Source organism: Cupressus sempervirens, chromosome 2 (assembly GCF_028749045.1).
Source record: "Cupressus sempervirens isolate cs-2001-9-10 chromosome 2, ASM2874904v1, whole genome shotgun sequence".
In the NCBI taxonomy this organism is placed as follows: Eukaryota; Viridiplantae; Streptophyta; class Pinopsida; order Cupressales; family Cupressaceae; genus Cupressus; species Cupressus sempervirens.
The window spans coordinates 377,097,223-377,385,580 of NC_143119.1; positions in this window are offsets into that span (position 1 = coordinate 377,097,223).

Below are 288,358 nucleotides of genomic sequence, written 5' to 3' on the forward strand. Positions count from 1 at the left end.
ACATGTGCACCTCCAAAGGTGTGCTCTATTCTTGGCCTATAAAAGCCTGGGACCCCTCCCTCTTATCTCATTATTTATTTCTTGGTCTTTGGCAAGTGCACCTCCACACATTGTGAGGTGCACTTCATCCTTGCAACCTGCACACACAAAACATAAACCCATTAAAAGCAATATAGGAAAAGGTGCACACCTTGCACACCTATCCAAGGTGCACAAGGTGTGCACCTTCTTCATAAAAAAACTTAAAAAAAACTTAAAAAATAAACAAACTTAATATCCCCTAAATGAAAGGTGTGCATGTGCACACCTATCCAAGGTGAGCACATGCAACTTTTCATATACAAACTTTTCCCCCTAAGCATTATAAGGGTGCACACATAGTGCACCCCACAAGGTGCACTATGTGCACACCCTTTTTTCAACACTTTGCACATTGCAAGGGTGTACACCTAGCACATCCCACAAGGTGTGCTAGGTGTGCACCCTTAATGTTGAAGGTGTAACAAAGGGGAAAGGCACACCTAGTGCACCCTTAAGGTGTGCAAGGTGTGCCAAAGTTTTATCTTCTAGAGGTGTTTTATAGGTTTTTTTAGGTGTTTTTTAACAGTTTGTAGGATTTAGAGTTTCTGGGTCATAATTTTTGGTAATTAGGGTTTATTTAAATTGATTTTTTTCCATCTTTTTGACTAATAGATGTCTATTTTGGGTAGATTAAATGGCTTCCTCATTGTCCTTTGTCGCTGCAAAGATGGCTCCAAAACTAGTGGTCTTTAAATTTCAAGGTGTTCCATCAAAGTCACACTTCTATGATGCATATTTAGAGATTCAAGACACTGAGCTAGGCCATATTGACCAGAATGCATTCTTAGTCCTATGCAACAAACTAATTGAGAGGTCTCCAATGATATTTGCAATCATCATATTAGGGCTAGTAAACGTAGTGTCACACTTGGTTCTAGTACAGTCTTCTAAGTTAATTATGGCATTGATAGAAAACTATATTTTAGAGGAGAGAGTTATAAAAAGCATAACTGGAGAGATCATTCTAAATCTAAGGCTTGAGAATATAGAGAAATTATTCCATATTTTAAGAGCAAATCAATACATTAGGTTAACATATCATCAAGCAAAAAGGTGGTATAGAGAGCATGAAGAGGAAGCATAAGAAATTATCCAATCCTCATATCTCATTAATAAGACTCCTCTTGGAAAAAAAAGCTAGCAAATCGGATATGACGAGGGGTTATATGAAAGATGATATCATACATTCTATAACACTCCTAAGTAGAATCATGGGATTACCAGCAATAGGACACTTGAATAGATGGATGGTCTTTATTGAAACAATCAAAATGATGAAGATGCCAATTGATTGGGCCTCAATTCTTAGTGAGAATTTAGATGAACAACTGGTGGTGGTTAAAAACAAACAAAGGTTATATATGACATCTTGTTTGTTGTACCTATTAGTTGTAAGAACTACAAATTATCTAGGGTTGTTCAAAAAGGGCAACTTGCAAGATGCTAATACATGGCCTTGTGTGGTATACCCCGAGTTGGTAAGGAAAAAGCTTTTAGATCACAACAAGGAATACCAAATAGTGAATGATGCCTTCATTTTTGTAGTCATCTAGTTTATTGAGGGAGATTATGCCAAAAGGATGTCAGAAGAGGCAGCGACAAAGATTATAGAAATAGGCACCTATTACATCCAATTCAAGACATTCACCTATTTAAGGGTAGTAGGTACAACTATAAATCCAAAGAAGCTCCCTAGGTTTCCATGTGATAGACTCATATTGCTAGAAATTATACAACTCTCATTTGTGTATGAGAGAGTAAGGAAGCAACATAAGAAGACTTGGGTATGACCCATCACTATAGGTTCATTTGGTGTTAAATAGAAGAAAGATATCACAAATTTTGAGTCTGAATGGGATCAATATCCCTTGGAGGATTATAACTCTCCTTGTCCCTATTTTGATAACATTGGCAGAGTTTAGTACTTGGCAGGAAAATAGTTCCAACATGAAGATGCCATAGAGGATCATTGGATGAATACAATGGATGACTATGAAATCCAAATAAGGGATTATTGTAGGATGAATCTCTATTTGGTAGACAGTGCTTGAAAATAAAGGTCCCATTAAAGGTCATGTAGCAAGATGCTAAAGAGGTCTTAGATCTCTTATATAATTGAGATAAGATAAATGATCGACCTATCATAAATGTAAATATTGATAGAGAAGAAAACATAGATATCAATCATAGGGCGAGGCATGTCATCCAGTTAACCAAGGAATGGATCAAGAGACCATTCAAGTTGGATTTGATCCCACAAACTATAAATTTTCAAGCTACAACCCACCTAGTGAAAGGTAAAGGAGCAAAGGTGACAGTGCCAACATTCATAGCTTAGTCTCTAATAAGGCTCAAAATAGTGCATTAGCTTGATAAAGAAGTTGGATACTTCAGGGCACAGAAGGGTGAAAATAAAAGGAAAATATTTTCCCCTCAACAAGCTGAGCCTAAAGAGGAGGCAATTCAAGGACCTGGGAGCCAAGGGGCAAAGAATGTAGAAGGGGTAGAAAATGTAGAAGTCATCCAGACTTGGGATAATTTACTAGTACCATCACCAAAACAAGGGCAAGAAGCTAAAGTTGAAGCATAGAAAGTGTCTTTGCTTGCACAAGAGGAATAAGCCTCTCCATTAGCTCCCAAGAAAAGAAATATGAAAACTCTAATTAAAAGGACAAGGAGACCAAAGGTGATAAGAAGGGTTATTCCTTTTCCATTAGTCATAGAATTTATTCTAGAGGAAGAAGAAGAGGATGATGAATATGAAGAGGATAACCTTCCCTTGAGTCAAAGGACTCGTCTTGCTAGGGATACAAAGGTAGAATGGAGAAGAAGCTCCACTATAACACCACCATCCATTCCTACACAACCTACTCAGGCTACAACTTCAGAGGATGAGTTACAACAATGGATTGATGAGTAAGAGGACTAAGGGGCTGATGTCTTTAAGATGCTATATTTTGATTTAATTCCTGTAGGCACTGAGATGGTAGGTGACAAGATAAGGGGTACCCCAAAAAATCAACCTCCACAAGAGGATTGGAGTCAATTGACACCTCAACCACAAGGACCTTTAATTGCTCCACTATCATCAAGTCAAGATTTATCTTGCTTGGATAAAGGTTTAGTTACTCATCTCCCTCTAGGTAATGAAGAACAAGTGCAAACTAAATAGATAGAAGAGACACAAAAAAGACCCCACTGATGAAGTATCAAAGGAGGGACAAATATATGAGAAACCTCAATAGACTTCCCAAGATACAGAGGTGAGGACTATGGACTCAATAGACACAAAGATTCTTGATGTGGATCTCTCACAAAAGGAGAAGACTCTGAGAGGAGTGATTAGGGAAAAGACCTAACAGTATAAGATCCCTAATCATCTAAGGATAAATCTCCAATAGAAGATACTCCAAGATGGTTGAGAAAAGAGGTGATGGTTAGACACAAAAGGTAGCTGTATTGAATTGAGGAAGAGGGAATGATAGAATTAATTGGAGCTCTCTAGAAACCTGAGCCACTCATAGGTGATGCATGAACATTGGCCTTTGTTATGAATGATCAAAATTAGGACTTGTTTGACCATGTTTCTATCCCTCCTCTACATGCATATATTGAGGATTTGACCCCATAAGATTATCAAATCAAAGGGGTCTTGCTTGGAAAACCCACTGTGGATGCTGCCAAATTAATGGTCACTATGGGAATCGAAGAAGTGTTTAGGCACTTATAATAGGATGAGTATGAATTGTTAAACCCCTAGAAGCAAAATGAAATCCTACGAGGTTATTTGAATGAATTAGTTGGTTTGTTGGATCCTAAAAATCCTAAGGAGACTCTAGGTGCTACACTTGATAAGAAGGATAAGGAGATTGTACAATTAGATCCATTTTCGAAGGCTTGTTAGAAATGATGAGAAATTTTTAAAGAGAAAGGTGTGTAAATCATACAAGGAAATCTTAAATTGCTACACCACATGCAAAATAATGTAGATAAGCTGGTTGCTATATTGAACCAAGATTTTAGGTTAATGGATGAAGTATATACCTAGGGTAAAGACTTGCAAGTATTATAATCAATAAAGGGTCAGAGGTATCGGATGTTGATGGATGTATATACTATAGATGAGTTAGATAAGATAGATGATTGGATAGAGAAGATTGTGGATAGTAATAAAGTAATGGAAACATTATGTGCGTATATTCATAAGCTCAAGGATCAAACCCAAGAGCAGATTTTGGAGGCAAAGAGACATTACATCGATGCTTGCCTTGACATTTTTGAAGATGATTCAAGGGATAAAATCATGATTTTGCAAGTAGTTGTTGAAAAATTTCATAAGACTTTTGAAGAAGCTTCCACTGATGAGGATATCAGATGGGCATTTAAGATCGAAGGGGCATTGCTAGAATTAGATGGGAAATTGAGAAATTTTGTAGAGACTCGCATAAAGGTGGGAAACTATTGAAAAAAAGTAAAGGATAAATATGATGCTTTAGAATTTCCAGATGTAACTCAAGTGATGGAGATTATAGAGAAATTCAAGAGCAAATACCCAGACATAGCTCTAGTATGAAGGGGAACAAAACCCATAAGCTAGAATTTTAGTTTTTACACTTGGTAAAATTTTGCATTTTTGGACCTGTCTTACAAGGTGCACTTCTCCAAAGGTGTGACAAAGGTTTTTGAATAAGTTAGAGGTGCACTGAAAGCTAACTACCAGTTTCAAATTTAGAGCTTTCCATGTATCGAAAATGCATTCTAACGATAGTTTAACTCCTACAAACATCTAGAGAAGGTTGAGATTCTATTTTTGGCGTCTCTAGAGACTCCTATTCTTATTTTCTCATGATTTTTTTGTTTTAAAATATATAAAGGCTCATGCACACATTAAATGATATAAATAAGGGTGAAGTCCTACTTAGCACCAATTAGAGAGTCAATTTGTACATAAATAGATTTGTTTTATTAGTTTATAAGCATATATTTACATGAAGGAGTCTCTCACTACCAACACAAATTGAGGAGAATATTTCCTATAAATTGAGGAATTAAACATGTATTTTGAGCCGTTATTTTGGATGCAATAGTATATGCTCTTGGTGTTGTTATTTGGAGTGTAGTTATTCTTGCCTGAGTGTGTTATATTTTGTGAATGCATGTTTATGGAGTGTAATGGAGCCAATAGTTTTATTTTGTTATTTTGATTGAGTGATCTTTTAAATCTAGTGTTTGCCATGTGTTTACAAATTTTGATGACATACTTAGTTGGAGAAAAGATCAACCTATTGCTCCTAAATAGCTTTTTGTCTCACATGAGTGCACTTTCTGTGGCCTTGCAATTTGATGAAAAGTGAAACATCTTATGGTTACAAAATTCCCATCAATGATTGCATCAGTGGAGTTAAGGAAGTGATACTCCTACTTTCATTGGTTACCTACCAATCTTTTCAAAGGCTTAAATCACAGACATGTTGCTTCCTCATCTTCTGCAACAGCTAAAACCACACTCAAACCCATGACTTTCAAGTTCCAAGGAGTGCCTAAAAAGTTAGACTTTATGGATTTGTAGTTGGAAGTGAGAGATACTAAATGTTGCTAGATGTTACACAAGAGAAGAATTGGTTTGTTAGAGTAATTAGATATTTTCTAATTAACTATAATTTTCTTAAGCTAAACTTTAGGCATATAATAATTAATTATTTTATTAATTATTATGATGAACCTAGGTTAGAACTTTTTAGGGTTTCAATCTTCTTTATAAGGATGATATGTCTTTGTAATTATCAACCGATTAGATTTTGATAATAGCAATCTCTTTTTTTGCTCATCAAGAATGTCTCATCTATGGATCTGGAAATTCTAGCCTCCATAGCTTTTGCCTATCTCTTTCTACGATAGGTGTTTACATCCAGATGATTCTTCAACTTCAACATGGTATCAGAGCTCCAGATCTTCATGTGCATGTTCTGTTTACGAGAGGTCTAGCTTGGCTTTCATATTTGTGCTTTTTCTTTTAGAGGATTTCATTTTTCAAAGTTATTTTGTATTGAATTAGGGGGTCATTGATTTTTGGGTCACTTTAAGCGCAAACAAACATCACCATTGAGCTCAGAGCGCCCCAAAACCCCTATTTTCATATAAAATTTGTTCAATTTGGACATAGTTGGAATCTGAGGCAAAATCATATTGCTTTTAGATTGGGTACGTTTCCTGAGGTGATAATTTTCTGATTTTACGCATTTCAGGAGTTGTCAATTTTCTAATTTTTTGGCATGCTAGCTGATAATTTTTTATTTTTCCCTCCCAACTCTTTTTAGACCTACATGTGGTTTTTTGGTCACAACTTTCTGATCCAGACTCTATTTTTTGCAAATGAGATATTACCGAAAAATTGATTCCAAGCCTGTCATGATGGTGTAGTTTATTTGGACTTTTTATGTTGTTTAGTTTTCTTCTTATGTAGTCAAATTTATAGGTTCTATTTTTCAATTTGAGAGACATATCTTGAGGCATTTTATTTTCTAGATTCTGCTCTAGCCACATCCCATTCAATTTTTTGCTTTTTTTTGTATTCTAGTGGATATCTTGGTTATTTTAGGTTCAGAGATTGATTTTGTTGCTTTGGATGATTTTTCATGGGTTGTACTATCTCTTGTGTTAGCCTTATGTCTCTTTTGATCTTTGTTGACATCCTTTTGTAGTATTTTTGCAAATGCACTGATCTAAAGTGTCACTCTATTGCATTTGAGGATCTTGGACATCTTTGTGTTTTATTATACTCACACTAAATCTTAAAGTGCCTTGGGGGGTTTCATGTTGGTCATATTTGTCATCTTCCTTTTTCAAGTGAGTGTTCCTTCCATGACATTAGCCTCATGATGTGTCGATAGGTGTTTGTACTTTTTTTGCACTTTCAATGTTCCTGGTTCTTCTCTCTACAAGAGATATTGCATTCAACTTCAATGTTCATGTCTTACCTCTCAACATTATAGGGGGGTTATGTTGGCTCTATTACTTTCTTGGTTTGATGGTGTGAGCTATGTATTCAATATCTGGTTCTATGTACTAGGCGATTGCAGTGGTTGGATACCTATGCATTTTGATGAGATGGATAATTTATCATGTACACATTCTTTCATTCCTATTTTTGGAGGCCATGAAGATACCTTTCATCTTTGATTGATAATCTCTTTAGACTTAGTATTCTCTACCTAGTCATATTCTATACAATGGAGGTTCTTCAAATCAACAATATGACAGTGTTTATAGCTTCATGTTTCAGTGGTGTTCTTCATGATCACCTTTTGTTCCTATATTTTGGAACATTCCCTAGTTTGGAGGCTTTTTCATTCCTTCACTATTTCATTTTAGATTATTTCCATCTCTTTTTGGAGTATGGTTTTTCCCATGTGGTTTTCTCTATTTCTCCTCTTTTTAGAGATTTAGTTGTTCTTGGGTACCTCATTAGGCCTTTGTTGCTGAACCCAAATTTACTTTTAGTAGTAGTTTCTAAATTTTTAGCTAATCCCTAAGTTTATCTCAAGGGGGGGGGGTGTTAGAGTAATTATATATTTTCTAATTAACTATAGTTTTCTTAAGCTAAACTTTAGGCATTTAATAATTAATTCTTTTATTAATTTTTATGATGCAACCTAGGTTAGACCGTTTTAGGGTTTTGATCTCCTTTATAAGGATGATCTCTCTTGTAATTATCAACCGATTCACTTTTGATAATCACAATCTCTGTATTTCCTCATCAACAATGTCTCATCTATGAATCTAAGAATTCCAATCTCCATAGCTTTTGCTTCTTATTTTCTGTGATAGGTGTTTGCATGTAGGTAATTCTTTAACTTCATCATGGATAAGATTAATGATTGGATTGAGAATACACAGGCTAGTAATTTTTGGAATACTTTAGAATAATAAGAGGGGGGTGAATTAGTTATTGAAGAACCAAATGTACAAATAAAACTTTTCAATACTTAACAAATACATTTGCATGCATTGATCATCCAATATCTCAAACCATAGTATATTACTATCCTAGGTCAAATGAGCTTTGCATAAATGTAAACATGAAAGACCAAAAATTTATTCACACAATTTGACATAAGGATTTTATGTGGAAATTCAATTTGGGAAAAAACCACCAATAACATGCTAGCAATTTTCACTCTTTTGAAGTGAGCTCTGCAAGGAGCCAACCCTATTAAAGGTTATAATGCACACTATTAAATGTGACATTGATTAAAGGAATTCAATCACCATGTTAAGAGTGATACTTGTTAGAGGACTTCAGAACATTCCATTAGAATTTCACCCTATTTTAAAGATTTACTCATGACTGTTAGGTCAACCTTAATCCGAAGGATTTATTCAGACTGATACAATTGTTAGAAAGTAATAGTAGGACATGATCTAATAACAAAACAACTCACTTACATATTATAGATCTCTTATTCGGTCCTCCATAATGCTTGACATTCAATCTCCATCTCTAATACCTTATTCACCCTTCAAGTCTTCACCTTCTTAAGCCTTAATGCTTAGTATGCCAACTATAGGTTCATTCCTTCATCCACCAAATGAAACAACACCTCAAGACTCCTTGTTTCTCTCTAGTTCTCACTATGACACTTTTCTTCTAGCCTTTTATCTCCTTATATAGATAATTTAGATCTTTTTCTCTTTACCACCATCGTCCATCTTAGGGTTAGGTTAGATTGATTGAATCTACCCTCTTTTCCATTTTTTTCCCTTCTAGAAACTTCCCCTACAATCCTCTTCAAATTCATCTTCAAATAGTTTATCTTGAATTTTGTGCCACTAACTCATCATACTTATCTTTCACACCCTTCACACAATTCAAGAAACCAAGTTTGTTGGGTCATATTTGTCAAATATTTGATCAAACTCATTTTACTAGCACTTGGTAATAACTATCTTCTGATGGTTGATCAACACTAGGTTTTTTCAGCATACACTAAGTCTTACTATTGCTCAACACATACTAAACTTCCTTCACTTAGGGCCTAGTAGATTTCTCATTTCTTAGCACATACTAAATTTTATTAATCACAAATAACTTTCTGCTCAGCCTACACTGACTTGCTCGGATTCCACTGTTTGCTCGGCCAGGTTTGACAGACATATTTCTTTGCTTAGCCTTCTTCTTGTATTTGTCAAGTATCCTTTCATTGTAGCTTTAAGTACATTAAAAATACACTATATCATCAAAGACTTACTTGGTCTTAGTGCTCCTTTTATACACTATATAACTCAACCTTTCTCTAGGTACTCTTATTATCTTTTCTTTTCAAATCCTCTTCATCAATCAACCAAATGAGAACATTCAAACCAAATTAGCAATTATTCACTAGCAAGTAGCAAGTTTGACATCAGTGACAAAATAATGATTGTTCCATGATAGGTTTCATCAATCTTCCTCATTTCTATACTTCAATAGTCTACTTCATTTCAACAATCTCTCACTTTGGCATTGATGGAAAACCAATACCAACAAAAATGCCAAAAATAAACTAAATACTTGTATGCTATGCAATCTAGTGTGCTAAGAACAACAAAAACTAGTCTAACATTCACAAATTAAATAGACTAGAAATACTTATGACAAGACAAAGGGAACATTGTAGAGGCAAGAAAATGAAGAATGGTGATCTCCATGAGAGCGGCCTTGATGTTTTGATGTGTATGAAAATGAGGGATGTATACTCAAATGTGCTCAAACTTCAAGTGATGGGTTTGTGATCAAGCATGGAGATGGGTGAAGGATTAAACAATAGAGGATTAAGTGGATTTTGACATGGTAAGGATGAAATCGATATGCTTTGGTGGCTAATGGAGCATTATAAGTTTGCATAAAAGTTGATATGAATTGTGAAGGGATAAGCCAAGGGGTAGTGAGATGGAGGGCCAAGATGTAAAGATGGAGGTAGGATGAGGGAGGGTCAGGATGCAGGGGGGACCACATGGATTGTGCTTCTTCAAAGCTTTAGCCTTATGAAAAGTGTCACAAGGGGATTGAATAGGGGAAGAGGGTCAAAATAGGTGGTCAAAGGGAGTTATGAGGGAGGAGGAGGGTGGAAGAGGGATGTAAGAGGTATTTTAGAGCCATTAAGGCATGTAAGAGCCATTAATGCTCTTGGATAGGAATGTAAGAGGATGAGACAAGACATTTGACTTTTTTTTTGGGTTAGAAATTATTAACCCATGCTTAAAGTTGTGCACATGTTTAGGAGGGAGATTAGGCTTAGCTTAGGAGGGGGTTTAAGAGGTAAGTCACTTGGCATTAATGGGATGGGTTAGTTAGCTAGATAAACAAGGTTAGTATGGGTGAATGAGTTGGTTTTGGGTAATAATAGGATTTTAAGGATAACATTAAATAGATTTATGCATTTATTTTATTTAATAGAGCGATAGGGATTTAATTGATAAATTGATTTTGGGTTATCATATGATTTTATCAATTTGGACTATAGTTAATTAAATAAAACAATTAACTAAGTGATGACGATAAATTGATTAAATATAAAATATTTAATCAATAATGTCCTAGAAGATGACTAAATAAGATTACTTAGTGATGTAATCAGATGTAGGTGTCTACATTTTGCCCCTCTTTCACATAGTGTTGGGACAATTTTTTTTCAAAGAAGTTTGAATATAAATGATGCAAATAAGATTTGTTTAAAGAAACAAAGTTGCCCTAGTCTTGAGTAGAAGAGGAGAGACTGGATTGTGTGATGCCCCCTCAAGAAGGCGGCGAGGGAAAAGACAAGGCTTGATGACTTCTTGAAAAGGGACAACAAGCCAAGGTGAGCAGGAGGATGTAGAGGGACTAAAAAAGTGGTAAATTTTTAATTACATTGAAAAATGAAAGCGGTGGAGAAAGGGGGGGTGGAGGGGTCAGAGAAGGAAGTAGGGCACCATAGGGGGCCTATAAGAGGGTTGAGGAGGGCCATAAAGGATTAATTTCTCTCATATTAATGTCGAGATATTATTTTAGGACAAATCTAATCCATATAAAACTATGCAAACAAATATAATCTAAACATAAAAGAAACTTTAAGTAATACATAATTTAAATAATGAAAACCCCCTTTAAGTTGAGCTCCTATGTTCTCCTTTCTTCTCCATAAATTCAAAGTTGTTGTAGCTCTTGATCTTGAGGTAACAACAACTGAAAGAAAGATGATGATATGATATGAAAAAATGACAATATATTGAGAATAATAGGAGAATGTGGTTAACCAAAACAAGTGCAAAGAGGCTCAATTTATTGGTTAACCAAAACAAGTGCAAAGAGGCTCAATTTATAGAGTTTGAGAGCCAAAATGAAAGTGGAAGCAAAATGTGCAATTGGAAATTGTCATAGTTAAATTAGACAAATTGGAAAATTTCCATGATTTAAGAGATTTAAAAAAGAAAATATTTCATAAAATGGCACATTATGATGAATTGTAAGAAATGTGCATAGAAAGATGCAAAACATTTAATAGAAGAAGTGGAAAATGAAAGGTAAGGTATAAGAAAATGAATGGAAAGTATAAGAGTTGGAAAAGGGAAGGTGTAAGAGTGGAAGCTATAATATAGGAAGTGGAAGCACAATTAATGAGAATGTGTAAGAGTTAGGATTTCTAAATTTAAAAACTCATAAATCCCTCCAAAAATGGAAATTAAAATTTATGAAATTGGAAATTCCCAAAATTCGTGGAAATGGAACAATTAATTAATTAATATTAATGAATTAGGAATAATTAATAAGTTGGGATTGATTAAATTATTAAGACATAGGAATAAAGCATGGGTTATCTAATCCTATAGGAGAAATTAACGAATTGATTGGCTAGATGATGAAATAAATGTTAGATAACCCTATTAAAGGATCGTGATGAAAATGCAAATCTATGAGTCAAGCATGAAAATTGTTTAGTGTCATCATCCATGATTAGGCCATGGTCTTTGCTAATGGAGTGTTTGGGCTTACCCATGCCATAGTTGGCATTTAGATCTACCTACTCAGGTGATTGCCTCCAAATCTCCTCTCCTTGATGATTATAAGTATGATTCTTCAATATTCAAGTCTCTACCACATAGACCACCACCATATTTGATTTGATTAGAACTTAGACTAGCTTGCATGAGATCTCATCTCAGTCCTTCCAGCTCATATAACTTTACACATAGAACTTTCCATGCTTTAGTTCTGTTCTGGTATTGAAACTACTCATTTTGAATACTTGTCGCAATACCTATAGGAATGCGAGTCACCCGATCAACATTGCTTGTCAAATTTACACTTTAGCTCCCTCATTAATTTATGATGTGAATATATATATATTCTACAAGCTTCAAATCATGGATTGAACATTGAATTAATTTTATATGTGGACTCCCATTGGTATTTAGACTACAAAATGATAGATGGGCTGGACCATCATCAACACTGATCTTCCCTTGATGTTTGCAAGCATCGTGTTAAGCATATCCTATGTATAGTGTGGATCTTCTCATACTTCATTTTGTTCACATGTACCTTGCACTTTATCTATGAGAGATGAGCCTTTGGTAGCTTCAATGGAATGTGAGAAGTGTTCCAATGATTGTTAATGATGCCTTTTATCAATTGCAAAGGTCTGAGCATTTTGTTAAAAAGTTCACATGCATTATCCATGTTTTGCACTTCTCAAGCTCTACCTCATTAATGTGAAACTGCACGGGATCCCTTCATGCCATGAAAATGGCCCTATCAAGCTCATCTACATGCCATTCTATGCTTCCACATCCTACTAGTAGTCATTTCCAAGACATCCCACTTACTTGGTCTCAGCAAGAGTTGCTCATACCTTTTGAATGTAGTTTGAAACTTAACCACCACTAGTGTTGATCCTTTACATGAAGTCATGAGGAACTGTAGGTGACATTCCTACCATTGAAATCTATCATGTCTAATGGCTACGTTTGGCATGTCGTGCCTTTGCATGGCACTTTCTTTGTTTTCCAATATTTGTCTACATTTGACTTTGGCATGATTTCCACAAGTGGTCACCATATTGGAACTTAGTCAAATGGTTGGCATGCTTCCTATCTGTATCTTAATTTTGGGTACACATCCTTATCAAATCTTGATGCATGTGAGTCATTTCAAGGACTTATATGGGCATAGTCACTTCTGTAGACACCTAAAATTGTCCAAATACCCATTTCATGACCAATTAAATAAATATTTATTATTTATTTAATTACTCTACCTTTAATTAAATAAATTTTCATTTGTTTAATTATATTTTTCTTTCCTCGATTTAAATGAACTAAGGTTTATTTAAATCCTAGCCTTTCCACTTGCATCGTAACCCATTCACTTTAATTAAGTACTTCATTACTTAATTAATCCTTTCCTAATCCCACTTGGAATTAAATATTAAATTTAATTCTATTTGAGCACCTGACTCCTAACTTTAACCCTCACCTAACCTCACTTTCCTAACCTAACCCATCCTTCTAACCTAGGTCAATCCACTTACCCACTAATCAATCCTAGTTTCTCATCTAATCACATCCTTAATCATTTGCACAATCCTAATCAAAGGATTAGCAAACCCTAGTCACATGTGACATGCGACTCTTACACACTTACACACTTGTCCCCCTTCACATGTGAACCAAAGGTGTCTCACACATGTGTGAGAAACCTTGATCCTCCAACCCTCTTACACCTATCATTGACCCATCACTTTCAAATGTGTCTCACACGTGTGAGAAACCTTGATCCTTCAACCCTCTTACACCTATGATTGACCCATCACTTTCAAATGTGTCTCACATATGTGTGAGGAAACATGATCTTACACATCTCTTACACTTGTCATAGACATATCACCATCAAAGGTTGCTCACACATGTGTGAGCATCTTGCCTCCTTTGAATGGTCAAAAACCCTAATCCACATGGAGTCTACTTGGCCTCCACCTCATGGACACCCCATCAATCCTGAGGGATCCTAGCCCTTCATCTTGCATTCAATCTCAACCATCCATTCCATCTCTTTTCCTATAAAAGGAGAACCCTCTCCTTATTTCCACAAGCACTATCTACCTCATTGTTATGCTGCAGGATTTGTGAGCAACCACATCCCATAATATGAAATCATCATCCACTTGGTGATTTCATGAGGTTTGCATTAGTAGATTAAACTCTTTTTGTTTCATGTTGTCTTTATTTTACATGTTTATCTTCCATATTTTGAAGTTTGCATAATCATGTAGGAATAGATGTTAGTTGCTTAGTGTTTATTCCATTTATTACATTTTTATGCAACACAACTTCTTCTCACCTGATGTTATTTGATGCCTTTTCTTGTCATTCATCCCATCTTTGAGACTTAAAGACTTGATGCTTACTTAAAAGCTCATGCTTATGCCAAAAGATTTTAAACCAACACTTTTTGACTTAGTCTTTGAGAGAGAGCCCGAGAGTTAACATTTCATGAATCAACTTTTCACGTAGATTTCAAATGTGTCTTAATTAAGGAATATACCATAACACACATGGAGGTAATTGTAACATGAGTCATCTTCATGTACACATGGCACAATCAATCAACACTTCATCAATCCAATTTGGATGCTCTATTGTTAGCCTGAGCTTGAATTGATGGAGGAGAGATTTGTAAGGCACATAATAAATTATTGATAAATATGCACATGGCTGCATTCTACTGTTGATTGATAAAATCCATACATGTCCATATCTCTATGAAAGAATAGGGAAACTTATCTATGTGTCTAATGGACTATTCAAAACTGAATTGAACTAGCTGTACTAGGTATATCGAATTGAACCATTATACTTGGCCTTCAAACTTTGAACTATTGAATTGATGAACCTCTTAACTAATCTAGAGCCTTTAAGATTTGATTCTATGGACTTTGAAATGTGTTGAATCAACATAATCCATTAAACCTACATGAGAAAATTGAACCATTTTGAACCGCTTCAAACCACTTTGAACCATTGTTCAAAGGAGTTAAAGACCATAAATTGAAAATTTGGATACTGAAAATACTAAACTACCAACTAGGAAAACACAAAACTACTAGTAAGCACAAAGCTTGCACATTATTCAAACTAAAACTACACACACCAAAAGAACAATTACAAAATATATAAAAAGGTAGGAAGAGAGCCTACCACATGAATCAAAAGGAAGAAAAATTCACGTGAATCCATTTACTGGCTAGGAGAAGTAGGAGCCATTCTGAAATAGAAAACCATGTCTCAATGGAGCAGCTCCAAACCATTGCCTACTAGCAACTTATTCAATGCCAAACCTCAAGCTAAAGGCACATATAAATATTTTGACCAAGCACTTCTTCCCGAATATCCATAACTCATCATAGCATTCTTTTTCCCCAAGAATTGATCTTCAACATTTATCGGACCAAGTTTCACTTCAAATTGAAAAAAATGAAATGAAGAAACCTCCTCAAGAAAAGATACAATTTCTGACAATGGTGTTGCCAAGACTCACTCTTTGCATATTGCATTCAATATCATGATCAACTTGTAGGCAAAGAGATGCCTCATCCAACATAGGGTCAATTCTAGAGTATATGTTCTCCTCATCACTTTCAAGAATCAAACTTTCAACAATCATGCAATGTATTCTATCTTTTCTCTTTCCCAAAGTGTTATCACTTCCACAATCCAAATCAGCAAAGCCACACATAGAAGAATGAAAAGAAATGTTATCAATGAGTGTTTCATTTTCAATTTGATTTGAATGAATACCTGAGTCATTATGGAAGAGATGATCTAGTTCGAGTGATGATAGAAATTCATGTATTATTTCTTCTTCTTCATTAAGAAGAGTATCTCGGTCGGGTCATCATGGGTTGAAATTTAGCTTCATACCCTTTTTTCTCAAAAATAATTTCATCATGAGAAGCTTCAGTCAAAGGCATCTTTACCTCATCACAAACATCATTTCTATTTTTAGATTAACAAGGTTCTTTTATGGGCTGATTACCGATTTCACAATAGGATAGATTACTTTCAACCTTCTCATTAAAACCAAAAGATTCAAATTTTGGTAACATGTCATTACCAATTTTTTCACAAATAGGAACTTTCAGACCAAGATGAACACCATTAATTTCAAATTCCTAGCTTTCTAAAACTAGAGAAATAGGAGATTCAGGAGCACCTTTATCAATGTTTCCCTGAGTGCAATCATGATCAGCAAGGACTACATAGTTGCTAGAGATGAAGTAAGATGATGTGTTTGGAGGTTCTTCCTCTTTCATTGTCAAGCCTTCTTTTTCTTTGTGGTCACTACTCCCATGGTTCTCACACTCAACTTGAGTGTTCTTATTTACCCATGTTTGATTTTCTTGTGGTTGAATTATGACTACTTCGATTTCTTGCTCACTCATGATGAGGTGATTGAGATAAATGGATGAAATTGATATAACTAGAGCTTCTTCTTCATCAATCTTAAACTCTTCATTTAGCTGTGATACCCTTTTCTAATATACTTACAACACTTTACTCTGTTCTTCTAACTTTTTCAACTTGTGAAATATGACACAAAGGCTTCTCCACAATAGCCAAGACATGGTGTCATCTTCCAAGCTTATATAATTCCCGATAGCTTGGGAAATGCTTTCTTTATAGCTATCCAAAAATTCATGCAACACTTTATCCTCCATCGAATAAAGTTCCACGAGAGTGGGATTTGGCCTTCTCACGACTTTCATATTCGGCATGGTCTTTATATAGAGTTTCCAATCTCCTACACATGGAGATAATCATAAAATTGAGGAAACAATTACAAACACTTCTTCATTTTTGGACTTCCCAGCAAAGTCGCCAAAAACATGTTAGTGAACAGATTGTCCTCTAAAGAAATAGACATAAATTAACTCCAAAATGCCTAGATAGGAAGGCTAAATCAACACTAATAGTTGGGTCACTTTGCTATTGAAAAGTGTAAGTGCCCTTTGAATTTATCTGGGTATAGATCCCCGTATGAGATCTAATGAATTGAATATACTATGATTGATAATGATTTTAACCTAAAAGCAAGAAAGGTTTACAAACATCTATATGTAAACACGACGTAGATGTGGAAAGACTAGTTGATTGAAAGGAAATAAATAGTAAATAACACAAAGTTCATTTACTCAAAAATTGTGTTACAAAATGAACATAGAGAGAAAGAAGAATGATCTTTTCCAAAAACATGAACAACTAAAGCACAAAGTCCAAAATATAATTGTGATAGTAATCATATATACAAACTGCATTTGGAGATAACAAAGATAATGTAAAGATCATCATTGATCAGTAATTTAATACAAAAACTCAAAGCTTTGATGCACTAAAATACTCCTCTGAAACATGACAAAATAAAACAAACTTTGTTGTTTGATACACACAAAAAACACTATCTGAAAAAATGTCTCCCTTCTTTCCCTATATTCATAGTCTACTTATTCTGTTGTCGCTCAAAGTCTCCCTAGAAAAAAATAAGCCAAAACTAGAACCCTTGTCTCTATTTGATCTTTTACAATATATAATATTTCGAAATGACAATTATTTTTTTGCAACTATATCTTGAAAGTGCTTTTATCCATTTTTCCCGATCATGAATATTAGAACATTTTGATAACTTTATGTTTTTGTATCATGCATATTGATGTCTACATTTTTTCACATATGTTTTTGAGAAACATAATTAAATAGTAGACATCTATTAATTGAAAAAGATCCCATGATGTCATTTTATCTGTGAGTCAGGCATGAAAATTGCTCGGTGTCATCACCCATGTTTAGGCCATAATCTTTGCTAAGAGGAGTGTTCGGGCTAACCCATGCCACAAATGGCATTTAGATCCACCTACTTGAATGACCACCTCTGAATCTCCTCTCCTTGATGGTTATAAGTACGATTCTTCAATATTCAAGTCTCTGACACATAGACCACCACCATATTTTATCTAATTAGAACTTAGACAGGCTTGCATGAGATCTCTATCCTTCCAGCTCATAGAACTTTGCATGTAGAACTTTCCATGCTTTAGCTTTGTTTTGGTGTTGAAACTACTCATTTTGAACACTTGTCGCAATACCTTTAGGAATACAAGTCACTCGATCAACACTACTTGTTGAATTTACCCTTTAGCTCCCTCATTGATTTCTAATGTGAATATATACACACACACACACACACACACACACACACACACACACACACACACACACACACACACATATATATATATATATATTGCAAGATTCAAATCATGGACCAAACATTGACTTAATTATATGTGGACTCTTGCTGGTATTTAGACTGTAGAATGATAGATGGGCCAGATCATCATCAACATCGATCTTCCCTTCATGTTCGCGAGCATCGTGTCAAGCTTATCCTATGTACAGTGTGGGTCTTCTTGTACTTAATTTTGTTCATGCGTACCCTACACTTTATCCATGAGAGATGAGCCTCAGGTAGCTTCAATGGAATGTGAGAATTGTTCCAATGATTGTTAATGATGCCTTTTATCAATTGCAAAGGTTTGAGCATTCTGTTAAATAGTTCACATGCATTGTCCAAGTTTTGTACTTCTTGAGCTCTACCTCATTAATGCCAAACTACATGGGATCTCTTTATGCCATGGCAATGGCCTTATCAAGCTCATCTAACTATCATTTTGTGCTTTCACATCCTACTAGTAGTCTTTTTAGAGATGTCACCACTTACCTAGTCTCGACAAGAGTTGCTCATACCTTTTGAATGTAGCTTGTGACTTAACCACTACTAGCATCGAGCCTTTACGTGAAGTCATGAGGAACTATAGGTGATGTTCCTATGATTGACATCTATCATGTCCAATGGCTACATTTGGCACATTTTGCCTTCCCGTAGTGCTTTCTTTAGTTTCTAATATCTGTCTACATTTGACTTTGGCATAATTTCCACAAGCCATGACCATGTTGGCACTTAGTCAAATGGTTGGCATGCTTCCTACCTATTTCTTCATTTTGGGTACACGTCCTTATCAAATCTTGATGCATCTGAGTTATTCCAAGGACTTATATGGGCATTGTTTCTTCTTCTCACCCGACACTATGTGATGCCTTTTCTTGTCTTTTATCCCCTCTTCGAGACTTAAAGACTCGATGCTTACTGAAAAGCTCATGCTTATGAAAAAAGATTTTAAACCAAAACTTTTTGACTTAGTCTTTGAGAGAGATCCCAAGAGTTAACATTTCATGAATCGACTTTTCACATATTTTGAATGGGTCTTAATTAAGGAATATGCAAGAACACACACGGATGTAGTTTCAACATGTGTCATTTTCATGTACACATGCACAATTGATCAACACTTCATCAATCCAATTTGAATGCTCTCTCATTAAGCTGAGCTTGAATTGATGGAGGAGATATTTGTAAGGCACATGGTAAATTGTTGAAAAATATGCACATGGTAGCATTCTAATTTTGATTGAGCAAATGCATACATGTCCATATCTCTCTAAAAGAACATGGTAACTCATCTACATGTTTGATGGACTATCTAAAACCTAGTTGAAGTAGCTGTACGAGGTATTTCAAATTGAACCATTATGATTGGCCTTCAAACTTTGAATTGTTGAATTGAGGTACCTCTTAACTAATCTAGAGCCTCTGAGCTTCAATTCTATGGACTTTGAAATATAAGGAATTAGGATAAGCCATTGAACCTGCATGAGAAAAATGATCCATTTTGAATTACTTCAAACCACTTCGAACCATTGTTCAAAGAAGTTCAATACCATAAATTTAATTTTTTAATATTGGGTGTATATGGGTATGAAAAAAAAACAAAGACAAAAATATTCATGAACCATCTCAACCACTCTCATAAATTATTTTATATCACTTAGTAGCATAGGAACATGATCAAAAGAAAACAAAGCAAAAAATAAAACACTCACTAAACAACATGAGCCAACAACCATTTTGATCTTATTGTCAAAGTTGATAGTTGTTTATGTTTTTGATAATGATCAATGTATCTAGTTTCAGGAAGGACACATCTCATCTAAAACACATGATATATTGATAAAGGAATGGTTGATATTTTTAAAATTGATAGGACAAGTTTGATTTGGTAGATTAATGAAAAATGAGGACAAGGTTATGCAATATGAGGACTATGTCAAATAAGCACATGCAAAAGGAAGTTTTAGTTTTGAGGATGATCTTTGGAAAATAATTGAGGCTAAGAGTCTAACCTTACAAGGATGAATATTGGATATTGACCAAGAAAGAGAGGACAAAATCAAAAGGACAATCTTGATAAAAATGGCCAAGTCATATCCATCACAACATAGATAAAATTTGACACAAATAGAATGATAAAAGGAAAAATTATATAAAGACCAAGGTCAAGATCCTTTATTCATCCAAATAAGGGAATACCCTAGGACTCATATTTTGTTTGGATTTTCAACAAAAGGTTGAAAATGAGGGTTAAGATGAGATCAAAATGAGGGCTATGCAAGGACCTAGATGCAAAATGAAGCTTATTATGGGATCAAAGTGAGGACTATGAAGATCAAAATGAGGATAGGCTATACAAAATGTAAAGGCTTAAGTACAAAACAAGGATAATGTAGGGATTAAGATGAGGACTAATATGAAAAAAGGGGTCCCAATTGAAAAACATAAATTATGCAAAGAATATGATATGGACATTATATGCAATATGCAATATGCATTATGGATATGAAAAATGATTTGTAAGAGACATGCCATAAGATCCTTAGGAAAAAAATTTGAGTTTCCATGTTTTTTTGTAATGTTTTGGACAAATTTGATGTGTATGTTTTCAAAATGTTTTGAAAGTTTTTGAATAAGTGTATTTTTTGCAAATGTTTTGAATGTTTTGAAAAGTGTTAGCAAGTTTATAAATTTGGAAATTATCTTTATTAATGTGAAACACTCCTATAAGACACAATAGACAAAATGGTTGTTGTTAAAGTCAACAAACACACCACAACCTAGGTTGAAAGGACAATATCCACTAAATTCTCACTTGAACTGAAGTTCATCCATTCTTATCTAGAGCGAACAACTTAGAATCTTGGTAGCACAAGCTCCCCCTTACCATGCACTCACTTCTCAAGCATAACAAGATTCTCTTCCTAAGGGGCATCACTTCCCAAAGGACTGTTGTCCCTACTAAGGACTGCGAAAGTGTGAGATGTCTTCATGAGCATGGCTGACCCCTTGAGCCAGTGGATAGAAGGATTTTGGCCACTAAAACAAAGGTTTTTATTATGAGACACTATGTTTAGTAGGTGGATTATAAACTCCTACAGCAGGTCTCCTAGCCCTAAGAACCAAGGTTTGACACACCTTTAAGGGTACTAGAGGAGAGCTATCATCCAACCATACCATCGATTGGGAATTACCCACAATCGATGCTTTATATAGTAGTTAGAATGGAGACCTAGATTTGGCCTATTATCACTCTAAAGTTGTCCCCTTGCATACCCAATATTAGATATCTTGGTCCAAGGTAGACTTCTCTAAAATAATACACATATTTCTCTTACACCCAATATCCACAAAGGCAAGGGGAGAGGATATGTTTGTATAATAAACATTGTAGGCACGCTAAGTAGAATAGAAAAAAATCATTTTAGGCCCCAAATAAAGTGTTTTCTAATATAATAAATCAAAGACACATTGGTTTTAAAGAAAACACATAAGGTCTTCAAACAACGTCCTACATCAAATTGATTAGTAGTTTGCATGATATGATCTTCACCCTACGATTGCTACAAGATTAAAAGAGACTATTAGTAACACAAAAAGTGCTACCATAAAAGAACTACACAGATTTCTCTTCACCCAAGTTTCACCAAGGTGAGGGGAGAGGATACATCTGTATAGACTTTTGAAATGAAAAATTGCATGATATTTTTTCATCAACACATTAAGAGAGGGAAAAAAATTGAGAGCATATGAAAATCTATTGTTCATTGATCCTCATAATTAGGCTACATTATATGATGTGATATTCATTCACCTCCTAATTAGATATATGCGACTTTGTTGTTCATTTTCCCATTAAGAAAGAAAAAATATAGAGAATATGAAAATTTGATGTTCTTTGATCCTTCTAATTAGGCTAGATGAGATTTGTTGTTCATTCACCTCCTAATTAGAAAATGTGACTTTATTGTTCATTTTAGATCCCCAAAACATATAAATTAAACAAAAAATAGAATTAGACTCCAAGAGTGCTCCAAGACTTCTCCTTGAACCTACAAGAACACAATAAAAATAAATCACATTAGTAAATCATGTTCACATAGGGTTCACCAAATATAGGACTATAAAAAGAGTGAATTTACATAAATGAGAGAACCACTAATCTCATATAAAACTATGCAAACAAATCTAATCCAAACATAAAAGAAACTTAAAGTAATAGAGAATTTAAATAATGAAAACCCCCTTTGAGTTGAGCTCCTATGTTCTATTTTCTTCTCCATAAATTTGAAATTGTTGTAGCTCTTGATCTTGATAAGATGTACCTACAATTGAAAGCAAAGATGATGATAAGATATGAAAAAATGACAAGATAATGAGAATAATGGGAGAATGTGGTTAACCAAAAAAAATTCCTTGAGGCTCAATTTATAGAGTTTGAAAGCCAAAATGAAAAATTGGAAGGAAAATGTGCAATTGGAAATTGTCATAGTTAAACTGCACAAATTGGAAAATTGCCGTGATTAAGAGATTTAAAATAGAAAATGTGTCATAAAATGGCACATTATGATAAATTGTAAGAGATGTGCATAAAAAGATGCAAAAACATTTAATAGAAGAAGTGGAAAATAAAAGGGAAGGTGTAAGAAAATGAATGGAAAGTGTAAGGGTTGGAAAATGGAAGGTTTAAGAATGGAAGCTAGAAAATAGGAAGTGGAAGCACAATTATTGGGAACGTGTAAGAGTTAGGATTTTTGAATTAAAAAACTCATAAATCCCTCCAAAAATAGATATTAGAATAATGATATAGGAAATTTCCAAAATTCATGGAAATGGAACAATTAATTAATATTAATTAATTAATTTGGAGTAATTAATAAAAGAGAAGGAAATAATAAGATGCAATTGATTAAATGATTAAGGCATAGGAATAAAGCATGGGTTATCCAATCCTATAGGAGAAATTAACAAATTGATTGGCCAAGATGATGAAATAAATGTAAGATAATTCTGTTAAAGGATCGTGATGAAAATGCAAGTCAAATGTAATGATATTGGATTTGATTAAATCCGTGATTGAATGAAATAAACGACGCTAGATGAATGACATTAAATGATGACTTGTCAAGGACACATGACAAGGGTTGATGACATATGACATTTACTGAACATTGTAAATGCCACAAGATTGATTGAAATTGATTGATACGGTTGATCACAATAACATTAACATGCATAGTCAATGCTATTAAATTAATAAAAAAAAGACATGATTAGACATTGAAGGACTCAAAAAAGTTGAGGATCGAATTGATGAAAAATGATGGTATGCCAAGGACACATGACTTGTATTAATAAATGTTGATAAGGCACTGAAGGACATAGCAATGCCTAAAGGATTGATTATGATGAGATGATATTGAAATTGTTTTGAATTGATTATGCGATGACTTATATTTTGATATAATGATGATCAAGTTGGCCAAAAGATCAAAGTTAGTGAAATGATAAAATGAGACAAGTTAGGATGTAAAGGTGATGACAGAGTAGATGTGAACCATTTTTGTGCATCTACAATTACTTGTTTTGAGCTCTAAGTTGGAGGACATAATGGTTGCACAAGGGAGACCATAACATCAGGCATATGTGGTATGAAGAGCATGAGTACAATGGACATCGAACCAATCGATAGGCGCTAAAATTTTGCTTTTTGATTTTTGATTTTTATGTTTATAGCATTCCCAAATTTGCAAAATAGTGTTCCCATGACCATGGGTCCAACAAGATTGTGCTATGGATTAGTGGGATTGCGATCCCACAAAATAGCCAAGGAGAAAGGGTCAAAAAGTAGGGTACGAAGCCATTTTAGTAGGAAAGAAAATTTAGCTCAAAGGTTTCATAAGAACAAAAATTTGGATGGCAGTTTGAGTGGGATAACTTGTTGTGTCATGGGAAAGCATTCCCATTGTTGGGAATGCATACCTACAGGTAAGGGTGGGTTAGGGAGAGTCAACATGGGAATGGGTGTTAGGGTTGATGGGGTGAAAAAAATATGAGATGTGTTCCTGCTGAAATATTCAGCTACAAGAACAATGGGACAAAGATGGGTTGCAAGAATGCATAATTTTTTTTCCCTCTTTTTTTGAAGTGTGTGGAGGGTTTTAGGGGATGGTGATGAAATATAGGTAGAAAGGTTTAAAGGAAAGGAGAACTGACATGAGCATTGTGTGTTGGATGTAGTAGTCATTAGATGCATTGGTGTCACGAGAGTGACATGTTATGGTTCTTTGCACTAGGGTGCAGTTCACACTAGCAGATTGGGTAAGGATCAATATCATTGGGCTAGGATACTTGGCCAAACTATCCCATACTCACACTTATATGATGATGGTGACAACATTGTGTGAGCACTGGCATAGTGGGACAAGGAAATTTTATTTGCCGATAGGTGAGATGACTATCACCTTGGAGGATGTATAAATGATCTTTTAGCTGTTAGTGCAAGGTACACTGATGATGGCAATAAGAGAGGTTTTTGTTGTGAATAGTGGGGTCCAAGGTCTAGTTCCAGATCTGGAGGGGCCAATTTGCTTTGGATGAGCACTTGGATTAGGTGGCCACAAAATTGATGGATATATTTTTATGTGTGTGGGCTTGTGTTAGGGTATATTACCCTAGACATGGGTGATATAGGTGTGACATTGATAGTGATATTGGTGATCATTCAGATCATGGATGAGGGAGTCCCAACAACATGGGGCTTACTGATGCTAGAAAAGCTATATAGGGATCTCCGTCAGATAGTATATTAGGGTGGAGGGCATCATCAAGGGAGAAGCATGGGATTTTTGAGACTTCTTCAGGTTTGGGTTTAGGAGCATATTACGACATTTAGGCTAATTGGTCAGAGAGATAGGAAACCAAAGGAGCCTATAGTATATAGCTGGGGTGATCCTCTCACATACCATCATACAAAGGAGGTGGATTACTAGTGGATCCAGATTGATGAGATCCAGGTGGTGACATGGAGGTTCTACATGGGTCTTAGTTTGTGGGTAGAGGAGAGGTAATAATTATTGTACACTATATCACTATGCTTTATTTTCGAGTGGTGTGATTACATAGTCGAGAAATATCATCTAGATAGGGTGCTGCAATAGTTTGGATGGTCGCAGATCATACCAGGGGACATAGTTTGGTATCTAACTGGTTAGAATAATATCCTAGTAACACAAGGATTGGACACCCTTAAACAATGATTCATTGCTAAAACTCATCATGTTTCTACTAGAACATCATGCTAGACTCATTTAATGTATCAATCCAAGAATGTGAACTTGAGATGGTGACAACAAAGTTTATGCTTTAATTCTTCTCAATACTCATCACTACTAAGGTAAAATTAGTTGCGATAGGAGACTCATACTAGGAACTAAACTTATAGGTTAATTCTTATCTTGAAGGAAAAACAGAATGAATAATGCTTTGGAAGTAAACCTATGCTATAGGATACAGTTAATGGTTCTGCTACCAATGGTTGTAGGAATAATAGTATTAATAATCCAAAGGATACTTAACTGAATTCTCCTTAAGCATGAACAAGGAATTCACCTCCCATGTGTGCCCCCATGGAAGTATGAATGAATTATAACTCAGACATTGATGTGAAAACCTATCATATATTCATTCAATAAAACATGGATACAATATAAAATATAAAAAATGCTTTACTCTACTACTATTGGATTACAACATGAATTTCTCAGAACATCTAACTCTCTTGGAAACATAAGTTCCAGCTTATTTAAAGGAAACTAGGAAAAATATAACACCTACAAACTAGGTCTTCCATTATATAGCATAACAACTTTTAGTTCTAGGGGTGAAAACATCATTTATGCAAGAAGATAAGCCACATTCAATGGTTTAAAAATATAGGAATGCTCAACAACTAAATTGTCTTGGACTAAATCAACTACCACAAAGTGATGGAAGGAGTGGAGCTATAAGGAACTCTAAAACAATCACCCGCCTTGAAAGAATCACTCATTCTTAATTTGTGCTCCTTGCTTAACTTCTTCCTCCTACAAAAGGTTAACACAACAAATTCCAAAACATGAATCCAAGGCATATATCATAATAAGTTTTCCCTATTTTAATGTAGCCTTGTCACACAACTGTAGGAGGTCTACCCATTAAAGATAGAGAAGAAATATACTAGATTTACCATGATATTCATATATATATATATATATATATATAGTATTATCTTTAAGTTTCATAAGCATCAAATATACATATAGTTAAAACTTATAAACATAAAAGATTGTATCATGTTTATGCAAAACTATAAGATACTCAAGTCTGCACTTAGAAAATCATAAACAAAACATCCTATAAATTTAACTCATCATTCCCCCCTAGCTTAGCCATTTGTTGGTCCCGCAGAAAAGAAATTCTTTAACCTGGCTATCATCCTATAGTTAGTAGCTACCTTCTATCCAGATCCTCTCTCTGCAAAACTCCAATAGAACCCTTTTGTTTTCCTGCATTTCTTCTATCTATCTTTTTCCTCCTGCATGTTAAAATTGTCCAGATGTTCTAAATTTGCAAGTAATGGAGACATTAACAATGGAGGTTGAAAGGTTAATGGAATCCAAAAACTTTCTCTCTCTCTCTCTCTCTTCCCAAAGAAATGTACCAAGGAGCACACTGGGTTGCCATAGCAAAATTGAGAGGTGAATGTGGGTCTCTCTTTCTCATCTCCCCAGATAAACTGTTCCAGCACTAATGCAAGGCATTTCTAGCCTTAGGTAGTTTAGTATTCACCATCTATTCATATGCATCAAATGATTCCTTCCTCATTGGATAGATGATCTCACTACCTGATTTAGAGGAGGCTATTCTTAACCAGTTATAATAGAGAGTTTGAGGATTCTTGGCTTCAGGCCATAGAAATAGGGGAATGTCTAACTCCAAATTTCTATACACTTCAACTTGAGTGTTCCAACTAATTTCATTCTATGTCTAGGACATGAAGGCTCTAAGTTGAGTATCCCCAACATAAAGTAAAGGATTCCAAACTCAGTCATTTGGGACTGCAAGATTGTGAAGATAAAGTTCACATAAAAAAATTTCAATGGCTGTAGGAGAGTTATGGAAAGCTTGGGAAAACTAAATAGGCTCTTGTAATGAGGGAGTCCTATCTTACATAATCCAGGTCATTTGATAGTTCAATAACTATTCTTTAAGAAACAGATCATAGATAGGTTATGGGGATCTACAACCTATTAAGTGAGGGATTAAGGATGTAATTTTGTCAAGCTTCATACTTAACTGTTCTACCTTTTCTTCCTGAACAAGTGTTTCCTAATAGTGACTATCTATGATTTTATTCAGTTCTTTCCTTTTTTATTTCAAATTTTCCCTCTCAAAATTTAATTATTTACCCAATAGGAAAATAACATCTAACAAAGATGTTGGACTAGATTGAGTTGATATTGAACCACAATGAGAATTATCTATAGTTAGAGGAACAAATGACTTACCATTGTTAGCACTTATCCTTTTTAAAGGATCCGTCCACATAATCATAGCTTTCTCTAGGTTAGAGCATTATTAAGCCACTGAAGCTAATGTTTCTAATCATTTGTTCACAATTTGCTCAACCACCTTCATAGGGATCCTTCTCTACCATATGTGATTCTATTGTAGGAGAAAATGCTGGTTCATCTGCTTCCCATATATAACTATTAGAATCATCTCTCTAAAAAATCCTAGAGATTGGTCCTTGAGATACATAAGCCTGCTCCTCTAAGCTAGAGTCATCTCCAAATGTATCTCGTTCCATAACTCTAGTCCATTTCTCATCTTACTAAGAAATTTCAGGCCGCAAATCATCCTCTTGCTAGATATTTTCATTTGCTTCTTCATGTGGCTCAGAATCTTGGGTTACCTATGGGTCATTATCTAGAATCTCCTTAGTTGGTTTTGTTCCTCACCTATCACTTCTCCTTAATGGAGTTTCCTCCTTTTCTAGGGATCTCCTTTTTCTAGAAGTGCTCTTGGCTACAAGAGATGCCTTATCTTGCTGGCTAGTACTAGGGTTAACTTTTCATTTGTTATTCTCTAAGGAAACTATTTCTACTATAGGGGAAACTTCAACCTTCTCTATAGGAGTATCTAATTCCTCTTCATGAACTATTCTTGAAGTAGAGGAATTGGGATTTCTAACCTTAGCTTCCTTTTTCTTTTTGGACAAAGAACATTATCCAATTTTGACCAAAAAAATTCAAATTCCTTTAGTACTTTTAACCCTTTGACCTACTCTACACCCAACTACTTTTGGAATAGGCTCCTTAAACCCTCACAATAGAAATTCCTCCCAAGAAATATCTGACTACTCCTTTAAAGCTTTTTCCACTATGAGATTAATTTAACAATGGTGGGAGACAACATTTCATCTACCCTTTTGTACTAGTACAATTTATTTTGACAAAATACCAAATACAAAACTAGGGACATTGATAGATATGTTATCATGCCTTAAGAAAATCAAGAATTTGAAATGAACAACATGCAGAAATGAGTGTCGCTCTTCACAAGTGAAATACTTAATGATAAAAATCACACATTGTGGAAATAGCTTGGGAAGAGATAGTCTTACAATACTGTGTTTCTTATTAATATCAAGCTATGGATCTCCATGTAGAGCGAACTAAGCTTTGACAGAAGTTGGATCAAAATTCTCTGCAAATTCCTCACCTTTCAAATATAATCCCATAACTTCTACCAGAACTATTTGAGAAAATGACACCTTTAGTCCTTTAAGTGTTGCCACTCCATTCTTTAAGGAGTTGATAAACTAAAACACAACCCCATCATCCTAGCTAGTTAACTTCTAAACATAATCTGTCCATCCCCTTGCTTGAAAATATGATCTACAATTTTGGTCTTCAAGCAACACGTTATGAACAATAAGCTCTCTTTGAATTAGGTCTCCTCCTATCATCTAGTTTCTAGGATACCCAAAACAAAGTTGCAGGAGAGAATAACAAACAACCACAATTATGGACAAGAAATCTTAAAACAACAGGTTACAATATGAGTTCAAATTTAGAAATTTGCTCAAGAAATAAGAACTTATGAGTAAAATAAATGCAAATCTCCATGTTATCATTTCATAATTACTCATAAATGCATTATGTAAAAATTGTACATAACATGTCTTGTTACCTTAGTTAAATACATGTGAAAAATAACACAAAACAAATTTTTTTTCAAAAATATCAAATCATTGGTAGAAAATGTGAGTATGATGAGGGAAAAGAATAAATAAAAAGATTGCATAAACATAATGACAAAACTAATATAACTCCGTCCAGCTAAAATAGTGCAAGTGGTCCCTCACTGGCAACAATGACAAGGCATACAAAAAATACGTTGAAAAAATAAATTAATATCACATACCTTGAAATGTGTGTTAATCAAAAGTACTGGTGAGGTGGCAGTTGCTATCCACGAATGAAAGAAATGATGAGATGGATGGGTGGTAGACTATGAATGAAGTGGAAATTCATTATGGAGAATCAACTTTCATAATGGAGGTGTTTATTATGATAATGAGAAGAACAACTAGAGTGAGGAAGGTGAATGAGCAAAAATCTCATTTGAAGATGTTGCAAGAACTACAACACCAACAACAGAAGAGAATTGCTACAAGAATTCCTCCTTACTCTCTGGTTTGTGATATAATTTTAACCTATGACCAATGACCAAAAATTTGAACTAAACTTGATCCATAGTGGAGAGCTAGACCATTCCATTTGGAAAGATTGCAATAATTTCATATGGCCCAAACCATCTGGTTTGGAATTTGCTAGGATTATGCTGATACATTGAGTCACTAAGCATACTTGTCATGCCATTGTTTACGTTGGTTTTGTATCAATTTTGTGTTGTGAAAGGTAGATTTGAGCCATTTATCAAAACCATTTAAACTTAGTATCCTTTCTTGTTGTGCAATAGTGAGATCTATTGGTGTAAATAAGTATTTACTATTTACACTTACTTAAATTTACTTAGGTTAATGCATATTTTTATTATTTATTTATTAGTCACCTAGGAGTTTATGCACTCTTTTGAGTTATCATGTTGACATCACAAGCATCTGCACCTCTTTCAAGCGCATGTTTTCTACAACACATGAATCTTCTACACACATATGACACCTCGTCATTCTTATCCACTCATCTAGAATGTTGGATAAGGTGCTTAGTTGTCAATACTTATCTTATCTCCTAGTTGTTTCTAGACACATTCTAGGTGCTTCCTGAGAGGCCTTTATATACAGGCACTCCTAGTGGCTTTTGTACATAATAGAGAGTATTCTCATTAATATTGATCATACTTTTGGTCTATTTCTTGTGCTTGTGTTGAGCCTCTTAATCTTGGGAGAATATTTCCCTAAGGCAAATTCTTACAAGATCCATCCCAAGATCAAGGGTTGTTCTGAGTGTCTTATGTTCAAACTATATCAGCATAACTGTAGAATGACCATAAACAAGCTCAAATGGTGCAAAACTAGTTGTAGACTTCCATGTAGTGCAAAAAGCCCAACGTGCTCCAAGAAGTCGAATAGTCCAATCTTTCTTATGGATGATTTTTTTTTTAGTGAGAATAGACTCCAATTCCTAATTGGGAACATCAACCTACCCACTAGCTTGAGGGTGATAAGGTAAAGATTTACCATGTTTGATGTTGGATTCCTCCATTAGAATAGTAATCAAGTTAGAAGTAATATGAGGACCTTGGATAGGACCACTGTAAAACATGAATCTAGAAATCCATGAATAATTAAAGCTCTTTCCATTTAGCAATTTTCTATCCATAGCAATCTCATCAAGAACTTGATCTATGAATGGTAAGGGAAAGTGGTCCTCTTTAGTGGCAGTGTTAAGTTCCCCATAGTCGACACAAACTCCCCACTTCCCTCCTTTCTTAGGTAGTATAACAAGAGGGGAGATCCACTAACTATTTGAAATAGGATAGATGAAGCCAACATTTAACAACTTATACAACTCATTTTTGACTGTATCCCTAACATCTAGATTTACTTGGTGCTAAGGTTGGTGAACAAGTCTAACTTCAGAGCTGATATAAATTTTGTGAGTGGAGAGCTTAGGGTCTAGACCTTTAATGTTAGTATAATCCCAATCAAAGGCTGATTTATTTTCTTTAAGAAGTCATAGGACTTCTAATCATTGAGAGGAAGTCAAAGCACTACTTACATTTAATTCCCTTCTTGAGCTGACCTCTATCTTGGTGACCTTTTTTGCCATGGATAGTTGAGTAATTGGGAAAGATTCCATTTCATGAGGAAGCAATGTGTGAAGAAATTTTAAAGTTTCTAAATACTACAGAGCATCAATAGGTGGTAACCAAGTGTTAAGAAGACAATTCCCTTGGGAAAACACTTGGATTTTCACTCCATATTCTTTTAGAATAATGGAGGAAATGATCTCATCTTCCCCTCTAAAAGCTATAGATAGTTCCCTAGATATCATCATTAACTGATTAATGGAATTAACCTCAAGTTTAGTATCATCCAAATTAGGCCAGATGATTTGATCATCTTGTAATAGAGGTTGAGCTAGAGAATATAGAGTTAGATGTTTAGTGTTGACTCCATTAGATATAGTCATTTTTCCAAAGTGACAAGCTATATAGGCATCAACGGTAGCTAGCCAAGGTCTACCTAAGATGATTGGGTATCCTTCCATGTTAGCCTTTAAGGAAAGGACAACAAAGTCAATCAGATATTCCCAAGGATTCAAGGTGACCATAACATCTTCTACCATCCTATTAGGTGCAATGGTGGAACTGTTAGCAAGCTGAAGGATGGTGGGTGTCTCCCTAAGACTGATGATATGTAACTAAGACTTTACTTCCTTGGTCATGACATTTATGGAAGCACCAAATTCAACCAAGGCATTATGGACTTGAACTCCTTGAATAGTGATTGTTACCACATGACTAAGGATCATAATACTTTGGAATTGTCAATTTCTATCCTAGGACATGAGTGGTTTTAAGATCTTTTCTCTTCCGTCTAGACTACTTTATGCAAGCTTCCTTGATAGCTTTGGTACATGTAGGTACTTCCTTTATGGCACCTAATAAAGGAATCTTTATTATCATTTTCTTCAGTTGGGTAAGCAAATCCAAATATGCCTAATTTTCCATTGGCTTAATGTGTTCCTCCAACCTATGAGGAAATGGAGGCTCTTGTGCTGCAAGAGTAGTAGGAGCAATAGGTAGGATTGGTACATCAGTTGGCTCTACCAAAGTATCCTAAAATTTGGTAATAATAGGCTATTGTGAAGGAGGAAGAGTTGTTGCAAATCCTAAATGGATGTTATTTAGGGATATTACATAGCTCTAGTGTTGCATTTTTGGCTTAGCACTGTTGGGATTAGGAATAGGCTAAGCAGGCAATTGAGTCTATTTAGGAGAAGTAGTATTGGCTATAGCAGGAGACATCAAAGCTTGTTGGCTTGATTGGCTAGAAAAATTATATTAGTTTTCCATGCATTATTACTATTAAAATTTTGAAGAGGATCTTGGAGAATACTTGGTCTTGGAGCCCATGGCCTTTGCTAGAAAATGTAGAGGACCTCTCCATTCTCATCGATGGGTTTGAACTAGGTAGGCATAGGTTGAGACTCTAGGCTTGCAAAAGGCTTGCACTGGAAATTATTTTTCTTCTCCCTACAATGTGGACAATATTCTACCAACATTGCATCAGATTCATCCTTCTTTCTTATTTCCAACTGAGTAGCAAGATCATTAATGATGTCTTGTTTAAAGTTTGACAACATCTTGGATAACTCCATTTTGGACACACCTCTGCCATTAGACTTGTGTGGTAGGGCTCTCAAGCCCCTTCCTTTTTTGTCAATAACTCTATAATAGTTATGATATATATTCTTTAGAAGATGGTGGTGAAGGCAATTGGTCATCGACATTAGCAAACACATTCTTAAATGGTTATTCTTCTTGTGGTATTTCTAATTAGGTTTCCTCAAGTGCTAGATTGAGAACCTCAAATGGTTCTTCCTAATTAAAATTAAGTAGGAATCACCCAAGATGGTCCCTATGCCTATGCATACAAAATTAAGCAAAATATAAACTAACTTAATGACTTCTGGGTCAAACTAAATTGACACCATCCTCGACAATGGCATCAAAAATAACTAGTTAGGATAATATCCTAGTAACACAAGGATTGGACACCCTTAAACAATGATTCATTTATGAAACTCATCATGTTTCTACTAGAACATCATGATAGAATCATTTAATGTATCAATTTGGGAACGTGAACTTGAGATGGTGACTGCAAATTTTATGCTTTAGTTCTTCTCAATAGTCATCACTACTAAGGTAAAATTAGTTGTAGGAAACTTATACTAGGAACTAAACTTATAGAGGACTGGTAGGTCTCAGTGGATAGGGTAGAGTCATAGGTTAGGGTAGAACTAGAGACAGGAGAGGGGGCAGGTGGGAGGAGAGATGAGGTAGAGAGTTCAAGGACTGGAGGGGGAAGAATGAGGCCACCACCACTAGTGGAAATGGTATAGGGTGCAGAGAGAGATCTTTATGATTCTCATGGTGAGGAGGCAATGGATGAGGATACATATGAGTAGTGATATCTTGCAATTTTGATGATGTACAAGATTTTGGATTTATTTTTGTAGGCATAGACCCGAATCTTTTTGTATGGGTTTATGGACTATATGGACACTAGTTTGGACTATGATGGAAATTTTGTGTTCTTTCAAGGATCAGTAATACATTCTTTATTCTTTAAGGATATGGTATATATATGATGAGCATTATTTGAGGTGGGATTTGTGTGTAATGAGTATTGTGCAAGATGGAGTTTTTACTATATTATATGTGTTGATGAGATGCATGTGGATTTTGTTTATGACATGGACTAACATGTGGTTTACATGTATAATGTACTGATGTTTGGATGTAGGATGTGATGTTGTTTATGCTACATATGAGATGCAAATAATGGTAAAAAATGAATCTTAAAAAGGTGTATGAGGATGTAAAAATGAATCTAACACTATGATGATGTAAAATATATCTAATTTTATGATGATGTAAAATGGATCTAAAAAACTATGATGATGTAAAATGAATCTAAATTTATGATAATGTAAAATGGATCTAAATTTATGATGATGTAAAATGAATCTAAAAACTATGATGATGTAAAATGGATCTAAAACTTATGATGATGTAAAATGAATCAAAAACTATGATGATGTAAAATGAATCTAAAAACTATGATTATGTAAAATAAATCTAAAACTATGATGATGTAAATGATAGCTAAAAGTAATGATGATGTAAAAATGAGTCTAAAACTATGATGATGTAAAATAAATATAAAAATATGATAAGGTAAAATAGAACTAAAAAAACTATGATGATGTCAAATAAATATAAAATTATGATGATGTAAAATAAATCTAAAACTTATGATGATGTAGAATGAATCTAAAATTATGATGAGGTAAAATGGATCTAAAACTTATGATGATGTAAAATGGATCTAAAACTATTATTATGTAAAAATGGATCTAAGACTATTATGATGTAAAATGAATCTAAAAACTATGATGATGTAAAATGAATCTAAAATTATGATGACATAAATGATAGCTAAAAATGAACCTAAAAAATTATGACGAGGTTAAAAAGATAACTGAAATGAATCTAAAAACTATGATGAGACCAATGATAATAAAAATGAACCTATGAACTATGATGAGACCAATGATAACAAAAAAATAACCTAAGGATTAGGATGATGGAAAATGATAATTAAAAGGCACCTAAAAAAGGAATCAAAAGATGTATGATGATACAAATGATAACATAACTTAAAGAGCTTAGGATAATGAGGTAAGAGATGAATGAATGTAATGTGAATGCAAGTATAATGGTAGTGGAGCAACTGTGGGAGTAGGGGGATGGGTAGGATAGATGTGTAGCATATCATTGATCAACCATAGCTTTGATTGGGGGGTAGATGAATATGCACAACTTTGAATGCAAGTGTTTGTCGGAGATCTTAGAGAGAGTGGGTAGGTGTAGGGATGGGAGAGAGAGGAATTTGGGGAGAGATGTTAGATTTGGACCCGTATGGTGATAAGAAAAAGAGTGGGATTGTGGATGTTTTTTGGAAAGGGATAAAATAAGGAGATACGTAGGGTAGGTGTGTATCATAAGATAGTAACATGTTAGTTTTGGTAGTGTTGATTTGGTAAAGTAAGGGGGATTTTGAGGCTTGAAGCTTGAGGTAGGGGTACTTCATAAAGAAGTACCACATTTAGTTTGATCACTTAGTTTGATATAGAAATATTGGGGATATGCGAAGATTACCAAGAACATCAAGGCCTGTTCACTAATATTACATAGGACCGATGTGAACAAGCACACAAGGATTGCCCTAGTATCACATATGAATCCCAATGAATCAGAGTGGAAAGGATATTGAGTTATCCACAAGAAAATACTATTTCCCAATTGCACCAAGTGATTAGAAATGATGCCAATAGTGGCATGTTGTGATGGTTAAGTTGTTGTGTTGATTTCCTTGCCATCAAGGTCCAAATCTCATGGGGATGAGGTCCCCTATTTGTGGCCTCACTGGTCCATAGCTCCAGGTCAAAGCGTTTAACCATCTTTAAAAAAAAGTGATTAGAAATGATAATATGTTTGGAACATGCAATGGTCACATCTAATTGACTCACAAGTAGAAAAAGACCTGATCAAGACCTCACTCTCCAATTGCCCCATTTGCAGTGTGCCATGATATAAAAGATCATGGAAACCTTAAGGAGGGAGCAACCAAATTATTGGGAAAAGACACGCTTAAGAACAAAAAAGTGAAATTCAATATTGAAAGAAAGAATAAATCCATGAAAAAGTAACCTTTTTCCAAATAGATTGGTAGGACTAGATATTGATGGATCAAGATCATACATGAGGAAGGATGCATCCTATAAGGGCCTATCAGGAGTATTTGGAACTATCACGTGTTTGGAAACTATAACCTTAGTATGGATAATGCTTTAATGACAAGGAATCTCATAGAAAGACATTCTAAAATGGATAGCCAGGAGAACTACAAATTTTGATCAGGCACAAACTAGCATGAAGAGTTGAAAGATATACGATGGTACTAAGCTAAGGACAAACTTTGAGGGATTTACAACTGACTAACCATGGTATTTATAAGGAGTGCTATACAAAAGCTTAGTATGATATGATAACATAACTGATATGATATATTATAATGGGAAAAAGCTTAGGAAGAGGAGATGGTGTGAAATGAGGTATGATACATTATTTTATAAGTGGGTTGGATTATACAAATATGTTACAAGAGGTAAGATAGAATGGTTATATTACATCTATAATACACGAGATATGATATAGGAGTTAAGATACAATTAATAGGATACATGGATATGATACATATGTGAAGGGTCATGATAAAATACACTACTCTAATGTGGTTTCCAAGCTTGGGGATGGGGATAGTGATAGTGGTAGGACAATAATAGGATCTTTGGAACACCTTGGAAAAATAGGAAGATGGGTGACGAGATATGGAGGGAGATAGTGAACGGATGTAGATCTTTGATTGATCATGGGAAGGCCAAGTGCGCATGGTGCCTATTTGCTAGGTTTTCACCAAGATACCTATCCAAGGTGCTTGAATTGCCAAGTTTTCACAGTGGATGCTTATTTCTTTGTACTATTTTCTTTTTTAGAAATTTTTAATTTGATTATTTGATTATTTGGTTTTTTGATTTTTGTTTTTTTCACAGAACTAGCAGGACACATTAAGGAGCTTAGGCATAGAACTTCTTGAGGTGAATAATACTTCACCTTCTAGGGTTGATAGTTAATAACTTCCAGAGCTAAAAGATGTCGTGACAACATATGGACCAAGCCATGTGGGCTCAAACTTGCCCTTATTTTCTTGGTCTACCTAGAATTTTCTATTTTCTTTGAGGACCATGTCACCTACTTAAAACTACCATGGGTGAACCTTCTTGTTGAAGTTGTGCTTGAGGCAATTTTGATAGACCATGAGATGTTCATAGGCATGTTGCCTTTTTTCATCAAGTAGGTCTAGCTATGTAAGTCCAGATACTTTGTACTCCTCATCTGATATGTTTCCTTGCAAAGAAATATGCAATTTGGGAGTTCAAATTCAACAGATAGGTCTACTTCAGTACCATAGACCAGGGAGTATGGGGTCATACCTATGAATGTACAAAATGAGGTATGGTAAGCCCATAAGGAAGGGTTGATTTGTAAATGCTAGTCATGGCCAAAATCATTGACAACCTTCTTGAGGATCTTGAGTAGGGTTTTATTAGTTGCCTTAGCCTAACCATTACCTTGTGGGAAGTAGGGGCTAGAAAAGTGGTGATGAATGTGGAGGGAGGTGCACAATTCTTCCATATTGAGGTTTTCAAAGTTACCTCCTGTTGAACTATCATTTTGCACAATGCTTAACTGAAGGAATCCTTTCAAAGTCCTCTGTTGAAAAGCTAATCCAAGGATCTACTCCAAGGTTTTGGGTGATCTTGCAACCTACTAGAATCCACTCAGTTGAAGATAAATGTGAATGTTCATGAGGAGGCCTTTTCTGGTTCATGCCACCCACCCTGGTGATGCTGCAAAAGGGCCCCTACTATTGAGTTGACCCTTTTTCTATCGCACAAAGGAGATAGAGTTGCTAGGGAAGTGGAGATAGAGATAGAGATAGCCTGTCAGTTCACCCCTTGGCCCGAGGTACATAAATGCTTGCTTCCCCATCTCCACCAATCAAGCTTTTGTTGTGACATGCTATGTTCTCTCTCCCATTGCTAGTGGGTTGATGGGTTGCATGCCTAACACACATTTGGTCCTGTGTGTTTGTAACTCACTATAGGTGACCTAATGGCCACTGCCTAATTGAACATATCGATAGTCACAGGGTTTGTATGGGCTATTGGGGAGTGATAAGATTTTGAATATGTTTTCTATTTCAAAAATAATAACCACACAAAAAGGAATATATTTTTGTATTTTTTCTATTTTATGATGAATGCAATTTAACAATACGATTATATGAATTTCTAATTTAACCAACGGGTTAATAAAGAAAATAATGAAGAAGGGAAACAAGAAATTTAAGCAAATAACGTGAAAATTAAATCGTAACAGACATAAGCTACAGAAACAACATGTCTACAAGATAAGCTTTTGAAAAGATCGGTGGGTAACCAATGAAAATAGGAGCAACACTTCCTTAATTCCACTGATGTAATCATCAATGGGAATTTAGTAATTATAAGATATTTCACTTGTCATCAAATCACAAGGCCATAGAAAGTGCGCTCATGCAAGATGAAAAGTTATGCAAGAACAATATGGTGATCTCTTCTCAAACTAGGTACGTTAGTAGAATTTGTAGACCCATAGCAAACACCAAAATTAAAAGATCACACAACCAAAACAATGCAATAAAACTATTGGCTTGATTACATCCCATGAACATACACTCACAAAAATATAACATAGTTAGGCAAAAATCACTACACTCCAAATGTGAACACCAACAACCTATATTATTGCATCAAAATAATAGTGGTCTTGAATTTATAAGAAATCTTCTCCTCAATTTGTGTTGAGAGTGAGAGATATCTATATGCAATCATATGCTTCTAAACTAATAAAAAAAATCTAATTATGTACAAACTGACTATCTAACTAGTGCTAAGTAGGACTCCATCCATATTTATATCATTAATTGGATGCATGAGCCTTTACATGTCATAAAACAAAGAAAGCATGAGTAAATATGAAAGAGAAAGCCTTCAGTTGATGTAGAAGTGTCTAGAAGTGCCAAAAATAGGAGCTCCTTCTTCACTAGGCATTTGTAGGAGTTAAATTGCTGTTAGAATGTATTTTTGATGCATGGAAAGCTCTAAATTTAGAACTGGTAGTTAACTATTAGTGCACCTCTAAATTCCTCAAAATCTTCCAAAACACTACTGAAAAAGCACACCTACACACCTAGGGCACCAACTCAATAGCGCACCTCGGAAGTAGGTTCCAAAAATTGCAAAATTTCACTTAGCGTCAAAATTGAAATTCTAGCTTTTGGGTTTTGTTCCCCTTTATGCTAGAGCTATGTTTGGATATTTGCCCTTGAATTTCTTGATTATCTTAGTGAATTGAGTTGCATCTGGAAAATCTAAGGCTTCATATTTTTCTTTCACCTTCTACATGTAGTTGTCGACCTCGATACAAGTCTCCACAAAATCTTCTAATTTCACATCCAGATCTAACAATGCCTCCTCTATTCTAAATGCTTACCTAATGTCATCATCATTGTCAAATTCCTCAAAAAATTTATGAAAATTTTCAACTACTATCTCTACTGGTATTAACTTCTCCCATGCACCATCCTGAAAAATGTCTAAAAATGCAATACAATAATGCTTCTCAACTTCCAAAATTTGCTCCTCTGCATGATCTTTGAGCTTGTGAATCTCTACATATAATGTCTCCATTACTTTATTACCATCAAAAATATTTTCAATTCAATCATCAATCTTGTCTAACTCCTTAGCTGTATATACATCCATTAGCATATGATACCTTTGGCTTTTAATTTCTTGTAATGCCTGCAAATCCTTCCCCCAGGTATGTATCTCATCCATTAGACCAAAATCTTGATTCAAAATGGCTACTAGCCTATCCACATTCTACTACATGACATGTAATAGCTTCATATTTCCCTAAATGATCTGTATACCTTTTTCCTCAAAACTTTCTGTCCACTGTTGACAAGCACTCAAAAATGGATCTAATTGGATTGTACCCCTATCTTTTCTCTTGATTGTTGCATTCAAGGTTTCCTTAGGGCTTGTAGGGTCTAGGGGATCAAAAAATTCACTTAGATATCCTTTTAGGATTTCATTCTATCATCGAAGTGTTATCAACTTTGCCCCATCCTATTCTAAGCTCCTGAATACCTCTTTTATTCCTGTTATAACCATCAACTTGTTGGTATCCAACGTATATTTCCCAAGCATAACCTCCCTAATTTGATAATCTCATGGAGTCAATTCTTCAACATTTGAATGCAGAGGAGGGATAGCTATATAAGAAAATAGGTCCTAGTTCTGATCTCTCATGACAAAGGCTAATGCCCGTGCATCCTTTGGAGGTGATTCAGGCTTCCTTAGGACTTCAATCAATTCCATCCTATTCTCCTCTTCTATGGTGAATTGATGCTTCTTTTTTCTTATTAATTCCTTCCTCAACCACCTTAGGATATGCTCCAATGTAGATTTTCCTTTTGAGGTTGAAGGATTCTGCTAAACAATGCCTTTTCCCTTATCTCCCCTTTTTGGAGTCCTCTCCTTTTGTACGAGATCTGCACTAGAAATCTCTATATCTGTGGAGTCCACAATTCTTACCTCCATGACTTAGGAAGTTTACTAAGGTTGTTCACTTATTTTCCCTTCTTCTAACACTTCCTTGGTAGATGCTGCTTGTGGCTCTTCCTCTTGTCCTACCTAAACATGTTCATCTTCGATACTTGAAGATAGAGGGGTAGTTGATCCCTTGTCTACACAAAATGTGACTTGTACTAGGGATGATGGAGCTACCTCGAGTTCTTGTGGCTCGAGTGGAAACTGAATCCAATCCTCCTCTTGGGGTTGGTTGGTTGGAGTGTCTCTTATCTTATCCTTGACCAATTTAATACCCACAGGCATGAAATTAAAATCTGATATCTGAAAGGTATTAGTGCCCTCCACATCCTACTCATCTATCCACTATTGCATTTCATCTTTTGATGTTGTAGTCTAAATGGGTTGCTTAGGGATAGATGGTAGTGTTCCTTTTTGACTTTGTAGCTCTTGCTAGATGAGTCCTTTGGTTCAAAGGTATATTGTCCTCTTTGTCCTCATCATATTCTTCTTTTTCTTCTTCTAGAATAGGCTCAAGGACTGATGGGAAAGGAATCACTTTCTTAATGACCCTCTATCTCCTCTTTACTAGAGTCTTGATTTTTCTTTTCTTAGTCATGGAGGGGGAGGCTTTTACTTCCTATGAAGGCACTTATCATATTTCAACCTTAGCTTCTCCTTGGCCTTATTTAGCTGGCAGCACTTGAGGATCATCCTAAGCTAGTGCAGCTTCCACATTCTATGGCCCTTGTACATTTTCTTCTCCCTATTGTGTAGCTGCCTAAGTCACTTCTTCTTCTAGCTCAATTCATTCAAGAGAAGTCATTTTCCTCTTTCCTTTACCTTTACCTTTTTGAGCTCTATAAAACCCAACTGGTCTATCAAGTTGGTGTACTATCTTGGGTCTCACTAGTGACTGGGATGTAAATGTAGGCACTGTGACCTTAGCTCCTTGAACTTTAGCTAGGTGGGCTTGAGCATGAAACACTATTGTTGGAGGAATTAGTTCAAGTTTGAAAGGTCTCTTGATCCAATCCTTTGTCAATTTGATGACATGCCTCGTCCTGTGATTAATGTCTGAGTTCTCTTCTTTGTTAATCTCGACATTCATATTAGGTCTATCACCAATCTTATCCCTATTGAATAATGGATCAAGTAGATCCTCCATATCTTGTTGCATAATCTTCAATGTGATCTTCATCTTTAAAGCCCTTTTTGCTAGATATAGAGTCATCCTACAATAATCCCTTATACAGATATCATAGTCAACCATTGTGTTCATCCAATTATCTTCAATTGCATCTGTTAGTCTCAAAATGGTTTTGACATTTGAGTGCCAGCACACTTAACCACTTTTTGCATTGGAGCTGAGCACACTATGTATGCTGAGCCACAACATGTGCCGAGTCAGGAAATCCAACAGGTGCCGAGTGATCTTTAGGTGCCAAGCAACCTTTAGGTGCCGAGTGAAGATCAGGTGCTGAGTGAAGAAAAAGTGCCGAGTGACTTCAGGTGCCGAGCATGATACATGAGCTGAGTGATATTTAAGTGCCAAGTCACAGACAATGCTAAGCAAAATAGAAATGCAACAGGAGTTGAGTAAGCCAGTTTGTTATATGTGTTGAGCATCAGGAATCAGTAAGTGCCGAGTAACACATAATGCACATATGAGTTTGTAACTTCACTAATTCAGATGTAAACTATTTTCATGGCCAACATATGACAAATCTTGAAGGATTTAAGTAATAAGATCAAATCTTTTCTATTTCCTATGCAATCTACATGCAGCCAATAAGAAAAATGGAGAAGGCATGCAACCAATAAGAAAAGTGCAAGGAATGAGTGAGAAACAAAGATTCAATATGGATCATAGATCCATATCTAACCATAAGTCTTCAAATTTCTTTATAAGGAAGACAAAATCTCATTGTATAAAGCAAGATGAAGAAGTGTATGGAAAAAATATAGTGGAGTTCAGAGTAAAGAGTAAAAAGACTTATAGGAAGAGAGCAGCAATGAAATATTCAATTGATTAGAACAAAGCAAGGGATACAAATGAGTATGAGATCTCAGAGGATCAAAATCAGAGTAAGAAAATCAAGTGCCTGTATTCAACAATAAAAGGATTGTAAGCTATCAGGTTTATTATACCTAATACTCTCTAGCAATTGTATTAGAAAGGAAACCCTATGGTGATAGGTTAGCTTAATAGCTATTTTGTAGATCCTTTAAATAGGTGATTAAATCCTTTAACAAGGTGACACTTCATGTAAAGTGTTTGTAAATCCTTTAACCAGGTCACTATTAACACAGTTTAAAGCCTTTAACATGGCAGACCATCAGAGTGGTCAAACATTATTGCTGCAGTGATTTTGTGAGTATCATCCCCACCCCAGTTTTACCTTCTTATTCCTGGAGGGTTTCTGGGTTACCAAAATCTCAAGTGTTATGTGGTGATGCATATTTTTTTCTCATGATTGCTTAATGATGATATGCATGCATGTTCATTTCAATAATATGTTATTAAGGGTTTAAAAAATAGGTCAAAAGCTAGTACTTTTGATTCACCCCCCCTCTCAGAAGCATTCTTCCTATTTGAATATTCCAACAATTGGTATCAAAGCCAAGTCCTCTCAAGAAGAAGCCTAACAGCTTGGAGGAAAAGATCTAAAGATGGAAGTTTTCAAACTTGGAAAGATCATTAAGAACTAGGTGATAGATGTGCATCTCGCTCTACACAAGGTAGAAGAAGCTAGAGTGGAATTAAGAAAATCCTTGAAAAGAAGGAAAGAGATAGCCATAGCTGAAAATGATATAAACTATAGGGAGATTGATACCACACAAGTGTTTTCCAATGGAGACACTAAAGAGTTTGATGCAGCAATAGCATAACTGATGGAGAAAAACAAAGTTCAAGCAGAAGAGATAAGATCTCTCAAGATGGAACATGAATCATAGGCCATAATGTTATGTGAAATCACTGAACAAAAGAAAAGAGCAGTTGAGATGGAAGATGACAAAAGGAATCTTGCAAATAGACTTGAAGAAAAATGTACTGAATTAACAAGGATCTCAAACATGCAAATGGATACACTTGCCCAAATGATGAACCTTCATCATGAACTCAATATGAAAGATATTGCGATCTCTACTTTGAAGATGCAGAATGAACAAATACATAATGAATTGAACAGAGAAAAAGAGATAGTAGAGAATCTCAACAAGTCAAGTGAAGCCATCAAGTACTTTGAACAGTTGATGAAACTCCCAAGATCAACCCATGATATGTCAGGACTTGGATACAATAGCACTGAAGTTGGAGAATCATCAAAGAGTGGCGAGCAAAGAAGTGACAAAGGTAAGGATTCTAAACCCACTTGTCATTACTATAATAAAAGGGGGCATACTGTAAATGTTTACAGGAGTACACACCCAAAAGAAAGGGTTACTATCACAAGTGCGACATGCAAGGACATATGACATAAGATTATAGATCCAAAGTCACAAGGACACAAGGATTTGATGGACATTGTCATAATTGTAATAAGTATAGACATAGAGCATTTGAATGCAGATCAAAGCCTATGTGGACATCAAATCAACCAGTAAAAAAAAAAGAAAACCACTACTATTGGGATTATAACACCAGGTATAGCTATCATTATTGTCAGGAATATGGGCATATACCCCAGAACTGTATAAGAACACATTTCAAGGGGAACTATAAAAGATGGTTGAACCAAACCACATGTTTCAATTGCCTGAAAACTGGTCATACTAGCAGAAATTGTCCTACAAGGTCAAAGGCACCCAAGACTGAAGTAAATAAGGGCAAAGAAAAGATTGATTTGGAACACATCAGAACAGACATGAAGAAGACATGGTAGAAAAAGAATGAATCAAGTACATCCAATGGAAGGGTCACTTCACCCACAAGGTCAAGTGATCATTTCTCATCCAGTTAATCACAAGATGAGCCTATGGGGCTGATACAATATAAGGAAGTATCATACATCAGCCCTAAACCATGAAGAAGCAATGCAAAGTATAAATCTACATAAGACAAGAAGCCAAGACAAAATTTTAAATGATGATGGGGAGCTATCTTTGGATGCCGAGTAAAATTCTAGTGGATGCCAAGTTTCTAACAGTGATCGAGTTGATAACTGATGCTGAGTTGAATAACTCCAATAAAAGCCGAGTAAAGTGGAAATGTAGTGCAAGCCGAGTATTCCTTTAGAATTTGAGTGGGTAGTTGAGCATTTAATGTGATGAAAATAGGGTATATTATCGTGATTTCAATCATTCTTCCTCATCACGATCAAGAAGAAAAGAAGAGAAAGAGAGTGGAGTGACTGCATAGCAGAGAATCTAATATTCCAAGTAGATTCCAACCACTTACAATGCATTTTCATCGATCTTGAGGTATTTTCATTTGTGCCGAGCTACGCAGTTTCATATTTCTGTGTTGAGGAAACCCTAGTTTGCACAAATGGCTTCAAGTTCTAAGAAAACCCATGACAAAGAGTTGTTTGAAGTCCAACTAGTGTCTAATGAGGTTAAGAAACCTGATTTTTGTCCCATCCCTGAAGTTGCATAGAAGAACAATCTCGCCAGAGCCCTTTCTCGGATACCCCCAAAAGTTGTAATGGTTCAGGACGTAAGAAGATGCTATAATTGCAAGATAGGAGCCATAGGATATATGGAAATAAGGGAAGCCTATGAGAAGTTGTGTGTAGACTGAGTTTTGAAAGACGAATACAAAATTGTTGAAAGGAAGGGTTTAACATGAGTTTTGAGCTTTCCCACCGTATTTAAGACATAATGGATCAAACTTGTGTTAAGTAGAATTCATGATGGTAGTCTGTGGCTAGAAGATGTTCTTACCAAGATCACAAAAAGAATCATTCATAGGGTAACTAGATATCCTACCCTAGATCAGTACAAAACCTTGAGAAGCGAATCCAAGGAGGTTATTGAGAAACACATAGGTGCCGAGTGGAATAAAAGAGGAATGACAATTCACACCATACAAGATCCTCTGTTGAATTTGCTATTAGAGTTATTTCCCATAAATTCTATCAATCTAGTAGACTCAACAGTGTGCCATGTATTGCACTAGATATAGGTTACAAATTGGTGAAAAAGGATTATACTTATGATCTTACAGAACTGTAACTTCAACAGATTAATAAAAACCTAGCAGCTATAAGAAGGACAAAGGGTGCCCAATGCAAATTTGGAGCAATTTTGATTTGTATATTCTTTTATATTCAGAATGAATTTCCTTCTTTTGGAAAAGTTACATGGAGAAATGATAGAACTATCATATCCCAAATTAATGAATATATAGAACAAATGGGAGACAATTTTGATACACTGATGACAAGCTATTTTGATGATTTCAAGAAATCCATGAAGCAAAGGGTGAGAATACCAATTTCCTTAGTGGGAAAACATACTAATGATATATGCTTCTTAGTTGATATTGATTTCACCTATATCCAAGTAGTAGTTCCAAGGGTGATGCCTAAGGCCATTTGGTTATGAGATCAACATAGATGAAGCATCTACAACAATAACTGCATTATTGGTAGAAGAGATAGATAAAAGTGCCCCACACTTTGGCACTTATGATGTGGTAAGGTCAAAGGTGAATATGGAGTTAAAAAATACCTCCACAATGAAGAAGAAAGATAAATTGGTGAAGAAAATTAAGAAGAAATTTGGTGAAGGAATTGAGGCTAAAGAAAAAGAAGAAGATGATGATGAGGATGAACAAGAGCAAGGCCAAATGGAATTGACTCAAGGCCTAGGTGAAGATAAGGAGAAAGGTGCTGAGGAAGAAGAAGTTGAGGAAGCACCAACCCAAGTAGAGCCAAAGAAAAGAAAGGCAACAATATAGCCTCTAGCCCAACCCAAAACAAAGAAGGGTGCTAAGCCAACTCAAGCCAAGCCACAAATACTAGTTACAAGGGCTACCACAAGGGAATCTTCAAAAAAAGCCAAAGAAAAAAAATCAAAGAGAAGAAGAAGGCTATTGAATAGACTGGTGAAGTGCCAAGAAAAAGAAGAAAATATGTAGCTCAACCAGATTATGATGAGGAGGAAAAAATAGAGTTAGAAGATATCAACCAATTTAGAGTGGTAAGTCATCCTCCAAAATCAGCCTTAGATAAAATGTGTGAAAATAGTAAAAGTGCAGACTTTACTGATTTGAAAAGCATTGACTTCAACAAGCTTAGTAAAGAAGGGCAAAATAAAATAGAAGAATCAGTATATGCCATGATGGCCAAATTTAAGACTACACCTCTAGAGCTGGACAATACCATGCCTAGAGAATTATATGAGATAATTGAAAACAAATGGTATCATTGTCTAAAAATTGAAAAGGAGATAAGAGAATCTACCCTAGCTCAGGTGATGCCTAACCTAACAAGAGGTCAAATAACAAAGGCTAATAAGAAATATAGTGGCAATTTCACACCAAAGCATAGAGCCTTTGATATTTTACAAAACAAGATTGAAAATGTAGTCAGTAAGTCAACAAAAATATGGAAGTTGATATATGGCTTGACTATTATGAAAGAAGGAGAAGAAGATCCCCTTGAGGGACAAAATACAGAACATGAAGAGCCTAGTGAGAAAGAGGAGGAAGAAGTAAAGGATATAGAAAAAGGTGAAGAAGAGAAGAAGGAAGAAGAAAAGAAAGGAGAAGAAGAGAAGAAGGAAGAAGAAAAGAAAGAAGAAGAAGAGAAGAAGGGAGAAGAAAAGAAAGATGGAGAGAAGAAAGAAATAGAGGAGGAGGAGAGACAAAATCAAGATGAAATGGCAACAGCTGAGTAGGAGCAGCAACAAGACCAGAGTGTGCAAGACACACAATTGCCACCTTCTAGCCCTCCTCATGTACCCATCACACCTGCAGAAATTGTAACTGTACAAGATGTTCTTGACACTTCTACTCAGAACATCAATCCTTTAACTACAGAGGATCTCAAAAGAATCCTTGACCAATCCACACAACAAGCAAAATTATGTACAGATCCAGTATTGGTCAGTGTGGATGAATTACAAAAATGAGTAGAAAACACAGTTAGAGATAAGGTGAATACACAAGAACCACCTTCCATCATCTCTATAGCTACTGGTGGTCAAATTCAAATGCAAATAGTTATTTTTCAAGAATAGTTGACACCATAGTACATAAGCCAAGTGCAGTAGGAGACAAAGAAATAGAACAAATAGGACAGACTATTACATCTAGTCCTACAACACAAACACAAGGTGCATTTCCTAAAATTACTATAATTGATCAAGGTAGTAGACAACAAAAGGAGAAAATAGAGGAAACCCCTAAAGAGTAGGAGGCAATACAAACATTGATAAATTTTCCTACCTCAGGGACTCCTTCACAACAACCAAGTAATGATGCAATGCCACTGCAAATATTAGCACCAAGATCAAGTTCTAAAAAAGTTCCAAGGGTACTTCACTATGGAGACCCTGAATTAGATGAGGAGATAGTCATACCAAGTTATGACTCAAAAAAAATAAGCATTGATCAAATCAATGAGGTGCAGGAAGCATTGAATAGAAGAAAGAGGCAGGAGATACTCAGGAAGGAGTATAAACAAAAGTAAACATTACATGAGATTAAGGACATCTTTATGGATGCCTTCAGTTTGCAGTCACCAGATGAGTCAAAGCATATAATGGAGCAATTATCAGATATTGTTGACCAGGTGAAAAATGAAGACCAAGAAACAAATGTAAAACTTATGGAATGGTCTGAAAGGAAATTCCAAGGGAAAGTAAATGAGAAAATATCTAGTCAAATTGCACTTTCCCAGGTTGAATTGGCAAAAATGCTTGAAAAAGTGAAAAAGGTACTTGAGAATATATTCTCATTGTACAACAAGTTGTGTGACTTTTCATACTTCACACAGGAGACAAGCCAAAGAATAATGACCCTAGAGAGAATCCTAAAGATTTCAAGCATGCAACTACCCCAAGGTCTAGCTCAAAGTGAGAAGCACTTTAATCAAACACTTCACACTCAGAAAGAAGTAGCTGTGTTAATAGCAAAAGAGGCCACCATTAAGGCAAAATTGATATAGCTCTAATCCTCCATTACCCCACATTTGGAACTACTCCATAAAGAACAAGTCTATGCAAAAATTGTTCTCAAGAAAGATCCTAATCTTTCCACTTTAGATGGACTTGTTCACCTTGCTGCAAAGATTTCCATCTAGCAAAAGACATTGGAAATTTCTTTGCATAATTGGGATGTAGCTCTTAGGATGATTATGGAGGTAAATAGCACATTTTTGGTGAAATATGGTCTTAACCCTTAAACCCCTTTGCCATCAGTGTCAAAAAGGGGGAGATATTATGAAAAGATAAAAGGGAGACAAGATAACAAGGGGAGACAAGATTAAAAGGGAGACAAGATAATAGGGGGAGACAAGATAAAAGCATAAATTTTGGTTACCAAGATAGCACAGATAATGACACAATCAACTCAGGGGGAGTTACAATAATTTTGAGGTATATAAAATTTTGATCAAGTTTTTAAAACCTTTATATATATACTAAGCAGATTAGTGAATGTACTCATAAGGTCAGATAAATAATGCTTAGTTAAGTGTTTTTGTCACTCATGTCAAAGGGGGAGATTGTTAGTCTCAGAATGGTTTTGACATTTGAGTGCCAACACACTTAACCACTTTCTACATTGGAGCCAAGCACACTATGTATGCCAAGCCACAACATGTGTCAAGTTAGGAAATCCAATAGGTGCCGAGTGAAGATCAGGTGCCAAGTGAAGAACAAGTGCCAAGTGACTTTAGGTGCCAAGCATGATACAGGAGCCGAGTGATATTTAAGTGCTGAGTCACAGACAATGCCAAGCAAAATAGAAATGCAATAGGAGTTGAGTAAGCTAGTTTTTTATATGTGCTGAGCATCACGAATCAGTAAGTGCTGACTAACACAAAATGAACATATGAGTTTGTAACTTCACTAATTCAGATGTAAACTATTTTCATGGCCAACATATGATGAATCTCGAAGGATTTAAGTGATAAGATCAAATCTTTTCTATTTCCTATATAATCTACATGCAGCCAATAAGAAAAATGGAGAAGGCATACAACCAATAAGAAAAGTGCAAGGAATGAGCGGGAAACAGAGACTCAATATGGATCATAGATCCATATCTAACCCTAAGTCTTCGAATATCTTTATAAGGAAGACAAAATCTCATTGTATAAAGCAGGATGAAGAAGTGTATGGAAAAAATATAGTGGAGTTTAGAGTAAAGAGTAAAAAGACTTAGAGGAAGAGAGCAGTAGTGAAATATTCAGTTGATTAGAACAAAGCAAGGGATAAAAATGAGTATCAGATCTCAGAGGATCAAAATCAGAGTAAGCAGATCAAGTGCCTATATTTAGCAATCGAAGGATTGTAAGCTATTAGGTTTATTATACCTAATACTCTCTAGCAATTGTATTAGAAAGGAAACCCTATGGTGATAGGTTAGCTTAACAGCTATTTTGTAGATCCTTTAAATAGGTGATTAAATCCTTTAACAGGGTGAAACTTCATGTAAAGTGTTTGTAAATCCTTTAACTAGGTCACTATTAACACAGTGTAAAGCCTTTAATAGTGTAGACCATCAGAAGTGGTCAAACATTATTGCTGCAGTGATTTTGTGGGTATCATCCCCACCCCAGTTTTACCTTCTTATTCCTAGAGGGTTTCTGGGTTACCAAAATCTCAAGTTTTATGTGGTGATGCATATTTGTTTCTCATGATTTCTTAATGATGATATGCATGCATGTTTATTTCAATAATATGTTATTAAGGGTTTAAAAAATAGGTCAAAAGTTGGTACTTCTGATTCACCCCCCCTCTCAGAAGCATTCTTCCTATTTGAATATTCCAACAACATCCTCATGCTGAAATGTCTTACTAGCTAGATGTTGCACCCTTCCAATGTTATCAAAATAGGGCCATAGAGAATTATATTATTCTAAGGGATATTGATCCCATTCACACTCAAAAGATGGAATGTCTTATCTTCAATCCACACTAAATGGTTCTATTGCAATAGGCCATACCCATGTTACTTTGTGTTGTCTCCTTATTTTGTCGTATGTAGACAAGAGTTGTCAAGAGATCTCCAAGAGTATAAGCCTATCACTTTGATATCTTGAGAGCTTCTTAGGATTGATAGTTGTGCCTATTGAATGTTTGGTATTGGATGTAATAGGCTCCAACCTCTGCCTCTTCTAACATCATCTTCACATAATCTCCTTCTATGAACTAAATTATTGTGAATATGAATGCATCATTTACAATCCTATATTCTTTTCTTTGCTCTAAAAGCCTCTTCTTTACTAGCTAAGGATATACAATGTAGGGCCATGCATTTTCATCCTACATGCTACCCTTCTTATAGATCCCTGGATAATTCATTGCCCTTGTAGCTAATAAGTACACCAAGTATGATGTCATGTAATTTTTTTTGGTTATCCTTTACCACCATTAGCTACTCACCCAAGTTCTCACTGAGAATGAAAGCCCAATCAATCGACATCTTCGTTGTCTTGATAGTCTCAATGAAGTGGACCATCCATATGTTCAAATGTCTAGAAGTGGGAAAACCCATGACTCTACTCAAGAGTATGATCAAATATCCAATATCTTCCTTCATATATCATCATGTCATGTCAACTCTACTTACTTTCTATCCTAAAGGAGTCTTCTCGATGAGGTATGATGACTGTATAATCTTAGAAGCTTCATCAATATGTTCCCTGTACAATCTCTCAGCTTGGTGATGAGTTAATCTGATAAATTAATCCACCCTTGGGAGATGGAACCACCTTCTCTTCATGACCCGTTCTTCAGGAACATATTTCTCTACTAGTGTCATGACCAATTCTGAGGATTGCACCGAAACTGGATGTGATGCTGCATTAATTAGTCTAGAGAAAATTAGAGCAAATATCATCAGTGATCTTTTTGTGGGTTTATTGCATAATGCCAGGAATATGCCCAAATTTATGTGACCCAATTTGATGTCCTAGATCTGTAAATGATCATCCTAAAACCATGACTTCATTGGAACACCTTGAAACTTGAACACTATGGGCTTAGGTACCATCTTTATAGTGAGAGAGGATGATGAGGAAGTCATTGAATCTGCATAAAAATGATGTTTATTAGTTTAGAGTTTGAAGAGTAAATGATTGGATCAGACCCTAGAACTAACACAAATAAAACCCTAAAAACCTAATTTATACTCCAAGAATGTGAAAAATGGCGCACCAGCTACACCTGGTAGATGCACCTAGTGCACCTTCTTTTGTTCAAAAGTGTGGGGGTGCATAGTAGTGCACATCATGGGGGTGTGTTGATGCTTACCCTTTTAACTTAGCGCAAAAAAGTGTTTCATTTTTAAAGGTGCATAGCAGTGCACCTAACTAGGTGTGCTACTGTGCACCCTAATTATGGAGTTTTTCTTTATTACTTAAGGTTTTTTTAGCTTTTTCTCTTTTTAAAAGGTGTGTAGTAGTGCACCTAATTAGGTGTGCTACTATAGACCTTAGTGTAGGTTTCTTAACATTTGTTTATGTTTGTGTTTGTGTAGATAGGGAGCAGAGAAGACACACCTAATTAGGTGTGATGGTGTGCTCTGCTGAAATGAAGAATAAAAACAAGTGAAGAGTTTTGGGGGTCCCTAGGTTATATAGCCTGGGGTCCTTAGCCTAGCTATGGGAGGTACATAGTCATGCTACTGTGCACTTCCCATATTGCACACTTCCTTTTATGAGTTTGGCACACTAGTGCACCTGATGAGGTGCACTAGTGCACCTCTTTTTTTCAAAATTATGACTTAGCACTTTGAATTTTGACTTTTAGAAATTGGGTTTTCTAGTCAAGACCTATTTTTGACCAAGGAATTTACACAAAAACCTCAAAAAGACTTGGACCTTGGACTAGGGTTTCAAAAAATTGAAAAACAAAGTTTGAGGATATCAGTGTGTAATTCAAAGTTAAAATATAAACTAATTGAGTTGTAGTGATGGATGAAATGTGTTATATGAAGAGAAAATCTTCCAAATACAATAGTATGCACCTTTTAAGTTATAAGCGAAGATAAACTATTTCATACTATGTGGCTTCCCAAGGGATCTCCAAGAGTGAACCAATAGTGGCCATGGCATTTGCAACCTTATTTTCTAACCTGGGCACCTGTGTGAATAAGATTTGAATGAAATGTTGTTTTAACTAATCAACCAATTATTTGTAGGGTTGGAGTTTATCATCCTTTTTCTAGTACTCATTAAGGACTTTCTTGATAATCAGTTGCGAGTCTCCAAAGACCTACAACTCTATGATGTTCCATTCAATGGCTATCTTGAGTCTTGCAATAAGGGCTTCATACTCTAAGATGTTGTTGGTGCACTAGAACTAAAGTTTGAAAGATTTAGGAATGTAGTCACCTTAAGGGGTGACCAATAATATGCCTACTCTAGAGCCATGGGATGTATAAGATCCTTCAAAGTATAGCTTTATTAATATTGTTCCTCTATCATGTAGACATGTTCATCTGGAAAGTCCATAATGAGAGGGTGATCGACGACTAAGGACACATCATCCAAATTATCTGTTATAGCTTGTCCTTTCATTGTATTTCTATTGACATATTGGGTGTCAAATTCACTAAGAAGCATGACCCATTTGGCTAATAATCTTGTGAGTATTGTGCATTGATGGCATGAAGAAATATAAGTCTTTTTGGCCCTTTTTTTGAAAATTTGTCTATAACATACCAACCCTTATCATCTTTTAAGTATAGTATTTTGAACTTTTGATGTTTAAGGTATGGATATATGGCATAAGAATGATAATCAGAATTATATATAAAAAGGGGTTCATTTTGTGGTAAAAATATTTCTTCATGAATGTTTGATATGGGTAGATCTTCCTGCAGCCGAAGAAATTGCAAAAACTGTTAGTTGAATAATTAATACTTTTTCTTTATAAATTAATAAATATGAATAAATGTTTGTGGGAAGATTTATGTGCATTAAATGTTATTTTAGGAATACAAGCCGAGTTGGAGCTAATAAAAAACAACTACGAAGGATTAACACTAAGGCATTGATGGTATTAAAGAGAAACATTATGACACCATTGCAGTTGGAGACTTGGCAGTAAAGTGAGATGGGACCTATTTTAATGAATAACAAAAGGGACCTGATAAAGTGGCTGAGCGGGAAAGAAAGCATCAAAGCAATTGGTTAAACATGCAAAGCATGATACCTGGAAGCTATTTAAGTTGGATAATAGAGCAGATCTAGCATTTCTTATGCTCTATATTTGTGGGAATTAAAGGAAATAACTAATGTCTTTACAATTGCATGCTTGCATAAGTCATAAACTATAACTAACTATCCTTCATGAGGAAGTCATATTTGTAGGAGTTTTTTTAATTTTCCTTCCTTTTAAATAAGACCTCGTCTGTATCTATGAGGTTAGGCAGAAGTAGACTAAAAGAAGTGATAGACATCTTGTTGTTTTCCCAAGTTATTGTAATATTGCATATTTGAATGAATACATGACTTTGCAAAGTTTCTATACTTTCATCTGAGTTGATCTTTCCTTCATTCTTCTATGGGGGCCCATGTGGAAGGTGGAGTTTACTTTAGTAATTAAGAGTTAAACTCAATTTTCTAAGTTAAGTTTAGAACTGCTCTTCCTGTAGGCACTGGAAACAGAAACCAGTCATTGTTCCTGCAACAATAGGTGCATAGATGAATGGTTAAATAATTAGAATTTACTTCAAAGCATTTGATAGTTGTCTTTTTTTTGGATAAGCTATAATTCTTTAATGGCTATTGCATTCAAGGTAGTAGTGACTTTTAGCAAAAACTAGAGCATATACTTTGCAGACATCATCTCAAGTTCATGCTCCCAGATTGACATTTAATGAAGATCAACATAGTACTTTGGTAGTAAGGGATGCCCAATCCTATTACTAAAAAGGTGTTATATTGACCAGACATGCATGACAACATGTATTTCAAAGGATCAATTTTGGAGATTAGTTTCAAGGTGTGACTCAAGATAAAGTGGCAAAGATTCTGAGTGAAAAAGATGATAGCTAAACAACATTTTCCATAGGTGTGTAATTAAGCTCATAACCAACTAGAGTGTGACTGATGTAGTAAATAGCCCTTTATTTTCCTTTTTCATCAAGTTGTGCTAGAAGTGCACCTATTGCTATTATAGTAGCTATTATGTACAATATATAATGGTCATCTAGCTACTAGCAGAATTAGGATAGGTGGGTTAGACAAGTATTGCTTGGTCAGTTCAAAGTTGCATTGGAAAATATGATCCCGTCTAAAATTTTGATCCTTCTTTAGAAAATGTGTGAATGGCTAACATTTATCTACAAGCTATGAGATGAATCTTCTAATTAATTTCAACTTGCCTTAGAGAGAGTGAAGTTGTCGTAGTTTTTTGGGAGGAGACATATCCATTATGGCTTTGATCTTCTGAGGGTCAATCTCAATACTGCACCATAATACAATAAAACCTAGGAGCTTGTTAGATGTGATGTTGAAGAAACATTTCTTATGGTTCAGCATGAGATTATATTTGGTTAGTCGATCAAACACTTCCTCAAGGTGAGATAAGTGATCAAGGGCATTGAGAGATTTGACCAAGATGTCATCCACATAATCTTCAAGGGTTTTATGGATGAGATCATGGAATAAATTCTTTAACCTAAATGGCATCATGTTATAGAAAAAGTTCTCCAAGGTGTAGTGAATGTTGTCTTATGTTGGTTTGCTTCTACTATCTACATCTGATTGTACCCAGAGAAACTACCCATGAGAGATAGGAGCTCATGGCCTATTGTGTGGTCAAAATCATGTCAATATTTGGTAAAGGGAAATCATCTTTTGGACAAGCTTTATCGAGGTCCCTAAAATTAGTGTAAATTATGATATCACTTGAAGGCTTGGTGATTGGTACCATGTTAGAGATCCAATCTGAATAGTCAATAGGGTGAATGATCTTCACATATAGAATCTTTTCTAAATTTTCTTTGACTAGTAGAGCAAATTTGGGATGCATCTTTTAGATTTCTTTCTTGACTAGTTTAATCTTTATATCCACAACCAAGTGATGTACCACTAACTTAGGATTGAGTCATAGGATGTCTTGATACTACCATGCAAACTGACCTATAATTTCATGGAGCACCTCAATGAGAAGGTTCTCTTATTCTAGTGATAAAGATGTTGCAATGTATGTAATCCTTGGTATCTCTGTTAGATTGATGTTGGTGTCCTCTTATAGGATGAATGGTAATATAGGCCTATGATCTTGTGGGGGAAGGATGAGATTTCCATCTTTAGGTGCCTCAAAAAGGTTTTCACCATTAGATACATCCTTTATTTTTATTTCATTTTTTGAGTGGTCTGATGGCGCTCTAGAAGAGTTTTCACTAGGGAATAATTTTGCTTTACTTTTTAACTTTTTATTTTCTTTCTTTTGATCATTTTTGTGTTTAGAGATTTCATCCTCCCCAAAGTAACCTTTGGGATCTAACTTGTAGACATAAGTTGATTGTGGTGGTGGCTTTTTGTGTGGTGTCTTAGTTCCCATGAATCTGAGGAGCACATGCTCCGTAGAGAACTTGTCAACATGAATAATGCTTGGTTGGTCCCAATTGATGAGTTTAGGATGAGTGTGAGGGAAGTATATGGGGTTAATTGATAGTTCATAGAGCCCATCGGCTCCTAAGATAAGTTCATCAAGGAAAATATCATCGTAAGATTTCTTTTTGACTTCCTCAGAGATTTCTTTAACCTCAATGAGATTGTTTTGAATGTTTGAAAAGGCATGACTATCTTTTGTGGTGCCCCTAGTTGTGGGGAGTCCATAGTTGAAACCTTTATTTTTCTCTTCTTTGTTTGCTTCTACAAGTAGTCTAATGCTCAACTCTTCATGACGTAGACCACCTCCTTGATAATCCCATTATTTGATAGCAAGGTGTTAGTTTGTGGTGACTGATTAGGAAAGTATTGTACATACTTAATAAATTCTTTAAAAAGAATTTGGACTATGGCTGATGTTGTGGTCGACATATGGTCAACATATGTTTGACATGTTGTAACCCTAAAGCGACATAAAATTACTTGTATAAAAGGGCTTAGGGTTAGGCATTTTCATTATGTGTGATACAAAAATTGGTTCTTGCTGCAGTATTGAGCTGTAAGGGATTAAAGATTATAATTAGATTGTAATCACTGGATTGTAAAAATATTAGACTTGTTGTTTGGTGGATATAGCCTAGGGATTGGGTGAACCATGTTAAATCTTGTTGTCTTGTGTTTTTTTTTTGTGTGATCTATTATTTTTTGATATTGTTTCTATTTGCATGTAATTGTTATTTCTGTCTACGGTTTAATCCCAACAAGTGGTATCAGAGCCCAGATGTTCTTTTAGTTATCTTCCACTAGAAAGTCTCATGGTTGAGTGGGAATCTCATGGTTGAGTGAGAGCAATGGCACATAAGGCTAAGCTAAGGGTTGACAGGTTTAATGGGTAGAAGTTTCAGTTATGGAAGATGCAAATGGAAGACTATCTTTATCAGAAGTATTTATGGAAGTTGTTGCAAGGCAAACTAAGAAATAGGGATCTATGTCAAATGACGACTGGGATCTTTTGGATAGAAAGGCACTTGGAAGCATTCAATTATGTCTGGCACCATTGGTGGCATTTAATATTACAAAAGCAAAGACAACAAAAGAATTGATGCAAACCCTAGCAAAATTGTATGAAAACCCTTCGCTTCAAACAAGGTATATCTCATGAAGTGTTTATTTAATATGAAAATGATAGAAGGTGGATCCATTGTAGATCATTTAAATGAGATTAATGCTATTACTAGTCAGTTATCTTTTGTGGGTATCAATTTTGATGAATAAATTACAGATCTCTTGATTTTGTGTTGTTTGCCTAAAAGTTGGAATGGCTTGGTAATGGTTGTGAGTAATTCTATTCTTGGATCTAGTACCCTAAATATGATGGTGTGATTGGTGTTATTTTGAGTGAGGAAACTCATAGGAAAACTTCAGGTGGATTTACATCAGAAAGTGCTTTGAATGCACAAAGTCGAGGCAAAACAACTGAGAGAGGAAGTAATTATGGAAATCATGGAAAATCAAGAGGAAAGTCAAAGGGGAGGAAGTCTCAATTGAGAGGACCAAATGATTGTTGGTACTATGGGAAACTAGGGTATAAAAAGAAAGATTGTTGGATTCGAAAGAAAAATGAAGGAGATTAACTAGATGGAGATAAGGAGGAAATGTGGCAAGTAACAAATCCGAAGAGGATGCTTTGCTTCTATCTTTAGAAAGTGTTGATAATTCATGGTTTTAGATTCTGATGCTTCATTTCATGCTACACCTCATAGAGGTTATTTCATTGATTATGTCCAAGGGGATTTTGGACTTATTTATTTGGAGAATAATAAACTTTGTCAGATTGTTGGAAAGGGAAAAGTTAAGATTAAGTTGTAGAATGGGAATCAATGGCTACTACATGAGATAAGACATGTTCCAAGGCTGAGTAGGAATTTAATTTCAACAGGAAAACTCGGTGATGAGGGTTGTGTAGTTACTTTTAATGATAAAAATTGGAAGGTTTCAAAAGGTTCCCATGTAGTAGAAAAAGGTGTTAAAGTAGGCACCTTATGTCTTTGTACAGGCCATATTGTTCCTTCTAATTAATTTGTTTAGAGAAAAATAAATGTTCAGGAATAGTTGCTACAGTTGAGTACGGAGAACAAATAGCTGCTATAAATTCTGATACAACACTGTGGCACAACAAACTTAGCCACATGAGTTAGAAAGGTATGAAAGTACTTCATTCAAAGAAATTTTTACCAAGTCTGAAATGTGTTAATATGGATTTCTATGAAATTTGTGTGTATGAAAAACAAAAGAGAGTGAGTTTTGTGAAGACTGGGAAGGAAAATAAAAGTGAGAAATTAGAGCTTGTGCATACAAATGTATAGGGACCAGCTCAGGCATCTTCCCTTGGTGGCTCTCATTATTATGTTACATTTATTGATGATGCAACTAGAAAAGTATGGGTTTATTTCCTTTTACATAAATCTGATGTATTTCAAACTTTTAAGAAACGAAAATGCTTGGTTGAAAATGAGACTAGAAAGAAATTAAAATGTCTTATATCTGAAAATGGTGATGAGTATTGCAGTCTTGAATTTGAATATTATTTCTTCACTAATGGTATTTGTAGACAAAAAAATATTCCAAGGACTCCACAAGAAAATGGAGTGGCTGAACGCATGAATAGGACTATAATAGAGTGTGCAAGGAGCATGAGGTTGCATGTTGGGTTAACCTTACACATGTGGGTGGAGGCTATCAATACTATTGTATATTTGATTAATAGAGGTCCCTCTACTCTTTTAAGTTGTGGTATTCCATAGGAAGCATGGATTGGTAAGAAAGTGAGTTATTCTTTTCTCAAAACCTTCGATTGTGAAGCATTTGCTCATATAGATTCTGAAAAAAGAACTAAGCTGGAAGTTAAGTCAAAGAAATGTGTATTTGTTGGATATGACATCAATGAATTTGTTTATAGGCTTTGGGATTTTGAAAATCACAAAATTGTAAGAAGCAGGGATGTCATATTCAATGAGAAAGTGTTGTACAAAGATCTATTGCAACAACATGAGAAGAAAGAAGATGATTATGTAGTATTGGATGATACTCCAAAAGATGATGCTCTAGCCATTCCTCATGATGTGCAACAACCACAACAACAAATACCATACACATCAGTGAATGTTAGATGGTCAACAAAGAGAATTAGACCTTTAGAAATATTTTCTCCCTCTTTGTATTCTATATTACTGACAGATGTTGGTGAACTTGAATGTTATGATGAAGTTGTTAAGGTAGATACTAAGATTCAATGGGAGTCTACAATGAAAGATGAAATGGAATCTTTGCTAAAAAATAAGACATGGGATTTATGTAAGTTGCTTGTAGGTAAAAGGGCTTTACATAATAAGTGGGTTTATAGGTTAAAAGAAGAGGATGGAGGTAGGAAAAGATTTAAAGCTAGGTTAGTTGTAAAAAGATTTGCATAGAAAAAGGGCATTAATTTTGATGAGATATTTGTTGTTAAGATGATTTTTATCCATACTATTTTAAGTATTGTGGCTACTGAAGATTTGCATTTAGAGTAGCTACAACCTTCCTTCACGGTGATTTGGATGAAGAGATATATATGGCTCAGCCATGGGGATTTGAGGTCAAAGGTAAGGAGAACATAGTGTGCAAATTGAAGAAAAGCTTATATGGCTTGAAGCAAGAACCTCGGTAATGGTATCTAAAATTTGATAGTTTTATGCATGAGCATGGATATAGTAGGTGTCATTCAGATCATTGTGTTTACTTTAAGAGGTTGGATGATGTTAGTTACATTATTTTATTTTTATATGTTGATGATATGCTTGTAGCTAGGTCTAACATGGATCACATTAAGGGAATGAAACACCAGTTAGTACATGCATTTGCTATGAAGGATTTGGGGGAAGAAAAACAAATCCTTGGTATGAAGATTTGCAGAGATAAGAAGAATATAAAATTGACACTATCTCAAGCTGATTATGTTGAAAAGGTGTTGTAAGGTTTCTCTATGGAGAATGCTAAAGCTATCAGCACACCCTTACTTGGTCATTTGAAGTTGACTAAGGAGATGTGTCCCAAGAAACAAGAAGAGGAGGATACGATGTCAAAGGTACCCTATGCTTTAGTTATAGGAAGCTTGATGTATGCTATGGTATGTACAAGGCCAGATATTGTTCATGCAGTGGGGGTCGTTAGCAGGTATATGAGTCATCTAGGAATTGAGCATTGGAATGTAGTCAAATGGATTCTCAAATATTTGAGAGGAACATCCAATAAGTTTTTACACTTTGGAGGCTCTATTATTGGCTTACAAGGCTATGTTGACTTAGATTTGGTAGGGGATATTGATACTAGGTGGAGTACTATAGGTTAGGTCTTTACTATTGGTGGGACAACTGTGAGTTGGGTTTCTAGGTTATAGAAGGTTAATGCTTTATCCACTACAGAGGTAGAGTATGTTGTTGCTATAGAGGCAACCAAGGAGATTATATGGCTTCAATTCTTCTTGGAAGAATTGGGACACCCTTAAAAGGATAATTATTTGTTTATAGATAGTTAGAGTGCTATTCATCTTGCAAAGAATTATGCTCTGCATTCAAAGACCAAACACATATAGTTGCGGTACCATTTCATTCAGTCAATTTTGGATGATGGATAGTTAAAGCTAGACAAGATACATATAGATGAAATTTTAGCATATATGTTTACAAAAGTAGTAACCAGGGAGAAGCTCAACTCCTCTTCATCTTCAATTAGTCTTCTAGACTAAACATGAATAAAAAACAATAGAGTCCAGGATGGTTTGATCTAGTGGGAGCCTCATGGAGTAGTGGCATAGCTATAGGATCAATCTCCAAGTGGGAGATTGTTGTTTAATGTGGAGCTTGATTAGTCTCTAAGTGGGAGATTGTTAGTTTGCGGTGGTTGATCAGGAAAGTACTGTACATACTTCATAAATTCTTTAGGGCTAAGGGCATCACCCTAAATTTTTTTTTTGGACCTTGGATGACATTGTGGTTGACATATGGCTAACATGTTGTAACCCTAAGGTGACATAAAATTAATTGTATAAAAGGGCTCAAGGTTAGGCATTTTCATTATGTGTGATGCAAAAATTAGTTCTTGTAGCGGTATTGAGCTATAAGGGATTACAACTTGTAATCAGGTTATAATCACTGGATAATAATAATATCAAACTTACTATTTGGTGAACATAGCCCAGGAATTGGGTGAACCATGTTAAATCTTGGTGTCTTGTGTTCTTTTCTATGTGATCTATTATTTTTTGATATTGTTTATATTTTCATGTAATTGTTATTTCTATCCATGGTTTAATCCTAACACAAGGCAATGTGAGCGTGGGTATTTTTGTTTGAAGTAGTAAAGAAGCTCTTTACCCTTTGTAGGTGGTTCTCTATACATCCATGTACTAATATCAGGGGTGTTTTTCTCTCCATTGATGATCTTATTTACAACAAATGTGGTGGGTCTAAGTTGTTTGATCTGAAGATTCATGTCTAGCTTTGGTCCCTGATAGGTTAGGCACCCTTGAGTATGTGGATCAAGTGGTAGAGCACCAACAACAAAGGCATCTAAAAGACTATATTCACCACAACCTTGGTAGTTGATCTTAACTATGGAAAGAGTGGAGGCTAGTATGGTATTTGGATTGTGGCAAGTACTAGAGGAACTAGCCATGGTGTTACCAATCTAGATTATGGGGCAATGGTTATCATATGAGGCATTAACCACATTGCAACAAGCATAGGGTTCAAGATCAGCATGGATGGTTATATCAGTTCCATGATGTAGAAATTTGATGCACTGATGATATGTGGAGGGAATGACCTTCATAGCATGGATCCATGGTTGATCAAGTAGAATGTTGAATGGTAGTTTAAGATCAACTACATGGAAAACTTTCTCTAGAGTGGTAGGGCCAACTTTGATAGGTAGCAAAATAGTTCCTTCAGTGGTCCACTCCATGTTGTCATAGGATTTGATAGTGGTGACTTCATTTATGATATATGCCTTAGTGTATCCAAGATATTTAATGAACTTTAATCTATAGATATTTAAGGCCGATCCATTATCTATCATGACCCTTTTGATAGAAAAGTCAGAGACCGTGACAACTATGTAGAGTGGAAGGATATGATCTAGCTCAATAGGTGGGATGTTAGAAGCTTTGATGGGCAAGGCACATGAGTCAAAGAGATGGCCTACCAAATTTTGCAATTTAGTGGCATTGATATCAGTGGGAACACAAGACTCATAAAGAGTACTATCAAGGATTTCTTTGTAAAGAAAACTAGTGCACAAAAGATCTAAAATGGAGATTTGGTCTTGCATATTCCCAAGGTGTTCCAAGATATTATACTATAATGGAGATTTGGTCTGGCATGTTCCCAAGGTGTTCCAAGATATTATATTGCAGGGTTGCAAGGATAGGTGCAAATGGTCCAGCTATGTTGAGTCAAGTACTTCTTTTGGTAACTGCAAATCAATTATCTAGGCCTTTAATATTTATTACATTCACAGAAGGATCAATCTAAAATATGCAACCTATCAGATTTCCATAGTCTAAGTAGGTTTATGTATAGTTCTATGATTTATTGTGGTTATCACCTTGTTTGGATTGATCATTGTTTGGGTTGTTGGTGTTGTTAGTGGTAGTATCATTCACAAGGGTTTCTCCCACATTTTTGTTGTGTGATGAATTGCATTTTGGTATATCAATAACCATGCATTTGGGGAGGTTTGTTCCCCCACTATGATTTCCTTTTGATCGATGGGATCTTGCACATAGTGGTTGAGTTGCATACACTTGAGGGTGGGGTGCTCTTTAATGTAATGGAATTTTTAGAACTTGTTTTCTTTATACTAGGATTCCCTTGATTGATTGTTTTCTAATGGTTGAGTCTGTGGGTGTCAGATAAGCTTATTTTTATCCAACTTTTCAAAGATGACATCAAGTGGTTTCCCCAAAGGGGTGTATACTCGAGATTGTCTGTAGATGCTGAGCCTTGACCCAACTACAATAGTAATGACATTAGTTTGATTTGGAGGATTTGGTGCTTGTGTATTGTATTGAGTGTGTTGTGATGGAGGTTGTTAGTATGATTGTTGGTACACATTCTATTGATAGGAAAATTATTATTGTTGTAGAATTTATGGATAAGGAGTATTGGGTGCACTGGGCACTACTTCCACCACATGAACTTGTTGTGTATTGATGGCACCATCAGTGACCATTTTTTTGTTTTGTTCCAATATCATGGTTTATCATTGTATTGCCCTTAGTGTTGAGTGTTTTCTTTGTAAATTTTGATGACACCATCGTTAATGAGTCCTTGCTCAAGGCCCATCCCATTTTCCTTGATGTCTTCATATGTTTGTAAGTAATTCATAACCATGTGGTGTGCAAGACTAGGATGTGCATTGTTAATGAACATCTTGATAAGGTGACATTCAGGTATAGTGCACGAGATCTGAGTTGTAAGAGTTTTCCATTTTTGTAAGTAAGCTACGAGGCTTTCCCCTCCTTTTTTTTGGGATGGTCTCAACTAGGTGAGCATATTGGGCCACAAAGGCTTTCGAAAGATCAAAAAAGGTACTAATTATGGGTTGGGTAATGTGACATAACCATTCAAGAGCAGGGCCTCCTAAATTTTGGGAAAAAGACACATGAGGAATATATCATTCTAAGCCACTTCTTGGCAATGTAAATAAAAATCTTTGACATGTGTGAACGGATTACCTTTCCCCCTACATTTGTCAAATTTTGGGATTTCAAAGTGTTTAGGGAAAGGTGCCATTGTTATAGTCTTGTCAAATGGTTATTGAAAATCATTTTCAAACTTGAAGGTTTTGGACTCATTTTCACCCTTGGGTGCTTTTAGGGAACTTTTCATTTCTTTGCACTCAAGGTTGATATGAGTTATCACTGGTGCCCCTGGTAGAGGGTATGTATCAGATTGCATAAGTAAAGGTAGGAGGCTCTAGTTCATATACTGTGGTGGATGAAATATGGATTGTACTAATACTAGGATTGTTGGAATGGTGGTTGGACATATTTTTGTGCTTGTTGGATGTGGTTTTGATAGGGTGGTTGTTGCAATAGAGGGTAGATGTGAGACTATTATCTAGTCATAGGATTTTGTATGAGGGTTTGGACATGTGATGACTACAGTGGGATTTTTTTGAAGGGTGGAGGTGGTGGATATAATCGTGTTATAGTTTAGGATTGTGTGCTTGGCTGAGGTGGCAACTTGGTGTTGTATGGAGCCAAATAGTTAGTGTAAGGAAATGCACCCATTGTTGGGACTGATTGGTGTAGTATGGTTTGGTTGCTTCCTAGAGGTGGCATGGAAAAATAATTTGAAATCATATGTTTGGGATTGATGGAAGATAGTGGTTGTGGTTGGAAATTAGGCATGAATGGATTGCTAGTAAAAATATTGGTAGGTGGGCCATGTGATTGTGTGAATTTCCAAGGACCTAGTGGAAACGAGGTGGCAGTGTTATGACTAGTAGAAAATGGGTTGCTACTAATAGTGGGAGGGATAAAAGTTGGATTGCTAGACCCTAAGGGTGGCATCCCTATGGTATACTGAGGTGTTGATCAATTTTCTATTGAGAGGGATGAACCATAGTGCTGGTATATGCATATGAAGTGGAAGCAGAAGATTGAGGGAAGGAGAATGTAGCACTACTGAATGGAATAGAAGTAGATTGGAAATTTTTCATAGTGAAGGTGGTGGTGTTTATAGATGTGGTAGGTGTATTAGTAGTGGTATGTTGGGGTGTGATGTGGACTGATTATTGTGATATGGTGGGTTGATTTCTTTACGAGATTGGGGCACCAAGTTGGTTTGATGGTATATTTGGATCTAGGGGTTCTAGTTGTATTATTTGATGTCCTCATTCTGGTATAAAAAATGGATCACTTGGATTAGATGGACCACTGGGGGGTGGTAGCCTTCTAAATAAGGGATGGTTGGGATTAGATATGGGTAAGTGCACCAAGTTGTGGTGCCAAAAAGGTGACACAATTTTTTTTTTCAATTTTCAATAGCATGTACGCTCTTTTAAAAAAGAAAAAATATTATAAATGGGACGCATACCCACAACCCATTCATTTTCACTTGTTTTTTCTACTTCTCCTCACAACAACACATACACGAATTACAACAAACCAAGTTTTTCACCGCTTGCCTTGCAGATATTCCTGCTCACCGTCGAAGTTTGAGATCACGAGCACACCGTATGTTATCTAAATTCCTTTTTGCATTGTTTGATACATTTTTTATATTGTTTTTTATGTTTTTTATATTGTTTTGTAGGTTTTTTACAATTTTTCTTTAGATTTATTTATTTATTTAGATTTCAATTGATTTCTTATCAAGAAATGTTAATAATAAACCAAAAAATCCCCAAGAAGCTCAAAACCCTCAAGAAAATCAAAACCAAAACCCTTCACAAGAAGAACAAAAAATTCTACAACCTGAACCCATTGCAAGACCTCCTCTTGGCACACAAGAAAATATAATAAATGAAATTGAAAGAGGCAAAATTGAATTAGAAGGACTCAATGGTCGGTTGAAACAATGTGGACAAACCAATCCAATGAGAGCTTAATTGGCATCATCCCTCAAATCCATTAAGATCCACATAGCTTCTGTTAGTGGTCAGTTAGATGTTTGGTAGGTTAAGAGGGATGAACAAAAAAGATATTGTGCAAATAAATTGTCATATCAAGATGTTAAAAAAAAAAGAAATACCAAAAGGTGCAATATGTGCATTATCTAGAAAACCTAGTGAACAAAATATTATTAGAGAGGGTACTAAATAGTTCCCCATCCATTGGTGCATACACGATGCTATTAGAAATAATTTTTGGCATAGATAGTGGATGGTTTTTGATGCCCCTCCTTGCAACAATCACAAGGTCCCCATGTATTTTTTAAAGAAATTATATTGTGAGTTTGTCCTTGGGGAGATCCCTAATTATTTTGATATATTAGACTCCCAGGGTAGAGGTGGGGGGTCATCATTTGAGAGGTCGAGGGCACATTGTGACCCTAATGTAGTTAGGGCACCTATGGTCAAGCCATAAGGTGAGCATGTGATTATTCCTTCAGTTGTGAAGGAACATGTAGAGGCTAATGCTCTAGGGACTATTAGAGCTTTGACACAAACCCTCATTCATTGCATGAGTCCATTAGTTGAGGAGGTCCTACATATTGTGGTCATATGTGCACATCATGCGAATCCTTATGCACATTTGACAGTCATGCTGAAGATGGTGCAGATGATGGGCTAGTGATTAATCAGTTTCTAAATGAGACATTTGGCATTGACACATAGGTAAATTACAATTATAATAAACTAATTTGATCAAATTTCATATGTATAGTTAATGGATAATTAATTAGAATGTATTGACATTGTTCAAAATTCAGGGTCAGAGTGTTGGCGAGCCTAGTAGCGATCCATGGCCCCATTTTTCATCCCCTCGACAAGTCCAGAGATATGTATTGATTTAATCATTTAAATGAATACATATATTTATTAATTAATCATATGAAGGATTGAAAAAAAAAATATGCATGTGCATCAGTTCTCTATAGGACCGTCGACATTCGCTACAGACTTCGAGCCTAGATGTGACACAAGCTTCATAGAGGTACATTTGTTTCATGTTAATTTAATTCATTTTCTTATATTTGTTTCATGTTTCATGTTACATTTAATGTGAATTGTATGAAATGAAAATTTTAACATCAGAGACTCCTCCTCATCTTCGGTAGTCTGTCGATCGTGGAATGGCTACAGCTATGGCTAGTTCATAGCCATTGACTCAGGTATGAAAGAATTTTCTTGGTTTTAGTTTTTTTTTATAATATTTTGTATCAAAATTTCTAATGTTATTTATAAGTGATTATATTGATTAAATTTTTGTAGGGTCTTGTCACACTTGATCGTCCATGAGCCTTCAAGGTGGATTTGCAGAGCGACTATATGATGGTGATAAGAAAATAATTAACTTTATGTGTACATATATTTGATTTCAATGTATAATAATTATTCATTCATTTCTACTTTGTTTGTATCAACTCGAGTTAGAGAAGAGCCTCGACAAGAGGAAAAGAAAGCTTGTGAGGAGGACCCCATCATCGCCACCATCTCCCTCCACACGATGATTGGAGGGCTCTAGAGATTTGTTTCCTTCCCCTCATGGGAAGGAGAAGATATAGTTGATAGACATGCACATCTATAGGCATCAACAGACATATATGTTGGATTTTATGTTAGTGGACATATTCGATATACATTTGATGTATATATTACATTTTATATTTGATGTATGAAATTTATTTAATACATGACATTATTAGACTTGTGGAATTATTGGTTAATATATGATATGTTTGTTCATGTACGACATTATTAGTCATCATATTATATTATGTGTTTGTTAATGTACATGACATTATTGGTTATCATTTTATATTATATGTTTGTTCATGTGTTGCATTAAATTAGATACATTCATGTATGACATTAAATTAGATATGTTCATGTATGACATTAAATTAGATATGTTCATGTATGACATTAAATTCAATACCTAATCAGTTCAAAACTTTGATAGAATATTGATTAACAATAAACTTTATCACTGTTTAAGCATACATTTATCATTTCCAATATGTCATCATCATATGATTTATGATCTTGTTCATGTTTAAAGTTTTCCTTCTCTATCATTTTTTTATCAAGTTTAATTCAATACCTAATCAATTTGAATTGTTGATACAATATTGATCAACAACAAACTTTATCAGTGTTAAAATAGCTATTTTATCCCCTTGCTTATGTTTGAACTTGGTGTGGGGCCTTGTGTTATCTCTTAGCTTAGGGGAGTGGGGTAGTAAGGTTCCATGGTTGGGTGGAAAGTCTTTTATCCATTGAGTATTTTTCTAGAGTTTTTCAAGAGCCTTGGATGATCTTTCTTCACACATTCCAATTTTGCATCTTTTTTTGTGTGTGACTAGATGTTGCAACATCATATTTTTGTATCATGACTATGATATAATACTTATGTATCAATTTTGTATAGAGATCATGTTAGAGGAGAAAAATGTTAGAAGCATATGAAAACATGATATATAATGATTACTTGCTCCTTGTAATATGTATATGTACACATGCTTAGTTGCAATAAAGAAGAATGGGTATATCAAGATGATTGTCCTTGGTATGCTTATGTGATTTTTACGCTATCTAATTTTAATAATGGATTCAATTATTTATAATGAAATCTTATTCATATATTTATGATGGTTTTAAATTATGGTAACTTATGTATGCATTTCTAGTAGTGATGTTTGGGAACTTATAAGAACTTGGTTGTTGAGTTAATATAGAATATTCATATATTTAATCAATGAGATATATCAAAATATTTAATGTTAGAAGAATTGAAAATGAAATGTATGTGCTTCAATTTTGTGTTAAAAATGGAATAAAACTTATTCCACTTTTACCCTTATTAGTTATGTGATCTCTTAGGTTCCCTGCCAGGGGGATATAAGGAAGAATTACTCTCTAGATTTCTTAGATTACTGGATGAATTTCTTGTAATATTGTGGTTATTGAAATTGAGACTTGTGATGCCTTTGATTCTTTAGGTGTAGATAGGCCACAAAACTTACAAGCAAGTTAAATTTACTACTAGTCTATTTTACTTTTTAAATAACTTATATATATATATATATATATGTATGTATGTATGTATGTATGTATGTATGTATGTATATGTATAAATGTGTATATATATGTATATATACATATATATACACATATATACATATACATATATGTATATACATATATATATATGTATATATATGTATATATATTAGAAATAATCATACTTCAAGAATCAAAACAAAATTTTAATTCAAAACATAAATTATTTCATATAGCCAAAAATTTATCATTTGCAATTTATGTCATTGTCATATTGATTTATGATCTTATTGTTCATGTTTAAAGCTTGCCTTCTATGTTATGCATCTAAACATTTATCATAAGTTATTATTACAAACATATAACAAATTTGAAATTGAAAACTTTCCAAGGTTTAATTATGATGTAGAGCCTAATAGGATTCTCAAGGTTTCATTAATTCCATATGTTAGATCTACTATCATAGAATACCAATTGTAATGGGCACTCACATCTATTCCAATGCATATATTTCCTTATATGCATAATTGGTCAATGTTGTACCTTATAGAAGATAGAATTTTATAGGTAGAATGATGTGGAGGTTAGGGTATAATAAGAACAATGTTGATGTCAATCCAACAAGATAGATTATACACTTAAACTTCTACACCTTGACACAACAATAACACTAAAGGATCATCATTAATCCATACAACTTTACACTAGCAAACTTGGCTTCACACCCATGAATAGTGGATTCTCATAAATAAGGTTGATCAACATTTTAAGGGGTTCATCCCAACACTAAAACCAAGGAACCATGGCCAAACAACAACCCAAACATGAATTTCATAACTTTGTCCTCATAATGCAGCATCTAGGCTACTAGCCCTTCCAAAGACAAATTAGGAAACAAGTACCATATCTTCCAAAAGACCTCAAGAACTAATTAGCATTCCAAGTACCCTTTATTGAGTTTTTTATATCCCCAAAAGGGCAAGTGCTGAAGCCATTTACAAGCCTTCCAAAACTAAACTGTTACACAGGCCTAATTGCCCCAATTAGGTCACCTTAACAAAGGAAGTACCAAAAATCTAGCGAGAGAGACCAAACCAATGCATCCAATGATTAGGTTAGGACAAGGGAAGGCAGATTCCAAAGTTTCACTTACTAGTTCAAACCCTGACGCATGCAAATTAGCTAATTCCATAATGCAGCAGAGATGTCACATGGTAATGCCAACTCATTTGTTCAAATTCCATAAAGTAGATCAAATGCATAAGATAATCTTGTCAAAACTTAAGAGACAAGGAAACAATCAAATCCTCTATAGACTTGAGTCCTTATCAATCCAAAATCATGACAAGAGGAACATCATTAACAAAACAAAAAATAGAAAGGGGTATGATTTCCTTAGTAATATTTGTGTGTTTCAATATGAACTAGACAAAGGCTATAATTGAATGGTTTAGGAGGTTTGTTTGGTATGCTAGTCAGTCATATTAGAAAATACTTTGCTTCTTCTCACAGATTTTCCTATTTGTGTATGTGTGCACCTCATAAATCAATCAATCTATCACCATGGGGACTAGATATCTATATATATACTAGGATAGGTCAAATGGTCTAGAAAATTGTGTTATTGATAAGTAGGCTTAGAAATTTTTTCACAAGTCAAATTGTGATAGTACTAATGGAATTCAAGTGTGTAATTTTTTAGTCAATCTCATTATCCCATGTTTCATGAGTAGTGGGACACAAGAACCCATCTCTCGTGAGAGTGAATAGAACATTTAGCACTCATTGGATCCAAATAATTCTTATAGAGTTGAGGTACATGGAATTCCTAAGATGTCACCCACACCAATACTACTCTTGCTCGAGCACACTTAACTATAAAGTTTCCTCTATGGTTAAACCCACTCTTCCTGCAACACAATTTGCAAAACCTTCACCAAGTGTTGTGCCTTATGAACCATTCATTAGAATTCCCCTTAAGCTTATTGATTGATAAGTAGGAGACATTTCTACAAGAAGTCAAATTGTGATATTGCTATCAAAATTCAACTCTGTAGTATTTGAGACAAATTCATTGACCCATGTTTCATGACTAGTGGTTTACATGAACTGATCTCTCATGATAATGAATAGAACACTTAACACTCATTGAATCTAATTGATGCTTAGAGAGGTGAAGTAAAAATACTTCTTGGGAGGTCACCCATCCTAGTACTACTCTAACTCAAGTGCACTTAACTAAAAAGTTTCCCCCATGGTTAAAACCACTCTTCTTGCAACTCCATTTGTAAAAGCTTCATCAAGTGTTGTGCCTTATGAACCATTCATTAGTGAACCCCTTAAGCTTGTTGATTAATAAGTAACATATATATTCCACAACATGTCAAATTGTGATATTTCTATCAAGATTCAACTATGTTGTTTTTCAGTCAAATTCATTGACCCATGTTGCATGAGTAGCGGTTTGCTTGAACCCATCTCTCATGAGAATGAATAGAACACTTAGGACTCATTGGATTCCTACTTATCAATTAACACTTTCCAATCCAAACAATAGACTACACCATCCTATTAGCTCCTAGAAGCAGTAATCTATATGCTGCACACTAGCGATTGTCACAACACAAGCCAAATAAATTGAAAATCCCAAATCATGCACTATTCCAAGTCTTCTACCATGTTTTATGCTTTGAGATATGCCACATCAAAGATTGTAGCTCTATGGCATTTATTGACCCTTAGGGACGTTTTAGTTTGGCATGCTCGAGAATGTTCGAGCACTGAATAGGATAGGAGGAGGTTGGGGATAGGGTCTACCTAGCCACTCAGAGCTAATGGAGTAGATAATTCAATCCCACAAAAAAAGGTGAGAGAGATTTGGCAATTGGCAACTTTGTACTGACCAACACTACAAGTTTCAGCATCACCCGAGATGGTGTCACAAAATCAAAACAGAGTATGATCTCTAAAAAGTGAGAGAGTTTATTGTAGGTCTCCACAACACAGTCCTATAGGAACTAGAATCACATCCATACCTTGCACGAGCTCTGAGATATGCCCCATCAAAGATCATAGCTCTATGGCATTTAGTGACCCTTAGGGATGTTCCAATTTGATGTGCTTGAGAATAGTCGAGTGCTAAATGAGATGGAACAAGGTTGGGGATAGGGTTTACCCAACTACCTGGAACTAATGGAGTAGATAGTTCGATCCCACAATGAAAGGTGAGAGAGATTTTCTAGTTGGAAACTTTGTACTAGCCAACACTACAAGTTTTAGCATCACCTGAGATGGTGTTGCCAAATCAAAATGGACTATGATCTCTAAAAAGTGAGAGAGTTTATTGTAGGTCTTCACAACACGATCCTATAGGAACTAGAATTGCATCCATACCTCGCATGAGCTCTGAGATATGCCCCATAAAAGATCGCAGCCCTATGGCATTTAGTGACCCTTAGGGACATTCTAGTTTGGCATGCCCAAGAATGTTTGAGTGTTGAATGAGACACTATGAGGTTGGGGATAGGGTTTAACTAGCCACTCGAAGCTAATAGAGTAGATAGTTTGATCCCACGATGGAAGGTGAGAGGGATTTGGCAGTTGGAAACTTTTTACTGGCCAACACTACAAGTTTCAACATCACCTGAGATGGCATCACAAAATCAAAATGGAGTATGATATCTACAAAGTGAGAGGGTTTATTGTAGGTCTCTACAACATGGTCCTATAGGAACTAGAATCACATCCATACCTTGTACGAGCTCCGAGATATGCCCTGTCAAAGATCACAACCCTATGGCATTTAGTGACCCTTAGGGACATTTCAATTTGGTGTGCCTAAGAATGTTCAAGAACTAAATACGATGGGATGAGGTTGGGGATAGGGTTTATGCAGTCACTCAAAGCTAATACAGTAGATTGTTCGATCCCATGATGAAAGGTGAGAGAGATTTGGTAGTTGACAACTTTGTACTGGCCAACACTACAAGTTTTAGCATCAGCTGAGATGGCATTGAAAAATCAAAATGGAGTATGATCTCCAAAAAATGAGAGAGGTTATTGTAGGTCTCTGCAACATGGTCCTATTGGAAATAGATTTGTATCCATACCTCACATGAGCTCTGAGATATGCCCCGTCAAAGATCACAACCCTATTGCATTTAGTGACCCTTAGGGACTTTCCAGTTCAACATGCTCGAGAATGTTCAAGCACTCAACGAGATGGGAAAAGGTTGGGGATCCGGTTTACCCAGCCATCTGGAGCTAACAGAATGGATAGTTTGATCCCACGACCCTTTTTCCACTAAGTTACAAATTTGAGCAACTTTTACAACTTTCAACAATGCAACTTTTCACACAAAATACAATTTTTACATTTTTCACCTGATTCCAATCCTAAAACTTGGAAAAGGTTCAAAAATAGTAAAATAATTTTTTTCCAAATGCTCAACTCTTCATCAATTCCCAAACTCTTGCAAAGTTGTCAGCATTTTTGCAATTTTGCTTTAACAACTTCTATACTTTTTGACATCTTAACTCCTAGACGCCTAAAACTTAACCTAATGATCCTAAGGACCTTTATAACCTTATAAGAAACCCAACCAATCCTAGGAATCCCCAATCATAAGGAAAACCTATCACAAAGACAACTAATCACTAGTTGCTCTTAAGGGCATCACAAGGCTTATTTGACACAAAACCCCAAAAATACAAATAATGACTAGGGGTGACTTCTAAGCATGGAAAGGGTATATTTAGGTCCAAACTAACATGAATCCAACATTAGATTCAAACTATGCAACTTTCATTGGCTAGTTGCTTCACAAACACAAGACTAGGCTTGTAGCCTTGAACATGGAAAATCACAAACATCTCCTCACAACCCAAAGAAAAGAATCATTTATTTGGATACCCTTTTTAGTTTTATAAAACATACTAAAGCCTTGGGATCTCAAAAGAAGTATGCAACAACTGAATTTTTTAAGGCTCACTTAGGAATGTAGGCAATTAGGCATCCATTAACAAAGGAAGTACCCTGCCCCTTGAGAAAAAATTCAATCCAAAAATTGGAACATGAGGGGGATCATGTAAGATGATCACATACCAATTTTCAAGCCTCAAAACCTTCTTTGTAGCGAGTTATGGAATATGTTGCTACAAATTTCTAGCATGCACATGTATCTTGCATGCCTAGGGAATCAAGTTTTTCTCTCCAGCCTCATTCTTTTGACCTAAAACCAAAAGGAACATAAAACACATTTTCCTAACTCAGATTCCACCAAGGGTCGTTAATTTCCCATGGTGGAATCTCAAGATATGAGGGAAAATAGATGAAACCTTAGGTAATGGCACAACATGGGGACAATAGTTAGTAAAATGGGAATATCTTGAGTTGTAGAGAAAATTAGAACCCCATTCAAAGTGCAACAGAAAGAAGATTCATAAAGCTATTCAACTTGACCAATGAGCTAGTGTTTTTCATGAGTTCAAGTATAATAATCTATCTTTTGTTATGATTGAGTTTAATATTTTAGTGTTCTTGTTGATTAGTGTTGAAAATGAGTAGTGTTAGTGTTGATAAGTGGTTGTGACCATTGGAGGAAATCTATTTAAGGTTTCCACAAGAGGAGAAACCCATTGTACAGATAGGTGAACATCAAACATTGAATAAAGCTCAGAATTTCTGCCTTTTTCTCTATTGTTTCAATACTGTACAGCCTATATGAATTGGTAGAAGTGAAATATGGTATGGTTTCATAGAGGATTGAGTTAATGTTCCATTTCATTTGGTTTTAAGTCTTTATCTTATCTACAACAAAAGTTACATCAGTTTTTGTAGAGGTTGGTCAGATTTACTCTAAATCTGAGGGTTTCTTCAAGATGGCCTCCTAACTTGCTATTCCATTGTGGGATTTCAATGCCACTTTGGGGAATTCAAGTTAGGAGAGGGTAGTTCAAGATGGTAGAGATTTAGAACTATAGGTCTAGATTACCTATTTTTACCAGCAAGCCCTAGAATGAACATTGCTAGATGTCTAATCTAGATTTGAAGAAGAGAGAAGGTTCAGGCTTCCAAACTAATTGATTTGACCTAGGTGAAGGGTGTAGGAGGATTAATTGGATGTGAAGAAGATTTTAAAGGGGTGGAGTTAGGTCTGTGAGCCCATTTACTCATACTTCCTTTGTAACCTAGCCTAATATGGCCAATTAGGTCTATGACTCAAAGTGGGTGTTTTTTGGTGCCAGAATAGAGTCAGAGTTTGATATTTGGGAATCTCTAAGAGGTGGTTAAAGGGTGTTTAAAGAGGTGAAAAGACAATGTGACCCTTTGCAAAGTTTGGGAGTTTGACCAAGAAAGCTAGGATAAACCCTATTAGAAATGCTGGTAACAATTATGCAAATTAGTTGTTGGGGGTTTGAGAACTTTAAAGTTGGGTGTTCTTGAGAGATTAGGTCCATAGAAACCTTTTCTATCAGGAAAGTTGAGTTCTAAACCCATCTAGAGAGAGTTTTCCTTTTTAGGCCTATTGGAGAAGGGGAGTCCCTAAGAAATTGTGATTGATCTAAGTCAGTTGAGAACCATAGTGGTGTAGGGCACCTAAGGCTCTTAGGCATGAATTAAAGGTGTTTAGTAGGTTAGAATCATTAGGAAAGAAGTTTGATCCATACTTATAATAAAAGACTCAATTGTAAGGTATAATGGCACATTGGTGTGGTTATAAGCCAAGTGACCATTTGTAACCAGTGAGTCATAATAGGTGTGATTTTGAGTATTTTGATGTTTTAAGGATTTTTTAGGTGGATTTGAGTCATTAAGATACCTTTTGATTAAAGTTTTGTAAAAAAGTGCAAAAGTGCAAGAAAGTTGCAAAATGCAAAAAGTTGCTAAAGAGCAATTTTTGCAATTTTTGTTGTCAAACTAAAAAAAGGAAGTTTTACGATCTTCCAACCATCCAAATGGAAGTTTTAACTATTGGAGGGAACTTTTTTAAGGTCTCCACATGTGGGGAAGGTCATTGTACAGACAGGTGGACAACATTTGGTGAATAAAACTCATAATTTTTGCCTTTTTACTATTTTCCAATTCTATACAGCCTATATGGATTGGGAGTGGCATAATTTTCATATGGCTGATAGAGGGTTGAGTCAAGATTCCATTGCATTTGGTTTGAAGTGTTAATCTTATCTAGAACAAAAGTTATAGCAGATTTTGTGAAGGATACCCATATTTACCCTAAATTTGAGGGTTTCAGCAAGATGGCCTCCTAACTTGCAAACCCATTGTGGGATTTCAATGCCACTTTTTTGAATGAAATTTAGGAGAGGGATATTTAAGATGGAATTTTTTTAGGGTTGTAGGAGTAGGGTACCTATTTTTACTAGCAAGCTCTAGATTGAACATAGTCTTATGTCTAGTCTAGTTTTGAAGGAAAAAGAAGGATCAAACTCCCCAGTTGATTAATTTGACCAAGGTGAAGGGTGTAGAAGGAAAAATTAAAGGTGTAGAAGAGATCCAAAGGGTTGAACCAATTCTGTGAACCCATTTGTTTATGTTTTCCTTGTAACCCAACCTAAACTGGCCATTTAGGACTGTGACACAAAGTGGGCATAACTTGATGCTGGGGTAGAGTTTGTGATTGATCTTTTGAAATATCTTAGGAGTAGTTTAAGGGTGTTTATTGATGTAAAAAAATTGGATGGTCCTTTGTATGGTTTTGGAGTTTGACCATTGAAACTAGGAATTGTCCTATTAAGAAGTGTTGGCAACAATTTTTGTAATTTGATTGTTGAGTGTGAGAAAATTCAAAGTTGGGGTTTTCTTATTAGTTAGAGTCTATAAAAAACCATTTCTATTAAAAAAGTTGAGTGTTGGAACCACTTAAGAAGTATTTTTCATTTTAAGCCTATTGGTGATAGGGAGTTCCTAAGTGTTGTGGTTGGTCCAAGTTGTTTGAGCACCCTAGGTTTGAGGGTTGGGCTTGTAAAGTGGAGTCCAATTAGAGGTAGAGTCTACCTATGTTAGAGGTCTAGTGGATCAGTCATTAACCTTGGAAGAAAGCCTAGTTTCTATTTGGAGGTTGAAAGCAAGTTAAGGTGCTGATTGGAGTTTGGAAGGGCAGTTTGGTGCTTTTGCTGCATACTACACATCACCTAGGTTTGAGGGTTGGGCATGTAGAGTGGATTCCAATTGTAGGGTAGAATATGGTGCATTGAAGGTCCAAATACAAACTCAATCAAATGCACAATTGATTCTAGTGACCAAAAGTGCCTTCAATAAGTGAAATGGTAAATTATCCACCAACAAGTCTTATGATGTGATCCAATAGCCCTAAAATATGCAATCCAAGGTACTTGAATAGGTTTCAGACTTTCTTCAATGGTTTAAACACCAAAACTTCAATATTCCTCAAACTAGGCCTAATAGCATGCCTTGTAGCCATGCAACAACACTCACAAGGATTTTTCTTCAACTTTTTCCAAAACACTAGGCAAATAAATTATATATTTGAGTACCCTTTATGGATTACCTTAACATACCAAAAGGATAGGGTAGGTTGCTTTGGAAGGTTTTAGGATGTTAGGAATAATTTCATGATGTTATAAGTTGATGTAGAGATTAGGGTATGTTAAGCACAATGTTGGTTTCAATCCAAAAGGACAGACACACCCAAAACTTCTACACTATGACACAAAGACAATACTAATGGATCAACATAAATCCATATATCTATTCACTTAGCAACTTGACTTAACACCCAAGAGTGGTGGATTCTCACCAATAAGGTTAATCAATATGATTAAGGGGTTCACCATGACACTAATACCAAGGAACCATGGCCAAATAGCAACCAAAACTCATATTTCTTAACTCTGTCTAGATAATGTAGCATTTTAGGCTACTAGCCCTTCCAAAGATAAAATGTGCAACAAATACAATATTTTCCAAAGGACCTCAAGAAATAATTGGAATATCAAATATCCTTTATGTAATTTTTTAAATCCCCAAAAGGACAAGTATTGACACCAATTACAAGCCTTCCAAAATTGGACTGTTCTACAGGCCTAATTCCTTCAATTAGGTCACCTTAATGAAGGAAGTACCAAAAATCCAATGGGAAAGACCAAACCAAAGCATCAAATAGTTAGATAATAATAAAGGAAGGCAGATTCTAGAGTTTCACTTATTGGCACAAACCCCAAGGCATGCAAATTCACAAGTTTCATAATGCAGTAGAGTTGTCACATGGTAATGCCAAATCTTTAATGCAAATTTTGTATAACCACCATCATGTCCAACCTAGAAACCACCAAAATCATAAAGTACATATGAAAACCTCCCATTCCACCAAAAATTAGAATTTTCCAACGATGAAAATGGGAGAAATCAACATTTTTGTTCAAAACCCTAAGTAGTGAGGGTTTGAAAACAACTTTCACAAAAAACCTTATATCTTGAACCTCGCAACGTTTGAATAGCTCAGAGTAGGCTCATTTGAAAGTTGATTCAGCAGCCTTTTGGTAAAACTAATTCTCCAGGCCCCTTGATCCATATAGTCTATACAATGTACAAAAAAATAGTCTTTTTACAGGAATATGATTGTTTTCTTTATTGATTTCAAAGCAAAAGTACATCCATGTCTTCCACCTACCTATAAGGGCTTATGAAGACCTTCCTCCAATTGGTCCAACTGATTTTCAAAGGTTGTGACCATTGGAGGGAACCATTACAAATAATAATCCTTATTATATGCATAAATGTGGCATTCTTGTTCTAGTTATGCAACTTATTTGCTTTTTATGACTTTATTATGACCTCTAAAGATACTAACATCTCCTAAGATTCCTAATAAGACCTTAACAGATTACCAGACCCTTGTGACCTCATGAATCAACTAGTTTATAGAAATGCCAAAGTTGTCAAGGGTTCACACAATAGGGTCAAATTGCAAGAAATAAGCAAAAATGCTAAAATCAAACTTGAACAATAAAAGATATAGTAAAGTATGAATGAGAATAACAATTCATGATAAAAATCAATTAACTTGGAATGGATAGAAACACAAGCTCAAAGAAAACTAGATTCTAAAAAGGAAAAGTCCATCATATTTATCCCTACTTATGTTCTTCTATCAAAGGAAACACTAATCATGTATAATATCTTGATCCTTGTTACATCTATTTTTTAAAATTTGGTTAGATGTATTTCATAAATATTGTGTAGGAATTGAATTCAAATACTGAAAATACAAGCATCATTGGATTGATGATTCAAATCAATTTCGTTTGAAATAAGAAATGCAAAATATGAATGCTAAGTTATTAATTTTAAAATGGAAGAATATCTATTGCCTTGTGCCCCCAACTAGACCAAGATTTTTTTTAGCTTGTTCACATTCCCATCCATTTCTCTGTGTATAAAATGTTAGATTTATATAATACAAGGTTAATCATTGCCATTTCATGGTCTTAGGGCCATTGATCCCATGAAATGGATCCTCTACATTAAAGAGTTCAATATAACTGTTAGGTAAAAGTATTGAAAACTGTGACTGTTATATGGATGTGCAAAATGACTTTGATTAAGTTTTAAAACATTCAAAAGGAATTGGAAATTGCTGCTAGGTTAAAAGTTAACAAAAGCTCTTGTTAAAATAGCAAGTGATCATATGCAATTAAAAGCAACATTAAGTACATAATAATAATAATAATAAGGTATTATTTAATTAATACAAGGGCATTAAAAGAGCACACATTTGGAGTATGAAAGAAGTTAAGGAACAAACCACAGTCACATGGAAGGTGAAGAGGCACTTAAAAGAGGGTACTCACGAGGTGGCAATATATATTTATAAGGTTGTGGCGAAGTATATAAAGTTCCCACATGGCTAACTTCCCTTGATTGTTTCAACTATTTTTATTTTACTTCCTATTGGATTACTTTTATTTTTCCATCTCTTTCTTAGAAATAATAATAGTTGGCACGAGTAGATTTGTACTATGCATTATCTTTAGTGCTGATATTGAGATCATTATTAGAGGAATGAAGATAACTCGAAGAAAAAGAGGCGTCATTTCTAGATTCTCTTACTTGTTTTAGAATATACTAACTATATTTCATATTGATCAACTCTAGAAAGAAACTAATTTGAAAAGAATTATATTCTGTGACACTGCATCAATAATTTAAGAAATGACACATGAGAGTGTCTTGTTTTCAAATTTGAACCCAAAACACATAAGGAAATAAAAATTGTAAGAAGGAACTGAACCAAATAAATGTGATATCCGTGTTTGTTCTTTTCAGGGCATCTAAAGGATTGATGTCCTACTTGGTTACAAGTAAAGCACTTACTAGTGAACACACTAGGCCCTCTTCTACTAGACTTTCCTCTGCCATTGGATCTTCTACCCATAAATGTCCCTCTTTTAGTAGATTCACTTTTAGCATTTGAACCACTAGATTCCTCTTGATTTTTATTAAAAGATAAAAGCATGTTAGTCATAATTTCATTATTGGTAACAATGTTCCAAAACAAAGAATTATTTGTTTGAGCTTCTAGCAATGATCAAGCAGCTTACTGAACATGTCTTGATGAGTCTTGGAAACTTCTCCCATTGTATCCTTGCTTTCACTAGTTTGAAGTTTCTAGTTACATGCACACAATAATGACTTTACATCACAAAGAATTCAAATTCTAACAATTTTCATGTTCTTTCATTACATTTTGATCCAAACAACAAATTCTAAACTTTCACTTATTCAAATCACTAACCTGAAAATGGGTCCTATTAAAGAATCTAATATAAATTCAAATATTGTATCTAGATTCTAAACAAATCAAAACATAAAATCTATGATTTAAACTTATCTCATCACTTACACATCTCAACAATATAGTCCACTTTGTCATGTAGACAATCTTTGGGGAAAGGTTGTAACATTGTATTTGGATCCAATTGATCACTCTTTCTCTCTCTCCCTCTCTCCCTATTCAATCTAATGAGCCAACCAGATTTGCTCTATATTTTAATGTCTCAAGTATTGCCTCATGGTCTGACTCACAAACTTTCCAAAGAATCTTATTATGTGGTTTTCTACCATATTTTATCAAGTGGACATTTGATGTGACAACAAGGTTTGAATAATGAAGAATCTTCCTCTCTATTTGCCAATCCTCGAATAACCACAAGTTAGGTTTCTTCATAGAATATCATCTAAGCCAAGTGCCGATTACAACCACCACATTGACATGGTACTCTAAACCTTCACCATCTATAACCGAGCGATCCAATTTTTGTTTGGCTTCGACACAATGACACAACTAATAATCTGTCTCTTCTTCATTGTTTTCAGGTGTAATAACAATAAAAACATGGCCTACAATGACAAATGTACAAAATGCGGTCATTAAATAAAAAAATACTTAGGTAAAAGTTATAAAGTTACATATTGAAATTACAAAGATATATAAATATATATATATTACCAGGTTGCACTATATTAGACAATTAGTCAAAGTCAATAGACGAATCCATCTGTACCATTTCCAATGCTTGTGGGGGACGATAGATGTTAATTGGGTCCAAAACTTGTATATTCCATTTGTCTACCCATTTAGTCAACTCACAATCATCCCGAATTTCCTCTGCACATGATGGACAATAGCATGCCATTTTTCATGTAAGGATACTCCATGAAACTACATCAGAGCTTCTAAAAGAGTGCAACTCACTAGATCTTGTTAGTGTGCAACAATCCTGATATGGTACAATGTTAGTATTATTTGTCAACCAAAAAAATTATGAACCGTATGTTGGTCTGATGTTTTATGGTATAGAAAAGGGTCTAAAATTTTGGTGAAAAATCAATTTAGGTCTTTGCATTTTATAGATTAGGGTTTTATTCCTCATAATTTTAATAATTTTAGGTTACCTTAGTCATGCCTTGATTCATGTGTTGTTGAAATCTACTAAATTCTAAAGGTTTGTCTCTCAACACAACCATTATAATACCTTAAGTGAACCCTAGGTCTCCTATGTTTATTTAAACTCAAGTGTGAACATTTTAAAGTTTCCAAATATTCCCTTATGTTCTTTAGCTTTTGTGCCCTGCATCTCTTTTCCTTTTAAGGAGGACCGCCCGATCGTGACAAGATTGAGGGCTTTCACTTTGTCATTATAATAAGATGTGAGTTAAGTGACCATCACGACATAGCAACTGCCATTAAACTAAGCTATGGTGCTCGGATAAATGGAGGCTCCGGTACTCGTGTCTTTGCTATCAAGAAATTCAAGTCTCTTGTAGATAACAAGGTATCAATCAACCCGAAAACTCATGTCACAGTAGTTTTCAAACTCCTCGATGGTCATTAAGAGTCCCAAGTGGCTATATAAATGATAATATTATTGTTGTGTTAGAACCACTAAGTGGTTAATTGTGATGTGACATGATTTTATTTTCTAGCACTGAGTTTTGTTAAGTCACCAGAGCTTGCTACCTTGCCAATAAAAAAATCTAGACCTCTCGCCATTAGCGATATAGCGAGTTGCTGTGAATGAACATATGGTGGAACCCAAGCAATGTGGAAAGATGACTAGAGTTAAAATATGGTTTTTATTTTTCCAACTGTGCATAATTTATCACGTCATCAGTCTTCTACACGCATGTCCCATTCATAAAATGTAGGAGGGATTCTGATCGTCAGATCAAGCTACGATCAATGATTCTCGCTATCTCGCCATAAAAAGATGTGCATGGTTTACTCCATGTGAGATAGTGAATATGGGACCCAACTCATCTTAAGAAGTTCGTGCAGTTTCTTTACCCTTGGATTGATCTCAGATAAACGATCGTTGCTATCTCACTATGAAGAGTTGCTCAGAGGATATGTACAATGAGATAGAAAATATGGGGCCCACCACTATTCTTCTAAGCAATGCAATAATGTGTCATCCACAAGATTGAGATGAAATTAATGGCTATTGCTACTTCACTATGGCAAGGTGCTCGTTCTTTATGTATAGTGAGGTAGTGACCTGTCAACACGTGTCCTCAGCTGCTAGTGGGTCCAAATGAAGATGCCATTAGGTAGGGAGCTATATACATGGTTAGTTCTCATTGGATTGACTGACCAACTTGTCAAGTGGAGTACTTGTCACCTTTTTCTGCATCCCTTGATCACATGATTTTTTAAGATCGACAACATAGTTTTAAGCACAAAAGGTAGTGCCACTCTGTGTATTTATTAGATATGAAAGCTTAACGCGTGTTAGAAAAAAAGAGTATAACACATGAGATTTTCTTAGTCCCAGCTTATGAAAATAAAGATTTCAAGCCTCTTCTGAGCATAAGTAATTAATGAGAATATTGTATTGATTTTGGCAAGTGTGTGAAGCAGTTTGTTCGTGGAGAAGTTGCAGAATTATAGAAAGGAATAAGAAAGAACTTCAAGTAAGTAACTATACTATAATTTTTGTTGTGCTCCAGTCCTACAAGTATAGTTAAAGAATGCCTCCAATGGATTCATCAAATCCTAGGTTGTGGATAGTAGAGGGATTGCTTAATGAAGATAATTGGGTTTGGAATGCTAATACTTTGCGAATTGTTTCAAATTTGCTCAAAAGATGGTTTACAGAGAGGAAGTTGTTTACTCCACATGCCAGTATATGGAATTTTGACCGAGGAAGACTAGTAATCCCAAGTGTTTTTATGGATTATGATCTCTTTGAGACTGTGGTAAAGAGCTATGATCGAGCCACTAAGGTAATGAAAAGAGAAAAGGGTGAACTTGGTGAAATTAGAACCCTGTAGACAATAACATCATTCTCTAAAGATTTTTAAAAAAAAGTATACTTCAATACTAGGGTAGTAGAGATATATAGAGTCTTGTGCAAATTTTTTTGAGAGGGTAAAGAAGATTTTATACCCATGAGTTTCATGTGTATAATTACTCCTACATTTTGTTAATGCACATCTTTCTTTTCAAAAGATGGACATATTTTGGTAGAGGAATGGTTTTGAATGTAGATATGGCTAAGGAAGCAAAAAATGCCCATTTTGTTATATTTGATAGCCACATTTCCTCCAAGCTCAAATGCTTCCTATTAAGTGACAGTCCCATAACCCTAGGATACTGATATAACCAAGGAATAGTGACAGGTAACAGTGGCTCTCACAGTATAGTACAGTGATGATGAAACCCATGGGTTGAGGTTAGTTTGCAATCATCAGAATTGATTTCATCATTGATGGGCTTAGCAATTGCATACACAAAGGAATCAGAGTAGCAGCCATATGAGAATGAAGAAATGTAACAGAAAGGGACCTGCAAAGGAATATTTGATCTGCATGTCTTTCTGTTATTTGTAGTTTTGTCTTTTCTAATAGGTGTATTGAATTTGTTGTAAAAAGACACCTGTTAATCACAATTGCCCTTTACTTGTTGCAACTCATGCTATATAAGTGAGTTTTCAAGGCACTGTGATGGTCCAATTTTTTTTTGTATGTCTTCAATTATTCCAAGAAAATACATTCGGTCCAGTCATATGTAGTTTTTTTGAGTTTATTTTTAGTGATATATTTTTTGATAACGAATAGAAATGCAGAGTCAATATGATCCTTTGGGTTCTTTATTGAGTTCCTATTGGTTATTGTATTAGCCAACAAGAAGGATAATACAAAGGGATATTTACACCAAATCTGTGTCACCATTTTTTTGTCTCTTGTTCACGAGTTTATTAGTTTTGAGATCATCTGGATAATGTTCATTTGATTGAATGCATTTTGGATGGGGTGTGTATTGGTTATATTGTTGCTTTTAATTCAATGAGTTATGTAAATGCTTCAATAAACTAGTAGAATTCATGAGTTTATGGAGAGGATATCATGTAAGAATGGAAATAGGTGATTATAGTTGACAGATTCAATTACAAGCTAATTGAACAAGGTCTCTTGCCAATAATTGACTCTATTGCCCAATGCATAAGGTACTAATCTTATAAATTAGAGATGAGTAAGAATAAATTCTACCTCTACATGTTAAAACTATTATAATTTTAAAATCATTCATTTATTATTTTTTTCAAGGTTGTAATGCTAGTCACCACTCACATTTAGTTCTCTAAGTCATAGGTAGCTACTATTCCTAGAAACACTTGTAAATTATAGGAGAATTAGGACCAGATCTGCTTATAGGAGATGCATACAAATTTGAAAGCATTAAAGAAATTGGTAAACTATGCATGTGTATGAGGATATAAGATGAGAATCAAAATGAAACTAAGATAGTTGTAACACATTAGTTTTCATTTGAATCATCCCCGGGTATACCCACCTTGGTTTAGCAGAGCCTAAAGAGTAGGATACCATCCTAGGTTTTGTTGAAGTTGGGTCCAGATGATCTGCTTGTGTAATTGATTATAGGAATTGGCTAATCTTTAGATTATTTGAGTACTATCTTTTTGGTATTGAGAATTTATGTTGCTCAGTAGTTTCAAACACCAACAAAATTGTGACTCTATTGGGGACTAATGCTTTATGTGTCACAAACCAGTGTATCATTTAAGATCTGTATTTCCCTTGGGTAGAGTTTGAGGTAGATGTTTTTATTGATTTGCATTTTGTCTGTGGAATTTAGTGAAAGAATTGTGATCCATTCAAAAGTTTTTCCCATTCTAATAGGGTGGGTGGTGACTCATTAGGTATTAACCAGTGTCATTATTTAGAAGATTTGTTATCTCAAAATCATGGAAAACAAAGGAAACACATGGGAAAATGTAAGAAAATAACCCAAGAATCAAATTACAAACTGATCTCCCTCCTAGGGGAAGATAGAATTGGATAGTGAAAATATCTCATATGCATAAAGAAGGCTATCCCCAAGAGCAAGTAATAAGAGGAGAGAATGTTCCTTTTCTGTTATCGAAAGGGAATCATCTTGCCAAAGTTCTAGATCTCATCTTGGATTATCTGGTGATGATTTTTTTAGCACACCCAAAGTGATATGCCAAGAAACTATAGAGTTGCATAATAAACTCAGTTTAGACAAAAGGAATAGCAATAATCTTTTTCAATGAAGTACAAACCCTTTCTTGTTTGACTATTCTCAAGGAGAAGTAGCACTAAAACATCTAGATCCTAAAAGTTTCAATGATGAGAAAACTACTTGTTCTGAGTTCACTATCCTAGATCCTGATGAGATCAAAGTCTTGTAAATGCAACTTGTTGAGCAAGAAGACATAAATAAAAAACTACAAAATGAAAGGGAGGAAAATATTACAAAATACTTTGAAGAAAAATAGACATTACTTAGGAAAATTGCTACCCTAAAGAAGAAAAATGAAATAGCAACTAAGGTATGGCAACCAGAGATTATAGGTCAAGTTGAACAGCTTAAAATACAAGAACAAAAGTTGTTGGAAACTCAAAACCTAAACCTAGAAGGACCTGTAATACAATAGATTAAAAACTACAGTACTCTATAAGCTAACAACAACAAAGAAAAGGATATAGGGAATATTGTTGAGGTTAAAGATAAGGGGAAATAAAAGGAGACTGGTGTTAAGATTAATGAACCAACAAAAGTTGTTCAGATCCATGATTCCATGTCACTTTCAAATATTGAGCTGGAGAAGAAAACAAAAGAGAAGGATGCCTTGGTTAAGAAATTGGAGATTGTAGAAAATGAAGTAGCCATAGCTGAGATAAACAATAAGATCAAATTCTTGGAGAATGCTAGAAGGCAATCTACAGCTATACCTAAAGATGATGGTGGATCTAATGATGCAAATTGAAATACTACCAAGGTACATGCTCCTTTCTCATCCCCATTTTCACATAAAGTAGATCTTAACAAGTCTGTTGATGATGCTAGCACTAGTAATACTATGGGTAACACCAGATAAGATGTTGATCATCAGCCAAAAATTGATTTACAAAGGAGACTTGTCCAATTAGAAGGCTATAGGCAAATATGTTTTGATGGAATCCTTGGTTAGCCTAACCCCATCCCATAAGAAATAAGGAAAAGGTTGCCTAAATTTGTTGGGAACAATGCTATCACCTATGAGGACCATTTGAGGAGTTTTCTTGATATGATGAGTGATTATGAGGTTGAGGCTGAAGATGTTATTATGAAATTGTTTGTTCAGTCATTAACTGAAGATGCTAGAGAATGGTTTAAAAGACTCCCTAAATTATCTATTGTTTATTGGAAGGATATTGAATACTGTTTCAAAGAGCAATATGATGATAAGTACAATCAGAGTTATATCCTAAGTGAATTTAGTAATATTAAGAGGTTACCTAATGAATCTATCACTGAATTTAATAATAGGTTCCAAAAGAGAATGTATAAACTTATGCAAACCATGCAAGTTGATGAAAAGATCTATTTGATTACTTATTTGAATGCTTTTGATGAAAAAATTGCATATTAGCTTAGAGATAAAGAACCTAGGACTTTAAGGGATGCTTTTACAATTGCTATAAATATGGAAAACAACTTGAAGATTTTTGGAAGCCTGGAAAATAAAAGAGATGATCCTAGATTGTTTGGAAATAAAGGAAACAAAAAGGAGGATAAAAAAGGTGTAGATGGGAAGAAGCAAGAGCCTAGTGAGATAGCTCAAGTTCTAAATGCTATAAAGAGTTTAAATATCCCTCAGGTGAAAAATGATAGGAATCCTACTAAAAATAGGGTCCCTTACCAGTCAAATTTCAATAGACAAAATATGTTGCAAAATTTTCCTTATACTACCACTTGGAAGGATGGTCAACAAAATGTCCCTCCCCCCAAGAATACTAACAAGAAGGTTACCCCTGATCCCTTATCTAAAATTTTTGTGAATGTAGTAGATGAACTTGAATATACTGCTAAACCTATATGGTGTTTTGTGTATCAATTGCCCCATGCTTTTGAATATTGTGTAGTAGCCTTGTCTTTCCCTTGAAATTGAAATGTAGTAGAAAAATATCGAGAGCATGAAGAAAACCAAGAAGATGTAGGGTGTAACATGTTTGAGTCACATTATGATTATTCTAACTGTGAGGATCATGATAGAGATGTAAATGAGCAAAGACAATTTTAGAATAAAGCACAACAAGAAGTTTTCTTTGATGAGAGTGATGTTGAATACACTATGTGTAACATGGTAAGTGCCAAAGAAGAAATCACTTTAAGGAAGCCCTCTAGGGAAGAGATTGACCAAATTACTACAAATATGATAGCTCAAGTACAGACTAGAAACATGGCTAAAAGGGTAGGCAATGATAAGGTGGCTTGCATGTTTATAAAGAGAGTTGATTCTAAAAAAGGGGAAGCTATGATGCTTAAAGAGATCGCTGCTAAGAAGGGTAAGGTTACAAATAAAAGGTGGGAACCAAAGAAGGAAAATAGTCATAAAGTTTGTGAGTCCCCAAATAGTGTTCTGAAGAATTTAGATGAGAAGATACCAAAAGAAATCATTACAAGTCATAAGAATCACCAAGGTGGGGTAAGTATTTTTGATAAGCATCATGATAAGAGGAGTAAAGTTATTGATAGCCCATCAGATTCTTTTTTAGATATGAATACAATGTTATCGCAAATTACTATAAAAGTTCATTTGTCTGAATTATTAAGGATCCATGAACATAGAAATAAAGCTTTAGAATGACTAGAGAATACTGGTACAAATGTGAGACATTAATGCAATGAAAACCACAGTCCCAAAAAGAGTAGTAAAGGAAAGGTAAAGGACAATGAAGCTGAAGTAGTTTTGTCTCAAATTCCTCAAATGTTTTTGGACAATGTTGTAAATCAGTGTTTGGGAAATGTTGAACAGTTTTTCTTAAGCATTTTAGTAAATGGTAAAACATTAAAAGATTGTATGATTGATTTTGGTGCTTCCACTACTATGATGCCTTTTGAAATAATGAAGGAATTAGGCTTAAAGGTGGATACTACTCAAGGAAGATGTTGTGCTATGGATAAAAGATAAGTTATAGTCATAGGGACTATAAATTCTTTGCCATATAGATTAACAACTTGTCTTGACAAAGAACTTACTATAAGTGTATTGGTTGTTGACATTCCACCTCAGTATGGCATGTTGTTATCAAGAAAGTGGAGTGCTGCCATGGGTGAGAGTCTACAGTGTGATTTGTCATTTGCTACTTTTAATATTGAGGGAAATTTGATAAAAGTCAATAGGGAGCCTAAAAGTATATACATGATAGAGGAAGATATAAAAGATAGTATGAAAAATTTTGTGGATACAAATATTAATGCATTTAGAGCCGAGGTTCTAACTTTGAAGAAATCCAAGCACAAGTTTCAGATGGAAATGGAAGCTAACACAAAAATAGATAAGGGTGATCTATGGACTATATTTTTTGATGGTGCACGTTGCAAAGATGGATCTAGTGCAGGCACTTTGCTGATATCTCCAACAGGGGTAACATACAAATTCTCCTTTACTTTAAGTTTCCCTTATACTAACAATATAGCAGAATATGAGGCTTTATTGTTAGGTCTTAGTTTAGCTCATAAGCATGGGATAAAGTGTTTACATATTTTAGGAGATTCTGAATTGGTGGCATCCCAACTAAGAAATGCTTATGCATCAAAGAACAAAAGTTTAAAATAGTATAAAAATGTAGTATGGGATATGATTGAATGTTTTGATGCATTTGGAATAATTTGGAAAGATAGGACAAATAATAAGATGGCAGACCTACTGACAAACATAGCAATAAAACCTGATGATATTACATTTTCTAGTGTGTCTAAGATTGAGATTCAAACTAGACCTTTTGTCCCTAATAATGTTTAGAATCAGAAAGTTTTTGAAGATGATAAGGATATCTTGAGATTTTTGAACTGTGATAGTATGTTGTTAGGACAAGAAATTGATTGTGCAGCTTATGTAGAGAATATAGATGGAAAGATACTATTTTTGGGTAGGAAGTTGTGCAATTGAAAAAAAAAAAAATCCCTAAGGGTTTAGTTGTTTTGGAAATAGTTTTTGACAACCAAGATAGGTTACTAATGAATACTAATGAATACAATGTCAAAGATTTGGAGGAGGTGAACTTGGGAACTCAAGAAACACCTAAAAGGGTGTATATTGGTAATAAATTACCTTCTAAAATTAGGAAAGATTTGATAGACATGTTAATGAAGTATAGACATGTGTTTGCATGGTCATATGATGACCTAAAGGCCTATAGGGAGGATATTTTTCAGCATGAGATCCCTTTGAAACTAGATGCCAAACCTTTTAGGTAGAAACAAAGACCAATAAATTTGATTTTGGCTCCCAAAATGCAAGAGGAACTAATCAAATTTAGAGATGCATGAATCATAAAGCCTATTAGAAATTCTTCTTGGGTATCCAATTTAGTTCCTATCAGGAAGAAAAATGGAGACATAAGGTTATGTGTTGACTTCAAAAATCTCAATATGTCTTCCTTAAAAGATAATTATGGGTTGCCAAATATGGAAGCCATGTTGTAAAGGGTCACTGGTTAAGAGCTTATGTCAATGATGGATGGATTTTTAGGTTACAATCAAGTGGTTGTTAAACAATCAAAATAGTTCAAGACTGCTTTCACTACTCCATGGGGTACTTATGTTTATGTTAGGATGCCTTTGGGCTTACTAATGCTGGAGCTTCTTTTCAAAGGGCTATGGATGTGGCTTTTGCTAACATTATTGACAAATTTTTGGTTAGATATTAGGATGACCTCACTGCTTATTCCAAGGATGAAACTGATCATTGCATGCACCTAGAAAAGGTATTTATCAAAGCCCTTAAGTATGGTATTTCTTTGAATCCAAGGAAATGTAATTTTGGTGTTACTAAAGGAAGGTTGCTAGGGCATTTAGTTGGCAAGCATGGAGTGAGGATTGATCCTAAAAGGGTAGAAGCAATAGACAAGATTCAGAAACCCAAAAGTGTTAAAGGTATTCAATCATTCTTTGGACAGATCAACTTTCTTAGGATATTTGTGACAATTTTTGCAAAAATTAGTAGGCCTATATCAAGGATGCTAAAGAAAGGATTTGAGATAAAATGGAATGGTGAACCTAGTAATGCATTTTAGAAAATTAAGCAAGCTATTAAAGATGCCCCTATTCTCAGAGCTCCAAATTATGATAAACCAATGCATATATTTTCTTTTGCCTCATTTCACACTGTTGCTGCAGTATTGTTACAGAAAAATGAACTAGGTTATGAACAACCCATTACATTCTTCAACAAGTCTTTGCAAGTAGTAGAACTTAAGTATGAAATCAATGAAAAACATGCATATGCACTGGTGAAAGGGATCAAGGCTTTTAGATGTTACTTTGTGGGAGCTACTGTCATTGCTTTTGTTCCTACTACTGCTGTGAAGGACATTTTTTTCACAACAAGAGGTATCTGGCAGGAGGTGTAGATGGATTAATAGGATATAAGAGTTTAATATTGATATTCATATTACCAAACTAGTTAAGGGTCAAGGTTTGGCCAAATTGATGATAGAAGCCAATCTAGAGGCAAATCAAATTAATCAACTTGATGATAGTTGCAAGGATAATCTGTGTGATATGGATACCTCTGACTAGTACATAGATGTAATTTATTATTTGCAAAATATGAAATCTCCATCAGAGGTAATAGATAATTAGAAAAGATCCCTTAAGTTATAGGCCATAAGGTATGTTATAGTGCAAGGTCAATTGTGGTGGAGAAATATGGAAGGGGTACTTTTGAAGTGTGTGCATGAGATTAAGTCTAAAAGAATTTTGAAAGATATGCATGAAGGTGTGTGTGGTGGTCATTAAATGGCTAAAACCACTACTCATAAAATTCTTAGGGTTGGTTTTTGGTGGCCAACACTTTTTAGAGATAATCATGAGTTTGTAAAAGTTTTTGATGCTTGTCAAAGGTTTAGTGGAAAGTTAAAATTCTCTGGGAATTTGCCATTAAGACCTGTTGAAGTATAGGCACCATTTTAGTAGTGGGGAATTGTTTTTATAGGTGAGATCACAAATAAATCTAGTGGTGGACATTCATGGATCTTAGTAGCCACTAATTATTTCCCCAAGAGGGTTGAGGCAGTCCCTACTAAGAATGCAACAAGTAAGGTGGTGATTAATTTCATTCTAAATAATATTGTGACCAGATTTGGATGCCTGCACAAGATTGTAACTAATAATGCTATGTGTTTCAGATTAGAGGAATATAATTTTTTTTGTAACAAGTATGGTATTACAGTGTATACATCATCACCCTATCATCCCCAAGGAAATGGTCAAGCAGAATCAAGTAATAAGAGTATATTAAAAGTCATCAAGAGGATTTTAGGAGAAAATAAGAAAGCCTGGGATTCAAAATTTCCATTAGCCCTATGGGCTGATAGGGTTACTATGAAAAGGGCCATTGGATGTGCCCCATTTGACTTGGTTTATGGTATACAAGCTAGACTTCAATAGAATAACCTAAAAGAGATGTATAAATTTGTTCATTTATATAAAGATGATATCATTGATGAAATGCAACTCAAAATGGATGATATATTGCAACTAGAGGAAGCAAGGAAAGAGTCTTCTGTTCAAAATGCCAAGTTACAATCACAAATGAAGCATTTATATGAAAAAAGAGCCATTAAGAGGAAATTCAAAATAGGTGACATGGTACTGATGTGGAATGCTAGAGTGGAAGATAAAGGAAAGTATGATAAATTTGACCCAATTTGGCTTGGCCCATATAACATTTATGATACAAATGGAGAAGATTCATATTTCTTGATAAATCTAACTAGAGATATTCTTGAATTGCCAGTTCATGGACAATTCTTGAAAAGGTACTTTTCTTAATGTATCTACTTTTCAATGAATAGTACTTTAGGTTCCTTGTGTTCTTGTACATTGTGTATATTTTGTAGACGCTTGTAAATTTCTCTATACAGTCTGGTTTCTTATTTTTGTGTTGCTCTATGTTCTCTAAAGAAGTTGTCATTTAAAAAGTCAAGTATGTGGTCTACTCTTCCATAGATTCTGAATTCTTGCATAGACTCAAGTAGTCTATCATCCCCAGATAGAGCCACTGTTGGTCTAATTTTTTATGATATATAGAAAAGGGTCTAAAATTTTGGTGAAAAATTAGTTTAGATCTTTTCATTTTGTAGATTAGGGTTTTGTTCCTCATAATTTTCATAATTTTAGGTTATCTTAGTCGTGCCTTGATTCATGTGTTGTTGAAATCTATTAAATTCTCAAGGTTTGTCTCTCAACATAGTCATAATAATACCTTAAGTGAACCCTAGGTCTCCTGTGTTTATTTAAACTCAGGCACAGACATTTTAAAGTTTCTAAATATTCCCTTATGTTCTTTAGCTTTCACACCTTGCATCTCTTTTCCTTTTAAGGAGCACCGCCCGATCATGACAAGATTGAGGGCTGTCACTTTGTTGTTATGATAAGATGTGAGTTAAGTGACCATCACAACATAGCAACTACTGTTAAACTAAGCTGTGGTGCCCAGATAAATAGAGGCTTCGGTACTCATGTCTTTGTTGTCAAGAAATTCAAGTCTCTTTTCGATAGCGAGGTAGGGATCAACTCAAAAACCCATGTCACGGTAGTCGTCAAACTCCCCGGTGGTCATTAAGAGTCCCAAGTGGCATAATAAATGATAATATCATTGTCGTGTTAGAACCACTTAGTGGGTAACTGTGATGTGACATGCTTTTGTTTTCTGGCACCGAGTTTTGTTAAGTCACCAGAGCTCGCTACCTCACTAATTAGAAAATTTAGACCTCTTGCTGTTAGCGATATAGCAAGTTGCTGTGAAATGAGCATATGGTGGAACCCAAACAACGTGGAAAGATGACTAGAATTAAACTATGGTTTTTATTTCACCAGCTGCGTAGAATTTTTCACGTCATCAGTCTTCTGGACCCATGCCCCATTCATAAAATGTAGGAGGGATTTTGATCGTTAGATCAAGCTAAGATCAATGATTCTCGCTATCTCGCCATAAAAAGATGTGCGTGGTTTACTCCATGTGAGATAGTGAATATGGGACCCACCTCATCTTAAGAAGTTTGTGCAGTTTCTTTACCCTTGGATTGATCTCAGATCATTGATCGTCACTATCTCACTATGAAGAGTTGCTCGAAGGATATGTACAATGAGACAAAAAATATGGGGCCCACCACTGTTCTTCTAAGAAATGCAGTAGCATGTCATCTGCAAGATCAAGATCAAATCAATGGCTATTGCTACTTCGCTATGGCAAGGTGCTCGTTCTTTATGTATAGTGAGGTAGCAACTTGTCGACATGTGTCCTTAGTTGCCAATGGGTCCAAACGGAGATGCCATCAGGAAGGGAGTTGTATACATGATCAATTCTCATTAGATTGACTGACCAACTTGTCAAGTGGAATACTTGTCACTTTTTTCTGCATCCCTTGATCATTGGATTTTTTAAGATCGATGGTGCAATTTTAAGCACAAAAGGTGGTGCCACTCTATGTATTTATGAGATATGAAAGCTTCACATGTGTTAAAAAAAATAGAGTATAACATAGGAGATTTTCTCAGTCCCACCTTGTGTGAATAAAGATTTCAAGCCTCTTCTGAGCAGAAGCAATTAATGAGAATATTGTATTATTTTGGCAAGTGTGTGAAGTAATTTTGTCATGGAGAAGTTGCAAAGTTACAGAAAAAAATAAGAAAGAACTTCAAGTAAGTAACTGTACTATAATTTCTGTTGTGCTCTAGTCCTACAAGTATAGTCAAAGAATGCCTCCAATGGACTCATCAAATCCTAGGTTGTGGATAGTGGAGGGATTGCTTAATGAAGATAATTGGGTTTGGGATGCTAATACTTTGCAAATTGTTTTAAAATTTCTCAAAAGATGGTTTACAGAGAGGAAGTTGTTTACTCCACATGCAAGTATATGGAATTTTGACCTAGAGAGAGTAGTAATCCCAGGTGTTTTTGTGGATTATGATCTCCTTGAGACTATGGTAAAGAGCTGTGATCGAGCCACTAAGGTAATGAAAAGAGAAAAGGGTGAGCTTGGCAAAATTAGAACACTGTTATCAATAACATCATTCTTTAAAGAATTTTACAAGAAAGTATACTTCAATACTAGGGTAGTAGAGATATATAGAGTCATGTATAGATTTTTTGGAGAGGGTGAAGAAGATTTTATACCCATCAATTTCATGTGTATAATTACTCCTACATTTTGTTAATGCACGTCTTTATTTTCAAAAGAGGGAAGCATTTTGGTAGAGGAATGGTTTTGAATGTAGATACGGTTGAGGAAGCAAAAAATGCCCATTTTGTTATATTTGAGAGCCATATTGCCTCCAAACTCGGATGCTTCCTATTAAGTGACAATCCCATAACCCTAGGATATTGATATAACCAAGGAATAGTGATAGGTAAGAGTGATTCTCATAGTATAGTATAATGATGATGAAACCCATGGGTTGAGGTTAGTTTGCAATCATTAGAACAAATTTCATCATTGATAGGCTTAGCAGTTGCATACACAAAGGAATCAGAGCAGTAGCCAAATCAGAATGAAGAAATGTAACAAAAAGGGACCTGCAAAGGAATATTTGATCTGCATGTCTTTCTGTTATTTGTAGTTTTGTATTTTCTAATAGGTGTATTGAATTTGTTGTAAAAAGTCACCTGTTAATCACAATTTCCCTTTGCTTGTTGCAACTCATGCTATATAAATGAGTTTTCAAGGCATTGTGATGGTCCAATTGTTTTTTGTATGTCTTCAGTTATTCCAAGAAAGTACATTCGATCTAGTCGTATGTAGTTGTTTTGATTTTATTTTTAGTGATATATTTTTTACTAATGAATAGAAATGCAGAGTCAATATGATCCTTTGGGTTCTTTATTGAGTTTGTATTGGTTATTGTATTAGTCAACAAGAAGCATAATACAAAGGGATATTTACACCAAATCTGTGTCACCATTTTTCTATCTCTTGTTCATGAGTTTATCAGTTTTGAGATCATTTGGATAATGTTCATTTGATTGAATGCATTTTGGATGGGGTGTGTATTGGTTATATTGTTTCTTTTAATTCAATGAGTTATGCAAATGCTTTAATAAACCAGTAGAATTCATGAGTTTATGAAGAGGATATCATGTAAGAATGGAAATAGGTGATTATAGTTGATAGATTCAATTACAAGCTAATTGAACTAGGTCTCCTGCCAATAATCGACTCTGTTGCCCGATGGATAAGGTACTGGTCTTATAAATTAGAGATGAGCAAGAATAAATTCTGCCTCTACATGTTAAAACTATTATAATTTCAAAATCATTCATATATTATTTTGTTCAAGGTTGTAATGCTAGTCACCACTCATTTATATTTAGCTCTCTGAGTCATAGGTAGCTACTATTCCTAGAAACACTTGTAAATTCTAGGAGAATTATAACCAGATCTGCTTATAGGGGATGCATACTGATTTGAAAGCATTAAAGAAATTGGTAAACTATGCATGTGTATGAGGATATAAGATGAGAATCAAAATGAAACTAAGATAGTTGTAACACATTAGTTTGCATTTGAATCATCCCTAGGTATACCCACCTTGGTTTGGTAGAGCGTGAAGAGTAGGAAGCCATCCTTGGTCTTGTTGAAGTTGGGTCCAAATGATCTACTTGTGTAATTGATTATAGGAATTGGAAAATCTTTAGATTATTTGAGTACTATCTTTCTAGTATTGAGCATTTATGTTGCTCAGTAGTTTCAAACACTGACACCGTAGACTCACCTTCCTTACCTAGACCCATTGTAGTGTTACACCACTAGACAATGGATTTTGCATTTGCCAATATTACTCCATCTTTGTACTTTAGTTCTTAATGAGCTAAGGATCTTTTGATGCATGTGCCTACACCATCATGCTCTCCCTTTCCATGACCAACCTTTGTAAAATTCCACATATATTGAATTCTACATAAGCTGTGCATCCTGCTGAACCAATAGAACATCTATGCATTCTTGAATTGAGATGTGCAATTGTCTGACCAAATAGTGTGCTGATGATATGTGATGCCCTTGTTAGCCAAATCTCCATAAAATAGTTGAAAACAGCCCTGTACAAACTCTGTAGAATGTGATCGATCATCGCTGATGTAAAAATGGTACTCAAAATCTTCCTGTCATCCTCTATACTTGTAGGTGAATGCATGAATATTATGCGAAAAAATATAGAAACCTATTGAGAGGTATAATAATTTTTCTTGCACCTCATTTTATGGTTGTATTGTGTAGTTCTCTGCGAATTCTACAACTGAAACAATGGTATCTAGTGGAAACATATCCTTGTACAACTTGAATTGCAAATTTAGCCATCGAGCTCTATGTGTATGCCTTGCATACTTGTAAATAATATTTTCACAAAAAATCTTCATGAACTCATACACTAGAATATTTTCAATGACTAAATCACATATTTTGCCTTGTTTCCCATCTTTTAGAGCATATGTCACTGTCTTGAATTTTTCATAATCTACTATTTCATTTCCAAGTCCATGTGTACTATCCATATCTTGACAAGTTGATAAAAGTTGCAAAGAACCACAAAATAAGCATGTACCATCCAAGCATGATGTCTTGTCAAATTGTTTGCCATCCCCTATTTCACATAAAATGTTGGATATGAATTCCCTTGAAGATCTTGGTGGCTCATTCGTGTCACAATCCTACAAAACAAATTTAGAATGCAAAAACGCACATATATGTCTAAAACAATCAAAATGGTTAGAAAATTCAATATGTATCCTACAACAAAAAGTTGTGTGTGTGTGATTTATCTTGACATAAAAAGGTTTACCCATCTCAAAAAATCTTTGACTTATTCTAATTTGAGGATACATACCAATACATTTTGCAAAAAATTGTGTATGAGTTGAGTCCAAAAAATATTTTACATGTGGGTTGTGATTTTAGCTTCCAATCCTCCTTCTTACAACATCTCTTTGATTAGGGGAAACACGTGTGTTATATTTCCAAAAAAAATTTATCAATGATTTCAAAGCTTCACTAATTTCTTTATCTTTTCACGGTAGTCTATCGCTAAATGTCCATAACTCATTTTTTGTTGGATCTTCCAATCTAACATGCCTTAGCATGGCTCTCCTTAGAGTACCTCTACCAATTGTTAATGTTTTGCTTGTCTTTCTCATAAGTCAAGCTTTTTTCATTTGGCTACTTACTATTGTCAATGTAAGTACTCATCTTGTGATATTACTATCTTTGGTGCGTGGTTTACAATCCACTTTGTGATAAGTACTCATTAGATTCTTTACAATGCTTTTTTCATTTGAATTATCCATCGTTCTTAGCCGAAGAATCTTCATGATAGGCCTAAATTTCAAATTCCTCATCATTTCAACAAATAATTGGCATTGACCTGTAATATTTAATTCTTCAAAAAATAATCTTCACATATAATTAACTTTTCTTTGACAAGTACGCTTGCTAATCTTGTCAGGCATTGATTTCAAAATATTAATATCAATATCAATCAAATATTTTGATCTTCTAAAATGAATTCTAGAAGGTGTTACAATATCTTCCATTCCCTCAACATTTTGAACATCAACATAAGGTTGAGCGTATTGCATACCTTGAACCAAAGATGATGTACCTCAGCAATAAGATGCAAAAGATAAAATATCACCTACTTGATGTGTTGATGTTGTGTCTTCAACATGACATGATGGAGTGTGTACATTGTCGGATCAAAAAATTAGTGTCTCTTCAACATGAGAGGATTATATGACTCCAACATTGGAAGATGGTGTAGCTTCACAATTCAATTGTCTTCTTGAGCATAATAGTCTCATTTGTTCTCTTTGTCTTTCCAATTCTTCCTCTTTGTTTCTTTGTATCGATGGTTCTTGATCCTCTTCAAAAGTCAATTCTTCATTATTGATTTGCAATTTTCTTTGTTTACGTAGTAGTTTCATTTTATCTCTTTTAATTTCTAAATCTCTCTCCCTATCTTCATTTGTTTGAGTTTTTGGTTTCTTTCTTGGCATGATGATGATTTCTACATGTCAAATTATTCAAACATCTGAATTACTAACAAAGTGTAAATTACAAATCATTCAAATACATATAAAAATTACAATTATTTGAATGAATACACAATATATATCAAACAACTTATCAAATTTCTAACCATTTCCAAATAAAATTTCATTCAAACATACAAATTTCAAAGAATTCACTATATATTGAACATGTCAAATTATAATCAAATATGTATCTATATATCAACAAACAATATTTAAAAAGGATTGCACTAACCTTTTCTATACAAAGAATATTCAAAAAGTCTTCAAATCATGTATTCAATGATTGAATTTGGTGTTTGCTAGCTTCAAGAAGTCTTCAAATAGTGTTTGCTATGTTGAAACTTGTGTTTTCTGTTGGAAAAATAGAATACACAATAGATCAAAAGTAGAGAATGGATGAAAAGGGACCCAAACTTTCTTTTTTACCATTTTTGGGTGATTTGACATAATGCGTATGCACTATAAAGTGCATACGCACTATGTCAAAACACATTTCTCCCTATCCCACCATCCCTCATCTCCTACTCTCTCTCTCCTCTGCCATCCCCCACTCTCTCAGTCTCTCTCTCCTCTCCCATCCCCTACTCTCTCTCATTCTCCCTTTCCTACTCTCTCTCCCATCACCTACTCTCTCTCACTCTCACTCTCCTACTCCCTCTCCCATCACGTACACTCTCTCTCCCATCTCCTACTCTCTCACTCTCTATCCTCTTGCATCCCCTACTCTCTCTATCTGACACACTTCCATCCCCCCTCTCCCTCGGGCTACTCTCTTCCATCCCCTACTCTTTCTTTCTCTCTCTCTCTCCCCTCTCCCATCCCCTACTCTCTCTCTCCTCTCTCCCATCCCCTACTCTCTCTCACTCTCCCTCTCCCACCGCCCACTCTCTCTCCCTTTCCCACTGCCTACTCTCTCTCACCCTCTCTCCTCTCCCATCAACTACTCTCTAGATCTCTCACACACACTCTAATCCCCCCCTCTCTCTCCCTCTCCCACACCCTCTCCCACTGCCTACTATCTCTCTTTCACTCTCTCTCTCCCATCCCCTACTCTCTCTCACACTCTCTCCCATACCCTACTCTCACTCTCTCTCTCTCTCGCTCTCTCCCATCCTATTCTCTCTCTGCCACCTCCTACTCTTTCTCACACTCTCTCTCATCCCCTACTCTCTCTTACACACACTCCCATCCCCCTCTCTCCCTCTCCCACTCCCTCTCCCATCATGTAGTCTCTCTCTACTCTCTCTCTCCCCTCTCCCACTACCTACTCTCTCTCTCTCTCACACTCTCAATCTCTCTATCTCACTCTCACTCTCTCCCTCTCTACTCTCTCTCTCACATTTTCACATTCCATCCCCCCTCTCTGCCTCTCCCACTCCTTCTCCCATCATCTACTCTCTCTCCCATCCCCTACTCTCTCTCTCTCTCTCTCTCACACACACACACACACACACACACACACACACACACACACACACACACACACACACACTCTCCCATTCCTTTATCTCTTTCACACACATGCACTCCCATCCTCCTCTCTCTCGCTTTCACTCTCCCACTCTATCTCCCACCGCCTACTGTCTCTCATCCCCATCCCCTACTCTCAATCTCTCTCTACCATCCTGTACTCTCTCTCACCCCATACCCTACTCTCAATCTCTCTCTCCCACCCTATACTCTCTCTGCCACCCATTCTCTCACACTTCCTCTCTCTCCCATCCCCTACTCTCTCTCTTAAACACATTCCAATTCCCCCACTCTCTCTCCCTCTCCCACTCCCTCTCCCACCGCCTACTCTCTCTCTCTCTCCCATCCCCTACTCTATCTCTCTTACACACACTCCCATTCCCCCTCTCTTTCCCACCACCTACTATCTCTTTCTCACTCTCTTCCTCTCTACTCTCTCTATCCCATCCCCTACTCTCACTCTCTTTGCCACCCCTACTCTTTCTCACACTCTCTCCCATCCCATACTCTCTCTCTTACACACACTCCCATCCCCCATCTCTCCCCCTCTCCCATTTCCTACTCTCTCTCTTTCACACACACACCCATCCCCCCTCTCTCTCCTCTCCCATCCCCTACTCTATCTCTCACTCACTCTCCCTTTCCCACTCCCTCTCCCACCACCTATACTCTCTCTCATTCTCACTCTCACTCTCACTCTCACTATCACTCTCACTCTCTCTCACACACTCTCACTCTCTCCCTATCTACTCTCTTTGCCACCCCCTACTCTTTCTCACATTTTCACACTCTCCCATCTCCTACTCTCTCTCTCTCTCTTACACACATTTCCATCTCCCCCCTCTCTCCCTCTCCCACTCCCTCTCCCATTGCCTACTCTCTCTCTCCCATCCCCTACTCTCTCTTGAGCTACTCTCTCTCTCCCCTCTCTCCCATTCCCTACTCTTTCTTTCACACACATGCACTCTCATCCTCCTCTCTCTTGCTCTCCCTCCCCCACTTTGTCTCCCACCTCCTATTCTATCTCTCCCTCATCCCCTACTCTCAATCACTCTCCCATAATATATTCTCTCTCTCCCCATCCCCTACTCTTAATCTCTCTCTCACATCCTATACTCTCTCTTTGCCACCCCTACTCTCTCTCTCACTTCCTCTTTCTCCCATCCCATACTCTCTCTCTCTCTCTTACACACATTCCCATTCCCCCACTCTCTCTCTCCCTCTCCCACTCCCTCTCCCACCACCTACTCTCTCTCCCCCATCCCCTACTCTCTCTCTCCCCTCTTCCATCTCCTACTTTCTCTCTTTCACACACACTACACACTCCCATCCCCACTCTCTCTCCTCTCTCATCCCCTACTCTCTAGATCTCACACACACACTCCCATCCCCCCTCTCTCTCCCTCTCCCACTCCCTCTATCTCTCTCTCTCTACTCTCTCTCCCTTATCCCTTGCTCTCTCTCTCTCTCTCTCTCTCTTCCCTCTCCCATCCCTTACTTTCTCTCTCTGCCACCCCTACTCTCTCTCACACTCTCACACTCTCTCCCATTCCCTACTCTCTCACACACACACTCCCATCCTCCTCTCTCTCCCTCTCTCCCTCTCTCGCTCCCTCTCCCACTACCTAATCTCTCTCTACCATCCCGTACTCTCTCTACCACCCCTACTCACTCTCTCACACTTCCTCTCTCTCCCATCCCCTACTCTTAATCTCCCTCCCCCTTCCCGTACTCTCTCTTTTCCACCCCTACTCTCTTTCACACTTCCTCTCTCTCCCATCCTGTACTCTCTTTTCCACCCCTACTCTCTCTCACTTCCTCTCTCTCCCATCCCCTACTCTCTCTCTCCCCTCTCCCATCCCCTACTTTCTCTCTCTCTCTCTCTCTCTCTCTCTCTCACACACACACACACACACACACACACACACACACACACACACACAACCATCCCCCCCTTCTCTTGCTCTTGCTTTGCATCTCTTCTTCCTTCTCTATGCACTAATTAGGTCTCAATAGTGCGTGCTCACTATAGCATGCACATGCTATTGAGACCCAAATTCAAAAGCTTTAAATAGTGTGTGCGCGCTATAGCATGCACGCACTATAGGGTGTACACGCTATTCAAAGCTTTGTATTAAAGCTTGGTTTTGCCTTGGAGATCCAACCTAGAGGTTTGGAGTTTATAAATAGGTATGAGACATATTTTTCTGCAAACATACAAAAAATGATTGATTTTTCTTGTGTGCTCTCCTTCAGGATTCCTCGTGATTGGGCAATAAGATCAAGTTACATGATATTGTAGGTCTCTGTGTTAGCTATATAACCATATAAGTTATTTTTAATTTGAACTATTTCAAGCCTTTCATCTATAATTTCTTTTGAATGTATGTCCATTTTTTTGTCAAAAACCACCATGTACTAATTGGGCTGTAGATTTTAGCTTGTTCATCAAATTTTGCAACAACTTAGTTTTTTAGAAACTAGACTCCATTCTACACACTTTGAATTTTTTTTTTTTGATTTTAGATTAGTTTTCAATTATTTCTCGAGGAAGCACACATATATTTCACATTTTTGGGATGTGTCTAGTTAAAAAATTCATTAAAATAATACACATTATAAAATCACCTAAAAAATCTAGGATAAACTACACAGTGTTAAGTAACGTTTGACCTGAGCGATTAAAGAATTTCAAAAAAAAAAGTTAAAATTTTAGGGAGCCACACTTTGTACTATGTTATGTTTTTTTGGAATAAAAATACCACTTTTTGTGGCCCCCTTTTTTGAGGACCTAAAAATAAACCATTTTAAAAAATTAGTAGTTTAGAAACTAGATTCAAAGGACTATGACTTTTGTTTTTGTCATATCTTAAAATTTTGAGCGTAACTATCTTCAAATTCTTGTTGAAGTTTAGAAATTGCCAATTTTAGGAAAAAGGTGTCCACTTATACCCCCCTTTTGGTACCATAACTTGGTGCACTTACCTATATGTCTAAAGGCAGTGGCCTCCCAAAGCAAAAGACACCAACGTTCTCTCTCAGGAAGTTCACTATAATGGTTTTCCTATTTCTATTTATGATGGCATTAACAATGGTCATATGTCCTGATTGATTCATAAAGGCATCTATGTCTAGCAAGAGACATGACTCTTTTAGATTCTATGGTGGTGGATCATGTGTAATTGTTGATACTGTTGGATACATCTGTGCACTAGCCAAACTACTGCTAAGATTAGGATCCATGTCTTTCTTCTTCTTTTTATTCTTAGCAAGACATATGGTAGGTGGCATAAAATGGAAATGTTCCTAAGGATGAAATGCAAGATGGTATGACAATAAGTGTAAGGATAGATTGGTGGATGATTTTGTAGAAATGCTCTAAGGATATAATAACTATGATGTAAGGATTTTCTAGGATGCACAGAGATGTATGATAGATGTGCAGGAAGGACCTTATATCTAATGATATGATACCTAGGAACCCTAAAGATGAGTGATGTGATGCCAAAGTAAGAGGGAGGATGTTTTTCTTTATTTGTAAGCTCAAGATATGATGGTGGTGTCAACATTAAGGTAGACTCATGACCTTTTGGAAGAAAAATGATGATCAAGACTAGAGCCTAGCCTTTTGCTCAAGGTGATGAGGGACACACGTGACAAAGATAGATTACCTAAAAAATTATTGGTTAAGGTATAACCAAAATAGTGTGATGGATATAGGATGTAGGGTAGACAATCTTCAAAAAAATTGCATCAAATGCTTAAGTATGATGGAGATGATGTAGGATTTTGATCTATGATTTTGTGAGTGGATGGGTTTGGATTTCTAAAGCATGATCTAAAGATGATGGATCTATAAAATGCCTAAGTAGGATAAGGACCTATATGAAGACCTAAATCTATGATAGACACCTAATCTATGATATGATAAGTGCAAAGTGTGTGTGGAAGAAGAATATCCTAATCAAAGTGGGTGTAGCTAGTGTAGTTAATGATGATTTGGTTGACTCCACATCTTAAGTTTAAGTTTTGAATTTTATGGTCCCACTCATTTTGTAGAGAAAATTCAACACCTTCCTTCTCAATTTGATCTAGTTAGGCAAGTCTTGGATTAGGTGTATGTTTTTTGCATTTTTCTTCTATCTCTATATAAACTGTTGTTTTTGGAGGCTTAACTTTTTTGAACTTGGTTTTGGGTTAATCTGACATAAGGTATTTTTTCTAGGTTTATCACAACTGTAAGTGAAGATAGTGACTATGCTAAGTATAAATTTTACTTTAGGTTGGACAAAATAGATCTTTTGGATAGAAAAAATAGGTCTAAGTGAACTAGAAATGGTGTTACCAAAGGACTATTGTGAAGATAAGGAGTAAATTAGGAAAAATTAGACTTAGGGTTGTTGTGAATAGACTTGCTAACAACTATTTTTGAGATGACAAAGATGAGTTTCTTTTGATAAGGAATGGTGACTTTTATCAAAGGATGGTGTAATGACTTTTGTTTTGGAAGAGGTGAAGGAAAACCAACTAGACTTAGGTTTTTTGTGAATAGACTTGCTAATAACTATTTTGAGATAACAAGGATAAGACTCTTTTTGATAACCAAATATGGTGTTTTGTTAGAAAATAATCTCTAAAAGGACAAAGCATCTTTGAGAGAGATAGACACACGATCTCTTTAGCAAAAGGATTTGATAGTAACCATAAATGTATATATTCTACAAATATTTTTTACAAGGTCACTTGCACAAATAAGAAAATTCAAGCACATTTTTTATCCCTAAGGTCAATTTGGTTTCAATGTGTTACTCATTAGGCCTGCCGAGAGGAGCCCATCTTGATGTTTTTTGGATCTAGTGTGATATTTCCCTATAATCAAAGAGGTGAGTTGATATGAGAGTCAATTGAAAAACTTACATGTCAATGATCCTTCAAGGTATGGAAAATAGAAGTCCCCTTTCTATGGGGGCAATGACTCTTGGAGATGAAATCCAAGTAGCCTTATACCTCTACCAGGGAAAACACATATGTTAGGTAACTTCAGAGAAGCCTTATATTATCTTTCACCATGAGTAACACACCAATGAAAAAAGGGTAGCTACTAAGTTGGTTTGTAATAAGATCTATGGAGTTAGCCAAGCAGTTGTTACATATGTGATCCACTTAAGAATCTATCCCAAACATGTTTGAATCATGGGAAAGTTTTCCCATCTCAAGCTACCCCCAGAAACACACTATCTAAACTTTCTTGATGGATCAAGAAGGTTTACCCTTCCTCTCATTTATATATCGACCAAAGTATTTTACTATTTTGAGCTTCTATCCAAAGGGGACGCACTTCCTAGAGGATGATGAACTCCCTAGAAACACTCCTAGGTTGTTGTAGATTATCTTGCTAACAAATTTAAATACATGTGTCATGTATTTAAATAGTTTTATTTTTCAAGAAATAGAGAAGTTAAAGATGTGTTAAAAGGAACAATCTCAAGACATACAAGACATTTGATTTATTCTATTTTTTGAAGCTTTTAATGTGTCCATCCTATTGAGTACTTGAAGACACTAGTGATTAATATACAAAAAGTCCATTCCAAATTATAGTGATGGTCAACATAAGAAAATTGTTTGCATGAAAGCTTTGAAAAGGATAGGAATAAGAGCAATTTTTCTTTAAGGCATTCAAGATTGTGTGAATTCCACTTTAAGCCCCAAATTTTAAAGTCTTTTGTCCATAATGTTTATTAATGCTCAAACTAAAAGTTTATCACATTCATTCTTTTTAATAATTGGCATTCAAGATTTTGTTTTTAACTACTTAATCATTCATTCCATTATAAATATGTTAATTTGTCCTTAAGGCATTCAAGATCAAATTTTTGCAAAGAAAGCTAAGTAAACCTGCAAATAGACAGTTTAAAGACTAGAATCCAAAAAAACCCCTACAAGCTATCCCCCTATGAGAATTTAACATGAATAGGTTAATAAAAATTAGTGAACTCACATGAGTCAACCTTTGGTCCCACTGCACAAGAATGCAGTCAAACAATGTAGGATCATGGTACAAAAACTAGTGAAATAGATGAAATTATGGGCTGCAAAAGAGATATTTATAAAGTGAACCCAAAATAGGTAGATCCTGATGGCAAGGTATGCATTCCCACTAATAAGTTTAGTTGCAGGTTTGAGGAAAGAATTTTAAACAAGATTCCTAGAAATAAATGTTTTGATAGAGTGATCTCATAGGTATTGCAAGCGAACCCACTAGCAGTAACATGTGTTACCATAGGTAAATTAGAGGGCAAAAATGATGTAAGGGATTTTAATGGCCACATGGAAGGTAAGTAGTCTAATAGAGTCGATCCCACATTCGTGGGTTTGTGATCCTGCCAATTTCTTCCCACAAACTCACAGCCACAAGTTTGTGAAAATTATGTATTTTTAAGTTGAACTGGTATAAAATGGATGATATGGTTGGGAGTGCATTACCTGAATTGGGATTAATACACCTACAAATAATTTTAAAAACCAAGCATGCAAAATAAAAGGCACAACATGTTAGTTATATTAATTAGCAAAGTAAGTGCAAAATATGATCAAAACTGACCCGAATGTGGGGCTCTATCGAGCATGCCAAAATATATGCTATGAAATCTAGTGTGATAAGAACATAAAAAACCAATCTAACATTCACAAACTAAATAAACTTGCAATACTTATAATAAGACAAAGGGAGCACTGTAGAGGCCAAAAAACCAGAAATGGTAAGCTCCTTGAGTGCGACCTTGATGTTTTGATGCGTCTAGCGATGAGGGATGTATGCTCAAATGTGCTCAAGCTTCAATTCATGGGTTTGTGATCAAGCATGGAGATGGGTCAAGCATTCAAAAATAGAGGAGTAAGTGGATTTTGACATGGTAAGGATGCAATGGATATGCTTTGGTGGCTACTAGAGCATTGTAAGTTTGCATTAAAAATTCATATGAATTATGAAGGGAGAGGGCTTAATTTATAGGCCAAGGGGTAGTGAGATAGAGGGTCAAGATGTAAAGATGGAGGTAGGATGAGGGAGGGTCAGAATGCAAGTTAAGGGGGAGCACATGGATTGTGCTTCTTCAAAGCCTTAGCCTTGTGAAAAGTGTCACAAGGGGATTGGATAGGGGAAGAGGGTCAAAATAGGTGGTCAAATTGAGTTATGAGGGAGGAGGAGTGTGCAAGAGGGATGTAAGAGGCATTTAAGGGCCATTAGGCATGTATGAACCATTAATGCTCTTGGATAGGAATGTAACAGGATGAGTGAAGATCTTTGACTTTGGTTTGGGTTAGAAAGTCTTAACCCATGCTTAAAGTTGTGCACATGTTTAGGAGGGAGATTAGTCTTAGCTTAGGAGGGGGTTTAGGAGGTAAGTGGTTTAGCATTAATGGGATGGGTGGGTTAGTTGGTTAAGGAAGGCTTGTATGGGTGAATGGGTTGGTTTTGGGTAATAGTAGGGTTTTATGGCTAGTTAGGGTTTTGGGATTGATTTAAAATTATTTATTAAGTCAATAGGGATTTAGGGATTAAGTTATAAATAGATTTGTGCATTTATTTAATTTAATAGAGGGATAGGGATTTAATTGATAAATTGTTTTTGAGTTATCGTTTGATTTTATCAATTGGACTATAGTTAATTAAATTAATTAATTAACTAGGGGGTGATGATAAAATAATTAAATATAAAATCTTTAATCAATAATGTCCTAGAATATGACTAAATATGATTACTTAGTGATGTAATCAGATTTGGGTGTTTATAATACCTTGTATTGAAATCTCTTCTTCTATCAGTATCTGTCCTTCTTCTGTATAGGCTATAATCTCTCTTCTTATTCAGATATTCAGTGTAACTCTTCCTCTTTATCTTTCTCCCCTCTTTGTGATCTCTCTCTTTTCTTGCACCAACTCTCCCTCATACTTGTATTAACTTTTAGTAAACTCTCCCTATTTGATAAAAATGCCAAAGACTTGGCATCATCTCATGTAAATATCAGCAATTTAGGTTCTCCGTCTATCACCTTACATGTGACTATAAATCTTTTGTTTCAGCTCCTTCCTTACTTCAAGAAGTTCCTAAAGTAAGATCCACTACATCAAGTTGTAAAATATTTTCATTGAGCACTATTGTTGCTTCTTAAGTAGCTTTGGATAAGGGTATCAACCCTAGTTTACCTATAAGCTATTCATGTGCATCCTTATGTAAAGCCTTTGTGATTATATCAGTAATAAGGTCATGTTATCTATGTATGAAGATATCAAAGATATGCAAAGAAAACATTACCAACTATTAGAAGTTGATAAATATTATAGTGTAACCAGCTTAGAGATTTTTAACAATGACTCCAAAATACAAATATGCTAAGTGAAAATAGTTGTACAATATTTCAAGTGTCATTTGAAGTAGTTTCCTCTAAGGATAATGTTGGATGCATTTTCAAAATTGAGGAGACACTAAGTGAGTTAGACTCTAAGCTAGATGATTTTGTAGAAGGCAATAAGTTCATGATTTCCACAAGGAAGTGATGGAAAAGTATGAAGCTTTAGACTAGTCAGATCCTCAAGAAATCATCTCTATCATCCAAAAGTTTAAAGGGGAACATCCAAACATCATTTTGGTTGAAGATCAACAAGATCTAGATGCAAGAAATTAAAAATTGTAGACATCAAAAAAATCTATCTATTTGGGTCTTGTCACCTAGAGGAGCACTTTTCATAAGGTGCACCAAACACATAGGTGTGCTTCTCACAAGGTATGCCAAACACAAAGGTGAGCTAATAGTTTTTGGATTAGTTGTGGTGCATTGATAGTTAATTACCATCTCTAGTTTTTTACCATTCCATGCACTGAAAGCACATTTTAGTGATAGTTTAACTCATAGAAAAGCCTAGAAAAGGCCAAGCTTGCATTTTTTGAAGCTCCAGTGACTCCTAAATTACCTCTTGGCTCATCTCTTCTTATTATCTTCTTCTTTTATTGTTTTAAGCCATGTAACAGCTCATGCACCCATTAATTGATATAAACAAGGGTAAAGACCTACTTAGCACCATTTAGAGAGTCAATTCATATATAATTAGCTTTATTTTATTAGTTTTTAGCATATTGTTTGGATTAGAAGAACCCTCACTTCTATGGAGAGGGAACACTATAATAAATACATGGATGTAATATGTATTCAAGGCCAATATTTTGATGCAATAATAAATGTTATTGATGGTCTCATTATGAGTGTAGTAAATCTTTTCGAATTGTGTTAGTTTTTATGAATTTAAGTTCATGAATAGTAATGGAGCCAATAGTTTTATTATGTTATGATAATTGTGTGATGTTTTAGTCATATTGTTTTGGTTATGTTAACAAATTCTATTATTGTGATGAATTGGAGGAATTATCACTATTATTCATGTATAGTGTTTTGCCTCATGTGTGTGCACTTTTTGTGGTTGCACGATTTGATGAATCATGAACATCTATCAATTTCCATTAAATTTACCATCGATGATTACATCAATGGAGTTGAGGAAACATTGCTCCTAATTTCATCAGTTTCCTACCAGATACTTTTGAGGAAGCTTATATCTATTAGGAATTTGTCTTTCAATAATTTTCTTTAATATCTTGTTACTTTATATTCATTATTTTCTTTTCAAACACATGGTTAAAATAGGAATCCATATAGTTACATTGATTAGAAATTGTATTCATCATAAAATGAAAAAATACAAAATAAATTGGTTTTATGGTTACATTTTCTCAAAGTTGTGTAAAATTGATAGATACCAACAAAGGCATCCTTATGAACATTCACATTTATCTTTAGTTCAGAAGGTTGAAAAATAGTCATCCAGAACCTTGGAGTTTGTTCTAAGCCAGCTTTCAACGGAGAGATTCGAGATTAAAAAAATCATTAGCATCATGCAAAATGATTGCTCAACGTTACCCTACCTACATGATCCTTGATTTTTACTATTCAATTTATATTCCTTCTATTGATAGTACTATTACGAATAATTTTTGTATTCCTATAATCTTCTAACAACTAGGTTTGCCTTGGATTTTGTTTCCAAAATATTTCTTCTTTTGTTAGAATAATTTCTTTTTTAGCCAAAATTTATTTTTCTTTGATAAAATTATCATTGTCCATTCCTCCCTTGATAGCTTCATCATTCAAATTTCTTAATTCCTCTTCAATCTCTAATTTATCTTTAAAAATGACATTAAAGTGTTCTTTAGTCCATTTTAAAAATTTTTCCTTTTAAAGATTTTAGTTTTGATATAAAATAGAACATTCATGATTCTTCAAAATCCTCTTCATTCCAATATTGCCTAATTCTATTGAGAAAATCTTTGTCTGAAAACCACATTTTTTCATAGTTAAAAGGATATCTTACTGGTTTATCTGGTTCACCTATTTCTAGCCTAACTTGGTAATGATCAAATCTTGCATTAGGAAGTATGATTGAACTGAAAGGGTGATTAACAGAAATTAAATTTTATTTGAATATAAATCTATCCAATCTCTCTGCTATATTACAAAAACCTGCTTGCCTATTCTTTCAAGTGAAAGTTCCATTAGTTGTTGGGATATCTATAAAAAAAATTTTGCAAACCAAAATTTTTATTCTAGCATAACTTATGAAATGGTCAAGGTAATGTTGACATTTTTGTCACCAATTATCCCATTACAAATAACCAATCTGAGATACATTTTATGGGATAAGTTGTGTAGTTTTCAACTAGAAATAGTTGTGTAGTTTTCGGCTAGAAATAGTTGTGTAGTTTTTGGCCAAAAGAAAATGTGCAATTTTGGGCATTCTTGGGTGTATGAAAATGTAATGCAGTTTTGGGCATTGCAGGAGCTATATCAAATGAGTCCAATATCAAATGAACACTTTTTTGCTCATTCGACATTCACAGGTCAGAATTGTTGTGCAGTTTTGTGCCCGTGCGACATTGTAGGGAAGATTTATGAAAGGAGCTTTCAAGTTGCAATCCTTTGATTAGTTTAGTTTCATGCATGAAAGGAGTTGCATGTCAAATGAGTTTCTTATTGAATGACCAATTTTTTTCTCTTTCAATGTTACAAAGTTGTAGCCTTGCGATGTTACGGTATCATTGTTTTGCATGGTCATGGAGCCACTTTCTATCTTGAGCTTTCAAGTTGTGATCCTATGATTAGTGCAATTTCATGCATCAAAGGAGTTATATGTTGAATGATTTTCTCATCAAATTAGCTCTTTTTTTGTCTTTCAACATTGGATAGTTGCGGCCTTACAATGTTGTGGTATCATTATTTCACATGGTTGTGGGGCCACTTTCTATCGTGAGGTCTCATGCTATGATCTTGTGATCAATATGATTTTGTGCTCTACCCAGTGTTGCAAGTCAATTTTAGAAGAGGGAGTTGTGTGCTATGATGATGCATAGGCTGAAACTATTGTGCAGTTTCATTCCAGAGTTAATTTCTTTTGTAGACTATTTTGCGACCTAAGAGCTCAATATTTAATACCAAACTTTTTTTTTGGCTTTTTTAGGTAACAAAAAGGCTTGTCCTTATTGTGTGGCCACTTGTAGAAGGTATGAGCATGGTTTCATTAATTGTATGAATATTTATTGGCCCATTTTCTGTCACTTCATGAGCACATTTGTGTACAAATCAATTGTTTTCTAATTTCCTTCTTCATTTGCACTTTGTAGTCTTACCTCTAGTTAGTTGGAGTTTGAAACTAATTGTTGTAACTGAGTTATGCTTGATCTCTTTAAAAGGAAGATTGGTACATATTTTGGGGGTTCTTCTCTATTGTATTTTTGTAGGATCATTATGCTCTAAACTATATTCCTTTTGCCTTCCATTAATGAAACTCTTATTTTTACCTCTTCTTGCCATTCATAATTTGTGCATATCTTTTACCTTTTTTTTGAATATTTATTTCCTACTTCTTAGAGTTATATGTTGCATTTAATCTATTGATAATTTTTGTATTGTGAAAATATCCTTCCTTTCAACATTTAATCAATTCTAAACTTGCATGTGAATTCTTATGAAATAGAAGAGAGCTGCGATCTATGTATTTGGGTATTTCATTCATGTGTTGTGCATCTATAGGTAGAGATTGTAACAAAATTTCAATCTAGTGCATAACCTTTCCCTTTCAACAGTTTAATTTTTAGCATATCCTTCTCCCTTTTCTTGAAAAATTATAGTTTAGGTGCATCCTGATTGTAAGGAAGTCAACCTTCTTTGGAGATTCAACATCAAAGTGAAAGTCCCACACTTGGAGGTTGTTTCCATGTTACATAAGGTCATTTGAGGGTCATACCTTAGGCAGGGTGTAGACTTTTGTGTCAAAATTTTTTGGCACATCCGGTGGGACTACATTCAAGCTTACTAAGAAGTCTATTATTTTGTTGGTGTCAATTAAAGAACTTCATCTTTTATGTTAAGAGGATAGTGTTGTTCTTAGCATTTTAGCCTTCAAGAGGTTCACATTCAAGCACTTGATGACTCCATCTCTACATCTTGATTTTCAAACCAAATTTGATGCAATTCATGCCCAAGGTTCAAACAAGGGCATCTTCTAGAGGTAATTTTCCATTTACTAAGCTTTCATTTTCAAATACTAGAAGAAAATTAAGAAGACTGTTTCTATCACCAGTTAGGAGTCTAAAAGTAGCATATACACCTTCTAGATCTCTCTCTACTCCTCCAGTTGATAGATCATAGCCTAGGGCACCATCATTTCATTTGAATAGATCATTATTTCACATGGCCCTCCCTAGAAATCAAGTGTTTTCTATCTTTAATGGTGACAACCCTCTTGTTTTAGCTCAAAGACATGATATCCCAATGTTTTCTCTTAAAAGTCTACCCGATTTTACAAGAGAAACTTTGATCTCCCCAACAGAACACATTTAGGAAGTTTCAAATATTTACAATATACATGGTATTACTGAGGATGATGTTGGTGTTAGACTTTTTGCTTCATCATTAAAATGAAAGGATTGGTAGTGGTACAGGGGATTACCACACAACTCCATAAATAAATGGGATGAGTTGGGTGAAAAGCTTTGCCAACATTTTGAAGGAAAAAGTGACCATCTATCACTTTTGGAGCAGCTAACTATAATCAAGAGAGCACCTCATGAGTTTATGACAAATTTTAATTATAGATTTCAAAAAAAAATAAAATTTCCTTTTGTAAAGCCTACTTAGGGTAATGCTTTCTTGCATTATCTTAAAGCTTTTAATAGTGATATTTCTACAACATTGGAAACCATGAGAGGAGACACTTTACCAGTTGCATATGCAATTTCTATAAGAGGATAGAACACTATAGTTAAAGGAGGAAAGCTAGCTCCAAGGCCTCTAATGCCACTATTTCCTGACATGCCTACACACCAACCTACAATGGCTCCCATCTTGACTACAACTACAAGTCAAGCTCTTGTTGTTGTTCCTTCAACTTCTACATCTTTGAATAGGATAGAAAAAATTGAAGCCATGATGTAGGTTATGATGCAAGATATGGATAAAAGATTCCAGAATCAAAATGCAATGATGCAAAAAATGAACAACAAGTTGGTGACTTTGGAGAGACAAAAATCTCAAGGTAGTAGGAATTTGCAACCCCATTATTGGAACTCTTCATTCAATAGGAAACCAATTCATGGTCAAACTCCATACAACTAAAATAGACTTATGGGTAATGTAGCCCCTGCAAATACAAATGTAAATACACTAAGGAAAGTTGATCAAAATAGTTTGGCTCAAGAACAAGAATATTGTTCAACTTGTAACTTTCCATAAGAGAAATGTATATGCCATAGAGCATAATTTTCTCAAGCATTGTCTACACAAGAGAAAATAACAGGGGAGAAATATGTTGCTAATCAGCCCACTATTGGTTTCCAATCCCAATAGCAAGGGGAATGCACTTTTGTGAATAATTAGATTGTATAACATTTCCATACAAATAATAATGGTAATGATGGCATAGCTCATAACACTAGAAGCAAAAAAGAGCCATAGAGAATGTCCATCCTCTTCATCAAATCAGGTTGTAACGTTGAAGGCTATTCCACGATACAATTGAAAATGCACAACATGATATTTCTACTCCATTGCAAAATCAAAACAACATGAAGAAAAAGGAGCCACATGTTCTTCCAATTCATATACCAGACCCTATGGTCACTAAGGTTCTAGCCAACATACACTCCTCTCAACATTATAGACCAAGTGAAGAGGACCAATGTCAGTGTTCTTATGTGGGATGTTCTTACAATACCATCTCAATTGGAGTTACTAAAACAAGAGTTGAAGACTATTAAAATTCAAAATGGACTAGCTACCATGGATGGAGAAAAAATATTTGTGCAACCTATAAGGGAAGAAGAAACAAGAAGATTTATCTCTCTTTGATTGTAGGAGATAAATTGGTTCACAATTGTATGATAACTCTAAAGCTAGCAATTTGATTATGCCAAGGTGTGTAGCTGATATTCTTAGTATTAAGTATGAACCAATGTATAAGGGATTTGTTCAATTGGATGGTAGTTTTGTTCCAACAGTGGGAGTGTTTAGAAATATAAAGATGGCATTGCATGCATGTCTTGGTTATATTATTATACAAGATATATCAATTGTTGAGCTTCCTCCATATTTTTCTATTTTCCTATCGAGAGAATTTATTGCACAAATTGGTGCCTATATTGCATCTAATTGGTCCTACATGTTCTTTAGGACTAGACATAGAACAAAAGCTTCCATAAAGGCATAACCATTGGCCCTTAACCACATCAAGACTTATACACTTGGCCCCATAAATATGAATTGCACATTTCATTAAAAGGATGAAGAATGCATAAGCCATGAGCATGCTACTCTCTTGAAAGAGGTTCCTAATTATCTATTAGATGAGTGGGCTAATCTTTCCAATTTGATCCAGTATAGAAGGATGAAGAGACATGTCTTGGAACTTATTGTATATTTGAAGAGAATTCCCCTATTCCCAATCTTATGAAAACACAAGATGATACTAACAGATTGTGGAATATCTTCTTTTATGTCTCAAGGAATAAAAAAGGTTCAGGTGCTAGTGTAATACTTGTTTCCCCTGGTTTGGAGAAATACTACTTTTCATATAGACTTCAATTTAGCTACACTAAAAATGTGGCTAAGTATGAAGCCTTGATCCAAGGTCTCCAACTTGGACAAAGGAGGGGTATAAACTCTTGAAAGTTTTTTGGGACAACAAGTTGGTTGAAAAACAAGTTAGAGATCAGAATGTCAAAAAGAATAACCTTCTCAAATCATATAAATATAGAGTTTGGGATTTACTTGAGGGATTCCAAACATTCAATATTCAAAGTGTCCCAAGAAATAAGAACAAACATGTAGATAGACTTGTAGCAATTGGTGCTCACTCTGATATACCAAAACATGTTGATACTGTAAAGGAACAACATATAGAATTTTTTGTAAGGCCTATTGTCCTAGACAATTGCACAAATTGGAAAGTATTTGATTTTGATTTGTAAATTGTTAATTTTTTGCAAAATGAAGTAGAGTTATCTGCAAAGATTTAGTTCAAGCTACAAAGTCAATATGGAGATCAGATCATGAATCTTAATTCCAATAAGTTTCCTAAATTTATAGTCACTTTAGAGGGAATATTTAACTCTAATGAAGACTCAAATTTGACTAAAAGGAGGGATGACTACATACCTATAACCATTGTTGATGGAAAGACTTTTAATTTGGGAAAGGTATGCTATGAGACTAAGCAAGAAGTTTTCTTTAAATTATGTCAAGAATTTAGTGATGTTATTGCTTGGACAGATGAAGACTTAAAGGGTTTTGACCCAAGCTTATTTCAACACACCATATATTTAAACCATGATGTAAAGCCTGTTAGACAAAAGCAAAGACAAGTCAACACCAAGATCAAACCATTAATGAGAAAAAAAACTATCCAAACTTATAGAAGCCAATATTATTTTTCCCACTAAACACTCTTCATAGGTAGCCAATGTTTTTCCTATTAGGAAGAAGAGTGGAGAAATAATATTATGTGTAGATTTTAGGGGCCTTAATAAGGCTTCTATTAAATATCACCATCCCCTTCCTTCTATGGAAAAAATTCTGTCCAAGGTTAGTGATTTAGAGAGGTTTTCTTCCCTATATGTTTTTTCAAGCTATAACCAAGTTTTAGTCCATGAGTCAGACCGATACAAAAAAACCTTCATTACTAGATGGGGTACTTATGCCTATTGTAAAATGCCTTTTGGAAAAACCAATGCATTTGCTACATTTAAAAAGGCAATGAAGATGGCTTTTAAGGGTATGTTGGAAAACTTCATGCTAATATATCTTGATGATATAACTACCTATTCAAAACATATAGCAAATCACTTCAATAATATAAGGCAAGTGTTCATCAAATGTAGAGAATATGGTACATCTCTAAATCCAAAAAAATGTGTGTTTTCTATTGATAAAGGGAAGCTCCTAGAACAGATTGTGTCAATAGATGGACTAATAATATATCCAAAAAAGGTGGAAGAAATTCTCTCTCTCCCACTTCCCATCCATAAGAAATGTTTGTAGATTTTTCTTGGTAGGATCAACTTTGTGAGAAGGTTCATCCCTAATCTTGCTTCTATGGTGAAGCCTCTTACAACCATGTTGAAGAAGGATATGATGTTCACTTGGAAAAATGAAGGAAAAGCTAGTTTGTAAGAGATCAATAAATTAATTGCATCAAATCCCACTCTTATCAATCCCAACTTTGATAGGGATTTCATCATCTATTCTCTTGGAGGAGAGTCAAGTATATCATCTATTTTAACACAGTTAAATGCAAAGATTTTGGAGCAACCCATTAATTTCTTTAGTGAAGGACTTAAGGACTATGAGAGTAGATATAGATATGTAGAGAAGCAAGTTATTGATTTTGTAAGGGCTCTCAATAAATTTAGACATTTTCTATCCCATAACAAGGTCTAGCTCTTGGTTCCACATGCAAATGTAAAGGAATTCCTTTTGAAGAAGGATATCAATGAAAAGAGAGTTGGATGGATCACCAATGTCATGGAGTATGACATCAAAATTAATACCACCAAACTTGAGATCAAAGGATTGTGTGAGAAAATGGTCTCATCTTTTGAGACAAGATGAGCAACCATCAGACGATGAAAATTAGAATGATAGGTTGCATGACATGACTACCTTCTTGGTAGAAGGAAGATATCCACAAGGCATAAATAGAGCTAAACGAAGATAATTCAGGTTACATTCTATTCCTTATGCCTTGGTGGAAGAATATTATTCAGGGATGACTCTAATGGAGTTCTATTGAGGTGTATCAATACAAATCAAATCAGGAGGCTATGAAAAGAATTCCATGATGGCCTTGCTGGCGATCATTTCTTAGCTAGGATTACAATAATAAAGATAATGAGGGCTGGTTATTATTGGCCAACGTCATTCAATGATTCTCATAAGTGGGTGAGAAAATGTGAGAAATGTGCCTCTTTTTCAGGAAAACAAAGACCAGTTGCCCTTCCTCTTGATCCTATTCAATCACATCAACCTTTTTCTCAATGGGGTTTGGATTTCATTGGTCCAATAAACCTACCCTCTAGTTCTAGTCATAAATTGATATTGGCAACCACTGATTACTTCACAAGATGGACAAAGGTGGTAGCTTTGAGAGATGCAATTGAGGCTTCAGTGGCTAAATTCCTTGATGGAATCGTGACTACATTTGGTGTTCCTTCAACTATTATATCAGATAATGCTAAGTCTTTCATTGGAACTCATATATACTCTTGAGTTATTAAACATGGAATATATTTGAGCACTTCCTCAAATTACTACCCCCAAGGAAATGGCATGGTTGAATCCTCCAATAAGAACATCATCAGAATAATAAAGAGGACAACTAAAGATTATTAGAGGTGTTGGCATACCAAGTTGAGGACATCACTTTAGGTTGATAGAATAATACCCAAGAGAGCAATTGGAAACTCCCACTTCATGCTAGTATATGAAAGGGGAGCAAGGCTTCCTATTTCACTTTATTTTCCCTCTCTTGAACTAGCTCATCAGTTGGAGCTAGTTGAAAATGATTATATGAGAGTCAAGATGGCTGAGGTAATGGAGCTAGAAGAAAAAAGACAATAAGTTATGCATACACTTGAGATACATCAACAGCAGGTCAAAGGAGTTTTTCCAAGAAGGCTATGGTTAGAATCTTTAAGGAAGAGACCTTGTCCTCAAGTGGGATGTTGATAGAGCCAAACTAGGTAGACACTCCAATTTTGATTCTATATGGAGTGGCCCATATATTATCACCAACTGCAAAAAACCCAACATTTTTCAGCTATCTAGGGTCAATGATGAAGTTCTTCCAATCCCAATCAATGGGATCTACCTTAAACCTTGCTTCTAGAGGGGGTTAAAGGTTTTTCATGCACATAGTAGGTGTTGGCTTTTGATTTAACAGTTCTTAAAATAACCAAGAAACCAAACCAATGCATCTAAGGCTAGCAAATTCCTATGATGGATACACTCTACTGCAATCTTAGGCCAACTATAAGGCATAACTCCTTCACTTCAAGCCTTGTAAGACCTAGGTGGGTTAACCTTGAGGTTTTGATATATGGCACCAGTGTAATTAAAACATAAATTTGAACCTAATAACAATATATCAAACCCTTTTATCTTATGATACTTATGCAATAACATAGAAATGAGATAGCTACAAATCATAACCTATGAACTCATAAGCTAAGAGAGGGTTAATACCTTTCAGTCCACTAGAAAACATGAAATACTAAATTTATCTGATTAAAATAATTTGTGCAAATAACTTTCACCCCAGCTTGCATCTGATTTAGTGATCAATTCCTTATCCATTGCAACATAGAGTCATTACCAGCAGGATGACCTAACTTGATTGCTTTACAATTAAGTTTGTCAACTGAAATCCCCAAATCCCATTCTTATGAAATATCCCCTTCATATAACCAGAAATGCTATCAGAACATTGAAGCATTTACTTGACTCCTTGAGTAAAAAGAAACAAAAGATCTAACATACAACGCATCCAAGCTACCTTAAATCAAATGAACCTTATTCATTTAATCTCAAAGTCAATAGCATATGAAGAATTAGGAGGCAGAATAAGAAAACCCAGATAATTCATTGTAAATCCCCTTTGCATTCATCCTTGGAAAAATTGAATACATAAATTGGTCAAACTAAATGAAACTCAAAATACTTCACATGATCTAGCATCAACTTTCCAATATCTCAAAAAATAATACATGAAATGAAATGAAAATCTACACAAGAGTGGATGTGTGGCCTTCACTGCTAGAGCACAACTCAATACACTAGAAGCAAAATCAACAAAAACTTTGGTTTCATAGTAAAAACTAGAACCCTACTTGTATCACAGAGAAAACTACCAACCCCAACAAATAAAGAGAAAGAGAATGATATAGGAGAAATGAATTCTCGAATTTGATAAAAAATGACAAGTGTTCCCTCGAAATTCTTTCCCAAGAAGCTAAAAAACCTCTCTCTACCCTTTCTCTATAATTGCATATTAAATCCCCATCATTTGGCCTCTACAAGCATAAAATATCTCAAATATTCAATAAAAATCATAATTGATTTTGATCCCTGATCTCGAAACAAGGCAAAGAAAAAAATTGGTTAAAATTAAACTCTAAAAGCCAAGAAAATCTTTTAGAATCACTTTAGGCTTCAAAAAATTTCAATGTTTTCCTACTAACTGATTTTGATGCTCCATGATGAATTCTGCCCATTCCACTGAGGATGCCCCAGAAAACACAAATCTGCTTGTAGAGTGAACTAGCATAGACCTACTCAAAAACTGACCCCAAATTTGGAAAATTTATCTCCTCCCAGTTCCAACGGTATGTTGCACTATATATTTTGGATAAAATTTGTCCCCCTACGGTCGATTTGAAATTCTTGTTCTTGGGCTATGATCAAAGCATTAAAAATTTAAAAATTTAAAAAGTTATATAGTTTGAACTATATAAAACATTGAAATTCATTTAAATCTTTCCATTTTTGAAATTCTCTATGTTTGAAATAACCTTTGAATTTGATTTTTTATATTCACTTTTACTTTCTCCCTCCAATCTAAAGATGCCACATGTCCACTCCTAATTTGCTAATTGTACCTGGGTGAGCCCCACATCATATTATGCAATTGAAATATTTCAATTTCATAGCATCTCAAACACCAATCTTTTACCTTCTGATCTCACGGGCATATGCATTGGTGTAACACTAGGAGCCGACAAATTTCCTTCTGACCATATGCTAGACTACTTTCTTGTATGAGCGTAAGCCTCCAAAATTTGGTTTACCATCGTACACTACTTCAATTTTCAAACCACCGGGAACCTTTAAAATTTTCTTTATGTGCTTATGCTATTTGTAAGAGCATAAGGTCTTTACACTCTACCTTGTGCTCTCACACCGCGTTGCCACGTGTCTCATTATCCTCTTGCACATTTCTTTGGTCAAAATATGTCACACCTAGCCCCACACAACAAGCTCCTCATGGACATGTGCTGATCTTCCAACTTGTCTCTTAAGGCACTTTACATTATGTGTGTTGTATTTAATTACTAGAAAGAACAACCACATAAGAAATGTGGGATAATTCTTTTCATGGTTTCCCTCAATTTTGCATTTTTTTTATGAAGCTTGCTCTATTATGGCATGAGCTCTTCCTCTTTTTAGCATGGATTCCTTTCCCTTCAACTAGAGCTCATGCACTTAGTGGTTTTTCCCTTTCAAACACATGTAGTCCTCCTTATTATGTAGTGCCTGCCCTAGTTCGCATTTTTGTTATCATTGCCGAACTCTTTCTCGGTGAATTTTCTATTAATTAAGCCTAATTAAAAGATTTAATTAATGGTTTAATTTAGTGGAAAATTAATATGATATTTTAATATGTAATTTTATTTAATTAGTTGAAAAATTAATTAAATAAAAGAATTAATTTGGAGATGGAGGTTATAAATATAAATTTAGAGTGTGATAATGTTATTTAATTTAATACTAATATATTTAGAGTACATTTTAAAATAAATGCTAAATAATATTATTATTTAAGTTAATAAATATTTTATCAATTAAGTTCAAAAATAAATTTAAAAGTGGAAAAGATATTAAAATTATTAAAAGATTCTAGATCACATGACGCCTGCATGTGATTAAAATATATTAAGATAAAACAAGTGGATTTAATAAAGTGAGTGCATGAGATTTAAAATTAATAAATTAATTTTAAAAAATAAAAATAAATAAAGTGAATATTAAATAAATTAATGTGCATTATTTTAATATTTATTCACATAGGAGTATGCGAACTCTTGTGAGTTGTCATGTTGCAAATATAAGAGTTTGCACTCTAATTATGCACATGTTATCTACACTTAGGAGTTAACACATTATTTGAGCACATGGTGTCTACAACATTCTAAACACCTCATCATGTTTATCTTCTTATCATGGAAGTTATGTGCTTAGTTTTCATGCTTATCTCCTAGTTCTTTTTAGACACATTCTAGATGCATCTTAGAGGCCTCTATATAGAGGTTCTTCTAGTGTGTATGGACAAGCTTAAATGCATTCAAGAAGCTCATATGCTTCTACATGCTCATATGCTTCTACAAGCACTTCTAGTCACTTGGGGGTTTCGGTTGGTTGATACTTGGAGGAATGGCAACTGTTGGAGAAGGAAGGGATTTTTTTATGGACTTCTGAGGCATAGCAAATTAGCATCAGTATCCAGGTGCACTTGTGATTATTTCACATATTTTATTATGCACTTTCTTTTCTTGTCTTCATCGTGTCTGTTATGTGTGTTTGAATAATTCTTTATGAATGAATCTTCAATTTTGTAATTTGGAATTCAGGCATGCATATTGTTTCATCCAGTTATGGGAATTAAAAATATTATTGCAATCTTTCCTTAGTAGAATCAAGATTTGGAAATTGATTCGGGTTTGCATTCGAATTAAAATGGAATCTTATTATTATGCATTAGTTTTATATGATTTATTAACTAATCTAATTAAATTAAATTTAATTAAGATTAGTTAATAGTAGAAGAAGTGTAATTAATTATTAGTCAATTTAAGTAAATGGATTTTTTTTAATGAGGGCAATTTTAAAAAAAAAAGATATTAATAAGTGGAATTAAATAATTGAATTATTAATGAGATTGATTTTACTTAAAATCAATGAAGACTATTTTAAATAAATGATTGTCTTTGAAGTGTTTCAAAGAAATTGTAAACTAATTATTTGAAAGTTGATAAGTATTATTCTTATGATTTGAATAATGGGAGATGCTCTTGGAATTAAGGGAGTTTCATTTAATTATTAGTAACATTGATTTTAGTAAAATAATGCAATGATTTTATTAAAAGTCAATAAGAATTAGTTTAATGATTTAAATAAGTAAATAATTATCTTTTGACTATTTTAGACAATTGTTTAAAATAATGGAGGGATAATTCTATGTTTTATTCAAAAAAATAAATAGGTTGAGTTGTAGATTAAATGAAGAATCTTATACACTTGAAATGTACTTGAAAACGAAAACTGAAACCTAATATTTGGCTTAACCATGTGATTGTGAAAGTGAACTAAAATATGTGTTTGTATATTATTCTTTATGCTATCCATGTTTGGGGTTTGGGTGGTCCTAGAGTGTTGACCAGTTAGGATGTCTACCAGAGGCTTGGGAGTTGTGCGAATGTGATGGCATGTTGATGTTATTCTCGATTCTTTTAAAACTCAACCATGGTAATGTGATGGCATGCTCTATGAGATGTTTTTATTTACTGATTATTATTGCTTTCTAGTCTTCTTGTGTGAAGCTAAGGTGTATGTATTTGAGATAATTGACTTAACCATTTTTGAGTCATCAATCAGTTGTACTTGGATTACTTTCTAGTCACCATGATGGGACTAAAGTGTTGATTTATTTGTTGATGTTGTCATGTTGTGACATGTTTTGACTCAACCATTTTGGAGTCTTTGATCAGTATTATTTTCTTTAAGATGCCTTTTTGGTTGCTCGTTGAGAATCAATGGATATCGTGATTTATCATTGATATGGATATTGAGATTTATATGGTTGCTTGATGAGGACCGATGGATATTGTGATTATCATTGATACCTTCAATTGCCAATAAAGAACTGTTGTGGTCATGATTATCAATGGATATTTTTCAGTTGCTCATGGAGATTTGATGTTCTTATTGTGGATTATCTTTTGGTATTTTTTTAGTCACTTGTATAGGACTGAGGTGATTTTGTGATTTATGATTCCATGAGCCTAGGGTAGGTTATCTACTTGTAGTGTCAGGAAATGGCTTGCAATGGCGGTCGGGGCCCTAAGTGGCTGCCAGGGTAACTCATTGTAAGTTATTTAATAAGTGAAAACATTTACACTAAATGGGGATTACAATGCACCTAATAAGATAATTGTATGTTCTCACCCATGCCTTGAGTGCTAGTACATACTAGGATGGGAGTAGAGAGAACGCTTGGTTGTGACCTTGCATTCCATAGCATGCTGATGGGGACACAACCCAAGAACAGAATGGAACCAACAGAAAAGGGAAAATTATATTAACTGAGAAAATAAGCTAGTACAAACAGTACAGGAAAATAAACTTCAAAACATGCCCTAAGGGCTTACAATAGCATAAATCTGGAGATAATTTCTCCTTATGGTAACTCCTCTCAAACTCCACTCCGAACTACCTTTTACAATGCCAGAAATCTCCTTAAATAGACCCCAGAGGGTTAAGGACTAGGAGTACATTCTAGAAAGTGCTATTAGGCATCCACTGACAAAATAGAAGGGTCTAGAAGCTGCGTTAGAAGTCGGTGCAAATCTAGAAGAATCCAGAAACGATAACCGAACTTCTGGGAGGCATAACTTTTGAACCGTAGCTCCGATTGACAAACCGTTTACATTTTCGAAAAGCTCTCGAAGCACTCTATAGCCCTATGGACCAGCTTCACTCGTCCCCCATTTTTAACCCTTTTTGAGGTCATTTAATGCCCCTAACCTGACTTCAAAGCATTCTTAGGAGGTCTCCAAAACTCGAAAAAATGCAATAACTTTCAAACCGTGGGACCTTTTGACCTGATTCTTTTTCTAGAATTCTCTAAATCACAATTACATTCATCTGACCAATTCACACCTTCTAGGTCACCAAAATGATGGCCAAATTGCATGCTCCTATTTTTTTGAGATTTTCAAACACACTGATAGTGGAACTGTGAGAGTTGGAACCTTTATTTGACCCAAATGGGTATCCAAAAATGTAAAGACATGAAACAGAAACTAAGTCTAAGTACATTTTTTTGGGTGGCACAGGATTGCCCTTATACCTCTGGATGCTCCTGCATCAGACACCCAGGGTAGATTGAAAAGTGACCCTGTCACTTTATGGATGGTAGAGGAAATCCCAAATGGGAAACCTTAGCTACTGAAATCCAAGTTGAGTCCTCGATCAGTCATCCTTTCCATTTGACCAAATACTCTTCATACTGCCTGTTTCTGGTACTCCTACCCACACGATGATCTAGAATGTTTTCTATCTCCTCCTTCTTAGAAGTAGGAATTGGACATGGCTCTAACACCAGCTCCTCATTTGCACCATCATCATGATACTCTATTAAATCTTCAATGTTGAAAATGGGAGAAATCTGAATACCATCTGGCAGCTCCACTTCATATGCATTTTCTAAGTCATGTTTCTTCAAAATTTTGCAGGGGCCAAATTTCTTCATTTTCAGCTTGTTGTAAGTACCAGCTGGAAATATTTCTTTTCGTAAGTGCACCATGACTAAATCTCCTACTTGGAATTCCTTATGTCTTCTCCTTTGATCAGCCCTAGCTTTATACTCTTGATTCATCTTGGTAATGTGTGCCTGAACCTCCTCATGTAGACGCTCGATATGTTCAGCAAATTCCTCAGCTTCAGCACTTGTTCTCTCCCCTTGTTCTATCTTCCTCAGCTCTGGTGCAGTCCTTGGGCTATTCCTATATACAATTTGGAATGGTGATTTTCCAGTACTCTTGTTTATAGAGTTATTGTAAGCAAACTCTGCTTGTGGTAGAATCAAATCCCATCCCTTGGGCTTATCCCCAACTAAACATCTCAGCAAATTGCCTAGACTTCTGTTTACCACTTTTGTTTGACCGTCAGTTTGTGGGTGATGCATGGAACTGAATTTCAAGTCTGTTCTCAACTTTTTCCATAATGTCCTCCAGAAATACCCCACAAATTTAGTGTCTCTGTTTCAGTAGGAGTCATCTTGTGAGCAGCCTTGTTCGACAAACTAGCTCCTAGAATCAGATCTATCTGATGAATGATTTGCCTTACTGGTGGCAATCCATCTGGAACATTATCAGAGATAATATCTCCAAACTCCCCTAGTGAATCTGAAACTTCAAGTGGTATTTCACTACTACCTTCTTTATCTTTCCTAGGAATCAAACCATAGCACATATGCTGATGTTTCATGCCATCTAAAAACTTCTTTCCATCAACAAGAAAAATCCTAGCACTACTACATACCTTTTCACCTTCCTTTTTCATGGGCTTCAATTTGTGGCAAACTCCATCCTTTGTCAAAGAGTATGTGTTTGCATGTCCATCATGCACTGCATGTCTATCAAACTGCCATGGTCTACCCAACAATAGATGGCAAACATCCATCGAAATAACATCACAGAGAACTTCATCATGGTAACTCCCAATTTTAAATTTCACTAAACATTGTTCACTTACCAGGACCTTATGATCATCTTTTACCCATGAAATTCGATAGGGCTGGGGATGTTTCTCCCTCTTGAGCTTCAACTTAGAGACCATCTCTTTTGATACCAAGTTATCAGTGCTACCACCATCAATGATCACGTCACAACATTTATCCTCACACTTACATCTGGTACGGAATAAACTCCTCCGTTGTCCTAGTTCATTCTCACCACTTAGTAGGAATCTTTCATTTACCAAGGTCTCTCCTCTTTCTGCATCCTTTGAATGTGATGATTGTGCATCGTCATCCACATGAGCAACCCTAGCTTGGCACTCAACGCTCCTATCTGTCCTTCCTTATTGTTGAAGGCATTCAAAGGCACGATGACCTTCTTCATTGTAATGGAAACAGGTACCATGAAAGCCTCCTCTTCCTTGTCCACGTCCTCTACCTCTTCCTCTCTGATTTCCAAAGTCTTGGTCATGGAAGCGATTGAAACCCTCATTCCTATGGTTCCTGCTAGTACCCTCATCTTCATTTTTCTTTTGGGTTTCATTGCGGCCTCCAGATGATCTACCGCTTCCCCTTCCTCCTTGACCATGCCCTCTTTGTCTTCCTTCAAACCTTTTATTTAGCTTCTCTTCAACTCGTAGGGTAAATTGGTATGCCTCTTCAATGCTGGTCATTCTTACTAGACTTAATTCCTCCTGGATGCTTGGTCGCAACCCACTAATATAACGAGCAACCTTCTCCTTATTTGCTTTTGCATGCCCTGCTCTAATCAAGAGTCGGTAAAACTCCTCTGTATAGTCTTGGACTGATCTTCCTACTTGCTTTAATGCGTGCATCTTCTTAAACAGATCTAGCTCGTAGTACACAGGAATGAACTGCTTCTTCAATTTGTCCACCATGCGATCCCATCTTGTGATCTTCTCCTTTCCTCTTTTGTTTCTTTTGAGTTGAACCTCTTGCCACCATATTTTGGCATGGCCTTTTAGTTTTTCCTTTGCAAACTTAACCCTATCTGGGTCCCTTATATCCTCATACTCAAAGTATTCTTCCAGTTCATTGATCCAATCGATCAACTCATCTGGTTTCAAATTTCCTGAAAATACACCCACTTCAATTGTAGGTCTTTTCAAAAACTTAGTAATGGCCCTAAAAAGCCTTTCCTCTACAGGATTTAGAACTTCCCCGTCAACTTCCTCTTTTGGTCCAATTACTTCTTCTTCATTGTCATCCTCACTGTTGTCACCTACGGCAATATTTGCTCCTCTACGAAGCTCCTCTTGCAATGCTTGTACCTGCCTCTGGAGGGCTCTAACCTCCTTAGGATTAATAGCTCTGGCCCTTCCGCCATGCTCTCTTTGTGGAGGCATCTTCTAACTCGAACCCACAACCACACAGTCCTGGTGCAAACTGCCTCACAGTCGGCGTTCTGTCTACACACTCAAGAAAACCCGCTTTGATACCACTTGATGGGGACACAACCCAAGAACAGAATGGAACCAACAGAAAAGGGAAAATTATATTAACTGAGAAAATAAGCTAGTACAAATAGTATAGGAAAATAAACTTCAAAACATGCCCTAAGGGCTTACAATAGCATAAATCTGGAGATAATTTCTCCTTATGGTACCTCCTCTCAAACTCCACTCTGAACTGCATTTTACAATGCCAAAAATCTCCTTAAATAGACCTTGGAGGGTTAAGGACTAGGAGTACATTCTAGAAAGTGCTAGTAGGCATCCATCGACAAAATAGAAGGTTCCAGAAGCTACGTTAGAAGTCGGTGCAAATCTAGAAGAATCCAAAAACGGTAACGGAACTTTCGTGAGGCATAACTTTTGAACCGTAGCTCCGATTGACGAACCGTTTACATTTTTGAAAAGATCTCGAAGTGCTCTATAGCCCTATGGACAACTTCACTCGTCCCCCATTTTTTGTCCCTTTTCGAGGTCATTTAATGCCCCTAACCTGATTTTGAAGCATTCTTAGGAGGTCTCCAAAATTCAAAAAACTGCAATAACTTTCAAATCGTGGGGCCTTTTGACCTGATTCTTTTTCTAGAATGCTCTAAATCACAATTACATTCATCTGGCCAATTCACACCTTCTAGGTCACCAAAATGATGGCCAAATTGCATGCTCCTATTTTTTTGAGATTTTCAAACACACTGATAGTGGAACTGTGAGAGTTGGAACCTTTATTTGACCCAAATGGGTATCCAAAAATGTAAAGACATGAAATAGAAACTAAGTCTAAGTACATTTTTTTGGGTGACACAGGATTGCCTTTATACCTCTGGATGCTCTTGCATCATATGCCTCATCAGCATGAGAGGATACTAGTAGCCGCATAGGGATCACTAGGGGTCTAGGGTCTATTGAGAGACTACCAGGGTAGCTCTAGCATGATTCATGCGATGACACTTTCTCGCTTACATAGTAGGTTTCCTATGTTTCTTGTGTGCCTCTAGAAGTAGATGTTGATATGTGTATTGGAACCTTTGAGTTAGTATACTTTTAGGATTCCTAGACTTAGAAAGTGTTTGTGCTATGTGATTGATAGCCTGTTTGGGACTTGAAATTATCTCCTCAGCGCGGTGGGAGTGGAGCATTTAGGTTCCACACGGTCGGGTGGTAGTGCTTTTTCACTCTTACCATTTGAGATATGTCCGTACTCACCGTGGCTGGAGCATTCTTTGTTGGTATTTATCTTCATTCTATTTATGGATCATTATGATGGATGTTATTTACTAACATGTTTATTTATATTAATGTTTAGCATGTGATAGATGATGTTATCTGCTTTGTAGGATCATCTTATGATTTATTCTTGCATGTTAGATTTCTTCTGCATTTATTGTAGTATGTTTTAAGAGTGACATCCCTACTATGATAATGCCGATGATCTCTTCAGTGACTTGGGATGTTATACGCAGGGGATGGCTAGGGCCCACAATGGTCTAATGATGCTATTGACAGTTGGGAGGAACTGCGCACTTAGATTAGTTGTGTTTTATGATGGATGGTTATCTTTTACAATGGTTGTTATATCTTTACTGATGGATGGATGTATCATGTATTTTATTGGTTTCATTTACTTTATTGTACTTGTATCATGGATTTGACCATGATGATGTATCTTTATTTTTACATATGTAAATTCTTTTAAGCCTTTCATACCCCGTGACATGTATAGTGGACAAATGAGCATTTCGAATAGGCATTTGGAACAAATGTATATTGTGGACTTTGGACCTTTAATTATTTTTTCATGTGGACATGGTAGTTGTTAGACTATGTTAATTAGATTAAATGTGACTTAATGTCTTGGGATCCTTAACAAATGTAATCTGTACGTATGCTTATAGTTGATTGTATGTTATCTCTTTCGCTACTATGTGTTAGATGTGAATGAGTTATCTTTCATGTTTAAAAAAAAAATTTGTTTGGCAAACTTAGTAAAAATTTAGGTTAATTCTTTTGGATCCCTTGGAAGCTTCTTACATATTAGCCTTCTTCAAGCAAGGCAAAACCAATTTGGATGAAGCCATATGCTTGCAAAATGCGAGTGTCCACTGGCAAGATTGGCAAAACACAGAGCAAAAACCACTCACACTGCCTTCACCACATCTATTTCTCACCCTTCATACGGTTCCTTAGGAACAATTGAAACTACATTTGAATAAAATTTCTGCATAAAAAAAAAAAATCTAGCTCTTGCCCACATAACCTTTGTTCTCTTCTCTTTCAAACTTGTAGTTTCTCTCTTGACCTAGGCATTTCCTCTAATGGCACTCATGCACAAAAATGTTGTTCACCTACTTCTAGCCATGATTTCCCTCTCTACCTTTGTGTGGACTAGATGGAGTGCAACCACTGATAAAATGTGGAGCTCCCTCATTTTTTTTTTGTTGGGCACCTCTTCAAATGCCACCTCCTCCTTGCTATTGCAGCTTTCTTCATGCTTATTCTAACAATTATTTGACTTGTTCATATGCATCTAATGTTTCAAATGAATAAAATTAGTCAAATGTGCATGGTTTCTCTCATGATCTTAGATACTATGATCGCTTTCAGAGAGAACTTTGGAGATGCCACTAAATGCTACTGACATGATACAAGTGAAACAGATGTACTGCAACTAGCAAAACTCCATGGGTTCTCAAGATAAATCTAGGAAGCATATGAGAATTCAAGAAAACAAAAAATATGGGCATTGTGTGGAAGCTAAGATCACAACCAACCATGCATTACAACCATGGCAAAGAACAACCAGGCATTCAACTGATCAACAAACAACAAATTAATGAACATGTCATTCGATCCCTTTGACCTTGATCCTCAACAAATGTCATATGTACCATGGGTTGCTAAGGACCACACTTTGTTTCGTAACAATTCATTTCATCACAGTGATACATAAAGATTTAGATGCTCTGCATTATGAATTCCCATGACCAAATTTGTTAAATAGTATTCAGGCTATAAGTTGCAGATTGGAATGCTTGTTAGATAGATTATATAAATAAAACAACCAATCCCCCTTCAAAAATACAATCTAACAGATCAAGTTTGTACTATCTCCTCTGAATCACTCAGCTCAAAGGTTTTTGCCATTTTTGGATCTGTTTAACTCATATTAATTCACTTTGATCTCTCATTGTCAACAACTATGGCTCTACAAAGGGTTTTCCTCTCCTATTTCTTCTGTTAAAGCAACCATTATTTGACCCCATTCAGTGTTCAATCCAACACCTATCACCAACATAAATCCATAGCCATCTACAACTTTGAACCCAAACAAAAGAAAAGGGTGCATTGAATCTTTAAGTACCGGATTACTTTCACTAGTAAGGCTAGATTCATCAATAGAAAGTGAGTGCCCTTTGAAAGCAATCCATCTGCAGGAACCTAGTCTCCAATATTCTAGGATACAAAATCTCCCACAACTAGATCAAATATTGAAACCTTGATTGTTCGACCCAAAACACATAATAATGACAACCATTATAATCCTTCTATGGAAATTTTAAAACCCCAATGTCTTTATCAGTCTGATACTAGTTGGGCCCCAAAGTAGGTCTAACTAAAAAAATTTTCATTTTTGAGCAACTAAACTATCAAACTGATCAATTGAAACCTTCATACTGATTAGAAACAAGTTCAACTAGTGATCTGTTATTGCAACTTGTTGACTTTGTGCTAGGAGGTTTTTTGACTGACCTTAAAAACTGACCAGAACATCTGACCAGGGTCTAAAAATTTGAATATCCTATCTCTCTGACATATTCAACAGGCTTGCAAAATCTTGTCACATGATGACATCAGGGTTTAAATATATTGACCTCCAAAGTTGCTTACTTACAATCCCCTACAAATAAACATGTCAGAAAACCAAAAATTGCATTTAGATTTGGCTTCGAAAACTAGGCAAACTGACACTTGGGAGAATGAAAATTGGGGTGTTGGTTTACTAATTTGGTCTCATGACAACTAACAACATGCAAATGGCAAGCGATCAAAGTGGGCTACTCAGAATTTGCAAACTAAAAGCACTGGCAGAAAAGCAATTTTTGCAAATGGAATAAACCTGGGAAAGTGTGCAGACAGATTCATCAAAGCTTGAAAATCAGCACACTTAAAGTATTTTTAGAGTACAACATAGTGGTACAATCCATTTGATCTCATCTATCATAGATCTCAAGTTATGATATCCCGAATAGGGATAGCAACCAATCTACATTTCTAGACACCAGTAAAAAGTTAGAAATTCCATTTGGAATTGCATTTGAAAACCGATCAAACAAATTTTTCATAAGCTCAAAATTTAAACATAACATGTCTCTGACCTCTAAAATGAAATGCAATAATAATTTTCTCATTTGGTTCAACTGGTAAAAAATTATAACTTGTCAAATAGGGCCTTCTAGAATTTTACACAATTTGCAAATGCATGAAAATAGTAAACTACCAACTTTGAGGGGTTTGAAACCTAATCAAACGGATTTGAAATGACTTGAAACTTGGAACATAGGTTCTCTAATATGCATATTAAATATTCCCAAAGTGGAAAGTCATGAAACATTTTTGGGATAAAGATATACAAAGGCAAATTGGGCTTCCTATCATTGTTTGACACTCGGGCAAAAATGCAGATTTGGAAATTGCTCAAAATAGGACTTCACGAAATGGCTCATAATGTTAGTTTATCATTAAAAAACACATGGATAAGCTAAATTCAAGGTGTTAGAAACATAAAACACCACTTAGGCCTTAATGCAAAAACCAGGTACACAAGCATGAAAAGCATTTATAGGGCTTGATTTTCTCAATGGTACTCAAAATCAGGGCTTCAATTTTGAGTCCCAATAGTGGCTCTATTTGGGGATGCATTCCCCTTGTGAGCATGGCAAGAATTTAGATCTCTGGAAGAAGCAGACCAAACACCTGACTTGTCTCGAACAACTTTATTGAAAACAGGGAAACTCCTACCTCTACTATGTACAAATGATGACCCCAGGCCACCAAAATTCAACAAATTTTTTACCTCTATCATAAATCTGATTTTCACATGAACTTTCATGAGGTAAAATGGAAATACTATTCATATCATTTTCACCAATTTGACACACATCTTCAATTTCTTCAATAGTGCATGTAAAAACTTGGCATAACTTCAACCTCTTGCTCATTATGAAAAAGAACATTAGCATGCTCATGAATACCAACATCAAACTAAAAGTGATCTTTATAAATTGACTCATGAACATCATCAAACGAGAATACAAAGGCCTTATATTCAACTTCATCAAATGAGTTATATATATCACTCATACCTTGACTTTGCATCTCCTCATATGTTGCCAGCTGGATTTCAAATGAGTAATTAGATTTATATTCACACATAATACAATCATCAAAATCTGAAATGGCTCCATAACCTCCTGATGTATCTTCACAATTGAAATGCTAATTAGTTTTTACTTCATGTGAATCATTATAAAACTTACTGTGAAGTGTCGACTTCTTTTCAAAGACAACTCCATCAAACACCTCATCTTCAAGGTCACAAAATGCAACATCATTAAAAAATTCAGTATCACATATGGAAGAACAATACAATAGTATAATAGTGTGTCATTATTTTGATCTAGCTCAACTAAACTTGAAACTTCCATGTCCTATTCAAACAATGGATTGATGACTCCATGCAAGTATGCTTTTTGAATATTTGGACAAAAGATGGGCTGATCATCATCACAATCTTCATCATATAAAGCATTAGTATACACTTTAAACTCACTACCCATTTTGTCTTCATGGAGACTTTGAGCATATGAAGAAAAATTAGAACTATATGAAGATTCACTTTCTATTTCTTCTACCAGACATATGGTATCCATAACTACATTCTCTTCATTATCTTGTTTAGGATAACCATTATGGATAGACCATGATTCATTCCTAAACCCCTCACATGCTGCAAATTTATTGTCTAATGTTGGAACACTTGACAACCCTTCCTTGAAATCTTCATATTCAAATTCATTAGCATCAACTGAATTCACCATTTCTTTATCTTCATACCTTGAGGACAAATCACTCTCAAATTCTTCATTGACTAATTGATTTGTATAATGCAAAAACTGAGATGCACTTTCATTTCCAGATTTAGAAAAAGAATTCATAACTTCACCTTCATATGAATGTTCACTTCCATCATTGTTTTCTTCTTCTCCCATTGCATCCGGCTTATAGGAAGATGAACATGTAGTATCATTTTCCTCACTTTGATTTGAGTAACCACTCTCATCATCTTCTGTATATGATACCTCTTGATTATATATCAGATCAACAACTTCATTGTCATCACTTGAAACATGACTTTCAGCTTCTTCACTCTCATATTGAAATGAATATCTTTCAACTTCAGATTTTATTACATTCTCAACATGATGCAATATATAAATAAGAGAAATGATTTCTTACATATCTGATTGATCAAGTGAATCCACCTTACCATCCACTGCTAAAACATTGCAAACATGTCTACTCTGTTCTTCTGACTATTACTGAGATAAATATGATTCACACTCTTCATCTTGTATTATCTCTCCATGGCATGTCGGATCAGCAATATCAAGCTCATGATCAGAGAGATAACTCTCAACCTCCTCACTTGCACAAGACTAAAATTTAGGTGTAGCAACCTTATATTTATAAACATTAGCAACATAATCATGTACATAATCAACATTACAAGAACTCGCTATTGTAGCTAATCCTTGATCTATAATATCATCACATTGTTCATTGCTATCAAAGTTTGAAATACATCTTACTATTGTAACATCATGCACATATGTGTCTTCATTTGCAATAGACAAATTCTTCTCTACACACACATTCTAACTTGAAATTTTAATTTGATCATACATTACAGTAGGGGTGTTGATATTCTTATTTGGAATTAAAGTGTCAACACTATGTTCCACTTTTCTTTCATAACCATTATACCGACAATCATTCATAGAAAAATGACCTCTAATCAATCCATACTTCAAATTATTTTCAATATCCCTAGTAGTCATAAAATCTTGATATAATTTTTTAGGTTCTTTATCCCTTAGTAGATAGCTCATTTTCTTGTCAAATGCATCAAAGTAAACAACTAAACACATTTGATCATTGGGTCTATAACTCTTAGGTATCTTATTCAAAAATCTTGCAAATCTGATGTTAAATTGAGGAACAAATTCACTATTCTCAATGTGAATCCTTAAAATTTTATTATAAGAATTAGATATGCTTACTCTTTCTCCAAATTGCTCCATGAAAGTGAAATACAACTCACCCCAAGATGAAATAAAACATGCTGGTAAAAAGGAAAACCAGTCTCTAGCATCACCTTCCAAAGTTTGAAAAAATAACTTCATGTTCACATCCTCATGAGCAATCTCATATTCATCCATCAAATCATTGAAAAACTCAACATGATGACTAGCAGAAACAAGATGGTTCCCATTAAATTTAGGCAAACATTTTATAATATCATTAGGAATGACATTTGGAAAACCATGAATGCCATTGAAATTTAATGGCATATCCTCTTGGTAGAAATAGGTCTAGAAATTTCACTAATGGGCTACATACTAGATGAAAGGAAACTTGACATTCTTCAAATATTTGAAACTCATTCACCCATAATAAATCTCAAATTCACAATTTGCAACAGATCTATACAACCTTCTACCAAATAACTCTCTTCAAGTACACTTCACAAACTTAAATACAACAAGCTGAAACTCAATCCAATGAAGTGTATGAAACTTTTTAAACTATTCTCCTCCTCTTAGTTTTTAAAATCACTTGATGGTGAACACACCTTTTAACAATAAATTTTCATGAAAAGATAATACATGAAAACAAAAATACCTCAAGATTTGGATAACTGAAAGTTCTTCGTCCACTACTTACAATAGTAGACCCAAAATCTTATCAATTATTTACTAAACTTTTTAAACTAGTACATCACAAATATTACCAACCATTTGAATGTTTCAACCTCTTCAAATCTACTCTCATCTAGTAGTAATTAATCACAATTCATGTATAGAATTGCACTGGTACAAAGATTAACATCGAGTCACCACTCACATTAAGTGAGACATGAATTGCATTAGTCTTAAAGATACCACAAATTGATTTGAAACAATAGCAGATAGAAGAAACCTCTTTAGGTTTACCTTGAAGTTGAAACCTCTACACAAAGCTGAAACATAACATTCTCGACTTTGAAATTACAACAATAACTCAAACCAAATTGAACTGATTAAAGGCATACTCATTTCTCAACATAGTTTACATCCAATTTAATAACTACTATTGTAAGAGAATAAAGCTTATTGGGGAACATGAAATGTCAACAAGGATATGAAAAGAACACCATAATTCCTCACTATTGTAGCAAATTCTTCCTACTATATTTAATCATTTTCAAATTCTCAAGGTTTGGCTATCAATTAGATTCAATACAACTCCCCAGTAGAGTCACCATTTTGTTGGCTTTTGATTTAACTATTTTGAAAATAACCAAGAAACCAGATCAATGCATCTAAGGCTAGAAAATTCTTATGATGGATACACTCGACTGCAATCTTGGCCCAACTATAAGGCATAACTCCTTCTTCACTGCAGGCTCTACAAGACCTAGGTGGGTTAACCTTGAGGTTCTGATATATGGTATCAGTACAATTAAAGCATAAATCTGAACCTAATAATAGTAGATCAAACCCTTTTATCTTATGATACCTATGCAATAACATAGAAATGAGATAGCTACAAATCATAACCTATGAACTCATAAGCTAAGAGAGGGTTAATTCCTTTTAGCCCACTACAAAATCTGAAATACTGAATTTATCTTATTAAAATGATTTGTGCAAATAACTTTGACCCCATCTTGCATCTGATTTAGTGATCAGTGCCTTATCCATTGCAACATAGAGTCAATACTAGCATGATGACCTAACTTAATTACTTTACAGTTAACTTTGTCAACTGAAATCCCCAAATCCCATTCTTATGAAATATCCCCTTCATATACCCAGAAACCCTATCACAACATTGAAGCATTTACTTGACTGTTGGAGTCAAAAGCAATGAAAAATTTGACATAAAACTCATCCAAGCTACCTTATTCATTTAATCTCAAAGTCAATAGCATATGAAGAATCAGGAGACAAAATAAGAAAACCCAGATAATTCATTGTAAATCCCCTTTGCATTTATCCTTGGAAAGACTGAATACATCAACTGGTAAAACTAAATGAAACTCAAAATACTTCACATGATCTAGCATCAAATTTACAATATCTTAGAAAACAATACATGAAATTAAATGAAAATCTGCACAAGAGTGGATGTGTGGCCTTCACTGCTAGAGCACAACTCAATACACCAGAAGAAAAATGAACGACAACCTTGGTTTCAAAGTGAAGAGTGGAACCTTGTTTTAATCATAGAGAAAACTACCAACCCCAACAAAGAAAGAGAAAGAGAATGATATACGAGAAATGAATTCCTACATTTGATCAAAAAATGACAAGTGTCACCTCAAAATTCTTTCCCAAGAAGCTGAAAAACCTCTTGCTACCCTCTCTCTATAATTGCATATCAAATTCCTATCATTTGGCCTCTACAAGCATAAAATATCTCAGATATTTGATAAAAATCATAACTAATTTTGATGCTTGATCTAGAAACAAGGCAAAGGCAAAATTTGGTTAAAATTGAAATCTAAAAGCCAAGAAAATATTTTAGAATCACTTTAGGCTTCAAAAAACATCAATGGTTGCCTCCTAAATGATCTTGATGCTCCATGATGAATGCTTCCCATTCCATTGAAGATGTCGTGTAAAACACAAATCTGCTTGCAGAGCGAACCAACAAAGAGCTACTCAAAAACTAACCCAAAATTTGGAAAATTTATCTCCTCTTGGTTCCAATGGTATGTTGCACTATATATTTTGGATAAAATTCATCCCCCTATGGTCAATTTGAAATTCTGGCTCCCGAGCTATGATCAAAGCATTAAAGATTTAAAAATTTAAAAAGTTATATAGCTTGAACTATTTAAAACATTGAAATTCATTTAAATATTTCCATTTTTGAAATTCTCTATGTTTGAAATAACCTTTGAATTTGATTTTTTATATTCACTTTTACTTTCTCCCTCCAATTTACGGATGCCACATGTCCACTCTTAATTTGCTGATTGTACCCAGGCGGGCCCAACATCATATTATGCAATTGAAATATTTCAATTTTGTAGCATCTCAAACACTAATCTTTTACATTCCAATCTCATAGGCATATGCATTGGCATAACACTAGGACCCTTTGCAAATTTTCTTTTGACCATACGCTAGACTGCTTTCCCATAAGTGCGTAAGCCTCCAAAATTTGGTTTACGATCATATGCTACTTCAATTTTTAAACTAGTGGAACCTTTGAAATTTTCTTTACATGCTTACACTATTCATAAGAGCATAATGTCTTTACACTCTACATCGTGCTATCATGCCACATTGCCATGTGTCTCATTATCCTCCCGCACATTTCTGTGGTCAAAATACATCGCACCTGGCCTCACACAACAGGCTCCTCATGGACATGTGTTGATCTCCCAACATGTCTCTTAAGACACTTTACGTTATGTGTGCTAATGTATTTAATTATTGGAAAGCACGACCACATAAGAAATGTGGGATAATTGTTTTCATGGTTTCCCTCAGTTCTGCATTTTTTTTATGAAGCTTGCTCTATTATGGCATGAGCTCTTCCTCTTTTTAGCATGGATTCATTTCCCTTCAACTGGAGCTCATGCAGTTAGTGGTTTTTCCCTTTTAAATGCATGTGGTCCTTCTTATTAGACTTCTTCAAGCAAGGCAAAATCAATTTGGATGCAACCATATGCTTGCAAAATGCGAGTGTCCACTGGCAAGATTGGAAAAAAAGAAGCAAAAACCACTCACACTGCCTTCACCACATCTATTTCTTACCCTCTTATGGTTCCTTGAGAACAATTGAAACTACATTTGAATAAAATTTCTACATAAAAAAAAAACAAATCCAGCTCTTGCCCACGTAACTGTTATTCTCTTCTCTTTCAAACTCGTGGGTTCTCTCTTGGCATGGGCATTTCCTTTGATGGTGCTCATGCACAAAAATGTTGTTCACCTACTTCCAGCCATGATTTCCCTCTCTACCTTTGCATGGACTAGATGGAGTGCAGCCACCGATAAAATGTGGAGCTCCCTCATGTTTTTTTCTGTTGGGTGCCTCTTAAAATGCCACCTCCTCCTTGCTATTATGGCTTTCCTCATGCTTATTCTAATAGTTATTCGACTTGTTCATATGCAAACTGATGTTTCAAATGAATAAATTAGTCAAATGTGCATGGTTTCTCACATGATCTTGGATACAATGATCTCTTTCACAGAGAACTTTGGAGATGCCACTAAATGCTACTGACATGATACAAGTGAAATAGTTGTACTGAAATGAGCAGAACTCCACGGGTTCTCAAGATAAACCTAGGAAGAAAATGAGAATTCAAGACAACAAAAAAGATGGGCATTGTGTGGAAGTTGAGAGCACAGCCAACCATGTATTACAACCATGGCAAAGAAAAACCAGGCATTCAGCTAATCAACAAACAACAAATTAATGAACATGTCATTCGATCCCTTTGACCTTGATCCTCAACAAATGTCATATGTACCATGGGTTACTAAGGACCACACTTTGTTGCATAGCAATTCATTTCATCACAATGATACATAAAGATTTAGATGCTCTGCATTATGAATTCCCATGACCAAATTTGTGAAATAGTATTCAGGCTATAAGTTGCAGATTGGAACACTTTTTAGATAGATTATATAAATAAAACAACCAATCTCCCTTCAAAAACACAATCTAGCAGATCAAGTTTGTACTATCTCCTTTGAATCACTCAGCTCAAAGGTTTCCACCATTGTTGGATCTATTTTACTCATATTAATTCACTTTGATCTCTCATTGTCAGCAAATAAGGCTCTGCAAAGCATTTTCCTCTCTTGTATCTTCAGTTAAAGAAGCCATTATTTGACCCTATTCAGTGTTCAAGCTAACACCTATCACCAACATAAATCCACAACCATCTTCAACTTGCACCCAAACAAAAGAAACGGGTGTATTAAATCTTTAAGTACTAGCTCACTTTCACTAGTAAGGCTGGATTCATCAATAGAAAGTGAGTGTCCTTTGATAAGCAATCCATTTGCAGGAACCTGGTCTCTAATATTCTAAGATACAACATCTCCTACAACTAGATCAAATATTGAAACCTTGATTTTCTGACCCAAAACACATAATAATGACAACCATTATAATCCTTCTATGGAAATTTTAAAACCCTAATGTCTTTATCAGTTTGATACTAGTCGGGCCCCAAAGCGGGTTAGACTAATTTTATTTTTATTTTTGAGCAACTAAACTGTCAAACTGATTGATTGAACCCTTCATACTGATTATAAACAAGTTTGACTAGTGATCTATCATTAAAACTCATTTTATCACTTTATTGCAACTTGTCGACTTTGTACCAGGAGGTTTTTTGACTAGCCTTAAAAATTGACCAGAACATCTGACTAGGTTTTGAAACTCTAGATATCCTATCTCTCTAACATATTCAATAGGCCTAAAAAATCTCGTCACATGATGACAAAATATATCGACCTCCAAAGTTTCTTACTTACAATCGCTTGTAAATAAACATGTCAAAAAACTAGAAATTGTGTTCAGATTTGGCTTTGAAAACTAAGTAAACTGACACTTGGGAGAATGAAAAATAGGGTCTTGGTTCATTTTCATGGGGAGAGTGTAATCTAAAATTTGGGATCATGATGAATAAAAAGAGACAAATGGCAAGCAGTCAAAGTAGGCTACTCAGAATTTGCAAAATCAAAGAACTGGTAGAAAAGTAGTTTTTGCAAATGGAATGGACCTAGGAAAGTGTGCAGATGGATTTGTCAAAGCTTGAAAATTGGCACGCTTAAAGTATTTTTAGAGTACAACATAGTGGTACAATCCATTCAATCTCATCTATCACAAATCTCAAGTTATGACATCCCAAATAGGGTTACCGATCAATTTGCATTTCTAGACACCATTAAAATGTTAGAAATTCCATTTGGAATTGCATTTCAAAACTGATCAAATAGATTCATCATAAGGTCAAAATTTAAAAATAACATGGCTCTAACCTCTAAAATGCAACACAATAGGAATTTTCTCATTTGGGTCAACTGGTCAAAAATTATAACTTGTCAAACATGGCCTTCTAGAATTTTGCACAATTTGCAAATGCGTGAAAACAATAAACTACCAACTTTAAGGGGTTTGAAACCTAATCAAACAGATTTGAAATGACTTGAAACTTGGAAAATAGGTTTTTGATATGCATATTAAATAGTCCCAAAGCAGCAAGTCAGGAAACATTTTTGGGTTAAAGATATCCAAAGGCAAACTGGGCTTCTTGTTGCTATTCGACACGAGTAAAAATGCAGATTTGGAAATTGCTCAAAATAGGACTTCACGAAATGGCTCAGAATGTCAGTTTATCATTACAAAACACATGAAAAGGCCAAACTCAAGGTGTTAGAAAAACAAAACACCACTTAGTCCTTAATACAACAGTAGAGTACACAAGCATGAAAAGCATTTATAGGGCTTGATTTTCTCAATGGTACTCAAAATTGGGGCTTCAATTTTGAGTCCCAATAGTAGGTTAGGCATTTTCCAGCTTTCCAAAAAGTGCACGAACACAACTAGTTCACTTGGAGATAGCAAAATTTTGATTTGTTTTGTCAGTTGTGGAGTTGTTGATTTTATGTGTGACAGAGATATGCATCATATTTTTATGCTTATGACACCATGCCCAATAGATTGCTTCAAGGGCACTAATCATATGCTTTGAAGGAAAGCATCCCCCTTGAGTCACTAGAAAGGTTGATATTTTTTTCACCAATTATCCCATTACCAATAACTGATCTAAGATACATTATATGGGAAAAGTTGTCTAGTTTTTGGCCATAAATTGTTGTGCAGTTTTAGGCATTCTTGGGTGCATGAAAACACAGTGCAGTTTTGGGTATTATAGGAGCTATATCAAATGAGTCCAATATTGAATGAACACTTTTCTACTCATTTGAAATTCATAGATTAGAACTATTGTGTGGTTTCATGCTTGTGCGACATCATAGGGAAAATTTATGAAGGGAGCTTTCAAGCTATGATCTTGCGCTTAGTGTAGTTTCGTGCATCAAAGGAGTTGCATGTCAAATGAGTTTCTCATCACATGAACATTTTTTCACTCTTTCAATGCTACAAAGTTGTAGCCTTGCAATGTCGCACTATCATTGGTTCGCATGGTCGCGGGGCCACTTTCTACAGTGAACTTTCAAGTTGTGATCCTATGATAGTGTAGTTTCATACGTCGAAGGAGTTACATGATGAATGAGTTTCTCATCAAATGAGAAATTTTTCACTCTTTCAGCACTGCGAAGTTGTAGCCTTACAATGTTGCGATATCATTATTTCACATGGTCAAGGGGCCTCTTTCTACCATGAGGTTTCATGCTACAATCTTGTGATTAATGTGGTTTCATGCTTTGCGCAGAGTCACAAGTTAGTTTTCCAAGAGGGATTTGAGTGTTGTGATGGAGCACAGGCCGAAACTATTGTGCAATTTTGTGGTGAAGTTAAATTTTTCAGCAAATTATTTTGTGACCTAAGAGCCCAGTATTTATTGTCAAATTGTATTTTTTGGCTTTGTTAGGTAACATAAAGGCTTGTCCTTGATGTGTAGCCACTTGTAGAAGGTACGAGCATGGTTTTATTGATTGTATGAACATTTATTGGCCCATTTTCTATCACTTCATGAGAATATATGTGCACAAATCAGATTTTTTTTATTTCCTTCTTGATTTGCACTTTGTAATCTTAACTCCAATTTTGGAGTTTGAAGTTGATTGTTGTAACTGAGTTATGCTTGATCTCTTTAAAAGGCAACCTGATACATATTTTGGGGGTTCTTCTCTATTCTTCTCTATTGTAGTTTTTTTAGTAGCATTATACTCTGCAATTGTAGTTCTTTTGCTTCCATTAATGAAGCTCCTATTTTTACCTCTTCTTTCCATTCATGATTTGTGTATATCTTTTTCCTTGTTTTGAATTTTTCTTTCCTACTTCTTAGAGTTATATTTTGTGTTTAATCTATGGTAAAAGCATAGATTTGTGTCATCATTTATGATACCAAAACCTATTTTGGTCAAATCTCATTTCTCTATCAAAACTAAATTTAAAAAAAAAAAAAAAAAAAACCCTTTTATAGATCTTAGATTCAATATCATCATTATAATTTTTTTTGAGTGTTTTGATTAATTATAATATGTTATAATCTCAAAATATTATAAGTCGATATTTTAACATTTCTAAAGATGCTCCCTCAAAAAAGGAAAAAAAAATAGTAAATCATATCAAAAAAATTAAAAATATATATTTATCTCTAGAGGACAAAATCCTCTTCAAGAATATATAATTTTTTTCAAGAAGGTATAGATTTGATAGGGAAGTTTTGACGGGAGGAAAAAAATGTTGGATTCTAATAAGGTTGAACTTGAGTACTTATAACAAAGAAAATATACATCAAAAATAATTATTTCTTTTTTTGTTCACTAGCTATACATGTCATCTATAAGATATTTTCAAATCAGAACAAAAAAAGATGATTTGCATATACTTGTTTGACAGGAACTACACCCTATATTTTTTATAGTTAAAAAATGGACTTCAAAATAAAATAAAATGAATAAATTCTTACTTTAAAAAATTATAAAAATTATAGGCATAAAATTCATCCAATTCTACACATTTCATCAATTTGCATCATCTTCATATTTTAAACAAAAATACCATTTTTTTTGTCATTAATGTTGAATTATCACATTCTGATATCTCATTTCTTTATAAAAGGTGACACAGGTTTGTGCTTTTGCCCTTTATTGATAATTGTTGTATTGTGAGAATAATCTTCCTTTCAACATTTAATCAATTATAAATCTATGTGTGAATTCTTAGGAAATAGAAGAGAGTTATGTGTATTTGGGTATTTCATTCATGTGTTATGCATCTGTAAGCAAAGATTGTAACCACATTTACATCTAGTGCATCACCTTTCCCTTTTAGCAATTTAATTTTCAGCATCTCCTTCTCCCTTTTCTTGAAAAACTATAGTCTAGGTGCATCCTGATTGTAAGGAAGTCAACCTTCTCTAGAGATTCAACCTTAGAGCGCAAGTCCCACACTTAGAGGTTGTTTCCATGTTATGCGAGGTCATTTGAGGGTCATACCTCAAGTAGGGTGCAGACTTTTGTGTCAATAGGTACCACTTTCTTTTTCTCCATAGTCTAGGGTAGCATTAAAATCTCCCCCAATAAAAATATTTTCTAAAGGATTTGTTTCTAGATAATTACTTATTTTGTTCCATAATTCTTTATTATTCAATGTTGGAGTTGGTCTATATACATTTATTAGAATAAATTGAGTTTCACTTTTAAAGCTTTTAAGTTTTCCCCACATCCAATTACTTCTTTAAAGGAGTGGATTAAATTTGACTCTCCTAGGATTCCATAAAATACCCATTGCGCAAGAGGCCCCAGCTGATTCAACCAATTCCATTTTCTAAAATCCCAATTTTCTTTACTAATTTTCATTTCTTGAATTGAAATTATATTAGATTCAAATAAATTTATTAAGTAAATTATTATAGAATACTACAATCTATGAATTTAATTATAGTCTTTGATATATTATATACTTTTTCATTAAATAATATTATGAAATTCAAACATATATTAACTATTTTGTACACATGAATTGTTTAATAAAATGTTTCATAAATGTCATCTCATAGATGCAAAATATCCTCATTTATTAGAAAAAATATATCCTAAAATTAAGTATCCTTGATCATGACATTTTCATTAATTTAATTTTAAAAAATGAGAGCAATGTTTTTGATAAGAAAAATAGGTTTTATAGGGATCTTGAAACTCAAGAGTTAAAACACATCATAAGGCTGATAATGAGCAGTAAAAGCCCAGCTAGTAAAAGAAGGCCAACCAAAGGGCCAATTCAATAGACAGACAAAAAGCCAAGGTTGATAATAAGTAGATAAAGCCCAGCTAGAAAATGAAGGCCAACCTAAAGGCCAGTACAATAGACTAACAAACCTACTTGAAAAAGAACACTACATCAACCATTCATTCCAAAGATAGAAAAGAAAAACCATTTTTATTCCTCTGGCTTTCGCTCCAGCTCCTACATCATTTATGTTGCTTCATAGGCTTTGTTGATCTCCTCAGTCACCTGGTCCTATTTCTTTTGACTATCTCACTTTATGTTGCTGAAGGTAATGTCAGTAGTCACTTCCTCTTCCATCCTAGCTCTTTCTTTGTCCTTCTCCTCATTTTCATCCAAAAGACCCCTTGTTTTCAGCATTCCAGTAAGGGATGAGATATTATCATTGATAGAGGTCGGAATGGTAAGCATTTGATTTGCCACATTATGGTTGTAATTTTCTAAATTTTGGATTCTCTTCTTAGCCAAACTAAGATGATCCCCCTGATCATTGACATTCCCACAATTTGGCGTCTTCCTTTTCTGTTCCAACTAGCTTGTTTTTTATCTGAACTCCTCTAACTCATGGAAAAGCCATTTGATCAAATTGAAATTCTCAATCATGCCATTCCTAGCATTATTAAGAAAATTCATGCCAATCTCCCTTGCATTATCTATTATGGCTACCATTTTTGGGTCAGTGAGATCCTCTAACTGGAGTTGACCATATTTTTCTTCAATTTGTGGATTCATTGCCTCTCTTACTATACCCATTTTGGAAGTTCTTACATTAATTCTCTAGGCCATGTGCCTATCCTTAATGATCACCTCTCTTCCCTCACCATTTTTCTTCTCCATGTCAGGTTCTTGAGGATGAATAGGGTAAAGAGGAATAGTAGGAAGCTCTAGCCTAGAATCCATAATCCCCTCAACATCCTTCTATTTTGACCTCCTCTATTTCTTAGCCACCAACTCCACTAACTTAGTTTCTACCTCCTCTTCACCCTCTTCATCAGTTTTCATATCATCCCCTTCCCCATTATACTCTTCATCTTCTTGTCTAGATGATTTCAGCCCATGGCCTCTAGGGCTCTTCCTACTCAGGGTTTTTATTGATGAAGGTGACTTCTTGTCTAAATCTTTGGACTTTTTCACAGGTGTAATGTTCTCTTCACCCTCTGAACTAATACTTTGGACATCCTCTGAATTAGACAAGAAACTAGAGCTTCCCATATCTACAAAAGCATCTACACCTTGCAAGTGGGTTTTTCTTATGGTCTAAGCCTTGAAATGCTCATAAATTAGAAGCAATAACCCCTTGTGTAGGACTAGATTCACTGATGGTTTCTTCTTATGCACCAAAATACTCTTACACATTGAAGTATATAAATAGAAAGGGAATGAAATCTTGACACCATAGAGAAAGTGATTGAGTAAAACAAAGTGATGTGTTCTTACTCTATCAAATCTAGTGTCCAAAGAAATATACTCTATAATGGCCTGTAAAACATACCTCCATAGCTTCTTGATAGAATCCATTTTGTAGTAAGTTTCAACCTTTACCAGTTCATTTATCTCCTCTGTATTCTTTGCAAATTCCTTCATAGCATTTGCTGATATCTTCTTGTCCATAAAAAACTTCATCCCCTCTGCCAGAACTTAAGTTACCAGAGAAATAATTTCCTCAGTGACCGGAACGGAAACCCCATCCATTTTCACCCTTCTGTCCTTCCATGAATCCACCATACTATTAGTGACTGCAGGGTCAAAACCATGAAGTTTTGAAATGTAGTTGGCTATACCATCCTTCTCTAGCTTTTCCTAGACTTTCATCCTATGCTTCCATTTTTCTACTTCACCAACAGGTTCCTTCCTTATTCTTTCCCCCACCATCTATAAGTTCTCAATGCTCACAATTCTCATAAACCCCAACTTCTGATAACCCTTCTCCAACCTCTGGAAACCTAAATGGCCACCTCTATGATAATCACCAAAATGTCTATCTTTACCCCCAAAATGGTAAAGAAAGAGAGAGAAATTGACCCAAGAAATATGTCAAGGTGACAACGATAATCTCATCTGACTAAGTTTTCTATAAACACCATCATTATAGTTACTTAAACCCCAACTCTCATTAAATACCATTATGACAGTTAGATATCCACTGTACCACCTTGGATTTTGTCTAGTTCAATTAGGCTTTTCACCTCTTCCAGAATATTTCCACCGAAATTCCAAATTATCCCCTTTTCTTACTTGATTGCTTTGTTTGCAAACCGGTCCACCATGAAGTATGCTTCCCTGTATTCATGGGTGATGTGGATAGTTTCAAAATTATCAAGAAGGGAGTGGGTCTTGTCAATAATATTTACAATTGACAATGATGGTTGAGTGATCCCTTTAATACACCTTATGATGTTATATGAATCCCCCTCCAACCATAATTTTTTAACTCCCATGTCCAAAGCTAATTTCACCATGTGGCATGCACCACTGGCTTTTGCATAATAGTTTGTCTAATATCCCAATGGATGAGAAAAAGCCACCTCTCCTCCACCATAGCTATTTCTAATGATACCTCCACAACCTGAAGGTCTAGGGTTTCCTTTGTCCACACCATCAAAATTTTCTTTATGTCATCCCTCTGGAGGGAGCAGCCATTTCACCTCTTGTCTTTTATGCCTCATGTCCTTGTCTTTCTCCTTCTTCTTACCACCACTTTCAAAATCTCCCCCCTTTCTTACTTGATAATTTTCCTTCATGCCTCTATATATCTTGTCTTTCAGAACGAAAGCAGGTTCCTCTCTTTCTTTGAAGATTCGATTGTTCCTTTCCTTCCATACTCCCCAATGGAAATGAGGCAAAGTCTAGGTACTTAAATCATACAAATTAGTTCCTTTAAACATACTATTCCATTGGCAAAAGAAACCTAGTACATTTCCTGGCTTGCACCAACTTACCCCAAGATTCTTAGTTAAACTATCCCAAACCTCCCTAGAATAAGAACAATGGATAAACAAATGGTTTGTCATTTCCATATGATTTTTACACAAAATACATCTTTTAGGCATATAATGTCCTCTTTTAATTAAATTATCTTCGGTAAGGATTTTTTCTTATAAAGCCAGCCAGAAAAAGATATTGATCTTTGGGGTAAGACCAGGTATCCAGGCTTTAGCCTAGGGGGTTTTCTCATTCAAGCTCCAAAGAGAGTTATATCCCAATGCAACTGAGTAACAACCATTTGGGTTGTCTCCCCAAATAACCTCATCCCTCTTGTTATTAAGAATCAAAGAGTTCAACATTATTATAACTAGCTTGAGGTCATCCAAAATGAGAGATAGGTCTCTCGAACCCTGGTCAGTTCTATAATTAGAAACTTTCAAACCAATTGCCTAATACAAACATTTGACTAGTTTTTAAAGATATAATTATTTATAAGGGGGCTTTGAATCAACCAATTATCATGCCAAAATAGAATGTCCTCACCATTACTCACTTTCCACTTAACCTTAGCTTTGGCCAAATCCCTTGCCTTAAGGATTCCATTCCAAATGATCAATCCATTTAGGATGTCTTCATTATTGAGCAAGAACTGAATAGTTGGTCTTCTAATATACTTATTAAAAAATATATCTCTCCATTCCCCTTTGCTACTAAAAATGGGCTATATCTATTTAGCTAGTAGAGTCTTATTAAGATGCTTTAATTTCCTAATTCCCAAGCCCCCATAGCATTTTGGAAGATAAACATTATCCCACACCACAAGGGGATATCTATCCTAACCCTCAAGGCTAGACCAAAGAAAATCTCTCTAAATCTTTTCCATTTTTTTAGCAAACTTTATCGATATCCCAAAAAGACTTAGGCCATACATCGGGAGATTCTGAAGAGTGGAATTTACCAAAAGACATTTGCCTACTTGAGTAAGAGAAGCCCCTTTCCACCCCACCAGCTTCTTCTTAAACCTGTTAAGAATCCCATTCCAAAAAGAATTAGGGGGCTTTGAACCCATAGGGAGACCAAGATAAGTATAAGTGAGCTTTCCCACTCCGCACCCAAGAATTCTTGCTATTTTCCTTTATCTATCCTCTAGAGTATTAATGAAGAAGACAAAGCTTTTCTCCAAATTAATAAGCTATCATGATTCTTTGATATAAAAATCTAGAATTTCCTTCATCACTTTAGCCTGCTTAATAGAAGTCTCTCCTCCCATAATAGTATCATCCACAAACTACTGATGGAAAAAAGAAGCACTCCTCGAAGAATGTTAATAGGATAAGGATGCTAAATTTTTTTTGAGATCTATATAAAAATATAACTAATAATTTAATTATTTAATTTTATATAAAAAAATGTGTATACTAACACTTTAATTATTAAAATATATAATTTATTATCTAAAGTGTTCAAAATAACAACATTACTCTATCTAATATAAAAAATTAGTAATTAAATAAGAAACTATTTTTCTCATAAAAAGGAATTACACTATTATTTTACTTAAAAATTAGATATATAAGTAATATCTAATGATTATAATACCCATGTACATAGTGAATTTGTGTATTCATGAGACTTTAATGTAAAGTGTAGATAAAATGACAATGAACTAAACTAAACCCAAGAAAACATTGTCAAAATGGAAACTCTACTAACATATCATGTTTCCCGAACTACAACCACTGAGAATTCTCTCAAACCAACATCTTAGTGGAAGTTCTAGAATAGGAGTATACCATAAATGCAGATCTACAAAGATGTATGCAAGATCTATGCGATAATGCAGATAATATGAGTATGATAACCCTAGAATGATATGATATGAGCATGAAATAGAATAAACATGTGCTAAATGATACCAAATAACATGGAAAGAATGCTAAAATTCTATCAAAATGACATGAATTTGTTAAATAACAATGCTAGCATGATAACTCTAAATGTGCCTAGAATGCAAATGCCTAAAATTTGGATCCCTTTGCTCTTGAATTCTCCTCCTATTTATAGGATTTTAGAAGGGTTTGGGGTAATAATTAGGGTTTCACTCTTGACTGGGGGTAATGGTGAAATTGTAAATATCTCATAAGTAACAAGAGGAAGACTCCAACAACCTTAGTTTTGAGGATAAATGAGGATTTTTCCAATTCTTTTAAATGTAAAAGGAGAATTTTCACTTTTGTGAGGATAAATGACTTTATTGATTTAATAAATGTTATATTTGTTTCCAAACTTTTTCCTTTTTCCTTTTCCCCTTTTTGCATTTCATTTTATGATTTTGAATTATTTTTCTCCTCTTTTTAAAGTTGTTTTAGGTCTTATCGATTTGATAAATTATTTGATTGATTAATGACCTGATGTAACAATTGATTTGAAAGTCTATTGTGTTCCTCTAGTTCAATCCTTAATTCACATCATTTGATTGAACTTGTGTTTTTTAGGTATTTACCAATTTCTGGGTGCTTACAAATTTTCATCTTTGACCTAATCTGTGAAGCATAAGAGTTTAAAAATCATCTTGATTCTCTAATTTTATGTCAAATTATGATGATCGATGATACGTTTTGAGGTTGGTATGATGTCTGACTGTTGATACTTGATGTCTGATCATCATTGATTTTTTTGATTCAAAGTTTGATATTGTGATGGTTTTGCTTGGATGCTCCAATTTTGTTTGATTTGATGTTTAAAATTTGGTTGTGGTAGGAAATTTTTGATATTTCAAACAAAATTAATGCCCTAGTTTGGATGCCCAGATTTGATTTGATGTTAAAATGCTAGCTGGCGTAAAACATTTTTTATATTTGAAAATTTTGGATGCCCCGGGATAGAACATTTTTTATATTTGAATTTTTTTTTATGCCCTAGTATATAGCCCCCTCAGAAATGAAATTGGAAAAATGAATGTGCAAAATAGGAACATTCCAATTTTATTTCTGAAAATTTGGATGAGAATAATTGATAGGGAATGTGTAGTCACAAAGTGATGGTAAAATCAATCAGATGATATTGGGTAGAGAGAAAAAAGTGCCCCCCCCCCACCCCTTAGGATGTAGAGTAGGGGAAAACAAACATGTCCATCTCAGGATACAGAGTAGGACAAATAATAGGTTCAAAAATGTGTTTCGTCAAAGTGATGTGTAAAATCAAACTAGTGATGTTGGATAGAAAATAGTGTCCCTCTCAGGATACAAAGTAGGGAAAACTAACACGCCCATCTCAAGATACAAAGTAGAAAAAATAACTAGTTCAAGATAGAACCATTAGCTAAATAACTAGATGTTGAGATTTGATTGATATAGGATGATCACTTGTGATGAAAAATTGATGTCGTTGTTCAGTGTTTTGATTATTCAAGATGAGATGAGTGCCCCCAGTGAGTAAGGATCTTCAGATTAGACACAGACAAATGATGTATGTGGTGTGATATAGGGTTGATCTTTGGAGCTTTTGTGTTCATTCTATTGGCTTATCATGTATGTCATTTATGATGAGGACCCTTTTATGTTGATGTTGATGACCTTTTGATGTTGATGATTTGATCCTTTTGATATACAAGATATTCAAGCTTTTTGATGTTCAGACTTGTGAACCTGTTATATTATAAACTTTATATATCTAATGTGAGAAGTGAAATATGTTTAAGGGTAATGAAAATGATGGAATGAAATGAAATGAGATAAATGAAATATGATGAAATGAAAGGATAATGATAAATGAAATGAAATGGAAGAAAATGATAAATGAAGTGAATGAAAGGTGAAATGAAATGAAATGAAATGGTAAATGAGATGATAGATGGAAAGAAATGAATAGAAGCAAAGGATTGTGTTGGAGATGAAAATACATGAAAGGATGGGACTCAACATTTGAGATTCAAAAGTCACAAATGAAACTTGAGATCCAAGTAAGAATAGATGAAATAGTGAATGCATAAAATATGATGAATGGAGTAATGAATAGTGACCAAAATTGTTTGGTATTCAAAGGTCACACAATGTAATAGATGATGTGGTGTAAAGAAGCATGAGGTGAAATAGTAGAAATTAGTGACCTTAATTTTTTGGGATTCGAAGGTCACATAATGCAATAGGTGGAATAAATGACATGAGAGAATAAAGTGTGATACAAGGTGGTAGTTTTGTGATGAAACAAAGTCCACAATAGCTGAGTGTTTAAACATGCCTAATTATGTTGTCGTGTATCCTAATTTTTGATAGCCCCCCCGCCCCCCAAATTATGTAGCCGTGTTATTGAATGATGTTTGTTAAGCTTGTCTAAATTTTTGTGCCAACTATTTATTTTCAAGGAACCTAAGATGAAAATGAAAACTAAATGGATGCAACTAATTGTCAATTTTTGTAAAGAGATGCAAATTAACTATCATCATAGAGCGTTTAGTATAAAGTGACCTAGTACAACCACCACTAGCTCAGCTATGGTGATATGAATACTGTATCACACTAAGAATTACAACCAAAAATAATGTACATGAAAGATAGGATGACCATTAAAAACAAAATTTATAGCTATAGTAAATGAAAATAGGCATGCACAGTCACATGTCAGATAAAGAACCTCACCTAAGATATCATACAAAATTGGTTAAGGTACATATGGCCTTCCAAGAAAGAGGAGGCACTTATAAGTGGACACCAATAATGCATAAATTAGAGGATTACTAGAGCTAAATAGTAAAAAACCAAAGGCAAAAAAAATCATGATTTCATCCCAATACCTCTATTCAAGTACATCATTAAGGTACTAGAAGTTGATGACAATAGAAAAACCATTATGTGTGGACTAGTAGTGCTAATAGTTGTGTGTAATAATGTCAAGTTGTTCAATTCCTAGTGGACACAACTGATTAAGGAGTCTAGTAGCATCAGTGGTGATTCAACAATAGGATCATGCAATTGGGGTGGAAGATATGTGTCGACATGGATTAAGGTGTCTCAGTGTTAGAGTTGAGTGGCCAATGTTCTTGGTACTAGTGTGGCAGGATGTAGAGAGTGGACACGTGGAAAGGCTAGCAAGGTATGAATCATGGAAAATGATGGCCATAAATAGGCAAATAATATGTAGAAAAAGTAAAGCATGGTGGAGTGTATAGCATAGTCATTGAGTTTATTAAGAAGTCTAAGGAGATGTGTAAGTGAAAGCATGTTGGGTTCACCAAATTAGTCGCAACAGGAGGGTGATGTTAGATAGGGAAGGTGCGTTATGCAAGGATGAAGGGAAAACCACAGTTTGAGGACCTTTGGAAAGTGGTGTATTAGTCTAAACTGCAAGCATTAGTTCATGAGAATGGTGAATCAAGTCATGCAGGATGGGCACCAACATGACATGAGGATGTGATGGTTAGGGTGAAAGAAATGCCCTTGTTAGGATTAATGATGTTGTCCAAGAGCATAATGCAACAAGCATTGCAGGTGGTATTGGATGAGGAATTGAAGATCCGGTTGGAGGATAGTCTACCCAAAGTGGTGAAGAGCATGTCAGAAATAGTGATGGAGGTAGGGTTGATGGAATCTCCTGAAAAGTCTACTAGAAAAACTCAGAGAGAGGTGGAAGACATTAGTGTGAGTGAGGTGATGAATGGATCATGTTAGTTGATTAGTCTTGGGATTTCAGCACAAGGGCCAATGAATGGAGAAAAAGGTGGTGTGAATGTAGAGGAGCCACAACTAGAGGCAACAGGTAGAGGCCAAATATCAAGTGACATGGAAGAATTGTAGAAAATGTTGGTCATTGAGAGATTTTGAGTGGAAAATATAGAATAGGAAGACGCATTTTTGTTGGGGTTGATGGAGAGTGGGAAGATGGAGTGCAAACAAAGTCAAGATGGCTCCAAGTAGTGGTCAATATGGAACAAGCATGGGTACAATCATTAGAAGCAGAACTATAGGTGGAGCAATCATAAGTGGAAGGAAATGACGTAAGGATGTTGGCAAAGTAGTCCTGAGCTCAGAGGTTATGGGAATCCCTAAAGATGGTGCAAGTGGGATTGAAGAGTGTACAAAATGATTTGGTGTTACTGCAGTCACAATTTGAGTCATTTAGGGAGGGAATTACAAAATCAAACCCTGTCTTTGCAGCTATAGGAGCAGTTAGCATTGAGTGAGTCAAAGGTGAGATGGTTGTAGCAGTAGTTCGGTGAGACAAAAGATGATGTGGAACATTGACAAATGACAACTGGTCAAATGTAGTAGGAGCGGGATGTTTCCCAACAAGTGATTAGTGTACCAAGAATAAACAAGCTAGTGGAGAATGAGTTTGTGGATATGCAATGGACTGTGAAAGTACACTAGGAAGCCACCTATTATATTGGACTTTATCATTAGGTGTTCCCTAATGAGAACTAATGGGAAATGCATTTTGTGGATAAGGAATTTACACAGCTATTGAACGTGCAATTACATGGTGGTAGATTTTTTATTTCCATGAGTGTTGTGTGGGTACATAGAGGATTGACACCAGGGGCTTTTTCCTCTGGAATTAGATCTAGAGAAATACCCTTGATTGGACACTCTATCCTGCCACATCCCCTAGGGAGGCCCAAATAAATGATCCACTTGAATTGATTTGAATGTAATAATGTTGTTGCCATCATAAAGAATAAAAAGTGTATTTGTTTTTGTGGTAAGCAAAAGGATGACTAATGTTGATGTTAATGTGTTAGGCAAACAGTGTCGTGTCTGTTTTTGATATTTTTGGGAATGTGTTTGGATGTTTTTGAAATTTGTAGGAGTATACACAAATTTTTTTGGGATTTTAAGGAATGTTGGATGTTATTGGATTTTTGTAAATATTTGAATGTTTTTGGGATTTTTTCAAATACTTGGAAAGGCATCAATTTTTGTAAAAGTGGGAACAATAAGATTTATAGATGAAGAAAGACCTTCACTTATGTGTGGGGAACTAAATGTCAATGTGGGCTCTCAATGAAAGATGAGTACAAAATTGTGTAACATTTGGAGAGTTGTGGTGTTTAAGGTGGCCAAAGCAGGAAGTGCTAAACCACAAATTGTAAGGCACAATTTTGTATATATTGATGGCCTTTACAGACAAGCTTAAGACCAAAGTTGGGATTTTTCTCTAGGTGTGTGTCGAGACAGATGCTCATGAGGCCTATGAAAAGGTGTTTGTGTCTATGGGAGGCATTAATGGCCAAAAGAGGCCCAAGAGGGGCCTGAAAAGGAAAAATAGTGCCTCGAAAAAGGTGTTTGGGCATGAAAATGCACTTTGGGGGCCTAAAAAGGTGAAACAAGGCCTTGAAAAAGACATTTGGACCTAAAAAGGCACTTGGGGACCCAAAAATGGTGCATGAGCCTTGAAAAAGGTGCCTGGGGCCTAAAAAGGTGCTTGAGGGTCTAAAGAGGTGAAATAGGGCCTTGAAAAAGGTGCATGTGTCCTAAAAAGGTGCTTTAGGGACCTTAGAAAAAGCAAGAAGATCAATGCAATCTCTCAAACTTAAGCTTACTTATTATGTGCCCCCTATTAGGGGATAATGAAAGAGTCTAATTGATATCTAGACCTTTTGGGATAGCATTGATATATTTTTTGAAGGGGTCTAGATCAATCGTGGCCACTGCAACATAAATAAGATTAATAATCCATCGAGAATTGTTGTTCTTGACAGGAGGAAAGAAAAGGGGACTCTACCAATATCTCTTGTGCTATTCACATTGTGCTAGATTTTCTAAAGCCCACCAAGATGTTTGAAGTCATAACTATGTTGCTTCTTAATGCCTTTGAGACACTCTTTTTTATTTTGACATAGGTAATAGAGCCATAAAACATGCAATAAAATTATTTAAAATATTTTTCAATATAGCGAGCCTCACCATTGATTTCATATAAAATTGGTCAAGGTATGCAAACCTGTCCCAAAGGAGCAACAATTATAGATAGACATCACTTTGACATGAAATCAATAGATCATCAATTTGAAAAATACAACCATAATTTACGCATAATTAAATAGCCTATTTGAGTTCAGGAGAGCCGTGTTTGACTGGAATTTTAGGTTGTTAATTTTTTAGGATTTTTAGCTATTTTTGGCAATTATTATCCATTTTTTAATATTTTGGTGATTTTGGACAATTTTTGAATGTTTTTGATAATTTTTTAATGTTTTTGAGATTTTTTTCACAAGTTTTGATTATTCTTTATAGTTTTTGATAATTTTTGAATATTTTTGAATATTTTTTATAATTTTTTACTATTTAGACAATTTTTTAATGTTTTTGACAATTTTTTGACAATTTTTATTGTTTTTGACATTTTTAAAATGTTTTTGAGAATTTTTTGACAATTTTCAAAGTGGTGGGAGTGGAATGAGGATGTGAGTAAGATTTGTTGGAATATGGAGATAAGCAAGACTGTGTGGAGGCACCTAAAGAGTCAAGGAGACCAAAAGTGGGCCAAAAGGGCTAAGAGTGGGCTTGGAGAGCTATATTGGAAATGATGGACGCAAAAGGAACTTTGGGACTTCAAATGGATTGAATGAAGTCAAAAATGGATATTGGGAATTATTGGCCATGGCAAATAGCTGAGATATGCATTGATTTTCCTACAATTCATGTCTATGGTATCTTAATACATAATTTGACTCCATGTTTCTTTTGATTTGTTGTTCTTCCCGTTGCTGATGTTATGTTAACTAGCTTTGCTATTGTGAACTATGTCTAATGCCAAGAAACCATTGAACTTTAACCTACAAGTGTTTCTCAATTGGGTATGTGTGAAATTAACTCAACTGTGCTAGATAAGCCACAAACAAGAAAAATTTGTCTCCAAGAGAGTTGCTTGAGTCCTTCTTGATTGTCTCTCTGCATTGAAGGACTTATGTTGTTTAGGAAAGTCCAAAGGTGTTATCTCTCATTCCTTTTAAACCAAAGGTGGTATTTCACAGCTCCTTTGTACTTTTTTTTTTTTTTTTTTTTAATGTGTGTGTGTGTGTGTGTGTTTTCTGATTTTTTTGGTATTTTCAGTGATGAGGTGTTTCCTCAAAGCTTTAGACATAAAACCTTTTGAGATGGATGTTGTTGATGGGCTCTGCTAGGTCTTCTCCATCACAATCAAAAAAGCTTGTAAGTACCAGTCATAAAATATTCTATGATGATGTAAGGACTAATCCAATTGGCCTCCCATTTTCCTTTCTTTTCCCTAGTAGCTTGATTCTTAGGATTTTCTTGGAGGACTAGATCACCAATCTAAAAAACATGGGGTTTTACCTTTTTGTTGTAATGTCTTGATAGCCTATTCTGATACACTTTGAGGTGCTCATGCATTGCATGCTAATGTAAGACTAATAGTTCTAGCTGCTCTAGATGAGCTACTCTATAACCTCATCTGATAGGATATCACAAAGAGTAACTCTCAAAGATGGGATCTCAACCTCTAAAGGAAGAATGGCTTTACAACAATAAACCAAGGAGAAGGGTGGTGTACTTGTAGGTGTCCTAAAACTCATCCTATAGGCCCAAAGGGAAAGATTTAGCTGTAAATGTCAATCTCTACCAATATCATTGATGGTTATTTTAAGAATATTGATAATGGTCTTGTTGGTGGCCTTTGCTTGGCCATTACCTTGCAAATAATAATTGATGAGGAATGGTGTATAATGTGGAATTTCCTACATAATTCATTAATTATTTTATTTTTAAAGTACAAGGCATTGTAAGTGAGAATGGCATGAGGTATTCCAAATTGGGAAATGATATGGTTTAAAATTGAGGAAGAGATTTTTTTTCCTGTAGAGTTGGCAAGTGGCATCACTTCAACCCACTTAGTGAAATATTCTATTGTGGTGATAATCCATTTATGTCTGCTAGAGGAAGGTGGGTGGATGGATGCAATCAAATCAAAGCCCCATTGATAAATAGGCCATGGTGTAGCCAAAGGGTTGAGCTCTTGAGCTGGCGCATGAATAAGGCTACCATGGATTTGATACTTTTTGCAAATTTTAACATATTTGATAGAATCCTTTTCCATGGTTGGCCAAAAATAACCCGTCCTAAGAATTTTCTTTAATAGTGTAAACCTGCTAGAGTGTGAACCATAGATTCCTACATGGACTTCTTGTAGAGCAACTCTTGTCTCATCCTTTTTAAGACATCTAAACAAAGTACTGTCAAGACCTTTGCTATACAACATATCTGTCACCAATGTGTATTGCAAGGTTTGTCGAATGAAATTAAGTCTTTGGTTTTGTGAGAGATCAAAGGGAGTGGTTTCATCATAGAGGTAGGTGATGATGGGGTTATACCAAAGGGAATCAGGGGTGTCTAAATGGAAAATAACAAGCAAATCAGGTTAAATAAACATGGGTTGAACCACCTCTTCTACTAAGAACTCATAACACTTGTGTTGCTTTGGTAACTAAGGCAAGGAGGCCAAGGTGTCCATGACATCTACTGCTTTGTTCTTATCTCTAGAAATTTGTTCAAAAGTAATGTGAACAAAAAATGCTTTAAGTGTGTCAACCATATGTTTGTAAGGCAATAACTTTTCATCCTTGGTCTGATATGTGTCGGTGACTTGATTGATGATCAGCTGAGAATCTCCATAAACTTCTAGTGCTATTAATTTCCATTCTAAGGTTGGTTTGAGGCCTAAGACCAAAGCTTCATATTTTTCCATGTTGTTTGTACAAGGAAAGATTAGTTTGTAGGACCTGGGGATGGTAACACCCAAAGGTTTAATGAACAAAATACCAGTGCCTAAACCATGGTGTGTATAAGGACCATCAAAATAGAACTTCCAAGTGATCGACTCTATTTGAAGAATATGCATATCTAGAAAATAAGTTAAGATAGGATTCAAGCTCTCTATGGGAACATCTACCAATTGGTCAACAATTTCTTGTCCTTTTATTGCTTTCCTATTGACATACTCAATATCAAACTCACTTAGGATCATTGCCCACTTGGCTAATCTATTAGAGTAATTATTTGTTACGGTTATTAATTAGATCATGTTGATTTAATTAATTAAGTCATTTATTACTCTAGTTACTTAAGCTTACTCTTAGGTGCATATAATTAATATTTTATATTAATTATAATGTGCAAATCTAATTTTCTTTACTTTAGGGTTTCATTCACCTTTAAGGTTGAGCTTTTGTACTTTTTATTTTCATAACTTGGAATATAATTTTTCTCTCACACCATTGAGATTTTCCAAGCTCTACTTTTTCCTTTTTCTAGTTTCTCTTCAGTACAAGTTATTTGCATGCAGGTGTTCTTGGCAATCATTGAAGCTAGTTTTCACAACTTCTACATGGTATCAGAGCATCCTATTGCTTCCTGGTTTGAAGATTTTTGAAGCCATGATTCAGTTTTAGAAACCCTAGCTTTTTAAGGTTGTTTCCTTCAATTAGGAGGGGGGAATTTTTTTGGCTCACTTTAGGCCAAAATGGACATTGCCATCATAGTTAGAAGGCTCGGTACAGTCAAAATCCATATAAAACTTTTATTTTTGGTCATTGTAGCTTTTGGAAAAAAAATCAACCTCCCCGAGGGCCATACAGATGAAAAATCACAAAAAAATTAAAAACATATAAAAAGGGTTGTTTGGACCACTCCACTCAACGGTCACCCTCTAGCCACCCTGATGCCACTAGAGCATTGCCCAAGCCCAACCTAGGCTCAGCCACCACTGGCTGCATAACTGTAGTGTAGCCAGCACCCTGCCACCACTGGCGGGCTACCCTTCAGCCACCTCTACCCAGCCTAGTCGCTACCACTATCAGTGGCATCACCTTATTCTGCCATCACCACCAAAGTGCTCTACTTGACCACTGCCACCTATCTCTCAGATGTTGATGTCATCAAGATGATTGCTAATGTCATCAAGATGACTTTTGATGTCATCATTCTAGTGTTCTTACATAATCTTCTAGGCCTCCTGTTGACATCATTTTCCTGTAGGGTGATGTCACTTTTCAGCCATTGACATCATTTTCTATCAACCAAATTTTTCCTGCAACGAGCAGTTGACAGTTTTTGCAGTGACTGTAATTTTCTAGAGAGCTTAATTTTGGAGCAGCACTTGGTTTTTTGGCCATAACTTGAGCATATGGAGGTCTTTTTTTGATCTAAAAGAAGTATTGGAAAGTTGGTTCTAAGATGAAGAGAATGATGCTAGTTCTATTTCATTCTAAGTTCATTTGAGCTCTCATTTTTGGCATTTAATTAGTGGCTTCAGTTTCCTCCATCTCTGCATCTGGCATCCAAGTTTTCTTCTCAATTTGTGTGCTTTCAAGTAATTTTTTCTTTGGTTTTCAAGAGATATATTTATACATTGTGGGGGGAGCATTTTCTCTATTGTAATTTTCTTCAGAATTGACTCTTCTACTTCCATCTTCTTCTCTCAATGGCAAACTCTTATGTCGCCTTCCTTACAGCTCACAACTACCATACGTAGAAAGGAAAGATGACAAGATTGCTTATGGTAAAAGGGTTATGGTCATGCCTTGATGTGGCTCAGCCAGTTCTACAGAGGCCTTATGAGGTTCTTATGTAGTGCAATAAGATGGGTGAGGAAATGGGCCTCAATGCAATGAATATCTCAGATGGGTTATTGTTTCACTTAGATGGTTTGAACACACTCAAGGCTATGTGGGAGAAGTTTTCCACCTTGTTTGGCATAATGAATCAGTTTAGGGTTCTACAAATAGATGCAAATTTCACCTCCTTGGTTCTTGAACATTCACCAACATTGAGCATTTCTTGATGAAATTCAAGTCTCTTTGATCTATTTTATAGGCTACTAGAAAGACAAATTTAGATGATGAGTGTACCTTTCTAATACTCTCAAAGCTTTGAGGTCCTTATCAGATTTTTACTTCTATTTTCTACTCCACTATGGATGCTCTAGGTGTATGACATGTTATGCCCTCTTTTGAGACATTCTATGATAGGTTAACTCATGAGCAATTCAAGATCACTCAAATGGATTCACTTATAGGTTCACAGTCATAGGCATTGCTTGCCAAGTCATCTCAGGATACACAAAAGTCAAAGTAGATATTAGTTTTCTCTTCTCAGCACTCTATTGGTTCATCATCTTCTTCTAAGAAGGAGAAAAAGAAGACTAAGACTCCTCTCTATTCCTATTGTTGAAAGGAACCTCATGATGAATCACATTGTTTTTAGAAAATATTTGATGGCTATGAGAAACATATTGTAGATTTGAAAGCTCTTCTTTAGAAGAGCACTGTTTCATCTCCATCCTCTTCTACCTCATAGGGGTCTACCTTTCAGTCTTCTTCCATTTGTTCAACATCAACACCAAATTTTGGATAGGGTCATGCATTACAGGCTTCCATTGCATCTCCTTCCCAGGTCCCTTGGATTCTGGATTTAGGTGCTTCTCACCATATAGCATCTTCTCAAGGGGTTTTCTCCACTATTGAGGCTTCTCCCATTCCTCGTATTCTCATGGGAAATAACATTGCCTTAACAGTCTGCTAGAAAGGATTAGTTGGCATTCAAGGTGGCACATTCAATGATGTATGGTATGTTCCATCTCTATCTACAAACCTTCTCTTGATTTATTAGATTACACATAGTGGATCAGGGAAGATAGTTTAGTTCACAGCAAATTCAGTCTTCATTCAGGATAGTACAATAAAAAACCTTATTATTGTAGGGACAATAGATCATACCACCCGTCTCTATACTTTTTTGCACTTTTGGTCCACCATCTCCACTGTTGGAACACAACTCTTCTCTTTTTCAAGAGCATCATGTGGTGCAATCAGGATATGTGAACCTTTGTATTATTCTCGAGATGACTATTTTGACTACCACACCACATCTAGTTGAGGTTTTTTCTCTTCAATAGGATTCTTCTTCCACTCTACTAGACCCTCTAGCTCCATTCATCAAGCCTCTAGGTGTACTTGTTGAGGATTCTATATAGGGCATTCATCTCCTCCTTCATGACAGTGTTAGCACACTTGCATTGGGGATTCCTTTTTTGAATCCTCATGTTTTCTCCTTTCAACATTAGTTGGGCCTTCTATTATTTTAGGGGTTTCCTTATTTTGTGCCCTTGTTTCTTCCACATTGGAGTTCCATTGGTTTGCTATTTCTATAGGGACTCCATCTTTCTAGGGGGGCTTTGGTGTCTCTTCTCTCTCTCATGGGGAGGGGGGGGGGAGGGGGGGGGGGGTGGGGGCGGGGGCACTTTTTTTTTTCATCTTTTTTTGGAGAGGAGTTTTTCCCACTGGGTTTTCTCCTTTTTCTTCGATTTATAGGGATTTCCTTGTTTTAGGTACTTGATTAGGCCTTGTTGCCAGGACTCATTTTTCTACTTTCATAGCTTTGTTAGGTTAGCTTATCTCTTGAGCTTCTCTTAAGGGGGGTTGTTAGAGTAATTATTTGTTATGCTTATTAATTAGATCATGTTGATTTAATTAATTAAGTTATTTATTACTCTAGTAACTTATGCTTACTCTTAGGTACATATAATTAATATTTTATATTAATTACAATGCGCAAACCTAGTTTTCTTTCCTTTAGGTTTTAATTCACCTTTAAGGTTGAACTTTTGTACTTTTTGTTTTTATAACTTAGAATACAATTTTGATTTCACACCATTGAGATTTTCCAAGCTCTGCTTTTTCCTTTTATGGTTTCTCTTCAGTACAGGTTATTTTCATGCAAGTTTTCTTGGTGATCTCTAAAGTTGGTTTTCAGAACTTCTACACAATTTGTTTGTTAACATTTTCTTGCTAAGAAGATACTTGAGGGGATCAATCTTGGAGATGAGATTAACCTTATGTGTCAAAAGATAATGGCATAGTTTTTGGGAACCAAAAACTATGACTAAACAAGCCTTTTAATAAAGGTGCAATTGAGCTCATAGTTGACCAGGGTGCGACTAATGTAATAAATGGCCCTTTCTATTCCCTAGTTATTTTCTTGTGCCAAGAGGGCTCTAATTGATTTATATATTAGGGAAATATATAGCAACAATGGTTTGTACGATACCAAAGAAACCAACAGAGGTGGACTTATCAAGTAATTTTTGAGTAAATTAAAGGCCATTTGACACTGATCATCCCATTTAAAAATTATGTCTTTGTGGAGGAGGTGAGTGAAAGGCACACACTTTTCTGCTAACTAGGAAATAAAATGACAAACTGATTGAAGTCTTCCTTGAAGAGAACATAGCTGACTTAGGTTCTTCGGAGGTTGCATATTGACTATAGCTTGTACGTACCTTTTTAGGATCAACTTCAATCCCTTTGGCTAAAACTATGTACCCTAGGATTTTGCCCAATTTCACACCAAAAGTGCATTTTTTAGGATTTAGCCTAACTTTGAATGCTTCTAAGTGAGTAAATATCTTGTCCAAGATGGGGAGATTTTTTTCTCAGGTAAGAGATATGGCAAGGATATCATCAACATAATCTTCCATAAAAATGTGCATCATTTCATGAAAGATTGTGGTCATGGCCTATTGATAGGTAGGCTCTACATTCTTTAGCCCAAAAGGCATTACATACCAACAAAATGTGCCCCATGCACGAGTAAAGTTTGTTTTCTCTTGATCCTCTGGCGCTATCCTAATTTGGTTGTACCCTAAAAATTCATTGATGAGTGAGAACATGGAGTAACCTACTGTCAAATCTACAATTGTGTTGATGTTGGGAAGGGGGATATCATCTTTAGGACATGCTTAATACAGATGCATATGCTACCATCTTTCTTTGATAGAGGCACAATTTTTTATATCCATGATGCATACGCTAGGGACCAGATGAATTTGGTGCTGAGCAATTTCTCTAATTCTCTTTTGACTAGTGCGGTTATGTGGGGATGCATTTTCCTTAGCTTTTGCTTAACTAGCTTAGCCTCTATAGAAATGTTGAGATGATGAAGGATTAGAGTTGGGTCTAACCCTAACATGTTGGAATAAGACCATGCAAAGCTTATTTGCCTCTCTTAGAAGAAATGAATGAATGTGTTTTTTCCTTATGTGTTTGAAAACTATGCCAAATGGATGATCCTTGGTTCCTACTTTGTTCCAATGTTGAATTTTTATGTAGGTTCAATTAGGACAAATGATCTTTTCTCTAAGTGTTTGGGTAAGGTATCAATCATCTCATCTATGGGTGCCACAATTGGGTTTTCACCTTTGGATGCATCATTTCTTTTTTTTCTTTTTTCTTTTTCTCAATATCAGCTACAACCCAATGTTGGTTAATAAGGCTATGATGTGCTTGGCCTATTCTAGTATGACTAAGATTATTGATATTAGATCTATCTATGTATATTTCTTCGATTCTTTGTGGACAAGATGGTTCAATCTTGTTATGGTAGACAAAGACATCATGGTCAGTGTCAGAATTAGGAATATTGTGAGGCTCGATTGTATCCCATCTAATGAGTTTGGGATGGAATAAGGAGAGTGGTTCACAATATGGATAGGATTTGGCAGGGTTTAAAGACATGACCTCGTTTTATAGTTCATACATTGTATTAGTTAGGTCTATAACTTGCGCTTCCTCTAAAGTGTCAGGAAAAGTAGAGTTGGTGAGTGGCTCATAGTAGTCATCTTTGATTTCTACTAGAAAGAAATCTAGAAATAGAGTTTGAAACTAAAACCTTCAATAGGTTCATCATACTAATACAATGTGATGAGACATATTTGTTTTGTATCAGCCTCTAAGTTGTTATGATGTGTGTTCGCTCTTAGTGAAGTAAAGTCTAGACGAGAGGTTGATCCTTGAGCAATGAAACCATTAGATGCAAAAATGTGAACAACATCACATTCTTTATCATGAATGGACTCTTTGGAGAATGATTTAGATTCCCACTTGGTGGAATCATCAGTTCTCTTGTGTGATATGAATATGGGACAAATGGATTCATATTTTTAATGTTAGGCACTTTCTGGTTATTACCATCCCTTTCTTTAGGCACCCACACCAAGGTGGAAGAGGAGGAATCTTTATATTTGGGATGATACTTGGGAGTGATCTATGCATTGTCTTGTTCACTATACCCCGCCCATATTTTGGATCTATTAGACCTAAATTGTACTACTAGGGGTTCGACGATGCCTTTCCCTTTCCCTAAAGGGCTATCTCCTGTATATCCAATTTTATTAATTAAATCAAAACCTTTTCCATATAGGTGAGGAGAGATGTCATTATTTTGCTCATTTATTTCTTATATGGAGCTTAAAGGTACGCTACTCACTTTGACAAAATGTGCATGGTAAGGCCTAATGGTGGATGATGGTTTACTGTGAGATCTTGGAGAAAGTGGGGGATCAAATAATGATACTAAGTACTCACCTACCCCCTTGTCTTGTAGTTTGCACTTATGATCAAACTATTTCATTATCCTAGCCATTTCTTGATAATGTAGTTGTTTGGGGTCCTTTGATGATGATGGTGAAGGAAGGGAAGCATTTGAGCAACCAACTTTCTCTTTACCCTTAGTTGATGTAGATAAGTGGTCATTCTCTTGGCTAGTAGAACATAAAGTGTCTGTTGATGTAGATCAACTAATCTCATCTGTCAAGGTGTTGATTTCTTCTCTATTATGAGGAACAAGGGAGTCACAATATTGGGCAAGGTTTTGATCCCTAGGTATAGTCACCTCTTGACCCATGTATGGAAATTTGAGACATTGATGGTAATTGGAAGAAATAGCTTGCATGTTGCGAATCCACAACCTCTTTAACAGGATATTGTAGGTTAACTTTAAGTCAAATAGTTTCTTTTACAAATGGACCTACCCTGGTCGGCAAAATAACCATACCCTTGGAGGATCTCTCATCATCATCATAAGCCTTAATGGTGATTTTCTTTTTTGGGTCAACAACATCTTCTATATACCCTAAGGCTTTTACCAAATTTAGTGTGAAAATGTTTATTCCTACTCTACTATCAACCAAGGCTCTTTTAACTCTATTTTTTTTGAATGAACACTTCAATGTGCAATGGGGAGTTTTGGGCATGAATGGTTGACAAGTCATCTTAATTAAAAAAGGAGACATGGTGAGAGGCAACAAGCTTACTAACCATATGTTGAAGTCTACTAACATCAAGTTCATTTAGCACTAAGGCTTTACTGAGGATCTCTTTATGCTTAGGGGAAATTTGCAACAATTCAAAAATAGAGATATGGGCAAGATTCTTAAGGAATTAGTTGACCAAGCTATATCTAGGTAAGGTGGAACTTGTAATTGCATGATTATAACATGTCATGGGGCCTAGCAGGATGATTTTAGAGGCTTGATCTTAGGTAACAACATTTGAAGATTATTTTTTATTTTAATCTTTAATTATTATGACATTCACTGTGTCATCAAATCCAGAGATCATGTTGATGGTATTATCATAATGATGAGCATAATTAACCTTATTATGGGAAGGAGCATTCTAATTTTTTCTAGAGGATTCACCATTTTCATGGCTAATAAATGGTTCTTGAAAGTTGTGTGGTCTTCATTCTTGTGAAGGTTATTTACTTCCATAATTCAATCATTGATCAATTTTTTTAGGGCCCTTTTAAGGGCATGCTAGTTGTTGGTTAAATACCCCATATTTTGATAGTAGGAACAAATATGCTTGCCATTCCACCACTTTGATTTAACTTGTGGTTCATAAGGCTTGACCTTTAGGATTATAAAAGTTCATTGGCTAAGAGTATTTGCAATGCACTCTCATAAGACACCCCAATAGGTGTATATTCTTTAGATATATCCAAGGATTGGTATCCTCTTGGGGGAGGAGCTTGATTATAGGCCACTTGTTTTGTAGACATTGAAGGAATATCTAGATTGCATTAGTAGAATGAATGAACATCATCCTGCCTGGGTGGATTTTTTTGAGTATTCAAATTGGTGTTATTCATAGTAGGATACTATTAGTTTGGATGTGGTTGAGTTTGTGGTTTAACATGGCTAGCTACTGTATCACCTAGATTAGTAGAGTAACATGAACACTAATGTATAAAAAGCATTCTCAATACTAAAAACAAGTAAACACTTATGATAGGACCGATTTGTTATCACCACAAAAGGAAGCAAACCAAGAATGGTAGGCTCCTAATGGCATAACACATGATATGAATAATTTGTCCTTGATTTTAGGAATGTATGCTCACAAGTTATGCTTTAAGCTTATATGGATGGATGGAGTGAGTGAGGCAAGGTTTCAACAATGGATTCATGGAGTGATTCCAACATTATAATGGTATTTTGGTAGTTTATGAGCTCTCAAAATAGCATTATAACTTTGCATGGAGGATGGATTATTTTAGTGAAGGGAGAGGGTTCAATTTATAGTCCAATGGCTTGAGGGATGGAGGGCTAAGATGCAAGGAGAGATGAAAGCTTAAGGAGGGCTAGGATGCACTTAAAGGGGAGCACATGGATTGTGCTTGTTTAGCATCAATAGGGAGTGGACACTTGTCACAAGGAGGATGGGTGTGAGAGGGTAGGATAAGGGTTGGTCAAAGGCTTGATGAGGGTGGTTGAGGATGTAAAATTCATGAGTGAGGATGTAAGAGCCATTTATGGCTTTGTAAGAGCATTGAAGGCTTATGGTTGGGATATTTTGGAGGGAGTTGATATTGTTGACTTTGCTTGGTTTGGGAAAGTCTTAAGCTTACTTAGGGAATGTGACAAGGTTAGAAGGGGGATTAGGCTTGGGTTAGGATTAGATTAAGGATGTTAGAGATGTGCAAGTGGATGGCATTCATGAGGGTGGGTGAGTTAGTGGCTAAGCTAGGTTAGTATGGGTGGATGGGGTGGATTAGGTTGAATGGAGGATTTAGGATAGTTTAGGGGCTATTAGGTTTGAGGGATTTATTTATCAAATAGATTTATTTAATAAATTTGGGTTTTAGAATCAGATAGGAGAATAGGATTTAATTGATAAATAATAGGTTATTTGATTTATCAAATAGGACTTTAGATGATTAATTAAAATAATCAGCTAGGGGATGGCAAAGGATTAATTAAATAGGAATTTAATTAATGATGCCTTTAGAGATAGCTAAATAGGATTACCAAGGTGGTGTAATCAAATTTAGATGTCTACATTTTGCCCCTCTTTGACATAGTGTTGAGACAACATTATTTCAAAGAAGTTCAAATGGAGACGACATAAGGAAGATATTTTAGCAACAAGGTTGCCCCAGTCTCGAATAAGAAGAGGAGAGACTAGACTTAGAGATCCACAAGTGGTTAGTCTTGTGTCATGCCCATAGGATCATTAGTCTATCCTCAAGTTGACATAACCACCACCAAATCCAGCACATAGGAAAGAAAAACCCTCACTTTTGACAGCATGCCCTTGAAGTCTTCCATCCTTAGAAAAGCCTAAAATCCCTAGCCAATCCTCCTTAGGTTTGTCATGCAACTTTGACTTTCCCTAATAAATCTTTGCAAACCCAATCCAAAATCTATGCTTAATCCAAATCCAACCATGAGCTTTCGTGTTCATCCATATGCAAGACCCCATCCCCATCCAACTCATCATCAAAACATGAAATCCCAACCCTATCATGATGAGTTTGGTCGCATTTTCCTTTCTCCCACCTCATCCTATTCTAATGATGATGATGATCTTATCGACTATGACGGATATATTGAAAGCCTTAGAGATATACTCCCAACATCCTCCAAAATCCAAGCATTCCTCCAAACTATCTAGTCATGCCATCTCATATCCCAGCTTCTCCTCCATCACCCAATCAACCAAGCTTCCAATCTTCCACCCCCATCACACCAGCTATTCTTGTCAATCCACCACCTCCTCCTAGTCCAACACACTTGTCTCTAAGGAATTTTACAAGGAAGCCCAAAGAAACTCCCTCTCCCACCCCCATCACCCCTCTTACATTGTCCTATCACTACCATCCCTATCGCATCCACCCCACTTATCAAACCCCTTCCATCTCCTACCTCCCATCCATTGAATCCCTCCAAATCCCATCCATATCTCCTCCTCCTAGCATTACCCAAATCCCATATAATGAACCTAATGAGTCCCTCCCCCATTAGCTCATCCCCATTGAAGAAACTCCTACCCATCCATCTACATCACTTAAAGAAACCATCCATACTTCTCCTATCATACCATCCACTCCTAACCATCCCTATCAAGATCCTATCCTTCCATCTCCTCTGCTCCATGATCATACATCTCCCATAATCCATGATGATAGATCCATCAAAGAAGAACTAACTATCATATATGAAGCTTCAACTCCTTCAGCTAGCAATGGACTCACATCTTGTGTTCCAAATAATGAATATCATATTAAAGAAAGAAATAAAAATGTACCTCTAGATGATGGTATCGCCACTATTCCTACATGGTCCCAGGTCCTTCCCTCTCCACCCCAAAGTTCCCATCCATCTTGTTCTACATCTATTTTGGGCCCTTATCCTACTTCTTTTCAACCCTCCATTGTGGGTCCATACATCCCTTATCCAAATCCCCCACCCTTTCCATCCATTTTGGGTCCTTATATACCTAATATGAATCCTTTATCTCCTCCATCTATCTTGGGACCTACTCCTTCCTCGTTTCCATCCATTTTGGGCACCTATATCCATCCATATCCTATGTTCCAATCTATCCTTCCATCCCCTCAAATCCACCAACCAGATCATCAAAGGCACTCACTCTTGAATCCCTTCCAACCTTTAAACCCTCTCTTCCCATCCATTATCCCTCCATCTCATCCATGCTCTTGTTCCCATCCCATGGCTAATAAAAGCATATTGGATGCCAAAATAAACAAGCATAAATCCAAAAATCCACAAAAATCCAAGTCTCAACATGTCCCTTCTAAAATACATGTTCAAGAAGAGAAACATTTGATCCAAATCAAAGAAAAAGTCAAGAGGCCACAAAGGCCCAAGCTGCAAAAGTCAAAAATCATGTGGATACCCAAGATGCTCATAAAAGAAATGCATCTCAAAGAAAAATCTCAATTGGCATCCATTCATGCTACTCAAAAAGCCTCATCCATCCATCCTTTATCCAAATCCCCATATATGCATCCTTCATCCTCCCAAATCCACTCTTAGTCCATATGCTTCTTATCCTAAATTTCCAATCCTCCATCTTCCAACTTTACTTGTAGTTCTTATCTTTCTCTACAAGATAAGGCTATATTCTGAACACATCTAGCTTACATTCAATTGGAAATGCAAGATTGGAAAGCATTCCCTCTCACCAACCCTACTAAGGCAACTCAAGAGTTAGCCTTTCTATGGCTGAGTAAACCTACTTAGTAGAAAGTAGGAAAATGGAAGTCAAAAATAGGTTTGGGAATTTGATCACTCTAGAAGAGTGAAAGCATATCCCTACTGTCCTAACCTCCCAAAAAAAATATACATATTTTTTTTATTACAAGCCCTTTAACTATAGAAAACAAGGCTCCTAGTTAAGCTATATGTGTGTTCTTTCCTCATTTGATTGTAACTTATCTTTATAGAAGGTCGGGCATTTATATCAATTCAAAAGAGTTGAGAGTATAGGCCTACTCCTATTTAGGTTAGCAAGATCAAATGTTCTGTTAAACTTGGTTTTGAACTTAGGAATGTTGCTCTTTGAATTAAAAAGGGTTGAGGTCTACTTAACTGGTTCAATGCTAGCAAAGGCTAGGTCCATTTATGAGGGTCTTCATTCCTGTCGTGTACTATCAGTAATCTAGGAGTTCTCATTGGCTTGGAAGAGATGTGTAAGCAACCAATAATTAGATCTACAAGTTAGATTCCACAATTTATGACTTTGATAAAATGTGCTATAGGAATGAGCATTTGTGTTACAGAATATATCAGATGTGTTATCTAAACTAGTAAATATTCTATAGAAAGTTTCATATGCTCTATAGAAAAATTTGAATGCACTACATAATGATTTAAATGCACTAAAAAATCTTTTAAATGTGTTAAAAGACTATTCAAAAATGTTAAAACAGAGTTTAGAAGCACTATAACATCAAAAAATTGCAGATCTGGCCTTTGTGCATTTGGGAAAGTCTTTAAGAATTTCTTGTTGTTGTTATGAAGCTTCCAAAATGTTGTGCACCTGCAACCAATCAAATCTACACCAAAAACTAGAGAAAAACACAAATCTAAAAGAAAAGGAAAAGATAACAAGAAAACTTGAAGAAAAAAGAGGCTTTAACATGAAGCCCTATGGTGAGTGCCATTTTATATAGGATGAATGCATGTACTCATGAGACTTTAAAGAAGAGTGTAGATAAAATGATAATGAACTAAACCAAACCCAAGAAATCATTGTCAAAATGGAAACTCTACGAACATCCCATGTTTCCCTAACTACAACCACTAAGAATGCTCTCAGACTAGCATCTCAATGATAGTTCTAGAATAGGAGTATGTCATGGATGCAGATCTACAAAGATATATGCAAGATCTATGTGATAATGCAAATTATGTGAGTATAATAACCCTAGAATGATATGATATGAGCAGGAAATAGACTAAACATGTGCTATATGATACTAAATAACATGGAAAGAATGCTAAAATGCTATAAAAATGACATCAAATTGCTAAAATAACAATGCTAGCATGATAACTCTAAATTTGCCATAGTGCAGATGCCTAAAAATTGGGTCCTTTTGCTCTTGAACTGTTTATAGGATTTTAAAAGGGGTTGGGGTAAGAATCAGGGTTTCACTCTTGACTAGGGGTAATGGTGTAACTATAAATATCTCATTAGGTAACAAGAGGAAGAGTCCAACAAACTTAGTTTTGAGGATAAATGAGATTTTTTTGAATTCTTTAATGTAAAAGGAGGATTTTCAGTTTTGTGAGGATAAATAACTTTATTGATTTAATAAATGTTCTATTTATTTTCAAACTTTTGTCTTTTTCCTTATTCCCTTTTTGAAATTCATTTTATGATTTTGAATTGTTTTTCTCCTCTTTTTAAAGTTGATTTAGGTCTTATTAATTTGACAGATGATTTGATCAATTAATGACTTGATGTAATGATGGATTTGAAATTCTATTTTGTTCCTCTAGTTTAATCCTTAATTCACACCATTTGATCAAAATTGCATTGTTTAGGTATTTGCTAATTTTTTGGTGTCTACAACCCACATTTCCTAATTTACTATTCAATGCTTTTGTACAACATTGTATCAATAATTATGATTTTAAAGTTATTTTTGGTAATGATACAATATTGTACTAATATATTTTATAATATTATACCAATATTTCTTAGGTGGGTCAACCTATGGGAGTTAGTTAATTCCAAGCTCTATATAAACCCTTCCATTCAATTCATTTATCATCCAAGCATTCAATGATCAAGAACTCATGCTCACTCTCTCAAGTTCTTGAGCATTCTTCAAGAATTCAAGGCATTCAAGATATCTCTCCATTGAATATCAAGCATTTATGCATTCAAGATATTGACGAAATTTATGCCAAATCTTCCATAGCATTTCAAAATTCAATATCTCCCTTCATACACTCAAGATCCTTTTTTACATCCTCAACATCCATCCTCTCAAGATCTACATTCATTCCTATGGAAGATTTCAAGCACATTCATACATGAAAGTTTTGGTTTCACTTTGATTTCCTTTCTAGGGTTTTTAAGTTGATTAAAAAATATTGCATCAACATAAATGATTACATTCCAAATTCAAGAACATACTCATAGATTTAAATTGCTTAATGTTATATCTATCATTACTTCTTGCTAGTATTCTATCTTTATTTAAATTTAAGGTTAATTCCTAGACTGGGGTTTAATTGAGGCACCCTCCCCCAAAAAAACAAAAAACAAAAAAAATAACAACAAATAGACAAACCCCTTTATTTTACAGGTTTCAGATCTCGGGTCGGCAAACAAGTTGCAAATCTAGATACCCTTTTCAACTTTCTTCAAAACTACAAAATCAAAATCAATGTTGCATACATTCTATCAAGGCTAACTAGGTTGACCATGATGCTTCAACAATGATCAAATCACCTACAATGCTCTAGTTGAGCCCATATTAGGGAGGTCAATCTTGAAAGATCACTAAACAATTTTTAGGTTTTGTCTGTCTTTCCATTTTCAGTGTAGGAGTGAGGATTCACACCTTTTAGACATCATTTGGCAACCCATTTTTAGGTTTGTATTTCACAAGGTATACCATCTTCTTTTTTTCATATCTATATACTTTATCCCTTTGTCATATATTTATATCTCATATTTGTATTTTCTATCTTGTTGGTTAAATCCTCTTAAAGTAGATGCAAGTGGGAAATGAATCCAAGCCATTCATTTCTTTTGTATAAGGTTACACTTTGATACTTTCTTCTATATTAATCAACCCTAATCAAAGGGGTGGATCTTGGTCTTCCCCCTTTAAAATGTGTTAAGGTGGTTGATTATATTTCATCCCTACACATACCTGAGTAAACCTATTTGTGCAGGAAGAGTTTGATCTCTTCCTCAAGGGAAAAAGGCCTCAGGGTTTCCAATTATTTTATTTTAATCTTCAGTTGCCCTATTTTATTTTCCCACCAAAAAACTAACATAAAAGGAGGATTGGGATCTTTATTTTCATATCCATTTTCAATAAATAATCAATCCATATGTCCATGTATGTTGAAGTTGATGAAAGATCAACTCCATAGCTCCTAAGAATCACCTACTTGCAAACACATCACAGAAAGAGAGAAGCAAAAGCTATGGAGGCTGGAATTTCTTGATCCATAGATGAGACATTCTTGATGAGCCAAAAGAGAAAATTGCTATTATCAAAAGTGAATTTGTCAATAATTACAAAGAGAGATCATCCTTATAAAGGATATTGAAAACCTAAAAAGCTCTAACCTAGGTTCCATCATAATAATTAATAAAAATATTGATTATGTGATGCCTAAACTTTAGCTTAAGCAAACTAGAGTTAATTAGGAAATATCTAATTACTCTAACACCCCCCTTTAAGATAAATTTAGGGAGTAGCTAAAAACCTAGAAGCTACTACTAAAAGTAGAATTGGGTCCTGACAACAAAGCCTAATGAGGTACCCAAGCACAACCAAATCTTTGAAAGTAGGAGAAATAAAGAAAACCATATGGGAAAAATTGTACTCCAAAAAAAAGATGGAAAACATGATCAAAGAAACTAGTGAAGGACTGAAGAATCCTCCAAACTAGGGAATGTCTCAAAAGATAGGAACAAAGATGATCATTAAGAACATCACTGAAGCATATAGAAGTTGGAAAGCTTTGTCAAAAGTAACTGTTGATCAAAAGAACCTGCACTAAAATAGAACCTAACCAGGTAGAGAAGACTATAATCTACATCAAATCAAGAGGCACACAAAGGCAAAAAACTAAACTCAAAGATACAAATGGCATGAAACACCAAAGCCTGAAGATTTGATCAATCAAAAAAATGAAGCATGAGAGACAATAGAAGACCCTTACCCCCACCCTAACTGTAGACAAGGGTGAGATGACAGGCAACTGGAAAAGTGGGCCAAAATAATTGCATGTCAAGGAACCACAATCAAGATACACAAAAGAGTACATATGTGTGTACTAAGGTGATAAATCTTAGACATGTCATAAGGCTAATGTCATGGAAGGGAAACTCACTAGACAAAGGAAGATGGAAAACAAAGGCAAAACATTAACCCCCCATGGAACTTTAATCATGAGTAGTGAGTGCATGTACAATAAGGCACAAGATATGGGGAATCTCAAGAATACAATAATCTACATGAGTGTTCTCAAATGACACTACTTGAATCAGAAGGGAAAACAAGGCAAAACTATTGAAACAAAAATACAGATGAAATATGGCTCTTTATCTCACTATGTTTGCAACAATGCATACAAATGATGTCTAAATAAACCAAAAGAGACATAAGATTGATAAAAAATATAGTACAAGTCATGAAAAATCATATGAAGAAAAAAAATTGATCCTTGGACCTAAAATAACCAAGATATCTACCAAAATAACAAAAATGCAAAAGACTTAATAGAGTATGCTTGGAGCAGAATTTGGGAAAACAACCAGCATCATTAAAAAGATCTTGGAAAGACCTTTCCAATGATATAAAGAATTCCCAAATCAGAGAACAAATGCTCAAGATATGTCTCCAAGAGTGCAAAAAGGACCTCTTGACTTTGATAGCAGATAAATCTATAAAAAAAAGCTTCAGAACTAAAAACTAATTATACTACTATGACGGGCTTGGAACCAGCTTTCTGATGATATCTCATTTTCAAAAAATAGAGTCCATATGTTTGACATATGAGCAAAAACATGAAGGTAGGTCAAAATAGAGCTTGAAGAGGTGACATAAGTGATGATGTAGTGCTGACATGGCACTGATGTCAATAGGTGAGGAACCTAAATTTGATGGTCAAGCGATCATCTAGGAAAAAATACCTTAAAAATGACCATTTCACTGGAAATAATCATTAAAAAATATCCCAGTCTATCGAAAAACAATAGTAGAGAGATAAGTCACTACTAGAAAACAAATTTGATGGCCAAATAATATAGATTTCCAAAGGACAAAGGCTAGTAGTGGGTCCCACTCAACATGTCTCAACCAAAAAATAGGAGAGCTAGAAAGGATTGGCAATCAGACCTGACATTCAAGAGCCAAAAATAAGTACTAGTCTCCAACAAATTTCCCCCAAAATCACATGTTGCTCAATGACTAGAATAGTTAACATTCAGTCAATGTATGCTCAACGCATCCCAAAAGGACACTTAACCAAATAAAGGATGGCAAACTGAGATGACCAAAAAAATTTAGCCAACTAGGAATAAATTGTCTGTCATCCAAAAAATCTACCTAAGATGGCCCAATTTATGTAATATGCATTGGTCCCCAAAAAAGTGTTTCACAAAATCATGAAGTCTAGTGATGATATTAAAATAGAGCTTGCAATCCACCATCAAGAAAAGCATACTAGAACACAAACCTTCCAAAAACTATGGCAGTTAGATGTGTTGAAGTGGTGCTCATGTGGCCCAAGGGGGATGATTGGAGATATGGGGGAGCTTCCTCCCATGAAAGAGGCTAGACATGTTGGGAAAACCACTATGGTCACCTTACATAACCAAAATCTACCAACCATAACTTCCCCCAAAATTCCAAGATAGATAGGTGCGAGGGCTCCAAGTATCATAGTCCTCCATGCAAAAATTGCCTAAGTCTTAAAAAATAACCACCTCTTATTACCAAGTCACCATGCATAGGTCTAAGTAAAGTGCTTATTTTGGACTGCCAAAATCAAATAATCCCATGCAACTACAAGTATACACATGGGCATAGGGTTTAATCAAAATTCCAAGTTGGTCCAATCAAAACACAAGAGATCAACAACCCATGCCAAAAAATGAGGCTCGTCGTCACCAAATGAGGTGTCCAAAGCCATGTTGAATCCACCAAACTCCAATGCCATAGTGTCGTGCAAAAAGAAATTAGGCATAGAAAGTGTAATCTGCTACACATGACCTATTTGCTTCTCCCTAGCACTTCCCTCTCACAAGACAATAAATTAGACGTCATAAAGGTACACAAATGAGTCATAGAGAAGCAATGCTTGCTACAATATAATGCTGCTCAAAATCCATTTTCATGCCATTTGCCTTGGTGAATTGTTAAAAACCCAATTATGCAATAATTGCTATGGAAATAACTATACCTACTTGGGTTCTCGTATTCTCATTGAATAGTGAAGAGAAAAAATCTCAAGCAAGATAGATAAAATAGGCAGCTCTAATCCTAAATAACCTCAAAAAAGAGAAATACATCAACAGTAGGTGCAGGTCAAAAATGGGGTCGTAAAAGAATTAAAAACTTACACATATAGGTGGGGTCGCCAAGATGGAGGTAGGCACAACCTCCAATAAAAACTCATCCTCCACAATTCAAAATGCACTACCAATCCAAAATCACAAGTCAAAATCGTAAGGCACCAAAACCAAAGGTGCGGGTCTCAAAAAAAAAACTAACAACATTGACAAGTGCAGGGCCTATGTAGAATAGGGACAAGCAGGGCCAAAAATAAAGGATCCCTCTTTTTGAAAAAAAAAACTCCTCCTTCAATTTTTTTAAGAACAAAAATCTTCTTGGTAAAAAAATTATTAAAAATATCAACATTGCCTCGATTTCTATGCCTCGATTTCTATGCCCATGTCAAAATGGCATGGGGGCAAAAAAAATTGCCTCAAATATCAATAGCATCTAAATGGGACATATTTTATATGGAAATGGAGGTGTTTGAGCACTCTAGGCTCAATGACGATGTCCATTTTTGCTCAAAGTGCCTCAAAAATAGTGACCCCCCAAATCCAATAAAAACTATTGAAAGCTCAGATCTGGAAACTGATGCCAAATCTCTCAAGAACAAAATAGGGACATGAAGATCTAGAGCTCTAAGACGATATTGAAGTTGATGAAAGATTAACCCCACAACTCCTAAGAATTGCCTGCATGCAAACACCTGTCACAGAAAGGGAGAAGCAAAAGCTATGGAGGCTGGAATTCCTAGATCCATAGATGAGACATTCTTGATGAGAAAAAGGAGAAATTTCTATAATCAAAAGTAAATTAGTTAATAATTACAAAGAGAGATCATCCTTATAAAGGAGATCAAAACCCTAAAAAGGTCTAAGCTAGGTTGTATCATAATAATTGATAAAAGAACTAATCATGAGATGCCTAAAGTTTAGCTTAAGAAAACTAGAGTTAATTAGGAAATATCTAATTACTCTAACAATGTAAACTCAAGGCATTCAAGAATTTAAGAAATAAAGTTTTCATCAAGCATTCAAGGGACTCAAAATTCTAAGGATCCTGTGTGAGAATTTCCTCTTCAAGATCTAGCATTTTGTTGGCCATCAAGGGAGAATATCTACATTCATACATACATCATCTTCTTCATTGATGCACATTTACATCCATGCCTCCATGATGTGGTTTTGGTATATCTATTGTAATTGTGGAGATATCCTACATTCTACATAGAAAATTCAACATTTATAACACACAAGAAACATAAGATTACTTATTGTCAAGGATTTTTACAAGAAATGTGAATACTAAAATTTATCTTATTTCCTTTACATACATTTACACTTCTATTTCAAGGTTAATTCCTCAATCTAGGGCTTGACCAAGGAAATCCCTCATCCACTTTTTTAAAAAAATATTGTGTATAGGGATAGGCTAGAAAAATTGTGGTTGCAGATCTATAAATAACTCCTTGAGAGATTTTGAAAAAAGTCAGGTCGACCTAGTTACAAGGTCCCAAGAACATAGTGACTTTTTGGAATAACATTTGGACACTTTTCTTGTAGGTCAACCTATTCCTGGAGCTTTTGCAAGAAAAATCATTTCTAGGTTTTCTATTTTATTCAAGGATCCATAGATGAAATTGAAAAATTAGGTTCATATCCATACTTTTTGGAGAGAAAAGACACTTTCCTCTATACATTAAAAGGTAAGCATTCTATCATTCATTTCAATTTTTACTTTAAACATAATTACTTATCTTAATTGGGTTGATTTCATACATTTAGCACTTAAATTTATATTATATTTCATACTTAGTCAATTAGTTCAATTGCACAATTACATATGTATATCACTGTTGGGATTATAGATGAAGTAATTGAGAGGGGGGGTGAATCAGTTACCATAAAACAAATCCTGATCCCTTAGATGTCTTAAATAACTAGCTACTGTTGTCACTTGGTAAACACATCACAAAAATGTTGTAACTTGGTAGATTAACTTGTTACTAATCTTTAGACATTCATAATTATTAGCATGCATGCAAAAGTAAATAACATGAACATAAGAGACACCAAATTTAACATGGAAACCCAATATGGGAAAAAACACCAAGTAACTAGCTACCAATTTTTACTCTTCTGAAGTGAGCCCTATTAGGAGCCAACCCTGTTAAAGGTCACAATACACACTATTAGGTGTGACCCTATTAGAGGATTTAATCACCCGGTTAGGAGTGGCCTTGCTAGAGGTCTTTAGAATAATTCAACTGAATTGTCACCTTGTTAGAGGATTTACAAAATGGTTGTTAAACCAACTTTGTTAAGAGATTTGAAATCACTACTACAATGGTTAGAGAGTAACAATGAATTGACTTGAATATGATGCAATTGAATTTTCTGATTACAGATCTCTATTTTGCACCATTAGGTCCTCTTTGATCAAATATAGCTTTGCTGCTCCTCAATAATCTTTGATCATCCTTCAAAATTTGCTTTCACAATAATCAGTCCTCCTTCTCATTCCTATCACATCAAATCCATCACTTAGAATTCGCAACTTAACCTCTTATATATACCATTCAAATTATTAAGTCAGCTCATTCACAAGTTACATTTACCAATAAACCATACATTAGTTGACTACAAATATTGCATTAAACAAATAAACTTTATTTCACAAAACAATGAAATCCTTCATTGGTTGACCCTGCTCGGTAAGCACTACTTCCAAAAATAATTTCCTGAGTTAACCATCTTAACTTGGTTAACACTGCAAAATTTGCAAAATCCTTTGGCTGCCAAGTGAAATCGGTAAGAACTAAATTTCCTTCATTGTCCATGAGAGCTCGGTAAGAATTGTTTCTACCAGATTTCCCTTTGATGACCAAGTGAGCTTGGTAACAACTAAATTTCCTTTGCTAACCTTGAAATCTCAATAACAACTATTTTTTGCCTTGCTGACCAACTGAGCTTAGTAGACACTGTAAACCTTCTTTTCTAACCTTCGGAGCTCGATAGACTCTGTCTTTTGCCTTGTTGACCAACTGAGCTCGGTAGACTCTATCTGATGACTGATATGACATTTGTGTAACATCAAAGACAATACACAATTGAACAATTGTATCCAACAATCTCTCTCTTTGGCATTGATGGCAACACAACATGTCATAACAAAATGAAATTTGAAAACAAGTCTTCTTTGATAGAATGCTTCTCCCTCTTATACAAATCTCCTCAAATATAATAATCTCCCTCTTTTATAGTAATTTCTCCCTCTCACATAAACTCTCTTTTTCTTGCAAATTTTAGAAAGATATGATAGTAAACTCTCCCTCTTTGACAACACATGCCAAAGACAACACAACTTCAAAATAAATTTCATTGTACCTTAAGTACTAATTCATATGCAATGTCTTCATTACTTTGTTGCATCAACTGATAGATCTTCAATTCTATTTCTATTGATGCATCACTAAAATTGTATTTTAGTGAGCTTCAGATAGGGGAATGACCCCTAACTTACCTCTTAGATACAAGAATGCATCCTTATGTAAAGGCTTTGTGAATATATTAGCAATTTGTTCCTTTGTATGGACATATTCCAATCTGATTTCCTTATCCTATACAAATTCTCTAACAAAGTGATACTTTATAGCAATATGCTTGGTTTTTTAATGCATCACTAGATTCTTGGATATGTTAATTGCACTTGTATTGTCACAAAACATAACAATAGGTTCTTTGATTTCTTGCTTCATACCTTCCAATAATTGTTTGAACCAAACAATATTTGAACAGTTTACTGCTACTACAACATATTTAGCCTCTACTATGGACTGGGATGTATAGTTCTACTTTTTTCTTGTCCAAGAAACCAACCTCTTTCTAAGAAAGAAAGCTCCTCCACTTGTACTCTTTCTATCATCAACATTCCCTGCCCAATCTGCATCGGTGAACACTTTTAAATCCAAATTTCCTCCAAGTTTATACCATAATCTGTAATCTTTAGTTCCATTCAAATATCTCATGATCCTTTTGATTACCATCATGTGATTTTCTTTTGGTTTTTCTAAGAATCTTGCTACAATTCCTATTGTAAGGGCAATGTTTGGTCTTGTGTGCACTACATACTGCAACTTTCCAATCATAGATCTATAAAATGTTTGATCCTCTTCCTTTGATTCATCATCCTTGGTAAGTTTCAATCTAGTACACATAGGAGTCCCAACTGGTTTGCAGTTTTCCATACCAAACTTTTTCAGTATCTCCTTGATGTATTTAGATTGAGTGATGTAGATGCCATTCTTACTTTGATGAATTTGAAGACCAACAAAGAATATGATCTCACCAAACATTGACATTTCAAATTCCTTGTTCATTTTTTCTAAGAATTCTTTGCAAAGATCATCATTTCCTGTAAACAAAGTATCATCTACAAATATATCTACCAAAAAAATCTTATTATCCGGTCCTTCCGATGTACAAGCTGTTGTTATCATTAGTTCTTTGAAAATCAATCTGAATAAGAAAGTTATGCAATCTTTCATACCATGCTCTAGGGGCTTGTTTTAGACCATACAATTCTTTATATAATTTTCAGACCATGTCCTTCTTGTCTGGATCAACAAAACCTTAAAGTTGTTCAATGTAAACCTCTTCATCTAGTATACCATTAAGAAATGTTGACTTTACATCCATCTGATAAACTTTGAATCTTTTGTATGCAGCATATGCAAGTAAAGTTCTAACACCTTCCAATCTTGCAATAGGAGCAAAAACCTCTCCATAGTCTACACCTTCTTCTTGAGAGTATCCTTTGCATACCAGTCTAGCTTTGTTCCTTGACACCTTACCATCTTCATTTAACTTTTTTTTGAATAGCCACTTAGTTCCAATCACATTTTTGTCTTTAGGCTTAGGTACAAGAGTCCATGTTTTATTTTTCTCTATCTTTTCTATCTCTTCATTCATAGCTTCAATCCAACTTTCATTTTCTAATGCATCTTTGACATTTCTAGGTTCAAAATCAGCAAGTAAACAAGTGCCTTTCAACTTACTTCTTGTCATTGTTCCTTCAGATTTATCTCCAATGATCTGATCTGGTGCATGATGCTTCCTAACATACTTGGTTAGCATAGGCTCCTTGCCTTTTGAATGACTTTTATTGTTGTCCTTCTATTTTTCAATTTCTAGTTCTAGTTCTGGTTGCTCAGGTTTGGTAGTTGTTGATTTGGTAGCTTCTATTTGCAACTTGGTAGGCATTAGCTCGGTTTAAACTTCTTGCAATTTAGTTATAGAAGATTTTGGAGTAGAAGATTTCTAATTTACAAGTATACCTAGCACTGTATCAGGTTCAATGAAAAAAAATCTCTTGTAGTCCTCATGTTCCCTTTTGCTTTCTTCTTCAATTCTTTCTGCAAACTCATAAACTTTTACATGTGCACTTTCTATGACTTTGTGAGTAGAAAAATTCAAACATCTATATGCTTTACTTTTGCAAGAATATCCCAAAAATTTTCCTTCATCACCTTTCACATCAAATTTACCTTTTCTAGATTCTTTCAAAATGTAACATTTTCTTTCAAATACTTTTAGGTAACTTACATTGGGTTTGTAGCCATACCATAACTCATTGGGGGTTCTAAATGAGTCCTTCAGTTGTACTTGGTTCAAGGTATGAACTGTAGTGCTGATAGCTTCCTTTCAATATTTGATAGCAATGCTCTTTTCAAACATTAAGGTTTTTGCACAGTCCATGATAGATCTATTCCTTCTTTTAGCTATTCCATTTTGTTCACGAGTTCCAGGTGTTGAAACCTATCTTTTGATTCCCCTTTCAATGCAAAAGTTATTTAACTCATGTGAAATGAATTCACCACCTCTATCTAACCTCAAACATTTTAGTCTTTTGCCTATTTCCTTCTCTACTCTGACCAAATACCATTTGAACTTTTCAAATGCTTTTGATTTCTCTCTTAGGTACATGACAATCATCATTCTTGAGTAATCATCAACAAAAAGAATGAAGAAATTTTCACCAATATAACTTTCAATGCCAATAGGTCCACACAAATCAGTATGCACAATTTCTAAAAAAATTTCACACTGATAGTTTTTGCTTTTAAAGCTAGTCTTTCCCATCTTGCCAATTTGACAATTCTTGCATAGACCAACCTCAGGTTTCTTTATGTTAGAAATGCCTCTTACTTTCCTAAATTTACTTATTTTTACCAACTTATCAAAGTTCATATGACATAACCTCCTATGCCATAACCAACTTTCTTCAACTTAAGCAATAAAACATTAACATTCACCAAGCTCAAGATAAAACAAGTTACCTTTTGTTTGAGTGCCTGATCCAATTAGCTTTCATTTTCCATCTAGCAGTCTTGCTTTTCCATGCATGAATTCCACTTTGAATCCATTATTGAGTAGTTGTGCCACACTCAACAAATTGTGTTTTAGTCCTTTTACCCAATATGCATTATCACATACAAGTTCTTTGGTTAGTGAGATTATTCCTTTTCCTTTTATGCAACAAGGTTAATTATTACCAAATCTTACACTGCCACCATCATAGTCTTCAAAATGTTCAAACTTAGTTTTATCACCAGTCATGTGATAAGAACAACCACTATCTATAATCCATGTATCATTTTTGCTTACATGAGAAATGTGTGTCATTTCTTCATCATTATCAGATTCATCCTTTACAGCAATGTAAACAATTTCATCTTCTTCTTCATCATCAGAATCATTAGAATCTTTAGCCATGAAACATGTTTCCTTACCTTTATCCTTGAATTATTTGAAATCTTTCTTGCCATTGCACTTGTGACCTTTCTTCTCATCCTTGTTTTTCCTATTTGGGCATCTAGCAGCAATATGTCTAATGTCTACATAAGAAAAATAGATTAGAGGAACCTTACCTTTGTATTTCTCTTTGCCTCTTGAATATTTCCTTGCTAGCAAAGCTTCAACCACCTCAAGATCACTGTCTAAACTCTATTTTGATTCTTCATCACTATCTGACTGAGGATCCTTTATCTTCTTACCTTTCTCCTTGAGTGAAAGCTTGGCTTCAAATGTTGATTCAATGTTCTTGGCAGCTAGAATATAATTATCATAGTTGTCTAGCTCGAATGTAGTCAATCTTCCAACTCTGACCTCTAGATTTATCTTATGATTTGCTTCACATCTTCTTTCTTAAATTTCAAAGACTTTGATTGCATAAATAGGAAGTAGAGTTCTAAGAACTTTACTTATAACTGTCTCCTCTTTGATATATCCTCAATATACTTTGATTGCACTAACACTTGCTTTGACTCTTTCAACATATTTTTCTATGTTTTCATCCTCTCTTATCCTCATTTGATCAAATTGTCCTCTTAAACTTTCTACTTTGGCTCTTCTCACATTATCATCACCTCCATATATCTCTTTCAGTTTGTTCCACATTTCAAAGGTAGTTTTGCAATCCTTGATGTCATCAAATTCTTCATAACTTAGAGTAGATGTAATATCTATCATCATGTTTTTGTGAGTCTTCTTTTCAGCAATATCATTGATAGATAATGTACCAGCAGGTTCTACATATTTTTCATGAAGGTACTTCAGCCCTGAATCACTAATAGAAGCTAGATGAAGTCTCATCAATCCCTACCATGTTGAGAAGTTGTCCCTATTGAGTCTTGGAATTTCCCTCTTGTAAGACATCCTGATCTTTAGCTTAGATCCTTGAAATCTTTTCCTACAAACACCAACAGCTCTTATACCAATTGTTGGGATTATAGATGAAGTAACTGAGGGGGGGGGGGGGGAGTGAATCAGTTACCACAAAACAAATCTTGATCCTTTAGATGTCTTAAATAACTAGTTATTGTTGTCACTCGGTGAACACATCACAAAAATGTTGTAACTCAGTAGATTGATTTGTTACTAATCTTTAGACATTCATAATTATTAGCATGTATGCAAAAGTAAATAACATGAACATAAGAGACATCAGATTTAACATGGAAAACCAATATAAGAAAAACCACCAAGTAACTAGCTACCAATTTTCACTCTTATAAAGTGAGCCCTATTAGAAGCCAACACTGTTAAAGGTTACAATACACACTGTTAGGTGTGACTCTATTAGAGGATTTAATCACCCTGTTAGGAGTGGCCTTGCTAGAGGTCTTTAGAATAATTCAACTAAATTGTCACCTTGTTAGAAGATTTACAAAATGGCTGTTAAACCAACTCTGTTAAGAGATTTGAAATCACTACTACAATTGTTAGAGAGTAACAATGAATTGACTTGAATATGATGCAACTGAATTTGCTAAGTATAGATCTCTATTCTACACCATTAGATCCTCTTTGATTAGATATAGCTTTGTTGCTCCTCAATAATCTCTGATCGTCCTTCAAAATTTTCTTTCACAATAATCAATCCTCCTTCTCATTCATATCACATCAAATTCATCACTTACTTAGAATTTTCAACTTAACCTCTTATATATACCATTCAAATTATTAATTCGGCTCATTCACAAGTTACTTTTACCAATAAACCATACATCAGTCGACTACAAATATTACATTAAAAAAATAAACTTTATTTCACAAAATAGTGAAATCTATCATTGGTTGACCCTACTCGATAAGCACTACTTCCAAAAACCATTTCTTAAGTTAACCATCTTAACTCAGTTAACATTGCAAAATCTGCAAAATCCTTTGGCTACTGAGTGAACTCGGTGAGAACTAAATTTCCTTCGCCATCCGTGAGAGCTCGGTAAGAACTATTTCTACCATATTTCCCTTTGATGACCAAGTGAGCTCACTAACAACTAAATTTCCTTTGTTAACCTTGAAAGCTTGGTAACAACTATCTTTTGCCTTGCTGACCAACTAAGCTTGGTAGACACTATAAATCTTCTTTGCTAACCTTCTGAGCTCGGTAGACTCTGTCTTTTGCCTTACTGACCAACTGAGCTTGGTAGACTTTGTCTGATGAATGATATGACATTTGTGTAACATCAAAGACAACACACAATTGAACAATTATATCCAACATATCACACATGGAAAAAATAATCTTTCCTTGAATTACATTCCTTTCCACAATTCAAATACAGTATTAGCATCCCTTCCTCTACTTGGGTATTGCTAATCTAATGCAAATTTAAAATGGAATGTGCTTGGAAATTCTCCTTCTCCCCACACACATTTTAATGATTTTGTGTGAAAAGTGTAGGCCATTACCATAAACACACCATCTTCTATTTTTTACCAAAACAGTTGACTGTATGGAGATTTGGATGAATAGATTGAACATAATTGAATTGGAAAAATGATTTTAAATAAGATTAAATTAGAAGAAAAATAATGTAGATAGAATAAAAATTTATTGGAATAGAAGATATACTTATTTGATATAAAAGTATTGGAAGAAGGGAAAATTGATTATATTAGAGGATAAAAGGATTTGGTCGAATGGATTGGAAGAAGGTAAATCAATTGGATTGGAGGATAAATCAAATTATATAGAAGTGTACTATGTTAAATTGGACATACATTAATTTATTAAAGTTTTAGTACCTATTTAATGTGAGATCATCAATCTCCTTGTGTCTTTCATCTCTTGTTCCCTTTATGTCCTTCATCCTAGGTGTAATTAGGGTAAAACCTAATAGATCATCTTTAAAGCTCTTATTTTCTGTGTGTTAAGGCTTAAGGTAGGATCTATTTCCCCTAGGTCCTTCTCTTTATCCACCTATCTACTTGGAATCTTCTCCTTACATCCTAATGACTATATCTCGAACTATGCACATTATTCTAGAAATTTGGGACCTATTTTGGGATCCCAAAAGGATCCTTGTAGTCTTGAGACCTTATTGTCAAGGGTGCACTATACCCTTGATTGGGACCTATCTTAGGTCTCTCCTTTAGCTCCCGTGTCCATATATGTTTGGGTTATTAATTCCTTTGCAGTTTGTCCTATAGGAGTTAGTTAATTCTGAGATCTATATAAATCCTTTTATTTGCTCCATTTTCATATCTCGTTCTCAAGTATCCAAGCACTCTAGCACCAAAGCTCTTTGCATTCAAGCCTTCAAGTCTTTAAGAATTCATTCAAGCATTCAGATATTGAAGATCAAGGAATCAAGCATTCAAGAAATTGAAGGATTTTATCTTCTATCTTCTTTAATCCATTCAAGATTTTTTTTACCTTGTGCATCCATTCATCTTCATCTTCTTAGTCCAAATCCATTGGTAAGTAGGTACATTGTGTTCAATTCAAGAGATGCAACTTTTGTAAGGTGAATTTGTATATTTTCTTTACATTAATGTTATTTCAATTCAAGATTAATTCCTAAACTTAGAACAAAAATCCTTTTTTATTGTAGGTTGTGGATATCAAATCGACGAATAGTTTACAAATTGGAGTACACTTTTTCGATTTCTTTGAAACTAAAAAATGAAAATCAATGTCGCACATCATCATTAGGTGAAAACTACACCCCTAAAGATCCCATTTTTCCCTTAAAGATCCAACTCACATGTGACAGTTCACCAAAATATTTATGGGTTTTGTTTGTTGCTCAATTATAGGCTTGAATCTGATGACTTCCATTCGCATTGATCAAAACAAAAAATAGAAGACAAACTTAAAAGATAATTTACTTTACCTTCTTTTTCCTTTTAGAATATTTATCTTTCATTGTACACACACAGACATTGAGGTTTTTTAAGGAATTGGATATTTTTCCCCTATTCTTCCTAGACCTAGTTTGCATTAGTGCTCCTTGCTTATTCAGTTAGTACTAATCTCGCTGGAACTAGTTGAGTAGATTTGGGATTGAAAGGATTATTCTCTTTATATTTTCTCCTTCTATATGAATATCTATGTGTAGGTTATGTGATGAACTTAGGGTTTTGTTCTTGACTCACATTTCCACCCTTACATTTATTGGTGACCTTAATGTACAACATTTTCACTTATGATTTGGTGTTTAATTTCTCATTTAAAGATAGCTATTTATCACAAGATGTATCTTTGCATGATTTATATCTTTCTTTACATTATATTGGGTTTGAGTTCATACCACAAGGTTAAATTTCTTAGTGTCCTCTTTACTTGTTTGGTGTATGAGCTTTACTACTTTTAGTCCTACTTATAGCATTTCCATCAGGAGAAGTTGTAGATCCATGGCTCCTTTTTATCCAAATTCCTCTTCTCCTCTTCAAAACCAAAGTGGCCCTATGGTTTCTCATGACCTTGATATAGAGAATGAATCTTCTCACTCATCTCATGGCACAAATAAGGCTTTAAGAGTTCATTATAAATGTTGAGTTGCCGTTTTGCATGATGTTGAATGGAAGGGATCCTTTTGAATCCCTCTCTTGAAAAGTTAATTAAGGATCAACTCTAAGGTTCTGGGTGGTCTTGCAACCTACTCAAATCCTCTCAATTGAAGATAAATGTGTATGTGTAGGAAGAGGCCTCTGCTACTTCTAAAAAAATTCAAATAATCTATTTGATCTGTTTCTATTTGAAAAAAGTAACCACAAAAGAAATGTATTTTTGGTATTTTATGTTTTTATGATGAATGCAATTTATTGATGTAACTATATAAATTCCTATTTCAACCAAGTATTAGAAGAAAAGAAAAAAAAGATAAGGTAACAAGATTTTAAAGAAAATAATTGAAAAGAAAATTTTTAACAGACATAAATCACGTTAAAAACACATATGTGAATTAAATCATCAAAAGGAATTGGGTAGGAAAATAATGAAATTAGGAGTAGTGCTTCCTCAACTACATTGATGCAATCATCGATGGGAACTCGATATAAACTAAAAGATGTTTCATGTCTCTTTAAATTGCAAGGCCATGGAAAGTGTGCTCATGTGAGACAAGATGCTATGCAAAAAAAAATATGATCCTTTCTCCAATTTTTAACATAAATAGAATTCATTAATACAAGGAAAACACTAGAACTAAAAGATTGCACAATCATAGCAACACAATAAAATTATTGGCTCCATTATTATTCATGAACATGCATTCATGGAAATAACACAATTCGGCAAGAATAATTAGACTCAGAATGAGAGCACCAATAACATATATTATTGCATCAAAATAACAACCCAAAGTACATATTACATCCATGTATTTATAAGAAATCATCTGCTCCCTTTGTGTTAGGAGTGAGAGCTCTTAAAATGCAAACTCATGATAAAAACTAATAAAACAAGTCTAATTATATACAAATTGACTCTCTAAATGGTGCTAAGTAGGTCTCCACCCTTTTTTATGTCCATTTATGGGTGCATGAGCCTTTACATGATATAATAGAATAAAATAATGAGAAGATAAGAAGAATGTAACTGTAAGATGATCTAGAAGTCTCTGGAAGCTCTAAAAATGGAAGCTCAAACTTTTCTAGGAATTTTTGGGAGTTGAACTGTCGTCAAAATGTGTTTCAATGCATGGAATGCTCTAAATTAGCAATTGGTAGTTAACTATCAGTGCACTACTTCTTCTTCAAAATTGTCAATGCACCTCTGTGAAAAGTGCACCTGTGCACCTTGGTGACAGGTTCCAAAAAATCCAAGATTCTTCTAAGTGTCAAAACTAAATTTCCAGCATTTGGATTTTCTTCCCCTTTATACCAAAATGATTTCTAGATGTTTTCTCTTAAAATTTTTGATTATCTCATTCACTTGAGTAGCTTCTAGTAAATCTAAACCCTCATACTTATCCCTTACTAGCTATTGGTAATTACTGACTTCTATTCGAGTTGCTACAAAATCTTCAAGCTTGGCGTCCAACTCCAACAATACCTCTTCAATCTTGAATTCTTTTATTATTTCTTCATCTAATGATGCATCTTCAAATTTTGCTATGAATTGTTGGACCACTAATTGCGCCACAAAAATTTTGGTTTTAGAATCATCTTAAAAAATCTCAAGGCAAGCGGCATTGTAGTACCTCTCCACTTCCAAAAACTACTATTGAGTTTGGTCTTTAATCTATTGGATCTTTGCATGTAATCCCTCCATTATTTTATTCCCTACTAATATTTTCTCAATCCAATCTTCAAGCTTATCTAGCTCCTTAGTAGTATACACCTCCATCAACATATGATACCTCTGACCTTTTATTGATTTCAAAGCCTGTAGATCTTTAGCCCAGGTATGTACTTCATCCATCAGCCCAAAATCTTGTTTCACTATAGAAACCAACTTGTTGGTGTAGAACAAGATTTAGTATGCAAAGAACATTAGCAATAAGAGAAACATTCACAAACTAAAACTAAATTCACATATAAGCTTAGACAAAGAAAGCAAACAAGAAATGCAAACCTCAAAAGAGAAAACACTTCATGCTTCCTTGATTTTGTAGATGTGTCCTTTGATGTGGATGTATGCTCAATTGCTTGCCCAATTGCTTCAATTGTGGAGATGGGTAATGGAAAATTGGTAGCCTTGTGAGCTCTCAATTTGGCATTATAAGGTTAAGATTGATGACTTTGGTTCTCAAAATAGCATGGTAACTTTAGCTCAAAGATTTTTGTTGAAATGGCTTGGGATGGGATTCAATTATAGGCCAAGGGGTAGAGGGATGGAGGGCTTAGATGCAAGGAGAGATGAAGGCTTAAGGAGGGCTAGGATGCACTCAAAGGAGAGCACATGGATTGTGCTTGTTTAGCACCAATGGGAAGGTGACACTTGTCACAAGGAGGATGAGTGTGAGAGGGTAGGATAAAGGGTTGGTTAAAGGCATGATGAGTGGGGTTGAGTATGTAAGAGGAATGTAAGAGGAATGAGTGTGGAAGAGGGAAGAGTGTGGAAGATGGATGTAAGAGTCGTGAGTGGGCTTATAAGAGTCTTTTATGGTTTGTAAGAGCACTCATGACTTGGTGGTTGGGATTTTTGAGGGGAGACTTTGGTTTGGATTAGGAAAGTCTTAAACTTGCTTAAGGAATGTGACAACATTAGTGGGCGGATTAGGCTTGAGTTTAGGATTAGATTAAGGATGTTAGAGATGTGCAAGTGGATGGCATTAATGAGGTTGGGTGAGTTAGTGGCTAAGCTAGGTTAGTATGGGGGGATGGGGTGGATTAGGCTAAATGGAGGATTAGGGATAAGTTAGGGGTTTTTAGATTTGAGGATTTTATTTATCAAATAGATTTATTTAATAAATGGGAGTTTTTGGAATTAGATAGAAGAATAGGATTTAATTGATAAATAATAGGTTATTTGATTTATCAATTAGGACTATAGATGATTAATTAAATTAATCAACTAGGAATGGCAAAGGATTAATTAAATAAAAATTTAATTATTGATGCCTTTAGAGATAACTAAATAGGATTACTGAAGAAGTGTAATCAAATTTAGGTGTCTACATTTTGCCCCTCTTTGACATAGTGTTGAGACAACACTATTTCAAAGAAGTTCGAATGAAGACGACACGAGGAAGATGTTTTAGCAACGAGGTTGCCCCAGTCTCAGATAAGAAGAGGAGAGACTAAACTTAGATGATGCCCCCTCAAGAAGGCGGTGGGGAGAGAAATGAGGCTCGACGACTTTTTGAAAAGTACAAGAAATTAAGACGAGCTAAGATGCAGGTTGGCAAAGAGAAGGGGCTGAATTAGCCCAAACTCTCACTACGGGAGAATGATAAAGGGAAATCAGAGGCACAAAAGTAAAGCAAGCTTAAGACTTTCCAAGACTGGGGGGGGAGGATGGAGGAGTGGAGTGCTATAAAAGGAATCCATGGTAGGGAGATGGATGATGGAATGATAAAGTTGATGCAATAGGATTTCAAAGAGTCAGATTGGCGGAAGATGGGTTTCGGAGATCCCTAGGACTAGGACTGTGGATCTCAAAAGATGAGGCTTGGTGGATTGATTTGATTGGTGGATCCCTAAGACTAGGATTGTGGATCCCTAAAGCTAAGCGTGAGGAGTGATTCAAAGAGATACTGATGCATAAGCTAGGGTAGGAGCGACAAATGTTGAAGGTGGATGGGGGATAATGGAGATGAAGGGAATCCATTGAAGCTTTTTGAGCGGGGGGATACTTCAAAGAGAAGTACCACCATGTAGTTGAGCACTAGATTTGCTATAGGACTGTTGGTTAATTGCCAAGGTTACCAAGAACATCAAGGCCTTTTCACCAACCATCCAGAGGATAGACAAACTAACTCAAAACAAACACGCAAGGATTGCCCCAGTATCACACATGAATCCTAGAGGAAGCAGCGTGGAAATGACACTAGGTAACCCACAAGCAGACAAAAAAAACAAGCGAAAGACATGATCAAGACCTTACACTCTGATTGCCCCATTCGCAACATACCATGATATGGGAGATCGTGGCAACCTTGAGGAGGGAACAAGGAGATTGCTTGGAAAAGATATTATCAAGACCCAAAAGGGAAGATCCCCAAATCCAAAAGAGAATCGTTTGCCAATGAGATGGGTAGGATGAGGTACTAACGGACCAAGGTCAGACATGAGGAAAGCTATATCCTACAAGGACCTATCGAAGAGCACCTAAGCTGGTGGATTTGGATGAGTGATGCGTCTGGCAAGCTGAACTAAGAAGGATAACACTTTGGTGACAGGAGATCTAGCTAAAGGATGCATTGGAATAGCTAACCAAGATGTGCGATATGTGCAAGATGTTGATCAAGGATGAACTGACACGAAAGCTAGATAGATACAATGGTACTAAGCTAAAGAGGATGTACAAGCTGACGAACCAAGATATGTTACAAATGTACAAGTTTGTTTATGTTTTGGTTTTTGTGAGATGGAAATGTTTGTGAAATATGGGATGTCTATAATAGTTGATAGGTGGATAGGTAGATGGTTTGCAAAAAGCTTAAGTGAAAATGGAGTTCTTTGTGTGCACGTGATAGGATACAAGCTAGGATACAAGATTATTTACAAGCTGGAATATGGTACAAGCTTTGGACAAGATTCGGATATACAAGCTATGATACAAGGGATTTACAAGGTATAGTACAAGCTTTGGTACAAGATTTACAAGCTAAAGTACAAGATTTTACAAGCTGTACAGGAGGTATTTACAAGCTCCATCAGATTTTGGATATTTGGTTGGAACACTAGGGGAACAAGTAGGTGTGTTATGGGATGGTGAATGAATGGATGAGGGATAGGATAGTGATAGATAATGGATTAGTCTTTAGTACACAAGGCGCCTAAATTACTAGGTTTTCACCAAGGTACCTATCCAAGGTGCTTGAATTGCCAAGTTTTCACTATTGGATGCTTATTTCTCTTTACCATTTTTTTGTATTTTTCAAAAGTTGGGTATACCAAGGATCTTAAAGCATAGAACTTCTTGAGATGAATGATGTTAGTGGGATCATTCAAGAGTTCTCCTTCTAGTGTAGATAACTGATAGGCTCCAGAGCCAAAGGATGCAGTGACAAGATAAGGACCGAGCCATGTAGGTTCAAACTTGCCTTTCTTTTCTCAATCTGCTTGGATTTTCATGTTTTCTTTGAGGACCATGTCACTTGGCTGAAAGTGTCGTGGGAGCACCTTCTTGTTGAAATTCCTTTTGAGATGAGTTTGGTAGACTGTGATATGGTCATAGGATTGTTGTCTCTTCTCGTCTAAGAGATCTAGCTGGGTGAGTCGAGCTACTCTGTATTCTTCATCTGATATTTGCCCTCGCAAAGATATGCATAGTGAGGGAAGTTCAACTTCTATAGGTAATACCACTTCGGCACCATAGACTAAGGAGTATGGAGTTGTTCCTGTGGATGTGCGGAAGGAAGTTCAATAGGCCCATAGAGTCAAATTTATTTGAAGGTGCCAATCACGGCCAAAATCATTGACAACTTTCTTTAGGATTTTGAGGAGGGTTTTATTAGTTGCCTCTGCCTAGCCATTACCTTGTGGAAAATATGGGCTAGAAAAGCAGTGATGGATGCGGAGGGAAGTGCATAATTCTTCCATGTTAAGATTTTCAAAGTTACCTCCATGGTTAGTGAAGATGGTGGATGGGATGCCGAAGTGGCAAACAATGTGGTACAAGATGAACTTGGAGACCTAAACTCTTGTAGCTGAGACTAGGGGGACTGCTTCCACCCACTTAGTGAAATAGTTTGTAGCTATTATTATCCATTTATGTCCATTAGATGAGAGAGGTGTGATAGTTCCAACTAGATCAAGGCCCCAACAAGCGAAAGGCCAAGGTGGTGCAATAGGCTGTAGATCCTGTGCTGGAGCGTGCAGAAGATTTGCATGTTGCTTACATGGGAGACACTTCCTAAAAAAGTCACAGGAGTCTTCTTCAATGGTAGGCCAATAGTAGCATGCTCTAAGGATTTCTTGTGCTAGGACAATACCACTCGTGTGGGCACCGCAAAGTCTGGAATGTACTTCTTTTAATGCCATCGCGGCCTCATTTTCATCTAAACATTGAGAGAGGGTATCGTGATAACCCCGACGATATAGGGTATTGGCTATGATGACATAGTGGGATGATTCTTGAATAAGGTTCTAGCGTTGGGTGCATGTGAGGTGAGCGGATATGATACCATCGTTAAGGTAAGCATGAATTTCATGGTACCAAGGGGATCGAGGACCAACCAAGCTACAAACACGGTTTGAATCCTCATTTGCATAGGCGGGTGTGAGGAGCTGCTCGACTAAAAACTCATACTACGTAGCTTCTTGTGGAATTTCCAAGAGTGAGCCAATAGTGGCCATGGCGTCTGCTGCCTTGTTCTGCATTCGTGGTACTTGTGTAAACTAAAGTTTTGTAAAATGCTGGGTCAGTTGATCAACTAGCTCTTTGTAGGGTAATAGCTTTTCATCTTTGGTTTGATATTCATTTAAGACTTGTTTGATGATGAGCTAGGAATCGCCAAAAATTTCTAACTCAGTGATATTCCATTTTGCAGCTATCTTTAATCCTGCTACAAGAGCTTCATATTCTGCTATATTGTTGGTGCTAGGGAATTGTAGCTTGAAGGATTTTGGAATATAATCTCCCTGAGGTGTAACTAATAATATTCTTGCCCCTGATCCATGAGATGTGTATGAGCCATCAAAATAAAGCTTCCATGGGGGCTATTCTTCAATTAGGCAGATATGCTCATCTGGGAATTCTGTGAGCAAAGGATATGCATCTACTAGAGGTGCATCAGCTAGGTGATCTACTATAGCTTGCCCTTTGATTTCCATTCTGTCCACATACTGGATGTCAAACTCACTTAGTAGCATAACCCACTTTGCTAGCCAACCTGTGAGTGTTGTTCTAGAGAGCATATACTTGAGAGGATCAATCTTGGAGACTAGTTGGATGGTATGACTTAGCATGTAGTGTCGAAGCTTTTGAGTTGAGAAAACAACTGCCAAACAAGCTTTTTCCATAGGAGTATAATTGAGTTCATAACCAACTAGGGTTCTACTGATATAGTAGATGGCTCTTTCTCTGCTATAATCATCATGTCGTGCTAGAAGCACCCCTAGAGCAGTAGGTGTTTCTGATATGTACAAGATCAAGGGACGACCAGGAACTGGTGGGACCAAGATAAAGGGAATGGCTAGATACTGCTTGAGTTGATCAAAGTTGCGCTGACATAAAGGATCCCACTTGAAGTTCTCATCCTTCTTTAGTAAATGTGAAAATGGCGTACACTTATCTGCAAGCTGGGAGATGAAGCGCCGGATAGATTGAAGCTTTCCCTGAAGAGAGCGAAGCTGTCACAGTGTCTGGGGAGGAGGCATGTCTAAGATAGCCTTGACCTTTTTGGGGTCAATCTCTATACCTCGTTTAGAAACTATGAAGCCCAGAAGCTTGCCAGATGTGACCCCAAAGACACACTTCTTGGGATTTAGCATGAGATGATATTGGGTAACCTATCAAAGACTTTCTCCGGGTCAGCAAGATGATCCATGAAGGTATGAGATTTGACCAAGATATCATCCACATAATCCTCCAAAATGCTATGGATAAGATCATGAAAAATGGCTATCATAGCTCTTTTATAGGTAGCCCCAGCATTCTTTAGGCCAAAAGGCATCATGGTGTAGCAAAAGGTTCCCCAAGGGGTAGTGAATGTTGTCTTATGCTGATCCTCTTCTATAATCTTGATCTGATTATACCCAGAAAATCCATCCATAAGGGACAGAATTTCATGTCCAGCTATAAGATCTACAATCATATCTATGTTGGGTAAGGGAAAATCATCTTTTGGGAAAGCTTTGTTTAGATCTCTAAAATCAGTGCAGATTCTGATGTCACTGGAAGGCTTAGTGACAGTGACCATGTTGGAGATCCACTCTGAGTAGTCGATAGGTCAGATAACCTTAGCAGCTAACATTCTTTCTAATTCAGATTTGACCAGTAATGCCACCTTGGGGTGCATTTTTCTAAGCTTTTATCTGATGGGCTTGATCTTTGGATCGACTGCAAGATGATGAACTACAAGCTTTGGATCCAACCCTGGCATGTCCTGATATGACCATGCAAATTGGCCAATGTTCTCTCTTAAGACCTCAAAGAGGAGATCATCTTGGTCTTGTGATAAGGATGCAACAATGTGAACAAGTCTGGGGATCTTTGAAGAACCGATGTTGACTTCTCTAGTATCCTCTATTAGAATAGATGACACCTCTGGTCGATTATCTTGAGGAGGCAATAGTAAATCCTCATGTTCTACTTTTGGTTCTGGATGTTCTGGCTGAGGGGTTCTCTTTGCTGCCTTAGCTAGTCCTAGATTCACCTTAGTTCTAGTTTTGGGTGTATCGAAACTAGGTTGGCGATTTTCTCCAAAATACCCCTTGGGATCTAGCTTATAGATATAGGCAGAATCTGGCTTTGTCTGCTTGTGAGATGTTTCAGCTCCCATGAATCTTAGAAGCGCTTCCTCTGATGCAAACTCATCAATGTGTATGACGCTTGGTTGGTCCCAATCTATGAGTTGTGGGTGAGTGAGTCGTAGGTCAATGAGATGGATGGATAGTTCTCGGAGAACAAAGTCTCCTAGGAAGATTTGGTCTGGGATATCGTCGTAGGCTCTCTTTTCAACTTCCTCAAGAATGTCTTCAATTTTGACAAGATCGCGATGGATGTTCAAAAAAGAATGACCATTCTCATTGGTGCCCCTAGTTGTGGGTATGCCAAAGCCAAGACCTGACTTCATTTCCCACTTATGTGCTTCGATGAGACATTGCATGCCCCTTTCTTCTGGTCCTAGTCCACCTCCTTGATAGTTTCATTTTTTAGTGATGAGCTTATGTTCTTGGGGATACTTTTGGCTGAAGTGGTCAAGGCATTCTTTATTTCTTGGAGGTGCATCCTTATGTAACCAATTGTTCATATCTGGAGTGAGCTCTTCATGAAGAGGGGTTTTTTAGGAAACAAAGGTGGTTGGGCCAAACTATTTATATCGAGGAGGTGGAATCTCCTTAGCTTTGTGATATGTCAGTTGTCCATGGGTATGTGGATCAAGTGGGATTGCTCCGACAGCAAATGCATCTGACAGACTATATTCTCCATAGCCTTTGTTGTTGATCTTTACGGTAGATAGGGTGGAGGTGAGGATGGTTTTTGCATCATTACAAGTGTGGGATGAGTTGGCGATGGCTGTGCCGATGTTTATTCTAGGTTAATGATTTGTATATGAGGCTTCAACTACATTTTAGTAAGCAAAGGGTTCTAGATCGGCATGGATGGTTGCCTTAGTGCCCTGATGCAAAAATTTGATGCACTGATGGTAGGTGGATGGAACGGCCTTCATAGCATGAATCCATGGGCGACCGAGGAGGATGTTAAATGGTAGGTTTAGATCAACAACATGGAAAATTGTCTCTTGGATGACCGGCCCAACCTTGATTGGTAGCAAAATAGTCCCTTATGTGGTTCTTTCCAAGTTGTCATAAGCTTTGATGGTGATAACTTCACTGATCATATCTGCCTCAGTATACCCAGCTTGTTTTATGAATTTTAGGGTGCAAATGTTCAAGGCTGATCCATTATCTATCATTACTCTTTTCATGGAAAAATTGGATACCATAATGGCTATGCGAAGCGGAAGGGTGTGATCTAGCTCGACCGCGGGTATGTCAGTGGGTTTGAATGATAGGGCACATGAGGAGGATAGGTTTCTGACGAGATTACGAAAATCAGTAGCATTGATATCATAAGGGACACGAGATTCTATAAGAGCACTGTCAAGGATGTCTTTTTACACAGGACTAGTGCGGCGAAGGTCTAAAATGGAGATTTGGGCTGGCATGTTCCCAAGGTGTTCCAAGATATGGTACCATCTTTTTGATGGAGTTGATGGTGCTGATGAAACTGGTGGGCCTGCGATGTTAAATCGCGCTCTTCGAGTGGTAACTGCACACTCATTGTCTGGTCCTCGGATATTGATAACATTGATAGAAGGCTCTTTCTCAGATATACAGCCTATAAGGCTACCATAGTCTATATAGGATGAAGTATGGTCATTGTTCTTCCCATGTTGTTGGTTTGGTTGGCGGTTGTTGGTGTCATTTTGGATAGGTGCTTTTCTAGGATTTTGGTTGTTGTGTGGAGGAAAAGCATTTTGATAAATCTATAAGCCTGCATTGGGAGAGGTTTGGGCACCAACGGTGATTTCTTTCTGATCAATGAGGTCCTGCATATAATCTTTAAGTTTCATGCATCTGAGGGTGGTATGACTGTTTACCCTATGGAACTTGCAATACTTATTGTCCTTGTACCATGCAGCTTTGGATTGGCTTGGATCAATTTGCTGGGTAGGAGGAAATTTGATTTCTTTACCCAATTTCTCAAAAATAACATCCAATGGCTTACCAAGGGGTGTATAGTTTCTAGGTGCGGGTTAGAATCTGGGCTTTTGCCCTGCAGCTACATTGATGACATTAGCTTGATTGTTAGACCCTTGAAAGTTGGGTCTTGTATTGTGGTTTTGATAGCTTTGGTTATTCCATTGTTGGTAGTTGATAGCTTGTTGATTGTTTGTTTGATATGGTGGGTTAGAAGGACCAACAATATTCACATGTCTGGTGTCAGTAACCCCATCTGTTGCAACATGCTTGTTTTTGTTCCAATACCTAGACTTGTCATTGGAATGTGATTGATTTTGGTTGGCCTCTTTGTAAATCTTAACCACACCATCTTTGATGAGTCCTTGCTCAAGGATCATTCCTTTCTCTTTGATATCCTTATAGGTCTGCAAACAGTTCATGGTCATGTGGTGAGCCAAACTGGGATGTGCATTATCAATAAACATGTTCACCACATGGTGCTCTAGCAAGGTGCAGGATATGCGGGTGCTAAGGGTTTGCCATCTTTGCAGGTATTCAGCAAGGCTTTCTCCACATTTTTTCTTAGTGTGGACAAGGTCAACTATTGATAGCTCCATTTCAACAAGATGGGCATATTGGGCTACAAATGCCTCAAATAATTCAGCAAAGTTTTTAATTGTGCCATAGGGGATTCTGTAAAACCATTCAAGAGCTGGTCCAGCCAAGCTTTTGGGAAAAAGGCACAAGAGGAAGACATCATTGTATGCCACATCCTGGCAGTGCATGTAAAATTCTTTGATATGTGTGACAGGGTCTCCTTTTCTTCTGAATTTGTCAAATTTGGGTACCTCAAAGTGTTTGGGAAATGGTGTCATGGTAATGGCTTTGTCAAATGGGTAAGGACACACATTCTCAAACTTGAATGTCTTTGGATCATTCCCTTCTTGGATGGCTTTCAAAGCTGTCTTCATTTGCTCCCATTCTGAATTGATAGGTGATGGCTAGGGTGCCCCCAATGTAGGAGTGCCTTGAGGTAGGTATGAACTAGATGGGGCCACTGAAAATGGATGGCTGTGAGGGATTTGCTGATAGGGATTGTACATTGTTTGGGAAATTGCATGGTGGATGACGGGTTGCTGAGGGGGAGGTGGTGCATATTGCTGCATGTGTTACGAGGCTTGCTGTTGATATGGGATTTGAGGTTGGGATTGAGGAACATAAGCTGGCTGTGGGATAAATGAATGGCTTTGTGGTGGTAAGGTATAAGATGGTTGTGAAGCTTGGGGAAAGGATCGGGGGGCTTGTGGGGTTTGACCAATATATGTGGGTTGCGCCCCCATTTGGGATGGTATCTGCAAATAATTGGTGGTTGGCTGGGGTGGTGGATTAGCTCCTAGAAGTGGCATTGAAAAGTAGTTGGTAATAGGAGGTAATGAATTAGTTGGTGGTGGAGGTGGTGGGAATTGAAAGCTTGGGAATGGAATTGATGGGGTTTGATAGCTTTGTGGTTGGATTTGGAAGCTTGGTAGAGTGGTGGCAGGAGCTGGGGTCACTTGGGAGCTTGGCATAAAATTGGCAGTAGCCTATGGGATTTCATAGCTTTGTGGAGTGAGGGTAATAGCTTGTGGATTTGTGGCTGATGGTATTGAGATCCCAAGACCTAATGGAAATTATGGGATTGTGCTTTGGGCTGTGGTGAACAAGCTGGGGGTGATGAAAGGTTGATTACTTGGCTCCATGGTGGCATCCCTGTTGTATATTGCTAAGGTTGGCCAAAGATGCTAGCACTGATTTGGGAAATGGGTGGATTTGGAAGGCTGGGTTGGGGAGCAGCAGTAGCAATAGTAAAGGGGGTGAACGGTGAGGTGTTTTGGGTAAAGGGGGTTTGGAGCGGAGAGGTATGAACCAAGGATGGAGTGGTGGTGGCTGGGTTGGCTTGCAACATGGAGATTTCAACTTGGGTGGATGATGGTATGTTTGGGTCTGTTGGATCATATGGATTGGCTGGAGGCTCTTCTTTTGGCATATATTGAGGATAATTTGGATCATAAGAGCCTATGGGTGGTGGCAACTACCCAAACAATGGGTGAGATGGATCTGATAATGGAGGGGGTCTTCCAAAGTCAAAGGTTCCTACATTGTCCCTTCGAAAATTAGCCATGATTGTCTCTTTGTTCTTGTCTATAATGGTGTTTACCAATACTACATTTCCTGGTTGGTTCATGAAAGCTTCAATGTCAGTAGGTGATGGCATAGCTTTTTCTAGGCTGAAGGATGGCTGAGTGCTCAAGGGGCGTGAGGTTGTTCGATCCAAATGATAGGGCTCCATTGTTTCTTTCTTCTTGGCTAAGCGAGTGACGGGTGGCATGAAGATGCAGAATGTTCCTAGGGATGAGATGCAATAAATTTTGATGGATGCAAAAGGGGGGAAGGTTTTTCTATGCAAATGATTTCCTAGGTTGAGGCAAAGCTATATTACAAAACCTAAGGAGGATTGGGTTGGGGATTCTAACTTCAAAGATATGTTTCCAAAGCACAAAAGGTCTGCTTTCCTATGTGCAAGCTTGGTGGTGATTGTGTCAACTTAAGGATAGACTGATGATCCTTTAGGAAGAACACAAGATTGACCACTTGTGGATCCCAACCTTTAGCTCAAGGTGATGAGGGATAACAAGTGACAAAGCTAGATTACCCTAGACAAAGCTTTGTCAAAGGGATAACCTTGGTGAGATTGGTGGATTTGAAAGATTTTAGGAATGGAAAACTTTTGGCAAGGTGACAACAATTTTGAAGGCTTAGATGTGCAGTTTTTGGATTGCTGGCTAGATGGTTTGATTCTAAATGAGATGGATGAGCTAATAATGCTTACAGGGATAACCTAAGATGGTTGGCTTTTCTACAAAGATGACTCTAAAGTGAAGCTTATCCAAGAAGATGGGGAGAAAAAAGGGTGTCTAATCATAGAAATCATGCCTAGTTGGTAAGGCATAAGCAGGATTAACTCTTGGACGTTGGCTAAATTTGATGGTGCGCTCTAACTAGGCCTCTTGAAGTGCTTTGTCGGTAGCTTTGTCCTCTGCTTTGTGGAGTTTGGCAATTCATGGGCTTGGTGTTATTTCTTTTCTCTTGGCTGAAAGTTCTTGGTATGCTAGAGATGGCTTGAGTTTGACCTTGTGAAACTTTTGTTTGGGTTTGGGTTGTTCCGACATAAATTCCTGAATTTGCTTGGCTTTGAGAGATCTCAGTTGTTTTGCTTCAACTTGTTCAACTTCTAAAATAGGCAGTGACTACGCTAAGTGTTCCCTAAGCTAGGATTGACCAAGTTTGGCAAACATTCATTCAACAAGTAAAATAAAATCAAGCAATAGATAGGAACACCCAGATAGAAGTTTGTGGTTCTCAGAATGTGATACTTGCGCCGAGGAGTGTGTATGTTCTACAAATGTTTCAATCAGTCACTTCAAACACATTAACACCCTAAATGGTTTTTTGCAAGGCTGACAGTTGGTTTAGCTAGGGAGTCCTCGATATACGCAAGGTACGTGAGGCCCAAATCTGTAGATGAGACCAAAAAGATGTCACACAGCCAAGAGGAGCGGTAACCCACTTCTCCTCTTTCACTTCTCAAGGGTATAAAGTTCCTTGAGGCTTAGCCTAAGTGACAAAATCTTGATCCCAAGAGAGGTGTCTTTCGATTCACCTCCTGATTCTTATACTCTTCCGGAATGCTAGAGTTGAGGTCATCCAAGGGGTGATGAAATCCCTAAGCAGACCTCCTAAAAAGAAACAAGGTTTTGGATCCTAATCTTATGCACCCAAGATGGCCTCGAAAGATGACAAGGGGAGAGAAGACTTGGATGACCTTAGGCTAAAAGATACGCTTGTTCTTTTACCAACTGACTCTTATGTGTGCTAATCTAGACTTTGCAAGCACTCATGTTCAAGAGACAATGTTCAATTCCAACTTGAAGCACCAAAAAAAGTAAATCAATCGAAGAATGCAAACAATAAGAAGAGTTAGGGTCAACAAAAGAAAACTTGCACGCCCGGAGGCCCTCCACGTCAAGTATTGATTAATTTTCTTTAAGGCATTCAAGATTGAGTGTGAGTTTGTTTTAAGCCCAAAGAAAAAGTGTGTGAGATTCAATTTCAAGCACGCGCCTGGAGGCTCTCCACATCAGTTGTTGTTCAATTTTAGTGCCCAAACTTGAAGTGTGATCGATTTAATCTAGAGTTTTGGTCATTTAAGAATTTTGATAAAGTTAAAGCAAACATTCAAAGACCAAGTGAGTTAGTTAGATTGTGGAATATTTAACACCTTTTTCAAGTAGACCCATCCTCATAAATGGCATTGAAATTGCAACCAATGGTTGAATTGATGGGTGATTAGAAAAGAGGTGAGTCCAAGGAACTACTCAAATTGATTTTTGAAAATTTGTATTTAACTTAACAAAGTTTCTTAATTGTCCAAAAATCAAACTTTACCTAAGTTGCATGTGGAAAAGAGATTTGTTTTGTTCAATTTTAGAAGATCCAAATCATCCATCAGCCCAAAATCTTGTTTCACTATAGAAACCAACTTGTTGGTGTAGAACAAGATTTAGTATGCAAAGAACATTAGCAATAAGAGAAATATTCACAAACTAAAACTAAATTCACATATAAGCTTAGACAAAGAAAGCAAACAAGAAATGCAAACCTCAAAAGAGAAAACACTTCATGCTTCCTTGATTTTGTAGATGTGTCCTTTGATGTGGATGTATGCTCAATTGCTTGCCCAATTGCTTCAATGGTGGAGATGGGTAATGGAAAATTTGTAGCCTTGTGAGCTCTCAATTTGACATTATAAGGTTAAGATTGATGACTTTGGTTCTCAAAATAGCATGGTAACTTTAGCTCAAAGATTGTTGTTGAAATGGCTTGGGATGGGATTCAATTATAGGCCAAGGGGTAGAGGGATGGAGGGCTTAGATGCAAGGAGAGATGAAGTCTTAAGGAGGGCTAGGATGCACTCAAAGGAGAGCACATGGATTGTGCTTGTTTAGCATAAATGGGAAGGTGACACTTGTCACAAGGAGGATGAGTGTGAGAGGGTAGGATAAAGGGTTGGTTAAAGGCATGATGAGTGGGGTTGAGTATGTAAGAGGAATGTAAGAGGAATAAGTGTGGAAGAGGGAAGAGTGTGGAAGATGGATGTAAGAGGCATGAGTGGGCTTGTAAGAGTCTTTTATGGTTTGTAAGAGCACTCATGACTTGGTGGTTGGGATTTTTGAGGGGAGACTTTGGTTTGGATTAGGAAAGTCTTAAACTTGCTTAAGGAATGTGACAACATTAGGGGGTGGATTAGGCTTGAGTTTAGGATTAGATTAAGGATGTTAGAGATGTGCAAGTGGATTGCATTAATGAGGTTGGGTGAGTTAGTGGCTAAGCTAGGTTAGTATGGGGGGATGGGGTGGATTAGGCTAAATGGAGGATTAGGGATAAGTTAGGGGTTTTAGATTTGAGGATTTTATTTATCAAATAGATTTATTTAATAAATGGGGATTTTTGGAATTAGATAGAAGAATAGGATTTAATTGATAAATAATAGGTTATTTGATTTATCAATTAGTGTAAGAAAACTTGGCAATAAAGAATATAACCATTTTCACATAACCCATAATAGATCTAAAATAAACACGGAATTAAAATCCACATGCAAGAGAATAGACAACATACCCACAAAATTGTGACACAAGATATACCCTGGGAAACCCTCATTGAGGGAAAAACCCAGCCTCCAAAAGCATCCATCACCATGTATTATTCAGCAAAAAATACCATTGCCATACAACCATGGAAGCCTTCATGGTCATAGCCACAATTGAGCAACCTATGTGAACAAGCATGAATCCACACATCCCATGCCATGCTTTCAACCTTCACAAATGCTCCCTTGGCTAACCTGTCAAGCCTTTTCCCGCTCGACTCTTGCCTTTTGTCTTCTCCTTGTCACTCTCACTCTACAACAACTACCCTTGTGGCTGCTTATATAGTAGCAAGTCCCGCAAAACCACCAATTGGTATTACATAAACCATGTGCTACCTAACCCACTGACCCCACATTTAATATTGGGCATTTAATTCTTTTCCCCACTATTAAATAATTACATGAAATATTTTCACAATGTTACAATACAACTCATCAAGAATATTCCATGGAAATCTTTACATGTTGCACGTCCATCTAGATACAACATTACATAATAAAATATAAAATAATAAAATAACAATATTATGCAATGTGTGCAACACCCATTATCTCAACAATCTCCCACTTGTTGTATACATTGCATGGGGTCAATCCATAGCCACACAAAATGAACAAGGGAACAATCCCTCCCAGCACATCCACCATCATGGATCAAAATACACCAAGTGCTCCATCCTGGTACCCGCAACAAAATCAAAGTATCTAGCATCTCAAACATGAATGATCTCACCTCCTATTATGCCACTACCACTGGACATACATAGAAGCCATCCAAAGAGAAAGCCACCCAACCTGTCACATTAGAAGATCATAAAATCTTGTACCAACTGAAATGCCAAGCACAAAAAAAACCTGATCCAAAGGTAATCACATATATCCGTAGTTGTCAAAATATCCATAGCTGAAATAGCACCCACAGCAAAGTGCCAAACCCATCCAACTATCCATACCTCAAAGGTATAACAAGTGAATCTTATATCACCAACATATCCAATCTATAACCTACAATCACAAGCCTCAAGAGCAATACCTGCCACACATATACCAAGAAGCTCCCACTACAAAAGATAATGTCAAATCTATAACCAATCCACTCACAACATCTCAAAGAAGTGAATCCATGTAGTATCAAAGACATCCACGATACATAATCCAATATCCTACAAGAATAACTCTCATAACAAGTCTCCAATGCTCTCCCAAGTTCTCCACAACCAACAGAGGAAAGAGATAAAGGAATAACCATGTCATCTCTCACATGACATACATGAGCACAAACCAGTGATCACAATCTCCAACCAATCTCAAATCCAATGTAGGCAAAACTGAACATCCAAGAAGATAACCAAAACCAAGAGAAACCATGCAAATCATAACCTGTATCATGTCCTTCTACACACACCTCTAGATGTAAACTGTGCAAGTATGATCTCCTCCATAAAACCTCGACAAGAAGCCTCAACAACACCCAAACCATACCATATAACTAATCATGGATGTAAGCCTCTCACAAGAAGATCAAACTCAATAAACCATTTCTAAATCAAGGAATAACCATTCCTAATCCAAGGAATATGCCCAATATAAAACCATCTCCCAAACTCAACCAGCATAACAACATATGCAAATGGAGATAACCAATGCTAAACCATCTTTCAAAGGAACCCTCCAGAACTAACTCATGTACCATAGCTCAAGATCCATATCCATGAAAGACAAGCATAAATATAATGCAACTTAGAGAAAATAATGAGCTATACCTCTCAAGTAGCAAACTGCCGAGTAGACCAAGAGTGGGGAATGAGAATGCTCATCAAGATACCAAAGTCTCCAACCAAGACTCATCTAAGAACAATCTCCTCTCAAGTCCATATCAGGTGACTGCCCCTCAGACTTCCTGCTGAAACCATCAACCGTCCCAACAAATACTTCTCTAATCCAAGAGAAATCAGCGTCACCACCGTCTCTAAGTATCCATAAGCACCTGTAACCAATCAATCCATGCCAACTCCAAATGCAACATAGCAATATCATGAAGTATCCAGCTTATGATCAGTGTACTCAATACCAAGAAACTAAACCAAGATCAATGTCAAAGTTCCAACCATGGCCTCAGGAACATAAACATGACAACATGATTTTACCATCTCAACTAAAGAGATAACATGCTCCACATGAACATACTATAACATGTCACAACTCTAAATGCGTATCAAGATTATACCATGACATAATAATGAAACCATCCTCATACTAAGGATAACATGCCAAATATAAGCATAAACCACACCTTTGCCAAGAACCCTGTGAGTCCTCAAGATGCAACCATCTCAACACACCATGAAGAAAACCATCTCCACATACCAAGAAGAACCATCTCCATACACCATGAAGATAACCAAGAACTCCATGAGTCTTCAAGATCTAACCATCTTCACACACCATGAAGATAACAAGTGCACCATGCAAATGTCAAAGACGCTTCTGCAGCAACAGGATCTAAGAAAAACCTCCAACATCTGCAAACACTCAATAAATATATCAATACCAATAACTCTCACTCAACTGTGGTACCAAGTCACCTATGGCATCATAAAATCCATCTCCTACTTGAAGATCCAAACCAAACCAGGAATTAATCCTGCACTGTCACCCCATCATTGTCACAAGCTCCCACTGAACCGTGTATCTAAGCTATCCATGACATCATGATGAAAACCAATCCTCTAACCATGAAAATCAACCAAGGCATTAAACCATCAAAGAACTCAAAGTGCACATCATGATCTCCTCAAAAGAAACTAAATAACTATGATCCTCAACCAAGAAGATATATCACCATAACTGAATCAGAAATCCAAGCTAATGAACATCAAGGATGTACCTGTATAACCAATCATGTCATGCCAAAATCTATGACACCATGATCACATCCATGAACCGAGCATCTGGCTCTCAATATGTCCAACCTGTCAACATAGTCAACCACAATCCTCTGCCATGATTGTACCTGGTAACAACATCTCATCCCTTCTACATGAAGATAAAATCATAAAATCATGTGACTTAGGGCATAGACAACCCAAATCCAAGCCACCAATCTGAATATGCATCAATAATGAAAGATCAATCGGCAAAGACAACCCATAACCAAGCTATAAATGCAACCTGTAAGTATAGACCGCTTACAACACTGCACAACTTGTAGACCCAAAAGGTCATCATGCATATCCAAACCAAAAACTGATAACCATATCATCATGAGACCAATCTAAAATATGAACTGAGTATACAATGACATCAAAACTTAAATCTCCAATGCCATAAACTCACAATGTTACCATAGTCAAAATATACCTATAAACTATTTAGATCAATATATCAACAAATAAATCATGTCAAACCTACACCAAATCTAAACCAATGTGTAGAGCTCTTCAAGAGCTTTCCGTTGACTACTCGAAGTCCAAAATCTGACTCTGTATGCCCAAGTTATGCCCTAATTCATGCTCAAAATAAATAACATCTAACTTTAGGGCTCTTAAAACCTGACAAACTTTCAAAACCATAGAACCAAACCTACACCATCTTGTAGTGCTCTGAATTAGCTTTCCAACGCCTGTAAGAACTCTGAAATTTGATATTCTGAGAGAAAGTTATGGTTGTTTTACTAAGACAGTCTTTTCACCATTTTCAGTACAATTTTTTATTTTTTTATTTTTCAGTGACGAAAATTCCGACGGGATTAAATTTGACGGCCATCATGGGCTGAAACCAAAAAACTCTTTCATTTCCTCTAAACATGGCCAAACTAGGGCATATTATACATCAAATTTTATGGAAATGTCGACCTGGATCTAATGGTGAGGTCTGTTTTTACCCAGGAGGTCATTTCTGCAAGTTACCCCCCAAAACCCTCATTTAAATGAAACATCCGAAAAAAAACTTTTGTCCAACAATTTCTCATGCCCAAATCTTTTAACATCCCATCATAATAGAAAATCCAAAACCCTTAGATTTGCAATAAAGCATTCATATATCTTGCCCTTTCTTTTATCCTATCATGCATTCCCATGGATTCAATCTAGGATTACAATAATAAAACCATAGCTCTAATACCACTTGTAAGGAAACTTGGCAATAAAGAATATAACCGTTTCCACATAACCCATAATAGATCTAAAATAAACATGAAATTAAAATCCACATGCAAGAGAATAGACAACATACCCACAAAATTGTGACACAAGATATACCCTGGGAAACCCTCATTGAGGGAAAAACCCAGCCTCCAAAAGCATCCATCACCATGTATTATTCAGCAAAAAATACCATTGCCATACAACCATGGAAGCCTTCATGGTCATAGCCACAATCGAGTAACCTATGTGAACAAGCATGAATCCACACATCCCATGCCATGCTTTCAACCTTCACAAATGCTCCCTTGGCTAACCTGTCAAGCCTTGTCCTGCTCGACTCTTTCCTTTTGTCTTCTCCTTGTCACTCTCACTCTACAACAACTACCCTTGTGGCTGCTTATATAGTAGCAAGTCCCACAAAACCACCAATTGGTATTACATAAACCATGTGCTACCTAACCCACTGACCCCACATTTAATATTGGGCATTTAATTCTTTTCCCCAATATTAAATTATTACATGAAATATTTTCACAATGTTACAATACAACTCATCAAGAATATTTCATGGAAATCTTTACATGTTGCACGTCCATCTAGGTACAACATTACATAATAAAAATAAAATAATAAAATAACAATATTATGCAATGTGTGCAACACCCATTATCTCAACAATTAGGACTATAGATGATTAATTAAATTAATCAACTAGGAATGGCAAAGGATTAATTAAATAAAAATTTAATTAATGATGCCTTTAGAGATAACTAAATAGGATTACTAAAGCAGTGTAATCAAATTTAGGTGTCTACAGTTGGCACTTGATTGGATGTGGTGCAATAGGTTCAAGTTGCCATGTATTATTTGCACACCTTTCCCCTCAAAATTTTCATACCATTGCTGACATACTTCCAAAAATGGATCTAACTGCATTTATGTTCCTTTTCTTCCTAGTGCTACTACAAGAGTGATCTCTAGGTTCTCCAGGTCAATTGGGCCCACAACTTTGTTCAAGTAGCCTCTCAATAGCCCATTTTTCTTCTACAACATTATCAACTCTAACTCATCCTAGTCCATATGCCTGAACACTTCCTTCATGCCTGTAGTGATCATCATTTCGGATGTATCCACTATGGGCCTTCCCAACATGACCTCTTTGATTTGGTAATATTTTGGAGTTAGTTCTTCGGCATTAGCTTGAGGGGGAGGAATGGTAATATGTGCAAGTAGGTCCTAATCTTGGTTCTTCATTATGAAGGCCAATGATCTTGCATCACCTTAGGTGGCTTAGGCCTCTTTACTACTTTGACTAGTTCCTTTGTTCCTTCTTCCACTGTTAATTCCAACTACCTTTTCTGATGAAACATAACCTCCCCTCTTCAGCCATGCTAGTGTAGTTCCCATGGGTGACATATACTTGGCTGAAGAGATTCATTCTCTAGTAGGCTCCTTTCCCTTGTCACTTATTTCTAGAGTCTTCTAGTGTTTAGAAAGATCTTGAGAAGGAATTTGTATCTCTTGTTGGGCTAAGGTCCCAGCCTCTATATCTTAAGGAGATTGTTGAATTTTTTGTAATATGTGTCCTTCCTTAGATACTTCGTCAACATGCTTCTGTTGGAACTCCCCTTCCTTAGTTTTTTGTTCTTCTACCTCTTCTTGAGTGCCTAGAGGAAGTGGAGTTACTGACCTTGTATCCAAAATTTTCAAATCCTAAGATGGTGGTTGTGGAATGCCCAGAGGTCCTTTAGGTAGAGGTCAAAATAAATTCATATTCTCTCATAAGGGTTCACTCATGGGAGTATCTCTAATTTTCTTTCCTACCATCTCAGTGCCCACTATCATAAAATCAAAGTCAAAAAGGTTGAAGACATCAATTCCTTCACCTTCCAATTCTGTTATCCATTTTTTATGTTTATCTTCTAAGGTTGAAACTTGAATAGGCTCCCTTGGAGTAGATGGAGGTGTCATTGTGGATATTTTTCTCCTCTCTTCTTTTGTGGCTTTAGCCAAGTGGGTCCTTTGGCTCAAGGGGACAAATTATATTTGTTTCCCATTTTCTTCATCCTCAACTTCTTCAATGGTCTCAGGAACCTATAGGGACGAGGTACTTTTCTTCTTTCGTCTCCTCCTTCATGTTCCCACTATAGTTGTTTCTATTATTTCTTTCTTTAGAGCCAAGGGGTAGGCTTCTTCCTCTATAGTTGACAATAGTAGAACCCTCTGCTCCTCTACTTATTCCTCTTCTAACTATTTTGGTTGTGCCTACTATGAACACTCTTGTACAGGCTCATGTGCTTGAGGCTCATCTTGTGCATGTTGAGATTGTTCCTACTATGGAGGTGCTTGAGCTTGAGTTGGTTGCTTCTTTTACCTAGGAGGTACCCTTTTCATTTTATTTCCCTATTCATCTTGAAAGTACTCAACCTCCCACTCATATTGATGTATTATTTCTGGTCTTACTAGGGATTGAGTGGGAAAGGTTGGCGTAGTGACATTCATACCTTTACCTTTGATCGACCTTGTTATGGCTTGTAGGGGGATGGCCTTAGGAGCTAGATCCATTCTAAATGGCTTCTTGATCCATTTCTTTGTCAATTTGACTATGTGTCTAGCCTGATGATTTATATCATCATTCTTATCCTTCCCTATTTCAGCATTCATTATCGATCGGCCATAGATTTTATCCCTATTGTATAAAGGATCCATAACTTCTTTGGCATCCTTTTCCACTTTTTTAAGGCGAATCTTCATCTTTAGCATATTTTCTACTAGGTATGGACTTATTCTACAATAATCCCATATTCTGACATCATAGTCATCTATTACATTCATCCAATGATCCTCCAAGGCATCAACATGTACAAGTTGTTTTCGTGCCAAATATTGTACCATCCCAGTTTTATCAAAGAATGGGTGAGGAGAGTTGTTCTCTTCTAAGGGATATTGATTCCATTCAGAATCAAAGGTGGCAATATCATGATTTTTCTTCACCTCAAAGGCACCAATTGTGATGGGCCAGACCCATGTCTTCTTGTATTTTTTTCTCACTCTATCATATGCAGAAGTGAGTTGGCATGCAATCTCAAGGAGTATGAGCCTATCTAATGGGTATCTTGGGATCTTCTTAGGGCATTCAAGAGTATCTACTACCCAAAGATATGTGAATGTTTTAAATTGAATGTAGTAGGCACCAATTTCTATGATTCTGGTTGTTGCCTCTACTAACATTCTCTTTGCATAATCTCCTTCAATGAACTTGATGGTTGCAAAGATGAACTCGTAATTCACCACCCTATATTCCAAACTTTATAGTGGGAGCTTCTTCTTTACCAATTGTGGATATACCACATAAGGCCAAGCATTTGCATCTTGCATGCTTCCCTTTCTATAAAGGCTTGGGTAATCCATGGTTCTTTCTGCTAGTAAGTGTTGGAAATATAAGAGGAGTAACTGAGAGGGGAGGGGTGAATCAATTACTACAAAAATAAATCCTAGATCCCTTTTGATGTCAGGAAAAAATGCAAACAAAATACTGAATATTTTTGAAGCTCGGTAAACACGTAGAATGTTGTAACTCAGTAGTAACTGGATTAGCTCGGTAAAAGATTAACTTATAAGACATTAGATGTTATCTATGATTATCATTACTTTAACTTAGATTTAAATACATAAAGAGAATATCATAAACACATTTGACACTAGGATTTAATGTGGAATACCAATTTGGGAAAAATCACCAATAGCAACTAGTTACTGATTTTCACTCTTCTAAAGTGAGCCCTGTTAGGAGTCAACTCTGTTAAATGTTACAAAATACACTGTTAGGTGTGACCTTGTTAAAGGATTTGATCACCCTATTTGGAGTGGCCTGGTCAAAGATCTTGAGAACAATTCAATGGAATTTCCACCTTGTTAGAGGATTTGCAAATGGTTGTTAAGCCAACTCTGTCAAGAGATTTAGATCACTGCTATAATGGTTAGAGAGTAACAATGAGTTGACTTGATTTGAATGCAACTTGATTGCTGATTTTAGATCTCTGTTCAAGCTTGTACTTCATCCTTCCTAATTGAGTATGGCTTTGTTGCACCACAAGGATATTCTACTTATCCTTCAAATTCGCTTCTTATGCTTACCAATAGATCTTCAATCACATCACCATAATTCACACATTCTCTTGTACTCACTTGCACACTTTCTTCCACCACATTGAAATTGCAACTTGACCTTATACTTATACCTTTCACTTTCTCAAATCGGCCCAAATACAACTTACAATAATCAATATTCATCACCTTAGTTGGTTGGAATCAATAAATATATTAATTAAGCTCAATACAACAAAGTAATAAAATCCTTTGCTAGCCAAATCTGCTCGATAGAAACTAACTCTGAAATCATTTCCTTCATTAACCAATAGAAGCTCAATTAATACTACAATCTTATGAAATTCCTTTGGCAACCAAGTGAGCTCAGTTAGTACTAGTTCCATCCAGCTTTCCTTCATTAGCCGAGTGAGCTCAGTTAACACTCTCTTTCTGCAACTTTTCCTTCGACACTCGAGTGAACTTAGTAGACACTGCCTTCTGAACTAGGAAAACATAAGAATGCTTAGTAGACACTGAAAATTGTCTTTACTACTTGAGTGAGCTCGGCATTTACTGACTGATAATGATTATGACATTTGTGTAACATCAAGGACAACACATAATTAATCAATTTTATCCAACAATCTCCCTCTTTGGCATTGATGGCAACACAATATGTCATAGCACAATGAAATTTTGGATTTGAGAACTCCCTCTATCAGTATGAGCTCTTCCTTTTTATTGAATTCTATCTACAATAGCTATTACCAAGTTCATTCAAAACATTCTCCCTCTTTCAGCATACTTCATCTCTTAGAGAACTTCTCCCTTTCTAGTTTCTAACTTTATACTGGTTCCAAATATTTCTAAGAGATATGACAATAAACTGCTCCCTATTTGACAACACATACCAAATTCAATAACTCTGTAAATTTGAATGTACCTTAAGTATTGATTCATCTGCAATATGCCCTTTTCAATTCTACACCAACTAATTGATCTTCAATAGGTTCTAGTTGATGCATTCACTAAACTTCATTTAGTGAATTTCAGATAGGGGAATGAACCCTAGCTTACCTCTTAGATACAAAAATGCATCCTTAGGTAATGGCTTGGTGAATATGTCTACAATCTATTCCTTTGTATTCACATATTCCAATCTAACTTCTTTATCTTGCACCAATTCTCTTAAGAAGTGATATTTTATAGCGATATGCTTTTTTTTGAATGCATCACTAGATTCTTTGATATGTTGATTGCACTGGTATTATCACAATATATGAAAACTAGATCTTTGATTTTTACCTTTATTGCTTTCAATAGTTGTTTGAACCAAACAATGTTAGAACAATTTACTATTGCTGCTACATATTATGCCTCTGTTGTGGATTAAGAAGTACAATTCTACTTCTTGCTTGTCCAAGATACTAGTCTTTTACCAAGAAAGAATGCTCCAACACTAATGTTTTTTCTATCATCAAGACTTCCTACCCAATCAGCATCAATAAATACTTTTAAGTCCAAATTGTGTCCAAATTTGTACCATAAACCATAGTTTTTAGTACCTTTTAGATACCTCATGATTCTCTTGATTGCCATTATGTGATTTTATTTAGTACTATTCCAATTTCTAGAGCAATATCAGGCCTTGTGTCAACCACATACTGCAATTTTCCAATTATTGATTTGTAGGTAGTCTTATCTACTTCTTTGGAATCATCATTTTTGGAAAGCTTATGTCTAGTAGACATAGGTGTTCCAACTAGTTTTGAATCTTCCATTCTAAATTTATTTAGTATCTCCTTGATATACTTAGATTGAGTGATGTAGATACCATTCTTGTTCTGCTATATTTGTAATCCAACAAAGAATTTTATTTCACCAAACATGGACATCTCAAATTCTTTGCTCATTTCTTCTGAGAATGCTTTGTATAGATCATCATTTCCTATAAATAAAGTATCATCAACAAATATTTCTGCTAACACAATCTTCTTATATGGTCCTTCCTTGATATACAAACTACTATTGTCATTAGTCTTTTGAAAACCAATTTGTACCAAGTAATTATGAAGTCTTTCATACCAAGCTCTGGGAGCTTGCTTGAGACCATATAAAGCTTTGTGTAGTTTGCAAACCATGTCTCCTTTGCTAGGATCTACAAAACCTTCTGGTTGTTCAATGTAAACTTTCTCATCAAGGATTCCATTCAAGAATGCAGATTTAACATCCATTTGATATACCTTAAATCCTCTATGTGTTGCATATGCTAGTAAAGTTCTAACACCTTCAAGTCTTGCTACAAGAGAAAAAATTTCACCATAGTCAATATCTTCTTCTTGAGAGTAGCCTTTTCATACTAGTCTTGCTTTGTTTCTTGATACATTTCCATCTTCATTTAACTTATTTCTAAATACCCATTTTGTACCAATTACATTTTTATCCTTGGGTCTAGGAACAAGAATCCAAATTTTTCTCTTCTCTATTTGTTCTGTCTCTTTATTCATTTCTTCAATTCAACTTTCATTTTCTAGAGAATCTTTAACACTTCTAGGTTCAAATTCAACAAGTAAATATGTACCTTTTAATTTGTTTCTTGTCATTGTTCCATCAAATTTATCTCCAATGATCTGACTAGGTACATGATGTCTTATGACATATCTTGCTAATACAAGCTCCTTCGTCTTTGAATGAGTTCCATCATCTTCTTTTTGAATTTTAGTTTCAGGCTCAAGTCCTTCTGTCTGTGACTCGGGTCCATCAGGCTCGGCTTGAACTAGCTCGGTAGCCTCTAATTGTGACTCAGGTCCTTGCAGCTCGAGTTGCATTGTCTGGAACTCAGTAGCTATTGGAGTTTCTGGGGACTTGAGAGTTGAATCATCTTTTCTTTCAAATAGATTAGGAAGAGTATCAGGTTCATATAAATAAATCTTTTGTAGTCTCCAGGTTCCTTGATGCTTTCTTTTTCACTCTTTTTTGCATATTCATCAATTCTGACATGTGCAACTCTCTATGATTTTGTGAATAGATAAATTCAAACATCTATATGCTTTTCTTCTATAGGACTATCCTAGAAATATGCCTTCATCACCTTTTACATCAAATTTTCCTTTTCTAGATTCCTTCAATATGTAACATTTGTTGCCAAATACCTTTAAGTAACTTACATTAGGTTTATTGCCATACCATAGCTGATAAGGTGTCTTGTTTGAATCTTTCTTTAATTGAACTCTATTCAAGGTATGAACTTCACTATTGATAGCTTCCTTCCAATATTTGAGAGCAATATTCTTTTCAATCATCAGGGTTTTTGCATAATCCATGATGGATCTATTTCTTCTTTCTACTATACCATATTGTTGTGATGTACCAAGAGCAGATACTTATCTTTTGATTCTTCTTTCAATGCAGAAATTGTTGATTTCATGGGAAATGAATTCACCACCTCTGTCTGATCTTAGGCATTTCAATTTCTTTCCAATTTCTTTTTCTACTCTTTCCAGATACCATTTGAATTTTTGAAAAGCTTCTAATTTTTCTTTTAGGTACATTACTGTCATCATCCTAGAGTAGTCATCAACAAAGAGACTAAAAAACTTTTCTCCACTATAACTCTCTATTCCAATAGGTCCACATAAGTATGTATGAACAATTTCCAAGATTTCTTCTGACTAATAGTCTTTTCTTTTGAAGCTTGTCTTTCCCATCTTACCAATTTGGCAATTCTTGCATAGACCTATGTCAAGCTTCTTCAAACTAGGACTATCTCTTAATCTTTTATGTTTGCTTATCTCAACCAGATTATCAAAGTTCACATGACATAGTCTTTTGTTCCATAACCAGCTTTCTTCTACTTAAGTAATAAAACATGAACAATTGTTGAGATCAAGATAAAATAGATTACCTTTTGTTTTCTTGCCAGAACCAACCAAATTTCCTTTCCCATCTAGAAATTTGGCCTATCCATTCATGAATTCTAACTTGAATCCAATGTTATTCAGTTGTGCCACACTTAGTAGATTATGCTTTAGTCCTTCAACCCAATAAGCATTATCACACACAAGTTCTTTAGTTAACAAGATACATCCTTTTCCATTTATAGTACAAGGTTCATTGTTTCCAAATCTTACACTACCTCCATCATAATATTTCATATGCTCAAAAAAATTTTTGTCACCAGTCATATGATGTGAGTAGCCACTATCAATAATCCATATATCATTTTTTCTAACATGAGAGATAAGTTCCATCTTATCTCCTTCATCATCAGATTCATCTTTCACAACAATATAAACCATTTCATCTTCACTGTTATCAGAATCTTTAGCTATGAAGCAAGATTTCTTACCTTTTTCCTTGAAGTTCTTGTAGTTCTTGGAGTCCTTCTTTCCTTTATGCTTGTTTTTTTTCTTTTCATCCTTCATTTCCTTTTTTGGAAACCTAGCAGCAATGTAACCAATTTCTTCACAAGAAAAGTAGATCAGAGGAACTTTACCTTTGTACTTCCCTCTTCCTTTGGAGTACTCTCTTGCAAATAGGGCTTCAATGACTTCAAGCTCACCGTCTGAACTTTCTTCTGATGATCCATCTTCTTCACTTCCTAATTGATTGGATTTTGACTTTTTTCCCTTTCCTTTGAGTGAGAGTTTAGCTTTGAATGCAGATTCAATATTCTTTGAAGCAGGAACATAGTTATCATAATTATCTAGCTCAAAAGTTCTTAATCTTCCAACTAGAGCATCCAACCCTATCTTATTAGTTGGATTACATCTCACTTCTTAAATAGAAAATACTGTAATTGCATAAATAGGAAGAATATTTATGAGCACTTTACTTACAATAGTTTCTTCCTTGATGTCTCCTCCAAATGCTTTAATTGCACTAACACTGACCTTGATTCTTTCCAAATGTTTTTTAATGTTTTCATCTTCTCTCAGTCTCATTTAATCAAATTATCCTCTAAAGCTTTCTACTTTGGCTCTTCTCACATTGTCATCTCCTCCATAGATATCTTTCATTTTGTTCCACATATCATAAACAATTTTGTAGTCTTTTACCTCATCAAATTCAGCATAACTAAGAGCAGATGCAATATCAATCATCATGATATTATGATTCTTCTTTTCAGCAATATCTTTGACTGATAATGTTCCAATGGGAGTCTTATATTTAGAATCAAGATAATTGCAACCTAAATCATTATTGGTAGCTAGATGAAATCTCATCAATCCTTGCCATGCTGCAAAGTTGTCTTTGTTCAGCTTGAGAATCTCTCTTTTGTAAGACACTTTGGTCTTTATCTTAGGTCCTTGAAACCTTCCTTGCAAGCACCAAAAGCTCTAATACTAATTGTTGAAAATATAAGAGAAGTAATTGAGAGGGGAGGGGTGAATCAGTTACTACAAAAATAAATCCCAGATCCCTTTTGATGACAGTACAAAATGCAAACAAAATGTTGAATACTATTGAAGCTTGGTAAACACACAAAATGTTGTAACTTGGTAGTAACTGGATTAGCTCGATAAAATATTAACTTATAAACCATTAGATTTTATTTGTGATCATCATTACTTTAACTTAGATTCAAACACATAAAGAGAATAACATGAACACATTTTATACTAGACTTAACATGGAAATCCAATTTGGGAAAAACCACCAATAGCAACTAGTTACCAATTTTCACTGTTATGATGTGAACCCTGATAGGAACCAATGTTGTTAAAGGTTACAAAACACACTATTAGGTGTGACCTTCTTAAAGGATTTGATCATCCTATTAGGAATGGCCTACTTAGAGGTCTTGAGAATAATTTAATGGAATTTTCACTTTGTTATAGGATTTGCAAATGGCTATTAAGTCAACTCTGTTAAGAGATTTAGATCACTACTACAATGTTTAGAGAGTAACAATTATTTGACCTGATTTGAATGCAACTTGATTTTTGATTTTATATCTTTGTTCTGGCTTTTACTTGATCCTTCTTAATTGAGTATTTCTTTGCTACACCACAAGGATATTTTGCTTATCCTTCAAATTTGCTTCTTTTGGTTACTAATAGATCTTCAATCGCATCACCATAATTCACCCATTCTCTTGCATTCACTTGCACACTTTCTTCCACCACATTGAAATCACAACTTAACCTTATACCTTTCACTTTGTCAAGTCAGCCCAAATACAACTTACAATAATCAATATTCATCACCTCAGTCAACTGGAATCAATAGATAGATTAATTAAGCTCAATACAACAAAGTAATAAAATCCTTTGCTAGCCGAACCTACTCAATAGAAACTAACTCTAAAATGATTTCCTTTGTTAACCAATAGAAGCTCAATTCACACTACAATCTTACAAAAATCCTTTGGCAACCGAGTGAGCTCAGTTAGCACTAGTTCATCCAACTTTCCTTCATTAGCCAAGTGAGCTCAATTAACACTCTCTTTTGGCAACATTTCCTTTGACTCCTGAGTGAACTTAGTAGACATTGCCTTCTAAACTAGGCAAACATAGGAATTCTTGGCAGACACTGAGAGCTATCTTCACCACCTGAGTGAGTTTAGCATATACTGATTGCTAATGATTATGGCATTTGTGTAACATCAAGGACAACACATAATTAATCAATTGTACCCAATAGTAAGTACACCATATATGATGTCATATAGAAGTGTGGGTTGGCATTGACAACTTCTAGTTTTTCATTCAAAGTTGTCACTTAGTATGGTATCCCAATCAATTGGCATCTTTGTCATTTTAATGGTTTCAATGAAGTAGACCATCCAGATATGAAGGTGACTAATTACTAGGGGACCCTTAATTCTTCTCAATAGGACAATTGCATATCCAATACCATCCTTCATGTAACCCCTTGTCATATCAACTTTTCCCACTCAACGGCTCACTAGTGCTCTATAGATCAGGAAAGAGGATTGAACTTTTTCCTTTACCTCTTTCTCATTTTCCTTGTACCATCTCTCTACCCCTTCATATGAGACTTTCAAATACTAATATGCCCTTGGGAGGTGATATACCTTCTCAATGTTCTTGAGTTAGAGGTCCAGGACTATCTCTCCTATGATACTCTTAATGACCTTCTCTTCAATCACATAATGATCTACAAGGGTCGTTATTAGTTCTAAGGATTGAACTAATGTTGGATGGGATGTTGTGTTCACAAGGGTAGATCAGACGAGCATCAATACCATAGTAGACCTCTCTTTGGGCTTATTGCAGATTGTGAAGAATGCATTCCAATCAATGTGTCCGAGTTCAGTATCTTTAATCTTCGAATGTCCATCTTGAAACCTTGACTTTTTAGGTGCCCCTTTATATTTAAATGTGACTAGCTTTGGAGCCATCTTTTCTACCATGGAAGAGGATGAGGATGACATCTGATCTACACAAGAGAGACAAACATTAGTTCAAAGGTAAAAACTTGACCCAAAATAGACTCTAACTGACTCCAAAATAGGTCAAAATAATGTAAAGTGCAACAAAAAAAATTCCTACCCCTCATAATTACATGTGTTGCACTTCAGCACACCTAGATAACCCTTACAAGTGTGCTAGTGCACTAAAATTATCTGTTGAATGGCCTTTTGGTGCAATTGTGCATGTGTGCATGTTGGTGAGGTGCGCACATGCGAATGGCTAACTGGGGGAAGAATGAGTGTAAGTCTTATTTTGAGGGTGTGAAGGTGTGCACATGCACACCCCATGGAGGTGTACATGTGCACACATTCATTAGGCTTGAAGTTCTTATTTTTTTAATGTTTTTGTGTTTTTAGGTCCGATTTTATGCAGAAGCATGCACATGTGCACCTCATGGAGGTGTGCATGTGCCCACCTTCATAAGGTTTGCTAACCTTTTATTCTTGGTGATGTGAGGAGGAAGCTTGTTAGCAAAGGAGCACATAGGAAGCATTGTGAAGGTACACTCAGGTATAGGGGAAGATTGTGAATGAGGAGAAGATTGTGAATGAGGAGAGTGGAGGGGGTTTGGGGTCTTATATAGACCCTGGATGCCTTGTGTGTACCTACAGGTGTGTACCCTCCAAGGGTGCACACATTTACATGTGCACATCCCCAGAATAGGGGTGTAGTGTGCATGTTCACAAGTGCGCACTTAAAGCATAACTGGAGCCCAAAATATTTATTTTTTCAATTTTTTAATTCCCCAGACCTCTCCAATCAAACACTAGGGTTTTTCCCAGACCCCTAGGAAGGTCCAAAATGACAAGGACTCTAGACTAGGAGCCCTAGCATAGAAAATCTCATACTAGGGGGTCCCCATGGGCGTGCATTGTGATGCCACAACAATAAACAAGTTGGTAAGCTTGCTATTGAGATTGATAAAATGCATGATTGGCTTTTATAAGAAAATCACAATACCAAGACTATTTCTTCTTTTGATGCTCTTAAAAAGTTATTCATAATGATGAACATCGTGTTAATATTTTGGGTGGTCTTACTCACCTTGTCCATACTCATGTTAAGCCTTTAAATTAAGTTGCTTCTAAAGTAGGGATGGCTCTGCCTATTTCCACTCTTGAGCCTACTTTCCCTATTTTTGTAGCTATCTCTAGCATTTCAATTTATGTTCCTCCTATTATGACTACTTCCATTTAGGTGTCTAATTCTCTTAGTACTCTTCCTATCCCATCTTTTCCTATGAGTGTTCTAGTTGCTTCATTCTCGAGTTCACAACCTTCATAGTATAGTGTTCCTTTCATTTATCCTAATCCTCTGACTATGGTTAAAGGTGTTCCACCCATAGTTTCTTTCATTCTAGCTAATTCATACACTTTACCTAGTGTTTTGAATGTTCCTATTCCACCTATCCCTTCTAACAATTCCACTATCCTTAGTCTTTCTTAGACGATGTCTTCTTTGAAATAATAACTTACTTCCTTCACTTAATCTGTGGTTAATGTTCTTACATATGATATGGGTAGTCCTTTATCTTTTGAAATTATCCATATCACTTCTCCTTTACAGGATAATATGCCTCACCTTGACACTTATAATAGTAAAGGTGATTTTGTGACACATCTTAAGACTTTCAAGGTTCTATGTAGTGACTATGCTCATGACCATAGAATTTTAGCTATGTTGTTTGCTTGCACTTTCATGAAAAATCTTTACAATGATATTTTATTTTTCCACCATAATCTATAAATTATTTTCATAAACTTGCTAATGCATTCATACAACAATTGTTAGAAATGTTTTAGAATAATTGAGAGGTGGGAGGGGGGTGAATGATTTATTCAAGGTCCAAATGTCCTATTCAAACTTTTCACTAAGTATAGTGAGCCCATTCAACTATTCATTCATCAAAGCTTTAACTTTACTAATTAGCAAGTTATTGTAAATCAACATGCAAGCATAACACATAAGAGATCAACGCATAATACAGTGATTTACGTGGAAACCCAATTTGGAAAAAACCACTCATAACATGCTTCTCAATTTTCACTCTTCTAAAGTGATGCCCTATGAAAAGCCTACGCTATTAAAGGCATACAACACACTGTTAAATGTGACCTTGTTAGAGGATTTAACCACCCTATTAGAAGTGGGCCTAGTTAGAGGACTTTAGAACATTCACTTGGAATGCCACCCTATTAAAGGATTTACAAATGGCTATTAAACCAATCTAAGTCTATAGGATTTCAAAATCTAATACAATTGCTAGAGAGTATTAGAAAATCTTGACTTAACTAAAACATACAACTTATCTTGCAGAACTTAGATCACTTCTTAGCTCTTACTCTTGCCTGGCCTTCAATCTCTACAACTCTGATAGCTTGTCCTCCTTTCAACCTTACTCTCCTTGAGTCTCCTTGCTCAATGTACCAGTGCAATCATCTCTTCATGACCACTAGTAGAAGAAAAGCCTCTATGCTCTTCCTTCTCCTAGATGTCTCCTCCTTGACACCCTTCTGACTACTTCACAGATTTGGCTCTTCAGCAGCAATAGTATTAGCAGCTCTTTGCTTTTTGTTCTATGACTCCTTAAATAGAAGTCTTGGAGTTCCTTTTCTCGCTTGATTCTTCCATTCTTTAATTTCAATTCGTATGGATTAGGTAGGATTCATTGCATCTAACCCATATTTTGTTTCTTTTAGAAACTTCTTGAATACTCTTTTAGAATTCACCCAAAAATGGTTTACATAGGATTCTGTGCTGCCAACTCAGCATCCTTATCTTTCAACTCGTTCATAAAATTCAATGTAACCACTATGTCAACTCAGATTTGGTGAATCTTTGTCATTTGAAATAATGCAGCAATTTGGCACTATTGAAATACTGGTGCTCGGCACATGTATACTATGTTACTCGACATCAACTATGTTTTTCCTAATGCTCGGCATCTAAAGATCACTGAGCACCAACTAATAAATTTTTTGATACTTGGCACCTAATCTTCACTAGGCACTTGAAGATTACTCAGCACACACTAGAATTTTCTATTACTCAGCTCCAACTGAGAATTTTCTCGGCTTCAACTAACTTTCTTAGCACCCACTAAAGATCTTAGTTTAAGCTTTGCATACTTTCTTGTTACAACTTCTTCCTTCTTCCTTTAATGTTTCTATGTGTGACCAACCTCTATACCTTTGAGTATGTTATCAATACATCATTTAACCATTGTCTTAATTGATCCTTGCACTTCATTACAACATCATAACTCAACTTTTCCCTTAGGTGCTCTTGTTACATCTTGTTGATCAAATCCTCTTCATCAATCAACTAAGTGATAGTACTTGGATCTTATAAGTAAATGTCATTCCTACAAGTAGCAGGTTTGACATCAATGACAAAACAATGATTGGAAATATTATTTTAACAATAATCTCCCTCTTTGATCTACAACAATGAGCTTTTCAATCAAATTTCCAATAATCTCCCTCTTTGGCATTGATGGAAAACCAAACCGATCAACCATCAGACTCAACTATTCAACCACAAGCAATCTTGGTTGGAATAGTAAGTCAAATACCAAAATGTAATTGTAACTTCACATTTCCTTTTACTATTCTGATTGCTTCATTTTAGTTTCTCCCTCTTTGCTGCTACCTCCTTGTTCTTTGTCTTTCTCCCTCTGTATTTCTATTTTGATCAACATCTAATTACTTCAGTCAACTTCTCCTATTGATCAGTTTTCTGCAATTTCTCCCTCTTTGACAACAATACCAAAGACATATTAGCATCTTAATATACAAGTGTACCTTTTATAGGTTCATTAAATGTCTCCCTCTGTCACCTTGCTTGTGACTAACTTGGAAATTTCAGCACTTCTACTACTTTAGGCTTGAATCCCAAAGTAAACATCCTCTCCATCAATGTGTAAAATCTTCAACAATCAGCTCATTTGATGTAAGGCATTCTTTCTTTTGCTTCAAGTAGCTTTGGCTAGGGGTATCATCCCTTACTTACCTCTAAGATACTCAAAAGCATCTTTAGGTAGTGCTTTTGTGAAGATGTTAGCAATTTGTTCCTTTGAGCTAATATATTCCATCTTCACTTGTTTGTTGTCCACCAACTCTTTGACATAGTGATACTTGATTGCAATGTGCTTGGTTTTTGCATGCATTACAGGGTTCTTTGATATGTTGATAGCACTTGTATTATCATAATAAAGTATCGTAGGCTTAGTTACTTCTTCCTTCATATCTTGCAGCAAATGTTTGATCCATACAATATTTGTTTTATTTATAGCAGCTACCACATATTCAGCTTCAGTAGTGGACTATGAGGTGCAACTTTATTTTTTGCTAGTCCATGTAATCAACCTTTTTTTGAAAAAAAGTGCTCCTCCAATGGTTTTTTTTCTATCATCAATGTTACCTCCCCAATCGGCATCAGTGTAGGCTCTCTGTTCAAACTTTTCACTCCTCTTGTAGTACAAACCAAAGTCATCAGTTCCTTTTAGGTACCTCAGTATTCTCTTCACTTCTATTAAGTGAATTGCAAAAAATCTTGCCACTATTCCAATAGCTAATGCAATATCTGGTCTACTATATACAACATATTGCAGCTTTCCAATCATTGACCTATACAATATCTGATTTACTTCAGCAGACTCATAATTCTTGGATAACTTATGTCTAGTTGCCACTGGTGTGCTGACTAGTTTTGAGTCTTCCAACCCAAATGTTTTGAGTACCTCCTTGATGTATTTGGATTGGATCACAAATATGCCATGTTTTAATTGATGTACTTGTAATCCAACAAAGAACTTGATTTCTCCAAACATTGACATCTCAAATTAATATTTTATTTGATCAGCAAAATCTTTGCAAAGTACATCTTTACCTCCAAATATTATATCCTCAACAAAGATTTCTAATATCAAAATGTCTTTACCTTTTTCATCTTTGATGTACAAATTACTTTCGTCATATGTTCTCTCAAACCCTATCTTCACAAGATATTTGTGCAGTCTCTCATATCATGCTCTAGGTGCTTGCTTCAATCCATAAAGTGCTTTGTATAGTTTGTAGACCATGTCCTTTTTCTTTTCATCAAAAAATCCCTCTAGTTGTTCTGTGTAGACTTCCTCTTCTACTATACCATTCAAAAAAGTAGACTATTTGATACACTTTGAAACCTTTGTATGTAGCATATGCAAGTAATGTTCTTACTCCTTCCATTCTTGCAATAGGGGCAAATGTTTCTCCATAATCTAGTCATTCTTCTTGTGCATAGCCTTTGCAAACTATTCTAGTTGTGTTTGTTGTTATATCACCATTCTCATCAAGTTTGTTTCTAAACACTCATTTAGTACCAATTACATTCTTATCAGCTGGTCTGGGAACTAGAGACCATGTTTTGTTCTTCTCAATTTGATATATCTCTTCTTCCATGGCTTTATACCAGTCATCATCTTGTAGTGCATCTTTTGCTGATTTAGGTTCAACCCTACTTAATAGACATGATTCATTCTAGATCCTATTCCTTGTCATTGGTCTGGCATCCTTGTCACTAATGATTTGATCTATAGGGTGATGTCTTCTCACATACTTGGCTAATCTGGGTTCTATCCTTCTTTCCATCTTTGATCCTTCAACTTCAAAGTCATTTTGTTCTTCCTCATCTGGCACTTCATCATTCCTTTCATGTATACTATTTTCAAAACCAGAATGTTCATTTGCTACATTCTACAGCTCGGCTTCTGAATGCAGCTTGACATTCACTAGCTGAGACTTAGCAGATACTAAAATTTGTTGTTGATTCCCAACTTGATTTGTAGCATTGTCTTCAACAATCATTCCATCATAAAAGTACACAAAGGATTTATAATCCTCTAATTGCTTGGACTCATCAACCTAAACTTCTGCATGCTCATCAAAACTTACATTTGTACTCTCCATAATCTTGTTAGTGTTAGTGTTCAAACACTTATATGCTTTACTTCTAGTAGAGTATCCAAGGAATATACCTTCATCACTTTTTGCATCAAACTTGCCATTTTTAGTATCTTTAAGAATATAGCATTTGCAACCAAATACTTTCAAATGTTTAACATTAGGTGAATGACCATACCACAATTCAAAAGGTGTTGGATTTGTACCTTTCTTTACTTGAACTCTATTCAGTGTGGATTGTAGTACTTATAACTTCTCTCTGGTATTTTAGTGCAACATTTTTCTCCATCATCAAGGTTCTAGCATAGTCAATCACTGATTTATTCCTTCTTTCAACAATACCATTCTGTGGTGGAGTTCTTGGTGCTGATGTTTGTCTTTTGATACCTTTGTCATTGCAAAATATTTCAAATTCTTTTGATATGAACTCACCTCCTTTGTCTGACCTTAGGCATTTTAAGTTCTTTCCTGTTTCCTTCTCAACTCTAGCCAAATACCACTTAAACATTTGAAATGCATTATATTTTTTCTTTAAAAACATAGCAATCATCATCCTAGAATAGTAATCTACACATAGCATTATGTATCTATCTCCTAGGTAGATTTGCACTTCTATTGGACCACATAAGTCTGTATAGACTAACTCTAGTACTTCATTAGATGTGTATGTTTTATTTTTGAAATTGGACTTAATCATCTTCCTAGTTGACATTGTTTGCACATTGTGTTTTCAGGTTTCTTCAATTTGGGCGATCCTCTGACTTTTTTCTTTTTGTTGATGTTGATCAAATTATCAAAGTTGACATGCAACAACCACACATCATCAAGTCTAACAACAGGACATGTTGAATCTTCCATATCTAGGTAAAACAGATTACTTCCAGTTTGTTCACCTTTTCCTACCAGATTTTTATCAGTGCCATAGATCTTCGCAGTTTTGTTTCCAAATTCAACTTTGCAACATACATTAACTGTGATACACTCAACAAGTTGTAGTTCAATCCTTCAACATAGTATGCATTATCACATGAAATTTTCTCTATGAGCTTAATAGAGCCTTTCCCTTTGATTTGACATGGAGCATCATTACCAAATCTAACACTATTTCCATCATATTGAATAAAGGTAATGAACTTACTTTTATCTCATGTCATGTGATGTGAGCTTCCACTGTCTATGATCCACTTATCATTCTTGTTCACACAGGTAACCAATGTTGTTGCTTCATCTTCATCTTTTTCAAATTCATCCTTCATGGCTACATAGACTACTTCATCATCATTCTCATCATAATCTTCTTCAACAATGTAGCATCTTTTGTCTTTTTCCTTGTAGTCTTTGCTATCATCTTCTCTCTTGTTCTTGTACTTGTTTCCTTCTTTGTAGTTCTTCTTCTATGGACATCTTGCAGCAATATGACCTACTTCATTGCAATTGAAACTTATGATAGGGAGTTTACCTTTGAATTTACCTTTGCCTCTATGAAATCTCCTAGCCAGTAGTGCTTCCAACTGTTTCACATCTTTCTCATCTGCATTGCTATCACTAGATGCATGTTTTTCTTTTCTTCTCTTTTTGTTTGATGTCTCCTCCTTGATGTCTTTTATTGTCATCTTGGCCTTGAAAGAAAATTCAAGGTTCTCAAGTCTGTAGTTATAAAATTTGGACAATTCAAATGCAGTAAGTCTTCCCACTATTCCTTCAAAGGTTAGTGTGTTCCCTTGTACACACCTTAGCTCTTGGATGGCTGAAACTCTAATAGCATAGATAGGAAGCAGATTTCTTAAGTATTTGTTGATGATTGTTTCTTCTTCCAATTGACTACCTAGACTTCTCATTGCACTTACCACTTCTTTCATTCTTACAGCATATTGAGCAGCATTTTCACCTTCCTCCATTTTCATGCCATCAAACTTTCCTCTTAGGCCTTCTCTCTTTGCTCTTTGGACATTCTAATCTCCTCCATAGATTTTTGATAAGGTTTTCCACATTTTGAATGCAGTGTCACATCTTTGATATCATCATACTCTACATAGTTAAGTGCAGAGGCAATCTCCAGCATTTCTTGATTGTGCTCCTTCTTTTTGTTCAAATCATCTGTAGTAAGAGGTCTTGGTGGATTTACATGTTTTGTTCCAATTGAGGTTTGTGCATAGTCACCTATTGATCCAAGGTGCAGTTTCATCAGACTCTGCCATACAGCAAAGCTGTCTTTGTTGAGCTTCTCTCTTGGACATCTTGATCTTCCTGCTTCTAGTACCTTGAAACTAAATTAGTAGATGGCTCTTATACCAATTATTAGAAATGCTTTAAAATAACTGAGATGGGGGGGTGAATCAGTTATTCAAGGTCTAAATGTCGTATTCAAACTCTTCACTAAGTATAGTGAGCCCATTCAACTATTCATTCATCCAAGCTTTAACTTTACTAATTAGCAAGTTACTATAAATCAACATGCAAGCATAAACATAAGAGATCAACACATAACATAGTGATTTACATGGAAACCCAATTTGGGAAAATCAACTAGTAACATGCTACTCAATTTTTACTCTTCTAAAGTGATGCCCTATGAAAGGCCTACCCTATTAAAGGCTTACAACATACTATTAAATGTGACCTTGTTAGAGGATTTAACCACCCTGTTAGAAGTGGGCCTAGTTAGAGGACTTTAGAACATTCACTTGGAATGTCACCCTATTAAAGGATTTACAAATGGCTATTAACCCAACCTAAGTCCATAGGATTTCTAGATCTAATACAATTTCTAGAGAGTATTAAAAAATCTTGACCTGACTACAACATACAACTTATCTTGCAGAATTTTTTGAATCATTTCTCAGCTCTTACTCTTGCCTAGCCTTCAACCTCTGCAACTCTAACAACTTGTCCTCCTTTCAAGCTTAGTCTTCTTGAGTCTCCTTGCTAAATGTATTAGTGCAATCATCTCTTCATGACCACTCATAGAATTAGAGCATCTATGCTCTCCCTTCTCCTAGATGTCTCCTCCTTGACACCCTTCTGACTACTTTATAGATTTGGCTCTTCAGCAGCAATAGTATCAGTAGCTATTTGCTTCTTAGCCTATGACTCCTTAAATAGAACTCTTGGAGTTCTTTTTCCTACTTGATTCTTCCATTATTTAATTTCAATTCATATGGATTAGGTAGGATTCATTGCATCTAACCCATATTTTGTTTCCTTTAGACACTTCTTGAACACTCTTTCAGAATTCACCCAAAAATGGTTTACATAGAATTCTATGCCACTAGCTCATCATCTTTATCTTCCAATTCATTCACAAAATTCAATGTAACCACTATGTTAGCTTAGATTTGGAAAATCTTCGTCATTTCAAATAATATAGTAGCTTGGCACTATTGAAATAATGGTGCTCAGCACATACTGTGTTACTCGGCATCAACTGTGTTTTCCTTATGCTTGGCACTTGAAGATCACTCGGCACCAACTAAGAAATTTTTCGATACTCAGCACACACTAGAATTTCCTATTACTTTGCTCCAACTGAAAATTTTCTAGGCTTCAACTAACTTGCTCAACACCAACTAAAGATCTTAGTTTAAGCTTTGCATACCTTCTTGTTACAACTTCTTCTTCCAATGTTTCCAAATGTGACCAACCTCTATATCTTTGAGTATGTTATCAATACATCATTTAACCATTGTCATAACTAATCCTTGCACTTCATTACAACATCATAACTCAACCTTTCCCTTAGGTACTCTTGTTACATCTTGTTGATCAAATCCTCTTCATCAATCAACTAAGTGATAGTACGTGGATCTTATAAGTAAATGCCATTCCTACAAGTAGCAAGTTTGACATCAATGACAAAACAATGATTGAAAACATTCTTTTAATAAAAATCTCCCTCTTTGATCTTCAACAATGAGTTTTTCAATCAAATTTCCAACAACAATTTTAGAATAATATTGGTCCTTCTATTTCTTTGATTGATTTGATGCATTGTAAACAAGGTCCTAAGGATAAAGTGACTGTCTTTATTGGTAGATTTAAGCATTTGCATGCTCAAATTTCTTATCATGTTCTTGATCTTGATATTCAATATATGTTTATTGAGAATTTACAAAAAAGACATTAGAGATAAGATTTTGCAGACTGAGTTTACCTCTTTTCCACACCTTTGTGTAGTGCTTAATCATTTTCAATTACAAGTGAGTTAGCTTGAGAGAACTACTCCAATGGCTCCTTTACCTATTGATAAGAGTGATGTCGCACCTAATCGTAACAAATTTCAGAAACCTAACAACTACGTCAAGATTAACAAAGCCATAAATATAGTAGATGATCAAGTAGCTGCTACATCTCAAAGTGTTGCTACTTCTTCCTCTATTTTTCAGATGAATCATAAGTATACTCCTGTCTCTAAGTCTTTACATTCTATTATGACTAGGTTTATTAGTGCTAATATGATTACACTTCCTCCTATTACACCACTCTTTCCTTTTACTACATCATGTCCTCATTTTAATCCTTAGACTTTGGTCAATTTCATCACCATCCTAGACATGATAATGAGGCTTGTTATTCTTTGAAACATAAGATTCATGACTTGATTACTACTCATGAATTATTTATTGAGGTGAAGATAATGAGAAAAAATATGTGGCACCTCTTAATCAAAATTTTCAAATTTACACTAATCATTTACCTCAACATACTACTAATACTTGTATGCAACCTAAAATGGTCGCCTAGACTATGGGCCCCCATTTATCAATTTATCAATTGCTTGAATCAATGCCTTGCAATATTTTACTCAAATCAATTCAAATCATTTTCTTTGATATAATCATAATTAATTCAATTATTTCAATATTTCCTAAGGTTTGATCATTTTATCTTAAGTCTTATTTAATTAAAAGAAATTTTCTCTTTTAATTAAATAAAATAATCTCATTTAATTAAAATAAAATCTCTCTTTTAATTAAATAAAACAAATCCTCTTTTAATTAAAATAAAATCCCTCTTTTGATTAAATAAATAAAATCCTCACTTAAATATCTATGTTGGTGTAAATACATATTTACTATTTACACTTACTTAAGTTTACTTAGGTTAATGCATTATTTTATTATTTTATTTTGTGAGACACTTAGGAGTTTTTGCACCTTTTTGAGTTGTCATGTTGACAACATAGAAGTACACAACTCTAATTCAGCACATGGTGTCTATAATACTGGAGTTTGCATCATTCACTGAGTTGTCATGTAGACAACACAGTTATTCGCACTCCCTTTTTAGCACATGTTGTCTACAAAACTGATTTGTGTGTTACACCCTTGTAGGCTTATCCTCTCATCATCGCACTTACTTCCATGATTAATGGAGGATAACCCATATCTGGTTGTATGACTTATCATGTAGCTGATTTTGAGGCATTCTAGATGTATCTCAAAAACCTTTATATATAGGCACTCCTAGTGTACTTTAACAACACATATTTGAATGAATATATCGTCATTCTGATCATACTCTCTCTTTCTGGTCTACAGTTGTGCTTGTGTTTGAGTTCCTAGTTCGTGGATGAATTTTTCCCTAAGGAAAATTCTTACATTGTATTAAAGCTTAGAGATTTTCTCATCGAATAGTCATTTGAGACCATTGTTGCTTTAGCACCTCAGACCGAATCCAAAGTATTACAGAAACTGGGAGCATCTAGAGCCAAATCTGAACTCGCCATTGTGTCTGGAATGTTGATTCAGTGAAGATCAATTATAAACAAGCTTACCCTAGCTCAAAGTCGACTGTGAGGCAAAAAAATTTTGCAAATCGGCACTCAGAGGCCCCGATTTGCAGTTCGGGTATGGTCATTTGTAGATCTCATTAATTAATTTTCGGATCTGTCATTCTGTTATTCTTTATTTTTTAGAGAAAAAAATTGAAAAAAAATTTAGGCCATGCGGCCTTGTAAAGAAATTTTTTGCAGGTACCGGGCTATTAGATCTTGGCACTGTGTAGAGAAATATTCCTCTCTAATTTATTCAGGCACATAATAGTCAAGTTCGACCAAGATGCAGCGAGCACCACACACAAATCTGGATAGGTCACATAACTGGCAAAATTTTTGCCACCACTACACTGGCAGTCACAATCTACCAATGAACCAAAAACTGGCATATAACCCCCAACGAGCTTCATGTTTTGTTTTGTAGGTAGGAGTCTTTGTTTTTATACTACCACCCATATACTTCCCATGGTAATGTGGCATTAAATCCCATTGTCGACTGTCAATTTTTTAAACTTTTCTAGCTCGTGACACAATTTCTAGTGGACATTTCTCAGTTATCGATGAACTTTCTTCCGGTCACTATGTTTTAAAACCCTAATTCTAATTTCAAGTTTTTGGCCACCTGTTGCAAGTCCTAGCATCCACGTGGCATCCCTGTAAGAAAACCCCTATAGTGTAAACAATGCCACATAGGTAGAGCAATTAGATTGGACACCTGGTGACCTCAAACACTATCGCATGGATAGGAAGCCATGTCAGCCATTGACTCAACATTTACCATGGTGGATTGACAACTCACCTACACAAGAGAGACACCATCAGTAATGTTGTCTGCCAAATAAGCTTCCACGTGGCATCCAGTCACAGTGCTTATGCAAGCAGCCAGTCAGAAAAGACCTATATAGTTAGCTTTCCAACACATGGATTTTCATACCCCTATCAATTGACATGTTAAAAAATCTATACACTTGCCACATCACTAGCTATACAACATGTCATCCATATAGTACGGATGGACCAGTCACCTGCCACATCATCTAGCTGGTCTTTTTTCCCTAACATCAGCAATGTATGAGGTTAAATTTGATGACTATCTGACCATCATTCCCAAGCAATTTTGAACTACTATGATGGTCATTTAACTGTCAAATTTAAGCACACATTTTTCCTTCCAAACCCCTCTTTTGATTACTTTTTGATTTGGCAACCTGACTTTGTGAGCCCATAACTTGGTCATCCGGACTCTGATTTAGGTGTGATTTTTTTTGAAATTGGGTAGAATTTCCTAAAATTTCTAGTGGCAATGTTCTTTTCTGATTTTGGTACAAGGATTTTTCAAAAATTGTGTTTTTTGGCAATTGTACCTACATAATCTTATATTTTGCAACTTCAAACGCTCCGTACGGGCACATCTGGTCACTTTTTTAGGTCCTATTTTTTTTGAAAGTGCATTATTTTTTGTCTACTTTCAAAATCTAAAATGAAATTCTAGGGTTGTGTGGACAAAATTCTACTTTTAGAACTAGGGCTTTTTCTACATTGTAATGCTTCGATTATTTTTCAGAATTGTTGTACATCTGAACTATAGAGCTTAGTGATAGATTTGGGCCTCAAAAGGTAGTTGTGAAAGAATTATCAAAAATTCCACTTTGTTCATTTTGAGAAGTGTCCCATTGTATAGACAATACTTATAAAGTGCCAAAAGCATCTTTTTTGGGGGGATCTTTTGATTGAGTGAAATGGGGGGGAGTGTACTGTGTTCTTGTGTCTCTCGTTTGTGCTCTTTTCATTTTTGCATCATGGGTTCATTTAAATGTCCACCTCTAACTTCACACAATTATTCTACATGGAAAGATATTGCATGGAGTAGATTAATGGAAAAAGGATATAGTCTTTATGTTGATGGTACAATTATAAAACCTACTAATGCTAAAGAACTCATTGCATGGAAAAAAACAAGACCAACAGGCTTTAGGAATTATCAAGAGTTGTGTACATAGAGATCTCTTCTTTCACATTGCCAGTTTCATAGAATCCAAAATAGCTTGGGATAAACTTGAATCATTGTATGGTAAGGTAGATGAAGAAAAGGGATTTCAAATTGAGGATGATCTACTTCTCTTAGATTCGAAGAACTTTGACACAATTCAGGTTTACATCAACAAAGCCAATGAGTATAGTGCACTACCATGAAGGATGAAAAGTTGATTCATCACATCCTAAAGAGGCTACCTTCAGAGAATGCTTCATTTGTTTCAAGTTTTAATACTCATAGGTTGACCATGGGAACTGCTTACCAGAAGCCTTCATTTGATGCATTACTAGAGATGTTGATTGTTGAACAATCTCGTTGATGGATTTAGGACTTCTCATGACATCAAAAACCAAATTCTTTGGTGGCTAGTGGTGAGCACCAATCAAATCAAGGAGGGAAAAGTTCTAGCAACAAGAAGAAGAAGCAGTGGAAGCAGAAATTACAATCTGAGATACAACAGTCCTCCTCACAGCAAGGCAATTCTTCTTCAAACAAGAAGGGAAGTAATGAAAAGGACAAATTTTTTTATGCATACTACAAAAAGCCAAATCATGATGAGCATCATTGCAAGACTAAACAAATAGATGAGTTGGAAAACCTACTGAGGAAGAACAAGATTCAAGTGCCAAGTACTTCCAAGGATTCAACTCCAACCTCTTCAAAGGGTAAACGGAAAGCACTTATGGCAAACACAAGTTCTTCTTTGGAATGGATACTTGACTCAAGTGCCTCTTACCATATGGGTTCTTCAAAAGAAGATTTTTCTTCATTGAAGCAATCAAAGGTACTGCACATCTTTGTGGGGGATGATACCAAAATGGAAGTTGAAAGAAAAGGACATGTGGAAATGGAAAATGGAGAATTTAGAGATGTTCTCTACATTCCAAATATTAGCTTCAATCTCCTCTCAATTTATCAAATCACTCACCTTGGAGATGGTCAAAAATTTGAGTTCCTTCCAAATTTAGTGATGGTGTGAAGTCTTAGAGATGATTCATTGGTTGCAATGGGGAAATTCAATGATAACAAGAGGCTATACTCCTTCTCCCACTTTGTGTGTAAGTCTCCTTCTCAAGCCTTGTTGACTCGCTCTACTTCACAATCTACATTATGGCATGAGTGGTTTGGTTATCTTGCCTTATGCCATCTTCAGCAACTTTTCTCAAAACACGTGGTCAAAGGTCTACCTAACATCAACTTTTCTAAGGGAGAGTGTTCATGTTTAGTGGATATGCATCTCAAGGAGAAGTATGATAAAGACAAGTCTTCTAGAACTCTAGTTGTTCTCCAGTTGGTTCACATGGTTTTAGCAGGTCCTTTTGCAGTGACTTACGTTAGCCAAGGCTGCTACATCCTTACCTTTGTTGATGACTTTTCATGATTCATATGGGTCTACTTCCTTAATCACAAGAATGAAGTGGTCCATAAGCTTAAGCCTTAAAGACTCAGGTTGAACACAAATCCAACAAATCCATCAAGGTTCTATAGGTGGACAATGAGAACAGATATGTGGATAGAAGACTTAAGGACTTTTGTAGACTTGAGGGAATTGATCTTTAGAATCCACCAGCATTCAGTCTGCAAATGATAGATGTTGCAGCACTGAGCATTAGAACTCTCAAAACCATGGCAAGTTGCATGATAAAAGCCAAGTCTCTTGTTCCTACATTAGAAGTTGAAGCCATTAGCAGTGCTACTCACATACTTAACAGGTCTCCTCATATTGCCTTAGATGGGAAGACTCCTTTTGAGGCATGGTGTGGCAGAAAACCAATTGTAGGTCACCTCAAAGTCTTTGGTTGTCCAGCATGGGCAAACCTATCTTCTAGGGGATGTAAGGCATTTTCACCTAGGCCTTCTACTTTCATCAGTTATAAAGACAATGCTAAAGCTTATAGACTTATGGATCAAGAGACTCATTAGATCTTTGTGGAGAAGGATGTTCACTTTGAGGAAAGTTGACCCAGCTTATCCTCTAATCCTCTCTACACTCTATACACTATGGAAATTGATAGTGACACAAGAGATAATGTTTCAATAGATTCAGACACGTGGGGTTCTATCAACAATTGCAGTGAAAGGTCACCTCATCAATATAGTCCACATGCTTATATTGCCATAGTGAAAGGTCTAGCATGGCATGGTAAACTTCAATTGATGACTACATGGCAGACATTGCAAGTTTGTTTGTGGAGTCACACACCACAGACTTGGGAGACAACCTTGATGATTTGCATCTTCTCTTTGATGAAGGTGATCCTTCTACAATTGTTGTGAGGGCTCACTCTAACCCTCATGTCCATTCTCTACATGATCAATCTTCACAGGTTGGCGTGATTCTGGATACTTATGTACAGTAATTAGAGGAGGTCTCTTTGTCAATAGAGGAGGTAGATGGTTCATTGGAATAGGCTCAACTGACATCCTTGCCAGATTTGCATTTTCTCTTTTTAGCATAATTGGAAGGGGCGAACATCAGCATTAGCATAGGGATACTTGAGCAGGTTTCAGGGCCACCATACATCTTCATGATTATACCTTTGCCATTATTTCTTCCAAAGGGGAGGAACATCATCCAACACTCTTGGACTAGCTTCTTCCTTAGAGCAGCTTCAACTGACAGGCATTCTTCATTTGGGGGGGGGGGGACTACCTTGTCTCTCTTCCTCTTCTTTCTTATGGGGGGCGGGGGAGACTTTTTCCTCTTATGAGGTTTAGTTCTTCTCATTTTTCACTATTGTATTTACTAGATGTATGTCGTAATGGGGGGGTCTTGATTACTCCATCCATCCATGCATCCCTATCTATCTCTCTTTTTGAGGGAGGGTTTTTCCCATGAGGTTTTCCCTCTTTCTCCACTTTATGAGAGATTTCATTTCATTATGTACATGGGTACCTAACATGGCCCAATAGCCGGGACCCATCTGCACTTCATCCTAGTTTTCGTAAGCTTAAGGGCATTCCCCTAAGTTGCACTTAAGGGGGTGTTGGTGTAAATATGTATTTACTATTTACACTTACTTAAGTTTACTTAGGTTAATGCATTATTTTATTATTTTATTTTGTGAGCCACATAGGAGTTTGTGCACCTTTTTGAGTTGTCATGTTGACAACACAAAAGTACACATAGTATCTACAACATTGAAGTTTGCATCATTCACTGAGTTGTCATCTAGACAACATAGTTAATCGCACTCCCTTTTTAGCACATGTTGTCTATAACACTAATTTGCGTGTTACACCCTTGTAGGCTTATCCTCTCATCATCGCACTTAGTTTCGTGCTTAATGAAGGATAACCCATACTGGTGGACATGTGCCTAGTTGTATGACTTATCATGTAGCTAATTTTGAGGCATTCTAGATGTATCTCAAAGGCCTTTATATATAGGCACTCCTAGTGTACTTTCACAATGCATATTGAATGAATATATTGTCATTCTAATCATACTCTCTCATTTTGGTCTACAGTTGTGCTTGTGCTTGAGTTCTTGGTTCCTGGATAAATTTTTCCCTAAGGAAAATTCTTACAATATCTTTGTGAAGCAAAAAGGAAATAAAATAAATTAAAACCATTTTTCTCTACACTTAAATGCACATATTTCTAAGTGGGATTCTTTTTTCCTCTTTCCACTTTCTTGTCAAACACTCCTCTTTTCTCATTGGTAGAATTTTATCTCACGTGGATCAAACCCTATTACCACATATTGGTTGTGAGAAGTCTCCAACCTCCATACTTGATTATATAAGGAGCCCTCTCCTTCTCATTTCACAAGAATAAGAATAAGGTTAGTGGATATAATATTTTTATGCTGGAGGTTTGGAGAGTGATTTTGGAGGAGTTTGAGCATTTGGGTTTGAGCCTTAGGATTTGGATATTGGAGCTTTATTGTAACTTCTCCCTTCTTTTCTTATTCTCTCATGCATCCATGGCTTCCATCCTCATGTTTCTTCCTTGCATTTTCATATTAGCTTAGAGTTACATTTGTTTTCATAGATTAATCTTGCATTGTTATTTCCTTTCATAGGTTAGATTTTCTTTCTTGCATTGCTTTGCATTGTTATCATTTAGATTATCTTGTATCTTCATTTGCATGCATATTTGATGATCATGTAGACTAGAACTCTTGTTTTTCCTCTTTTAATCTCTTGTTTTATGGTGTACTTGCATGTGCACAAACTAGGTCAAACTGAGGGCCTCCATTATAAACCCTTACACTACATGAATAGAGAGTTGTGAGTCACCATTTGAGATCACGTTCTTGAGAAATCTTGGATATAATGATTCATAGAAGTGTGTCAACATTTTAGCACACATTTATCTTGCATGTTATCTCCTTTTTTGGCTTGTCCAACACATGCTTCATATGGCTATTTCACTATCTTTCCCTAGCTTGAGGACTCTTGAGGAGTCAGTCCTTGAGGATCACTTTCACTTGCTTCATACTCATTTCTTATCCATCTCTACTTATCCACCAACTTGCTACTCCATCTTATCCTATACCTTGCTCGACATTTGGACAAATTGTTGTGATCTTGCTTGAGAGCTAGTGATCTTGCTTGATGTGATCATCTTAGTGAAAACCTAGCAATGTGAGCTTTGATGTGTCTCCAAAAAAATTATATATTCCAAAAAAAATTCAAAAAAATTCAAAAAAAAATAAAAAATCACAAATATGAAGTGTCTTGGTGAAAACCTGGTAAACATGCACCTTGGTAGCAAAAGTAATGAGAAATAAATACATCCTATGGTGAAAACCACTTCTCTAGCTTCTTGCATAAGTACCATGATAAAAACTTGGAAACAAGCATCACTTGAGGCCTTTGCAACCTTTTTTCTTAGCATGTGTCCTCGACACTTAGCCTTTCTCCATCGTGCCTTGTCCTTGTTGCCTTGGTTTGGAAATGATCTTTATCTTTGTCTAGGAGGCATAACTATGTTCTCTTTGGTCTCTTGGATGTGTTAGTCTTCAGGACACCTTATGAACAATTTTTTTTTCAACACCACCCTAAATATATTTTTCAATACAACCCCTAACATCGAGTTTTTTTCAACACTTATTGGTTTGGCCTTACCCAATTTTGTCATGTGATCTTACCTACTTGCAAGCATTTGATCCTTATCCTTGGAATTTCAGCACTAGTTAACACACTTAAATTTTTAAACACGACACTTAATGCTTGAGCTATATCATGATCTTTTCTTTGTATGTTGACTATTATTAATTTGTGTTGAGTATCTTTGTCTAATAAGTCTTTCTAGTATGCATAGCTAGAGGACTTGGGACATGGGACATGTTTATATTTTCTTTCTGCTTGTGGGTGTGGTCTTTAAACTCTAGAGTGTCTCTTGTTGTCCCCTTGAAACACTTAGGATATTTAAGGCATCATCCTTGATTGTTTTTGTATAGTCATTCTTATGGTCATCCCAACATCTATGCCTTGATGCAAGCATGGTTTTACTACATTAAATTGAGTAAGCTAACATCAAAGTCATCTTGACCTTTATGTCTTTTATGCTTATTTTAAAATCTTTCCACATTCCAATATGATATATATCACATTCATGTCTTCATAGTTGCACTTGTGACTAGTGATGATTGTATGATTTCCTGATGTCCGTTAGTAATGGTCCAATGATGAAAATAAGTTACTTAACATTCTCTAATGAATGATTAACACAAAATCCTTTGTTACAGTTTCTCTATTGCAAGTACACCTTTTCATTTTCATGTATCTTGCATTGGTAAGCTTCATGTTAATTTGCATTTTTTTAAGGTTGCATTGTGTGTTTGAGAGGTCTCCATTTCCTTATCTTATTTTGTGATCTCAATCAAAATTTCCTATCTTAAAAAATTGATTTTTTTTGGGGCATTCTCTTTCTTAAGGCAAATTCTCTTTCTTGTTTTCATTTTTTCCACCTCTTCCAAACTTCTATCTTCCATTCGCTTTCACCCCACTTATTTTCTTCTAATTCAACTTTGGGGCATAATCTTTCATGCTTGATGATCTACCTTGGTTCTATGATCCTTATATCTTTCATCTTACATCAAGAACCTTATCTTTAGTTTGATTTGATCAAATTTATCAATTTGTTGTTTCTCCTCTATCTCATTTTGATTCAATCATGAGGGGGAAATGCCTACCAAACTTCAATCCTTGATTCAACTTTATCAATATTTGCTTCACTTGGGGTAACCTTGCTTGAGATTCTTATCTCAAACATGTCAATTACCTATTTATAAGGGTATTGATCTTGTCTTTTTCAACTCAAAATTGTATTATTTGTCCTGATGTGTTCCCAAATCAACCACACATCTAGATTGTTTTGTGATCCCAAGTCTACCTCACACTTCAACTACATTCTTTGACTATATGTGTTCCCAAATTGACCACACATTAATCAAATAATACTATCATTCAACATCCTTCTTCTTCTCCTCCTCCTCCTCCTAAAGTGAATGTTTCTTATGATACCTTACAACAAGAGAATGATAATAATTTTAATGCCTTAGAATGTGTAGTTCAAGACATTCCCTCTTCATCTAATGATCAACATAAACCTAAACTAAATCATAAGTATTTTAGAGCTCTTACTATCTCATTCACTAAAGTTAATAAGTTCGAGACTCCTGATAGCCCTCTCTATATTACTACTTAGATTGCTAAATATCCTTATTATGGGTATCCTATTGATCCCATTTCTATGGTTAATATAATTACTAAGGAACCTCTTTATACTAAGAAAAACATCACAATTTATATGACTAGACTGACACTTGGATTTAGACTTGTAATGGTTTTTTGTATCCTACACAAGGTTCCATCTCTTTTCCTGTTAAGCTCTATGGTAAAGTGGTGAATAGTAACTTTAATGTCATTCCTAATCTTGATCAGTTCCAAGTGAATTTTGGTTTATCTTGGTTGACTTCCATGCAAGCTATTGCTTCCCCTATTCATCAATGTATTTAATTTCCTTATGATGGTTGTAATACTCCTAAATTGTCACATTGACATTATGATCCAATTTTGGTGCATCAATCCTACAACATCAATTTCTACTTAATATAAGTCCTATTGTACTAAGCATTTCTAATTCTGGTTTTCTTGACCTAAGTGTCAAATACAGAAAATCCTTAATCTGTATTAATCACATTCTTTATTTAATTCTTAAATATGGATCTAAATTGGCTAAATTAACTTTCTAATCAAATTAATTTAATTACAAGTCCTAGTACTTTATTAAATTAAAATCCACCCCCCTTAGCTAATCACATAAAAAAATGGAATTAAATATATTGATATAATTGATATGCAGTCATAGTTATGAAATATATTATGCAAACTTAAATGTGAACATCTTTTGGATTAGAGCATAGATTGGTGTAGTTGAGGAATGATGAGATTACAAGGAATTGTATTTGGAAAGATAAGTTCGTGTTGGATAGTTGTTGATGTACACTTATATTATGTAGTGAGGATAGTACTTAAGTTGTTTAGATAGTGAGTCCATCTATCTTCCTTTCAACTCCTAACAGGGTTGGAATCTCCTAACATGAATTCAAAGTCTCCTAACAGGGACTCATAAGTATTGATTATATTTGATTGACTCCTAACAGGGTCCACCCTTTCACAAGAAACATTTATATTAATACATCATCTTTTGGGAATCATTCATACTGAGGTTTTCCCTCTAATCAAGGGTCTCCCTAGTTAACAAATCTGGTGTTATTGTGTATGGTTGTTGCATCTACTATTTACATGTTTTAGAATTAAAGAAGATATTGAAAGTTGTTTTAATTGCATAAATGATTCCCCCCATCCCCCCCACCCCCCTCTCAGTTATCTTGGTAGAATTTACTTTCTAACAATTGGTATCAGAGCATCAGGTCCTTGAAAGAAAAGCTTGATAATTTAAGGAGATCTATAGAGTCATTTCCAAAAAAATAGACTAAATTTTGATGGAGTAAACTATGATAGTTGAAAAGAAAAGATGAAAATACATCTTCTATGCATGAGTCTAAAATATTTATTGATTACTAAAAATAGCATGGCTTTGATGGAAGAAAAGATCTTAAGGGTTGTGAAATAAGAGATAAATATACATTAATGTTCAACATTCTTGTGAGAGAATCACTATTATCAGCTCTTGCTAAAACTGAACTTGGTTAGGTAGAATCTTTAAGACTTGCTCATGAAATTTGGAATGCTTGGCAAAGTACATTTGAAAGTGATAAACATGCTCAGAAGGTTAGATTCCAAAGTTGGATATTCTTATTTCAATATGTTAAGATCATGGAAGATGAATCTATAAGAAGTTATTTTGGTAGAATATCATAGATTGTTACATTGAATAGGACTTGTGGAGGAAAAAAGTCAAAAGATAAAGTTGTATGGAAAATATTGAAGACTTTAGTAGCTACACACAAACAGAAAGCACATATGATTGAACAAGCTTTTCCCTGAACAATTGATTTTACAAGAGAGACTCTTCTTGGGATATTACAATCATCTAAAATGTGGATGAGATGGAGTGGATAATCTCCTAGAGTAGAAATTTCTTTCAGTGTACTAAGAGACAAATCTATTTTGATAAGAAGTGAAAGTAAAAATGGAGATTATGCCAGTAGCAGATGAACAAGAGAAGATGAAGATAAGAAGATTAAGGAAGGAATTCCCCTACTTATTAACAGAGAACCTAAAGGTAATAAAAAAATTAAGTGTTGGACTTGTAATGAATTTGGTCATTATTCTTCTCAATGTCGTAAGAGAGTAAAGAAGTTCAAGCCTAGAAAGCCTTATAAATTAAGAGTACCTAAGGATTGCTTTCATTTTGACAAGGATGGTGAACTTAATGTAAAAATGGTCGAATTCTTGATTGAAAGTGATGAAGAAATAGGATTTTTTTCTATTAAGGAATAAAGACCTGGAAAAGAAGAAGCTAGAGAAGAAAAAGAATTAGTATCACAAGTTGAAAAATAGAAATTTGATTGGATTATAGATGGTGGTTATTCCCATCACATGATTGGAGATATGAATTATTGGAAATATAAGATAGGCTAGGTTACTAAGAGGGGAGGGGTGAATTAGTAACCTATAAAACTTAATCTTAATTCAGCAATTGATCCTTCATATGTATTCTGATCTAATTGCATACATGAAAAATTAAAAGCATTAAAATATTCATAACACTTTGACACACAATATGGTAACCCAAAAACCTTCCAAATAGAAAGTAAAACTAGGTGGGGATGATACCCACAAGCTTTAGTACTATAGTATAAAGTTGGCTTGTTAAGGCTTACAATGATCACTTATGATGATTTGCCCTATTAGGAGCATTAAGGACTACTAGGTCCACCTTGCAAAAGGATTTATAAACATACAATGAAGTATGCACTCAGTAAAGAGATTTACAAAAGACTATTAATTCTACCTTGTGAAAGGATTTAGTTGTTCCACCTGCTAGGATGAACCAGTGGCTAATCTCTGATCTACAACATTGATTTGTTGAATGAGATTTCTTTGGAGTCTAATGATCACCTTGTTGTGATGGATAAATATTTTCTACTCCTTATATTGCTTGTAGCCTTCTTACTTCACACTTTATGCTCTTAGTGTATCTTATTAATATTTCATTTATATTTTGGATGTGATACAATACATTACATATATACCAATCTAGTTTACAATTCATTAAAGTCATCTACAATACAAGTTTCACCAAAATACACAAAGTTAGCCCAATTGTAGATAGTTAGATTCTAAAGACAAACTAGGTAAGGTTTTGACACTTGATAACCATTTTCAATGCTTCCCATCATCATGCACTTAGTAGATGTAGAAGTTTGGCTCATACTAATCATCTCCAAGTAGTCTAAACTTGGTCTACACTGATGACTCAGTGAACATTGCAAAACTCACCATATAAACTAAATCACTTGGCTAACACAATATAGCTTGGTCAACACTAGATTCACATTTTTGAAGCTGTGAACTCGATAAACACTAGAAAACTTGGCTTACACTGAGAAACTTGATTTACATTGATAATCACCAACTTGGTAGATACTGCTTAGTGCAAACTGAATATTGTTCTTAGAACTCGATAGCAACTGTAGAACTCAGTGTAGCCTGAATTAATTTGGTTAACACTATAGACTACAAGATAAGCTGGGTAGTTGCTAACCATCTAATTAAGTGTGTGTCACTAATAAACAAACTTGACTATAATGTCACAAATAAGACAAGACAAATGAAACAGTCAAAAGCTAGAATGAAAAGCCAGCTAAAAAAGAAAAAGACAAGAACTAATCCTCAATCTTTCTTTCCAGCTCCTGCATGACTTGGGCAGCCTCCTGGGCCATCTGGTTCTCCTCGGCCTCCTACTGGTGAGTCTTGTGTTCTTCTTGGTCTAGAGTAGAAAAAGTGATACCAATGGTATTATCTTCATCAGATCTAGCTTTACCCCTATCTTTTCCATCCACATCCCCCTGCATGCCTCTATCTTTAAGCCAATCAATTAAAGATAGAATGTTGTTATTAATCGAGTTGAGCAATGAGATCATCTGGCTTGACAGATTGTGATTGTAATTTTCTAGATTGTGGATCCTCCTTTCCACTAGGCTATGCCTATCATTATAATCAGTCCCTTTCTCCAGGCCCTTAAGATTCCTAGCTCCTTCCATTTGAACCACCTTCTCCTTAACCTCCTCTAGCTCATGAAAAAGCCACTTGATTGACTTGTAATTGTCTATCATGTTGTTGTGGCCATTGTTCAAGAGATTCATCCTAGACTCCCTGGCATTATCAGAGATAGCCACAATCATAGGGTTAATGAGCTCTTCAAGACGTGGTTCCTCCTGATTGTCCACCAAGATTTGGGGGTTCATCACTTCTCTAAAAATACCCATTTTCGAAGTCCTCGAATTAAAATTTCTCCAAGCTTTCCTCCTATCTTTGGCCAGCACCTCCCCCCTCTCAGCTCCAAAACTATCCTTTATCTACTCCTCTAGGTGGGCTTGGGGATGGACAGGGGAGAGAGGGAGTGGAGAAGAGTCTGGGTCCTACTGCAACCTCTCATCCTCTATGCCCACCCTAGGTTTCCTTTTTTTCCTCTTGCCTCTCCTTTTCCTCATCTTCAGACTCCATAGCCTCCTCTTCATCACAAGTGTCCTACTCCTCCTTCGCAAGCTTCTTCTGACCATGATCACTAGGGCTTTTTCTTCTAGGAGTAATGGGGGAGGGTGACTTCTTTACATTAGGCATAGCTTTTTTACCAGAGAAGGTAAGCCCCCCTTCCTTAGAACTAATCCTTTGTATATCATTCGAGTCAGAAGAGTAGCTAGAGCATTTTATTTCCTCATTCCTAACCTGTGAAGGGATGTTACTTATTGTCCGAGCCTTGAAGTGCTCATAGATGAGTAGTAACAGCCGAAATCACCTCCTCCGTTATCAAAAAAGTTATCCCATTCACCTTGACTCTACCATCCTTCCACAAATTGACCATGTTGTCAGTCACATTTTGGTCATAACCATGCAACTTTATGATATACCTTGAAATCTTGCCCTGAACCAACTTCTCCCACACTTTCTCCCTGCTTCTCCATTTCTCCATTTTTCCCACCAGTTCTCTTCTACACCTTTCACCCACCATATCGGCACTTTGCTCTCCCACAATTCTCATAAGCACAACTCTCTAAAACCTCACCACCTGATAGGGTTGTCTGTGTTTTAGAGAGAGACTAAAGAAATAAGACTTGTCATTGCTTCGGTTACAAATGCAAAAAAAGACCCATGAAGCATGCTGAATAAACTATAATAATTCCCACTTCTTGCATTTACCAATGTAGCATTTAAGAGTCGTACCCTTTCCCCATAAGCCTTTCCTATTCATAATTGTAGATTGATCTCCTCTATACTCCCTTAGATCTTATTCATCTCAATCAGGCTCTTAACATCCACCAAAAAACTCTTTCCCAGCTGCCAGGTCATTTTTTGGTCAGATTGGACACCTTTATTTGTGAACCAATCTACCACCGAGTTTGCTTCTTGAAAAATGTGAGTGACATGGACTCTATCAAATTTAGCAAGAGTCTCATGTGTCTCATTAATAAGATTTGCATTCGACCACAAATAATGAGATTTTCCATTTAAACATTTAATAATGTTATTCGAGTTCCCTTCAAGCCATAGATTAGTAACTCCAACTTCAAAAGCGAGTTTCACCACATGGCAGGCCACACTTGCTTTTGCAAAGTGATTAGTTTGGAATCCCAGTGGGAGAGAGAAGGTTGGTACTCCATCCCCAAATTCATTCCTAATTATGCCTCCACATCTCGAGGAGGTAGGATTTCCCTTAGAGGCCCTGTCAAAATTGGCTTTATGCCATCCTTCTGGGGGGAGAAGCCACTTGGCTTCCTGTCTTTTTAACATTCTTTCTTTTTCCTTCACCATTTTCCTATCGCCCACTTCAATATCTCCCCCCTTCCTTACTAGGTAGTTTTCCTTTATATTTTTGTGAATCTTCTTCCTAAGAACAATGGTTGGCTCCTCTCTATCTCTAAAGATTCTATTGTTTCTCTCCTTCCATGTGCTCCAGCAGTAGTGGGGTAAGATCCAGGTTCCTAATTCCTACAAAACAGGGGATTTGAACAAGGATTTTCATTGGCAAAAAAAATCCAAGAGATTATCTGGTATGCACTAGCTAATCCCTAAGTCTTGGGTCAGGAAGTCCCAAACCTCCCTAGAGAAGGAACAGTGAATGAACAAGTGGTTGCCTATTTCCAGTTGGTTCTTACATAAACTACATCTGCTTGGCAGAATCTGTCCTCTTTTTATAAGGTTATCCTAAGTAGGAATTTTGTTCGATAAGGCCAGCCAATAAAATATATTAATTTTAGGGGTGAGGCTTGGGATCCAAGCTTTCGACCAAGGAGGCTTCTCTTTTAAGCTCCAAAGAGCCATATACCCAGAAGCAACAGAGTAATTTCCACTGGAGTTGTCCCTCCAGATCATTTCATCTCTCTTGTTGCTAAGAACCATTGAATTTAACATTAACATGATTGGATTTAGATCATCAGAGATTATAGATAGATCTATCCAACCCTAGTCTTTCCTATAGTTGCAAACTTTTAGCCCAAAAAGTTGAATACAATGGTTCACCCAAACATCACAGATAGGATCTTTCATTAGGGGGCCCTGAATAAGCCAACTATTAGACCAGCACTAGATATCCTCCCCATTCCCCAATTTCTAAGAAACTTTTTCCTTTGTCAGGTCCTTGGCTTTAAGAAAACCATTTCAGATAGTTGATCCTCTAGGAATGTCCTCGCTAAAAAGGGTGAACTGAATAGAAGGCCTCTTAATGTACTTGTTGACTAATGTTTCTCTCTATTCCCCAGTGTCGTTGAAGATGCACCATAATTGCTTTTCCAAAAGAGCCTTATTAAGATGAGTACGCTTCCTTATGCTAATACTTCCATAATTCTTAGGTAGATAGACTTTGTCCTAGGCAACTAGTGGGTATCTTTTTTTCCCTTCAACACCTGTCCATAAGAAATTCCTCTGAATTTTCTCCATCCTCTCCATGAATTTAACTAGAATCACAAAGAGGCCTAAATCATACAGTGGCAAATTCTAAAGGGTGGATTTAACCAGCTAACATTTACCAGCTTGACTAAGAATAGCTCCTTTCCAGCCAACAAGTTTTTTGCTAAACCTATCCATAATACCCTTCCAGAAGGAGTTAGGAGGAATCGAACCCAAAGGAAGCCCAAGGTAGGTAGAGGGAAACTTTCCCACATTACAACCCAGAATCCTAGAAATTTTCCTTTGCCTATCCTCTAGGGTATTAATAAAATATAAAGAGCTCTTTTTCCCAGTTAATAAGTTGGCCTGACCCTCTAGAGTAGATATCTAGGACATACTTCATGGCTTTTCCCTCCTTTGGAGAAGCCTCCCCCCCATGATAGTATCATCAACGAAATGTTGATGTGAGAAAGGATCACTTTTAGAGGAAGGTTTTATCCCTTTGATTCTGCCTTCTTTCTTCTTTCTCTCAATAAGCCTTCCCATACATTCAACCAGGATAATGAAGAGTATAGGCGAGAGAGGATCTCCCTGCCATAGCCCTCTTGAGGGTTTGAAAAAATCTAAAGGAGCTCCATTAACCAACACAGCAAGAGAGGAAGTAGAGACAAGCTGAGATATCAGTTTGCAAATTTTTAAATCAAACCCAAAAGCCTTGAACACCATATCAAGAAAAGTCCAGTCAACTCGGTCATAGGCTTTAGATAGGTCCAGTTTAAGCAGCATCCCTTCTCATTTGCTAGCTTCCAAAGAGTGGATCATTTTGTGCACCATCATGATCGAGTCTAAAATCTGTCTACCTGGGACAAAACTCGTTTGTTGCTGCAATATAATCAAAGGGAGGAGCTTGAGAAACCTAGAGGTAAGAACCTTTGAGATAATCTTGTAAAAGGAATTGCACAAGCTAATAGGTCTGAACTTGTCCAAAGAGCTAGCCCCGGGCACCTTAGGGATGAGGACTAGAAAAGTGGAGTTAATCACCTTAAGAATGCTCCTAGCTCCAAAGAATTCTTGAACTGCCTTCACCACATCATCCATCACCACCTGCTAATACATCTAAAAAAAGAAGGTAGGGAACCCATCAAGGCCAAGAAATTTATCTACAGGCAAGGAAAAGAGAGCTTCATGAACTTCAGTATCAGAAGGAATGGCTTGAAGCATTAAGTTATGATGAGGTTGGATTATCTAAGGAATAGAAACAACCAAGTCTTCCTGGTCTACCTTTGACAGAAGAGGATCCCAAGACAAGAGAGAAGAGAAGAAGGAGATAGCTTCAGCTAATATTTCATTTTCCTTAGTCATCATATCCTAACCTTTCATGATGCCAACAATTTTTTTATTAGCTCTATGCTTGAGGGTGGTTAGATGAAAAAACTTTGAATTCTGATCACCATCTTTAAGCTAGGTGACCCTAGATCTTTGCCTCCAGAACTTCTCCTCTTTGCTGATGATATTATGCAAGTCTAAAAGAATAGACAACTCAGCCTCCCTGCTAAGCTCATCATACTCGTCCTGCTAAATAGAGGCTTGAACAAAAATAAGTTTGTCAGACAAGACATCTTTCTCATGAAAGATATGGCCAAAATCAATCTTGTTCCAAATTTTAACCATTCTCTTAACATTGCTCAATTTCCTAGCAACTCTAAACATAGTAGTGCCTTCCACTTCTAAACTCCACCAAAATTTGACTTTATCCAAAATATCTGGATGAGAAGTCCACATTTTTTTAAATATGAAGGGGGGGTTCCTTCTAGGTTCTAGAGGATCAACTGAGAGGGAGATAGGAGAATGATTAGATCCCACTCTAGGAAAGAGAGCTAACCTACAAGAGAAATATTTCAGCTAATTTGGGGAGATTAAAGCTCTTTCCAATCTGACCTGGATATAGTCCTTCCCCAAGCATTTGTTTGACCAAGTAAAGGCACCTCCCATAAGATCCAGATCCATAAAAGCCAAACCATTGATGAAGCTAGAGAGGTCTTGTTTACTTTCCTAGTCTGGGATCAAACCACCCATCTTCTCTGCATCCACAAGAGGAGTGTTGAAATCTCCCATAATGATGCCTTTCTTTAAATTACTACTTTGCACCAAGTTTCCTACTTTAGTCCAATGATTTTTTCTATCTCTTTTATTGTTAGGAGCATATAAATTCAGCAAAAACTAATTTTCATTAGATTGAATATGATGAACATGATAGAAAAGAATATTACCCTCATTAGACACTGCTTCAACTCTAAAATGCTTGGTATTAAACAAGGTTAGCAGACCACTAGAGGCACCCTCTGCATCTGAAGCATCCCCACTCATCATGCTACTAAACTTAATTTTCCTTAGAGATTCTTTTTTCATCTTAGTTTCTTGGACCATCAAAATATCAATTCTTTAATCTTTAATCAAATTCCTAATAATTTCTTGTTTGTGGGCTCCATTTAAGCCCCTTATATTCCATAATATGACCTTCATTTTCCATTCTTGAAAAACTCCTGAAGAGTTCTTTGGCACCCATTCCCCAAGCATCTTCTAGCCTCCTCCTCTATGTTAGATTATGGTGACTGATTAGGAAAGTACTGTACATACTTCATAACCAAAAAAAAAATTTGGGATGTGGCCGACATGGTAGCCGACATATTATGGCCGACATATGGCCAACATGTTGTAACCCTAAAATGAATAAAATCCTTGTATAAAAGGGTTTAGGGTTAGGTATTTTTCATTATGTTGTGATTCGAAATTGGTTCTTGCGGCGGTATTGAACTGTAAGGGATTACAGATTGTAATCAGGTTGAAATCACTAGATTGTAATAAGATCGGACTTGTTGTTTGGTGGACGTAGCCCAGGGATTGGGTGAACCATGTTAAATCTTGGTGCCTTTTGTTCATTTCTGTGTGATCTATTATTTTTTGTTATTGATTATATTTGCATATAGTTTTATTTCTGTTCATGGTTTATCCTAACAAGTGGTATTAGAGCGAGGTTGTCTTTCAGTTATCCTCTACAGGAAAGTCTCATGGTTAAGTGGGAGTCTCACAGTTGAGTGGGAGCAATGGAAAATGAGGGTAAGCTGAGGGTTGACAGGTTTAGTGGGAAAAACTTCCAGTTATGGAAGATGCAAATGGAAGACTATCTATATTAGGAGGATTTATGGAAGCCGTTGGAAGGCAAAGCCAAGAATCAGGGAACTATGTCAGAGGCTGAATGGGATCTTTTAGATAGAAAGGCACTCGAAAGCATTCGATTATGCTTGGCACCATTAGTGGCATTTAATATTACAAAAGCAAAGACAACAGAAGATTTGATGAAAACCCTAGCGACACTGTATGAAAAGCCCTCCGCTTCAAACAAGGTATTTCTCATGAAGCATTTATTTAATATGAAAATGGCAAAAGGTGGATCTGTTGCAGATCATTTAAATGAGTTGAATACTATTACTAGTCAGTTATCTTCTGTGGGTATCAATTTTGATGAAGAAATTAGGGCTCTCTTGATTTTGTGTTCTTTGCCTGAAAGCTAGAATGGCTTGGTAATGGCTGTGAGTAATTCTGTTCTTGGATCTAGTACCCTAAAATATGATGATGTGATTGGTGTTATTTTAAGTGAGGAAACTCATAGAAAATCCTCAGGTGGATCTACATTAGGAAGTGCTTTGAATGCACAAAGTAGGGATAGAACAACTGAGAGAGGAAATAACTCTGGAAATCATAGTAAATCAAGAGGAAAGTCAAAGGGGAAGAGGTCTCAATCGAGAGGACCGAATGACTGTTGGTACTATGGCAAACCAGGTCATAAAAAGAAAGATTACTGGAATTGAAAGAAAAATGAAGGAGATAAATCAGATGGAGACAAGGAGGCAAATGTGGTAATTAAAAAAACTGATGAGGATGCTTTACTTCTGTCTTTAGAAAGTGTTGATGATTCATGGGTTTTAGATTCTGGTGCTTCATTTCATGCTACACCTCATAGAGGTTATTTCACTGATTATGTCCAAGGGGTTCTTGGGCTTGTTTATTTGGGAGATAATGAACCCTATCAAATTGTTGGAAAGGGAAAAATTAAGATTAAGTTGCAGAATGGGAATCATTGGCTACTAAATGAGGTAAGACATGTTCCAAAACTAAGTAGGAATTTAATTTCAGCAGGGCAACTCAGTGATGAGGGTTGTGTAGTTACTTTTAATGATAAAAATTGGAAGGTTTCAAAAGGTTCCCTTGTAGTAGAAAAAAGTGTGAAAGTAGGCACCTTATATCTTTGTACAGGTCATATTGTTCCTTCTACTTTGATTGTTTCAGAGAAAAATGAATGTTCAGGAACAATTGCTGCAGTTGAGCAGGGAGAACAAATAGCTGCTATAGATTCTGATACAACGTTGTGACACAATAGACTTGGGCACATGAGTGAGAAAGAGATGAAAGTACTTCATTTAAAGAAAGTTTTACCAAGTCTGAAATGTGTGAATATGGATTTCTGTGAAAGTTGTGTGTATGGAAAACAAAAGAGAGTGAGTTTTGTAAAGATTGGGAAGGAAAACAAAAAGGAGAAATTAGAGCTTGTGCATACAGATGTATGGGGACCAGCTCAGATATCTTCCCTTGGTGGCTCTGATTATTATGTTACATTTATTGATGACGCAAATAGAAAAGTATGGGTTTATTTTTTTTAGACAAAAATCTAATGTATTTCAAACTTTTAAGAAATGGAAATGCTTGGTTGAAAATGAGACTGGTAAGAAATTAAAATGTCTCAGATCTGATAATGGTGGTGAGTATTGCAATCATGAATTTGAAGATCATTGCTCCACTAATGGTATTCATAGATAGAAAACTGTTCCAAGGACTCCACAGGAAAATGGAGCGGCTGAACACATGAACAGGACTATAATGGAGCGTGCAAGGAGCATGAGGTTGCATGTTGGGTTTCCCTTACACATGTGGGCGGAGGCTGTCAGTACTATAGTATATTTGATTAATAGAGGTCCCTCTACTCCTTTGGGCTATGGTATTCCAGAGGAGACATGGACTGGGAAGAAGGTGAGTTATTCTTTTCTCAAGACCTTCGGTTGTGAAGCTTTTGCTCATATAGACTCTGAAAATAGAACCAAGCTAGAAGCTAAATCAAAGAAATGTGTCTTTGTTGGATATGGCATTAATGAATTTGGTTATAGGCTTTGGGATTTTGAAAATCATAAAATTATAAGAAGTCGAGATGTCATATTCAATGAAAAAGTGTTGTACAAAGATCTATTGCAGCAACATGAGAAGAAAGAAGATGATTATGTAGTGCTGGATGATACTCCAAAAGCTGATGTTCCAGCCATTCCTCATGACGTGTAACAACCACAACAACAAATACCACACACACTAGTGAATGTTAGATGGTCAACGAGGCAAATTAGATCTCCACAAAGGTTTTCTCCCTCTTTGTATTCTATTTTACTTACTGATGCTGGTGAACCTGAAAGTTATGATGAAGTTGTGCAGGTGGATACTAAGATTCAGTGGGAGTCTGCAATGAAAGATGAAATGGACTCTTTGCTGAAAAATAAGACATGGGATTTGTGCAAGTTGCCTACAGGTAAAAAGGCTTTACAGAATAAGTGGGTTTACAGGTTGAAAGAAGAGGAAGGAGATAAGAAAAGATTTATGCATGAGCATGGATATAACAGGTGTCATTCAGATTACTGTGTTTATTTTAAGAGGTTGGATGACGATAGCTACATTTTTTTATGTTTATATGTTGATGATATGCTTGTAGCTAGGTCTAACATGGATCATATTAAGGGGCTAAAATGCCAGTTAGCACATGCATTTGCTATGAAGGATTTGGGGGCAGCAAAACAAATCCTTGGTATGAAGATTTATAGAGATTGGAAGAACAAAATCTTGACGCTATCTCAGGCTGATTATGTTGAGAAGGTGTTGCAACATTTCTCTATGGAGAATGCTAAAGCTGTCAGCACACCTTTACCTGGTCATTTGAAATTGACTAAGGAGATGTGTCCCAAGACACAAGAAGAGGAGGATAAGATGTCCAAGGTACCCTATGCTTCAGCTGTAGGAAGTTTGATGTATGCTATGGTATGCACTAGGCTAGATATTGCACATGCAGTGGGAGTCGTTAGCATGTATATGAGTCATCCAGGATTTGAGAATTGGAATGTTGTCAAATGGATTCTCAGATATTTGAGAGGGACATCCAATAAGTGTTTACACTTTGGGGGCTCTACTACTAATTTACAAGGCTATGTTGACTCAAATTTGGCAGCGGATATTGATACTAGGCGGAGTACTACAGGTTATGTCTTTACTGTTGGTGGGGTAGTCGTGAGCTGGGTTTCTAGGTTATAGAAGATTAATGCTTTATCCACTATAGAGGCAGAGTATGTTGTTGCTACCGAGGCAGCCAAGGAGATGATATGGCTTCAGTTCTTCTTGAAAGAATTGGGACATCCTCAAAAGGATAATTATTTGTTCACAGATAGTCAGAGTGCCATTCATCTTGCAATGAATTCAACTCTGCATTCTCAGACCAAACACATACAGTTGTGGTACCATTTCATTCAGTCAGTTTTGGAGGATGGACAGTTAAAGCTGGAGAAGATACATACAAATGATAATCCAGCAGATATGTTGACAAAGGTTGTAACAAGGGAGAAGTTGAACTCCTCTTCAGCTTCGGTTGGTCTTTTAGACTGACCATGAATAAATGAATAGTAGAGTCCTGGGTGGTTTGATCCAATGGGAGCCCCATGTGGTAGTGGTATTGGTATAGGATCAGTCTCCAAGTGGGAGATTGTTGTTTAGTGTAGAGCCTGATCAGTCCCCAAGTGGGAGATTGTTAGATTATGGTGACTGATCAGGAAAGTACTGTACATACTTCATAAATAGTGGGGTTCAAAAAAAATTTGGTTCGTGGCCGACATGGTAGCCGACATATTATGGCCGACATATGGCCAACATGTTGTAACCCTAAAATGAATAAAATCCTTGTATAAAAGGGTTTAGGGTTAGGTATTTTTCATTATGTTGTGATGCAAAATTGGTTCTTGCGACAGTATTGAGCTATAAGGGATTACGGATTGTAATCAGGTTGTAATCACTGGATTGTAATAAGATCAGACTTGTTGTTTGGTGGACGTAGCCTAGGGATTGGGTGAACCACGTTAAATCTTGTTGCCTTGTGTTCATTTCTGTGTGATCTATTATTTTCTGTTATTGATTATATTTTCATATAGTTTTATTTTTGTCTGTGGTTTATCCTAACACTCTCTAGTTTACTTCTCTATTTTTCTACCTTTTCTAGCCGATGTTCCCACATCCGATTTGCAGTTGCTTCTAGTCTCGACCAAAGAGGCCAAAGAGGGTTCTCTAAAAAAATTCTTCCTAAGCTTAGGGGAAAGAAAAGCTTCTCTTTCCAAAATAGTTTCCAAAGACCTAGATACTATTTGAGCTTTCTTTGGAGTTCTAGGAGGATCCTCCCAATCATCAAGCACCCTCACCAAAACTTCTTTCTCACTCTCCACAACACTTTCAGCTCCTGCTCTAGAGGAAACAAAATTATCCTCTGGGCCTTGATAGATAATTATATCCTTATTGACTCTATCCTTTTCTTCATCTTTGGCAGCCAAAATACTTCTCCCTTTAGACTCAAGGATCCCTTCTGAATCTGCTTCCTTCATAATCTGTTGAGGAGCTCCCTTGCAATCTTTAACCACAAGCTTTACCTATTGCAAATCTGCTACCCCTTCCATAATCTGAGAGTCTTTTGACTCTTTAAAGTCAACTTGGTTTCCTTCTAGGGCATTTGCCTCTGGCTTTTTGTTTAGATCTACAGATACTTCACCATTTGAAGATTTTTGGGCATGCTCTTCGGAATGGGGAAAATCCTTCTTATCTTTGGTCCGAGCTATTTTGGAAGAAGGTGTTGGCTTATGTGTAACATCCTTCTTAACTTCTCTAGCCTTCTAACCAACCATAATAAGATCATCCTTGTGGACTATGCTAGTGGTATTCCTCTTCCAAATTTTCTTGTCCCTATTGAGATAAGAGGAAGGGAGAGACTTCTTCTTCTTGTCCATCTTCACTTTTGGACATTGAAAAGCCTTATGTCCAGTCTTAAAATAATGATAGCAACCAAAAGGTACACTCTCATAGTCCAACTATTGTATGTGAGTGCCAAGCTTAGACTCGAAGCACACCACTTCCGGCAAATCATCCCCTTCCCTTACTCCTATACATATCCTCGCATAAGTAAGTCTGCTCTTAGAAGTAGTAATAGGATCAATTGATAATAGTTCTCCAAAGGAACTGGCCACACCCATAAAAACATCCTTGTTCCAGAATTCCAAGGGTAGCTCAGGGAGTCTAACCCATACTAGAGCTTGCTAAAAACAAGATTCATTTAAGTCCAATTTTGAAGACCATTTCTGCAACACCAGAGTTGCCCGTCCTATACTCCAGGTTCCTTCACAAAAAATATTAGCCATGTCCTCATTATAGGTAAAGTCAAAAGAGAGAAACCCTTAGCTATCATAGTAACACTGAACTGACCTTTAAGATGCCATTTCTTCAAGGTGAAGGATCGCACCACATTAATGTTTGGTCTCTGACCAACAAACTTTCCAACCAGTGTGGATTCCATCAAAGCTATGCTATGATCAACTAATTCGTCTAGAATAGCAATCATGCACAATCCCTTTTGTAGGCTTGATACAATCTTAACTGAAGGGAAAGATGACTTACCGGATGGTTTGACACCGAAGAGTGAGGCTCGTTTCGCTGGAAGATTCCCTAGCCTGACCACATTGGGTTGCATTTTTGGATTGAGTTGGAGTTCACCATCATCACATGGGTCCCCATCCCCATTTTTTGCCTCTCCACACTCTGCCTAAAAACCCTCCTTCATACCTGGTTTTTGAGATCCTCCTCCCTGAGGACTCCTGCCCGAAACCAGGTTTGTATTTTGAACAGATGTTTCCCGTTCGCTCCCCTGACCTCTCCCTCTCTCTCTCTCTCCATTTTAAAAGTTTTTTTTGTTAGTCAAAAGGGGGGCCCTTTTTTTATTTGGCTGGGCTTAGTGCTTATTATCAGCCTTTAGACTTGTTACTTTTGTGGTTGGGCTTCTAACGCTTATTTTTAGTATGTTTTGTTTTAACTCTCGGGTTTCAGGATCCCTGTAAAACCTGTTTATCTAATCAAAAAAATCTCCCCCTTTGGAATTAGTAACAAAAAAACTTATCAATCAAAATTGAATTCAAAAATAATCTTTAATCTTCATCCTATGTCTTCAACTCGGTAACATACTTTGTTTTTTAGATTTTTCAAAATTGCTTTTGTAAGAGATGTTTATCTAAATATTTGTACATGTATATGTATAATATTATGATGCTCCCACATACATATATATTCAACATAATTTATGTTGGAATTACAATAGGAAAGGTAAACTTGGCGCCGGGGGGGGTGAATCAGTAGTTTAAACTTTGATCCTTAAAACATTCACCACACATTCATCTCATACATTAAACAAGTAAACTGAAATATCATGTAAAGCATGTACATATAAAACATGTAAACAAGTAAACATTTACACATATATGTCACCAGATATGATTACCCAAAAACCCTCCAATGAGAAGGTAAAACTGAGGTGGGGATGACACCAACAAATCTTCACTACTGTAGTAATAAAGTGTATCCAATGAAGTTTACAATGTTTGATCATGAGACATGATCTACCCTATGAAAGGTCTACCCTGTTAAAGGCTTACAAGGATTGATAGGTCTCACCCTTTTAAAGGATTTCAGCACCCTGTTAAAAGTGTGACTTTTTAAAGGACTTTAAATCACAATTAAGTAAGCACCCTGCCAAAGGATTTCAATATAGCCTATTAGGACTACTTTGTTAAGAGATTTAACTGATTCACCTACTAGAATGACTCAGTATTAATCCTATAGTTAGCACTTGGTTTCTTGATGATAGATCACCTCTAAATTGATGTACTCTCAATCCTTCTTGATCAGATGTCTCGTTGTTGTATGCTTTTCCTTTCCTTTGTTCTCCTTTAACTGATTTTGCAATGCAATCTCAATTCACAATTCCTTAGTCACCATGAATGCTCTATTTTCACATGCAAACTCCTCGCTTCATTCCTTCATACACCTTAGAAATTTTTGGGTTTTTCCTCCTTAAGAAGAGGGTTAGGTATGAATCAACGGATGTGATTCATCCATTTTTCCACTTAATCCTTCCCTTTACCTGATTGGCTACATGTAATGCATAGGAATTCCAAATTAAGATTCATCCTTATCTCAAAAATATTGTAATTTAATCTTTAAGTGAGCTCAAAAATGGTTTACATAGTTGTTTGTGTCATTACAAACAACTATGACAAAACTATCTTACTTGGCATCTAAAGTCTTTGATGCTCGGCATATACTGTCTTCTATACTATGACTCGGCATCTATATCATTTGGCATATTCTACTTACTCGGCTCTTGAATCACTCGGCATACATTGTCTACTCAGCACATAAGCGACTTAGCACTCACTATGAACTTGACATACACTATTATATATATGTTGTGCTTAGCATGTACTATTTGTTCAACATGGACTAAGTAAATGACTTAAGTATGTAGATACTCACTAGTCAAAACCAATCTATGATCAACAATCTCCCCCTTTGACATGAGTGTCAAAAACACTTGGTCATGCATCAATGTCCTTATTCTTATGAGCATAACATATCTCTTATTCAACTTCTGTACAAAACTTCAAAATTTCAAAATTTTGTAACAACTTATACCTCGAAATCTGATAACTCCCCTTGAGTTGATAGGTATGTTTTGTATTCAAAATTATGTACTACTAAGTAGACATCCTTCAATTGATACTCTTGTGACTTCTTTGACTTAGTTTCTATTCTTTGCTAACTAATACTCTTTCATTTCATCTCCCCCTTTGCTCTTATTCTCCTCCTTTGCTCTTTATCTCCCCAAATTCTATATCTCCCCGTTTTTGACACTGATGTTAATGGGCTATACACTAATAGTGTATTTTTCCAAAGAGGATTTATGGACCTCTAGTATAATCTTGAGAGTTGCATCCCAATTTTCACATGCCACATCCAAAGACTTAATTTGGATGGCTAGCTCAGAAACAAGGTGGACTAGGTCGTCTAATGTTGAAAGATTGGGGTCTTTCTTCATAAGTGTTCTAGCGTAGCCTAACTCCTTGTGTAAAAAATCCATGTGGGGGGGTCAATGTTGTTTGGATACTAATTAGTTTTGCCCTCATATTGGCTTCATCTACTGATAATGCAGCTAACTGACTCTAGCATTGTAGCAAAGTTTTGAAGTGCTTCTCACTTTGAGCTGGTGTCATAGGTAGATTTGCACCTAATGCATTAATCTAACTTTCCAAACTCAAAATGTGACTTCTTGTCTCTTGTGTGAAGAGTGTTGGATTGCACAGTTTAGTGTATAGTGAGAAAATGTTCTCAAGTACCTTCTTCACACTCTCAACCTTAGTTTCTAATGTAATTTGTGTAAGTGCTATATCACTTGATATTTTCTCATTCACTTTGCTTTGAAATTTCTTTTTGGACCATTTTAGTAATTTAGCATTTATGTAAATGTCTGCATTACTAACTTTCTCCACTATATTTGTTAGTTGTTCAATGAGTGGCTTGGTTTCATCTAGAGTAAGCAGACCAAATGTAGCAAAAAAGATATCTTTGACTTTCATCAATGCTTACTTCTAGCTATGCTCTCTTCTGAGTAGTTCTTGTCTTTTCTTTCTTGCTAGGGCTTCTTGCAATATCTCCATCTACTCTACGGTCATTGTAGCATAGTTATACTTTGGTAAAATAATCTCTTCATCAAGGCTTACATCTCCATATTGTACCACTTCTTTGGCATTTGATGAACTCAAACTTGGAACTAAGATTTGCAATGGTGTTGCATTTGTGCTCAGCTTCTAAAGAGTGTGATTGGAAGGAGTGCCAATTTTTGGTAAAGTTACCAGGGCTTGAATTGCTACTTGCTCCTTCACCTTTGGTGTCAACTCGGTCTCTTAAGGCTTGTCCTTCACTTCTAAAATGCCTTGACTTGTACCTTGTGCTTTTTTTATAGGTGCAAATAAGTATATCTGACCTGTTTCACTCTGTGTTTCTGTAGTGGCTTGGGTTTCCACTATGTCCTTTTTGACTATATCAACTTTTTTTGATGTAGCTCAGGTAGTTTGTCTAAAGATTGTATATTAGTGACTTGAGGGGTGATAGTAGGTGGTTCTTGTGTATTCTCCTCTTCCCTTCTAGTATCAGTCCCTATTTTGTGTATCTCATCTACACTCACCAATACAGGATTATGATATAATTTGGCCTGCGGTGTAGACTGATCAAGTATCTTTTTTAGATCTTCCTTTGTAAGGGGATTGATGTTATGAGCAGTGTGATCAGAAATATCCTTCACTATTATTATTTTAGTGTTTACACTTGTTACATGTTGAGGGCTGACATTTGGCAGTTGTGTATCTTGTACACTCTACTCTTCTTGTTGCTCTACCTCAGTTGTTTTCTGGTTGTCTACTTTTATTTCTGTATCTCCCTCAAAAGTGTCTTTATTGTCATCATCTTTTACCTCAATGGGTTCTTGTTCTCCTGCCTTTACTGTTGCTAGTCCATATGTTACTTTCCACATTTGTGTGGACTTCTTTACAACATCTTCAATATTGTTTTGCAGTATGTTGAAGGCTCTATATTTTGGAACAAATATAACTTCATATTTCTTCATAGCCTTAGCAATTGTGCCTTACTAAGCTTAGGCATAACTTGTGTAAGTGATGTTTCCTTTATTTGTCTTTCTAGGTTTAAACAATAATGCCATTTTTGCTCAACTCTTTCATATAAACTTTTGGGCATAGGGTTAGCAATTTCTAGTGGGGCTTTCTTAAAATTTTCCATCATGGAATATGTAGCCTCCTCTACTTGATTCTTTTCAACTTTACCATGGTTATCAAAATCAACATGAGAAAATCTTGACAAATATGCATTATTCTTAACATTTTCACATAGATTTTCTAAATCATATAATGGGTTGTGACTCACCACCTTGAATTGGGTATTGTCATCTGATTCAACTCTTTCTTCATCAGATTCAGCTTGTCCAATGTATTTCCTCCTCGATCTTTTCTGCACTCCTCCTTCCTACTTTGTTGGTTTTCCTTTTATGCAATGACACATGTACTAGCCCTTGTAGTAGGTGCAATTGGTTTGGGTTAGCTTGATTTTGCAATTTTCTTGGACCTTGTCACTAGTTGAGCCTTATCCTTTCTCTTCTTTTCATCAGTGGGAGTAGGTGCTTCCTCGGCTTCTTCTCCCTTGGCACCTTTAGCAACTTTTGTCTCTTCCTCTCATTAATCTTCTTCCATTCCTTGTGTTAGTGCAAGTGGTGCTTGGGTCTAAGAGTCTTGTTCCTCTTCATCCTATTCCTCTTCATCCTCTTCCTACTCTAAACCTTCACCAAATTTAGCTTTCAATTTCTTCACCAACTTCTCCTTCTTCTTTATGATAGAGGCAGTCTTAAGTTCCATGGTAATTTTAGATTTTGCCAGCTCATAGTTTCCAAATGCAATAGCATTTTTATCTATTACTTATGTAAGTAAAGTTGTAATAGCTACAAAGGCCTCATCTAAATTCACTTCATATCCTAATGGCCTTATCCACCTTACCCTTGGAGTTGTTGCTTGAAAAAAGTGTAATCAACATCCACTAAGAAAGAAACATCATCATAATGCTTTTCTACTAGTGATCTTGGAATTCTCAATCTTTTCTTCATTAATTGCTTAAAGTCCTCAAAGTACCTTGTCATTATAGACTCAAAGTTCTTACCCAATTGTTAAATGAACTCACCAATTTGTGCTACCACTAACCTATTTGTTTTCCATTCAACTGTGCCAAATGTAGGAAAAGTGTTTTGAACATAAAAGAAAATAAATATCAAAATGGAACCAAATTTGCACTGAGCACTCTTTATCTTTCTTATTGCACCTCGGTTTTCAACCAATTGTTGTAATTGTAGCTCTGCAAGATCATATGTGTGATCTTTCTTGACAATATTATAACCAATATCTACTAAAATATAGGGTACACTATTCAATTTGCTGGATTGGTAAAACTTACATGTAGTTGTATATGTGAAAACATAACATACCAGAAGCATGCATAAACAAGCAAACATTAGTAGCATGTGCATTCAAGATACAAATAAGATTGAAGAAACTACTAATTCTAATTGAGTTTTAAAAGACTATGCAATCAACATATTAGATTCCTCACACAACCTCAAAGTAGCTCAATAAGGGCACCCATAAGAGGCCTTGTTGGTGTGCTTAAGTGCGAGAGATGTAGATGTGCTCTCCTCAAACACAACTATTGAATCTCTTGATGATGAAAATGCAATATGAAATGAACTTATGCCAATAATGTGTGTGAAACACCTTCAAGAAATGGTTATGAGTAAGCCACCCTTAAAGGATTCCATGGATATGGAGGTGAATGGAATGCAATGAAGAAAGAAATCTATAACATCATACTACCATGACACTAATGCAAAAACTAGAAATATAAGTAATGCAAACAACTACCAAAGGTTAGTTCTAAGCATAAAATCTCTAAAAAGCTCTAGAACTATACTAGCATGATAACAATGCATATGGAGGAGATGCAAAATGCTTGAGACAAGGGCTCTATTTATAGGTTTGAGAGAGGCCTTGGGGAGGTGGCACACAAGGGAGACACATGGGCTAAAGGACAAGTCATGCAAAAGTCAAAAAAGAGCCTTTATGGTTGAGGGGCTCAAAATGTGCTCACACATGTGTAAGAAACCTTGGGGAAAGGAGTGGGGGCACAAAGGTGTAAGAGGTGTAAATGAAATGGAAGCTTTATTGGATCACGAGCTTCTCACACATGTGTGAGAAAACTCTTAGGAGCTAAAAATGTTTAGAAAGGTGTTTATGATAAATAAGGGATTAAGTAGTGGGTAGACTTAGAAGTATGAGAGTGATAGGTGTAGACTAGGTTTTTAGGATGAGATTAGGATTAAATTAAATAAGGTTTAACTTAATCATAGGATTAAAGAATTTAATAAAGTGGAGGGGATTAAATAAATTATAATTTATTTAAAAGGGGATATATGGAGCACTATACATTAAATGAATTTAATACATTAGAGGGAAAGTATTTAAATTAAATTTAAATACATTAGGAAATGAGCCTATTTAACTAAATAAATTTTATTAAATAAGTAGAAGAATATGATAAATATAATTAATAAATAAATATACTTTCAAGGGAGATATTAAATCAATTAATATAGTGTTTAGGAAGTGTCTACACTTTGCCCCTCTTTGATGTGATGTTGGGATGACATTGTATCAAAGCAAAGAAAATATAGGTTATCCCAGATAGGATAGGAGTCTTAGGAGTTGTTTCATAGCAACGACAGGGGAGGAGGGTGCCCCTCAAGGAAATGGGGTGAAAAAGGAATATATTTTGTCCCATTTTCTTGAAAATAGACAGGGGAAGAAAAAGGGAAGCAAAAAGGCTTAAAAGAAGGCCTTGCATGACTTGTTGGTAAGATAAGAGTGAAGCAGGGTTAATTGGGTAATGATTAATCTAAATGCATCCTAACTAAATGAATGTATGGGATTCAATTGTGTTCAATATGGGAGAGCACACCCTAGTTTGATATTGCAAGAGGAGTTATGCATCAAATGCTATAGAAGCATAGATGACAAGATTCCTTTGTGTGGACTAGACTCTCAACATAATGGATAATTTAGGAACATAGATGTAGGTTTCATAGTCATGATGGAACAAGTGACATATACACACTGGAGAGGTCTAGGCACACCCAAATTCTTGTTAGGGATCTTGGTGGAAAGTGTGCTAACTCGTTGCCCCAGCAAGCAATGCATAATCATAACTTGAAAACTGATGGAGATGTGCTAAAGTATCATGAAAATAGATCATATCGCAAAATGACACATGTAACTAGGTTAAGTCGTTCAAATGATACCAAGATATTGAAGATCAAGCCAAACATGGGGAGGCTATCACTGACAGACAAAGATAAAATCAACAAAAAAGACCTCCTGACCAAGTAGTCATTTAGTCCACAGTTCTTGCCATGAACTTTATTTTGATGGTGAATTTTTTAAGCCTGTGTAAGAAGGATTCATCCTGTAAGGTAAAAATTGATTGTTTGATTGAATGGTATTAAAATGTTTGTGATTGTTCACTGGCAATTGTGTGAAGGGAACAAGGTCCTCAAAGTAGTTAGTCTCAATGTGAATTTGTGTAAGTTTGGTTTGTAATCATTATTTTGATAAGCTTGGTTTGATGGGGTGAAGCTCAGTGTCATGAGATCAGATGATGAAGAGAAGAATTTGGACAAGAGGTGATCAGATGATGAAAGAATTTGATTGAATGAGTTGAATGATGTTGATAAGCTTGGGTTAGAAGAAAAAAGATACTTAGATAAGATGGAAATTTATTTGTAGGAAATGATTGGAAGAAGGGAATTTGATTAGATTAGAGGATAAATGAGTTGATTGAATTGAATTGGAAGAAGCAAAAATTGATTGAAGGTGGAATAGATTAGAACCAATGACAAGGGAGAATCAAGGCATGGTAAATGGATGAGAAGCAATGATATTCAATGGATGAATGATAAATGGGTGGAAGGAATGGTGAAAGGAATATGGGGGACAAAAGGATATGGTATCGGACAATGGGGAGCCAAGGACTATGATTCAAAGGAGTTACCAAAAATACCTCATACGAAGGATAGGAAAAATGGAAGGAAAATATGGTGGGAAAGGATTGTGAAAATGGGTAGATGGTGTGAAGGTTATTGTATGGAGGAAGGGAAGGCATGTGTATTTCCAAAGCATATATGATCATTTTGTTGTTGTGCCTCTAGTATTGATCACGAACAGGCATGAAAGTGGAATGAATAAGGGATATGGGAGGGAGGGTATGAAAGTGGAATGAAATAGGGATAATGATATGAAGAGTATGGATGAAACTTGGGACATGAAAGGGATGGGATAATCAAGACCAAGGGCATATGAAATAAGGATGGAAGCATGCAAGAGTATTGATGAAGGATAATGAGGATATGAACATGAAACTATGGGATGAAAGATATGGATAGAATGTCAAGATTAAATATATGAATGGATGGTGGGAGTATGTAGGATAATGTGTAAGGGATATGTTGAGTGAGCATGGATGGATGGAATGAAAATGGTAGTCAAGAACAAAGATGTAAAAGGATGATGAATGGTACATAGGAATATGGAATATATGTAAGGTAATGTGGTATGGATGGATCTTTCCCTCAATGTAGAGAGCAAGTGGAGGAGGAAACATGAATGGTTGGATAAGTAGATTTGGAAGTTATTGGATAAAAAGGGAGGACTCAAGCATCTAGATACATGGATGATATTTCTTGATATTTATTTCTCTTTCTTTGTTATTTTCAAGGAATTTTTCCTAATTTCTCATAGATTTTGGTAGGATAGTGAAAAGTAGGATAAAATGGTTTGGTAAAGGAAGGACAAGGACTTATGAAAAGTTTGGATTAAGGGGGTGGAGTGGTTGCGAGGAAGACATGGTTAATGGATACTAGGTTGGAAGACTTGTGAATGAGTGGACAAAGGTGGAAAGATAGTCATTGACACACACCTTGAAGGGTGATGGAAACGAGGAAGTGTTGGAGGATATGTAGGAGAAAGTTTGAATTTTGGGATATAGGGACCCAAAATGGATCAAGGAGATGATGGATTTAGGATGGTGGATTTAGCTACATAAGGATCCAAAATGGAGCAAAAAAATGGAAGCTTGGATGAGTTATAGATGAGGGAAGCCTTTGGATTAGTGAAATTGGATGCCATTTTGAAGTATTCTTTGAGATTCATTGTTGTATTAAGTAGCTTTCGAATCCACATGATTTTTGCATCTTTTATTTTGAGCCTTTGTGGCCTTCTAATTTGTTCTTTCTTTTGGATAGTATTTTTCTTTTCTTGAACATGTCATTTAGAGGGGACATGTTGATCCTTGGATTTTTTCAGATTTTCGGCTTTATTCTCTTTATCTTTGGCATCCAACTTTTTTCAATTGGCCATGGTAGGTGATGACGGGCCACACCACTCGTACCAACTCACAACCAAAAATGCAATAAGATGGAGACAAAGAGATAACAAAAATACTTCATAAAGCATCATCCATTAATACTTGAAATTCATTAGAATATTCTCCAAATGGAAAAACTCCAAATTCTTACAATATAAGAGAGATTGCTCGCTAAGAGCTTCTACGAGAAATTACATCCGAAGATCTTCTACTTGAAGTGCTTGTCTTGAAGAGCTTCTATTTCTCCAACTTCCATTAGAAGAGCTTCCATTTCTTGAACTTTATTACAAATGATAATAAGCCTTGCTTAAATAGGCACTTCTAACCCAAGACATTACAAACACAACCAATGTGGGATAAAAGGTAAATACAACTTCCTTTAAATAAATATTAAATTCCCACCCAAATACAACTAAGCACCCAACAAATATTAAATGCATGATTTAATGAACTTTCCACAAACTTCTAAGATGCCACCTACACACCTCGATTAATGGAATGACAACTATTTTTATTATTTTCTATTTATGCCACCCATGCACCTTGAAAATAGAAATTCCTCTTTTCTCCACTTTTCCTATTTTCTATTTTTAATTATTTTCCTTCCATTTTCGTCACTTTCTCTCTCCTCCACAAATTTTTTTTTTTTTTTTTCTAATAATTTAATTTTTCCATGCAAGATGCTCCTACATCAGACTCCCTTGGTAGATAGAAAAGTGTGTCCCACACTTTGACGCTAAAAGAAAGATATAGAACCATCTTCATCTTCACCACAAGCTTCCACCTCGATAGGGACAAGAGAACCAACATACAAATCTTCTACATTTTTTTTTTTTTGCTGATGCATGATGCTCCTGCATTCGACTCCCATGGTAGGAAAAATTTTGTGAATATGGATTCACAAAATGAAGTAGCCATTGTTGACAGATTTTTTTTCTCTTCCTCCAACACATAGCTGGAACAAGTATCCGATGCCGATATATTTCCTTCTTTGCAATGAACTCTATCCAAGTATAAATCTCATCCTCATCCAATCTTGTTGAATTAATCACACCTATAATAAATCCAGCAACACCATACCAATCTTCCTTTGCATACCATACATGACTAGCAAGATCCTCATGCAAACCATCATCAATATCTTTTAAACTCATATCAAAGACAACATCCCATGATTCATAAGAATTTACCTCATTGACATCTTCATCTTTGCTTGTCTCTTTCATGTCATCAACAATGCATGTAACTGCTCCACTTGCTTGATCTCTAATGAAGGCACTATACTTTTCCTCCATTGTTGCAATCTTCAAATCATCTTGATCTACTTCAGGTTCATAAATCTTGTCATCTTCATGCTCTTCCTCTTCTCTTTCATCTTCTTCAACTTTAGGTTCACAAATGATTTCCTCTTCATCCTCTTTCTCTTCCACTGGATCATCTTTCTTTTCTGCATCCAAATAATTATCAACATCCCTTTTATGGTGACGTGCTCTTTGTTTTCGCAACTCGGCTTCTAATTCATTCACTTGCTTCTGCAAATCAACTATCAATGGCTCTTGATTTCTTGCTTTAATTTTCTCAAGTTGAGGGATCCTCAGAATCCATCCAATCACAAAAGTCATCTTCTTCTTTCTCTTCTCCATAATCAATTCTTTAGAAGACAAATCTCATGCAACACAAGAACCTTGTGCAAACTGCCTCATAGTCGGCGATCTATCTACACAATCAAGAACTTCTTGACAAACTTCAACTAACTCAAGGTCCTGGTGCAAACTGCCTCACGTTCGGTGATCTGTCCGCACTCTCAAGAACTCCTGCTCTGATACCACTGATGAAGGGCCAACACCACCCGTACCAACTCATGACCAAAATCACAACAAGATGGAGATAGAGAGATGACAAAAATGCTTCATAAAGCATCATCCATTAATACTTGAAATTCATTACAATATTCTCCACATGGGAGAACTCCAAACTCTTACAATATAAGAGAGTTTCCTCACTAAGAGCTTCTACTTCCCAAACTTCTACTTCTCAAGCTTTCTTACAAGAGATTACATTAGAAGAGCTTCACTACAAGAGCTTACACTTGAAGAGCTTGTCTTGAAGAGCTTCTATTTCTCCAACTTCCATTAGAAGAGCTTCCATTTCTTGAACTTGATTACAAATGATAATAAGCCTTGCTTAAATAGGCACTTCTAACCCAAGACATTACAAACACAACCAATGTGGGATAAAAGGTAAATACAACTTCCTTTAAATAAATATTAAATTCCCACCCAAATACAACTAAGCACCCAACAAATATTAAATGCATGATTTAAGGAACTTTCCACAAACTTCTAAGATGCCACCTACACACCTCGATTAATGGAATGACAACTATTTTTATTATTTTCTATTTATGCCACCCATGCACCTTGAAAATAGAAATTCCTCTTTTCTCCACTTTTAGGGTGCATGAAGATAAATGATATGGAGAGATGGTGGATGAAATTATGGAGGGTGAACATTGGAAGGAATTCAAGGATGTGTGCCTTTGTTGATCTTCACTAGGAGCATGAGGGGATAAAGTGGAATAATTGGATATGGTAGATGGATGCACAAGGGCCCAAAATGGAAGGAAGGGATGAAGGGCTTGGATTTGGAACATAAGGACCCAAAATGGATGGTAATGAGGAAGGAATGGGAATATTGATATAAGGGCCCAAAATGGACTTGGAATATGGATTATGGGAATATTTGGGTTTGACTGGAGGAATTTCAAATTTGGAAGGAGTGGAAGGTGTACCAACATCTTGAGATATTATTTCTTCAAATGGATACTTATCATTTTCAATACAAGATGTGAGTCCATTTATATGGGGTTCATGAGTGGATTGGATAGGTGTGATAGGATCATGTGGAGGATTAGGTTTATGAGGGGGATTATAAGGGATAATAGGATCTTGAGATGGATTGTGATCATGAAATGCAAATGAAGGGGTACTTTGATCTTGACTTATAAGAGGATCATGTAGTGGGATGGAAGGAATTATTGGATCATCTGGTGGGATAGGATCATATAATGGAGTGATGGAATATAACCATGAGATGGAGTGATTTGATCTTGACATGGAGAAGTATCAGTGGATGGAGTGGAAGGAGAATCTTCATGAAGTGGAGGATCTATGGATGCCAACTCTTGAGATGGAATGGAATCAGTAATGTACACAATACATAGAATGTCTTAATCTTCATTAGGGAGGGGATTCTGAGATGGACTAAGAGGGATAAATGGATCTTGAGGGATAAGGAAATAATGGGATAGAGAAATGCTTGGATCTAGAGGAGAAAAGGAATCCATAATGGAATGCTTTGGAGGAAGGTCTTGAGATGGAATTGGGTGTATGACTTTGGGTGATTGGATCACTTTATTTGTTTTTTTATACTTAGACAATATTTCTAGTGAGATAAACCTATTACAAGGTGGGGATGATGTTGATTTGGAGAATTAGGATTGTGTGGAGGTTGAGGCTGTTGGAAATATTCAAGACTATGCTAGGTTACTGAGAGGGGAGGGGTTAATCAGTAACCTTAAAAACTTTACCAAATTCTAATCTTAATTGCAATAATCCAATAACCATTTAATTCATTAAATCATATCTAACTGCATGCATGAGAAACTAAAAACACAAACATTCATGGCACATGAACACAATAATTTGGTGACCCAGAAGCCTTCCAAATAGAAAGTAAAACTAGGGTGGGGATGATACCCACAAAACTTCAATACTCTAGCATAAAGTTGGCCTGTTAATGCTTCTAATGATCACTTCTAATGATCTTCCCTGATAGGAGCAATTAGGACTACTAGGTCCATCTTGTTAGAGGTTTTACAAACATACCATGAAGTATGCACTCGGTAAAGAGATTTGACGAAAGACTATTAAGTCTACCTTGTTAGAGTACTTGGACTGGTTCACCTATCAAAATGAAATAGTATATCTCTGACTTACAACTAATTTTTCTGAAAGAGATTCTTTGAAGTACTGATTGCCTCTACGTGATAGATAAAACTTTGATGCTCCTTTGTTGATATGGTGTTACAATATATTTTGTTGTTGATTCACATTCGCATGCTTCTTTTCCTTTTTATTCATGCATACATACATTCTTCTATATGTCTATATGGATATGATACAATACATTACATATATATATATACATACATACATATATATATATCTACATACATACATATATACATACATACATACATATATACATATATATATATATACATATATATATATACATACATACATATATATATATATATATACATATATATATATATATATATATATATATATATATGTATATGTATATATATATATATATATATGTATATATATATATATGTGTATATATATGTATGTATGTATATATATATATATGTATATATATATGTATATATGTATATATGTATGTATGTATGTATGTATGTATGTATGTGTGTGTGTGTGTGTGTGTATATATATATATATATATCCAATTTACAAAATTACAAAGTCGGCCAATATACAAGTTAACACCAATATTAAAAGGTCAGCTCAAATGAAGACACACGGGTTCTGAAGACTAACTTGGTGAAGTTTTGATTCATGGTGTCTACTGTCATTACTCAGCATCATCATACATTTGGTAAAAGTAGAAGCTCAGTCCATACTAATCATCTCAGAGTAGTCTCGAATTCAATCTGCACTGGTGACTCGGTAGATACTGAGTAACTTGGTAGAAATTGAATTACTGGTTTACCATGACTACACTCGATAAACACTAATTATCATATAGCTTGGTTAACACTAACTTCGCTTCACATGAATTGGTGGCTTGATAGAAACTATTAAGCTTGGTAACCACTGAACTGCTCGGGTTGGACTATTGGACTTCCCACTAGCTAGATTTATTTGGTAACCACTGGGATGCTCAGTAGGAACTATAAAGATTGGTGGCTACTAAATTACATGGCAAACGCTGTAGACTATTCAATGAGCTTGGTAACCATACAGAATCTAAATAAGTGTTATCACTAATAACAAACTTAACTTACTGTTAACAATCTCCCCCTTTGGCATTAGTGACAAAAACACTTATCAGCAAAAACTTATATACATCACAGTGTGATACTGGCTTGGTGCTATTTTTGAGATTTTTCAAAATTTGTCTTTGTAAGTATATACAATATACTTTCCTTTCCTTTGCATGATTCTCCCCCATACAATAGACATATTGTTTCTCATATATACATACTGTTTCCCCCTTTTTTTGACAATAATGCCAAAGATTTATTCAAAACTTATTTACATGGAGACACCAATATAAGAAAGAAATTTAGAGTGTACCTTAAGTATGAATGCTAAAGTCTTATCCCAATTTTCTTGCAAAACTTTTCATGTATGTAGAGAAATTTTGACTTCTACAAAGAGTTCTATTATGTGATCTGCAATTGAGAAGTTGTTGTCATGGATCAATGTTTTTGAGTAAACTATGTGATTTTGCATTGTGTCCATGATGGGAAGGATCATATTTTAAATATCTATCAGTGAAGACTAGATCCTTGCTTCCTCTCTCAACAATTTTGCCTACATATCTGACAAGAATCTAATTTTCATATGATGTGCAGAGCTTGAACTAGGGTCAAGTTGCAACATTTGTTGTGCACTAGCCTTTAGATCTTCATCAATCTTTGTTAGTTTGCTCTTTATTTCCTTTGTGAACTCGGTAACATTACATAATTTTCCAAAAAGTGATGTTACATTTGTGCAAGAGTTTTCAAGATTGGTCAAAATTGAGGAAAGCTCCACTTGCTAAATGGCAATTTGTTGAGCAATGTGCTCAAGCACTTTGTTATCAAATTTCTTCTCTGCTTTCTCAATCAATTTATCTTGACCACTGGAGTCCTCATTAAACTTTTGGACTGCTTCTTCCAGTTGAAACAAAATGTGTTAAGAAGTATCAACTTCAACACCTATTACCTCAGTCAAAATATTGTTAGCACTTTCTATGATTTTATATTCTCTATCTCTTTCCTCTCTTAATTTCTTCTATTTTGCTTTCTTTTGGAGGAGTTGACTAGCTATTTGCATTTGATCTGTAAAGGCATTATCAAAATCCCACTTTGGAATCTCAATCTCCTCATCTAGGTCAATATCCTTCTCTATATCCTTTCCACTCAAAAATTTTGTACTAGGTTGAGCCTTAGGTTTAACTACCTTTATACTTAATGCCTTAGAATCTAGAATGGAAACAATAGTAGAGATAGTAGAACTAGCTATAAAAACTGATATAGTACCAACAGATGGAATACTGACTAGTATATATACTAAATCCAAAACTGATATACTTACAGAAGTATCCAAAGCTATAGAAAACAAAATTGTAGTATCCAAAATTGTAGAGCTTGAAATTGTACTTACTGCTAAAGAAACAAAATTGTAGAACATGTTGTACTCACTGCTGATGAACCTGAATTGGGAACTAAAGAAGAGGGAGGTTGGAACTTGGTAGATGAAGTGGTAGACACTTTCATTAATGATGTGTTGATTTGTGAGGGAGCGAAGAGTTATTGGACATTAGATGTATCTATTGTGGTCACAATCAAACTTGTTGAAGTTGTCTCTGAACTTGATGTAGCTACTGATTTGCTTGGAGAATGAGGAAGTGAGGCAATGATTGTGGCTGCTATCTTCATAGGATCAATCTCCTCATCATCTTCTTTGTCTTCCTCAGTAGCTTCTTCCTCTTTATCTTCTTCAACTTCTTCATTGACAAATTGTATTGTCTCAAAGTATGTTCCTTCTTCCTCATCATCACTGTCATCATCCTTGACTTCTACAAGAAAGTCACTCTATTTATGCAAGTGATAAATATTCTTCCACATACTTGTAGCATTATTGACTACATGCTCTATATCATTTAACAAAATTAAACAAGTATTGAATCTAAGAGTCATCTTGTCTTCATTTTTCTTCATAGACTCTTTTACCTCAGCATCTATGATGCTTGGTAACAACTACCTCAGGGTTTGTTCATAGATATCTTTTGTTGTTTGCATAGCTAAGTCCCATCTTGGCTTCAACTTTTTTAACAATTCATTAGAAATCTGGGAGGCTTTCTGATCAAGGGAATACTTCCATTGGCCCATCTTGGTTAGCACCAATTCTTCAATCTACTTCTTCTCAGCCTTTGTCTTGGTCTATACTTTAGTGATTTGAAGTTGGTTATGCCTGCACCTTCTTCCAATTATTTTAGTTTTTCCTAGAAGGTGGAAGGAGGCCTGCTAAACACAACTTCACTACCTTTTTTCCTGGATCTCCTAGTAAACACTACAGTGGATGGCTTGGGTGGCTTGGTGATGATCACCTTGCCTTTCTTCTTTACTAGCTCTTCTTCCTTTTCTAACTCTTCTTCATCCTTTGCTTCATCATCATGTTCTCCCTTACCCTCGGTCAACATAAGAGGTGTGTTGGTTTTGAGTTTTGTTATTCTCCTCTGGCCTTTGTTAACCACCTGTGGAAGCTTGATTTCAAGCTCTATTCTTGCCTTGGCCTCATCATATGTTCTAAAGTGTAGTTCCTTTGGATCAACAAGTTCATTTATCAAGGTTTCAATTATGTCTTTTGCTTCATCAATGTTCTCCTCATAGGGAAGAGATTTTAGTCATACAATTCTTGGTTTTACTGCCTGAATGTAGACTTTGTTACTATCTACCATGAAAAAAAATCATCTCTGTCATCTTCAACCAATTTCCTGGGAATCTTGAATCTGTTGTTCATTTTCTCCTTGAAGACATCGAAGTAGTTATCCATTATGCTGACAAAATTCTCACCCATTTCTACAATATATTCATTAATCTAATACAAAACTGGCACATCCTTTCTCCATATGATTGTACCTTTAGAAGGGAAAAACTTTTGAACATAGAAAAATAGACATGTCAACAATGAACTAAATTTACAAGGATTGTTCTTGGATGTCCTTATACTTTCCATGTTTTTGTTAAATTGTTTTAAAAACAAGTTTGCAAGATCATATGAAATTTTTTTCTTTACAACCTTGAATGCCAACTCCACTACTTCACACGACACACTATTTAGATGACTAGAACTGTAGATCTTGTGAGCTATCACATGTATGCCAAATTTTAGTTCTGCATCTATTACACTACTAATCTTCATACCTCTGTCATCCCACTCGGCTAGGGTTTTCTTCTCTAACTCCACCCAACTTAAGGTTTTAGTATTTTTGTCTTTGGACTACCAAAAAGTTTTTAAAATACTCTAAAAGGATTCCCCAAATTGAGATGTGTACAATATACAAATTATACTACCAATGCAGTATTTTTTAAGTTAATAATAGTCTCAATTGTCTTCAAGCTTGGACTCCACATGATAAACCATCTTCTTAGTGATCAAAACTGATTGCTCAAGCCATAACTGATCATTGTGAACTCAGCTTAGGATGTATCTAATCCATTTGATTTGGAAACTTTTGGGTAGGAGGGGAATGTGGGTTAAACCCTTATCTTCCAAGTGCTTATGTCCAAGTTTAAGAGCACCATTCACACAAAATTCACCTAGGGCATCATCCATCTCTAGGGTTCCAATTTCTTGAATTGCACACTTAAAATGAGTTTGGATATCATTAATGAGTAGTACCTTAGGAGGGATCTGTGATTGAGCCCCATTTGGATTGAAGCTTTTCATAATTGTTGGTACAAGTTTGAAATCTGGTGGTTTCCATTCGACTCCTTGGACCAATATTTTTGACCCTTTCTTTTCCTTGTTGATACTGCCATGACTACTTGGTAGGTTATGGAAAACTTTGAAAAACATTTACTCAAATTCTGCCCAAAATCACTTGATTGTTCTGCAATTCACTTGATCACAACAATACTTTAAAAAATTTGGTGAAAAATGAATTTGATCTTTTGCCTTTTGATAATACTTCACCATTAATGATTAGTACAAAATTAGCTATGATGACATCATTATGCGTGACAAGCTATCATCCACTATCTGTTCAGATCACTCGATGAATGCTTCATAATTCAGTAACCAAACATGTGTGACTAGTTACTACTAACCTTGCTTGGTAGAGTCCATGGCCCAACCTTACTTAGTAGATAAAGTAACTCGGTGACAATTGATGTTGATCTTCTGTGATCCCTTTGTATCTTGAATACTAATTTGGATCTTTGCTTCCTTTTAATTTTGAAATTGTTTAGATGCGATCATGATAACGCAGTTCCAGTTCTTGCTTAAGAACTTAATTGGAAATGGTGGAGTCACCCAATTCTTGAGTGACATGACCATCATTTCTTGGACTAGCTTCCTCAGTGGATTTAGTAATCCATTGCTACCTCATTTTCTTTCTGATGTTGTCTACTTTAGCTTTCTTTTCATCTTCAATTCTACCTGTGTTCATGCAATTCTTGGCTAGATGACCAAGTTTTGTACAAGTGAAACATCTTATGGTGGTATCTCTCTTCCTTGTGTGATGTTTAACACAGTTCATGCCAATGTGTCCATACTCTCCATAGTAATGCCATCTACACCAAGTGTTATAGTCTCAACCAAATATTGCTTTCACAATTTGCTCGACCGGATTGAATGTCTTGGTTCTACAGTTTGATTCCTTGTGACCTTGTTTCTTGCATTTTTGATACTTGAATTCAAATTTTGGTTTCTTTTTAAATTCATTAGCCTTGTGACCTTGTTTCTTGCATTTTTGATACTTGCCTTCAAATTTTGGTTTCTCTTTACATTCATTAGCCTTCTGACCATGTTGATTGCAATTGTAACATTTACCATTGAATTTTGCTTTACCATTACTCCAACATTTGTTTGATGTATGACCTATCTTACCATAATTATTACAAGTAAGTCTTTGATTCATTTGAGTACCTTGTTTTGAGGATTCACCTTCTTCTTCTTTGTATTCAATTCCTGCTTTACCTTTTTGTCTATAGAGATTCTGCTCATTTAGTTTATTTAATTGATTCATGTCTACTTGGGATTTCATCATTCTCTCATTGATTTATTTTTCAGTGTTTTGGTCATTTTTCAATCTTTCACTGATTTTCTTTTTGGATCTCAGCTCACTTTTGATTCTTTCATTGATTTGTCTTTCTAAGTTTAGATTATTCTTTAATCTTTCAGTGATCTATCTTTGACTCATGATTTCTTCATTTGCATTGGAGATTTGATCTATAAGATCTTCATGCTGAATGGATTGGTTCTGGATCTCGTTGTTTCTTCCATCCATTTCTTCTTTCATCTTGTTCCTTTGTTCCAAGATTTCACATAGCCTTACTGACTGAATTTCTTGTTCTCTTTTGAGCTTTCTTATTTCTTCTTGCAGGGAACCATTCTTCTCTAAGAGTTCTTTGATTGCATCATTTGCTTCATCTAAACTACTTGAAGTGAAAAGGTCTTCAATGTACTGGTGATCAGTCATCTGATTTGCAAATTCCTTCCTTCTTTTCAGAGATTGGGAAAGTTGCTCCTTAGCTTTCTTGAGTTGCGCAATGGCCATTTCTAGATCTAGCTTTTCATTGTTAATTTCCTTATCAAGTCTGAATATCTCCATTAGCCTTGATCTTTGATTGAGTTGTTAAGCTTTATCTTAAGAACCACAATGCTCTAATACCAATTGTTGGAAATATTCAAGACTATGCTAGGTTACTGAGAGGAGAGGGGTGAATCATTAACCTTAAAAACTTTACCAAATTTTGATCTTAATTAGAATAATCCAATAACCATTTAATTCATTAAATTAGATCTAACTGCATGCATGAGAAACTGAAAACACAAACATTCATGGCACATGAACACAATAATTTGGGGACCTAGAAACCTTCCAAATAGAAAGTAAAACTAGGGTGGGGATGATACCCACAAAACTTCAATACTGCAGCATAAAGTTGGCCTGTTAAGGCTTACAATGATCACTTCTGATGATTTTCTTTGTTAGGAGCAATTAGGACTGCTAAGTCCACCTTGTTAGAGGTTTTATAAACATACAATGAGATTTGACAAAAGATTTTTAAGTCTACCTTGTTAGAGGATTTGGACTGGTTCACCTGCTAGATGAAACAATATATCTCTAACTTACAATTGATTTTGCTAAAAGAGATTATTTGAAGTATTGATCACCTTTATGTGATAGATATGACTCTATTGCTCCTTTGTTGATATGGCCTTACAATAAACTTTGTTGTTGATTCACATTTGCATGCTTCTTTTCCTTTTTATTCATGCATACATACATTCTTCTATATGTCTATGGATATGATACAATACAATACATTACATATATATATGTATATATATATGTATATATATATATATATATATATATATGTATATATATACATGTATATATATACATGTATATATATATATGTATATATATATGTATATATATATATATATACACACATGTATATATATACATGTATATATATACACATGTATATATATACATGTATATATATACATGTATGTATATATATATACACATGTATATATATATACACATGTATATATATATATACACATGTATATATATATGTACATGTATATATATATGTACATGTATATATATATATGTACATGTATATATACATGTACATATATATATACATGTACATATATATACATGTGTATATATATATATAGATGTATATATATATATGTATATATATGTACATGTATATATATACATATATATATGTATGTACATGTATATATATACATATATATATGTATGTACATGTATATATATACATATATATATGTATGTACATGTATATATATACATATATATACATGTACATACATATATATATTTATATATATACATGTACAAAGATATATACATGTATATATATGTACATGTATATATGTACATGTATATATATACATATATATATATGTAAATGTATATATATACATATATATATGTATGTACATGTATATATATGTATATATATACATGTACATATATATATATGTACATATATACATGTACATATATATATACATGTATAATACATATATATACACATGTATATATACATATATGCATACATGTATGTATACATGTATATATATACATGTATATATACATACATGTATGCATGCATACATGTATATATATATATATATATATATATATATATATATATATATATATATCCAACTTACAAAATTACAAAGTTACCCAATATACAAGTTAACACCAATATTAAAAAGTCATCTCAAATGAAGACACTTGGGTTCCAAAGACTGACTTGGTGAAGTTTTGATACACGGCATCTACTATCATTACTCTACATCATCATGCATTTGGTAGAAGTAGAAGCTCAGTCCATACTAATCATCTTAGAGTAGTCTCGAACTTGATCTGCACTGGTAGCTTGGTAGATACTGAGTAACTTGGTAGAAACTGAATTACTTTTTTACCATGATTGCACTCGATAAACACTAATTATCATATAGCTCAGTTAACACTAACTTCGCTTCACATGAACTAATGGCTCGGTAAAAATTGCAAAGCTAGGTAACCACTAAACTACTTAGATTGAACTGCTAGACTTCACACTAGCTGAATTTACTTGGTAACCACTGGGATATTTGGTAGGAACTGTAAAGCTCAATGGCTACTGAATTACATGACAAACATTATAGACTATTCAATGAGCTCAGTAACCATACAGAATCTGAATAAGTGTTGGCACTAATAACAAACTTGACTTACTATCAATAGAGGCATGGGTAGGGGATTGGGATGATGGATTTGGACATTAAGTTCAAAGTATGTGGAACTACATGGAAGATTTGGGTTGGATGGGACATGAGGATTATGGATTTCGAAACATGGGGAAGAGGACATATGCCTTGGAGGGTAGATTTTTGTTTTTTATTTGCTAGGCTTAAAATAGAATTCTTGAGTTCCTCAATTTCTGTGGTAATGACATTTTTGTTTGAGGAATTGTGTGGACTATGAATGGAATCATATATGGTTGAAGGATAATGAGGTGGATTTACCTTGTCAAAGCTAGAAGAATAATGAACATGAGATGGATTAGAATTAGATATGAAGTTTTGAGGATTGATTTGATATGTAGGTTGAATGGGAGGTATAACTCTAGATTACCTTTGAAGGTCCCCAACCATTTGGTTAAGCCAATTCTTATCCATTAAGATTAGATGAGGAGCAGTGAGAGATTTGATGAGAAATGAAATATGAACTTGAGACTAGGAGCAATTTTGGACTTTGTGTTTGATTTGACTTGGATTGGATTTGACTTGATATTGATTGGATTTATCTTGATTTGATTTAATATTGGATGAAGTTTTGAGATAACCTTGATAAGATTTGGGTCATTCAAGATAACTAGGATTAAAGTCCAAGGATTATGATGGTGTTCCTAAGTACAAAATAGAAGATTTTATGAAAATTGAATTAGAAGAATATTTGAATAGATGAAGAAAGATTGATTGAGTTTAGATGAAGATGCAAATGGATTGAATTAGGAATTGATTAGAAAATAATGAATTTGACAAGGGATTGGATTAAGAATCATGAGGATGAATCATTGAATGAGGGAATTGGATCTTGATGTGGATTATAAACTATGCCTAGGATGAAGATTAGGAATTTGATTGAAGGATTAAGAAGACGAAATGATTAGGATGATTAGAGATTATTGAAATTTTGAGGAATGATTTGAACAATTAAGACAAAAGATGCATGATAGTGATGAATTTGATGGATAGAAGAAGTGATATGGAATAACTAGAGCTTCTTTTTGTTATTTTTGTTTTTGAAAAAAATTTGGATTTTGAATTTTTATGATGTTTTTGGAATTTTTGAAACTTAACATGTAAATCATACAATGAAATATATACAAGAAAAGTTTATATGGTGTATGTCCCCTTCAGATGGGGAGGTTTTTGAACATTCAAGCACGTAGAACACACCAAAAATTCTATAAGGCTTTGACTAGATATACAAGCTTAGTTAGGGGTGTCCTCAATATACATAAGGTACATGAGGCCCAAATCTATAGATGAAAGAAAATAATGTCACACAGTCGGGAGGAGACAATAACCCAAATCTTCATCTTCACTTCCCAAAGGTATAAAGTTCTTTGGGGCTTAGCCAAGAGTGACGAGATTTTACTTCCAAGAGAGGTGTCTTTCGATTCACCTCCCAATATTTATACTCCACTAGAATGCTAGAGTTGAGGTCATCCCAAGGGGTGATGAAATCCCCAAGTAGGCCTCCTAGAAAAAATGTAAAACAAGGCCACTTTCACCCAAAGGCACAAGAGAAGTGACTACGTAAGTGGTCTTGGGTTTAAAAGACACTTGTTCTTTTCCAATTGAGCTTTAGGTTTTATAAGCTATTTTTGAAGACACTTGTGTTTATAGCATACAATGTTCTTTCCAACTTGACAACGTCGTCAACATAATAAAAATTGAGAGTTTGCCAATATAAGAAAATTGAGCACTATCAACATAAGAAATTCGATAAGGAAATAGTTAATTCCTTTATGTATTCAAGATTGAGTGAGTGTTTGTTTTAAACACCAAATCTAAATGTTCATTGCAATGTTCTTTGATCCTTAAACATTCAAGATTTGATGAAATTCATTTTAAACCCAAATTGAAATGTGTATCATAGCATTGTTCTTTGACCTTTATGCATTCAAGAGTGTATTTTGACTTCTAAGCATTCATTCCAAAAAAATGTTTGTGAATTTTCTTAAGGCATTCAAAATAGTGTTTTAAAAACATTCATCCAAATGAAATATTTTTGTTTAATTGATTATGCATTCAAGATTGGATTTGCTTATTTTATATTTAGCCATTCAAGAGTGTGTTTGATTTATCCCATTAAGTGCAACATTCATTCAAAGACAAATGATTAAGCATTCAAGTTCGTTCCCAAGAGCAATAACATATTAAGGAAAACCTGTAAGAAACATGATTAGGTGCTTCTAAAATGCTCCCATCTGCAATGTTGCAATAAATAAATTGATTTGCTTCAACAAAATCTCAAAAAATGAAAACTAACTATAGAAAAAAAATATTTTAACTTATTTTATTATTTTTTCTATACGTAAATAAACTTAGAATGACTCCAATCCTACATAACCACTAAAAGTCAAATTTTGATTTATACTCTCTTTTTTTTAAATAAAAATTGCAAACGATAGAATCCAGGCAGAGATGACAAAGTACGGCGATGATAGAAAAATATAGACAACAGAATAAAAAGAAAGTATGATATACCTGTTACTTACATTTGCAAATCGCAGACAACAAGATAGGATTGCATACGCCAAAAATTGGAGAAGACAGAGTATGAAAACTACAAAGACAACAGTCTATAAAAATAACTAGTTTTTGGCCACCCACAACACAAATGATAAAGTAATGAAATTGCAGAGATGATAGTTTATATTTTGGAGATGACGAAACTATGAAGATGACAAAATAGAATTTTTTAAAAAAATTAAACAAGCGAAGACACTAAACTGCAATGACGACAATATGTAGAGACGACAGAACAAAAATAATAATAATTTTTTTCTAGTAACTTTTGTGGGTTGAATCTAGTGGAGACGCAAAAATGTAGAGACAACAATCTATGGAGACGATGAAACATCTGCACAGACACACTACATCCTAACAAAGATGACAGTGCATTATTTTTTACAGAAAAAGTCAATTTTTTTAGCAAATTTGATAATGGAAAATGGACGTGGGTCTCACTGGGTGTGCCAAAATGTATATGTGAAAACGCAACCTGTCAGGAGCATGTGTAAACAAGAAAACATTAGTAGCATGTGCATTTAAGATAACAAATAAGATTGAAAAACTACTAATTCTACTTGAGTTTTAAACAACTATGTAACCAATATATTAGAGTCCTCATACAATCTCAAAGCAACTCAATAGGGGTGCCTATAAGAGGTCTTGTTGGTGTGCTTAAGTGTGAGGGATGTAGATGTGCTCTCCCAAACACAACTATTGAATCCCTTGATGATGAAAATGCAAAATGAAATGAATCTATGCAAAGAATGTGTGTGAAAAACCTTCAAGCAATGGCTATGAATAAGCCACCCTCAAAGGATTCCATGGATATGGAGGTGCATGGAATGCAATGAAGAAAAAAATATATAACATCATACTACCATGAGATTAATGCAAAAACTAGAAATTTAAGTAATGCAATCTCTAAAAAGCTCTAAAAAGCATGAAATCTAAGCATGAAATCTCTAAAAAGCTCTAAAACAATACTAGCATGATAACAATGCATATGGAGGAGATGTAAAATGCTTGACACTAGGGCTCTATTTATAGGTTTGAGAGAGGCCTTAGGGAGGTGGCATCTATGTGACCTCCATATAGGTGCCACAAGGGAGACAGATGGGCTAAAGGACAAGCCATTTAAAAGTCAAAAAAGAGTGTTTATGGTTGAGAGACTCAAGATGTGCTCACACATGTGTGAGCAACCTTGGGGAAAGGAGTGGGGGGACAAAGGTGTAAGATGTGTAAGAGGTGTAAATGAATTGGAAGTTTTATTGGATCATGAGCTTCTCATGCATGTTGGAGCAAACTCTTAGGAGCTAAAAGGTGTTTAGAAATGTGTTTATGATAAATAAGTGGGATTAAGTAGTGGGTAGACTTAGAAGGATGAGAGTGATAGGTGTAGACTAGATTTTTAGGATGAGATTAGGATTAAATTAAATAAGATTTAACTTAATCATAGGATTAAAGAATTTAATAAAGTGGAGGGGATTAAATAAATTAGAATTTATTTAAAAGGGGATTTATAGAGCACTATGCATTAAATGAATTTAATACATTAGAGGGGAAGTATTTAAATTAAATTTAAATACATTAGGAAATGAACTTATTTAATTAAATAAGTAGAAGAATATGAAAAATATAATTAATTAATTAATAAATAATTATAGTTTCAAGGGATATATTAAATCAATTAATATAGTGATTAGGACAATTTTAAGTGTCTACAGTAGTAACCCTTACTGCAAAGTCTATCAATGGATCTCTGATGGTATCAATAGTCATTCCTCTCTTATTCCACATGGATCTTGTATTCTTCTTAATAACTTCCTTTGAATCACTCCTCAAAGTCTTAGGCTGATCTAGGATTGGATGCCCTATTACCTTATGGATTATTCTTTTGGTTAATTTTATAGGTCCATTGTCTAAGCATAGAGAACTATCATGAATTATGCTTAACACAATCCTTATCCATTCAATTGTTAAAACATTCGACAAATCTAGGGCACGAGTTAACCCTTTCTTTTCTACAATTTTAAATTCTTCCCTCAACACACCATTCTCACAAATTCTATCATATGCTTGTCTAATCTCCATATCACCTATACTCCCAATTTTGCAATTATAACATTTCCTAACATCTTAAACCATTAAAACTTTTGGTGGTATCATGGATAATGCACCAGAGGGGTCTTGTTTGTATGCAATATTAGGTATGGCTTTGAAAATTGGTTGTTTGACCTCATTACTAACTAGTTGAAAATTCAAAACCTCCTTACCCTCAACATTCTTTGAACTAGATGCCATTGTGTGAAACTAGGGTTTACAAAAATAGAAACAACGTAACTTGGCACTTGATAAATACCTTGCAAGATCTGACAAAATGGTGTTGAGTCATTGCTCAAATCTTTTCGCAGTCACGTTTGATAAATTTCCTGATCTCCTCTAGGTCTCGCTGCTCTTTTTTTATTTTGAAATGATGTGAAATGAGTTGAAAAATGATGAAACACCCTTTTGAAATCCTACAATAAATGTTCAGTGCTTACATAGTTATAAGCTTAGCATCAACCAATTTCAAGCTCACTCGACATCCATTAGCATTTTATTCATTCAGAAACCATTATAAGCTCAGCATCAACTAGCCAATCTATTAGCTCAACATCCTCTAATATTTCACTCGACAGTCATAGGAAACTTTTCATGCTTAGCAACAACATGAAAAACTTAAAGATTTATCTTTGATTCCTAATAAAATATTGCATCTTTATTCATGCTTATGTAGACTTTTTAGTACTAAACTCTTTTGGAACTGATGTATGATATAACTTATGAATATTAATCCCACATACCTCTTGATTACTTAGTTTGATGAGGTGTGATCACCTGACCCATTGGGTGAAGTGACCCCTTCTCCATTTGATGTGATGCAATCATCATTTTTCTTCTATGTCTTGTTTATTTCATTTCTAACATTTTCAACATCTACCTTGCATTTGCCTTTATCAAACTCACAACTTGGTGCCTTTAACCTTGTTGGACAATATCGACTGATGTCACCAATCTTTAAACAACTAAAACATGTGGTTTGACTCAACCACCTTTTGTAGTCACTTATGAAGTGTGTTCTAATACAATTCTTAGGAACATGTCCATATTCTTGACAATAATGATAACTATACCTTGTATTATAATCCCAATTATAAGAGTTTCCATTATTCCTTACCTTTGTTTGCCTGTTTGATGACCACATGGGTTTAGATCTGCACTCAAAAACTCTATGTCCATACTTCTCACAATTGTAACAATATCCTTCAAATCTTTGTGTGTGCATGGTCATAGTTTTGCATTCATATGCCTGATGACCTTGTTTTTTGCACTTATGATAGTGAACCATGCTCTTATGCTTGACATTATGAGTTATAGTCCTTCTCCTACGCATATTAGCAGTATGTGATTTCTTACCATAATTATGACATGTAGGTTTAGAGTTCTACCTTTTTTATTCCTTTCTTCAGCACTTTTGGATGACTCTCCTTTTTGAGTGCTTGTGTATCCCAGTCCAGATGTATCATTATTAGATCTTGGAGATCTAAGTAATTGCTCAAATTATTTGATGGCTTCAATAGGTTTATTGAAAATTTTAGCAAATTCATTTTCCATTTTTAGGTCACTCTTCAATTGCTCATTCTGTAGTTTCAATGTTGTTATCTCAATGTCCTTGGCATTCAATTCATAGTTGGCATTCATCATTTGACTTAGTGTATCCAATTGCATGTTGGAAATCTTAGTTAGCTCTGTTGACTTCTCTTGCAATATGTTGATCAAAGCTCTTTTGTCATCTTCAATCATGGCTTTATCTTCCATAGCTTTCTTCTTCTATTCAGTCACTTCACGTAACAGTATGGCTTGTGATTCTTGCTCCAACTTGAGATTCTTGATTTATTCAGCTTGGGCTCTATTCTTTTCCATTAGATCTGCAACTACTACATCAAATTCATTGGAGTATCCATTAGCAAATAGCTTTGTAGTGTCCATTTCTCTATATTGTGTGTCATTCTCCTCAATAGAAATTTTCTTCCTTCTCTTCAAAGATTTCTTTAGTTCTTCTCTTGCTTCATCTAGTTGATGCAGAATGAGTTGTATTTCAATTCCCTGATTCTCAATGATCTTTCCCAATTTGTAGACTTCCATTATCAAGATAATTTTCTCAAAGCTACAAAGCTTCTCTTTCAGAGAACAAGGCTCTGATACCAATTGTTGAAATTACAATAGGAAAGGTAAACATCTAAGGGGGGGTGAATTAGTAGTTTAAACCTTTGACCCTTAAAATATTCACCACACATACATCTCATACATTAAATAAGTAAACTAAAATACTATGTAAAGCATGTACTTCTAAAACATGTAAACAATTAAACATTCACACATATATGACACTAGATATGATTACCTAGAAACCTTCCATTGAGAAGGTAAAACTGGGGTGGTGATGACACCCACAAATCTTCACTACTATAGTAATAAAGTGTATTCAATGAAGTTTATAATGTTTGATCATGAGACATGATCTACCCTATGAAATATTTTTCCTATTAAAGGCTTACAAAGATTGTTAGGTCTCACCCTATTAAAGGATTTAAAAACCATGTTAAAAGTGTGTCTTGTTAAAGGACTTTAACTCGCAATTAAGTAAGCACCTTGCTAAAGAATTTCAATACAACGTATTAGGACTACTCTATTAAGAGATTTAACTGATTCACTTGCTAGAATGACTCACAATCAATCTTGTAGTTAGCACTTGGTTTCCTGATGACAGATCACCTCTAAAATGGTGTACTCTTGATCCTTCTTGATCACATGTCTTGTTTTTGTGTGCTTTTCCTTTCCTATGTTCTCCTTTAGCTGATTCTGCAATGCAATCTCAATTCACAATTCCTTAGTCACCATGAATTCTCTATCTTTACATGCAAACTTATCTCTTTGTTCCTTCATACACCTTAGAAAGTTTAGGGTTTTCATCCTTAAGAAGACTTAAGTGACTTAGCATTAGGTATGAATCAACGGTTGTGATTCATCCATTTTGCCACTTAATCCTTCCCTTTACCTAATTGGCTATATGTAATGCATAGGGATTCCAAATTAATATTCATCCTTATCTCCAAAATATCATAATTCAATCTTTAAGTTGGCTCGAAAATGGTTTACATAGTTGTTTGTGCCATTACAAAAACTATGACAAAACTATCTTACACAACATCTAAAGTTTCTAATGCTTGGCATATACTGTCTTCTATATTGTGACTCAACATTTGTATCATTTGGCATGTTCTGCTTACTCAACTCCTAAATCATTCAGCATATACTATCTACTCAGCACATGAGTGACTCGACACTCACTATAAACTCAGTATCCACTATTATATACATGTTGTGCTCAACATGTACTACTTGTTCAGCATGAACTAAGTAAATGACTTAAGTGTGTAGACACTTACTAGTCAAACCAATTTGAGATCAACACTTTACATATTATATACATCTTCTTGTATTCTCCCCCTTTTATTGCAATATCACATATTTTCCACTTTTTACATATTCTCCCCCTTTTTGACATAAATTCCAAAAGTGTATGCTATATCATTATTCCAAAATGTGACAAGAAGTTAGAATGTACCTTTAAAATTAGTGACATTTTCTAGTCCCAATTTTATCGCAATAGCTTTCTTGTATGCAATGCAATCTGAACTTCTGCTAATAACTCCATCATGTGATCAGTTATGGAGAAGTTGTTATCATGGATGAGAGTTTTGGCATGTGCAATTTGTTTTTGCATTGCATCCATGTTTGGAAGAATCATGCCTTGTATATCTACAAGTGTAGCCCTTATCTTGGCTTCTTCCCTTAGTAATTTTGTTTCCATATCAATCAAAAATCTAATCTTTGTGTAATGAGAAAAATTGTAGCTTGGGTCAAGTGACAACTGGTGTACACTAGACTTCAGATCTTCATCTATCTTGGAGAATTTATCTTTGATTTCCTATGTAAAGATAGATGTATCACATAGTTTACTAAATAGAGAAGTGACATTGTTGGTAGAGGTTTCCAATGAACAAATAATAGTAGACAAGTCTACTTGATATATTGCAATCTTCTATGCAACTAGCTCCAATACTTTGTTTTCAAATTTCTTCTCTACTCTTTGCAACAATTTTTCTTGCCCATTCAAATCTTTATTGAATTTTTGAACCACTTATGCTAATTGAACCAAAATAGGTTGAGAGGTATCAACCTTGGTGTTGAGTGCATCTACAAGAATGTTCTTTGCATCTTCTAGCACTTGATTTTCTCAGTTTCTCTCTTCTGCAAGCCTTTGTTTCTTAGCTTTCTTCTACAAAAGCTGACCTACTATATGCATTTGATCAGAATTTTGAGTAGAGATATCCCGATTTGGGATAACTATATCCTCATCAAGATCAATGTCTTCTTCCTTATCTTTTCTTTTGCTAGAAACTTTAGTACCTGGTTGAGGCTTGCTTTTAACTATCTTTGTACTAATTATTTGCATACTTGGATTAGTAACAATGGTGGAAATAGAAGGACTAGCAACAAAAGTATATATTATACTAATTGAAGAAATACCTTGTTGCTAAGTAGCCAGAATCAATGAAGGAGGAAGCACTAATTGCTCAGTAGATAAAGTGTTGATCACTTCAATCAATGAAGTACTGAGCTGAATAGGTTCAGAGATTAGTTGATTGCTTGGATTTGTAGTATTTGTCA